General features: G+C 48.5%; 3 long non-coding RNA genes and 1 pseudogene across 7 annotated transcripts; 1 reads left to right on the top strand and 3 right to left on the bottom strand.

Moving 5' to 3' along the window:
* Positions 1–1,565: 1,565 nt before the first annotated feature.
* Positions 1,566–6,476, bottom strand: LOC125161560 (uncharacterized). Its single transcript, XR_007150669.1, has 3 exons — positions 6,402–6,476; positions 4,303–5,907; positions 1,566–3,334 (listed from the first exon to the last, which is right to left on the bottom strand). It is a non-coding gene; the product is annotated as an uncharacterized LOC125161560 (long non-coding RNA).
* Positions 6,477–24,671: 18,195 nt separating this feature from the next.
* LOC125162962 (NADH dehydrogenase [ubiquinone] 1 alpha subcomplex subunit 1-like) lies at positions 24,672–25,004 on the bottom strand (annotated as a pseudogene).
* Positions 25,005–36,899: 11,895 nt separating this feature from the next.
* On the bottom strand, positions 36,900–194,112 carry LOC125162052 (uncharacterized). 5 transcript variants are annotated; one of them, XR_007150880.1, is made up of 6 exons: positions 194,048–194,112; positions 193,621–193,767; positions 193,327–193,409; positions 128,911–129,032; positions 75,425–75,532; positions 47,830–48,576 (listed from the first exon to the last, which is right to left on the bottom strand). It is a non-coding gene; the product is annotated as an uncharacterized LOC125162052 (long non-coding RNA). The 5 variants fall into 5 exon arrangements; XR_007150878.1 differs by lacking the exons at positions 193,621–193,767; positions 194,048–194,112 and adding an exon at positions 36,900–38,834 and having other exon boundaries at positions 48,166–48,576; positions 193,327–193,600; XR_007150876.1 differs by lacking the exons at positions 193,621–193,767; positions 194,048–194,112 and adding an exon at positions 42,968–43,281 and having other exon boundaries at positions 48,166–48,576; positions 193,327–193,599.
* Positions 86,692–88,801, top strand: LOC125162053 (uncharacterized). The gene is made up of 3 exons (XR_007150881.1): positions 86,692–86,797; positions 87,203–87,325; positions 88,306–88,801. It is a non-coding gene; the product is annotated as an uncharacterized LOC125162053 (long non-coding RNA).
* Positions 194,113–271,050: the final 76,938 nt, after the last annotated feature.

Genomic DNA, 271,050 nt, shown 5'->3' with positions numbered 1-271,050 from the left:
CTGTGACCTCTGGAAAGGTCTAGAATCTTTTTGCTGCTTGGAGGCATGTTACTGGGGGCAGAAACTCCTTGTCTAAACAAGAGGCACGTCTGGAAATCCTGTCGCCCGCCCGACGTGTGGGTGGAATCGGCTGCCATTTGGACAATGGCGTTTTAGAACCACCACCTGCTGCAAAGTATCTGACTTCCCATACCTAGCTCCTATCTTCGGTCTTTGCCTCTTGATTAAAAATAGATTAACCTTGACTGCCTTCTCAATAATTCTTCCCTTGGTGAAAAACAGTAAGTCTGAAGACAAGACCTTGAAATGAGACCTGTGGGTACGTATGGTAGACAGATGGCTCCCTAGGCTGAGAGGGAGCGGGGAGGAAAGGGAAGTTGAGGATGGGTACATCTGGAAGCTGACCGAGCCTGCTTCGTGGCTGCCATTCTGCCATACCCTGGTACCAACGTATGAGCCCCGATCACTATAGTGCCTGAGAAAGGTCAGTGAGCCTTCGGGGAGATTTCTGCTGGGCCAAAGGAACAGTTGAGTGAGAACCCTTCAAATCCAGTTCTCTTAAAAGCATGCTGAATTTCCATCTGTGGCTTTTGGTACAAAAATGACTTTCCCTCCCCAACTCCCACCTGTCGAACTCACTGACTTCAGTTAGGTTCTGGGAGAAGTCTTGGACACACTCTGAGCAACTAAATATACAAATGGATAATGGCCAGACCATATATAAGACAGGACTCAGACGCGCCATTTGTAGCAACCAGCATAGGAGGCCAAACAATAGCTCTTACAGCGATCAACCCCAAACTGCCAGGACTTGATTAATAGCTGCCAGGTTCCTTAAATCCTGTCCCCACTTCCAACTTAGAACTGATAGGATAAAGCCAGATGTGCACCCCTGACCAATCCCACAGGAACTAGCCTACAGCTTTCCCCACCGACAGCCTCCGATCTGGCACACCTGGAGCCCTCCCCCTTTCCCACCAAAGCTTTTCCGTGCCCCTCCCTGCCCCAGTCTCTACCAAATGCAAGATGGTGGCTGACTTCCTTGCGAGAGCAAGCTCCAAATAAATAGCCTTGGCTTGTTCTCGGTGGATGATTTGCTGATTTCCGGAGCTCATAGACGCTCACACGTACACGGTTTGCTGGGAAGCTGGGGCTGCTCCACAACGGCCGACACGATGGCTGAAAACACACCTCCAAGTACACACCAAGTCTGCAGAACAGACTTGGAGGAGGAAGCAATTCTGAAGGGATTGATGGACTCTTGCGTCCAGATGAAGAGCAAAGAGGTCCAAGAGATGTTGGAGATCATTGTGTTTTGACCAAAAACTTCATTAACCTGGAGACAATGGAGTAATTGTCCTGTGGCAGACAAAGCAAAATGCTCTAGACTTGGCCAGAGCTGCCTGAGCGGCCGGGCCACAGATCCCCACAGCAGTGCCGGCAGTGGAAAGGGCCACAGTGACCACTGAGCACAGTGGATGGGACCCACACGGGCAGATAGCCCTGTCACTTCCTCACCGCTGAGCGCGTCAGGAAGGCAATAGGCATCTCATTTTTTTAAATCTATGAAAATGAATGAACTTTCCACCCTCACCAACTCACCAGACCTACATTAGACCCAGCTGAAAGAGATAACGCCTTGGGAAAGGGACAGCATTTTCTAGTCTAAGAACAAATGTCATGGACAGAGGGCATTAATTACATTGTACCTGTATTTTGCAGGGAGAAGCAGTTGGAAATTAAATAAGTAGAAATTTATAATACTAATTAAAAAGGGGACTTGGCTTGTATTCCTGGCTCCCTCTCTCACCAGTGTCTGATATTTTAAAAGCTTCAGGAGAGGATTTAGAGTTTTTCTCCAGACACGACTCTACAAAGAGAGTATTTAGAAGTGCTGTTTGGAGCTTGGCAAGTTAGGAGGGCTGGGGGGGGGAGGGGACACCACTTGGAGGCCCCCCTCCCCTGTCCTGGCACAAGCCCCCATGGATGGGAAGAGAAGGTGCTAATGTATCTTCATTCTTCCTTGAGAACGTCTGCCAATGACCTAAACCAAGGACTCAATCCCGCTCCCGTTAATTAGGCTGACCTCGTGGAATCTACTAGAAGAAAAGCAGTCTGGAAAGCTGCGCTGCCTCTGTCTCCACTGCTTCTGTGTCATCACGTGACACAGCAGTTGCCATAGAGATTATCAGTCGTGAGTGGATTGTCCACAAGTTGAACTTGCATCTGACAAGTCAAATTTGTCACTTTGTGGGGGGGCTGGGGGGGAAGCAAAGAGGCTTACTATTTTTCTGTTGTTCTTGAAGAGATTTCCCTTGGCTCCTGACAATGCCCTCTTCCCCCTTCCAGCTCTGTGGGCTTTTTCCACATCGTGGTCCTGTACTGAAGAAAGGTGGTTTTATTTTCTCTCATGTTCTGTAGTGTAGACATGGAATCTGCGAAGCTGGTGCCCACGGCCCTCCATGATAATTTCTGGATAACATAAAACGCACCCTGCGATTTGACTTCAGAACAGGTTGCTGTCTCTTCTGTGATGGGAATGGCACGCCAGCGACTGGGTGTCTCTCCAACAAGCGGATCTCACGTCCTTCACTCCCACCACACCTGATGATCGTGTGTATATTCACACGTGTGTGTGTGTGTATTTCGTCCTGCTCCTCTTTGTCCCTCAGCGGGTAATGACTTTCATGGACCGGCTTTATCAGGTTAAGAGGGAAACAACCATTTAAAAAAGGCCAGCCCCTCCAGCTGACCGCTTGCAAGAAACTGGGTTGGAGGCATGGAAAGAAGAGAGGCAGGCTGAAGGCACCTGTCGCAGCTTTGGTGGGAGGGTAGAGAAGGAAGGTCCCTGCGCTGGATGAGCCTGCTTCTCCTGGTCCCCAACGTCCTTGTTTCTTCTTTGGTTCAGCTCCTAACCAGGGCCAAACCTTATAGGGACCTTTCGTCACGGAGTCTCATTGATGATGGATGAAAGGACTCCCAAGTGTGAGGGCTGTACCTTTGTGTGTGGGTGCAGCTGTCAGATGTGGCCAACACCCTTTAAGGCCTTGATCCAGGCTCCCTCCTCTTAGAAGTCTTCCTAACCCTCCAGACGAGTCTAGGCCTGAACTGGGAAAGTGGGGTCTGGGGCCTCATCCCCAGATGGAGCCAGAAGAAGGCCTCATTGTGGGTGGAGAGATTGAGTCTCGACGGAGCGGTGTCCCCCTCCCCTGTTAACCATAGGCGCCAATAGAGTCCCCTTTCATCCGTAACAGAAAAGTTTCCGACAGACGTAGACATTTTCCCTGCATAATTCAGCTTCAAGAGCACCGAAGACCAAACCAGGAAGCAGTTCCTCAAGAAACAGCAGCAAGAAAAGCAAGAATTGCAATTTGATTCTGTAACTCTTAAGACAGACCCGCCCAACTGACCAGTGGTTGCACCCCAGACCTTCATTCTGTGACCCTGCCTGATGTCTTTCATTCTCAACTCAAGGGCACGCTGGTAGCCTCTCCTACACTCATTTAAAGGCTTAAAAAATCACCCTTGGGATTCTCTCTGGCCAAAGACAGGAGTCTTGCTTAATAAGACCTTGATCTGAAAAATGTTAAAGAAAGAAAAACAAAGCAAAAGAGTAAGAAAGAGCATCCATCTGTCTTTTTATTTTTACTGCCTTATTTTATTTATTTTAGAGAGAGAGAGAGTGAGAGAGAGAGCACACGAGGGTGGGGGAGAGGGGCAGAGAGAGAGGGAGAGAGAGAATCTTAAGCTCCATGCTGAGCATGGACCTAACACGGGGCTCGATCCCATGACCCTGAGATCTTGAGCCAAAATCGAGAGTCGGGGGCTCAAGTGACAGAGCCACCCAGGTGCCCCCTTTTTTTTTCTCTTTGATAGCTATGGTGGGAGACTCTCTTTGTTCAGCAGAGCACCTTAATGCATTTGGGACTATGGACAGCAAGCCTGGGGCTCTGCATGGAAACAGATTGGAATTGAGCAGAGGACTCTGGAAGCTGTGTGAGAGAGGGAGAGAGAGAGGGAGGGAAGGAGGGAAGGAGGGAGGGAGGTGGTCCACAATACAGGCGCAGGCTGGCACCAGAGGGAGGACAACCAGGGACAGTGGGGAGGTTACTGCATTTTCTTGTGCCTCTTCCAGTGACTGACCTAGCACGGCTGGCCACGTGGGAGGACTTAATGAATGAGGTTGGACTCTCCCAGTGCCTTCTTTCAGGACCTGGCATAGATGTGTGTGTGCGGTGGGGGGACAGGACAGAGCACCCGGGCCTGGGAGGGGCTAGTGATCTTCCCTCACTAGAAATCTACCTTGTACAGCAGCCTGTGGGACAGCGGGGGGTGGACACAGGTCCCCTCACCTGCTGCAGGCTCCAGAGGGACAGTCCGCTGGCTCCCACCCCTGGGGCCCTGCGGCAGGTGGCTCAGGAGAAGACTGCCCATGACAAGATCCATGCTGGGACTGGCCAGTGGCTGACTTGGGTGTAGGTCCTGCAGGCAGGAGAGCGAGGCTCCAGAAATGCCGGTCCGGGTCCGGATCCTCCTGTGGCCAGAGGTGTCGAATGAGTCACAGGGAAATAAGGGAGGCAGGTGGCCTTCGCGCAGAGGGGCGGGCGTTGTCAGAGCATTTGCTGCAGGGTGCCGACCCCACGTGACAAGGGGCCTGATGTCACCAGGTAAAACCGGGCAGTCCCCCGGGGCTGAGCTCCTGACTGGGAAATCACCCGCCCGGGGACTTTGTCCTTCTAAGGCTGCCCTGGGCCACGTCCTTTGGTGCCCAGTGGGAACAACAGGGGATGATGGAGAAAGACCTGTTTCTCTTAGCAAGGCCAACCCCATGTATTGACCAGGCACTGTTGGTGTGGGAGTGTGTGTGTGTGTGTGTGTGTGTGTGTACATGAGTGAGTTTAGGGGTCTGTGCAGGCCGGAGTGTGTGTGTACGTTTACACGTATGAACGTGTGCTTGGTGTGTGTGTAAATGTGTGCCCATGTGCACATATCTATGTTCATGTGTCTGTGTACGTGCACACGTGTGTGAATGTGTATAGGTGTGTGAATGCGTCTGTGTGTGTGTGTCCATGTAGGTGTGTGTTAGTGGTGAGAGCCGGTTCGCTTCCGGAAGCCTTGAACTTGCGGCTGGCCTGGGCACCCGCACTCAACGCCCCTGGCTGGAGCCCAGCCTGCCTTCTCCACTGAGACGGCAGGCTGTCGGGCTGCTCCGGGCTCTCAGGGGCTGTCACCCTGGTCGGACAGGTACCATGGCTCGGAGCTGAAGTTCAGCTACCCTCGGGTGGATGTGGCCCCGAGCCGACCACGGTGCACGCCTTGCTGAGCAGAAGCCATGCAACCCACACAGCCCCTCTGGCCGTGCTGAGCCCCATCACCACCGGAGCGTCGGCTCTTACTCTGCCAACTGTCCTGCTGAGACTGGCTCCATTAGCCCATTTTGGAAATGGGGACCCCGAGGCATGAAGCGGGGTAGCCCACGGTGTGCAACCCAGTTGGGGTCTAAACTAGACTGGGGCCTACAGGGCCTGTGCTTGCTCCATGCCCCCGCCAGGCCAGCCTGCAAGTGCCCACTGGGCACACAGGCCCATGGGACAGACGTCTAGTATCGGGGCTGGGGGTCTCTCATTCTCTGTAAACTGGGATGCATGGGGTCCTCTCTGTTTCTTCATGACCCCATATGTGGACCCCTTTAGGGGCCGAAAGAGTGAGATTCTTCCGGGCCTCGTGTTCTGCTCTGTGCGTGGGTCCTGGCACCGGGAGAGCAGAGAAGGGCGTCTTCGTTCCTGTTTCCTTCCCCGTCAGCTGCATAACATGAGAGGCATCTTCCGGGCCAAGGCTTTGGTGGGTGGGAGTGAGGGGGCAGCTTAGACCCAAGAGACGTCAAGGCAGAGTGGCCACCTCGTGTATCTTGCCATACAACACAGGGAACAAACAAAAGTCTTCTAAGTACAATTCTCTTAGAAGGTCCAATTAAAATAGAAGGTTTTTATAAAAGCAGCATTACCCCCCCCACCCCACCCCCGCCAAATAATTGCAATATTGTATCCAGGGGGATATCCCCCTGTGTCAGACTGTTCCCCCACCCCACCCTCACCCCGCCCCGGGGCCATAGGAGGAGCAAGCCACAAGCACAAGTGCCCCACTCCTGGTCATAATCTTATCTTCCTGAGTGCTGCTGGGCACTGCTGGGCACATGGCTCTAGAAGCCCGGCACTCCAACGCTTTTCGTGAACAGAGATGCAGGCCAGGCGCCAGAACCAGAAGATAAATACATAAAAGCAGAAACTTCATGTGCTGTTGCGGCTGAAAAGTAACAGGTAGGGGCCTTATTGAGAAGGAGGGTCTCCAGAAACCATCTAGAAATGCACCCCCCCAGCCCCACCCCCAGAGGCCCAGCTCACAAGGGGCCGCAGGCTCGAAGAGGGTCCTGTGTCCAGTGCTGTGGGTCGGCAGGGCTGGTGCTGCAGAGAGAGAGAGAGAGCACCTGCGCCCAGCTAGGTCCTGCCCACTGCCGTCTTCCTCATTCCAGAGAAAGGCAGAGACTCCTCTGGAAGTAGCTACGAGTTAACAGTCACTCACCCCTCCCAGGCCGCCCACAGACCTGCTCCTTCCAAGTGTTTGACTGATTCTTCATTTATACAGCGGCCCATCTTTGAGAAGCACTTTGGCGATGAGCTGTGGGTCACAGGGTCAATCTTAAGGGGCCATTTTCTCCTTAAGGTCATGGTCCCTGGCTGCCCTTCCATACCCATGGAAGGTGCACAATGCACACTGCCCGTCGCCCAGGGGACAACCAGAACCTCTGGAGGCATGTGCGTCTCCCTCTCTGCTTGGCCCAAGCCCAAACCCAAGCCCAGGCCCAGACCCAGGCCCAGAGAGGTTTGCCCCAAGCTTTCCGTGGGGTGACAGGGACTGAAGTCATTCGTGTGACACACTGTGACCAGTCTCTTCACCTCCCTGTTTGGGGTGAGTGCCGTGGCAGGGTCTCAGGAGAGACCTCCATCCGTCCACCCTCCTTAGCCCACCACAGAGGGAGGTGTGAGTGGTCACAACCCAGCCCTGAGCCAAAGAGTCTGGGCTACGTGCCAGGTTCTTCTGGCTGGTTGTGTGGCCTTGGGCAGCTCAGCTGTCTGGTTCCGTTTCCTTATCTGTAAACTGGGGATGAAAAGAGTACCCACCTCACAGGGCTGGACCTAAGGATTAAATGAGGTTTTCTGCATGTACATAGACACATATACACGCTCACATATACGGCATTACATGTGTAAATGTAAATGACATATATATTTGAGTGTCTAGGTATATACTTATGAGATTATAAGCACATATAAAGTTTAAAGTTCTTAGAACAATGCCTGGCATGTAGTAAAGGCTCTGTAAATGTTAACTGTGGCTGTGGCTGCTGGTGTCCCCCTGGTTACCGTCATCATGACAAATACAGCTTTGGAATCAAGGCAGCTGGGTTCATTTCAAGTCTCCATCTATACCCTTAAGGTACCTGTGAGCAGAGGTGAGGTTTCTCAACCTGTCCAAGCCTCCCTCAGTATCAGCATTTTATTATTTTTTTATTAAAAAAATTTTTTTAATGTTTATTCGTTTTTGAGATAGAGACAGAGTGCGAGCGGGAGAGGAGCAGAGAGAGAGGGAGACACAGAATCCGAAGCAGGCTCCAGGCTCCGAGCTGTCAGCACAGAGCCCGACGCGGGGCTCGAACTCACGAACTGCGAGATCATGACCTGAGCCGAAGTTGGACGCCCAAACGACTGAGCCACCCAGGTGCGCCCCCCCCAATATCAGCATTTTAAAATTAGCTAGAAGGGTGCCTGTCTGGCTCAGTCAGAAGAGCTTGTGACTCTTGATCTTGAGGTTGTGACTTTGAGCCCCACGATGGATATAAAGATGACAAAAACAGAAATAGACTCAAAAAAAAAAAAAGTTAAAAAAAAAACGAACTAGAAATTGTGGGCCTTAAACTGTACACTTAAAAATGATTAAAACGGTAAATCGCAGGTTATGTATATTTTACCAAAATAAATAAATATATAGCACATGAATCAATATGAGACACTTGTCACACAAATATCACAGATACATCAAACAAAGCCCATAATTGTAATGATAGTATTACTTGGACGAGGCAACGTTATGGCACACACACACACACACACACACACACACACACACACTGAGTTAATTTCAAGTCAGTTAAAAACATCTTCAGTAACTGATTGTGCAGGAGGCACCCTGGAGACTGGGGAGGCCTTGCAAGCGTCCCCGCAGCATGTGTCTAGGGCCTGGCATTTACAAGAGACCTTGGAAGTGGGCCTGGGAATCTGAGACGTGTCCCTGTGCGATGCGACAGAGCCAGGGCCCCTGTGGCTCTGGGATGGAGCATCTACGTGCTTCTGCACCAAAGGAAAGCTGGAGGCCCTGTAGACACTGCACTCGGGCCTCGGGATAAGATGTTCCTCATGGATCTTTCCAGCACTGTCTAGGCAAGAAGTTTTCTTCCAGAACTTTCCAGACAGCATGATCCAGCACAGCCTCATAAGGCAACTGGCGTCCCTCTCCCCTGCTCGCCACCAGGGTGACCTAAGATGTGTTTATCCCAAAGCTCCAACAGCGAAAGTGTGGTTTTAGCGTGACGCCTCCAGGAATAAAGGTGATCGAGGAGGTAGGGGCTAAGGAGAGCTGTCCCTTATCCCAAGGTACCCACATACCTTGCTCTGGTTGCCCAGGCCATATGACAGGGCCTCTGCATTCTCACCAGGACAAGCCTGCTACTTTCTTTGATCCAGACACAGGGTTCTGGGCACAGCAGGATGGGAGTGGTGTGGACAATGAGTGGGAGCCCTGCTGGGCATTGCAGCAGGGACACCCCATTCGCTGGGCATCCCCATATGTTGGGTACCATGCAAAGCACACTCTCATTCACCTTTTGTCCTAATCTTTCTCAGAAAACCTTCAGTTAAGGCCGTACGATGCTCTGTGCAGAAGAGAAATCTGAGGGGAGCCTGGGTGGCATAGTCGGTTAAGTGTCCGACTTCGGCTCAGGTCATGATCTCACAGTTCTTGCCCGCATCAAGCCTGCTTCAGATTCTCTGTCTCCCTCTCTCTCTCTCTCTCTCTCTCTACCCCTCCTCTGCTCATGCTCTCTCTCTCTCTCTCTCTCTCTCTCTCTCTCTCAAAAATAAATAAATAAATATTAAAAAGGAAGAAGAAGAAGAAGAGAAATCTGAGATAAAAGATTTAGCAATTGCCACTGGGTCCCAACACCAGTAGGAAAAACAGAATCTGAACCCAGAATTGTCTTTCTCCCCAACAATGCTGTTTCTTCCACTGCCCATACCTCAGCAACTCACGTGCCAATATGTTCCACGTTTACTTATTATTCTCTTCACATCAACTTTAACTCGATTTCTACCTAACCTCATCCTAAGCAATAATGTTCATGAAATCATGGATTCCATGTTCAAGTTACACTTTTTCCAAATCTCCTTAAAACTACGTACGGCCGTTAAAGTCACGCACATGCCGCCTGCCGCCATCTTGCCGGTCACCATCCCCACCGCGCCCTGGGAAACACCGCAGCCGGGACGTGGATATGAGAAGAGTTTCATGTGCAAATCTGGAAATGGATCCCGACCCGAGTCTGGAGTGATTAGCTAGTGGATTTTAGGCTGGTCTCTAGAGGTGGTTCTGGGAGTCCCCCAGCCAGGCAGTGGGGGGGAGGAAAGGTCCAGACTGAAAGGGGCAAGGGAGGCAGAGGCACCGCTAAGAGATAGGCTGTTGTCCGCAACTGCATCATGTTCACACGATAACCAAAACCTGAGGGACTACACAACAGAAATTTATTCTCTCACAGTTCTGGAGGCCAGAAGTCTGAAATGGGGGTGTGGGTGAGGCTGTGATGTCTCTCTGAAGGCCCTAATGGGGGTCCTCCTTTGCCTCTCCCAGCTTCTGGCGGTTGCCAGCAGACCTTGGCTTATGGCCACGCCAGTCCAGTCTCTGCTTCTGTCTTCCCACGACTCTGTGTGTGTGCGCGTGTGTGTGCGCATGCGTTCCTGGGTCTGCTTTCTCCTTAAGATCCCAGCTGCTGGGTTAGGGTCCACCCTACTCCCGTACAGACTCCGATATGGTAGACGGAGTCCAAGGACATCCGGAACTGTGAGATCAGAGACAGCAAATGCACGACCCACGTGCCACCAGCTGTCCATCGTTCAGCAATTCACTGAAGGCGCAGACACGCTGATGGGAGAAAGAGGCAGACTCCCGGAAGAGGAGACAGCGTGAGGGAGGCCCCAAAGCAGAAGGGCTCCAGGCTGAGGGGCTCCCTGGGGCCTGGGGTGGGACTGCTGTGGCTGTCTTCAGAGGGGCAGGCCGGGCAGGAGGGCAGAGTGTGCTTCACTTGTCTCCTGCTCACACCTTCCCCTACTGTGGTTCGGGTGGCGCTGGGCTCTGAACAAGGAGCGGTAGAGGGAATACTGCGGTCCAGGGTCGGTGCGGGACGAGCCGTGGCTCGCTGGGGTTCGCCCGCTGCTGACGGACGCTGCCCTGGGGTTCGGCTGGTGTTACTCATCCACAGGTCAGTCTTCCATGAAAGAGAACGTCCCAGTCCTGGCGCGGCCCCTTGGTTGCTACAAGTTTTAAAACCATTTGGAAGTGGCAACAACATGCCCAGATGCCAGGCTCGGAGGAAGCCTGCCCTGGAGTCTTGCACTGTCTGGGGGGGGGGGGGGGTAGTCCCCTCCCAATGCCACACAACCTGCCTGGGGCCCTGGGACACCAAGTTGCTGGAACTTAACTCAAGGGTGACTGGTGCGGCTTCTGCATGTGTACCGTTGGGGGTGGGGGATAGCTGAGGGGCAGACCCTTTCTGACATTGCTAGTCAGAGTGCCTCGGGATCATCTGGCTTCACGTGCTGGCTGCCACTTCAGTCCCCACTAATTCAAAAGCCACACTTGAGCATTGTCCACAGGCAAGCCTTGGGCGAGGTCTTGACATACAAAGGCTTAAGGACTGTCCAAGAGTTTAACCACTAGGCTTATGGAGTGTGGAGATAGTACACACACACACACACACACACACGGCAGACACACAAAGTGGCTCACATAATTATGAAGGTTCAGAATTCCCAAGAACTGTCGTTGGCAAGCTGGAGGCCCAAGGGAGTCAAAGGTATTGTACTAACCTGAGTTCCAGAGTCAAAGCCAGCAGCCACAAGACCCAAGAAAAGCTGATGTTTCAGCTAGAGTCTGAAGGCAGGAAAAGACCAATGCCTCAGCTCAAAAGCGATCAAGTAAGAATTCCTTCTTCCTCAAGAAAAGTCAGCCTTTTTCTTCTATTCATGCCTTCAGCTGATTGGATGAGGCCCACCCACATGAAGAAGAACAATGCATTTTACTCTATCTATCCATTTAAAGGTTAAATTCATCCCAAAACACCCTTGTGGAAACACCCTACACAGAATAATGTTTGAGCAAACATTTGGGCACTCCATGGCCCCATCCAGTTGACAAAAGATTAAACATCACAGACCTCAAGTCAATCAGGTTCTCTCTTCTCAGGAACTTGCCACGGGACAGAGACAGCTGGCCTCTGCCTCGAAAGACTTGGGACCCTATGGATAGAAGGCTTTCTTTCCCAACATCCTCCCAGTCTCTTCCACCCTTGTGTCCTACAAGACACCACATCTTCCTGCCCCTGATGATGGTCATCTGCACACACTTTTCCTCAGATGAGCCTGGGCTGAGCTTCCCTATCTGTACCACCCCCCCGGGAACATCACCTCCTCTGTATCTGACCTTCCCCCGACTGGGGGGTCTTCAAGAACTCCTCCCACATGCTGTTACCACCGGGCAGGGTCAGCCCCAAGTCGCATGACAGAGTGTCCTCCACCCTCTGTATCGTCATGACTGCAGACTGGGGGTTTGTGTGTATGTTTGTTTTTATAGCCAGCCGCTCACTTCCAGAGACACGTTTCCACCCGGATGTGCACCGACCCGCAGGGCTTAGCCATCCTGCAGGTGGGAGTTTCCAAAGATACCAGTATAGCTGGATATATGGTTTTCATCACAACTCCAGTTTTGGAGGCTTCCCCTTCCCTCCTCAGCCTGGGACATAACACGTAACTGAAATGTCACAGTGAAATTCTGGCCAGGAAGTGGGCCTTGGGAAACCTGCTTTGACAAGGTGCTTTGTTTTGTGAACAGTAGAGTGGGCAGGGCGGCCAATACCTTGGCAGTATGGCTGCATTTTTGCAGGGCACGAGGAAATCTGTGCCGTGATTTCATCACACCCAACGGGCGTATCTCTGGTCACGGGTTGAAGCCTCAGAGATGACCTAATGTAACCTTCTCAGCGGCCAGGTGGGGACACTGGGCACCCAATTTGCTCCAAGTCACACAGCCAAGCAGTAGGGAGCCAGGCTTTACACAGATCCACACGAATGAAAGACCGAAACGTAAAAACGAAGCTTTCCAGCCATAACGGAAATATCTTTAAGACCCCATAGCGAGGAAGGAAGGACTTCTTAAGTGAGGCACAAGAAGCATAAACCAAGGGATGAAAGATGGGTACACTTGACCCCGTTAAAGTGGAGGACTTCTTTCCATCTTAACACAAAAGGGGAAGGTGATGTCTAAAGTCTGGGTTTGCTGGGTCCTTAGAAAATTCCTACTAAAAGCGAGAGGGAGGGTCTTGTGGGAAGCGTTCACTCAGGCCAGGCAGGGCGCCAGGCCCCTTGCGAATGTGTCACCCTAACAACAGTGCTAGGAGGCGAGAGTGTTCCCTGTCACACAGAGGAAACTGAGGCCGGAGAAGCCCACTGCCTGTGTGCTGGGCCCCAGGGCACCACCTTTGCCTGCCTCTGCAAGCTTCTCCCGCCAATCTGCCAGCTCCCCTGTCTCTCCCTCCGGTCAGCCCAGCAGTCCAGGTGCCCTTTATAAAATGCAGGTGCATTTGTCAGTAGGGGCACCTGGGTGGCTCTGTCGGTTAAGCGTCTGACCGGCTCAGGTCGAGATCTCACGGCTCCTGGGTTCGAATCCCGTGTCAGGCTCTGCACTCTCAGTGCAGAACTGGCTTCAAATCCTCTGCCCCCCCCCCCCCCCCCGCGCCCTCCTCCTGTCTCTTGCTCATGCTCTCGCTCTCTCTCTCAAAAATAAACAAACATTAAAACAAAACAGAACAAAATGCAGGTCAGACCACATCACCCCATCAGCAGACCCACCGGGGGTGCCCGACAACACATCGCATAAAATGCAAACTCCTTCCCAGCCTACAGAGGGACCTCGATGACATCTCCTCTCTTACCACCCTGCCCTTCTCCCCTGCTCCAGCCTCCAGCCCTTCCTCGGGGCCTTTGTGCAAGCTGTTCCCGCCCCAGAGACACTCCTTTGCTTTCCCTCGTGGCCAACACTACTCACCCTTAAACACCACCTCCTGGGAGAACCTTCCCCTGAGCCAGCCCCTGTTCTCTTACTGCTGTGCAGAATTTAATTCCTGTTTATTTGTTTAGTTTTTGCTGCTGTAACAGACTGTGTGCTCTAGAAGGGCAAGGAACAGGCTATTTTATGCTCGACTGTATCTTTAGCTCCAACACAGTGCCTGGCACATAATACATGCTCAGTAAAAATGTGTATGTAGACTGAATGCTGAATCCATCCTGAAATGCTTTTTTTGTTTTTTTTTATTAAATTTTTTTTTCTCAATGTTTTTATTTTTGGGACAGAGAGAGACAGAGCATGAACGGGGGAGGGGCAGAGAGAGAGGGAGACACAGAATCGGAAACAGGCTCCAGGCTCTGAGCCATCAGCCCAGAGCCCGACGCGGGGCTCGAACTTACGGAGGACCGCGAGATCGTGACCTGGCTGAAGTCGGACGCTTAACCGACTGCGCCACCCAGGCGCCCCCATCCTGAAATGCTTTGAGCACAATCTGCAACTAGCTGTGTGACTGGCAAGAGTCTAAACTCACGTGGTTCTCTTGGTCTCCCACTCCCCTGGAGGCGGCTGTTCTCCCCACGATGGTGGCCTTGCTGGCTGTGGAGGACGTTGTAGGGAGGAGCTCCAGAGCCCAGGAAGGCACATCAGGGTCCCAAGGTTGAGGTGGTGAAGGAACCGCAGCCAGTGGCCAGTCTGTGGATGAAACCTCGACGGATGGAAGAAGAAATTATCATCCCACTCAGTGCTTGAGGAAACTAAGGCTCAGACAGGCTAAGCAACTCACCGAAGAGCACACAGTTAGGAAGAGGCAGGGGTGGGGCGTGAATCTGTGGCTGCCTCGCGCGGGGGGGAAGGGGTAGGGATGGTCTGGGAGGGCGAGTGGGAGTGAACGCCCCCGACCCTGTCCTGACTGAGTTGGGATCCTCACTACGGACCCGCAGACCCACAGGAGAGCTGGAACCCATGAACAATTCATTGTATCACTGCCGACAGCCCGCACGCCGGCTCACTACGCAAACACTTCCAAGGAAAGGCATGCATCCGGCCAGTAGAATCAATAGCAGCTTCTGAGTCCAAAGGGCCATGAAGGACGTACCCTTGGCATGAGCTCTGTGGCCAGTTGTGTGAAGCTGGAGGCGGTGGGTTGGATGTGCAATCACCAAGACTTCTCCTGGGCACTGATGTCTGCAGGGACGAGTCTGCAGACGGTCCGGGAGAATTCACTGGGTGAACAGGTGGGGGAAAGGCAAGGCCAGGCAACAGCACAGAGCGGATAATCCAAAGAGGCTGCAGCTGACAGGTGGTAGAGGGACAACCTGGGAGTTGGGGCACAAGAGCAACAAAGGGCTAGGTCGTGGGGGAGAGTGAAGCCGAGCAAGGGGGCCGGGGAGGAAGGATCGCTGGGGATGGACCTGGGTAGAGCAGGTCTGGCTCTTACTTGTCCCTCAGCCCCCTGCCTCCTATGGTAATACGTGCCCCACAGCGGAAAACTCAGGATGGAGGTAGGGCTGACGGCAGGAGCGTTCTCTGCAACATTTTCTTTCTTTTTTTTTTTTAATGTTTCTATGTTGTGCGGAACCTCTGGGAAGGTAGGAGACGCGGCAGTGCCCACAACGTGGCCCTCTGACAGTGGTCACGGGTTTTGGAAATCAGGGAGGGATGTGGCTTGGGTTGTGGCGGAGGGCAGGGAAGGCGGCATCGGTGGCCGACGAGGGTCCTCCCCAGATGCACACCGGACCCGGCGCAGCTTGGCAAAACGGCCAGGGAGAGGTAGCCATGGCAGAAACACTTCTTATGCGTGTTTTTATCGTGGAATATGCCACACGCTTCATGACACGTATCACCCATTCAGAAGAGTGCCCAGCATGTATCTGAGCAGTTCCAGGAATAATCGTGAAGCGAACACTTTGGGTGTCCATGCCCAAGGTTAGAAGAAGTAACAGCATCTTCTAGAACAGTCCTGCGGTGCCCCTCAAATGGTGTCTTCCTCCTTCCCTCCACCGGAGGTAACGATCCTCCTGATTTTTATGGTAGCTGCTCCCTTGCTTTTCTTTTCAAGTTAGCTACTTACGGACAATACCTGAAACGATTGCTCGGTTTCGAGGAGGTGAATAGGAAGAACAAACTTAGCTCTGCAAGAGGAAAGCACCATGGCTCTGAGACAGAGGCCCCGGGAAGGTCTGATGCGTCAGAGACTGGCCTCAGCTCCCCTGATAAATGACCCAATTCCCTGGTGTCCCTCCAGCAGAGACACCCAGGTGATGAGGTCCAAGGTGGGGCGGTGTTCTGAGAAACCCACCTCCTCCTTCCCATCCAGCCACTCCACCCTCCTCATGTCCTGGCGACGAAGGTATGGGTGACCCCCACCCCAGATACCCCCGGAATAATTGGGGTGGACGAATGGGATGATAGGGCGCATCGTCCCAGCAGGCATGACTGGAAGAGTGCGGGGATTAATCGGGACCCATGAGGAGTAAACTCAGGTCATTCGGTGGCCCCGGCAGGGAGGGCCATGTTGCAGGGTGAAGTCCCCAGAGTAAGATCCTCAAGGGTGAAGCCTGGAGATGCCTAAGAACAAAGGCGTCTATGGGGCGCTTGGGTGGTTCAGTCAGTTCAACATCCGGTTCTTGACTTCGGCTCAGGTCATGATCTCACAGTTTGTGAGATCCAGCCCCCACTCTGGCTCTGTGCTGACAGCTCAGAGCCTGCTCGGGATCCTCTCTCTCTGCCCCTTTCCCCTTCTCAAAATAAATAAATAAACATTTTTTTAAAAAGAACAAAGACGTCTACTCCAATGTTCAGATTGGAGTCCTTCGACGGAGTCCTCCGATAAACCTTTGTTAAATACCTTCTATGAGCCAGGCACCCCCGCCCACCGTTCAGTAAAGTCTATTACATACACGAATGTCTTTTGAAGAGTTTTTGTGGGATGTCAGTAAAGGGGCTGGCAATCTGTCTCTGGGTTTGAGGCTCTAGGGATATGGGGGATCACCCACACATGGAACCCAGTGGAACATGGGTTCTAGAAAGCTATGAAAGTTGATAGCAATGTGGGTGCTGTTATCTAGATGTCATTCCCTACCACCTGGGCCCCTCTCTCCCTGTCCCACTGCCATCCATCGCTTCTTGTCATGGGTGTCTCTGTGGACCAGCTGCCTTCCTGGGTGATCATCAGCTAGTCAAGTGCAGGGATCCAGCTCAGGTTTCTCTGTCCCCACCCCATGGCTAGTATAATTTCTGATCACCGCTGACGGGTTAGAAAGAACTTTCTGAAGGGACAGACCATGACATGTTTCATCATGATGCCGCTTTGCTTCACATGAGACATTAGTCTAGAGGTAATCTCAGTTCTTCAGAGGACCCAGGACATTCTAAGAGCAAGAAGGGAACTACGAGCAAATAGTCGACACGTTTCTTAGCGGGGAAAGGATCATCGGAGTGTATGTTCTTCCAGTCCTGCAGCCAATCGGTCAACTCTCTCACATTATCATTATGCAAATGTTAAAGAAGGAAGACAATTGGGATGTCAGAGTGCCTACCGCATGCATTATATCTTTGACTCCTCCTGGATTAAAACAAAAATGCATCACGAAGTCCTGTAGTGCACCCGGCCCTGGCAAGTTCTCTGGCTGTAACCGAACCTTGGGAAAGAAGCGCTCTGGGCAGCACCAGATTCACCTGTGGCCCGTGTCTGGCTCCCTTCCTGTCCTGTCCAGAGAGAAGGCTGGGGCCACCTTGGGCTGCTGTTACTGGGTCTGTGCACATTGCCCTGATGTAGCGCTGGGGGCCCAGCAGGGCTGGGCCCAGAATGAGTGCTCTCCCTGTCCCGTCCAGGGTGGCTCCTTTTGGGAAATCGAATCAGGACATGACCTTTGAGTGGAGGAAAACCCCTCAGTGAGGGGTGGAAAATGAAATTCACTCAGCTCGCCCAAGCGCCAAACAAATACCCCCCCCCCCCCGACAGAAAGAGAAACAAATAATAAACAAATGTCAGGGGCCATGCAAAACATTGGCATCTGCCTTTTCTCAAGACTGTGAGTCCAAACTGTGTTATATGGAGAAAATCTCCCGTCTTCCCTCAAACAACGGGCTTTACCAAACAACAATGACAATTAACCTCCAGGTTAATAAGTGTTAAACAGCCTCCTGATCAATAGTGAAGGAGCTCAAATCACCCTCCTTGAATCGATGGGGGAAAGTGACCAGAGTGAAGATTTCATTGGGCCAGGAGGGACCTGAGAGCCAGAGGTGACTTCTGTGGGTGGGGCTTTTTGCAGGGACCCCAACACCACCTGCAGGATGTGGGGACCCCTCTCGGGCATAGCACCGATAGTTAATTATATTAAAAACTCCAACACTTTGTGAAATTATTTAGGTGATTAGCACGTAAAGACTATACCTCTAATTCCTTCTTCAAATTCTGATTTTGGACGCGGGACTAATTAAAAAACAAAACAAAACAAAACAAAACTGAGGCATTTGTAATAGTTGGAGTTTAGCCACTATGGGAGTTAACATTTCCTGGGGTGGCGGGGGGAAAAAAAACAGATAAAAAATTGCACTAGAAAGTGAAATTGGATTTTAAAAAATCAATGAAGTAACCAGGCTATTAAAATGGAAAATAAGTCTGATGTCATTCTGAAAAATAAAAGGGTGAGTCACCTGCAGAGCCACTTAATTAAGCACAGGAAGTAACAAGAGAGCTTGAGTGATTTTCCCGGTTAATGTCAGTATTTCAAAATGAGTGAGGCGTTAGGCCAAGAGCATTCCTTCTAATCAGAGAGTTAAATCGGTTCTTTTGCCCTCAGGACATCTTGATATATTTGAAGTTGATGAAGAGCAAAAAGGAATGTATTACAAATTATCCCAACTGCACCGCACAGGCAAAGAAGGGAGCTTTCTACTCGAGGTCCCTGGGGTAGCGTGTGATGGGGGCCACGGGGCAGGTTCTAGAACCCTTTGGAGCCTGGAGGCACTCCGGGTCTGGTGGGGGAGGCTGTGCCCACCTTCATAAGGTCCGAGGAAGGAATGTCCTCCCAGTGTTCCTGAGGATTGTAGCAGCTGAGAGCAGTGACTCCCAGGTTTGGGTTTTAACAGAAGTGACCTGGGACTTGCAGGCAACTCCGGTCCATTCTCATCTGAGCCAGTGCTGGGGGGTGGTTGCAGGGGGCCTGGCCAGGCCTCCCCTCCCGCCTCTGCCAAGCAGGTGGCCCGGCCGCTGTCAGCCCCAGCCAGCTCTTACGTCTGGGGTGCATTCCCCAGCACAGCAGCCGTGTTGAAGTGTCCGAGTCGACCCCAGGGAAGCCCGAGGATCACCGCCAAGGAGGCTCTGAGTTCTCTGAGGTTCTCTGAGAACCTCTCTGTGGGAGGAGCTCCTGGGGTCACTCCCAGATCCCAAACTACAGTAGCCTCAGAGGGTCTGTCCTGAGACCTAGTGCTCAATGCGTTACCCCCATCCGCTCTCCCTGATCGGTTATCAAAGGCCAGTTTCCTTTAGCATAGTTCACACTTAGGTCTTTTGATGTTGGTTGGTCGTTGTAGATTCATTACTATCATTATTTAACTGTGCTCATAGGGCTAAACTGTGGGAACCTTAATCCTTAAATCTGACCTGGTTTGGGTCGGGTGGAGACCAGGCTTGTCCAGAAGAGCTGAGCACCGAAACAGAGCGTGGCTGGCAGCTAAGCGCAAAGACCAAGGGTCCTGGACCCACAGGGAGGGCCTCTTGTACCAGGAGCGTGGAGCCGCTTCCCCTTGATCACGAAGGCAGCCTGTTTCTGAATAAGCTGAGCTTAATTAGCGGTTAAAACCCAAAATTGGCCACAACCAGGCAGCTGCAATTTTTAGGGAGCGCCCTGCACCCTGAGGACAGCTAAACACTTTCCCGATGTTAATAGGGATAATGCTCCATTGGCGACATCAACATTAGTAACATTACATTAACATTAACATTATACTGGTAACATCAGAAGTGACTCTCCCCCCCACCCCACCCCCCACCCCCCAGGATATTTCCTTATTGCTTAAAACTGACAATGTAGCACTGGGTTTTCACTTTAACTTTCTATATGTTTCTCTTTTCCCCCATCCCACTCCAAATAGGGCTGCTCGACAAAAACGTTGCACCTAAGTGTTTGGTGTTGACGACTTTTAACCCTACAGCCAACTAAGGAACCAGGTACACGGATCATAATCCTCTTTGGAAGACTGTCCTGGAAGCAATAGCTGTGCCACACACATTTAGCTAATGCCAGCAGAGCACTGAGCTGCAATGCTGGGAGCTCCGGGAATGATAGGATATTAATAGGCAAGGGTGGGACCTGACAGTTAAGTATATCCCTAGTAGTCCTGATTATTCTCACTTGAAAAATCTTTCCTAATTAGAGAGACCACCGGGATCGGGGATGGGGGGCTGGAGGGAGGCGGTAGCATTCACCCTATGCCAGTGAAATAGAGCATATGGGCTGGGGGGCCAACACTGCAGGTTCATCGCCCTGTGCTGCTGTTTCAGCAGTATGGGCTGTGCAGCTCACCTCCCCTTTCTGAGCCCCACTTTACTCATCTGTTACACGGGATCAAGGAGATTCCTGGGACGGTCCTGGGAAGAGTTCAGCAAGTTCCCCAAGATAAGATAACGGCCTAACTCTTATTAGTAGCTACTGTATCAACATTTTTGTTCTAATTCAGTTTTTGTTTTGAACAGTGAGCTGAGAAGGCAAGGGAGAAAATACCTATTGATCTTTAATAGATGTTCGTGTCCTCCAGTCTGGCCTGAGGTCCTGTAGAACATCGCTCAGAATTACCTTCACCGTTGCATGATTCCAGTTATCAGAGGCCAAGGGGAGCATCAGTGCAAGAGAGAGTCCAGGACCGGCTGGAGATCGCAGGAAAATGGTCTCTGCAAATTGCAGCCAGTGCTTTTGCAGAGGACAGGCTCAGGATGGGTTTGCTCCTGACTCAGGTGCTGGCAAGGGGCAGCAGGACCAGTCACAGGTACCTCCCTCGGACCCACTGCCCGCATTCCCTGCCTGCCTCCACCCACTGGGTGGGCACAGCTGGCCGGCAGGGGGATGTGCTGGGAAAGTGTGCTGTCCTGATTTATAATAAATGTATTTTCCTCTTAGACCTTGTTCCAGGCCCAGAGCTCCTAAACCCTTGGAATTTCCCTGATAAGAGTGATAAAGGTGTCTTTGTTATGTTAATGAGGGGACTGCTGGAAAGCTTTTAGGTAACCTAGCCATTGGAAGTTGGTTGCCAGGAGAACCAACCAGGTGATCGGAAGGTTGGAAATTTCAGTCTCTGCCCCCCTCCAGGGAGGGGAGAGGGGCTGGAGTTTGAATCCATTGCCAATGGCCAATGATTTAGACACTCGGCGCCTGTGTGATGAAACCTGCACAAAATCCCAAGAGGACTGGGTTCAGACAGCTTCTCAGGTGGCGGAAACAGTTTGGGTGCTACCCCCGGAGAGGTCATGAAAGCTCGGAGCCCTGTCCCAGCACCTCACATCTCTCCCCTCTGGCTGTTCCTGTGTCTTTTCATCGGAAGCGAGTAATCTAGGAAGCAAAATGTTTCCCTAAATGTTTCCCTAAGGTCTGCGAGCTTCTTTAGCAAATGAATCCAACCCGAGCTGGGGTCTTAGGAACCTCTGATTTACAGCCCGTAGGAAGCACAGGTAACAGCCTGGATTTTGGATTGGTGTCTGAAGTGAGTGCATGCACGCGCACGTGTGTGTGTGTGTGTGTGTGTGTGTAAGGGGGAGTCTGTGGGGCACCCTGGGGTTGTCTGAGCATTGCTCGGTGTTGTGGAGCAAGCACCCCTGCGCCCCACAACACATTGGGATTGGATCCAGGAGCCCAAAAGAGCGGGTTTGCAGTGGGAGGGATGGCATTCGGCACTGGGCACACGGGCCTTTAGGAAACTCTCTGCTGAGGTCCGGTCCCCGTGCACCACCTTTCTTGCCCCTGTGACAGCGCCCTCAGGGCCACCCTTCTGCCTGAGGGACTGCTGCAAGCCGTGAACTGGCCTGCAAGGTTCCCAGGAGGTGACACTTGCTGTGTCCAGGGGTGGAAGTTCCAATGTCACTTTGAAGTGGTGGTCAGTCAGTCATTGTAGAAGGAGACAGGAAAAGGAAGAGACAAAAGCCTGGGCCCCCGAAGCTCCCCCCCCCCACGCCCCGCTCCCCTGGGGTTGTAAGACCCAGCCCTAAATCGCAATTCCCAGCAAGGCCTCTCTCCCTTTGAATCCCAAAACCGTCCTTCATCGGGTCATCACCACCATCCACAACCGTCCATTCGTATCTTCCTTGCTGGTTCCATGTGACCAGGAGGGACTGGGGCTTGGACCCCCGGCTCTGCCACACTCACTGGCTGCGCACCCCGCCCTGGGGAAGATGGAAGCTCTGGCCACTTTCTCATCTGTTAAATGGGAAACGTTCCAGGCTTGGCACGTTTCTGCTGGTGACAGGCCTGGCGTGGAGTCAGCCTGTTTCTTTTCCCTCTTCGGATCGCCCGCCCGGCCTGACCCCTCCTCCGGGACGTTTCCCCGTGTGACTGATCTCAGCCCCTGCTGTGGCAGCCCGAGCCCGCCGGCGTCCCCCACCCCAGCCACCCCGGCCCCCTGCGTCCTTCTGTGCCAGCTGGGCCCTGAACCCCCTCCTGGCTTCCCGCCCTGCCTCTGGCCTGGCGTCGGTGCAAACATTGCAGATTGCTGAGACCAGGAACAGGTCGTACTTGCCATTCATTCCAAGGAGTCACTTCTGTCTCCCCGGGATCAGCTGCATGGGGAGAAGGGGGTGACATCACCAGACTTCACCAGTCTCTCCCAGAGGGGTCCTTTGCCCTGGGGACATGTCCCCCTCCAGCGGTGGGCCTGGAGCTGCTTCCTGTTGGAGTGGCCAAGATCTTGAGAGTTAGGCAGTGGGATCGCCATTTTTTTTCTTTTTTTTCCTGGGACAGCCCAGGGACCTCAGGTTGTACAGCCAAAGTTAAAAAGCCACGAATTTTCTCTCTGGCACGGCCACTCCCAATGCACAAACATACCCCTAAGATTCCTGGGGAGGAGACGGTCACAGAGCCTTGTGTGGGTCCTGACCCTTGAATCTGGGAGGGGTTGGAGGTTCATCCAGGAGGGGCGTGGATTTCACGGAAGGATAGGGCTTTGGGCTGTGCCTCCTTGGTCCCTGCTACCTGTTGGCCCCCAGTTCCCTTTTAAGGGATGACATCTCCCCAGTGCGTTCGATGTGGATGGGAGAATGGTCTTGTAGGCCACCCTCCAGCAGGGAAGTCTGGGAAGCAAGCCCTTCTCTCCCTGTCCGGGGCCACTCACGGAAGGGGGTGTGACCTAGCCCTGGCTCGAAGGCCCTCACCGGGGGTGGTATCTGCAGTGACTAAAGCAGGAAGGAAGATCAGCGGGGCAGATGGACTCATCCGCGAGGCAGTGATTGTACTTCCTGCTTTCCCAGCCCTCTGGCGCAGTCCTGGTCTCCCGCTATGCCACCCCCAATTCCCAGATCCCCTCATCACCTGCCACTGCATTCTTTGTTCCTTTATTTTTTTTTTTTAAGATTTATTTATTTTTGAGAGACACAGAGTGCCAGCGGGGAAGGACAGAGAGAGAGGGGGACAGAGGATCCGCAGCGGGCTCTGTGCTGACGGGCTGACAGCAGAGAGCCTGATGCAGGGCTCGAACTCACGAGCCCCGTGAGATCATGACCTGAGCCGAAGTCAGACGCTTAACCGACTGAGCCACCCAGGCGCCCCGAGAGTGTTTCTTTCTTACTAGTCAATTAATGGACTATAGTTCCTCTAAAAGAGTGAATATTTTGCGCCTGAAGGACTTTCTCTACCTGAGACACGTCTGATGCTCCAAAGCACACCAGTGGCCAATGGATTTTCTGGAAACGTGCATGGCCGTTCCATTTTGCCTGAGGAACATCTACAGCTAACACGCTGCCCACATCCCAGGACAGGTCCCTGCGGAGCCTCTGGCTCAGCCTCGCCCTGGTCATCTGGATCTCAGGGGCACCTCCATGGCAGAAGCTGAGGCACTCTACTCTGGAAGGCCGTCACCCACACTTGTGAGGAATGAGGCTTGGGGACCATCGGGGGCCCGCAAAGGCCCGTGGTTCATCCCACCATGTTCCTGATGATCTGTGATGAGACTATAACCCACACATTTCTCTCAATCTTTTATTTATTTATTTATTTAGTTAGTTAGTTAGTTAGTTATTTTTGAGAGACAGAGAAAGTGAGAGAGAGAGAGAGAAAGAGAGAGAGAGAGAGAGAGAAAGTGCACAAGCAGGGGAGGAGCAGGGAGAGAGGGAGACACAGAATCCAAAGCTGGCTCCAGGCTCTGAGCTGTCAGCACAGAGCCGAACACGGGGCTCGAACCCAGGAAGAGAGGGATCATGACCTGAGCTCAAGTCGGACGCTCAATCAACTGAGCCACCCAGGCGCCCCATCTCTCAATCTTTCTAAAAGTGTACAACTCAGGGGCTTTCAGGACTTTCGCAACGTTATGCAACCATTACCGCTATCTATTTCCAAAACGTTTTCATTACCTCAAACAGAAACTCCGTGCCCTTGAAGAGTAACTCCCCGTTCTAGCGCTCCCAGGTCCCTCTTGCCCATTTTCCTTTCTGTCTCTATGAACTTTCCTGTTCTAGGTACTTCGGCTGAGTGGAAGCACACGAAATCTGTCCTCTTGGGTCTGGCTCTTTTCACTTAGCACAACATATCCAAGGTCATCCATGTTGTACCATGTGTCAGTCCTTCCTTCCTTTGTAAGGCTGGATGATAGTCCGTTGTGTGTCGATACCAAGTTGTCTTTATCTAGACATCTCTTGATGCATGTTTGGTTTGATTCCATCTTCTAGCTGTTAAGAAGGCTGCAATGAACATTGGTACACCAGTGGTTTTTATCGTGCACTACATTAATACAGTGCATAACCTTCTAGAAGGGGTAGATGAGCATAACTGAGTTATTTTACATCAATCAGGAAAATACTTCCTTCCACCCAGGGGCACCCGGGTGGTTCGGCTGGTTAAGCGTCGAACTCTTGATTTCGGTTCAGGTCATGATCTCATGGTTTGTGAGTTCAAGCCCCACATCTGGGATTCTCTCTCTTCCTCTCTTTTACCCCACCCTGCTCACACACTCCCTCTCTCTCAAAATCAATAAATAGACATTAAAGAAAAAAAAAAAAGGAAAATCCTTCCTTGATAGATAGTCTCCAAATGCTTTGACACATAGTAACGATTAACTCCAGAGACGTGCCTCTTTCCATCAAACTCCACTGATATGAAAATGCAGCAAGCCTTTTTTCCCTTTCCCCTGTTAGTGAACGTGTGGATGTGCGCAGCGGCTATGCCGGGGATGAGCAAGCACATGGCCATGACGCTGATCCAGGGTGGAATCTCAAACCACATCTCTCCTTGGTTGCCAAGGCCAAACCCTTCGTCACTGTGGTTTTGATTTGCATTTCCCTAACGAATGATGCTGAACATCTTTTCATGTGCTTATTGACCACTTGTATATCTTCTTTGGAGCAATGTCTATTCAGGTCCTTTGTGCCCTTTTAAACTGAGCTTGTCTTTTTGTTGTTGATTTGCAGGAGTAGTTTATATATTCTGGATATTAAATCTTTATCACATACGTGATCTATAAATATTTTCTCCCATTCTATAGATTGTCTTTTTACTTTTTTAATCACGTCCTTTGTGGGGTGCCCAGGTGCCTCAGTCAGTTGAGCGTCTGACTTCAGCTCAGGCCATGATCTCAAGGTTCGTGGGCTCAAGCCCTGGTCAGTTTGAGCCCACGTTGGGCTCTGTGCTGATAGCTCAGAGCCTGGAGCCTGCTTCGGGTTCTGTCTCCCTCTCTCTGTCCCTCCCCTGCTCACTCTCTCTCTCTCTCTCTCTCTCTCTCAAAAAATAAATAAAACATTAAAAAAAAAAATGTCCTGGCTCAGTCGGTGGAGCCTGTGGCTCTTGACTAGGGTCGTGAGTTCAAGCCCCACATTGGGTGTAGGGATTGCTTAAAAATAAAATCTTTAAAAAAATAATGTCCTTTGATACACAAAAGTTTCATTTAAAAAAAATTTTTTTTTAACGTTTATTTATTTTTGAGACAGAGAGAGACAGAGCATGAACGAGGGAGGAACAGAGAGAGAGGGAGACACAGAATCCGAAACAGGCTCCAGGCTCTGGGCCATCAGCCCAGAGCCCGACGCGGGGCTCGAACTCACGGAGAGTGAGATCGTGACCTGAGCTGAAGTCGGACACTCAACTGACTGAGCCACCCAGGCGCCCCCACAAAAGTTTCATTTTGATGAGGTTCAGTCTAAGTATATTTTTCTTTTGTTGCTTATGCCTTTGTTGTCAAATCCACTAATCTGTTGCCAAATATGGCATTATGAAGGTTCACTTCTGTGTTTTCTTCTAAGAGTGTGTGGTTTTGGCATCTATGTTATGGCCACTGGTCCATTTTGAGTTACTTTTTGCACGTGGTGTAAGGGAGAGGTTCAACTTCATTCTTTTGTCTATGGAAATCTACTTGCCCCGCACCATTTACGGAGGGGATTGTATTTTCCCCCTCGAATGGACTTGGCGTTCTTGTGAAACATCAATTGGCCGTAGATGCGTGAATTTACTTCCGGACTCTCGGTTCTGTTCTGTTGATCCCCGTGTCTATTCTCATGCCGGTACCACACTGTTTGGGTTACTGTAGCTTTGTAGTAGTTATGAAATCAGGAAGTGCAGATTCTCTGACTTTGTTTTTCTATTTATTTGTTTAAAGTATAAATGACACACAGTTATCTTATTAGTTTCAGGTGTGCATCATGGTGATTTGATGTTCGTATACACTGCGAAATGACTCCCCCAATATGTCTAGTTTCCATCTGTCACCATATACGCTTCTTCTAATATTATTGGCGATATTCCCTATGCCGTACATTACATCCTCAGGACTTATAACTGAAAGCTTGTGCGCCTGGATCCCTTTTACGTATTTTGCTCATTTTCCAGCCCCTCCCCTCTGGGGTAACCACCAGTTTGCCTCCAACATCTATGAGTCTGTTTCTGGTTTGTTTCATTTGTACCTCTGTTTTGGTTTTTAGATTCCGTGTACAAGTGAAATCACACACTATTTGTCTTTCTCTGCCTGACTTATTTCGCATAGCATCATACCTTCTCGGTCCATCCATGTCATTGCAAATGGCAAGATTTCATTCTTTTTTATAGCCAAGCAATAGTCCATAGAGGTATCATCTTCTTTATCTTCTTTATCCATTCATCTCTCCATGGACACTTGGGCTGTTCTATACCTTGGCTACAAATAGTACAGCTTTGTTTTTCTTTCTCAAGATTGTTTCGAATATATGGGGCCCTTTGAGATTCCACACGAATTTTGAGAATAGATTCCTTCATTTCTACAAAAAAAAAAAAAAGAAAGAGCTGTTGAAATTTTGATAGGGACTGCCTTGAATCTGTAGATTGCTTTGGATAGTATTGCCATTTTCACAACATTAAGTCTTCCTACCCTTGAACACAGGATGCCTTTCCATTTATTTAGGGCTCCTTTAATTCCTTTCAGCAATCTCCAAAACTTTCTTCAGCCTATTTGTGTCTGTGACTCACATAACCTCTCAGGATAATGAGGGCCATATGTTTCCCTTACCCACTACATAAATTAGTGTTAAAGCCAATAGAACATGTTGTCTCTCTCAATTTTTGCAGGCATTCTTAATTTCAGTATTTTCGGTTTTGGTAAGCAAATCCCAGCGTGTGCCTTCATGATTTCCTTGATATTATATATACATATGCCCCCTGTCAGCCACCACTTTCACAGATTAAAAACTCTCACTCTTGGGGTGCCTGGGTGGCTCAGTGGGTTAAGCGCCCGACTTCAGCTCAGGTCACGATCTCACAGCTCATGGGTTCAAACCCCACGTTGGGCTCTGTGCTGACAGCTCCGAGACCGGAACCTGCTTCAGATTCTGTGTTTCCCTCTCTCTCTCTGCCCTTTCCCTGCTTGAGCTCTGTCTCTCTCTCTTTCTCTCAAAAAACAAATAGACTTTAAAAAACAAAACAAAACAAAAACCTCTCACTCTTGGGGCACATGGGTGGCTCAGTTGGTTAAATGTCCAACTTCGGCTCGGGTCATGATCTCATGCTTTGTGAGTTCAAATCCCTCATTGGGATTTCTGCGGTCAGCACAGAGCCCACTTTGGATCCTCAGTCTCCCTCTTTCTCTGCCCCTCCCTTGTTTCTGCTTTCTCTCTCTCAAAAATAAATGAAACATTAAAAGAAAAAACCTCTGACTCTTTTTGGTATCCCCTTACACAGAGTTTTATCAGTTTCCCTTTTCCCAGTTCTGTTACATTTCCTATCCAATAAGCAAACATATTCAGCCAAGTTGTATACTGTTCAACCTGCTTTAACATCCGGGTGGGAGACACCCCAGTGTTCAGGGTATTAAAGAACAGACCCGCAATGTTGACCCTATGTCCAGGTGCCATGGCAAGAGGCACTGAAAACCCACGGCCTTGACCTCACAGAGGGAGGAGAGAGACCCAGTGAAGGAGAGAGGATTTCCAGCTGGTGGTTTAGGAGAGACCCCATGGAAGAGGACCCATTTAAAGAAGGAGATTACAGTATGGGGTCCTTAGACTCACAATTAGTTGCGTGTCATCGGAAGGTAGAGTTGGATTTTTATGAACGAGTTCCAGGAGGAATCTGAAACCTCTGAAAATGAATGCTGGGTTTGAGATGTATTCAGATAGGTGCGTTTTATGGGGTGGAGGCAGGAATCCATGGCTCTCGTTAGATTCTCAAAAAAGTAGGTCAGGCTCAAGAAAGATCCTCCCGAATGAGGGGCTGATCAGAGGGCTCGTTTCTCGCTTGTTGCTAGGAAGCTCAATGTGGATGTGGAGAAATATTATTGTGTACACGGGCCAGAGGCTAACGCATTCAGAAGCTCTGAACCTAGATTCAAGGTGCCTTCGTTGTCCTAAAATTGTATATTTGTTTTATTTTTTTATTTTAGCACATTTTTTTCCAGAAATGGTCACTCATCTGATTCTTTGAGGTTTTGATCCCAATAACGAAGCATGGGAGCCCTAGGAGGCAAGTCCTCTCAGTGAGGAGACACAAGATGTTGCTGCAGAGGGAGAGAGAGAGAGAGAGAGAGAGAGAGAGATGTTGCAAAGGAGGGAGACCCAGGGGGGACAGAGAACAGGAGGCTTTAGATATCCGAGAACAATGCTGAGTCCCTGGGCTGCTGAAGGACCAGGGGAGGAAACCCTGAAATTGAGGAAGGGAGAGAAGAAAAAGAACTCAAACTGGGGAGCTTCAGAGTCGACTTTCAAAGCTCAGTGCAAAAGCTTACTTCTGGAGGGCCTGGCCTGATTTCCCAGCCTTGTCCACGTCGCCTGCCCCTGAGCCATAAGCCTCTTGCTCTCCCTCCAGACCAGGCCCTCTCCAGAGCTTCCAGGGAGTCTGCTGGGCCTGGCACACACCAGACGCCTGGGCTCCCCACCCTTCCCCAAAAGGCAGCCCCCCTCATTCTCAGAAAGTGACCCTCTGGAAGACTGGGCCTCCCCATCCGTCACACGGGCCTGGTGATCATACTGACAGTCCCCTCGGGTGTATTCAAAAGATAAGCTGTGCCGAATGTGCTTCCTCTCCTAACTGGTCACGAGGACACACAGACAGAGGTCCCCGGAGCTCGGGTGGCCCTGGCCTTCCAGACGCACCAGCGCCTGTCGCCCTCGGTTCGGCTTCGCCATGGATCCTGGGAGGGCAGGCTTCCCATTCGCTCACCCTGTGGGCTGTTTGTTTCCGAAGCGGGGAGCAGGAGCGTCGGCAGAGCAGGATCACGGGAAGGGCCGAGAGCGGGCACAGAACAATTGGTGAGGTTCCTGGCCCAGACTTCCCTTTTGGCACCGTCCCAAGTGACCCTGGTGCCGGCGGCAGGAGCAGACGTAAGCGTGGGGGTGCTCAGCGCCTGCACAGAGGGTCTTTCTTGGGCAGAAGAAGGCCCCGAGCAGCCCACGGACCCTGGCCAGGGACTCAAGAGGGACACACAGCTGCCTCTCCTTTTCCAGACCAGCCTGGACCTCTGCTGCCCAAAGAGACAACCGTTTCTATCTCAACCCACTTGATCGGAGACCCCGGCGGTCCACACCCGACGAGACGCATGCACCGGAATCGTGAGATAAACACGTCATTGTGTTTCCTCGTGCACGCGCCGGCCTTCTGTCTTTCTTCTGCTCTTCCGTGGTGGCATCTGTTGGCTGCTGAGTCACGCAGCAGGTGACGTGCGGCCCACTCCGTATGTGTGAGCTCTGTGGCCATTTGCAGCCTGTGGTTCCCCCGTGAGTCAGTAGAATTGGGACATCACTGAGCAGATGTTACGGAGGTAACACGACAGTCACAGGGTGTGTGCCAGGGATGAGTTTTGAATCTTTGAAGGGGAGAACTACACTCAAGTCTATTTTGAATGAGCTGAGTCACGGCCGCTTCAAGGACAACGCTCAGCTGCAGCCACCAACGGCAAACCCAAGCCCTGGGGCCTTTTGGCGAAGATTCAGAAGTTTCTATAAAATGATGCCGTTTCGAGGAGAACTGAAACATTTTTTTTTTTTGTTTTTGTTTTTCTGATGACAACGTGGACGTGTCTGTAAAACTTTATAAACAAAAACATAGAACAATTACTTTGTTACTCGTGCTTAAGTAACAGACGGCAGGGCATCTATTTAAAACTTTAAATCAAGTTCCAAATTTATAGGTTTTTTTTTTTGTTTTTTTTTGGGTTTTTTTTTTTTTTTACAAACTCAGTACAGAAGGAGGAGGGTACAGGAGAATGGGGAAGACCCAGGGTAAGAGATTTTATAATTCGCTCAAAATGTGAGCAAGGCATCGATTCCTTCGCCGTTTACAAGTGATGCTTGCAATTTGGTTGGTTGGTTTTGGGTAGAAAACTCCTTCTGAAAACTCAGAAGGAGATGCCTTCGATCAGGCATCTTTTAAGATGCCTTTCCGCTTCCTGAAGAGGCTTTGCGTCTTTGGGATGGGTCTCAGCCACGCTGAGTCCTCTCGAGTCCTGGGCAGCTGGCTGGGCTGTGTAGACAGCTGTGTAGACAGTAAGGGCTCTGTGGAGGCTGTTGGTATGATTTACCCCGGTGCAGGGAGCTGACTCACAGCCCCCGGGGGATGTGAGTTTGGGGTGGAAGGTGGGCTTACTTCAAGTTGTGCAGACTGAGCTCCCCCCACACCCATTCAATGCCCAGATGGAAGGTCCCACTCGGGGACCAAGACGCTCAGAATCCTGGGGGGCCCCTGGGGGAGCACCCTTGAGTTCCACTGGCGGCTGGAGAAGTTGAGTAGCAGAGAAGCCAGGCAGAATCCTCACGGTGGGGTCCTCGCTGCAGCCTTCAGGGTGCAACCCCGAGATGCGGCCCCCTCCTTTCTGATTCATGGGACAGACAGTCCTTGAACCCTCTGTCTCCCAGGCATTTAACTCACCCTTCGATCTGCTGATATTTCTCTCCTCTCTTCCCCGCAAGCTTGTCTGACTTTACTCCGTGTGCGGTGGGTTTGTTGAAGAAATGAGGGCAGGTCCGTGGGCCAGAAGCACTCATAGCTTCGACGAATCTCACCTCTCTCCAGGACTTTGTCCCCGGCCGTTCACAGACCCCTTTACAGAGTCCTTTGCCAGAATGCTCTTGTCTTCCTTCACTCTGCCAGCATGGCAACTTGGAGCCTCCTAGACCACCACTATCATGGAAGTCACCTCCTGAGGCCCACTTGGCCAACTTCCCATGGGCTCCCTGGTGGTCAGGATTTACTTCGTGAGGCCTGAAGCCAGACAGCAGCGAAGGCAGAACTCCTAATCACGGCCTTGGCTTTGCCTCTTACCCTGATCTATGCCTCATTCACCTCTGTCCTGTTCTCTATCCTCCCGGATTTCTTTCTTTCTTTTTTTTTTTTTTTGACGTGTATCTATTTTTGTAGAGACAGAGCATGAGCAGGGGAGGGGCAGAGAAAGAGAGGGAGACACAGAATCCGAAGCAGGCTCCAGGCTCTGAGCTGTCAGCCCAGAGCCTGACGTGGGGCTCGAACTCATGAACTACGAGATGGTGACCTGAAGTCGGATACTTTGCCCACTGAGCCACCCAGACGCCCCCATCCTCCCAGATTTCTTTTGGCCTCCCCCCCTCCCCTCCTTCCCCCCTGTCTCCCTCTCTTTCTTGCCCCAGAACATGAAGAGAACCAGGGAGCAAGCCCCCACATTCCCGGCTCCCCCTTTACTGTTGTCCCTCAGGGTAGATGCCGGACTTTTCACCGAGGCAGGATGTGACAGTGAGGTGATGTGGTACATGGTCTTTGTCACAGCCCCTGGCCTCCACCTCAAATCCCCGGGGACATCTTTCAGCTCCCTCCCTCCTTCTGAGCAACATCCTGTGATCAACCTTCCAACCCTTGGACCAGCATGGCATCCCAGCCCCCCCTGCCATGTGCATGACTGGAATTTCCAAGGCCCTTCAGACTCGGTGGCCTCCCTCCCAGCCCAAGGATGTTCCCCTGGAGCGTTCTGTCACATAAATTCTTCCAAGAATTTGTTGCCAGGAAAAAAAAAAATTCCCTGAAGAATATTTTCTTTTATTAGACAATAAGAGCTGCATACCACAGTTTTCCTTTTTTTTTTTTTTTTTTTTCTTTCCCTTTCCTTACCAGGAAGTTAAGAGCTACACTTGTACAGATTACTAAGGCAATCATCAGCCCTCTTTCTGTCCCCTTGCTACAGCCACTTGTCTGGGGTATTCTGGGTGTGTACCCCTGTGTGGTCATCATGAATGGGGTGCAAACCTTGCTAACCATGCGGGAAGGCTGCCCGGGCGGCCCTGTGGTCTTGACAAACTGCCCTCACCCTGCTCCCCCCCCCCCCCCCCCGGCTTGTTGGGCCCCGGGGTCTCTCCCAGCAGTCATGTCCACTGCAGAGTCCCCTCTGAGTATTGGATTTGGGGTCCTGCAATCCCCAGGCTCCCGCTTAGGGGTCACAGTGCCACCCAGATCAACCCCTGCCCCCCTTCACTTCACGAAATGGAGCTTCCCCAAGAAAAAGAAGGCATTTTGCTTGGATGAGGATCCCTTGAAGCCTGGGGAGGCTCCTGGCTTGGGGCCCAGGTCTTCCCCTGGGCAGCCCAAGGGAGAAGGTGAGGAAGAGGGAATTTCTGTCTCGCAGGTGGAGGAAAGGGATCGTGGCAATGAGAGAGGCCCGCAAAGGTGAAACCACGCCAGCAGGTACAACCGTCCCTGGAGGAGGTTCTGACTCCATCCTGGGGCGGGACTTCATCCCAGCCGGTCAAGGTGGGGTTTGCAAGGCATGTGGACAGGTTCCCCTCACCAGGCCCCCAGGGTTTGAGGGTATTTCTGGGACTTCCTTCTGTCTTCCCAGGCTTCGAAACAGAACAATAAGCAAGACAAAAGCTTGCAGTCAGCCGGGAACTATTTCTTTGAGTTTGGCGGCTGAGCCCTTCACCAAGCCCCACCGCGGACCGAGGGCTCTTTTGTCCTTGGGGAGAAAGGCTGTTCCCCGTAAGCTTGGATTATTATATCCAGCAGGACTGGGTACAGTTATGGTGGAAATTTCACCTTAAATGATAACTTGCGCCCTGACGTTAAATCACCCTATCTTTTCTCCCATAGGCACACCCCAAGGGAGACAGAGACGTGAAAATCATCTGAAAGCCAGTGTGAGGCTGGCGTTGGAGCCACTAACACAGCTAGAACAGGGCTGCACCGTTGACAACCTGCCCCTGTGGTTTCCAGTAGCCCCATCAAGCACGGGAGTAGGGGGACAGACACCAAGGTGTCCGGGGCCCTCAGACCTCACGCCATCTCACTGGTTTGTTGGGTGAGAGTGTGAGTTGAGTAGAGCCATCCTTTATCCCAGACTTGGCATCAGACCTGGGATTAAAGCCTCCATTGTCTGCAGTCCTGGGTCTCTGCCCCACCACCTGCCAATCGGTCCCCCGCCAGCTGTGCAGAAAGACAGGCTCCATGTCAGGTCACCAAATGGGCCAGCACCTGAAATGGCCTAATAAATAAGCCCGGGTGTTGAGGTTTGTGGGCACACATTTGCCGAGCACGCTGGCGCTCTCCGCCTGGGAGCTGATGGGGTACCCTGTGCCCCCCCCTCCGTCCCAGTCCCTGGCTCCTGTCAGTGGGCGGAGAGATTTGAAAGCTGCAAGAGCCGACGAGTCCCCTGTAGGCCATCACCGTGCCCAAGAGAGAACTCCTTGCCCAGGGAAAGGGCTGAGAAGTGGCTCATGCCCCTTCTTGGCTTGTCTGCCTTTCCGGAGACCTTTCTGCCCTAAATTGAGACCAGAGTTTGGGATGAGTTCCGCCTCCTCTGGGCTAGCTTCTGCCCCTGTTCCTTTGGTCCCTACCCCTGAAATGCTTTCAGATCCTTGCAGAGGCCTGGTCTCCCTTGCTCTGGCCCTGTGCTCAAGCTGGGACTTCCACCTTGGCCTATGTGTTAGTCAGGGATCTCCAGAGAAACAGAACGAAAAGGATGTGTCCGAGAGGACATTTATTATCATAGGACTTGGTATAAGTCCCGATCTGACTTTGAAAGACCAGGAACCATGAGTGATGTCTGAGGGCAAGAGAAGAGAGATGTCAGCTCAAGCAGAGAGAGAATGAAGTCACCCTTCTTCTGTTTTTCTTTCTACCTGGGTGCCCATTGGGCGGGTGGGGACGGGTGGGTGATGCCTGGACACACTGGGGAGGGCCATCTGCTCTACTCAGTCTACCAGTGCAAATGCTAACATCTTCCAGAAAGACCCTGACAGACACACCCAGACATAATGCTTGCACCAGCTCTCTGGGCATCCCTTAGCTAGCCAAGTTGCCCAAATTAACCATCCTGGTCTGTCTACTTTGTCTTTCCCATCCCGGTCTGGGGATTCTCCTGGCCCTCCAAGACCAGGTTGGGGCCTCTTCCGTGCTCCCATGGCCCCTGTCCTCCCGCTGGTCCCATCACTGCATTATGGTATTCCTCTTATGGGTCTTCCTTGGGGAAAAACAGGGTCAGTCTGAGTCACTGATATAACCACAGTGTCCCTCACACAGTCTGGCAATAGCAGACTCCTCAGGATACTCAATGCATGAAAATACCCTGGGTTTACTGGATTTGACCCTCTGACTGGACAGAACTAACAGTTCAGGTCAGAGCAGTTGGCAGGCAGGGTCCCGCACCGTGTGGAGTACGGGTCCTCCAAATCCAGGGACCCGGCCAGTTCTAACACTTGGGACACTTGGGGAGGGGGGAAGGAGAGGGTCTGTTTCAGTGGGACCGCTCATGTTTTAGGAAAGCTATAAACAGGTGGACTGGCTGTGATGGGCTCTTTCATTTCTCCAGGTTGGAGGTGCCTAGGTCAGAATACCCAGATGGCCCCCACTCCGCCATCTCCACGAGGCAAAATTATCTGGGCAGCACCTGCTCTGTCATCTGCACAAATGTAGAGCCCCCAGGCACGCCCGACGCTGGGGTCTCTACGAACCTCCGGGGTTTGGCTCACTCTGGTTCCCAGCACCCAGTGCAATCCCTGACCCAGGGTAGCTGCTCAACAATTGGTGGTTGAGTGACTGAAAGAAGAAGAGAGTGAGTTCATGGACAAAGAGATCTTTTCTTGGAGAACTGATAATGTAGCCCCAGCGGTGTCTCTGGAGACCTTTGCGTTCAAATTAGAAAAAACAAGCAAACAAACAAACAAACCCCAAACTCCCCTTTAATATATTTAAAGGTGACTTCCCACCGGGAGTATCCCCTCTCCCCCATGAGGACATGGGAGCGTTGAATGGGATCTTCGCTTACGTGCCCATCAGGATGAGCAGGGTCCAAATGACGGGGCACTTACCACCTTGCGATGAGAATGAGCCACATCCACAGATAGCCACAAAGATAGAGCTGAAGGAAAGCAAATAGCCCAACGACTCCGTTCACCGCTAACGTGTAAAGCCCAGTGAACGGTGGGGCTGGGGGAGGTGAGGTCAAGCTGCATCTTCTTTAAAAAGATCTGGGGGCACCTGGGCAGCTCAGTCGGTTAAGTGTCCGACTTCGGCTCCGGGTCATGATCTCACAGTCCGTGAGTTCGAGCCCCGCGTCGGGCTCTGTGCTGACCGCTCAGAGCCTGGAGCCTGTTTCAGATTCTGTGTCTCCCTCTCTCTCTGATCCTCCCTTGTTCATGCTCTGTCTCTCTCTGTCTCAAAAATAAATAAACGTTAAAAAAATTAAAAAAAAAAAAGATCTGGGGGCACCTGGGCGGCTCAGTTGGTTGAACGTTGGGCTACGGCTCAGGTCATGATCTCGCAGTTCGTGGGTTCGAGCCCTGCATCAGGCTCATTGCTGCCCGTGTGCAGAGCCCTCTTCGGATCCTCTGTCCCACTTTCTCTGCCCCTCCCCTCTCTCAAAAAATAATAAAAACATTAAAAAATAAAAAATAAAGTAAAAAGAGCCGAAGCCACTTACAGAAAATGTTACCATTCACGAAGTATTAAGCAGTGTCACCATTATTGGGTGTATGTTATGTCACTCTCCGGAGCTTTTTTGGAAGAAGCAATGTTCGCCCTTTCTCAGAAATAATTTAGGAACCAAGCAGTTACTTCACTTAGCATTTGCTGTAGACCCTAGAAGAATGATTTAGAGTTACTTTACCAAGATGGTATAGAAATCGTACTTGGGAAAAAGGATTCTTCTTTGAATTCACTTCTCCCAGCTTCCTAACTCCCCAGTTCAGCCTCCTTTGCCCCAGGCTGCCCCCCTAACCAATGCAGGTTGGCGTCTCCCACCTCCCTTCCTCCTCGCCTTCTGGTGCCGTCTTCCTCAGACATCTGAGCACCCACCCCCACCCCCACCCCCACCCCATGTCCAGATATCAAGCGAATCTTTCACTTAATGACAGTGAGTGAGGTGTCTATGCAGTACAACGTCATGGATCTCAAACCTCAAGCAGCACTGGAATCACCAGAAGCTTATTCAAGTGGATTCGCAGGCCCTACCCCCCCCAGAGCTTCTGATTCAGTAGGTCTGGGATGCAACTCGAGGATCTGCATTTCTCCCAAGTTCTCAGGTGATGCTGAGACCACTAGCCCAGAGGTCACACTCTGAGAAGCACTCTACTGGAGAATGCTGGAGCATCATCACACCTGTGCCTTACACACACACCCGCGAGAGTGAATGGCACATCTCCTGCGAGCCCGGCCTCTCGCTTCCCGGTGCCCTCCGCCCGTCCCCAAATGTCATCGTTGCCGCAATCGCTGGCGTTCATTTTCGTCTTCATCCCTCTCAGCATAGAACAAACGTTTTTAAACTTTTTTTAAAGCATTTATTTACTATTTTTGAGAGACAGAGAGAGACAGGGCGTGAGCGGGGGAGGGGCAGAGAGAGAGAGGGAGACGCAGAATCCGTGCTGAGCCATCAGCCCAGAGCCCGACACAGGGCTCGAACCCACGAACCGTGAGATAATGACCTGAGTTGGAGTCGGACGTTTAACCGACCGAGCCGCCCAGGCGCCCTTCAGCATAGCACAAATTTCATCATATTTGTTTCCATTTGGTCTGGACCCAGCAAGCCAACTTTTGACCGGAAGAGAACATTCAAAATTAAATAAGCATTATCGCGTGAAGAATGAAGAGCAGGAACATGAAAACGCCTAAGAGGTGATAAGAAACGAAGGAAGAAAAGCAACGAGCATCAAGAAATAAGAAGGAAGTCGATATTTTCCATGCCTACTGCTGTGAGGTGACTCGGGAGCTAGCTAGATGTCCTGCTTCTCAGCCAGCAGAGAAAGAACAGCGGGGCCATTGTTCACTCCTGTAATAATCATCTCTAACAACAGAAAAATCATCGGCGTCGGAGAGGATAATTTATGACTGGCAGGAATTCTCCCTTTTGAGTCTGTTGTCACCCTCTCTTGAGAGGCCTTCAGATGTCCCCAGGGACTGTCCTCACTGTCCTGGAGGCCCACACCTCCTGACGGAGGCGCCAGAGCCATCTGGGCCCCTAGGGCCTGTCCCCGGAGGACACCCCTGGGAAGCAGGATGACAAAGTGAGTAGACATTTCCCTCTCGGGGGCCTTCGGGCCTAAACACGTCCATCCTTAAGTCAGGAAATGAATCTGTGGCAAACAGGACAAGGGTGTGTGGGGGGAGTTGGGTGGGGAGCCTCGGGCCTTCACAGACGTCAGAGCTGAGACCGAGGGGAGGAGCCAGCTGTTCCAGGACCTCCAACCCCCCTCCCCGCCACGGGCGTGGGAATCACCCGAGTCCACCTACCACAGATTCTCATGTAATAGGCCTGGAATGGAGTCTGGCTGACAAAAACTCCCCCAGCTGGTTGCACAGGGCAGGCTGCGGCCTCGAGGACCTAGAGGCAAGTTCAGACCACCACTCTCCTTCTGCAGGAGAGGAGACTGAGCTTCAGAGAAGCTGAGCCACTTGCCCAAGGTCACGGTGTAAGTGACTTCGCGGAAGATGGATGATGTGAAGTCCCGTCTTCATCCACCTGTTCTCACGTGGGGAGAAAAGGCTTCTCATTTCTGAGGTGAGAACCAGCTGACTCTTCTCTCCCTACCAGTTCTCAGGGTCATCTATCCGGTGGGGCTCTGTCCACACACTGCTGAAATGAGCCTGGAAGCTTCCTATCCTGACAAACAGGCTCCTGGGAGGCCTGATGGCTCCAGGCTACTAGAGGGGCATCTGCAGTTTACTGAGTGTCCGCCCTGTCAGGCACTGAGTCTGCAGCAACCGGACATCTCATGAAAACCCTCTGACAGGCAGCCCACCCGGCGGACGTGGAAATGAACCAGCGCAGGCTCCGCTGGGAGGGGTGGTGCGTGTGACGAGGCGGGGAGGCTGGAGCTGGAAGGCCGGGCCTCGGCTGCACTTGATTTGCTGAATGTGCTGACCCAGAGCTGGGCCGGAGCAGGCTGGGGTGACTCCCTAGGTGTCAGGGAATGAGGCAGACCTTCTAAGAGTGGCGGGCCCCATCTTCGTCGTTTTGCAGGCCGACCCTCCCATCTTAGAAAAGCGCAGGATGAGGTGACTTGGCACACTGCCAGAGGACAGCTGGGGTGTCTCCTGCCCACTCGGAGCTACCCCAGCAACTGGGAAGGAAAGGAGACCAACTGGAAAGGCTGGGATGCCAGCCGGTCGAGGCCTTGGTTTTCTCATGTCACACAGGCGTCGTGGCAGGGATCGGATGCGATCGCGGGCGTCAGCTTCCTGGGATGGCGCTCAGCACATTGCAAGGGCTCCGTGGACGTTCGATGCTGCCCGTGGTGCTGGTTTTGTGATGAGTCCGGAAACGGCTTCTCCTACCCGTACTCTCTTGTTGAAAAAGCACACGAAACCCTCGAAGCAAACACAAATGTAGCAGATGAAAGCATGCAGCGTAACATGGTCCCCAGGCCAGCTTCTCCTCCGCACGAATGAGTTCGTTTTGTCACATCTTTGTCCTGTGCAGTTTCCACTGGAGCCTTTACAGAAGGGCCCCGGGGACCTAGAGCGAAAGCGCTTACTCTGCTTTAATTAGGATTAATAAGCCTGGTGCTCTGCGTAGGTTGTGAGAGAAGTGTCCAGTTCATTCGTCATCCATCCATTCATTCATTCATCCACTCATTCATTCATCCACTCATTCATTCATTCATCCATCCATCCACTCATCCATCCATCCACTCATCCATTCATCCACTAATCCATTCATTCATTCATCCATCCACTCATTCCTTCATTCATCCATCCACTCATTCATTCATCCATCCATCCATCCACTCATCCATTCATCCATCCATCCATTCATTCATTCATCCATCCACTCATTCATTCATTCACTCACTCATTCATCCACTCATCCATCCATTCATCCACTCATCCATCCATTCATTCATTCATTCATCCATCCACTCATTCATTCATCCATCCACTCATTCATCCACTCATCCATCCATCCATTCATTCATTCATTCATCCATCCACTCATTCATTCATCCATCCACTCATTCATTCATTCACTCACTCATTCATCCACTCATCCATCCATCCATCCATTCATTCATTCATTCATCCATCCACTCATTCATCCATCCACTCATTCATTCATCCACCCATTCATTCATTCATCCATCCATCTACTCATTGATTCATTCATTCATTCACTCACTCATTCATTCATGCACTCATTCATTCATCCACCCATTCATTCATTCATCCACTCATTCATCCATCTATCCATCCATCCACTCATCCATTCATTCATCCACTCATTCATCCACTCGTCCACTCATTCATTCATTCATCCACTCATTCATTCATTTATCAGTTACCTACTCAACACCTGCCCATACCAAGCACTGCTTCAGGGGCTAGAATGCTGTGACATCAAGACAAAGAAAGAACCGGCATGTTAGTGAGGGGGACAGATCACAGAGAAGGAACCTGCAGAAGCACTGATGAAAATCAGAGTGCAAGGCGACGGGATTGTGTGGGGCAAGAGGCCTGTCTGAGGAGTGACCCCAGAGACCCGAGGGGTCGGAGGACCATGGCGCCTGGCTGAGCACTCCAGGCTGAGAGAGAAGCGAGAATGAGGCTCTGAGGTGGGAGCCCCCTCACAGGGAGCACAGGTCGTGGTAGTCAGCTAACCATATTTATTAACATGGGCAGTCTGGAAGCTGCACACGCTGTCCCAAAGCTCTTGGGTGAGCAGACCCTTGTCACACTCACGGGAAGACACAGAAAAGGAGGCTTTGTATAAAACGTGAGGAACCAGGGGCGCCTGGGTGGCTCTGTCAGTGAAGCGTCTGACTCTTGATTTTGGCTCAGGTTGTGGACTCACGGTTTCGCGAGTTGGAGTCCCGCGTCCGGCTCTGCGTACTGACCTCGAGGATCCTGCTCGGATTCTCCCTCTCTCCCTCTCTGCCCCTCCCCCCACTCACACTCTGTCTCTCTCCAAAACAAAAACAAAAACAAAAACGTGCAGAACCACGTGAGCACAGCACATCTTAAATTGGGGCCACCCACTTTGCCAGTAAGGGCTCTGTCTCTCCGTCTCTCTCTCTCTTTCTCTTTTTTTTTGAGAGAGAGAGAGAGGGAGAGCACATGCATGTGCCAGAGCACGCTCGAGTTGGGGAGGGGGCAGAGAGAGAGGAAGGGACAATTCCAGGCAGGCTCCACACTGTCAGTGCAGAGCCCGATGCCCGATGCGGGGCTCAAACTCACGAACCGGGACATTGTGACCTGAGCCGAAGTCAGATGCTTAACCGACCGAGCCACCCAGGTGCCCCAGGACTCTGTCTTTTGGACAGAGGACCATATATTAAGCCAAAGGAATGGCTATCTAAGAGTGGACATGTCAGCCATCAACAGACAGAGCCCAGGAGGGAATGTTTTCCAAGGGGAAGATATTCCCAGCTCTCAGGGTACGGCAGGTTGCCTTTATCTCTTCCACAGAGGGGGCCCACCGGTCAAGTGACTTTGGTTTGCCTTTGGCACCTCTCTGCACCCCGTCCAGGCTCCACTGATCAGATTCTCCCTTTGTTGTCTCTCTGTCTCTGGCGTCATGGCATGTGGTCATTAGCCCAACCGGTTGGTCTTACTAAGAGCCGAGGGTTTCACCGAAGCCAGGAAGTGGTTCACTTGGGCAACAGACAGTCTCTACCTCCATAACCAAGAGCCGTCTCGGCCTTTTGTATCCACTGAAGACACCAGAAGCGTGGCCCCTTTGCCCTTTTGGGAGAGCTTCCGCCCTTACCACCTGCGGCGCCTCGGCATTCAGGCACTGTTCCAGTAGCTCGCACACTGTTCGTTGTCCTCGGCAATCTGACCGAGGGGCTTCTACTGTCATTCCTGCTTCCCAGCTAGAGAAACTGAGGCCCGGAGACGGTAAGTGGGGGAGGTGGGATTTGAACCCATGATGTGCATTTCCAGAGGCCGAGAATTTTACTCTTTGCTACACCCCTCTGCAAGCCCCCTCAAGTACTCATGTTTTTCGGGGCTGGCCCTTCCACATGGCTGCCTCTCTCCTCCAGCTCACCCCAGATGAGGACGCCTGAGGGCCTTTTGCTTGTAGCAGGGGACAGAGATGGTTCCTGGCCCCTCCCAAGGACGCATTTGGAACCTGACTTTGATGGTAGGAAGCAAAGAAAAGGAATCAGGGGAAGGAGGTGACAGCTAATTTGGGCTCAACACTTTGCTTTGTTCTCAGATCTCCAAGTGTGGGGTCACTGCCAGGTGTCCCAGGAGACCTGTGTTCTTACAGCTCAACTTGCAAATCCCTTTCCCTCCCCCAGACTTGGCCCTGTCTTTGGCACACCAGGGGGCTATGCTGGGTGTTCTCGAGGGTCCCCTTGCTCTAACGTAACTTTAGCTACCTACGGAGGGAGAGAAGATGACAGGTTGCACACAAATGGTTTGTAAACAGTGTCCAACTGATGGGTGCCTGGGTGGCTCAGTCAGTTAAGAGTCTGACTCTTGGGGCGCCTGGGTGGCTCAGTCGGTTAAGCATCCGACTTCGGCTCAGGTCATGATCTTGCGGTCCGTGGGTTCAAGCCCCGCGTTGGGCTCTGTGCTGACAGCTCGGAGCCTGGAGCCTGTTTTGGATTCTGTGTCTCCCTCTTTCTCTGACCCTCCCCTGTTCATGCTCTCTCTCTCTGTCTCAAAAATAAACAAACGCTTAAAAAAAAAAAGAGTCTGACTCTTGATTTCCGCTCAGGTCATAATCTCACGGTTTATGAGATTGAGTCCCAACCAAGTTCAGCTCCACACTAACAGCACGAGGCCTGCTTGAGATTCTCTCTCTCTCTCTCTCTCTCTCTCTCTCTCCCTGTCTCCCTGCCTCTCCCCTGCTTATGCTCTCTTTCGCAAAATAAGTAAATAAACTAAAAAAAAAAAAATGTCCAGCTGGTTATACCAATACCTCTCATCCTACTGGTTGAAGGGAATGAGGGACTAGAAAGCTTAAAACATCTCAAAAGGAAATAAACCAGCTCTTTGGTGTTTAATGGCCCTATCGTTCAGCAGATGCATCTTCCAAATTAAAACCCGCTTCCTCGTAAAAAAATGCCAGGATGATTTTAGCCAAGTGTTTCAGCAAAGGTATCTGCAGTAACTCAGCAAGAGCTCTCTAGATGGTTTTAGACCGGAAATTCCCAAAGAATTCCGTCTCCAATTCTCTATGTCAGGGGGCGTCAGCATGGAATGAAAAGAATGGGTCACTGGTGAGGTCCACACTGACATGGCGGCCTGCCATGATGTTGGTCATGGCGTCAGGTGAGCAGCTGGGAGGACCAGTGTGAGGGCGGGAGGACCAGAGTGGGGCATGGCCAAACTCCCTGGGCTCAGAGAAGCGGATGGTCTGACAGGTGAGCAGGGCCTCTCTGCTGAATGGAAGGCTGGCCTGCCTTTGGATGGAAGATGTTAGGACACGTGGTGTAGACTATCTATAAATAAGTCATCTGAGATCCCCATGACTTTTCTATCAGTTTGTGTGTTTATTGGCTCAGAGTGAGAAAACGGCATCTTGGTTTCCAAAGTTTTGGGGCATCATGTAAAATACTCTTTGTGAAGCAACAAAGTTTTTGTGGCTGTGTTGACCTCTGCAAACTCCAACATAGTGTTTTAGGTCAACCCTTTGCCGAAGTAAGACATCCATGGAGAAAAGTGCACAAGCGATCTGCGTTAAGAGCGTGACGAATTTTCACAAAGGAACCAAATCTATGAAACCATGACCCGATTGAGGAGCAGGACGCTGTTGAATCTTCATTATATTGTACACCTGAAACTAATATAACACTAGATGTTAATTATACTTCAGCAGAAAAAGAAGAGACAGATAACGACAACAGCGACAAAGAAACAGGACATTACAAACACCCCAACAGCCCCCTTGTTCTTCTTTCCAGTCACATCCTCCAAATAACGACCATCTTGACTTGCATCCCCACCAATTAGCCTTGTCTGTTCTTGACCTGCAGGTCAATAGTATCATCCCGTGTGCCCTCTTGGTTGTCTGGCTCCCTACCCTGAACTTGAAGGTTTCAGTTCTGTGTTAGCTCGTGTTGTTTTAGATTGTTCAATTTCACTGCTAAGGACACCACATATATTTATCCATTCCACTGTTGATGGAACTCTGGGCTGTTTCTACCAACCTTGAAGATCGGGGCCTGGGTGGCTCAGTTGGTGAGGCGGCCGACTTTTGATTTCAGCTCAGGTCATGATCTCACTATTCCTAAATGGAGCCCCTGCCCTGCTCAGGCTCTGCACTGACAGTGTGGAGCCTGCTTGGGACTTTCTCTCTCCTCTCTCTGTCCCTCCCCTCCTCGTGTTCGCGCTCCCCCACCTCTTCAAAATAAAGAAATAAACTTAAAAAAAAAAACCTGTTAGTTATTTTACCAGTAAAAAAAATGGGTTCATTCAGAAAAAAGCAGAGAATCGCAATTCGGGACGAAGCAGCTTCAGAGCAAAAGCATAGGCAAGTCCAGAGATTGAAAGAGAGGAACGCTCTTTTACAGAGGAAAGGGAGAAGTTGGGAGGTCTGTTGTAAAAAAAAAAAGTCCATTAAGGTAAACTGGGGGTTCGAATTATAGTGGTTTTTCATTGGCTGAGTTATTACAGTCTCTCACTGGCTGAGTGTCACCAGGGGAGGAAAATCTTCCTCCTTCTGGGATAGTAAAGTAGTAGCTAAAGCAGTATCACCTTGGGGCTCCTGGGTGGCTCAGTCGGTTAAGCGTCTGACTCCAGCTCAGGTCATGATCTCACACTTCATGGGTTCGAGTCCCACGTCAGGCTCTGTGCCGACGGCTCATGGAGCCTGATTCAGATTCTGTGTCTCCTTCTCTCTCTGCCCCTCCTCACTCTCATGCTCTCTGTCTCTCTCTCAAAAAATGAATAAATATTAAAAAAATTTTTTAAGGTGTGGCTCTTTCTGCAATTGGCCAGGAGGGTTAGGGCATGAGAACTCCCACCTCTGGCCTCCCAACTCCATTTTAGTGTGGTTTCCTTTTAGAACTTTTCACGTCTCCAGACTTTGGCTCCTTAACTAGATAGTTCTGAACAGTTTCGTACGTGTCTTTGGTGCGTGCGTGTGTGTATGTTTCAGTTGGGGGTATACCAAGGAGGGGAACCGCTGAGTCACAGGCTCTAGATTGTTCAGGTGCAATAAATCCTGCCCCAAATTTTCCACAGCGATTGCACCAGTGTACAGCCATGCTGGTCAGTGGATGGCGGTGGCAATGGCCACACACATCCTCTCCAACACTTAGTGTTATTAGTCTGTTCATTTTCAGCCACTCTGGTGGGTATATAGTAGTGTTACCCTGTGAATGTCCTCTGTACTCCCCTGCTCATATTTACTGATAAATTGCATAGCCTCTTTGTGAGGTACCTGTGCCAGTCTTTTGCTCATTTTTTTTTCTATTGGACTATTAATGGTTTTTGAAGATTTTTCACATATTCTGGACACAATTTTTTTAAATCAAGATACGCAAATATTGTTTCTCTGTGGCTTGCCTTTCACTCTCTTTTTAAGGTTTTAATTAATTAATTAATTAATTAATTTTTTTAGAGAGAGAGAAAGAAGGAGAGAGAGGGAATCTCAAGCAGATTCCACAGTCAGTGTGGATCCTGACTCGGGGCTCGATCCCATGACCCTGGGATCGTGACCTGACCTGAAATCAAGAGTCGGACGCTCAACCCACTGAGCTACCCAAGCACCCCAACCTTTTTAGTCTCTTCTTGGTGTCTTTTGACGAGCAAACTTCTTGGTTTTAATGAAGTCCAGTTTACTGATCTTTTCACATGTTCTTAGTGGTTTTTTTGTACTGTATTTGAGAAAATTTTTCGTGTCCAAGCTCATGAGATTATTCTCTGATGTTATCTTTTGGAAGTTTTATCATTTTACCTTTCATATTTAGATTACAATCTGCCTGATTTGATTTTTTTAAGCTTATTTATTTATTTATTTTGAGAGAGAGACAGAGCACGACCAGGGGAGGGGCAGACAGAGAGGGAAAAGAGAGATTTTCCCAAGCAGGCAATGTACGATCAGAGCAGAGCCCAATGTGGGGCTAGATCTCAGGAACCAGGAGATCATGACCTGAGCTGAAACCATGAGTCAGACTCATAACTGACTGAGCCACCCAAGTGTCCTACCTGATTTAATGTTTGTGTCTGCTGTGAGGTAAGGTCAAGATTAATTTTTTTTTTTTAATTTTTTTTTCAACGTTTATTTATTTTGGGGACAGAGAGAGACAGAGCATGAACAGGGGAGGGGCAGAGAGAGAGGGAGACACAGAATCGGAAACAGGCTCCAGGCTCCGAGCCATCAGCCCAGAGCCCGACGCGGGGCTCGAACTCCCGGACCGCGAGATCGTGACCTGGCTGAAGTCGGACGCTTAACCGACTGCGCCACCCAGGCGCCCCTTAATTTTTTTTTTTTAATGAATATGCAGTCAACCCAGCAGAGTTTATGAAAAGACCATCCCTCCTATCTCATTGCATGGCAGTGTCTTTTAAAATCACAAATCAAGGTATTGAATATGAGTGGTCTGTTTTCTAGAACTTTCATTTCTGTTCCATGGGTCTATTTGTCTATGTTTACACAAATCTTACACTGTCTTATTTACTAAAGCTTCAGAATAAGTCTTGACAAATGTTCCTATTCAAGATTCTTTTGGTCTTTTAATTTTCCAAATAAATTATAGGATGAAGTTTATGCTAAACATAAAATTAACAAAACGCTACTGGAATTTATATTGAAATTGTGCTAGTTCTAGAGATCAGTTTGGAGAGAATTGACTTTAAAAGCATTAAGTCTTGGGGCACCTGGGTGGCTCAGTTTGTTGAGCACCCAACTCTTGATTTCAGCTCAGGTCATGATTCCAGTATCTTAGGATCAAGCCCCACATCAGGCTGCATGCTCAGCATGGAGCCTGCTTGAGATTCTCTCTCTCTCTCTCTCTCTCTCTCTCTCTCTTACTCTCTCCACCCCTCTCCCCCACTCACACTCTCTCTCAAGTAAAAAAATTTAAAAATTAAAAAAAAATTTTTAGAGCATTAAGTTTTTCATTCTATAAATATTTGCTTAGGGTTTCTTTAATATCTTTCAACAATAATCTTATAGTTCTTAATTAAATTTCATCACATTTATTTCGCTAATTTTTTTTAAAAAATTATGTTTTATTTTTTATATTTAAGAGACAGAGCATGAGTGGGGGAGGGGCAGAGAGAGAGGGAAACATAGAACCTGAAGTAGGCTCAGACCCACGATGTGGGGCTCAAACTCATGAACTGTGAGATCATGACCTGAGCTGAAGTCGGATGCTTAACTGACTGAGCCACCCAGGTGCTCCTATTTTGCTATTTTCTTCAAAAAAAAAAAAAATTTATTAACGTTTATTTATTTTTGAGACAGAGAGAGACAGAGCATGAATGGGGGAGGGACAGAGAGAGAGGGAGACACAGAACCTGAAGCAGGCTCCAGGCTCTAAGCCATCAGCCCAAAGCCCGACGTGGGGCTCGAACTCATGGACCATGAGATCGTGACCCGAGTTGAAGTCGGACACTTAACCGACTGAGCCACCCAGGCGCCCCTCTTTTGCTATATTCTAAAAACGTTTTTAAGAGCAGTTTTAGGTTCACAACAAAATGGAGAGGAAAGATTTCCTATATACTCCTTTCCTCAACATTTGCATAGCCTCCCCCATAATCAACATCCCCAACCAGAATGATACATTTGTTACAGTTCAGAAACCTACATTGGCCCATCTTATCATCCAAAGTCCATGGTTTCCTTACAGGTTACTCTTGATGGCATATATTCTATGGGTTTGTAACAATGTATAATGACCTGTATCTACCATTATAATATACAGAGTATTTTCACTGCCCTAAAAAATCCTCTGTGCCCCAACTATTCCCTATATTTTAGGTGCTTTTGTAAATGGTGTCTTTTAAAATTTGTTATTTTCCAATTATTTGTCACTATTTAAAACCATTAGTTCTCTTAAGTTGATTAAGCAGCCCATCTGCATGTGGTCAAAGCTACTAATGTGTGGATCGAAGTCATCATGTACAGTAGAGAAATTTTTCTGTATGCTTTCTCTTTGTCACTCAGATTGGGTGACTTCTGTTGTTTTTTCCTCAATTTTATTGATTCTACCTTTTGTCGTATCCATTCTACCATTGAGCCTATCTGGTGAGTTTTTTATTTCAGTTATTTGTATTTCCTAGTGCTATAATTTCCATTTGGTTCCTTTTTTATAAGCTCTGTTTCTTGGCCAAGATTTTTTTCTCTTCTTTCATTTGTTTCAAGAGAATTTGCACTTCCTTTCTAAAGCATTTTTATGACAGCTGCTTCAAAGTCTTTGTCAGGTGGTTCTAGCACCTGGTTCATCTCAGAGGGGGTGTCATCTGATTGTCTTTTCTCATCTATGTTATTCTCCTGGTTCTTGATATGATGTGTATATTTGGACATCTTGCCTTTTATGTTAGGAGACTCTCAATCCGATTTGAATTTTTTTTTTAAGCCAGCTCTCACCCTGTTTAGGTTAACAAGCAGATCCTGGCCTAGGTTAGTGGGCTGTGGGTCCAATGGCAATTTAATTTGAGAGCGTTTGTCATATTATTACAGTCTCTTGGGGCTCCCACTGGTCCTCCCTGCTGCTACCTGAGGGGGCTGAAGGAAATTCCTCAGGCTGGTTCTCCCGGTGCCTCTAGATAAGGGGTCCTCTTGGGTCCATGGAGACAATAAAGCTTCTTCCCAGGCGAGGTTGCTTGTTATGCCGTAACCCCCTTTTTTGGTATCATCTGGTCATTCCAGGTGTCCGTCAGTGAGAGAAGAGAATCTCAGGCCCACCAAAAAGAGGGAACCTCTGTTGGTTCTCCTCTGGAGCCCGGTTGGGCAGCAGGAAATGCCAAGCCTAGATCACCTTCTCCTGTTGGACAAGGGGGTAGACACCCCACTGCTGTGTTGTTCTTGCAGTACGAGGATCTCTAGCTTGTTTCCCTCTCTTTCCCCTTTCAGAGTTTTCCTTTGGTGACCTCTTGCAATATTTCCAGAGTTCCTCATTGTACCTAGCTGGAGGAGGAAAGGGAAAAGTGAGTTTATGCTATCTTGTCTGGATCAGAAGTCCTTTCAGCAGCTTTTGAATACAAAAACAATTCATTGACAGAATCAGCGATGATTCCGTCTTGAATATAATTCATCAACCTAAATATAGCCAGGTTATAAAAAGGAAATCAATCACAGACTCTCAGAATTGGTGAGGTCTTAGACTCTATTCCACTCCCCTTTACAAAAGAGACACTTTCTGTAGAGCACCCGGACAAATGGACAGCCCATTTCCAGCATACCATGGGACCAGGGAATTGTCCAACTAGCGGTTTCCCTGGGGCACTCTGGCCAGGGATATTCAGGAAAAACATTATGGATCCATCCATGATGGGAGAAAGAGGGGGAGTTGCCTGTTTTAATTTCTGTAACTAGTATATTTCAGGACAACGCATGAGCAGCCAGTAAAAATGAATGCAAATGACGGGTGGAAAGAATACACGTGGAGATGAGAGAAAGCAAAGCTAGTGAACGTTTTAAACATACATTTTCACCCCCTCTCAACTGAAAAAAAAAAAAAGGCAGAAACCTGCTGTTTAAAGCAGGAAATATTAGAAAACACCAGCTGAGAAACTGCCCACTTGGCATCTGTGAGCCCCAGCTGGCCCTCTGACCCTGCTCCTATTTTAAGTTCATGACGCACAGTCAAGCATTCCTTTGCTGCACCTGAAAGAATGACTTCAGCCCAGACTGAGCCCTTATTGGAAGTGACGGAGCTATTTTTAGACCTGGGCACGTAGTTTGCTTCAGCCTAATTGTTGGAACTTTCAAGGAAACGGGATGGGGGTGGGGGGAGGATGGCTCTCTCATTAACGTCCCACCTGGTGTTCCACCAAAGGGCACCTCATTTCTCAGACAGCTTGTTAGTTTGGAGCCAGTGGCCATTGCCAAGGATGACTCTTGGTTCCCCCCCTGCCTGTCACAAACTGCTCTCTGCGCCTCCCACACCAGATCGTACCCATCTTGCCAGTGGAAGTGAGCCCCCATGCCAAGCTGTTCTTGTCCTCACTAGCTTACTTTCTCTGGAAAGCATGAGAGCCCAGCCAGATTCTGGGTGTCTGAATTTGGATTCTATCCCTTACAGATTATGTCTTTGGGCACATCACTTCTTGGGGCCTTAGTTTCCCAAACTGCATAGACTAACAATTCATCGTTATAAGGATTAGGTAAAAGGTCGTAGGCAAAAAGCGATCTGTGTTGAGCAGGGAGTGCTCAACAAATTCTGGCCATTATTATTATTAATTATTATTATTATCAAGGGCTCAAAACACTTTTATGCGTCGTTCCACTTGGTCTTAAGACCTCATAGGTCTTGACAAGAAACCTATGAGGGAGGGGTTATCGTCCCCACTTTATAAATGAGAGCAGTGAGGCTTAGAATGGTTGGGTGAGTCGACAAGTCACAGGACCACTAACAGGGGAATTCAGGACTCTTGGCTTCAGTGACAGTGCCTGGGGGCAGCTCAGCAGATGGCACCATCACATTCAGTAGCAGCCACAGTAGCAGGACGGGCAGCAAGTATAGAGTGATCAATTGCACACCGGCTCTCGTTGAATACTCACAACAGCTATAGGCTCTGGATTCTATCATCAAACCCCACTTCGGATGAGGGGCCCAAAGTTCAGAGAGATCAAGGAAGGTGTCCAGGGGCACAGAGCTGAGAGTCAGGGAGTTGGGGTGTCCCCCTGGCCTACCATGCCCATGCTGTGCTCTCAGTCCCCCTGCTGCTGTCTACTGCGGCAAACCCTGAGAACAACTGCAAATACCTGCCTGATTGATGCAGCCCAGGCAAGGAGGACGAGCTATTTGTCCCAGAGTCCTCGGGATTTTCTATGCAGACAGTCATGCTGCTTGCAATCAGAGATAGTTTTACTGATTCTTTGATTTCTTTTTCCTGTCTTGGTACAGCAGTTAGAACTTTTTTTTTTTTTTAATTTTTTTTAAACGTTTATTCATTTTTGAGAGACAGAGAGAGACAGAGCGTGGGCAGAGAAGGGGCAGAGAGAGGGAGACACAGAATCTGAAGCTGACTCCAGGCTCCGCACAGAGCCCGACATGAACCGCGAGATCGTGACCTGAGCCAGAGTCAGACGCTCAACCGACTGAGCCACCCAGGCGCCCCTGCAGTGGTTAGAACTTCTAATACTGTGTCTAAGAGTAGTTAGAGCAGACATCTTCGCTTTGTTCTACATCTTTGTTCAGATCTTAGATGCATTTAATCTTTCACCATTAAATACAATGCTTGATGCAGGGTTCAGAAGATATTCTTTATGAGGCCGAAGAACTTCCCTGCTATTCCTAGTGCGTGGACAGGTTTCTTTCATTATTAATGGTTATTGCATTTTGGCAAAAGATTTTTCTGCATCAGTTGATATGATCATATGATTTTTCCTCTTTAGCCTGTCACTATGGTGTATTATACTGATTGATTTTCAAATATTGAATCAGTATTGCATAGCTGGCATAAATGCTTCTTGGTCATAGTGTCTTACTATTTATATATACATCGTTGGATTTGATTAAATTTTGGTTGATGATTTTTGCATCTAAGTTCATGAGAGATATTAGTCTTCAGGGTTTTTGGGGGGAGGGTACTGTCTTTGGTTGGTTTTGGTATCAGAGCAATGATGGCCTCATATATAGAAGTGGGAAGTGATTTATCCTTTCTTATGTCTGGAAGAGATTATATAGAAATAACATTAATTATTCTTTGAATGGTAAAACGTTCTAGTGAAGCCATCTGGGCCCAAAGATTTCTTTTGTGGAGCATTTAAATTGCACATTCAATTTCTTCAACAGTTAAAGAACTGAGTAGATCATCCAATTCATCTTGGCTAAGTTTTGGTAGTTTGTGGTGTTAGAGGAATTGTCTTATTTCTTCTAAGTTGTTGAATTTATGAACATAAAGTTGTTTGTAGTATTTTTTATTATCATTATAATGGTTGCAGAATTTATTGTGGTATCTCCTGCAATTCTGATATTGGGGATTGGGATCTGTGTTATCTTTTTTTATCTTTTTTTCTAGCAGAAGTTACTAATTTTATTTTATTTCATTTTTTTGAAGAACCGTCTTGGCATTTCAATGGTTTTTTCTATTTCCCAGCTTTCAATTTCATTGATTTCTGCTCTTTATTATCTCCTTTCCCTGTTTGCTTTAAATTTATTTTGCTCTTCTTTTTGTAAATTTTTTGATGTAGGAACTTAGATTAGTGATTTGAGATACTTCCTCTTCCAAGGCAGCTTTTAGTGCCATAAATTTCCCTTTCAACATTGCTTTAGCTGCCTCTCACAAACCTTAAAAATCATAGCACTGAATGAAAATGAAAATGAACATATTTTCATTTTCATTCAGTGCTATGATTTTTAAAGTTTCCTTTGAGATCACCTCCTTGACCCATGAATTATTTAGAAGTTTATTGTTTAGTTTTCAAATATTTGGAAATTTTCCTGTTGACCTCCTGTTTTGATTTATAGTTTGATTCCATTGTGGTCAGACAACATACTCTATGATTTTGATTCTTTTGAATTTGTTAAGGTTCGCTTTATGATCTAGGATACAGTCCACCCTGATGAATGTTCCATGGGCCCTTTGAAAGGACAGATGTTCTGCGGTTGTTGACTGAGCATCCTATAAATGCCAATCAGATCTTTGTAGTTGGTGGTGGTGGTCTAATTTTCTCTTTAGTGGTCCTGAAGTTTCTGAGCGGGGGTGGGAGTGGGGGCGGGGATGGGGAGCTCCCAAAGGCAATTGCAGATTTGTCTAATTTTCTTTCAGCTGTCTTAGTTTTTGCTTCGATATTTTGAAACTGTTATTTGGTTCACAGGAGAGCTATTTTTTTCTTAGCGGAATAATCCTCTTTGCCCATGGTAGCTTCTTTGCTCTGCAGTCTATGTTGTCTGATGTTAACATAGCCATTCATGCTTTTGATTAATACTTGCTTGGTATATCTTTTCCCTTTCTCCTGCTTTCAGTCTCCTTGTGTCATTAAATTTGTAGTGAGTTTCTCATAAACACCATATAGTTGGGTCGCGTTTTGTAATCCACCCTGCCAATCTCTGTCTCTCAATTGGTGTATTGAGACCATTTCCGTTCAAGGTATCTAGCGATCTATTAAGGCTAAGTCTGGCGTTGTATTATTTGTTTTCTGTTTGTTCCTTCTGTTTCTCATTCTTCTGTTCCTTTGTTCTTGTCTTTCTGTGGGTTGCCTGAACATTTCTTAGCGTTCCGTTTTGATTTAATTATTATATTTTTTAATATATCACTTTGTATTGCTTTCTTATGTGATTATTATGTTAGGAGACTGTTGCTGGGCAACCCTTGGGAGCCGGGAAGTAGCTGCTGGGCCTGGGTCTCCTTACGCTACTGGGTCAAGGCCAGGGAGACATGGGGCTTCACTGCTGCTGCTGTGGGTGGATCAGGCCACCTGCTGATGTCTCAGTTGTGGACCAGAGGCCAGAACTGCTTGGGGCTTTGCTGCTTCTGCTGCCGCCGCCCCCACTGCCTACAGATGAGACTGTTTGCAAGGACCCTGGATTGTAGTGGGGGCTGGAACTTCTTACTGGGCCTCTGTTGGATTTTCCCTTTCCTGAACTTTGACCAGAGAGAGGAGGATATTCTTGGGTTTCGTTTTTTGTTGTTGTTTTCTTGTCTGTGCCTATTGGTGATTCCAGATTGCAAGCCCCTCCTGTGCCCAGATCGGGGTACATGGGAAATAAAAAGAAAATCCAGGGAACTCAGAAAGTTGCTTCTCAAGTCTTGAGGTTTCTTTCCAGTCCACCGTGTTTTGTTTTGTTTTGTTTTGTTTTCCAACTTTCAGATTTCTTTTACCATTGTCTGTTGAATAGTTTTCAGGGAATTTAGTTGTATTCGGAGAAATGGAGTAGGGAAAACTGATCCTATGACATCTCGTTCCAGAACCAGAGGCAGGACAGCCTATTTTCTAAATGTTTCAGACATACTTTCTTTCCTGGTTGACTTTCCAGAAACAGAAAAAAAATATTATCAATGGTGCTTCCTGTGGTCCAAGCTACACCCTCTTTCTCCTTCTTGGAAGGGATCGATTGCATTACTCAGTAGTCCCATTTCTCTGAGCCCACTCTGTAGTCAACAGGATATTGAATTCCTTTTGAAAGCCGAAACAGGTAATCATTTCTTTCTTGGACCAAATGTTGATCAGTAGTGTTAATACTTGTCTGTAGCATGGAAAATGGTTTTCTTTGAGTTCTTCCTATTTCTTGCAGAAGTTCTCTTCTGGCACTGAAAGGCTTTAACTACATTTATCTAGAAATGGATTCCCACGGCAAGAATGGAACTTTCTTCATGACGATTGTTTAGCTGCACAGGCAAAGACTTCTTATATCTGTGCTTTACTGATTTCTCATCTTGGACCCTTGCCTGACAATATAGGATGGGCTTTTGGCCCAGTGACTCACAAGAAAGCACAATATCGAAGCTTGAAGTTAATGTTTTAAATTTACCAGCAAAGGCAGAGTAAGCAGAACACTGAGCCCTGCCCCTCTTTAAAAAAAGAAAAATACTGCCTTCTGTGCCCTTTTCCTCACCATAAAGATAATCCCCTAGTTTCTCTTAAGTAATCAGAGAGTGGAGAAAAAAAAAAATCCAATTTGTTATATATCTTTTACCTAAAAGACACAGTTTAGAAAAGAGTAGATCAGACTTAACATGATTCATGCCACTGGTTTTTTGCGCCATGGACTACCTCTCCCCAAGATTTTGAAACTCCCATAAACAAATCCCATAAGATATTAAAATACATAGCAACACTTGTAAGTTTACATGATTTTAGGCTTACATCAGTACAATGATTCATATAATGCGGTAAATAATAGAAACTTTAAAAATCGAATATTTATATTTAAGGATATATGAAATCGAATGTTTGCATGTGAAGTAACACATTTTCAAGTACATTTTATGTTTGTTTCTGAAATCTTCCTTTCTCCACTGACTGTGTCTTTAAAATTTTTTTTTTTCAAAACATATACTGTTTTTTGGCACCACATGAAAAGTTTATTGTTTGAGTGCAGGGTTAAAAAGAGGCCAGTAAATTAACATGCTATATTTGCTATGGGCACCATTCACTCCAAATTGTCAAAAGACCCAGAGAAATCATGTACAGACAACCATCCAGCATATTAAAATTGTTTTTATTATTTTAAAAACTAGTCGTAAAGATCTGTGTTGAAGCACACTGTTTTTCATTTGTAAAAGTGGGTCAATTTGAGTGAATTTGATTAAAACACGAATGGAAGACTCTCAGTCCTCTATAACCTCAGCAGAAAACGTGATTGTAAACGTTTACGCAGAACCTCGATTTCCCATAGCTATGTGTGAGATGAGCTGAGAACATATTTCTATCAGTCTCTTAAAATATTATTTGCCCTCCTCACTGATAAGGCAACAGAGGATGAGAGTAAAAATGTAATAAAAATATGGAAAAAAAAAATGACTCCCTTTGCCTACTTTCAGCAAACCTAATGTTAAAAAAATACAATAATAATAAACAAATCAGCTCACAAAGAAAACAGCTTTTCACTTAGTTTTCTTTTGAAGTGAATCTCCTTTTATTTTTTAGTTTTGGAAGCCTGCACATGCAGGCTTCCTTGGAAATGGATGAATTCTGTAGAGTTTCCAGACTCCGAAGATAAACAAAGCAGCGAATTTCTCTTCCCTCCCCCACCCCCACCCTGTAAATAACCTCGGGCCACAGTCTGAGCCTCCCTCTGCTCCCCGCCTCTACCAAGGGGCTGGGGGCTGGGTAGGCCTGTGACACCGGGGTGAGGCAGCGCAGGGAGGAGGGGGGGGGAGGGGGGAGGGGGGAGGGGGGAGGGGGGGAGGGAGGAGCAAGTAGGGGTGGGCTCATCCAGGACTGAGCCCCAGCTGCAGCCCGGTGAAGAATGTCGCATGCATGCCCGCACACACAAAATGTACACAGTGGAGCCAGGCGAGAGAGAACTGTTAAAAAAAGGGAAGAAAGAAAGAAAAAGTACTGCTTCATCAGCTAAAAAACAGTCCTGTTCTTTCCTGGTTTGATTTCAGCTTGAAGTACTGGCTTGGAATTGCCCGCAGCGATATTGGGCCCCTGCCCGCACAGCAGGCAGACGGCTTTCCCTGCCAGCAACAGGCTTTTAATAAAACAGGATGCTCGCCCATCACTAAGGCCACTGAGGACTAGGGGTCCCGGGTCCGTATGGACTGCTTCTCCCAGAGCCATTCTCTCTTCCTTTTCAGGAAACTCCACTCGGGAGCTCCAGGCCCGCGAGCCATGCGCCTCTCCCAGGGGACTGCGGAGTGAATGCTTGCGGGGTAGCCGCCCCATTCCCTGAGCTATCTGCTTCCGTTACCTTCTTATCACCCGTGAGCGTGCTCCCTTGCTCCTTCTAGGCATTTTGGCTTTTATGAAGTTTCCCACCTTGACAGTTAAATAGGATGGACTTTTAAATAAGGACCTGGCGGGGCGCCTGGGTGGCGCAGTCGGTTAAGCGTTCGACTTCAGCCAGGTCACGATCTCGCGGTCCGGGAGTTCGAGCCCCGCGTCGGGCTCTGGGCTGATGGCTCGGAGCCTGGAGCCTGTTTCCGATTCTGTGTCTCCCTCTCTCTCTGCCCCTCCCCCGTTCATGCTCTGTCTCTCTCTGTCCCAAAAATAAATAAACGTTGAAAAAAAAAATTTAAATAAGGACCTGGCTGTACAGGAAGGGTGAAGATAATCCGTCCCCGTCTCCCCGCAGCCACCTCTAGTGAGTCATGCCAGATCTGGATTTGGATCCGACTCACCATCTCAAGTGTGATGAACGTTAGCACTTGGGGGAGGTTCACCTGCCCGTTTGTTTTCTCCCCACTTGGAATGAAATGGGGTATGTTTCTGTTGGGGCGGTGGTCCCTGAAACTTGCTGGCTGCGGTCTAATAGTGTCCCAACTAATGGGTGAGCTCCCAGGGTGCCCTCCAGACCCTGGAGATCCTGTGCGCTGCCCCCTCCCCCCAGCCCATGCTGGCCCCAGGGCATGGAAAGTGGGATGTTGAAAGTTCTCCAGAAGGATTATCCATAGGCTCAGAGGCATAGCCGGCTCCCGCCAGGGTGTCCAGAAGTGGCTGAGTATGGACCACATAACAGGCAATCAGCAAGTGGCCCTCGATGACCTCATATATGACTGGACTCCAGCATGAAAGAGACATCATTGTCATTAATAGGAAAGGCCTTGGGGCGCCTGGGTGGCTTAGTCGGTTAAGCATCCAACTTTGGCTCAGGTCATGATCTCATGGTCTGTGAGTTCGAGCCCCGTGTCTGGCTCTGTGCTGACAGCTCGGAGCCTGGAGCCTGCTTTCCATTCTGTGCCTCCCTCTCTCTCTCTCTCTCTCTGCCCCCGTCTCTGTCTCTCCATCTTGCAAAAATAAATAAATATATTTTTTTTAATTTAAAAAAAAAATAAGAAAGGCCTGACAACCTAGAATCTATCCCCAGAACCGCCCTTGCTTCTTCTCTAGTTTAGACAACTTGATCCGTGTGTGCTTCAGTCTCATTTGTAATGTGCAGAGGGGGTGTTGGAGGAGGGGAACTCACCAGCCCCTCCACTGGGCTTTTCCTTCGCAACTTCCGAGCAGGCCTTGTGGACCCCTCAGGACACCTTCCTACCCTGCCCCGGTGGGAAACCCAGCCAGCCATAGCCCGTCGGTCAGAGATGGCCCTTGAGCAAAGGCCTCTGATGGTTTCCAACTTTTCTTCCAAGGGTGGTAGTCGGTGAGCCTTTGAGTCTCAATCCAGTACGTTTCTACGCACTTTGAAGTTCGGAGGAGGAAACCGAAGGCATTGGTGGTACAGGTGGTGTTTTCATTTCTCCCTTCACTTGAAGTTCGTGACTTTGGAAGTGAAAGGAGGAGGGAGGAAGTATACGGAGGGAACATCTGGGCATGTAGATGGTGTCAGAGTGGAGAATTGTGTCTGCTGGACCGCAGCCCAGATCCACCCCGGAGCAGCGGGGTCCTGGCAGGAAGCAGGATGTACTAACCCAAATCTGAGAACATGCGGCAGGAGACCTGCCAGTGTGACCAGAAAGAGTTTAAACAGAAACTTCAGAGGGAGGAATTAACAAAAAAAAAAAAAAAAAAAAAAGCCCAAATAAATCTATAAAACCAGAAACGACGAGGCACAGCACAAGAATATCAGCTAGGGTTCTTGAAAAGAAACTACTCTTGCTGACTCAAGCAAAAGGGGAATGTGGGGGACGTTGTCGAGGGGCTCACAGGAGAGCGGTTTTCTGAGCTGGAGCGTGGGGTTCAGGCCGGGAGGGAGCACAAGTGTGTCAGGTGCCTCTGCGGGGTGGGGATGGGCTGCGGTCACTCCTTCTGAGGCTGCTCAGCTCCGCTCTGGGACAGGAAAGGGCACTGGGACAACACCCTTCGGCTTCCAGACAAGGAGACAGCACCTGAACTCCCCGCCCACCAGGACTGCCCGATGGTCAAGACCACGCCACAGAGGAACACACACTTGTGCAAAGGAAGGGCGCACGGGTTCTAGGTTACTAAAAAAAAAAAAAAAAAAAAAAAAAAAAACCAACGGTACCCAGCGCCATATGTGACGGAAGTGTTACACCGTAAACGCCATGAATGGCCAGGCGTGTCTTAGAAGGGTGACTTCAAGGTCAATGGCCAGGTGTGGAAAACCCAGCTGGCAGGCACAGGCGGGGGTCAAAGGGTAAAGGCAAAGGTGCTTCCCAGCCACCAAGACGAAGCTGTGTGGAGCCCAGGAAGGAGTCTAGCTGCTGTCAGAGATGTAGGTCAAAGCCCAAAATACCTAGACAAGTCAAGGAGGGAGTAAGAAGCAAGGACTTGTGTCCAGGGCTCAAGGTCATCTTTCTGCACTCTGGTGGGGCCCGTCCTGCTGGAAAAGAGCTGCTTTGAAAGGTCCTAGTTGTGAGCTTCAGAGTGGAGGAGGTGCCCAAGAGTGTCAGCGAAATCACTCCCGGTCAGGAAGGCTCCTGGGCTCTCCCTCTTGGGAAAGCAAATCTCCCCAATTCAGAATTTGGCTTCCACTGCTCTGGGCATGGGGCCAGTTCCAAGAGGAAGCCAAGAAACAGGATGGTTCTGCCAGGCTGGGGGCCCAAGGGAGACAGGGGCCTGGGGCTGCTGCGACCATCTTGCCTCCATGTGAAGCAGCAGCAAAGCCAAATGGAGAGACTCAGGTCCTGGTGACATTAACAGACCTCTGAACTCAGCTATGCCTAAGGCCGGGGTGACTTAGATTCTGCTTGAAGGCAAGCCCTTGGGGAAAATCCTCTGAGCCAATAGGATCTTTTAGTGTCTAAGCCAGTTTGCGTTGGCTTTCTATCACTTGTAACCACAAAGGGTTTCAATAATAGGTAGATAATAATACTAATAAGGACCTAACTATGCATTATTTCCCTTATAGCAACGCCAGGAGGTTAATGCTGTTATCATCCCCAATCTGGCATAAAGAAAACAAGGCCCGGAGAGATTAAACAAAATTCCTTAGTGCCACCCAATCTTAACCTGAAGGACTGGGGCTCAAGCGTCCAAATGCACAGATACCGAGTGAGGAAAGAGACTGAGAGAAAACCCTCAATTCTGCTCATTCACGTGACTAATCCCAGTGAGGAACAAAACGAGAGGAAACACGTAGGAAAAAAAAAAACCAATGTGGCCACCAAAGGTGGTCATTGGTGATCTCAGATCTTTCGAGAAGCATGCCTAAAATGTGAAAAGGGGGCACAGAATCAAAGAGAATGTGCATGAAGGGACTGCCCTTCTGAGGACAGCATCGAGAAGGCTAACGCCCAGAATAAGCAGAAACCTACTAAAGGACCATGATTTCACAAGGCTTTTTAAAGCTACTTGAAGAGCACAACAAAGGCATGGGGCTGTGCGCGGAGAAAGTGCTAACATGTAAAGACTTGACAAAAAAGACGGCCCGCAATTTCAAGTTAGCCTCCCACTTTTCTAGTTTTTCAGGTGATCTTGAAAAACGTAGAACCCAGGACTGTGAGACAACACTCGGATACACTAAATGAGTCAGTCTTCAGCCCAGGCAAAGAGGAAAGTTCTCAGATGACCTCGGAGAAGCACACTGATAAAAATATTGGGAAGCTAGCCCCTAAGCAAACTGTCCGTTCTCAAACACCGTAAAAGGATAGATTGCTTTATGGCAATCCCTGGGGGAACAGTCTAGAATTATACACCATGTGGCTTGCAAACATTTCAAAAAGAATGCGAGGGACAACACGGGTTCAAGTCTCCCCAAACAACTAGGAATCTTTTGTGGTTAAACAGGTGCATCTGGTAAGCATTGTGTACCTAAAATAATGTCAGCAAAGCAGTTGGTATCTTGGAGCGTCCTTTGATGCCACGGATGGGGCAGAATCAGAGCAGCATCATGGCCAAGAGGATCAGTGTTGGGGACAGATGCAAATTCTTACCCACCAACTGCTCTCTGCATACTGTAGGCTTCCTCTCTTGGAGGTACAACGTCTTTCTTGATCATACAATGGGTGTAAGAGCCCACCCCCAAAATGCAATAGATAAGCAAATCATGAATGACACAAAGTCATTTCAACTGGATGGAATAGGAGGCCAAACCATCAGCACAAATTGAATCTGAATAGGTATCAATACAACCACAGAAAATTAAAAATGAAACACAGAAGAACGTGCTGAGTAGAAACTATTTTGTCAGCTGCCTATGTGACCATGAGAGCAGGGAATAGCCCGAATGTCCAACAACAGTACGCAAGAGAGCTAAGGAAACAGAGTGGTCCGAGACGTAGAATACAGTTCTCAAGGGAGAGAACTAGGTGTCGGCCAGTATATTCCAGGCACCTGACCCTATACGTGGAAATCATGCAACAAGATGAAAAGCCGAAGACCAAATGACATCTACTTGAGGGATACTGTTACATCAAAGGGTTACATCCAAATTTATAGCAAGTGGTAGAGATGTTTCTCTAAAAGTTGCACCCTCACCCGTGGAACAAAAGAAAGTCTGGCAGGTTTAGTTGCCATGGGATTAATCTCAGTAAAGGACGTGAGTGCTAAAAGCCAACCTGTACCCACGGAAGTCTAACGCCTGGGTGTGCTCCCTGCAGGGGCCCATCCAGGTATCACGAGTGACAGTCCTGTGCGAGCACATCCAGGTACTGGTGTGATGGAACAGGTCATGGGTATGGCCACCCCACTCAAGCTTATTCGGGCACTTCTGGGTTGACCTTTCGAGAAGAAAATTAACAGTAATTTCCAGATAGATGAGAGAGTTAAATGTGGAAAATGAACTCATTGTAAAAGAAAAGAAAAGTAAGACATGTATCTGCACCTGGGAGAGGTGAAAACTTCCTATGGGTGAAATTCATGGGAATAGTCACAGAGGAAAATAATTGGCAGATATAGAAATATTAAAGTTTCTCCGTCCTAAGTCACCATGACAAAACTCAAAGGCGCAGAAATAGCCGGGGAACATACATGACAGATAGCGGGTGAATTGCACGATCACTGAGGTGCGTGCCTAGCGTAAGACTGACAGAAAAATGGGCAAAAACACGATAAGGCAACGCGAAGGAAAAGAAATGCAAATGTTCCGTAAGAAATCGATGCTCAAACTTGCAAACAACCGGATACATGCAAATAAAAGCAGTAAGCTAACATTTCTCTTTCAAGATAGCATAAAAAAAAAAAAAAAGGTAACAATTTATCCAAGGGTCCGGGGACAAGGGCAACCATGTAGGTGGGAGTGCTAATTAGAGTCTCCCCGCTGGCACTCCCTGAGTAGTTTACTTAACCTTCCGCACAGTAAACTGAAGATAATCATAATTCCTGTCTGACGGGGCTGTCAGGGGGATTGGGTGAGATTACTCTAGCCCGGTGGTGACACTTCAAGGAATCTTTTCTAATTAGAGGTAGGCAAGCAGGGTATGGCTAGATAAGTCATGATACATTTATGAGACCAAGTGCTAAGCAGACATTAGGTACGTTGTAAAAGACTACTTCCTAATGAAAATAAGTGTAACGAGCCTCATATTTGTAAAGGAAAGTGCACACATTAAAAAAAGTTTTTTTGATTTTATTTTAGAGAGAGAAAAGAAAGAGAGAGCGTGCATGGGGGAGTGAGGCAGAGGGAGAGAGAGAGAGAGAGAGAGCATGTTAAGCAGAGAGAGAGAATCCACACGCTGAGTGTGGACCCTGACACGGGGCTCGATTCCACCACCCAGGGATCATGACCTGAGCCGAAATCAGGAGTCAGTTGTTCAACCCAGGCGCCCCGACACACATATTATTTCACGTACAGAAGAAAGACGGCTAAAATTTTGATTTGTTTCCTTCTAGTGGTTATTTCTAAGTGGTGGGCTTACTGGCAATTTTTTTTTTTAACAGAAAAAAAGCTATTAGGACCCAAAAAATGTGGAAAAATGGTATTGATAGGCTAAGCAAAGTCAAAACAAAGTGAAATAACCTCAACTGTGTCCTGAGGGTGTCAATCGTGTTTAGATTTGCTGGAAACCTCGAAGTGCATGAAATAATTGGAGAAGATGGTCATGTGTGGCCTGAAAGGGATAAGGTCTTGTGGGGGTTGTGACATCTCTCTGCACAAATTTGATGGATGTCACATCAGGATGTGTCCTGATTTTGCCCTCTGGAATAGCACGTCACCTGCCTCTCAATGACCATACCGTCTAAAGAAAAAGATTAGGACTAACTAACGTAAGGAACTTGGGGCCACACTCGAGCCCTCGGGACCTCTCTTGATGTTGGTGGGCATTTTGGCCCCCCGGAAAGCAAGCATGGGTCTCTCATGGGGATCCATGCAGAGGTCTCCTGCTTTGCATGGGGCTTGGATTTGATAGCTTCTTGTTTTCTCTTTAAGATGGACAGCTGTAGAATGATTAATTACGGGACAAAGAAAGGGAGCCAGGGCAACCATCAGCATACGGAAGGTAGGGAAGGGGTGGTTTGACATTGTCCTCAGGAACATTGTACTTTACATCGAAAAGTGACGTCAGATTCATTTCTGAGACCTTCTATCCTGCTGCTCTGATACCCTGGCCGTAGCAGGGGACAATTAGCCCAGAAGTTGCTTCATTACAGTTTAGTGAGATTTAAATAATTTCTCAGGAGACAAGCTCTGTGCAAGCTGGGTTAAAACGAAGCTAAGCCGGTGATACAGAGCTAACCCCAGGAGTGGAGGCTGTGTGAAAATTTTCCACGTGGGAGCTGATTAATCGTCGATAAGGATCACACATCACTGGCCAACGTGACTGGTAAGGTGATTAGCAGAGGCGGACAAATATGGCAACTGATATCCGTTCCCTAACCTAAAGCTTAGGTCCCGAAATTTCCTTTGGGAGGCCCCCCTTTAGCCGCACCAGCTATGTTAGTTGGGCGAATTCCCCTTACCCCATATTTCAGGGGTCGGCTCGCATTGGCTTAAGCCAATTAGCTTGTTCCTTTGCCCTGACTTTGGGCCCATGGCACCCAAGTCCATGGGTACTCGGTGTTGGCCGAGTGTTGGTGTCGGGTACTCGGTGTCGGACCGTTGGCCGAGCTTCCCAGGAGACAGGAGCCCTCTCTCTTCTGCTGGAGCCTGCAAGAGCGGCCCTCCCCGGATGGCACAGAACATGGAACGAGGAGTCAAGCAGTGGAGAGAAAGAGGAGGGACAGCCACTGGGATCCTATGATGTGGGGAGAAGTACAAAACTGGAGCTTCGGGGACTCAGGAAACTGCCTCGTCCAAGATCGGAGCCTCTGCCTGATTTTTCACTGTCCCGGGCCAGTACCTCCCCCTTGATTGTTTAAGCTAGTTTGAGTGGAGTTTTCTGTCATTTGTGTCATACTGGTACGATGCCGAACAGGACGCTTACCTTCTAGTTTAGGAGACTGGATTGTTGTGTCTATGCCTTTGGCAACCACCAGCAAGCAGCTTAAGGAAGATAAACTCTGCTTTGACTTTATTGTCAAGGTAATGTTTTCAATATCTTATTCTAAAAACATGGCCGCTCTCGGAAGGACTTCTGTGAAATTTTGTCCCCATCACCTGGTCTGACCCAGGGCAGGGCTGGTCTGAAGATGACAGAGTGACCGAGCCCCAGGTTCTAGTACAGCGGATACAGCCAATCCCTTTTCTCTCTCTCTCTCTCTCTCTCTCTCTCTCTCTCTGTGTGTGTGGGTGGTGATAATGCACAGAAAGTGATTGGTCAACTGTAAACTGTTACAAAACAGAATCACACGTCTGGTGTAAGTTACCGTTTGACACAAGTTTTCTTTACCGATTCAGTAAAATGATTGTGGTTCAGTTTTAGCCAACAGGGCCCGGCACGGAAAAATAAATCACATGCATTGTAAGATTTGATGAGGTAGGTCAATGCATCTTAAATCCTTCCCAGAGCAAAGAGAAAGTGTTTTTGTTTCACCGGAGGGAAGTAGCCTGGGCCCTACCCTAAGGCCCCATGGGGTCCAAAGTCCATGGGAACCCTTCTCAGGTCCTGGGGAGGCCAAGATTATTCAGGATACTGGCATGCACGCATTTCTACTCTTCTCCAGAGGGTGAAGATCAGCCAAGGGTTGCTGAGGGATGAATCATGTTTCAAGCTAGGATTGTATTTAGCTGCATTTGGCCAAAAACTCCAAAGACAGAAGCATAAAACACAAGTGTTTACATACCCATAGAAAAGACTTACAGAACTTTCTTCTTCTTGCCTTTCTGTTCCACAACCCTAGCTCTGGCTTTTACTCTCAGTGTCACAAGGAGGCTGCAGGAGTTCCTGCTCTCCCATCTATGGCCCGATGAAGGAGGAAGAGAATATCTCTGCAATTGAATCAGTTCCTTTTAACTTACCTTCCTATAAATTCCATACTTCTGCCTGTATCCCATTGGCTAGAAATTAGTTACATGGCCACAGTGAACTGCAAAGGAGCCCGGAAAATATAGTCTTTTAGTCGGGCACATTACCTCCCTGGATAAAATTGGGGTTCTCTTGCTCCGTAAATAGAACAGAGATAGGGTGAGGACAAGAGAGAGGTTTATTGGTAAAGATCATTCAGAAAAAAACTGCGAACATGGGAGCATCCGCATGAGAAGCACGTGCCATCAAAACTTATTTCTGGGCCATGTTCAATGAGAATTGTCACAGAGGCTGGCCAAAGTGAGAGGCTTTACTCTTCAAAGGGTCTGGTTTCTGAGACCCCAATTTCTTTTCCCAGAGTGATGGCCGCTTGTAACAGGCTGTCCTTAGGGCATCAAGGTGTCTTACGAAGAAGTAATTTGACTTCTTATTTGCTCTTCCTGTCTGCCTTTCACCTGCCAGCTGCCCCCCCTCCTTTTTTTTTTTTTTAATGCACTGAGTCGCCCCTGGAGCTGCAGAGGGAGGGGTCTTTCTGTCCTGGGACACAGCGATCAGAACCTTTTAACCTAGTTGAGCAAATGAGCAGTGACTTGCTGGGCACCAGGTGCCAGATGCTTGAGGCCTGTTATTTTAGTGAATTCTCACAACAACCCCATGCAAAAGGTCCTTTCAACATCTTCGTCTGAGGCATGGAGAAGTGAAGCCATTTGACCAGGGGGGCAAGTTTGGCAAGGGAACAGCTGCATGTTGCACCTCCAGGAAAGAAGAACCAAGGTGTGGAAGGTCAAGGAAAGAGCAGGGCGCGGGGCGTGGGGTGCACCTGCTGTGACCACCTTTCAGGATCTGATCCTCCTTCTCTGGCACCGGCGTCCTTCCAGGACCAGCTCGCGCCGTTTTGGTGGGCTGCCTGGTCCGGAGGTGGGCGAGTGACCCAGAACCATTAACTAGCACATCCCATGCCCCAGGTCCAATGTCCAGGATGGGCGGATGGTCCCGTCATGCCATGCCATTCCCATGCCAGTCACCCGGGCTGCTCAGAAGACAGTCTTTGAGCTAAGCTGCCGGCAGCCAGCTCACAGCCACCTCTAGTGGAGAGCCCCCCCCCCCCCAAGAGCGATGGGGCGATTGAGATCCAATCCTGCTGATGTCATAGAGTCAAGCCAGTCCTGCATTTTGCAGGCACTGGCCAGTGGATTTCTTTCTCAACTCCATTAAGTTGAGTTCTTTCCCTTACAGCCCTTACTTCCTGCGTTAACTTCTTTCCCTTACAGCCCAAATGTCTGAGCTTTTATGCAGGGCGGACAGCACAAATGCTCCCCTCCAACCACTGGGGGCCCACCTATAAGAGAAGGGTGAGAAGTTAAGCAAACGGAAAAGGTTGTGTTTTCTAAAGCAAGGAGCATTTTTCTCTGTATTTTAAGCCATACATAAAAAGGAAGGCCTTTGGGGATGTTTTCTGGCCTGGGGCTCTGAACCTCTGCATTTCACTCATTAAGAAGCATCTCTCCTCCTCAGAGTGGAAGGCCCCCAGGAGAGGCAACTGCAAGCCAGGCCTCTGTGAGAGGAGAAGTGAGGCATCTCAGGTCAGTGGGGAAGGGTGGCTCGCTCAAGAAACAGTATTGGGTCTACGGCCATATCACCCCGAACACGCCCGATCTCGTCTGATCTCGGAAGCTAAGCAGGGTCGGGCCTGGTTAGTACGTGGATGGGAAGAAACAGTATTGGGACGACAGAATGGGGGGACCATCCAAAAAGAAAAGAGAAAAAAAAGGTGAATCCATACTTTAATGATCTATCCAAACAAAATCTACATAGATCAACTTTTGAAATATAAAACAAAAATGAAACCATCAAATTTTTTAAACTTTTTCAAAAATGTTTATTTATTGAGAGAGAGAGAGAGAGAGAGCAGGGGAAGGGAAGAGAGAGAGAGAGAGTGGGGGGGGGGGACAGAAGATCCAAAGTGGGCTCTCAGCTGACAGCAGGCAGCCCGACGCAGGGCTCAAACTAACAAACCATGAGATCGTGACCTGAGCCGAAGTCGGACACTCAACTGACTGAGCCACTCAGGTGCTCCGAAACCATCAAAGTTTTAAGAGAAAATAATAACTTTTACCTTTTCACGTCAGAGGGAGGAATGCCGTATTAGCGCAAACACAAAGCATAACACCCCCTAACAGAAAGAATTGATGAAAAGGACTACATAAAGATCGAGTTTTCTCTCTATGGCCAACCGATCCTATCATCAACAAACCTAAAAGGCAAATGTCAAACTGGGGGAAACTGTTTTGATTAACATCACTAAGTGCAACTCTCCCTAATATATAAAGATTCATACATCAATAAAAGGCCAACAGATAGAAAAATGGGCAAAGGACATGAATTGACCAGCTGTAGGAATGGGAAACAGACAGTCCTGAAGCATTTGAAGAAACGCTCAGCATCATTAACGAGAAGAAAAATACAGTTACACCAAGATACTATTTGTCACTGTTCAGGCTGTCACATTTTGATCACGTGCCATGTTCAAATACGCATTTGGAAACAGGTGCTCTGATTCATCCTAGCTGTTTGTGAAATAGTGGTTTTGGGGGAGGGCAATTTGGCGATATCTATCCAAACGACAAAGGCACATCTCCCTTTCCCTGGGACCTCGGTCTCTGAGAAGTCGTCTGCGCATGCTCTCACAGGTGTGTGAGTGATGTGCACACTTAAGGATACACTTAAGGCAGCATTGTCTGTATTTGCCAAAGACTGGACACCACCCAAATATCTAACATTCTGCAACTGGTTAAATAAACTAGGGGGGCTCCTGGGTGGGCCAGTCGGTTGAGCGCCCGACTTCGGCTCAGGTCACGATCTCGCGGTCGGTGAGTTCGAGCCCCGCGTCGGGCTCTGGGCTGACGGCTCAGAGCCTGGAGCCTCCTTTGGATTCTGTGTCTCTGTCTCTCTCTCTGCCCCTCCCCTGCTTGAGCTCTGTCTCTCTCTCTCTCTCCCCCTGTCTCAAAGATGGATCAACTTTAAAAATAAAATAAAACAAAACTCCGTAATTCACCCTTCTTGCCCCACCCCAGTTAAAAACGAGCTCTCCTGACACAGGACCCCGAGAAGGGGGGGGGCGCCCCTCCTGCCAGGGACACAGCACTGTGGCTCTGAACTCTGACACGGGGTCACCACACCCAAGTTTCTGGCCCCAGAGTCCTGTCTTTTGAATCACAGCGGTGGCGGGTGACATCCTGGTGCAAGCCCCTGGTATGCTCGGCCTTGGCATCGGGCTGCTTGGCTCCTGGGACGGGGACGCCGATAGTGTGGCAGGAGCAAGTGTCCAGCTGTCACTCTGTGAAGGATGGGTGTCATCTTGGCACCCAAGGGCCTGGCCGGCTGCCCGTGAATGTTTGGAGGGAACTCTCCGGCGGGAGGCGCTCCTGGCCCTTCTGGAAGGGTGTGCGTCTCGCTAGGCCGTCCCCGGGGCCTGACGGGAGGCTGGCTGTCAGATGGGTGCGAGTGCAGACAATTTGAGGGGAGGCTGGTCACTCCTACAAGCCACCAGGCAGAGAGACTGCTCTGAGCTGACAGCGGGCCAAGTGAGAGGCCCAGGGCAACATCCCCGTGGATGGGCCTCCCTGCGCGCGCGTGTGTGGGTGCGTGCGTGAATGCCGTGAATGTGCACGCGTGGGTGTGCCCGTGTGTGTGCCAGGACCGCACAGACACCTGACACACGCAGGCATCCCCCTGGAGTCGTACACAACTGCTCCGTGGTCTGACTAGAATCGCCTTCCCGAACCGGTCTGCGTCTTGCACTTTTTCCACAGAGAAAGGGCCAGAGAAATTGGCCCCCTGCCCCGCAGGATCTGAACGTCTGGGTGGGGGCCGCCGGGGCTGTTTCCCTGGGCAGAGACGCTGCCTGGAGGGCTATGCCGCTGACCTGTCAGGAGACAGGGAAACAGTTGTTTCCTGCATCTTTGATGTGGGGCCCCCGACGGGCGCAGCCTGGACATTGTTTTGTGCCCACTTCCTTGGCTCGGGAGGAAAGAATTCTGTAGGCCCGTGCGGGGCATAAGCTTGGCTGCCAGCGTGAGGAAAGGGAAAGACGAGCGAGGACTTTCTGAAAGGAAGAAGGAGAGACAGAGACAGAGTAGGAGGGAGGGATTATAAACATGGACGGGAGGGGTGGGATTTGGGAGAGGCAGGGAGGGAATGGTGTGCAAGCCCACACCTGACTGTCTCTTACGAAATCACTTGCACGCCGCTGATGGGAATGAGCCCAAGTCCCACTGCCCACGGCTCCTCTGTGTCTGGCGTGGCTGGATCTTAGGATCTCCAATAACCACTTCCGGTCAGCCTCAAGGAGCCGGTCGAGGTGGCCGAAAGGGTCCCCTCACAATGGTGATGGTGCTTGTGGTGGCTCCGGAGAACCTCTGTCACTCGCTGAGTCCATAGGGACCTCAGGGAAATGACCTCCTTTCCTCGGCCTTCCCCTCCCCATGTAAAAGGCATGTTGGACACTGACAGAGTGGGCTATTAAAGTATTTATCTGGCGGGGGCGGGGGGTGGGTAGGAAGAAGAATCTGGAAGCCGAAGCCAGAGTGTGTATTGAATGTGAAAATGTACGGTGGCATGGAGAGAACTTTTTCCCCCAAAGCCAGAATGTTGCCACAGTCTGCAGCCAGCAGAAAGGGGGTCAGCGAGTGCACGACTGGCCTGTCCCTGTGAAGGCACGTGCGTGGCGGCCCACGTGGATGTGTGCGTGTGTCTGCGTGCGTTGGGGGTGAACGGGTGCCCGGAAGGAGCCCTGAGCCGTGTATGGAAAGTAAAAGTAGTGAACGCACGGCTTAAGCAATCGTTTTCCTCCCGGGGGCTAAAATTCACGGGCACTTAGCCAACAGCCACATTAGGATAAGAAATGTAATCTGTTTATATTAAGTTTGCAAATACATCTCATTGGTGCAGTGGGCGTGCAATGCGCCATAACCTGCCGTGACGCTGGCCTTGGCTTGGGGTCCATGGCCAGCACACCGGAGCTAACGGGCTAGAGTTTGCAAGGCCCAGCCTAACCGCTCGCCTCCCTTCTCAGTCATCCGCTTCCCTCTGGGGTGGAGAAACATATTCCCGAAGACGACAGCTGGAGTGTCTGAGAGCCAACAGAAACTGATGCTTCTTCCCTTCGCGGGAGCCACCACCACTGCCGGAGCAAAGACAGGAAGTGACCTCTCCAGGTCAGAAGGCACTCCGTCCCACCGTCCTGGTCCCTGCAAATGGTCTCCGACGAGGTTCTGGGCTCTGCGAGGCCTCCCTGCTTCCGGACAAGCTCTGGGCTGCCCCTGCCATGTAGCCCGGTGTCGTCCTCCAGTCATCGAAAGTTTCTGGGTCGTAGTGCCTGCCACTTTCCCGAGTACTAGCAAGTAAAATCAACAGCCAGCACCTATTTGCCATCTCCTGTGGCCTGGCACAGCCTAGGCATTTCATGGACAGTGCCTCGCTGTACCCGTCGGGAAGCTTCCAAGGAGATACCGTCATCCTCCTGCTGTACAGATGTGAAAACAGAAGCTTGGAGGGCTTCGACAACTCGCCCGAACTCCTGCCATCAGTGGGATTAGTGTGGAGTCTGGGTTTGAACCCAGGTTTCTCCAATTCTGGAATCCCAGCTCCCTCCATGAAACGCCACGGGTTGCCTCCCCAGGTGTCCCCTGGAACCATGCAGGTCTGCTGTTCACCCACGCCTCTCCTGGAAACGTTCGCTAGCTTTTTTCTAGGTCCTTCCTTCTGACCTCTGCAAACCCATTTCCCCAAAGGGCCCTCATTCCCTCCAACCGGAATTCCATCAACAATAAAACGTGGGGGCTAAACAGCAAGAGAATGAGAATCACACAGACCCAGCTGAGAATTCTGCTGTCGACTCACGCTGACCTTCCTCAAGTTACTCAGCTTCCCTGCTTCTAGTTCCCCGTCTGTGAGAATAGAGAGCACTAACCTACTGCCTGCTCCACGCGGTGGGTGTGACAGCTAAATGAGATAAAGCGTAAACAGCTCCCTGGCCAGCGTTTTCACAGCTCTGCTGAGGGCGTGTGTGGTGGCAAATGTGATAAGGTGGGCAGATGCTCCAGCCAAGTGTTACATCACCCCCATCTACTGACTTCTCCCGCCCCAGGATGGTGTCTGAGAAGACTGAGCAGGGAGCTCGGACTTCCATCTGCAGAGTTAACAAGCTTCTCTACACTGTCATCATGGGGTTAGGAGGGGGGAGCTTGGACATTCACCCCCGCCTGGCAGAGACCAGGCTCTCCTCCGTTTCCCCACTGGAGTGGTATCAGAGGAAGCTCTCTCCACCTTCAGTGGTAACCAGGCCCTGTGGGGAATATCAGTGGGGCACTCTGACCTTCTACTTGAGGGAGCTATCCGTGGTGGCCCCGTGGGGAGCCAGAACTTCTGTCTCCATCCAGCAGCGAGGTAGTGACCTCTTCTTACTTTTACCTGTGTGCCAACAGATGCCAAGTAGGGAACATGGATTTCCACGTCCACCTGGCAGGAACAGCACAACTCACTGTTAACCAACCCCCTTCCCTACTGGGGCAATGCCAGAGGAAGCCATTTAACACAGACGATTGCACTAATATCCAGGGTCTCGTAACATAATATTCGAAATTTTCAGTTTCAGTAGAAAATCGTGCACCATACCAAGAACAGGATGATCTCAGACTGAAAGAAAACAACCAGTAAATGCTAATCCCAAGATGACAGAGATGTTAGAATGATCGGACAGACATTTTAAAGCAACCACCATAAAAATGCTTCCAAGAACAATGACAAGTACTCTTGAAACAAATGAAAAATTAGGAAGTCCCAAGCAAGAAAGTCAAAATATAAAGAAGAACTAAATGGAAGTTTTAGAACTGAAAAATACAGTAACCAAAACAACAACAATAAAACTCGCGTCAAGGGAGGCACTCACCAGGGGAACCGAGGGGACACAGCGAACTGGAAGACGGGACATTGTTACATATCCATTCTGAACAACAGAGAGAAGAAAATGGGCTGGAAAAAAGGGAACAGAGCCTCAGGGATATGTGGTGCTATAACAAAAGATCTAACTTCCATGACATTGGAGTTCTGGAAGGAGAAGAAAAGAGGGCAGAACTGAAAAAGTGTTCGGTAAGTAATAGCTTACAACTTTCTGAATTTGGCAAAAAGCACAAAGCCACAGATTTAAGAAGCCAAGCGAATCTCAAACAGGATAAACCCAAAGAAATCCATGTCAAGGCACATCACACTCAAACTTCTGAAAAACAAAGAGAAATATGTAGATATTGGAAACAGAAAGAAATGACACTCCACCTAAAGGGGAAACATTTTTGACTGATGGATAATTGTTGCTAGAACATAGAGGCCAGAGTATCAAAGAAGTGTTGAAAGAAAAAAATGGCCAACTCAAAATCCTATCTCCAGCTGAAAGGTCCTTTCTAGTGGAAAGATCCTTCCGGAATGAAAGGGAAATCAAAGCGGTCTCAGAAAAACTAAGAATATTTGTCACCAGCAGACATATGGAATAAGAATGGACAAAAGAATATTTCTCAACAGAAGGGAAACGATAAAAGAAAGACTATTGGAACATCAGTAAGGAAGAAAGAACATAATAAGCAAAAATATTGGTAATATTGGTCATTACAAGAGACTTTCATTTTCCTCTTGAGTTTTCAAGATTACACTGATGATTGAGGCAAAAACTAACACTGTCTAATGTGATTCTAAAAGTATGTAGAAGAAATATTTGAGACAATGAGCTATATCACTAACAGAGATGGTAAAGGGACGTAGAGAGGTCAATGTTCCCCACTTCACTCAAATTTGGAAAATGATGACACTAGTAAACTGTGGTATGTCTCACATGATACAAAAAAAAAATGATTTGATAAAATCCAGCAAATATTCCTGATACAAACTCTTAGCAAACGAAGAATAGATGGGGAGTTCCTCAACCTGATAAAGGACATTTACTAAAAACTTACCACTGACATCATTCTTTTGTTTGTTTGTTTTCAGTGGGCTCCATGCCCAACGTGGGGCTTGAACTCACAATCCAGAGATCAAGAGTCAGATGCTCTACTGAGTAAGCCTGACAGGCGCCCCTATAGTTAATATCATTCTTAATGATGAAAGACTGAATACTTTCCCTCCTGAGATCAGAAATTCTCACAGATTCTATTCCACATTGTACTGAAGATTCTATCTAGTGTAATATGGCAAGAAATAGAAATCCAGAGATCCACGTTGGAAATAGAAAAGGAAAGCTGTTTTTATTGGAAGGTGACACAGAGTCTACATAGAAAAACCCATAGAACTAAAAAGCCACTAGAACTAAAAGAGTGACTTTAGTAAAGATACAGGATACAGGAGTAATTCACAAAAATCACTTGCATTTCTGTATATTTGCGGTGAACCATTGGAAATTGAAATTTTAAAAGTACTACTTACAGTAACATCAAAAAGTATAAATTAGAGTGAAAATGACAAAAGGTGGACAAGACCTACACATTAAAAATTATAAAACGTTGCTGATAAAAATGAAAGAGACCCAAAATAGGTAGAGAGATACTGTGTTCATGGGTCAGAAGGCTCAATGTTTTTATGGTATAAATTTTCACCAAATTGATCTATAAAGTCAATGCAATTCTGGGCAAAATCTCAGCAAACTTGTAGAAATTGACAAACTTCTTCTAAAACTCATATGGAAATGCAAAGGACTTAGAATAGTCAAAACAACTTTGCAAAGGAGGAACAAAGTTGGAGAACTAACACTGTGTGATTTCAAGACTTATTATAAAGTGACAATAATCAGGACAGTGGAGTGACCGTAAGTACCAATGTCAATGGAACGTCAGAATCAAGACTAAACAGACCCACTCGTGCATGAACAACTGATTTTTTGACAAAAGGGCAAACAGGGCAGGGAGGGAGAAATGGTAGTCTTTTCAACAAATGCTGGAGGAACACTGGGATATCCAGAGGCAAAAAAGATGAACTTCAATCCACACCTTGAATGTGGAGGAACCGGAACTCTCACACACTGCTAATGGGTTTGTAGAAATGATGGGGCTGTCATTAACCAAATCTTGCCAAACCCCGTTGAAGGAATCATGGCTTCATTTCTTCCCTGCCCAGTTTGCTTTGCACAGGGCCCCTGTAAAGCCAGCTTTCCAATGTCACACAAGGTCACCTTCCGCAGTAGTGAGGTTTCCTCTTCAAGTGAACTGGGGTGGATCTACCTTAGAAACACTCTTCCTGGTTTTTTGGGTTGTTTGTTTGTTTGTTTGTTTATTTGAGGCACCAGAGTGTGAATTAGTATCGTGTGTTCAAAACCCGCCAGCCCTCTTTCGGTCTGCTTCTTAGTTGATTTCAGGTGTCTTTAAAGGTGACACGGCGCCGGATAAAAAGAAAGAGCAAGACAGCAGGCACCACGACCCTCAGCAATCTCTTGTAGACAATTTTTTGAGGGTTGAATACAACTCTGGGCGTGAGTCAGCCGCTGAGCGGGTGCGTTTCTGTCTGCTTGTGTCTCTCTGCCTTTGCAGTCAGAGGAAGGGCCCGGGCTCAGGTCAGGAAGAATCTGCTCTAAGCTGATAAACCCAAAGCCCATGTGCCAGGAACCCTGTGGTTTTCTGTCTTTGTAAGTTTTCCCCGCGAGGCCTGGGAGGAGAGGACACTCTCTAGGAGGAGGTACTTCCCCGCAAAGCATCGGCCTGAATACCGCCCAGGGGAGCAGTTTGCACACATCCGGACTGTGAGAGCTGCGCACCCAGGGCTGTGCGCTCCATTTCACGGGCTCCGGGCTCCGGACCGGGGTTTTCTCCGTTAAATGTGTGAACTGTAAAGTCCCGTGCCTTCTGGGGATGGGCGGAGGGAGGCAGCCTCTGAGCTGGAGTGGGAGAGGGACCCGCGTGCGGTCCCGTGAGGGTCCGACCGCTCCGAGACCGGGCGCAGCTTTCGCAGTGACCGTGGCCGGAGAGCCCCAGACCCTGACAAAGCCAGCCTGCTCTCTCCACTTTGCCGCCTTTTACTTTTCCTAAAACAGTTCTGCGGAGTTTCAACATTCTGAAAATGGCCAGCAAAACTCTCTAGAGCTGAGCTCAAATCAATCAACGCGAAGAAAACGTGCGGATTGGGGTTTTTTTTTTTTCTTTTTTTCTTTTTTGTTTTAACCCATTGTGGGTGTGTAAACGGAGCTGTCAGTCTGGAAGCCCCCCAGGAGCCCGGCGTGAGTCCGCAGAGCTGGGTATTTTTAGTCTGCTCTTGCTCAGATTCCAGCTGGTGGACCCTGAGCGAGCTCTTGTGGGGCTCCTGGCGCAAGTGGCTTTGCGGAACCTGAGGATGCAAGCGTAAGGTGGGCTTAGCTCATGCAGCGCACAGAGCGGTAGCCCCAGAAGCTCCGAGACAAGCAGATAATACGCAGAAACCCTGTCCAATTTCACCTTTTAAAAAAAAAAGAAAGAAAGACCTCTCAACAGGTCCGGATGCCCGTGTGTGTGTGTGTGTGTGTGTGTGTGTGTGTGTGTGTGTTGTGTGTGTAGCAATCTACTAGTAAAAATTAAAATCATCACATTGTGTCACAGGAGGGCGGCGTATTTTGCTTTTCTTTGGCAATGATCCATGATTGAGCTACTGATTAAAATATACCCTATGAAGTATACATGTGTTCTATGGAATGTCTCCCTAAGTATTTGCTGACTTGCCTCTGAATTACACGCCTGGTGAAGCGGACCCTGGCCGGAGGGGATCCCTTCTCCTTCACGCAGGTGCTTTCGGCTCCCCTCTCTCAGGCTGGGATCTGGACTGCTTTGGGCTTTGTCTTTTGTTCTGGCCCCTGAGCCCAGCACAGGATCTAGAACAGGGAGGCTGTCATTCACATCCACTGGGGGCCCCTTCCTGGTCATCTGTCAGGGGGACAATAATGCTAGTCTTACCCTCCTGAGAGTCTCCTTTCCGGATCCAGTTCATGAAGGATGGGAGAGCTGCTGGAGGCTGCACACTTCAGCCGAGTCCTTTTGCTTTCTGCTGCTTACTTGGCCCATCTGTGAGATCAAGGAAAAGGTACAAATTTAGCAGTAATGATTCAGTTATTTTACTTAAAAAAAAAAGTTGGAGCCATCGTTACAAAACAGAATTAACGTTTGTTAATTGTGGGATGGGGGTACTCAGGTGTTTGATAGATCATTCTCTGTTTTTCTGTATCTTTCAAAGTCCTTTGGTCCGATAAATGAAGAGGAAAGAAACATTTTTAAAGGATTTGTATGAAATCTGGTTTCCTCCAGATGAACACTCTGTCTCTGTGTACAGGGAAATGCTCAGTAAACCCCAGAGTCCTGAGACTCTAAGGAGAGGCATTAATATTATTCATCATATTTCTGTTCTATACACTGCTCCAGGAATTTACTGATACTCAGCACTAGGCTTCACCCCTACCCACACTCTCTGCTGTGTAAGACAGCCAGCCGTTTGCTCACTAAGCTGAATACCTTTCTGGTGGGATAGGAGTTTTCTAGTTGGAGGCATGGGAGTCCAGAATGATGGCACTTAGAATGTTCTGAGTCCATTTCATCCAACCCTCTCCCCTCCCCCGGAACCACCTGCAACCCCAACCTCTACCAAACAGAAGCATATACCTTTAGGAACACTAACTCCTATCTGCAGTCACTAAACATTTGTCTCATATAATGAAATCCCAACTTTTGGGGGCTTAACCAAAACACGTTGCCGGAGAAAATGCACGTTGACATCTCCACTCCTCTAACTTAAAAACAGCCAAACTAAAATAAGTAACAACAACAACAAAAAGTTGTTTCCCACACATTTGCCCTGCTCTTACCACCAGTCTTCAGCCTGAAATAATTTCATGCTTGAGTTATTAACTTATGAAAATAGGCACAAAAGGGGAAAAATGTGAACAGGTCCTCAGCTATATTATTAGTCATTGCTACAGCTGAGTGCATTCCGGCACAAAGGCGTGTTATTCTGCCTGAGTACCTCAGTTTTGAACAAAATGTAGCTCACTAATGGGTTATGCCTCATATACCTTTTTGTAACCATTAGGTTGCCATTCTCTGTAATCTATCCTGTTTTTCATTACCGGTATGTTCATTAGGCAGGTGTGCGCACAAGTGCCCGCGTATGTGTGTGTGTGCGTGCGTGCGTGTGTGTGTGCACATGCACGCACACACACACACATCCCCTTTTGTCTGTGACTGAAAAGAAAGGTCACGGGCTGGGCTGGCAGTCGTTTTGGGGAAACCACTGTCTTGATAAATGCTAATTATCATTGATTATGATAGTTGATCGTTATCATTGATTATAATGATTTGGAAATCAGGGCCGTGGATGGATGTGAAATGTGGATTCTGACAAACTGGTGGATGGGGGGGGTAGGAACATGAGTAAAAGAAGGGAACCCAGAAGCATTCTGGAGAAGACGGAGGTAGAGCGGGGGAGCCTGACCTGTCTTGCCTCGGTCTCTGTTTGTCAGGGGCAGTGCCGGTCTGAAAACATTCCGGGCTGGGCTCACTTGCCAAGTGTTCTCAGGTTTCCAGGCAGTAGCCCCCTTTATGGAAGTTTCTGGCTTGCGCTCAGAGATGTTGCCCCAAACCAGTTTGAGTCACATGAATAAAAGAGCCAAGTTTGGACCTACTGACTTTTGTTTCTGTAAAGCACAGAATTGGTTATAGAAATCAAGGCCTTTGGATGTTAACTTCTGGATAGACAAAAATGCAACAAAAGTAGCAGGCAAGAAAATAATCAGGAGAAAGAAATATAGAAGGGAAATAGAAGAAGCTTGGAGAAGATCACGGTCCTTCACAGGCAAGTATGGTTCATTAGAGCTGTCTCCTAAACAGACCAGAGTCCTGCATGGGGCTGGAGATCCCAGAAACAGGGCCCCCCAGCCCCCACCAATTCTCAGCCAATAAGAGAAGCTCCGGGCACCTTCCCCCTTGATTAGGACAATGGGATTCTTCACCTGACACTTGCCTGGCCAGGAGGGACACTAATTGGGAACCAAATGTGGTCCTTTAACCCCTTTGAAGTGTTCACGAACGCTTTGATTTTGTTCTTTCCTCCTCATTAAGACAAACGGGGTTCTACTTTGCCCTGAAAAAATCTGATCTCACCTCCCAAGCCAGCTGCTCATCTTCCAGCTCCTGTGAGGCAAGCTCTGCAAGGGGGGGTCCCCTCCTGTCAGGTGACAGAAATGCCCACCTTGCCAAAGATCACTCTGGCCGGGCTCTGTCTCGGCGGTCAGCACATCACACTGCAATCAGAGCCCAGGATGCCTCACCACGGGGTCTTCACTCGTGTCAAAACCACAAAGGGGTTTGTGGTAACTCTCAACCCAGAATGTCCCATTAGATACCAGGCAACACAGACGTGATGAGGTTCCCAGATGCTGTGCCTTGTGGAGGCAATCAGGCTGGAGAGAACTCCAGGAAGACAGAGCCTCCCCCCGCCCCCCGCCTCCCCAAAGATCTGGAATCTTGAAAGATTATGAAGCCAGCTTTGCCTTCGCCCTTCTTTTACTGGTGACACACGGGGGCAAAGAGGTGGCAGAACTGGACCTAGAAATGATATTGCTTCTCCCAGCTGGCACTGAACCCCTGAGTGTCATCTGCCATAACACCCCCCCCGCCCCATGCCAAGACCGCCTTCCCTTCTCCCAGTGCAGGGGCAAAGTCAGTGCAATGGAAACCTACAGAATGGAGGCAACTGGAGCCCCGTGGTCTACTCAGAGACCACAAACGTGGGACATGCACCTTCACCTCCCCCCCCCCCCCCCCACAGTGCCAGCCACAGGGGAAACATAGGCCACGGCAACAGAGCTCTGCTCCAGAGGCACACGCTGAGAAAGAGGCCCCAGTGCCCAGTGGGGACACCTCTGGAGATGGCCGCAGGCTGTGGTGGAGTCCTGGGAGGCTGGATGAACTCTGTCAGGTGGGAAATGGGAAGGTGGAGAGAAGAGTGGTTGTTGTTGTTGTTGTTTAGAGAGATAGAGAGAGAATGTGCTAGTGGGTGGGGGAGAGGAGCGGGGGCGGGGGGCGGGAGGGAGAACCCAAACAGGCTGAATGCTCAGCGCAGAGCCCGACATGGGGTTTGATCTCATGACCCTGGGATCATGACCTGAGCCCCAATCAGGAGTCCGACGCTCAACCGACTGAGCCACCCGGGTGCCCCGAGAAAAATGTTCTTAAGAGCAGAAATTCAAACTTGGGAAAGCATCACCCATCTTATCTCGTTCTGTCACGGATATAATCTCCACAGCCAACAGGCCCAAAGTCCTGCTACGTGTGTGTTTATTTCCTTGGATCCCCACAGATCTCCATCTGCGAGATCAGCGTCTGAATTAGACCCTCTCCCCCTGTTTTCATTTTTACCGTCTTTATCACTTTAAGTGTTTAGTTCAGGAGCGTTAGTAAGTACATGAACATTGTTTTACAACAGATCTTAGATCTTATTCGTCTTGCAAAACGGAAACTCGACCCATTAAACAGTCACTCCCCGTTCTCCCCTCCGTGCAGCTCCCGACAACCACCGGTCTGCTTTCTGTCTCCGTGACTTTGATGACTCTAGGTACCCCGTGTATATGGAATCACATAGGACTTGCCCTTTTGTGACTCGCTCATTTCTTCAAGTTTCATATATCTTGTAGCAGGTGACAGATTTTCCTTCTTTTTTAGGCTGAATAATATTCCATTGTATGTAAACACCACCTTTGGCTTATACAGCCGCGTGCTGAAGGACCCTTGGGTCGTTTCCACCTTTTGCCTCTTGTGAATAACACTACTGTGAACACGAGTGTGCAAATACCCCTTTGAGATCTTGCTTTCAATTCTTTTGGCAATATACCCAGAAGAGGAATTGTTGGATCATATGGCAGTTCTATTTTTAATCTTTTGAGGAACCTCCGTGCTGTTTTTCACAGCAGCTGAACCATTTCACATTCCCACCCACAATCTAGGAGGGTTCCAATTTCTCTACATCCTCACCAACACTTGTTATTTTCTGTTGATATGTATATATACATATATGCTCCCCTGAGTGGGTATGAGGTGATATCTTCTTGTAGTTTTCATTTGCTTTTCCCCAAGGCTTAGTGATATTGACTATCTTTTCATATGCTTGTTAGCCATTTGTATCTCATCTTTGGAGAGACATCTATCCAAATCCTTTGTTTTTTTTTTTTTTTTTAAGCTTATTTGTTTCTTTCTTTTTTTTAAAAAAAAATTTTTTTTTCAACATTTATTTATTTTTGGGACAGAGAGAGACAGAGCATGAATGGGGGAGGGGCAGAGAGAGAGGGAGACACAGAATCTGAAACAGGCTCCAGGCTCTGAGCCATCAGCCCAGAGCCCGACACGGGGCTCGAACTCACAGGCCGCGAGATCGTGACCTGGCTGAAGTCGGACGCTTAACCGACTGCACCACCCAGGAGCCCCTGTTTCTTTATTTTTTAATGTTTATTGATTTTTGAGTGAGAGACCGAGCATGAGTGGGAGAGGGGCAGAGAGAGAGGGAGACACAGAATCCGAAGCAGGCTCCCGGCTGTGAGCTGTCAGCACGGAGCCCGACGCGGGGCTCGAACTCACGAACTGGGAGGTCACGGCCTGAGCTGAAATCAGGAGTCAGATGCTTAACTGACTGAGCCACCCAGGCGCCCCTCCCTTTGCTTATTTTGAAACCGGATTATTTTGTTGCCGTTGAGTGGTAGGAGTTTTTTAATACCCCCCTCCTTTTTTTTGTTTTTAGCTGAAAAAAACTGAAGGATCGAAGAGGTGGGAAACTTATTTGCGTGTGCTGTGAGTCGCCCCGCGGCGGGGAGGGCTGGCCCCAGGCGGCAGCTAGAGCAAGCTGTGGGCCCGTCCTCCCAGCCTCATGGTCTCGCAGCCAACACTGCCCGTCAAATGCACACCCTGTGTTCACAGCCTTGTGTGCCAAATTGCTGTTTGGAAACGAACAGCAAACACTGGCTGCGGGGAACTCAGAAGCGTGTAATATCCACTTTAATGACGGTTCCACTCTCTTGTTTTCCCCTCCTCTGAGGAAGCGCAGAGAGAAAAGGCCGTTCATGGAAAAATACATTTAAATGGATCAGTGCCGGGCAGCCCTTTGCACATCTGTTCTTAACAGGTTTCAGCTGAAACTACTGAAAATATACATAGATCTGTTTGCGTGGAACCAGTTAAATCTGATAAGATTACAATTTGGAGGGTAACTCTGGATTTGGTGGGGGGGGGGGGGGAGAAAAAAAACCCTCCACACTCGGTCTCCGCACACGCTCCTAATATTTTACCACAGATGTTGTTGAGGGAATCGGATTTGCTGCAAATTAAAAAGATCTAAATTATTTGAGATTAGTTACAAACAAACTCAAGATGTCCCGACCGCCTTTCTGCACACAATTCCCGCCTCCCCTCCAATCTGGGCCGAGTCCTTTGTTATCAGAGCGGAGACCACAGCTGGGAAATCACTTGTTTCTGAGTAATTCCGTCCTCACTCCCTGCATCAGTCGGTTTAGGGAGAAGATGGTAGGCAGGCTGTTCACACACTGAATGCCCAGTTGTCTTCCCCTGGAGGACACCAGTGGCCCCCAAGGACATGCAGATAGCAGGGAGGGAGGACAGAATTACACAGGTGCTGTGCTCTTTCCCAAGACTTTCTTACATCGCACCAGAACCACCTTTTGAGGTCATCCCATTACAGAGATGAGAAAACTGAGGCTCTAGGATGATTTGCTCAGGACCACACCAACAGTAAAGAAAGAGGTGCTGTGAAGCTAGAAGGAGTTTTCCTCTCATCTAAATGTCCCCTGGTGAGGGGAGGGGGGCATCTGGGTGGCTCAGTCGGTTGAGCAGCCGACTTTGGATTAGGTCATGATCTCGAGGTGCATGAGTTCGAGCCCCATGTCAGGCTCTGTGCTGACAGCTCAGAGCCTGGAGCCTGCTTTGGGTTCTCTCTCTGCTCCCTCCCTGCTCACACTCTGTCTCTGTCTCTCTCCAAAATAAATAAACATTAAAAAAAAAAAAATGTCCCATGGGTCAAGGCCACAACTCAGATACCCAGAGGGCCCAGCAGAAATGGAAGGAGCCAGGGGCCGTGCACAGCTACGAAGCAGCTTTAGCAGACTGATACTGGGGCAAAGGGGAGGGGGAAGAGTGAAGATATCGTGGGTGCCGATCTCCTGGATTTGGTAAAGAAAGCCAGAAATCACCAGGTTTTTACCTGTAGGCTCAGGTATTGAAGTCAAACACCCGCCTGCTGTTGTTTGGGATCCCATTACAGGGATGCCTCCAGAGGCATCTGAGTAGTGACTTGGGGGTCTGACTATCAGGATCCTTGTCTCCTGGTACAGGAGGTGCGGTCACAGGCAAGGAGTGCCACAGCTCAGCACCCTGGTCCCTGTATCCCTTCTTCTTCTTCTTCTTCTTCTTCTTCTTTTAAATTTTTAAGTGTTTATTTGTTTTTGGGAGAGAGAGAGAGAGAGAGAGAGAGAGAGAGAGAGAGAGCGCTTGAGCAGGGGAGGGGCAGAGAGAGAGAAGCAGAATCCAACAGAATCAGACGGGATCCGAAGCAGGTTCCAGGCTCTGGGCTGTCGGCACAGAGCCTGACGAGCAGCTCGAACTCACGAACCGTGAGACCATGACCTGAGCCGAAGTCAAGAGTTGGATGCTTAACCGACCGAGCCACCCAGGCACCCCCACCCCCACCCCGTGTCCTTTGTAAAGCCTTTTCTGATTTGTGGGAATCCTCCCTTGATTCTAGCACGCTGTGAACTGCGTTCATCTATAACCATTGATCTAATCATTTATCTCCAAAAGACGACATCAGTCTATAAAATGCACCACAGGACACGAGAATCGCAGTCACATGGCCTCAGAAACAATCAGCCCAAATTGACATCTGACAACATCCCCCCACGGCACCCCCAGGGGCTGGGGCTGTGATCGGTAAGGTTTTCATTCCTGATGGACCCCACGCTGTGAAAATGCACCTATTTTTGCTCATTGAAACTCATTTTTTTTTTAATAAGCAGCCCAGTGGAAAACCATCGTGAATGGCAGCTTCATTACATGTGGATTTTTAGAACAAAGAAAATATTGCTCACACCCTATGACCTGTTCCATGATACTGAAGTTTAATTAAAAAAATGTTACATGTTAAATTGATGACAAGGAAAGGGCGACACTACGGCTATAAAAGAAATCAGGAAGGCAAATCCTGGTGGACAGATTGTCTCAGTGATCTAGTCAATGTTACTTCATGTTTGTCTTCTTTGTCTCTCTCTGTTTTTCCATTTGGAAATTTCTGTTCTAAACGAGTGGGGACATATTCCAAACGCTATAGACTTCGAGTGGGGAGGCTGGTGGGACCAGAGGGGGGTACAAGAAGGGGGGGGACTTAATTTGCTCTCTGGGGGCCTCCCACATGATCTTGTGCAATGGATGGGTTGTTGTCCTAGAGGGCCTCCTCCAAGTGGCTGCTGTCCCAGGCCACCGTGGAAAAACCCTTTGAAAGGGCCAGTTTCGGGTCATCTTAGCAGGCCTGATAACTAAGAATGAATTATTTTGAAGGGATAGATTAAATGGTGTACGGATGGCCCACTGGACGTTCAGGCCAACCTGAGTGTCACCAATTAGAAGAGAATTTTCTTCCGAGCTGATGCAACACTGGAATGGAAAATCCAGGGGCTGAAAGTATGTCACCGTACTGGGTTTTCAGAAAGGCCGACAGGAGCAAGCAAAGGTGGTCAGCTTCTTCTCCGGATGGGCTTCCAAGACATGACGTGTCAGTTCATGACCTAAAGCCTCATGAAAGAGTAGCTATTTGCCCCAAACACAGAGCCTTGAGATCTGCCCATGGTGGAAGATTCACACCCAGCACAGCGTGTGCAGGAAGGAAGCAACTTCCCTCAGGCTGCTGGGAGAAGCGTGGGTCTTGGGGCTGGGTCGGGGGGGAGGGGGCGGGCAGCAGCCCCACAGTGTGGGAGCTTGAGCGTCTTGTTCCTCCCGAGAGAATAGGTGTGCAGGCGTGCAGAGTTAACCCCCAGCTAGAACAGTGCCTTGACCCTCGCTGAGGAAGACTAGAATGATTCAGGGTCTAGGGTCCCAACCACGGGCACAGAATAGCAAATATAAAGGCCCTGGGACTGGCGAGGCGAGTGCAGAGTGGGCGAACCACAGCTGTAGCACAGCTGGGGTAGGGGGTACTGGCCATGCACGGCGGGGGTGGGGGGGGGGGCTGAATCCTGTTCTAAGAACACCCGGAAGCCACTCTCACGTCCCAAGCAGGAGAAGGATATGGCTTGGTTTTACATTTCCCGAAGATCATGCTGGCTTCTGTCTGGATCAGAGTCTAGAAGGGTAGGAGGCTGGGCTGTGGGCCAGGTGGGAAGCCATGGGACAGGAGACTGAGGGACTGCATTTCACAGGTCGGACCAGCACAGCATGGGGAGGAGGGGGAGGAGGGGGAGGCGGGTGAGGGACGTGCCGGTCCTTGGAGGAGACATCTAACCCCTGGTTTCCATACTGGGAAAAGGCCTCAATAACCCCCAGCTCTCGGAGAGGTTGTGAAGGTCGAAAGTGGTGCCTGACCCACAACAGGTACCCAAGACTGCGTTCCCATTGTCCCCTTTGTCCCCACGAACACAGCGGACGGCGATCTTTAGCAAGGCTACTTCCGACCCTCGTCCTCAGTAAAGTGGGAAGTAGGGCCTGGGCTGGAAGGGGTGACAGGGCGGGGTCGGGTTGTCCTTTCTGAGAAATCATGTGCCGATCCACAAACAAGATGGCGATGCAACAAACTTCCATGTTCTTGAGAACGTTTTGATGCTTACAAAAAGAAACGATCGCCGTCGTGCAGCCCGACGTGCCTGTGACCCAGAGTACAACAGGTGAGCCAGGCCAGTGACTGCCCTTCGGGCCAGGATCCCTGTGTCCATCCCCAGCACTCACACCTGGCGAAGCAGGGGTGGGGAGCGGTTCAAGGTAGCACAATTCGCACTTGCACGCCAAACGCGCACTTCTGGGCTCACACCGTGCCTGGCACACAGTGCCACACTGGAGCGTCATGGTCCTCGTGCTTGTAAAGTTTATTAACAGGGTCATCCAGCCCGACCCCGCGGGGTCTTCCTATGGCTGGGAAGGCTCCCTAGAGGAGGAGGGGCATCTGGGCTGTGTGAAAGATGGGAGGAAGGGGGCCCGATGGGGCCGGGCTCCCTGCTCAGGGTACAGCCTGGAGAAGGACACATGACCGGTTTTCTCTGAGCCAGCACATTTTCCATTCTAAATATAGCCCAAGATGACCCAAGACATCTTCCCCCTCACAAGGAGACTCAAGGTTCTGTATTTTCCCGCGTTTCTGTGACTTCTGAAAGAAGTGAACAGCGAGAGCTGAGGCTTTTACCTCCCATCGCCCGATCCCATGGACCCTGGGTCCTAAGGAGCGATGTCCACCCGCCCTTGAGAGGAGCGCCTGGCCTGGGTGAGGAGCTCTCTTTGGTCCCCAACATTTAGTAGCTACCAAAATATTTTGCCGGCCCTCTCCCTCCAGCAGAGTGAAACAGGGCTTCTATCCACCTAGGCAGGGTCACTCGTCACGCAGGCCGCAAATGAGAAGCTTTCCGCCACCCTTGTGTTCATCCACCCCAGCATCTCAGAAGTGAGGCCCAGCCTCATGAGTTTTAATTGGACAACAGATTCCTACTTCCCCTAGGAACCTTGCAGCCACATCAAGATGGACCTTTTATCACATTTCTGGAAGGTACAGGATACAAGCCTTTTGGAAAGAGGCACAGGGCTGACTCGTGGCTCCGAGGGCCTTCTCTGCTTGTTTGCAAAGGGGGGCAGGGGATAGTTTTCTGTATCTGAGTGGGGATCTGCTAATTGCTGCACAAGCACTTCTGGGGAAGTTCAAGTTTCCAAAGGCCTGTGGTTAACTCCGACGGTGCCAGCCGGCGCTTCCCGAACAGGGCGCTTGAGGGCATTGGTGGAGGGGCCTTCCGGGAGACACAAATTACAGTGGGTATCTCCAAAGGGTTAATGACCAAAGAGTGAGGACGGTCATGTTAAGTTATATATAGCAAACAAGGAGCAAAGCAGGCAAGAGGAAAAAAAGATACAAAAAAACCCCCATGGGTATGCTCCCCTCCCCCCTCTGGCAACCCCCCCCCCACTCCTGCAACATGGATACGCTCCCCTCCCCCCTCTGGCAACCCCCCCCCCCTCCACACACTCCTGCAACAACACTATATATACAGACCGCAGATTGGGGCACAGTTAAATTTGGCACACTGAGACTACAGCAAAGAAAGAAAACATATCAAGTTACGCGGAGCCCTATTCAGATTTGGGCCTGGGCCTCACCCGCACAATGCTGGGTAGAGGAGAACAAGGCCGCTCGGTGTGTTGTCGAAAAGCGCACCGGGCCAGCTTTGCTTTCCTTTCAGTCATTTGCTGGCCCAGCCCTGGGCAACAGGTTAAGTCCCTGCCCCACAGGTGGAGACAGATAAAACAAACCCAAATGGTGTCATGGGCTGCAGGAAACCTTTCTTTCAAAACTTGATCCATCTCCAGAGAGGAAACACGCAAGGACTTTGCTCTGGACAGTAATCTGTTTTCTTAGGGCAGCTGGGAGAGACCTGGTGGCCAGGGTAAATAGGCAAAGCGGCCGTGGCGGGGTTTTGGCAGGCAGGGCTGCAAGGGCAGTGTGAAAAGACCCCTTCCTACACTCTGTTCCCAACCAAGAGTAAGCTGTCAATCTCATAGGGTGAAGGTGCTCTGGAAAAAGCCAGCGGAGAGAGAGGGAGGCCCTCCCGCCGGGGAGAAAGCTAAGCCACAGGTGCATGCTGGGATCTCCTCCCCCTCCTCCTCCTCCCCCTCCTCCCCCTCCCCCTCCCCCTCCCCCTCCTTTCCTCCTTCTCCTCCTCCTCCTTTTCCTCCCCCTCCGGGCAGGTTCACCTGGCCAGAACCCAGCCCGCAAGTCCGCTCCCCTCAGAGCTCACTGAGCGGGGAGAGAGCAGGCCGGGACCTCTGAAATGCAACCCGGGTGGGTTTCAATCTCCTCGTTGAGCAGCTGGACGGGCAGGCCGGCGGCAGGCAGACTGCCAGCAAAGACTGGCTGAGTCTCTGCTGTATGCGAAACGGGCTCGGGGAGGGTCAGCTAGGCTTTAGTCATCAGACATTGTCCCTGTCAGCAGGCGCTGGGACTCCCGGAGGAGATGACACAGCCACCGGCTGGCACTTGTCGGCTCGGGCTGCACCGAACATCAGCGGTCATGACGACGCTCCTCGCGTCCCCAGGTCTGTGGGTCTTTCCAAAGCCGTGCCGTGGGGGTCACCCTGTTGGGGCTTCACCTGACCTTAGGTGGGCAGAGCCGGGCAGGGCAGAGCATCGCCGCCATTTTGCAGGGGAAGGAACTGAGGCACCGTGAGGAGGCCGCATCTCGCCTGGGTGGGCACAAAGAACAGACCCTTACCCGGGCCCTCCTGTAGGCGTACGTGAGGGGTGGTCGGCACAGGACGGTGGTTCTCACTTCATGTGCCAGAATCTCGGGGTCATCCTCTACCTGGTGTAGCCCACTCTCCTCAAGGTGGGCTTGGGTGTCCTGTCCCAGTCCCAGCCCCAGAAGGGGGTGGGTGTCCAGTGATCTCGGTTCACGCCGGGCCCTGCCACGGACCTGACCCCAGTCTCCACCTGCAACACAGGGACAGTGGCGCCAAGCCCGTCCAGAGCTGCTCCAGAGAGTGAGGGACCCAGCACGGCCATCTCTCTCCCTGCCTGTGGCTTGATGGGCCCGCACTCTTGGCTCCCTGGGCAGAAAAGATACGGTAAGAGGTTGAATTGTGTCTTCCTGAATGTCACGTGTTGGAGTCCTAACCCCCGGTACCTCAGAACGTGACCTCGTTTGGAACTGGGGCCGCTGTAGATGTAGTCAGTAAGATGAGGTCATACCGCATTAGGGGAGGCCCCTAGTCCAGCATGACTGGTGTCTTTATAAAATTTAAAGGGGAGATTTGGATAGAAACACACACACACAGGGAGAACACCACGTGGACACGACGGCAGAGATCAAGTTGTCGCGTCAATGAGCCATAGAATGCCACAGATTGCCACCCAGCCCCAGAAGCAGGGGGAGAGAGGTCTGGACCAGATTCTCCCTCACGGTCCTCAGAAGGGACCAACCCCGCTGAGCCCTTGATCTCGGATTTCCAGCCTCCAGAACTGTGAGACGGTACCGTGGTCGATACTTTGCTATGACGGCCCTAGCAGACACAGATGACGAAAAGGCCAAGGTATCTCTGGTTAGTTTACCTTGAAAACGGGCTTCGAAGCCCCTTCCGGCCTTACAGACGTTTATTCTATGCGTCGTTGTCCGAACAAAGAGTGAAACAGTGCAATTGCAAGAATGCTCCATGGGTGCTCCGTTCCAGAAAAATCCCACCGGCAAAAAGAAGGGAAGTCCCCTCTCTCTTCTCAAAATCCTAACCCTCCTTTGTTCTCAACAGGAATCATACACTGCGTAATTCTCCCCAAATGACCCCAAGGCAAGAGAACCTCTCTTTTCCAACCAAGTGCAGGGCCGACCCTCTTGCTAACTTCCTGGCCATCCCAACTAGTTTTCAGGAGAAAACTCACTGAAAACTCAGTCGCATGACTATGATGATGAATGCCAGCCAGTCAGGAGCTTGAAGGGTTAGCTCGCTCGGGTAGGGAATTAGGTCACACGGAGCATCGGCCAACACTCTGCCTTCTGCCCTGACCAGATATGTAGTCCTGACTGTGAAACATCCCCCCACCCCCTTGGCAGGAACTCCTCCTGGCGTGGCAGCACCAGTACCCCTGTGCCTTTGGCCTCCCTCCCCTGGTGGCGTGGAGCCCAGAGACGCCAACATCCTCTCGGACTAAGGAAGCCCTTCCAGAACTTGCCACCAGCCCCGGAATCCTGGCTGCTCCCCCAGTGATGGAGCATTGGACGTGGTGGCTCTCAGGGCTGAATTCCGGAGTGCTAACGTGGACCAGGAAGTAAGGCTTATGAGACTTGGTCTTCGAGTGCCCTCCTTTCTCCCTTGCTTTACACCTGAATTTGGCCTCCTGCTCTACATCTGCCCGCCAAATGCCTCTTTTAGCCTCGCTGTTACCCCGCGGCGTCCCATTGTTTATACAAGTTATTTCTCCTCCGCCAAGAATTTCTTAGTACATCAGTTAGAACGTAGGATTTTGAGAGATTCGTGCTGTCATCCTTCCCCCGACTCCTGCACTTTAGTGATTTGCATGTAGAAGTTACTCAGTCCAGATTTGTTGAAGGTGGATTCAACCTGGATGTCTTCTGTTCATTTACTCTTGTTATCTGTTTTGGTCCCAAATCCTTTCCCCGTGTGGTTCCGGAGTTCCTCCCGCTTCAGGGTTTGGTCTCCTCTAGGGATGCTGGTATCTCCTAATTTAGACAGGAGTGTTCACTGTAGCTGATTTCCCATCAACTCAGAGGAAAAGAACTCATACATTTTTAGGGCTGAAAGATTCTCCAGAAAGTATTTAGTCCATTTCTTAATAAGAGGCCAGGTAACTCGTCCGGGGTCAACTGGTTACGTACGCGACAGAAGAGAGAAGCCAAATGTCCTGGTTTGATGTGAGGCCATTGGTCGTGTGGATGAAGACATCATCTGTATGGCTGGTGTAGGGTGAGTGGGGGCGTCACATCGTATCTGTTCTGGAAGTTTCCTCCAGTGGCTCCTGGGCATTTCAGCTTAACTTTAACAGCTTCCAAGTGAGTTTAGACACCTCGATCATGTCTGCTCCACAGGGGTTGCGTGGGGGCAGCTGGAAGACGGACCCACTCCCAACACAATCAGGTCCCACAGACGGTGTTCCTAGCAGCAGAGATGGAGCAGTCTCCTGTTCCATCTCGCAAATCCACAGATATGACTGACAGGGAGTGTTTTCCACTTAGAGTCATGCAGATCTCAGAGGTAGGTCTGTTTCCAACCACTGAGGAAGCATAAAGCAAAACAGTCTTGTCGGCATAGACATATGCCTCATTGTTTTCAATCTGAACACATGTTTTACATCAAGAGAAGGGCTTGTGGTCGGGGTAGGGGGAGCTGAAGGGAGATTCAAAGGTTCTTCAGCACTCAAAGATCTCAACCTCTTCAAAGTTTCAACCCTCAGAGCTCTTACGACGTTTCATCCCACTCAGCAGAGACGCTTCCCTGCCCACACTCTCAGGTGCATGCGTGGGGACTCGAGTGTGCTCCAGAAGGATGGAGAAAGGTAACAGGATGGTCACCTCACTGCAGAGATTTTCCCCAGAGGATGTCATTTCTCCGTTGGGATTTGATGAGCTCCCTAAGGCACATTCACGTGCAGAGAGCAGGTGATATCTGGCTGCTAGAGAGGCCGCATCAAGCCATGGCGGTCATGGGTACCACGAGCTCACCGTGGAGGGGAATAAGCACCTTCTATCTGGGACGCCGGGCGGGTGGGTGCTGGCCAGAACCAGTGTCAGGGACAACAGGTTGATCAAGAGAAAAGGGAAGGGTTTGCATTCAGTTGTCATCACTTTCTAGCCTCAGGGTCCTCCAACCCCAAGTTGGAGATAATAATAACTTCCTTCCATGATATTTTTGGGGTTCACCAAATGCGATCATTACCTGTGAAAGTGCTTGGCACAGAGAGATGAGGGGCAGTGCCCTCGACAGGAAGGAATTCCGGCACCCACGCCAGCTCCTGGCTGTCTTCTTTCTGAGATGACTGTTTCTAAGGGGAAGGAGGAGCAAGATGATGCCTCCAACCTGCAGGTCACGTCCAGGCAAGTCAAGTTGGAGTGTAAGAGTACCACTTACACTGGGCCCCAAGCGGTTTGTCGTCAGAGGGCCCCGTGGGAAAGAGAGTGGCAGGGTGATGGGGTGGGGCCAGGAGAGCCCAGCACGAGTCCTGGGGTCACTGCTCGCACTCTTGCTACTTTGGATGGGTTCTTTGCCTCCTTGGCCGTCTTTAAATTGGCCCGTCTATAAATTGGAGCAGACTGAACACAGCATAGGGTTGTGCCAAGGCTCCTGCAGAATGATCCGGGAAGACAGCTGGAAATGACAAGGTGCTGAAACATGTGTGATGGTGTTGTTGTTCTTAAAGGAAGGGAGAAAGGAGGGAGAGCATGAGAAGTGCAGGGGAAGGGATTAGCCTCTATTTAAATTTTTTTTTTTTAATTTTAAAATAGTTTTAAGTTTCCAGAAGAGTTGAAAAAGGGGTCTGAAGAGTTCCCACATACGGCACATCCAGTTTCTCCTACGGCCCAGCTCCCATATTAGGATGGAACATCTGTCCTGTTTCATAACCCATATTGATAACACTATCGTTAACTAAAGTCTATGCTTTCTTCATATTTCGTTTGTTTTGACCAAATGTCCTTCCACTCTAGCGTTCCATCCAGGATCCCACGTTACATTTCGTTGTCAGGTCCCCTTTAGGCTCCAGTTGGCTGGGGCAGTTTCTCTGATTTTCTTTGTTTTTGATGACCCTGATGGTTTTCAGGAGTACTGGTCAGGCGTTTTGTAGAATGTCCCTACACTGGGGTTTGTCTGGTGTTTCCTCATGATTAGGGTAGGATTGTGGATTTCTGGGAGGAAGACACAGAGGTAAAGTGCCATTCTCATCACATCATATCAAGAGTACAGACATCTACATGACTTATCACTCTTGATGTTGACCCTGACGTCTGGCTGAGGTAGTGTGTATATGTGTTGAGTTTCTTTTTCTCCCTTCTCATACTTTATTCTTTTTTTTTTAAGTTTATTTATTTATTTTGAGACAGCTGTCAGTGCAGAGCCCCACACAGGGCTCAAACTCACGATCCACAAGATCGTGACCTGAACGGAAGTCAAGAGTTGGATGCTTAACGGACTGAGCCACCCATGCTGCCCATAGTGTAGACCTTGAAAGGAAACCACTGCGCACTCCATGCTCAAGGAATGGGGAGCTCTGCTCCTTGGGTCACTGAGAGCTCTTTCAAATGGCCGCTGGGTTCCTTCGACACACCCCCACCATCGTGCGTTGTCGTTCGTTTGTTTTTCTGAGCACTTTCTCACTTTCTGACATTACGAGATGCTCCAGGATCATCTTGTATATTCCCTGCCCATCCTAAAGTCGGCCATTTCTTCAAGATGTCCTAATTCCTTTTATCGGAGAGTGATCCTAACATCTGAAAGCTGGGCACCAGATGCTCTCATTGCGACAAGGGTGTCATTTCTTGTATGCTCTGTTAGCTAACAGATGTGTTTACGCATGTAAACATGTAAATATGTGTTCACACCAACCTGTATCTACAGATATTTTGTACGCATCCCTCTGTGTCTGTATTAGGCTAGACGTGAGTTCTTACTGATGTCTCCAGTGCTAATCCCTGGCCACGTGAATCATTCCAGCCTCTCCACTTTGTTTGCCTGTGTCCTGTCACTCCAGCAGTGAGGACCTTGGCTCCCGCCATCGGCCATCCATCTACTTCAGTTGTCAGTTCCAAAATTCACAATGGGTGGCTTCAGAATCATTAACGCGTGTCCCATGGGAAACAACTTTATCAGTCAGAATACAGTGTTACGTATAATTCCTTTTGCTTTTGGTTTTACAATTTCCACTCATTCCCAGTAGTACTTGGGTCAGCACCTTTTATACCCACCCATTCAGGGGAGGGATTTCCTGTATTTGTATTACCGTTAGATTTATTTATTTGTTTATTTATTTTTGGTCAGACTCAGCAGTCCATCCCAGAATCCCCCAGCCTCTTGAATAATTTTTAAAAATGTGCATGCATTTGAAAATTTCCTGAGACGAAAACCCAGACGACTGATTTTGGCTATTTTTTTTCTAACACATGCGTTTCACACTATACATTTCCACTGTCCTGCATTCTGTCACTATGGGTTAGTTTCTGTTTTTAAAAATTTTACGTTGGGGCGCCTGGGTGGCGCAGTCGGTTAAGCGTCCGACTTCAACCAGGTCACGATCTCGCGGTCCGGGAGTTCGAGCCCCGCGTCAGGCTCTGGGCTGATGGCTCGGAGCCTGGAGCCTGTTTCCGAATCTGTGTCTCCCTCTCTCTCCGCCCCTCCCCCGTTCATGCTCTGTCTCTCTCTGTCCCAAAAATAAATAAACGTTGAAAAAAAAATTAAAAAAAATAAAAATTTTACGTGAACAGATTTGTGCAGCGTGTGCCCCGCCCCTCCGGCTGCTTTCACTGGGCGTAATTATTTCGGATTCATTCGTGTTCTTGCCTGTGTCGATAGGTTGTCTCTTCTTACTGCTCAGTCATATTCCATCATGTGGATGTGCCACCGTGTGTTTACCTATTTACCTGTAGCTGTACCTCTGGATTCTTTCCAGTTTTGAGCCATTAAAAATAAAGCTGCTGCTAGCATTCGTGTGGGAGTCTTTGTGTGGACGTACGCTTTCATTTCTCTTGGCTAAACGCTTAGGAGTGGAATGGCTGGGTCATATGGTAAGAGTATGCTTAACTCTGAAGACGCTGCCCATTCGTTCTCCAAAGTGGGTGGACCACGTTCCATTCCCACCACCGGGTGTAAGGTTCCGGATCTCGCCCACCTCAGCACGGAGAGTATTCAGCGCCCAGAGTTAATTTCAGACATTCCAGAAGGTGTGTGGGGTTATCTCATCGTTGTTTCTGTTTGCATTTCCCTGGTTACTAACGAGATTGCGCTTCTGTACCATTCATATTTCTTCTTTGGTGAAGTACACGCTCAGTTCCTTCTCCCACTTATAAAACTGGGTTGCTTGCATTTTTCTTATTGATTTGGAGGTGGTTGTTTTTTTTTTTTTAATATTCTGGATTCAAAATTTATTATCAGACACGTGATCTGCAGATAGCTCCTAGTCCATGGCTTATCTATTCCCTTCTTTACAGGGTCCCTCATAGAGCAGAAGTTTTAAAACTCTATGAAGTCCAATCTATCAAACTTTTTTTGCGTCATGCTTTTGCTGTCTTATCTAGAAAGTCTTTGCCTAGGGGCGCCTGGGTGGCTCCGTTGGTTAAGCCACGGACTCTTGATCTCCGCTCAGATCACGATCTCACAGCTCCTGAGATTGAGCCCCACATCAGGTTCTGCGCTGACAGCACAGAGCCTGCTTGGGGTTCTCTCTCTCCCTCTCTCTCTGCTCCTCCCCTGCTTGCACACGCATGTGCGCACACCTTCTCTCTACTTTAAAAAGGTAAATAGGGGCCCCTGGGTGGCTCAGTCAGCTGAGCGTCTGACTTCAGCTCAGGTCATGATCTCACGTTTGTGAGACACTGGGCTCGCTGCTGTCAGCCCATCGGCACAGAGCCCACTTCGGACCCTCTGTCTCCGCCCCCTCTCTGCCCCTCCCCTGCTGGCCTGCTCTCTCTCAAAAAATAAATAAAATAAATAAATAATTAATTAATTGATTAAAAGTCTCTGCCTAACTCAGAGTTGCAGATTCAGTTTCAAAGTCTCCTGGACCTGCCTGTCTGCCTAGAATTTTTCTTCTATATTTTCATGTTGCACTTTATACAGTTGTACGTTTTTAAAATGGGCCTGTGATCCATTTTGAGTTAATTTTTAGATACGGTGTGAGGTGTTTGTCAAAGTCCAATTTTTCATGCAGGTAATTATTCAGTTGTTCCCCAGCATTTACCGAAAGAGTATTTTTTTTCTATGGAGCTGTCTTGGTATCTTTGCTGAAGATCAGTTGTGCACATATCTGCAGGTCTATTTCCGAAACATATATTTTGTTCTCTTGATCCGTCTGTCTGTCTGTCTGCCACTGTATACTGCTTCTTTCCAGGGACTTTATAACAAGACCTGAAATCTGGTAGTGCTCGTCTTAAAAAGGGGTTCTCTTTTTCAGAATGCTCTTGGTTTTCGCAGAGCTACTGTGTTTTCTTTTGAATCTTAGGACCAATTTGTTGATTTGGACAAAAACCAAAGGAATTAGGGATTTTTGACTGGGATCGTGTTGAATCTATGTCCGTTTATTTACATTGTACTCAATCTCTCTCAGCAATACTGGATCATTTTCAGTATATAGGCCTTTCTTATCCTTTGTCAGATTTATCCCCAAGTTGTTCTGATCTTTATGTTTCTAGAAATGGTATTTTTTACTTCAATTTCGGATTGCCCACTGCTTGTACATAGGCATGCAACTGATTTTCTTGTGTTGATCTTGTATCTTGCACCCCTTCCAGACGCGCTGGTTCCTTTCAGTGGCTTTTTGTAGATTCATATATTTCTTTACCTTTTTGTTTGTTTGTTTGTTTCATGTGAGAGAATAAATTTCAATAAAGCTACTCCCATTGACTGTATTGGAAGCCTGAAGGATTTGCTTTTAAAAAGTGTACCTACTAGGGTGAGTGAAGGTATGGATAGAACCACTGTCAGGGCACAATGGCTCAGCTACATGTCTGTTCGGGGTCTCGCGGGCTGAAATCAAGGTGCCAGCCAGCATATGCTCTTATCCAGAGGCTCTGGGGGAGGATCCCCTTACAGGTTCATTGAATGTGTTGGCACAATTCAGTTCCCTGATTGCAGGGCTGAAAGCCCCGTCTCCTTGCTAGCTGTCAGCTGGGGATCATTCTCAGCGTCTGGAGGTCTCCTGCATTTCCTTAGCTTGTGGACCCATCTTCAAAGACAGTTAGGGTACCTCAAATCCCTTTTATGCTTCTCAGCTCTCTTTAAGGGCTCATGGGATTTCCTTGGGCCAACCCAGATAATCCAAGATAATCTCTCTAGATGAGGGTCAACGAATTAATAACTTTAATTAAGTCTACAAAGTTCTTTTTGCCTTTCATGGGCATGATAGCTTATCAGAGTCATAGGTCCTGGGGATCAGGCACAGAATCTTGAGGGACATACTTAGAATCCTGCCCTAAACAATTAGCAAATGAAATCAGGAGTGACACAAAGTAATATGTGCAATACGACAATGTTTTTACAAGAAAAAATAAAAAATTGCGCGTAATGTTTGCTTTCTTCTTTGTCCTCTAAAGTAGAATTTTTTTTTTCTTAAAGTTTATTTATTATTTATTTTGAGAGACAGTGAGAGTGAGCAGGGGAGGGGCAGAGAGAGAGAGAGAGACCCCGAAGCAGGCCCTACACCCTCAGTGTGGAGCCTGATGTGGGGCTCGAACTCACGTATTGTGAGATCATGACCTGAGCCGAAACCAAGAGTCAGACGCTTAACTGAGCAGCCAACCAGCCACCCCCGTCCTCTAAATTTTTTTTAAACAATAAACATGTATCTTTAGAGAGCCATGAAGAGTTCACATAAAACCCAAACCCATAAAAAATTCATTTGCAAGACAGAACTCAAGGTGCCTTCTTCCCATAGACCCAAAGACTGGCCTTTGCACGCGCACGTCTGTGCACGTGCGTGCGCACAAACGTCTCTGCAGTAGCAACCGAGGGAGCAGGTCCGTGCGCACATGCATGTGTGCTGGTGTTCTCCTGCAAGTTGCTCTGCCTCTTCCCAAAAGAAGAAGAGTCCACTAAGAAACGTTCGTTTATCCGAGAATATAGATTTCACAGCAAGTAAGCAATCTGTGGGGCGGGATTATATACCGTAGAATCTTCTGACCCGCAGCGTCTTCTGCTGGAGGCAGCCACCTGCACCTGTCTCCTGTGCCCCGTCCTTCTGTGCACCCTCACTCTCCGCACAGGCTTGTGCTCTCTCTCGGCCTCCTTCTCCATCCCCTGCTGGACCACTTTCTCCCTGATCTCCCCACCCCAAACTAGAAACAGCCCAGATGTCCTTCAGTGATGATGGGTTAAGCAGACAAACCGCAGCACATCCGTGCCTTGGGGTGCTATTCAGGGATCAAGAGGATGCTGGGTCTCCTCCCGCTGGAGGAATGAATGGATGAATCTCCCAAGAGTTTTGCTGAGCAAAAACGGCATAGGTACCCCCCAATTCCACTTATACAATATTCTTGAAATGACAAAATTATGAAAGCAGAGAACAGACTCTTGGTTGGCGGGAGTTATGGAAGGGGAGAGAATGGGAGAGATGGAGGTATAGCTATAAAACGGCAACATGAGGGGGGCCTGGGTGGCTCAGTCCATTGAGCATCTGACTCTTGGTTGAGGCTCAGCTCATGCTCTCAGGGTTCGTGAGATCGAGCCCGGAGTTGGGCTCTGTGCTGACAGTGCAGAGCCTGCTTGGGATTCTCTCTCTCTCTCTCTCTCTCTTTCCATCTCTCTCTCCCCCTCTCTCTCTCTCAAAATAAATAAACAAATAAAGATTTAAAAAAATAAATAAAATGGCAACCTGAGAGATCCTTCAGTGACAGAAGGAGAGCGTATCTTGACTGTGGTGATGGATACCCAAATCCACACGTGAGATAAAAGTACACAGGGCAGAATGCATATGCACACACACACACACACACACACACACACACTGGTGAATATCCGTGAAAGTTATCAGTGTCCACATTCTGGCTATGATATTTCACTATAGTTCTGCCAGATGTCACTTTCAAAAAGAAACAGAGTAAAGGGCCCCCAAGATTTCTTTGATTTATTTCTTACCTCACCCATGAATTTACAAAGATCGCAAAATAAAAAGTTTAATTGAAAAAAGTGAAGGAGAAGTAAAGCTTTTCTCAGACAAACAAGATCAGAAGGCATTCACTGCCCGGAGATCCACATTGCAGGAAATGTGACGAGAAGTTTTTCAGGAAGAAACTTGGGTCTGCATAAGGCAGGGGTGAGTGTCGGAGAAGGAAGACATGAAGGAAAAAAAAAATTTTTTTTCGTTTTTCTTGGCCTTAATTGATTTAAATTACCAGCTGTGGTTTTATAGTTTTCTTCTTATATTTTGGAGTTAATTTTTCATTCAAGTGTCAAGCATTTTTTTTTTTAAGATTCAGGCCTCAGGCAGGCTCTGCACTCATGGGCCAATGGCTGGAAGGGTCTGGAAGGAACCCTGAAGGCACCAGGTTCTCCTGAGGGTGCCCCAGCCTCACCCTGCCATGGTCCCCATTGTCTCTAAGAAACCGTGACCGCTTTTATCAAAGGGGACCGCTGACCCTTCAGTGCGTGGATACTGTCCAAAGCCATCAGGGTGAGTGACAGAAACAAGGACACTGGAATCCCGCAAATCTGAGTTCAGACCCCAGTTCTGCCCCTTAGCTGTGTGACCTTGAACAAGTTACTTAACCTCTCTGGTTCCAGTTTCTATGTTTAATGTACTTTTCAGGGCACTGGGGCAGGGATGGGACCTAACACGTGGGACAGAGCCTGCCGCATGACCTATGCTAAAATATGTTCATTTCTTCCTTATTAGGATGTTTATGACTGTCCCTCTCTCCGAGCAGACAGTTGGCACGCTCACGCAGAAGACTCCACTCCTTGACGAAATTCACATGTAAGATCTATGGTGCTTTGTTCTTGCTCGAAAGTTTATTCTCTGCCGGGAGGCAAGCGTAACTACCACTACTCAGTTCTCCTCAAAACTTAGGCCGGGGACAAGTTATGTGGGAGGCCTCGCAGCTCGAGGAAAGAGCTCTGGATCCAAACAACCCGGAGAAACAACCATCCCACTCTGTCCCTCCTCCCAAATTCCCCTGAGAGTTGGAGCATCGTGTTGCCTTTCTGAGGCTCCAAACACTTGGCACCTTGGTTTTAATACAATTCTATCATTATTTCTCTACGCAGAAGTCAAAATGATGTCTTCAAAATGAAAACCAGTTCCTGTCAGGTCTCTACTCCCTAAATGCACTCAGTGGCTCACGTTGCACTCGAACTAAGAGCTGTTAATTAGGGCGGCTCACAAAGCACCCCTGACCTGCTCCAGCCCTTCCTGCTCCTTTGGTGGCTCACACCACTCAGCCACACTCACCGTCTCTCTGTTTCTCAACATGTTGAGTGCATTTGGCCCCAGGGCCTTTGCACTTGCTGGTTTCTCTGGCCGGAATGCTCTTCACTGATCTGAGCATGCTAGCCTCCCATCTTCTTGCCCGGTCTCCAGCACTCTCTTAGCCGGCAGGCTTCCCTGACCATAGTCTAAACTGGAGGGGCTTCCTCTCCTTCAGCAGCCCCTCTTTGCTCCCACTTTGTCCCACAGCAGGTGCCACAATCCAAAATCATCACATTCATTCACATGTGTACTTGATTTTTGCCTGTTGCCTCTTTCAAGAACCTAAGCTCTATGGGACAAGGGACCGTGACTTTGAAATCCCTGGTGCCCAGATCTGGGCCAGGCATACGGTGTAGGTGGTTCCCAATACCTATTTATAAATGAGTAACTGTTCCTTCCCATCCTGGCACAAGTACTCACACCCTGCGAAGGCAACCCAGGCCCCTGATCCCGGGAGAGCCATTTGCGGATCCCAAGCCATCCCCAGATCACACTTGGTGAAGCTCACCCAAGAGAAACATGCCAGCGACCTCAGACGGTCACACACGGCATTAGGCCTGAGAACAGAGGCTTCTCGGGCCAGGCTGGGAGCCAGGACAGGAGGTGCTGGATAGGGGTTAAGCGAGTGGGTCACCCCCGCGCAAGTGCAGTCACGTAGGCGGGTTGCTTGGGATTAGGGAGTGTGCTAATTCAGCTGACACCGAGGCAAAGGGATCGTACCTGAGAAAGATTTACATCTCGTCTTCCTTCCCTCCCTCATGTTACCCCCACTCCCCCGGCTGGGCTGCGTCCCGCTCCCCCAGCGGGGGACTGGGGGGGGCCTGCCCCCCCACCCCGCTCCCCACCAATGTATAGATATGTATATATATCCGCAGAGGAACATTTGTCAGAAGGCTCCAGGAGAGAAATGACTATTCCATAAAGATTTCATTTTTGTTGGAGTCTATCCACGTCTCTATATTGTCATAAAAATTCAATAGGAAACTTCCATTTAAAAAAAAAAAAAAAAAGGAGGCACAATTAAAAAGAAATAGGGACAGCTCCAGGAGAGGTTGGAGATGAAAGACGAAGGGGCCCGGTTCAGGCGGGGGGATTTTACGAGCTACCAAAGAAAGAAAAACACACCACACAGAAAAAGTGCCCAGTGGAAACCGTCCTGGCTGCCTTAGGTGAGGCAAACCATCCAGTCTGGGGCTGTCGTCTCTGAGGACCGTGGGGCAGGCACCCGGGGCGCCTGGGTGGCCTAGTGGCCGTCCTGCTCAGTATGAGGCTGTGTGCATGGGTGCTGGCTGGATGGGGGCGTGGGCCCCCCAAGAAAGGCAGCACCAAGTCTCTGAAGCAGGAGAACTTTGCCCATGTAGGAGCCACAGAGGTCTGGAGCTCAGGACAAGATGATCCTCAGCAGTTCCATGACCGGTGACCCCAGCAATCGTAGGGAGGGAGAAAGGGCTTTTTAGCAAAATTTCAGGAAGTCTCCCATCTTCTTGCCCGGTCTCCAGTACTGTCTTAACAGGCAGCCTTCTAAGACCCTTCTGATCCACAGAATATTCAGCCTCAAGGTCCCCATTCCCTTTCATCAGACTGTTTTCCTGATTACACACACACGATAGATGTTCACCGTGGAAAGTTTGGAAATACAGAAAACCAAAAGAAGATGAAAAGCGACCACCATTCTTTCACCTACCTCCACGCATCTCTCATCCTCATGTGGCTATTTCCCATTCTTTGGAAAAACGCAGTTTGTAAAGAAGAAAATACGAGAGACAGCTTGGGTATCGAAAGTGGGGCGGAGAGGGGAGATCCACCATCCAAAACAGCCCGCGTGCGCACAATGACCGAGTTCCTTGGGGCCAGAGCTGAGCTGGCAGAGAGCGATCCTGTCCATCAGAATCCTGGATAGCTCAGCAGAGAAACCAGAGGTCTGCCCAATGGGGGCTGGAGGAGGAAAGAGATGGGGGAACCCTCAGGGTTTGACCCTGTAAGATTTGATGGCCTGTCCCCGTATGGATGGTTCCTCTGCAGAGATCATGAATGTGCAAGCCTTTCCACGCCCATTTGCCAATTACACGAAGTTTGTGGTAATGTCTGGTTCTGACGCTGATACTCTCTACCCTTGCTCCAGTGCATGACTTCGGCAGCCCGGCCTGCATTTCTGGAGATGCAGACACTAAAAGCCAAAGTCCTTGTCATTGAGCTGCTTGTAGCAGTGGGGAGGCCCCCAGGGGCCACTCTTCTGACAGCAATGAGCCTCAGGTATCTGCTCACATCATTTGAAATTTGCAAGGTGGTAGCACTTGTTACTGTCACTTTTTTTTGTTACATCCCCATGGCTGTCATCAACGTGATGCTGAAGGCCACGAAGAAGGAAGCCTTGTCTTAAGACAGGGCTGGGCCACGTCTTTCTGCCTGAGACTGTTTAGAAACCAATAAAGTGCTTTGGAGCGACTTTTTTTTCCCCCTATCAAAATGAAAATGGCTATCTTAGTCCTTGTTCCCGGTTTTCAGACAAAGAATCGTCTATGGGGACCTGGCACAGCTTTTCAAACGTGGCGGTTGGCTGGAGGCTGAGCAGCAACCCCGGGCAGCCACTGGCCTCCCTTGCAATTAGCTCAGGCTATGCCATGGCATGGGCCACTCACAGGGCTCACGGGGCACCTGCCGCTGGCGACAAGGGCCACTCTGCCAGGTGTGAAGCAGGCCAGGGACAGGTCTGAGTGCCTTTCCCAAAGCTGCCGCGTGTTCCTCTTCTATGGGACTGGACTGGCTTTCATTGACCCACACCCCTGCTTCGACTATGGCCATGAGCTCACCATTTATATCCAGGGGATATAAATGTATCCAGGGGATATAAATGCACCCAGGGGAACCCTCTCCTTCCCCACTTTTCAAGTGAGGAAACCAAGGCCAGGGTAGGTAGGGAGGCCCAAAGTCACCTGGCAATCACCCGCAGAGGCCACAGATAGCGGGGTCATGCTGCCTCACAGGCTGTAGCCAGGGAGAGCATGAAGCCCACGGAATCTGAGGCGTTGCAGGACGGGGGGCAAGATGGGTGGCTCCAGCAAGGGTCTTCTTGGTGGAGGAGTCCAGTGACCCGGAGGGATGAGGGAGACCAGACACAATGGGTGGGCTGGGGCTGCATTGGGTCAGTTCTGGTGTCTTATGCGGGTTTCTAGGGAGTCCCATTCTTGGCAGGGCTGGAGAGGAAAGGGCGAACGCCTGCAAAAAGTCTCAGGTCAAAGAGCCAGGCTCAAAGGAAGAGGCCGGGAGGGGTTCAGACACCAGGCCTGGGGTAGCAGATCAAAGGCTGAGGGTGGTTTCTAGAACCACGTTACGAGATCAGCCTGGGCCCTGTGGGAAAATGACCTTGGTGTCAAGCCATTCAAACCACTTAAGTGGGCTTTTGAGTTCCTTTGGGCCGAGAAAGGCCCAGCCCCGGAATCTGTAGACTTGGTGACCTGTAGGTTTGTGCAGATGGCTTTAGCCCAGAGGTCATTCTCACCCAGGCCTGTGCACCCAGGCTCATTTACGCAGCTGCACCAATGGTGCCTAGTGGAAAATCAGAGAAGGCATTAAAAAATAAGTGTTGTTCTGGAAGCAGCCTGGAAGGATGTCAGGAAACCGATCGCAGTGATTGCCTCCAGGGAAGGAAATCAGCCTTCGGCAAGAGCAGGGGGGCTTTTTGTACTTGAAGTTTCTTACAATATATGTATTTTCCAACAATGTGCACATATGAATTGTAAAAAAAAATTATGACAAAAGAATTCCATTGTTAATGATGACGGAAAAAAAAAATCACGCAGACACTTTAGAAGTTGAAAGACAGCCGGAGCCCAAACCACAGTCTAGTAAATGCATCTACTCTGTTTCAACACCCCTACCCAGGCACAGGGACAAGAATTGTGTCTTTGGCCCAGCCAGAAAAGCAAGGGTATGGGGTTGTGTACAGGCCAGGACTGGGGAGGTGGGAGGGAGCTAGGCTTTCCCCTCACCTTAATAATAAAGATATTTGGACCTCTTGTAGAAATTAGGCATGTGCAATGAACACAAGGAAATGCAGCAAAATAATGCTTATAAAAACAATGATGGCTCACACTCACATAGTACTTCCTATATGCCAGGAATTGTTCATAAATTTCATACATAATAGTTAATACAATTTGCCTAACAACCCTATGAGGTAGGTACTATCATTGTCTTTATTCTACAAATAAAGAAATCGAGGCCCAGAGAGGTTAAGCAACTTACCCAAGGTCACACAGCTAGTACCCGTTGGAGCTACAGTTAAACGAGGTGGTCTGGCTTCAGAGTCCACACCCATTTCTATATCTCTACAATATACGTCCAAAGCACTCAGCTTCTCAATCCTTTTATTTGAAAAGCTCATATGAGAGTAGAGAAAACATAGATCCAAGTGGACAGGCTTGAAGTCGGAGGGGTCCTGCGGTCATATTCTCTCCACACAGAATGCCTTCAATTGTCACAAGTGGTGACAAGGACAAAGCAGAGGCAAAAAGCGAGATTCCGTCAGGTCAAGCTTAGAAAAATGGTGAAGGGGCACGAGGGACCATCGGATGGAGGCACGGGACCTAAGGCCCCCAGCCGGAAGCATCCAGCTTTGCTAAGGGTGCTGCAGCGCCTGGAGGAGGACCAGACCCCTTTTGCAATCTTATCTGTAAAAAAGCAGGGTTCTGTGTTTATCTCAGCCGGGCCCGCCCTCAGGATTAGCCTTGCACAACCGGAGGGGACCCTGGCTGAGTCGGCTCCCTGCTGTGTGTACTGAGCTCTCGCCTCTCCTCTGGATGGCCTTTCCTGCCCCCCCTCCTGCAGCCAGTCTCTGCGGAGCTGTTATCCCCTCGCGGTATCCCATCACTGCTCCGTTCCCGTGTCTTTTTGCACAGGAGTCCCGGCGACACCCCCAGGATGTGGGGCCCTTGGGGGCTTCCCCCTTTGTTACGGTGCTGGCCTGGCTGGCTGGAAAAACAGGTGGGAAAGGGTGTGCTCCTGAGAACAGGTAAAAGCCTATAGCCACCTAGGGGGTTAGATTGGCTTCTCCTTCCTCAGTGGCAGCTGCTTCCTGAAGGATCTGGTCATCACAATCCCAGCCCTCTGAGATGGGTCTGAGCCAGTCTGAACTGCACTCCGCGTTCCTGGGCGGGGGAGTGCCCGGCTCGGCCCGTCAGCCTTCCAGAGCACGGTTAGCATTGAAATGGCTGAGAGGCGGCAGAGGACGCTCACATTTGCTCTTACGTAGCTAACCTCACAAACACACACACACGGGACCTTGCACACTCACGCACCCAACCTCATATGCACACACAGCAAAAGGCACCAAGTGTCTCCAGGGGGAGGTAATTGAACGTTGACCTAAGTCCCTTTGAAACATCAAGTCTTTGCTAAAGTCTCCATGGTGTCGTGATCAGTGCCTCAAGGGAGGACCCTGACTTTTCTGGAAAAAAAATAAAATAAATACGTGAGACACATCTAAGTCTTGCTACAGAAAATATACACTAAGGAACATGGAACAGTGGGCTGGGTGATGGAGAAGTTCTAAAAGGAAAGCATTCTGTGTGTCTACCTTATTCCAGTCATTTCTACGTGATCACAAAAGGTGGGAAGCATTTGCGTTTGGAAATTGAGGAGAAATGAATCTGCACATGTGAATCTGAATCCAGCATCAAAACACAAGAAACAGACATCATAGACAAATAAAGGAAAACCTGGCAGGGGACAATGGGTCTGCATTCGGCTAAAATCCATTCACCTGGACTGTGGTTGGTTCTTCGTTGCCCCTGAAAGTTAATGACTTGGAAATCACAGGCACTTCAAAGAACACGACTGTCCACCCGATCGTTACCGTGCTCCCAGGATAGCTCTCTAAAATAGTCTTCTCTGAGTTTACTCTTTTATATTTTTCTCTCTGAACCCATGGTAGATATCAGAATTACTCCTTCGCAGTTAAAATGTGCCGCTGTGTTCGGAACAAAGACTGATCTTGGGTTTTGATCTCTGTACCCACAGTGGGAGTAAGTCTGTGTAACTCCAGGCAAGTTCTTTTATGTCTTTGGGCTTCAGCAAATAAAGGGGGGAGTGCTATCACCAACAAAGCTGCACGAACAAAGATAGATCCAATGATGAAGGCTAAATTCATCTTCAAGAAACTCCCATCTCTGTTCCTAGGGCCCAGGGCCACCAATAATTCCTCGGATTGAATTGCTCCCCAAGGTTGTTATGTCCTAAAAGCCACACTTCCCTTATCAATAATAATGTAGTTTGTCAGTTTGGGTTGGCCAAAATCATGCTAACTGTCAAGCAGAAGTCCTGGCCAGCCAGGGAAACCAGTGTCTCCATGAAAAATAGGATGTCATTCTAACCAAAAGTAACCGCATTTAAGGTTTTAGTTAGGGATACTTGTATAGTTTACATTTGGAAATCGTGTTTATAACTTGTAGAAATTGTCCTTCAACCCAGTATGACTTTCATGAATCGTTTTGGGATTCAGGGGCCCTAAATGAGAATCACTGTCTCTGGTGATCTCTAAGTTTCCAGCATTCGTGATATTTAGCTTAAAAATCCTAGCTGCCAAGTGGAAAGAATATCAAGGACTCTCATCTACTACGGGTGAGAACATAATCTGGTATAACCTTTGTGGAGGTCAGTTTTGCAATACATTAAAAAAACCTTAAAATGGGTGCGGAAGAAATTCTAGTTGTGAGGATGATGGAGTAGCTCTTACTGGGTCAACCTTCCAGCAGATAACAATAACAAACTCTGAATAAAATATTTTTAAAATAACTATTTTAAAATACCGCAGAACAACCAGAAACAGGCAAAAATTGGAGAGACTTTGACCTTCGAAAGAAGGAACCACACTGGGTGAAATCTTTAGACGGTTTTTTGCTGAGGGCTTTCCTCAGTCAGCCAGGCAGAAAGTTTATTGCTCGAGGTGTCAGAGGACAGAGTTCAAGGCTACCAGAGGGGCTGGAAATGGAGGGGATAAATCCTGAAAGGAGCTAAAAGTTTAAAAAGCTGAGCAGAGATTTCAACTGGTGCCCATTTAATGAGAGACAGAGTTTGGAGTTTGAATCATGCCACTTTTTCCAAGAGAGATTTCATAAACACCTTGGACATTCCATTGAAATCCTGGGGTGGGGTGCGATGGGAGGGAATCATATCTAGGAGCAGTGACTATGTCTTGGGATTAAAGATTGTCCCTCGGATTAAAGAAAAATCAAAAGAGATCCATCTTAAAGAGTGTAAACCCAAGCTTCTAAAACTTCAAGATGATATGCCATAATTAACTGCCTGCTGTAAGTCAACAGAATATAGAATCTCTAAACCTATTGCCCACAAAGACCAGTATACAATAAAAGAATTCCTAGACATGCAAAGAAACAGAAAAATGTGACTGACCCATACTCAGGGAAAAAAAATCATTCAATAGAAACAGACTCCCAGATAACTCAGATTTTGGAGTTAGCAGAGAAAAACTTTACAGTAGCTATTATAAATATGTTTGAGGATGTAAAGGAAAAGATTGTCAACATGACTGACCAGGTGGGAAGTCCAGCAGAGTAACAGAAACAAACAAACAAGAATCCAGTGGGAGTTCTAGAACTGCCAAGAATCAGCAATGAAAAATTTAGTGGCTAGGCTTAATATCAAGTTGGGGGCAACAGAAGAAATGTGTCAGTGAACCAGAAGACAGGACAATGTAAAGTATCCAAGCGTGAGAGAGATTTTTTAAAAATGAAAGAGCTTCTGTGACATTTAGCATCGTATCAAAGATTCTAATATATGTGTAATTGGAATTTCGGAAGAGGAAAAGAGAGAGAGAGTGGGCAGAAAAAAATACTTGAGAGAATATGGCTGAAAATGTCCTGAATTTCCTCAAAGAATATTAATGTATAAACCCAAGAATCACAAAAAATATGCACAGGGAAGATCACCATGTACACACACACGCCATGGAAAAGCACATCATAGTTAAACTACTGAAAAATAAAGAGAAAAACCTGGAGAAGCCAGAAAGGAAAATATCACGGATATAAGAGACCAACGATAGGAAGCACGGCTGACTTTTTTCCGAAGCAATGAGAAATTACGAGAGAAGATAACGAAATGATAAATGCTGGAATTGACATCCAGGCAAATACATCTTTTGAAAAGGGAAGGTGACGTAGACGTTGTCAGGGTGAGAGAACGCTTCCTCAGGAAATGTGAAAGGAAGTTATTCAGGGTGAAGAGAAATGACATCACATGGACACTTGTGCCCTTGACACGGAAAAGGGCTACCCAACGTGGCAAAGATGAGGGTAAAATAAAGACTACTTTGTATGTTCGTATGTAATTTCTTTGAAAGGTAATTGCCCATTGTTGTTGCCTGTGGTTTCTATGATACCATACGGAGTTTATCTCTGACCCCGTGGATAGTAGAAATCGACAACAAAATCCCTAGAAAATCTCCATATACAAATTTAGCCACACATACGGAGGCTTATCGACTGTAAGCTTAAAAGTAAAACCCTGTAATTATACACCCTGTGGAAGAAAACCTAGAAGGTTCTTGCAATCTTGGGGGCAGGCAAAGATCTCGTAGGATGCGTAAAGCTCTACTCATAACCTCTTTGAAATGATACAGTGGTGTTCATAAAATTCTTCTCTTTCAAGGAAAAAAATGGCACAGAGACAAGCCAAAGACTGGGAGAGAACATTCACAACCTCTTTAGCTGGCACAGGACTTGCATCCAGAATGTATAAAGGATCCCTATATAGCCATAATAAAAGATACACAATCCAATATTTAAAATAGGCAAAGGACAAGAATGGACACTTCACAAATGGCCAATAACACAGGCAAAGCTGCTCAGCATAATTACTAATTAGGGAAATTCAAATTAAAACCACAGTGACTGGGGCGCCCGAGTGGCTCAGTCAGTTAAGCGTCTGACTTCAGCTCAGGTCATGATCTCACAGTTCGTGGGTTCGAGCCTCGTGTCGGGCTCTGTGCTGACAGCTCAGAGCCTGGAGCTTGCTTTGGATTCTGTGTGTGTGTCTCTCTCTCTGCCCCTTCCCTGCTTGAGCTCTGTCTCTCTCTCAAAAATAAACATTGAAAAAAAAAACCCAAAAAATTTTTTTAAAAGACCACAGTGAGATGCCATTTCTCATGCACTAGAATGCTTAGAATTCTTATCAGGACTGACCACACCAAATGTTGGCAAAGACACAAAGCCATTGGAACCCTCATACTTTGCTGGTGGGAGCATACCATCGCTTCGAAAAATTATTTGACAGCTATGATAAATTAAATATCCACTTACAGTGCGACCTGGCCATATTTCTCCTATGTGGTTTTCCAAGAGCAAAAAACATCCGTCCACAAAACGATGTGTGTTTGTTTATTCATAATACTCCAAAATTGGAAATGGCCCCAACGGCCATCCATAGGTGAATGGATAAACAGAGTGTCTTACAATGGCGCAATGGGTTACTTGTCAGCCAATCTGGGGACAGACACCAGTTACGGCAGACCTTAGCGCGGGGTCCCCGGTAAAGACAGGCTGAGAGTAAACCCAGACAGAGACACCGCGGTTCGGGAACACGGTGAGGTCGGAGACCGACACCTGGAGACCAGGACGGAGGACCTCTGTTTCCCCGTGAGGTTAGATCCTCCTCCATGCCACAGGGCACACTGATCCACTTCTGGCACTGGGGCTGCATCTTGGAAAAAGAAGAGGGGGGAAAAGAAACCTAGGGCAGCATCGGAAAACTTAGAGCTCGATGAGTGTAAGTCTTAAAACAGTAGAAAGCGAGACATCTGTGGTGAGCAGAATGAAATATTCTGTTGCTACCAACAGGAAAGGGGCCTGTTAAGATGAGCTTAGCTATTAAAAAAAAAAAAGGATGAAAGTTATAATTTTTTGCACTTCTGGCACATAGCTGAGCTGTCTGTGTATTTCTAGAGGATCTGAAAACTGTGGCTGAGGCCTCCAGGACCCCAAATCTAGATTTTCGGGGTTCCTTTCCACTCAGGTGTACCCCTGGTCATAAAACCCACTGCAGTAGGCTTCACTGAGCTGTGTTAGCTTAAGATAAACTGCTCTTTGAAATTCAAATGAACTCCGGTGCGGTTTCTCCTCTAGAGAAAGAATCTTTTCCACACTGACTCAGTACCAAGTCTGAGAAACCAAGTCACCTATTAAAGTTGATTGTTAAAATCTTGTCGTTCTCATGAAATCTTACGGGTCCCTTCCACTTCTGGGTCCCAAATCCTAGACAAGCTCTGCGTCTTCTCTAGGAGGGAACGGTGGGGTGACCTTACCCTGCATCTTCCACACCCACCATCCCCAAGCATGAGCGGTGGATGAGAGGGGCACCTCCGTGGCCTCGGGGGACTGAGATTCTTTCATCACTAGAAAATTCTAGCGGTGCCTGGGTGGCTTGGCCGGTTAAGCACCTGACTCTTGATTTCGGGTCAGGTCATGATCCAGGGGTTGTGGGGTCGAGCCTCTCCATCCTCGCTGAGCGTGAAGCCTGTTTAAGATTCTCTCCCTCTCCTCCTGCCCCTCTCCCCAGCTCATACTCTCTCTCTTAAAAAAAAAAGAAAAGCAAGAACATTCTGGAGACAGGTTGGAACTTGAGTGACCAACCATCCTAGTTTGCTTGGGACTGTCCCCAGCTTTAACACCTAAAGTCCCGCATCTCAGGATCTTTCCCAGTCCTGTGCAAATTATGCTTTGGTCAAGAGTTGTAGGTTTGAGGCGCCCCCTCTCTGCAGAGCAGCCCCCTCCTGTCCCGGAGCCTTTTCTTTGAAAGTCTTCCTGAGGCTGATGTCTTCATCTGTGCCCTACCTGCCTCAGCCTGTTCTGGCTCTGTGCTCGCTTTGTGATCAACCCCACGCCACCTCATGCCTCCTCTGATCTTGGCTGTGACCTGTCTCACCTCTTGTCCAACGACACCCTTCTTGTTCCCAAGAGGACTCAGAGTTTAGGACTTTTTTTTTTTTTTAACACCTGTGAGTTATCTGTAAATTTACATAGCTATCAATTCTGATAATTAAAGAAAAGTCTTTTGTCCTCTATTTGTTATTATTTTTAATTTTTTTTTAACATTTATTTGTTTTTGAGAGACCAGAGAGAGACAGATTGCAAACGGGGGAGGGGCACATAGCGAAGAAGACACAGAATCTGAAGGAGGCTCCAGGCTCTGAGCTGTCAGCACAGAGCCTGACGCGGGGCTCGAACCCGCGAACCGTGAGATCATGACCTGAGCTGAAGTCAGACGCTTAACCGACTGAGCCACCCAGGCGCCCCAAGGTGATACTGCTTTAGCTACTACTTTACTATCCCAGAAGGAGGAAGATTTTCTTCCTCCCCTGGCAACACTCAGCCAGTGAGAGACTGGCTGTAGGGGAGGAAACCTATTTTTTCCTCAACCGTCTTGGGGATGCTCGGCTGGGCCTGAAAATTAAACTGACAGAGACAGACGAATAGGAAAAGAAGCATGCCGATTGACGTAATGGGAGTTTCACCTGCCACAGGAGCCTTCGTAAGGAAATAAGAAACCAGGGAAACAGTCAGACCCGAGTGTTCTACGCAAAGTTTGGTAAAGAGTTGAGGAGTGTGATCGATTAAGGAGTGGGAGGTAAGTGCTGTAGACTGGGGGACACGCCGTAAGGCCTGTTTGTAGGAATCTCCTTGCTATCTATTTGTTTTTAGACATCAGGATGCCCCTCTCCTCTGGGTACGGGGCGGGGTGCACCTCTCCCATCAGTGTTTCATGACCAGTTTCAGGGAAGAAGGGCAAGGCGAGGAGGAGGTCCAAGTGACCGTCCAGCTGCCATTTTCTCAGACCCCTTCATCTTAAGCTACCCCGTATGTCCAACAAGGTGCCATATTTCAAGGTAGTGGGTCGTGAACTCCATCAGGGCTCTGGCAATAACAAGGCCAATAGAAGAGCCTGTTGTACAATAGATAGCCAGGGGCAGAAACTGGTGAAGCCAACATCATTCTCTTGCTCCAGTGCACCCCAGGCATACCACTTGGTGACAGAAGCGGGGTCCTTTATGCCAGGCCTGGGTTACCAACGCACTCGTCCATCTGTAGGATGGCACCGAAACGAATCCTCAGGTCCTCCCTTCGTCCCACATAGCAGACAATCCCAGAGTCACAGGTCTGAGTCCAAAGCTCCAGTGAACTCTGTCACAAAGGGCCCAGAGGATGGCAGTCCAGGAGAGAAAACTCCGCTGGCTGAGCCATCGCCTGCCGGGAAATCAGGGCTCATCCTCGTTCCTCATTCAAGGCACACACCCTAACTCCCAAGGCAGTTCGAAGCTTGGGGTTGCCCAACTCAGGCAGGGGACGCGGGGCACGCCGGGTCCTCCTGCACACCCTCAAATCCCACGGGCCGATCCCTGGGAACTCTGAATGTTACCCTATATGGCAAAAGGGCACTTTGCAGACGTGATTAAATTAAAGATCTTGAGATGGAGAGCTCGCCCTGGATCATCTGGGTGCACCCCAAGTGTAATCATTAGGGTCCTTGTAAGAGTGAGGCAAGAAGGCCAAAGGAGAGAAGGCCAGGGGCAATGGAGTCAGATGTCAGAGTGATTCACTTTAAGACGGAGAAAGGGGGCCACAAGCCAAGAAATCCCGGCGACCTCTGGAAGCTGGAACAGTGCAGGCAGCTGAATCCCCCAGAGCCTCCAGGAGGAGCCCCCCGTTTGACATTAGCCCAGTGACACCGATTTCAGGCTTCTGGCCTCCACAGCTGTCAGGGGATACATTTGTGTTGTTTCTAGCTACCAAGGATGTTTCCGCAGCCGTAAGAAACTAGAACACTTTGCATGGGGAAAAAAGCAGGAAGGGAGAGAGGGACCAAGGGGCTGACTCATCACATCCCAGGAACCCAGACCTCTGCATCCTGCTGGGAAACACCCTCCTGGCCTCCCAACGCGAGCACCTCCCTAAAATCCACAGGAAGAAAACACCGGGTCCTCCAGGGGGTTCAGCAGAGCCCCGGGACAAGCCTGTGATCCTTCATTAGCTCCAAGAGGGCCACTCAGCCACCTTTGGCCTCCAGCAGGTAGGGCATTTTATGGCCTTCCAGAACCCCGAGCTGGCTTAATTGCCTCCGAGGACGGCAGCGAGCCCGGATGGCTGAAGCGTGCACTGGTGAACCTCCACGGTGCCCATGAGTTCCAAACTCACTTATCCACTGTCTGAACACACACACACTGGCCCTGTGCTCCAGGCATTTGATCACAGAGCACCAGGGACACTGGGCTGGGTCACAGGTATCTTTCAAAAGATGCACAAACCCAGGTGGAAACCAAATGTTTCCTGCTGGCTCATTTTGTTCCAGCCTCGGCCCAAATGTATTTACCTCAATTTCTCAGCACGGTGGGGAGTGGAGAGGGGGAGGGGGGATGCTCCAGTCGCTCACTGTGGGGGCAGGTAATTGGTGCAAAGCCCTATTTACTGAAATAGCTTTCTTCTGACACAGAAAAAAAAAAAAAGTCCCGAAATAAAGGGGCCCATGATTGTTTGCTTCCTTTTGCTTTTTTGGTTACAACAGTAAAAACTGTCCTTCAAACAGAGTCCCAAAGGACATCAGAGCTTGACAATGACGAATGGGGAACAGATGTTTCTGGGCCATCAGAATGACAGCTTCCTCCTCGACACGTGGGCTCCGGGACCCAGGGACGGGGTCACCGTCTGGCCTTGGAGGCCAGACAGTCCGGACACTGGTGGCCAGGGCTCGAGATCTGAGGGTGTGCAGGAGGACCCGGGCACGCCCAGCGTCCCCTGCCTGAGTTGGGCAACACCAAGCTTTGAACGGCCTTGGGAGTTAGGGTGTGTGCCTTGAATGAGGAACGAGGATGAGCCCTGATTTCCCGGCAGTCGATGGCTCAGCCAGCAGAGTTTTCTCTCCCGCAGGCCTGTGAGGCAGGTCTCAGGGCCTGTGAGCCAGCTCAGCAATTCTGTGCCACTGTGGCACGGCACTTTCCGGTCACTTCACTCCCCGCCCTACGTCCCTCTCCCTGGGACGCACCCCTTCCCCACCTCCCGGCCTGGCCTGGGATGTGGAGATAGGCACAGGGAGTGGGGATGGGGCTACTATTAGCCACCTCCTGCTACTATGGGCCTCCTCCTCCCGGGCCTCCCCTGCCCCATTCAGCACCGGCCTCATCCCAAGCCACCCCCCACTTCTCTTCCGTACCCCGCGCACATGGGGTTCTGCTGCCCTGGCCTCAGAACATTCAGTCAGAGGCTCTGGGGGGCTGGAGGGTCCCAAGAGGGAGCAGTGGACATGGTCAGGAGTACTCCCGGGGCGGCCGGTACAGGAGGCTTGGACGTGGGAACAGTGGCCCGGCGCACTCCTGGGGTGGCGGGCATGGGAGGCGTGGGGAGCCAGAGGAACCCTGGCAGGAACTCAGGAGCCACTCCCTTGCCTGCCAGCGAAGCAGCAGCCCGAGTGGAGCTGCCCCACACCTCACCTTCCCCTCCAGGCTCACAATATCCTGCGTGCGGCCAACGGACGCCGCACAGAGACCTACTGTAAGACAGGTTCTAGATGCGAGCCGTTAGGAGACAGGCTCTGGAGGACAACTCCCCGGGTTCAAATCCTGGCTCTGGGACTCACCCTTCGGGTGCTTCAGCGTTTCATAAACTCTGGGTGCCTCACTTTCCCCATCCTTAAGTGGTGAGAAGTTTAGAGCTTTTCCCTGTGAACCTGTTTATGAGGATTAAGTGATACAGGGCCCGTCAAGGGCTCAGCTCGGGCCTGATACAGGCGAGTGCCAGGTGCAGATGGAGAAGAGAGGAGAGCTGAGCACCTGACCTGACGGATGGAGCAGAATTAGAACCCAGGCGGCTGGACAGTCTGTCCATGAACGCACGGCCCCCCCCACCCGTCAGCCTTCAGCGCACACGCCTGGGTCTTGCTCTCCACACTGCCCCTGAGCACCAGCTGACTTCAGACGGGAAGGCTGCTGGGAACAGCGTCATGGCACCATGAGTGCCGTGCAGAGGGGCAGGGGGACGAGGGGGCGGCTGGAGCCCAGTTTGCTCTTGCGAAGCACTTCCTGAACTGCATATTCAGTTACCACAATATGAGTCAAGGTCCCTTTCAAGTGGCTTGCTGAGCTTCCCTCTGATCTGGCACAGCCTCCCCGGGATGGACAGGCAGCAGCCTTTCCTGATGAGCTGTCAGGCCCCGCCGGGACGCCCCTTTACTGGGCGCTGGCACCAGGCCCTACGCAGGCACTGATTTGCTTTCCCTACAACAACCCCGTAGGGCAAGGTCTGCATTTTACAAATGGGGACACTGAGGCTCAGAGAGGTTGGGTCTGAGGTTGGATCACACAGCTGGTGGGGGCCAGGGCTGGGATTTGAACTCACGCCTGTCTGGCCTTTACCCGCCCCCTTCTTCTGCCGGGCTCACTGTAGCGAGAGGAGGCCGTGTTCACCTCCCCTGCCTGAGTCAAGGAGAGGCCTGGCAGCTTTCTTGGAGTCCTTTTGCAGGTCAAGGCTGGGGAGGCGAGATTGTGGAGAGGGAAGGATTAGAACCAATGTCTCCCATCCCAGGAGGAAACAGGGGACTCTCTAGGCAGGAAATACAAGAGCCCCACTGATGGGTCAGGGTCCCCCTGTGCACTGATTCCCAATAAGAAAGGGGTCACTCTGCCCACAAAGGATCTCATCTGAAAGACCGAGGTTCCCTGGATGAGGGAGACAGCTACAAAAGGCTTTCACTGAAGCCTGGCTTCAGGACCAGGCACATGCCTGAGTGGAGGGGACGTGGGGAAGGGTCCTTCATCCTGGAATGGGGGCAGAGGGTAGGTGAGGTAGCAGCTTTGCCAGGAATGCACAACCCAAGGCCTGTGTGGGTCCTGCCCCAGGGGGTCCTTTTGGGTCCCTGGACAAGAAGGAGGGATTCTCAGCGGCACTTAGGAAATGAGGGAGAAAAAAGGAAGCAGGTGCGTTTTGAAATAAACACAGCCTGTGGAATACCGGCACTAGCCAAGAAGGTCTGAATTGTGCTGGTGGGGATTCAGGTCTTTGTTTTTGCTTTTGTCATTGTTGTTTTGATTCAGCTCAGGGGTTTTCTTCGTAATGACTACGAGGAAACTCCGAAGGCTATTAAAACAACAACAGAAAAAAAAAAAAAAAAAACACGGGACAATAACAACAGCTCAACAAATCTGACATTTTCAGCCAACTCACCCATCTGTTGAAATGGAAATGAGTCCGAACCCAAAGTCACATCGTTTTCCCCTCTGCTGCCCTCTCTGCACAACTAAGGATTGCACACATAAGTCCAACAAAGTTGGGAGACTTGAATGACTTTCCCTTCCTATAGAGATAAAGAATGTTCATCAGTATATTGAAAGCCCTGAGAAGTCCTGCAGTCATAGAAATAGTTTGGCTACCTAACCCAAGATCCCCAAACTTACTAGTCCAGAAAACTCTTTTTTTTTCTGGCAAAAGGCCTATGGTACCTCCCTGTGAAGCACATACTGAGACCCGCTGGCCTGGCCATCTGTGGGGTGGGAGCAACATTGATCCCAGGGCTTATTTAGCAGACATGAACTTCTGCTGCCTAACTGTAAGGGCCCTGGCACCTAGTCTTGCCCTGATAGTTTAGCCAGACCCAATGTTTAAAACCTTAGGGTGTTGATAGCACTTTTAGTGATGGCTTGGGTTGAAACTAATGGGGTCTCAAACTGTGGCCCTTGGGCCAAATCTGGCCCACTGCCTGCCTCTGTAAATAAAGTTTTATTGGAACATAGCCATTCTCATTCCTTTACATACTGCCTATGGCTGCTTTTCGTTACAGTGGTAGACTGGAATCGTTGTGACAGAGGCCATAAAGGCCTGAAAAGCCTACAATATTTACCATCTGACCCTTCAGACAAAAAGTGAACAGAACGCTTGTTTAGAAAAGAATCAAAACTCCCCTGAAATACTAACTCTGTTGAAGACTCAGTATCAGGCAAATTTTAGATTCTAAATCTCTGTAATTTGGGCCAACCCAGGTTCTGTGGTTAAGTTGTTGATGTAACTGGCCCACCCAAGGGTTCAAGTGTAAAGGGGTATGTGTGTGTATGTGTGCGTGTGTGTGTGTGTGTGTGTGTGTATGAAGAGGATGCAAGTAGGAACGGAGTGGGAAGGGAGAGGTTTTATTGCTTAAGAATATTGAGTTTAGGGGCGCCTGGGTGGCGCAGTCGGTTAAGCGTCCGACTTCAGCCAGGTCACGATCTCGCGGTCCGTGAGTTCGAGCCCCGCGTCAGGCTCTGGGCTGATGGCTCGGAGCCTGGAGCCTGTTTCCGATTCTGTGTCTCCCTCTCTCTCTGCCCCTCCCCTGTTCATGCTCTGTCTCTCTCTGTCCCAAAAATAAATAAATGTTGAAAAAAAATTTTAAAAAAAAGAATATTGAGTTTGGAGTCAGAGCATGGCTTAGATTCCAGCTCCATCACTGGGCAAGTTATGTCATCGCATAGGCCTGCTTGATTATGTGTAAGAAACGTGGAGATAATGTCTTTGGCTGGACAGGGCTGTTGTGGACAGTGAATGAGATCGTATATGCAGAGCCCCTCTGCCACCTCACAGAAGGCTCGGCCTTTTTGGTTAAATGTACCCAGTGCGTATGAAATGCCCGACAAATATGATTCAGGGCCGTATTCCAGGGGCAGGCAATATCTGGGCGAGACAAAACCCCCTTGCGTTCCTGGTTGGATGTTAGGCGCTAATTTGGGTCACTTCCCAAGTATGACCTTCTGCCCCACTGGCAAATGCCAAGTGAGGGCACCGATGATCTCACACATAACTAGGGCACGTCCAACTCCTCCATGTACAAACCACGTAACCACCCGGGAAGCAGACGGCCCTGCAAGTGTAACCCACAGACTGAAGATGACCCATGGGCAAGTGGCAAGGTGTGCGTGGCTTCTAGGCTGGGATTCCGGACGCAACGCTGGGGATTCCAGGGGCAAACTTGAGCAGACCTGCTCTCTGTCAGCTGGCGAGGTCTGCCCGGAGAGACGCTAGTGTTTATCTGTCACAACCTTTAGGTTTTATTACACTCAGTTGCCTTGTATATTTAATAGGGAAATTTGCCGAAGTGGTTACTAAGCCACGAGGAAAAAAAAAGAGGAAGGGAGTGGGGAGCCTCTCTCCGACCCTATAGTCGGCAAAGCTGCCTCATTAATCAGACCTGCACTAGGATCCAGCGCTGTTCATGTTTAGGGCATTAAAACTCAAAGCTAAAATTGTAGCAGGAGGTAATTTGAGTACATGCAGCCTGTCTCTCTGCAATAGATTTATGATGTTTACCCAACAATGGATGGGAACTTTCAGGGAAAGAAGGGTTTTGCCCTCCTCCTTTTCAAAATACATCGTCAGCCCACAGTGATCAAGTTCCCAATTTTTGTGTGAGTGTGTGAGACTTGAAAAAAAAAAAAGCTGCAGGGGTGATAAGAGCAGATCTTGTATTTAATTTTCAGCCATCTGAGCACCGAGGAAGGATGATTGGAATGAGCTTTCCGGGAGACAAAGTGTTCTTGTGATGCTCTCACCCTGCAGCCCTCTGCTCGAGATGATCTGCCAAGTATCACCCGCACGGGGCCCCCCGCTGCCGAATCCGGGACAGCTGGCCACTGTGCCTCCACAAGAGACTCGGAGAATTCCCGGCAAACGTCTCCAGGTTCCAGGCTGCGACTCTGCTGTCAGGTGCATCGTGGTTATAGTCCCTGGGGCTGAGTGCCAGTGAGTCCAGAAGAGCAAGACCTCCTATTTTCCAAGTTTTCCCACCTCCCTTCTGGGCTGAAACCCAGAAAGCAGGAGATGCCTCTCACAGAGAGGAGGGAGAGGCACGGCGGCTCCGAAAGGAATTCCCTTCTAGAAGGAGGTGACTCTACCATGCACAGGGAGCACGAGGAGTGGTCAGCCTGCGTGTGGACAGGGAGGCAATGAAGTGCACCCAGGAGCACCCATCTCCCCGGCGGCCGGTGATGGGAGCCAGGCAGCCATGGGTGCGTGCCTCTTCCAAGTCTGGCCGGTCTTTGGTTGTACAGCTTTGCCTCAGACCTGCCGGATTGGTGATAGGTTGGGGACAATCATACCCACCAGATAGGGCTGTTTCACAAATTAAATTGAAATTTTTAAAATATTTGGTTAAACCAACCCACTCTGAGTATCAGCTTCGCCACTTCCTAACTGGGTCTCTGGGCAAGTTGCCTGCCCACCCTGAGACTTCATTTCTCTCTGTCTCTCTTTAAATGATTGCTACTGAATTTGGAGCTCCAGATGATTAGAAATACATTATATGCTTTTTTATTTTGAGAGAGGGAGAAAGCACAAGTAGGAGGGGGCAGAGTGAGAGAGAGAGAGAGAGAGAGAGAGAGAGAGAGAAACCCAAGCAGGTTCCACACCGGCAGCGCAGAGCCCGATGCGGGGCTCCAACTCACGAGCTGTGAGATCATGACTTGAGCCAAAGTCGGATGCTTAACCGACTGAGCCACCCAGGCGCCCTTTCATTTCTCTGTCTTAAAATGAGGATGAAGTTGCTACTTGCCCCATGGGGCCATGGATGAGTGTATGGAAGTGCTTTTGAGAACAATATAGGCTCATAGATTTTCAATAAATATTATACTCCTGTCTCAATGTGATAGAAAGATGCGTTTCTCTTCGAATTTGGATGGGTGTGGTGGGAATCAGAGATTGTATTTTATGCCAAAGTCACAAACGCTTTGCTACACGAGGGAGGCCTCTTTCCAAGGCGGGATGGGGGAGGAGGTTAGGAGAAGGAAATCGAAGGAGTTTCAAATGTGACTAACAGTTGTAATGATGAGGTAACGGGGAAGATTTATTCGCCAACGGAAGGAATACTTTTAAATCTACCCTTTTCCATAATGGGGCACACTCTTACATAGACTGCAGCTTACGTACAAGTATTTATGTAATTTTGCAAAGAACGCTCAGTGTGGAAACACACACAAAGGAATGACATTCGGAGACACGACTCATGTTGCCTTTGCCTTAAAAGCACCCATTTCACCGTCTGGCTGGAGAAACGCTGGCCTGGTCATTACCCAGGAACCCAGAGAGGAGGGGCCTTGTAGAAACTAGAACCAACCAGCCAACAAGAACAGTAACAATAAACACCACCACAACAAAATGACTCTTTTCAGCTTAGTGCATCTTAAAACAGCCCCCAACTTTCCAACTTCAACAGTTTGAAATGAATCAAGGGGAAGAAAAGATAGCATTAACCACGCACAACTGAGTTTCTCAAAAATATCTTGGGGCACCTGGGTAGCTAGCTCATCGGTTAAGTGTCTGACTTCGGCTCAGGTCATGATCTCACGGGTCTTGAGTTCGAGCCCCGCGTCGGGCTCTGTGCTGACGGCTCGGAGCCTGGAGTCTGCTTCGGATTCTGTGTCTCCCTCTCCCTCTGCCCCTCCCCTGCTCACGCTCTGTCTGCTCTTTCAAAAATAAATACATGAAAAAATTGTTTTAAATAAAATATCTTATTAACACCGCTTTCCAAATAAATCCTCTAACTTACCAGTCTCAACAAACTTGCAGTGACTGATGCTCCCTGTCGTCTAGGAAGGACACAGATGGGGAAATGAATGACATTTCCATTCTTTAGTATTCATCTGATGTCCCACCTTGTTTGCTTTGAGCTGTTTGCAGAGCTTTTGGGATGTGTGGAACCGTTTGCTAGTAAGGCCAGCTCAGGCCTTCCAGAACGAAGCCTCCCAACGAATTGCAGAGGAAGAAGACCTTCAGTTCTGTTTTTCTGCAGGGTTGACTCATATGTGTGTGTGTTCATAACATTTAAAGAAGTAATGTGCCTGGAGAACAGGAAGGGAGCTGCTTTACAAGCAAAGATAAGATGTGATTAGAGGATGAGGTTGATCAGATAAAGATACCACACACACAATTTGGATTTTAGCCGGTTCTTTAATTTACTCTGAGAGGAAAAGGAGGGGAGAGGGATGAGGACCGAGAGCGTTAGGAATTGGCTTCTCACGAGCTGCCTCTCTTCACACGCTTTGTGGGGTTTTTTCAATCCCATCTTTAAAAAGATGCGGCCATTTGTTTCCTCTTCTGGGACTCCCTCTCCTCCCCTTCATCCTTCTTATAAGGAGGCGGGGAGAAACTTCCTTAGAAGTCCTATCTGTACCACCCTGTCTTAGAAGACTTGAAACATTTATTCTCAATGTCTTCAGTTTTCCCTCCCAATGGGACCATTATTTGAAAGAAATTCCACCAACAGGCACACATACCGTAGGTGCAAACAGTGAGGGGGAGGAGAGTCATTCCAAGACTGGGGTCTCCATCAAGTCTTATGAACCCAAAGGATGTACAGTCATCTGTTACGACATTGGTGGGACTCCATCACAATCTGAGCATGGAGAGGGTTTCCTTTTTCCCTCTAACTATTTCAAAGCATATTTTGGATCTCGTTGGGTTTTTGTTTAAAGTTTTTAATTGTAATCCCCCTATCATTAACATGCGGTGTTATATTAGTTTCAGGGGTACAACAGAGTGACTCAACATTTCCATGTAACACCATGTGCCCATCACAAGTGCACTCCTTAATCCCATCCCCCTACCTGCCTCCCCTCTGGTGACCCTCAGTTTGTTCTCTACAGTTAAGAGCCTGTTTCTTGGTTTCTCTCTATTTGCCCCTTTGCTCATTTGTTTTGTTTATTAAAATTTCCATATGAGTGAAATCATATACTATTTGTCTTTCTCTGACTGACTTATTTTGCTTAGCATAATACCCTCTAGCTCTATCTGTGTCATTGCAAATGGCAAGATTTCTTTCTTTTTTATAGCTGAATAATATTCCATTGTATGTATATATACACACACACACACACACACACACACTTTTTTCATCTGTATCCGTATCATTAATGAACACTTGGGCTGCTTCCATATCTTGGCTATTGTAAATCATGCTGCAGTAAACATTGGGGTGCATGTATCCCTTTGAATCAGGTCTTGTATTTTGTTTTTAAAAAATTTTTTTAACGTTTATTTACTTTTGAGACAGAGGGAGACAAAGCATGAACGGGGGAGGGTCAGAGAGAGGGAGACACAGAATCTGAAACAGGCTCCAGGCTCTGAGCTGTCATCACAGAGCCTGAGGCGGGCCTCGAACTCACGGACTGCGAGATCATGACCTGAGCCGAAGCCGGCCGCCCAACCGACTGAGCCACCCAGGCGCCCCCCAGGTCTTGTATTTTGACAACAACTCCATGGGGCTTGAAGCCAAAAAGTCATATCTTCATTTAATAGCTAAGGAAATCGCAGGGCAGAGGTTAAATGACACTTTCAGGTGGAAAACTTGTGCTAGAATCCATGTCTTCCTCGTTCTGTTGGTTCCCTGTCATTGTTCCATTTATTACCCAATATTCTTGGACAATCCACTGGCAGGGACAGTGCTTGTAAACAAAACACTGCCTGCCTGGGGAGAGAAAAGTAGTACCTTGCATATTGCAAGTCTATTTCACGGCTCCCTCTGAGGTCAGGACCTCAGATGCCCTCTTGACTTCCATCCCAAGACCTCAGAGGTGACAACGGATGGAAATGGAGTGAGGAGATGAGCATTTAATCAGAGTCCACAGGGGAATGGAGGGCGGAAAGTTACTAATTATTTTTGAGAGACAGAGAGAGACAGCATGAGCGGGAGAGGGCAGAGAGAGAGAGAGAGGGAGACCCATAATGTGAAGCAGGCTCCAGGCTCTGAGCTGTCAGCACAGAGCCCGACGCGGAGCTTGAACTCATAGACCGCGAGATCATGACCTGAGCCGAAGTCGGTCACTCAACCGACTGAGTCACCCAGGCGCCCCCTGGAAAGTTACTAATTAGAAACAACTTGGACTTTAATTGAATTGTTCTTCTCATTTCAGAAACCTTCTACAGAATGATTCCCCTCCCTCCATTGTCTTTGTAAGTTTTGCTGTTTTTGAATTGGTGTATTTCTACATTTTACAGTTTTCCTTTTCAGAAATTAGAATAAAGCAGTTCTTGGTCTCCTGAAGCAGATTTTGAGAAGCAGAAAAGTGAGGTTTTCAATCATGCACAAGACTGACAATTAGCTAATAAAAATCCTTTTTCCCCCCCCTGTTGCCTCAAAAGTCAGTTCTCAGAAAAACAATCATTTATTCTACCTACCCTGTTTACCAGCAAGGTTAAAAGTTCAGGCAAAGAAAGACATCAAAATATTTACATTAAAGCAAATCGATGCTTCTATACCACGTCTGGCTCTGCAGATTCGGAATCAGGGCCTGTCACGCTTGTCCCAAGAAGAGGAAGCAGAGTTCTGGAAGGCTGGTCCTATGTTTCTCCAGCTCTCACTCGCGTGCTCTCTCTCTCTCTCTCTCTAAGACCATTCTCCTTTTCTGAGACTGCTGTCTTGGCCCCCCTGCCTTTTAGATCTTTTCTTCCTTTTCATATTTTATATTTATAGCTTAGGTCATTAGGACCCTACCCAAGTATTTTCACTGACGGTATGTTCCTACTATTTCCTGATATCTTTGTTTTTTTTTAATCCTCAATCTTTACAAATGAAAATAATAATGATCACAGCCACCATAACTGAATCTGTACACTATGCTTTCGTGCATTACTGCAAACAGCCTCCTAGGTGACAGGGTGAAGTTGGAAACCAAAGCTCAGAGATCCCACAGCTTGCCAGGGACCAGGCAGACCAGAGCCAGGGACCAGGCAGACCAGAACTGGGGGCGCATCTGCCTGAGTCTTGTAATTAATGGGGTCTCCATTGTTCCAACCCTAAAGGAAAGGCCCCAGCACTGGCCATGCCTTCAAGGGCCATGACTGTCTTCGGAACAGACACGTCAAGGAAAGTGAGGTAGCCTTTACCTAACACGAGCAGTGCTGTTGCCGAGGGACCGCACGTGAGGGCTGGGGCGGGGGCCATGCGGACAGCAGACCGGGCACCAGCTGCTCCGGGGACCGGGTGGGTCACCCTCATCTGTTGTCAGCATATTGCAGCCCAGTAGATCCATGGTTGGCCTTGGCTGCCTGTGCAAGAAAAGGCATTGCTGTGGGTGCCAGCAGGAGACGTAGTGCTGGAAAAAGAACTCAGCTGTCCTCCAGCACGGACACCAGACACGACACTTGGAGACCAATGCGCCCCTCGACTGGCCCTAGGTCAGCGAGGAGGGCAGGAGGATGGGGCCTCTGTTCAGGTGATCCTGTCCCGGGTACATCCTTCCCGAGGTGCTGCCTCCTCTTTGGGTGGTGCCATGTGGAGTTCTGTGGGGCTCTGAAGAGAGCCCCCCCAATAAGGGGTGTGCTCAACACCGTGCCGCGCACAAACACACCCACCCACAACCCGCACACCTCCCAGATAACCCGCTTACCCACCCGCCTGCGCACCGCAGGGACACCCACGGTATACACAACACGCCCGCCCCCACGCCCCCTCCACCCACGCACAGACACCCACCACGCACACCGCGGCACGTACACAGGTGCTGGCGCGCTACCGACACCCACGGTCACCCCCACACACACACGCATGCACGCGCACACGCTCATGCTCACGCTCCCGTTGTTGACTGTGCTCGTGGTAAGGCAGCCATGCCAGAACCGGCGATGAACCGCCAAATAGCTTTTCCTTCTCAAAGAGATGACAGGAGTTGGGGGGGGGGGGGGGTACTGTCGGTAAAGTAACTTCTGGAGGAAAGAAAACAGCAGATGGACGGAAGGTAACCTAAAGACAGTGACCGATTACAGGGCTGTGTTCTACTGCCTCTAGAGGTTCCAAAGATGAAAATAATGGAGTAAGAATCGTTAAGGGCTGCAGGCGGGACCCTGTTTTGGATGCCACATTTCCCTCGTCTTTGCTTTTCTTCCTCAAACAGCAGCAGCAACCCCTTCTACCGATGTAACTCTTTTTATGGTTTCTTAGCCCAATACGCTTCTCCGTCCCCTTGACTCTCAAACAGCCTCACTGTTTGCTGAGGGGTGGGGGCCTGCCTGGGACCCCAGAGAGCCTCTGACTGATTCCCCCCAAATTCCCCAACTAGCTTCTCAGAAGAATAAAGACCAAATTCACTTTACCAACATTTCCTCACCACCTACGTAAGGCAGGCACACGTTGGGCTCTGGAGGTAGAAGGTGTTACCACAGAGCTCTGACCTCAAGAGGCCCAGAGAGCTGAGCTCTAGCAGTTGTGCTCACGGGTCTTCTGGGATCTGGTGAGAAGGCAGATTCTGACGCCAGGGGCCAGGGTGGGACCTCTGCCTTTTTTGACCTTCCAACCACACTTGGAGTAGTGGGCAGTTTGCAGAACCAAAGTGTATCCACATCCTGCCCCCCACCTCCCCCCGCCCCGCCAAAGACCCTCTGCAAAGAGGCAGGAGGCAAGACCAACATGGCTGCCAGTGTTGAGGGAGGAAGGAAAAGGCTCAGGTGGCTGCCGCGTGGGCCTGAAGTTCTGCTCAGCGGAGGGGGTGCCCAGGACTCGGCAGGGACCCTTGGACTTTTGATTGCCTTCTGTTTTCAGTTATGTTCAGCTATCTTTCCTCTAACTGTCACTTACTAGTCACACTCCTTTTTTTTTTTTAACGTTTTATTTACTTATTTTGAGAGAGAGAGGGAGAGAGCACGAGCAGAGGAGGGGCAGAGAGAGGGAGAGGAAGAGAATCCCAAGCAGGCTCTGCACTGTCAGTGCAGAACCCGATGCGGGGCTTGAACTCACACACCCGACCGTGAGCTCATGACCTGAGCCAAAATCAGGAGTCAGACGCTTAACCGACGGAGCCACCCAGGTGCCCCGAAACTCAGTTTTCTTAACTGAAACAAAAGGGTAATAATGCCATCTCTGGGGCCTGTGATGAGGCCTGGAAATACAGCAGACCCTTGAACAACATGGGTTTGAACTGAGCAGACCCACTTATACCTGGATGTTTTACAGTGCAGCACTGTGATGTATTTTCCCTTCTTTGTAATTTGCTTAATATTGTTTTCTCAGGCTCACTGCCTAGTAAAAATAATACATACAACAAAGTATGTGTGAATCAACCGTTTGTTATTGGTAAGGCTTCCGGTGAATAGTAGGCCATTAGTAGTTGAGCTTTGGGGGGGATCAAAAGCCATAGGCAGATTTTCAACTGTGTGGGGCGCTGGTGCCCCCAACCCCCATGTGGTTCAAGAGCTAACTGTAACGTGTGAACCACCAAAAGTTGTGTCCCGAACAAATGAAAGCCTCAGGTGGTAGCTGGGATTGTTCTAGGTGCACGTTTATTCATCCAACTACTTAAGTGACCGTCCCTGAAAAGGCGGTACCTGTTGTAGACCTGGAAAAAGTGAGGCAGGGACCCCAGGTTAAAGGAGAGCAGGTCCCACTCATCATGGGGACCCAGACTGGCTTTTGAGGTCCTGCTACGTCATGTTAAAAGGGAGGCAGACCCCTGATTACAGAAGTGAGAGCATTATGCATAGGCAGACCTCCAGGAGGTAATCCACTTCTCATATTTGGAGACATCAGTCCTCCGTGGACACCTGTGACTCAAGGCCAGACGTTCTCCAGGTTGACTCCCTTCTACTGGGTAAAAGCAAATGTGACTCGAAAGGATCTCAGTGTTAACAAAAAGACATGTAAATCTAGAAATTTGAGGTCAAGCCATTTGTCAGAAAGCCTCAGCAGAGATAAGCATGTTGCTGCTCGCCCAGACTATGAAACCCTCACTGCTTTTGAAAATTGAGTCAAAGAACCCTGCGTGGGGATTCACGTGAAGGAAGCTGGGCACATCTGTTGCAACTACGGTGCCTTTCTGAGCCAGATGCCCACACGTGGAGCAGGGCAAGAAAGTGGATTGTTTTCACTAAGTTTTCATCCACTGGATTCGTTTCTCTTACTGGCACAGCTGATGAAAAGGGAGCATGGGGGCCAAGCAGCATGAGGAGGGAGCTCCCTAAAGCCCCCCTGTGACCACCTCAGCCAAGGGCACGTGCACGGAGCCACGTTCTTGCTGGGCTTGAAGTATGCGCACCTCTAACTCCAGAGCAACTTGCAGACATCTTCGAGATACTGAGGTGCAAGGGAGAGGGGCTGGAAGGCTGGGAACGAGCAAGTATCACCACCATTTTCCGAAGGAATGGGTTCTAAAAACTACAGAAGAGCAGACTCACTCCAGTTTCCGGGCAAACCCAGAAGAGGCATCAGACAAAGTTCACAAGCATTTGGGAAGAAAGTGGTGGTCTTTAAGAGGCACCACGAGTTCTCTAAGAGAAAGTCATTCCATGCTAACCTCATTTCCTGTTTTGACGAGCTTCACCAGAACAGTCGATTAGGGGAATGCCCCAGAAAGTGCGTCTTGCTTTCAGTAAAGCATCTGAAAACCTCTCATCGTATCCTAGGTACATAAAATACCAAAGATGCTTGCTTTCAGTAAAGCATCTGAAAACCTCTCATCGTATCCTAAGTACACAAGATACCAAAGATGGGCCAGATGATGGAATGACCAGGAGAATTCACAGTGGCTGGGACAACCTTCCCAAAGAGGTCAGACCATGGCATTACCTCGGTCCTGCTACCTCTACTCCCATGCCCGCTGCTGGAGATGGCCGTCCTGGCTAGGCCACCCACTCGATCTCAACACAGACTCTTGGGTGTTTTCTCCCCACTGGCAAGTGAGGTTTGAAACGATTCTCGGCAGCTCTACACGTAGAGAGAGTTGAAGGCTCCAAGGTGACCGTGTCGGTCTATGGCTTTTTTTTTTTTGTTCCAGTTCTGTCCTTTGGAGGGAAGCAGAGATATTTCCATGGAAACCCACAGGGGCCCTGTCCTCTGTTCTGTCCCACACTCCACTTTAAAACTAACTTGGGGGTGGGGGTGGGGTGGGGAGACACTGAAGGTGTATTTAACACATTTGCCAGTCACACAAACCTCTGAGGAAAAAATGGCCTCCAACCATCAACTCGCAGGAGTTAGAAAGCTAGGGTGAAATGAGACAGAACAAATGTGAAGCCTATGTTCTTTTGAAAAACACAATCCACTGTAAGACTGCAACATTCAGGTATGTTTGGTTCTGGCTATGCTGCTACGTGCTTGAGTGTGACCAGAGAGGACAAAATAATGCCTCAGAGTCTCCACTTTTACTATTTAATTCTTTCCATAATATTGAGCTTTTGCTCAGGGTGTTAGACAGGCACTAAAAACCCTTTCCCTACTTAGGCTGTGGCCTTGTTGTGAGGACAAAATAAGTCAGAGGTGGTAAAGTGCTTTGAAAAAGGGAAAGCTTCGAAATTCAAAATAGTATGATTATTTGTTGTAAGGTGCTTTCCCTCCAAAAAAAGAAAAAAACTCTGACAGTCTCTGAGTGATAAGCAGAAAATGATTCAGCTTTGGCTTCTGTTTCTCCAGCTGTAACCCCAAACTGGCTGAGCTGGCTGAGTGGCCTCAGTGAGCCCGTCTCAAAGCCTGAATTCCTACAGAACTCCAAACTCCTGCAAAACTCCAACCCTCCCCGCCCCCCCCCCCCCCCCACACCCCTTGGCAATCTGCTTGTCCAAAAGTTCTTTCTGGAAGGCCTGCTTCCCACTGTCCTACATTCTGGTAATTAAACAATCATTCAGACAGCTCCCTTTCCAGAGCTGGGGCTTCAAAGATGCAGACTGAAGGGATAGCCAGAGTAAATGCCAAATGACTTGAGTCAGAGCCTTGGACCTTTGTAGGTATTGTAAATTCTTCTGGATCCTACCGTGCACTGCTTTGAAAGCGTGTCGTTCTTGCTGCCGCCCAAGCCCGGGCTCAAGAGGTGGATGAAAAATATATTGTAGGCCCAAGACAGGAGAGCAGGCCCTAGTCAAATTAACAGACTGAGATAATTACCTTAAACTTCCCTTGCACTCAGTGTAATTTCACTTGGTGGTTATTAACAGGCCTCAGAGTTCACCCAGACAGAGCTGTCTGGTAGAACTTTCTGTGATGATACCTGTGTCCTAGATCTGTGCTTTCCAGTGCAACAAGCACAGCCCCATGTGGATATTTACATTTAAATTAACGAAAATAAAAAGGAATTACAAATGTAGCTCCTCAGTCACACAGCCACGTTTTAAGTTTTCAGGAGATACATGTGGCTCGTGGTTACTAGCCATATTGGGCAACATGGCCCCAGATCAACCGTTCTTCACCTTGGCTACATGACAGAATTACCTGGGGAGTAAAAAAATATATATATATATATATACTCATGTCTCCCCCCACCATTCCAAATTTTGTTGTGAATGGTGCTGGTGGAGCCTGGGCATTTGGATTTTTGAAAACTCCTGGGTAATTCTGATGTCTGGCCAGGGTTCAGAACCATTGCCCCATCCATCTAGAATTGTGTGTTCAATTTATTTTGCTCCTCCTATGGTTCTTGAGAACGAAATATACCAGGACAGGGATGTGTCTAAAGGGGTTTCGGTATGTGTGAGCACCCCATGGGGCACGTCCGTAAACCCACAACTGGGCTTGGGCTCTGTGTATTCTCAGGGGCTTTGCCTGTGTTTCCCCACGATACCTTTCTGCACTGCCTCCTCAGAGTTCTAGACTCTGAAAAACAGAACTGGCAGAGAAGGGAAAGGAACCTCAGGGCAGGGTGGGATCTTTGGGATCATCTGGTCTTCTTGGTGTTCTGCCGAGGAAAGCAGTGCCTAGAGAAGTTAGATGATTCACCCAGGCGACAGCTTGCAGAGCGAGGACAAGGGCCCCATACTCCAGACTCCCCACTGAGGACACATGCCTCTGCTACATGGTTGCCTTTAATCTTCCAGGAACATAAGCAAATGAGATTTAACTTAAGGACATTGATTTGCAAGGCAAAACTTGGTTTCAGGTGAGAATCTGATTATCCAGGTAATAGAGAGTTTATGATCAACCTTTCCTGCCGGCCAGTATACTGACAGAAAGCCTGTGTCCCCACCTTGGCCACTCCATTTACCCCCTTAGATCACCAGAGGTAAATGGATTCACAGTTTCCTCACCCGCCAAACAGTGGTTAGAATACTGGGCAACTCAATATCACAGAGTCAGTATGAGAAGTGATAAGATGATGGATCCAGCCAACACATAATTATTGAGCAGAGCGCCAGGTGCTGAGGACAGACTGGGCAATGAGACAGACTAGAATCTTCCTTTATTGAACTGAAATTTGGAAGGCAGGTTGAGAGGTACACGGCCAATTAATGAGCGAACAAACAGCATAATTGTTGATATTGGTAAGTGCTGGGAAGGGGGAGGGACAGAGTGGGTCCCATCCAACTCAACTCTAGAACATGCCATAACAGTATGAGCCCAAGAAACCTCGTGGAACGAAGGTGACTGAGGTGCGGGGGAAGAAAAGGAGGCAGCTGAGAAGACAGAGGTTTCCAGTAGAAAGCTCAAAGTTAGTGATGATTTTAGTGTGATCATTAACAGGCCACGATTAGAGTAGGTGTGGAAAAAGAGTTCCAAACGTCTTCCGGGGTTTAGTTAGGATCAAGCCCCAGGGGAAACCCTTCACCTGCACTCTGGCCGTGGGCAGCAGGTGGAGGCACTGGAGGGGGCCGAGTCCTGACTTTTCTGTGTCTGTGTCATTTTCGATCAACTGCGTCATAGAGCTTCTTGTTTCACCTCCCAGTTATTCTGAAACAAAAACATGCATGAAAAACACAGGTCACTGCCAACCGCATTGAGAGACAGTCACTCCGGTACATGGAAACCGAAAAGGGAAAGACAGATCATAAATGCCACAGTGAGCTGGGGAATCAAATTTATCACCACCTATTCAAACAGCGATAATCAACGAAAATTGCGGGCGGTGATGATGGGGTGGGGGGCGGGTGGGCAGCAGGGCGTTCGTTTAAAAATAATTCACAAGAGACAGAAAAGGCAGATGTTCCCAGAAGCCCACTACCTGTTTACTGAAAGCTGAAGTTAGTTCTGACCCTCTGGGTCAGCGTCTACTGCTGGGGCACATTGAGGCTCTTCCCCTACGTGCTCCTGTTGGCCTTGCTAAAGGGTCACACAGGACTTTCAGGACAAGTCTGGTATTTGCTCAGTGTTTGCCCAGGTGCTACACCGAACAGCACTCCTCAAGGGTCCAAAGAGACATGAGAGAGGTCACCAGGGAATTGCAGCCCAGTGAGGAGGGACAAGGAATATGGAGGCTGAACTTCTGGTCCCCTGTCCTCTTTCCATCCCAAGAGAATTAGCAGGTGCACCAAAACATCGCGAATGGAGCGACTTGCACCGAGGAGTCTCAGTGAGGTGGAGGGAGAAGGGGTCCCTGACCATACAAAAGCCCTGAGGACAGCAGAGGGCTGAGACAGCTCTAAGGACAGGGGTTCTAATTGAAACCACTTTGCCACTTGAGACCAGTACGGTTTGGCTCCCAAGCAGCAGGTAGTTTGCGGAAGCTTATTTTCAGTTCCCAAACAAGTGAAAGGATCATTCCAAAGGCAGGCAGAGGGACAGGTCAATGCAGGAAGGTAGATGATGTCCCCTCCCCCAAAGATCATGGCCCTGCAAGCCAGCTTTGCGTTTAAATCTGTGGCTCAGACATTCCAGGGGAGGAAGAGAAGGCAGGAGACAGAACTGCCATGGGAGGGAGGTCAAATCCACACCGGTCTGTGCTTTTGCAGACGTGTTCTCTGACCGGGCACTGCTTGCGGATGGGCAGAGAAGATACGGGCTCTGCCTGTCTACTCAGAGCTTCCTGGGGTCTGCCGTCCCCTCCATGTGCAACCTGCCCAAGATGCAGCCTTGAGTCTCCCAGGAAAACCGGCTGCCCCTGCCCCTTCCCATTTCCTGACCTTTGTTAATGGTGCAAAATTCTCTGTAAAAAGGGAGGAAAGGGGTGCCCGATTTTGGAAAAACTCCATCCTCCCCCTAGAGATTCATTCACAATGCACAGTAGCATACAAAAGACGCTGAGAAGTTAGGAAATAAAGAAAGCTGTTGAAATTCATTCATTGTGTGCTTCCCAAACCCTTTTTGCACAAGCAGACTTTGGAGCCTTTGCCGGCAGAGTTCTATTGAGTGGCAGAGTTTCAATCTCCCCTTAACACTCATCGTCCCTGCTGTTCCCAACACTCGCGTGGCACTTGTGATAGTCTGTATTTATTTCTGGAAACTCTGTATTGTTGTTCCTTCTACCTTTCCCCTAGCCTTCTGTGCAAATGCGTTAGCTGATTCACATCAACTCCTGCAGCCTGAGGGTTTTTGTTATTGTTGTTTTGCTTTGTTTTGTTTTGTTTTTTGTCAAGGGCCCCATTTGCCAGTGGCAGTGAAACACCGGGCTTTCTGAAAGGCGATAAACCTGGCTCCGTGGTGTCTAACATTCTGGGAAGAACGTTGCCCAGATGAATCTGTTGGGAAAACCAGCTTCCTGATTTGTGTCCTATGAGCTGGCATTTTCTATTGTGACCTAACGTCTGGAAACTGACCCCAAGATTTCGTATGCAGTGCCTTCCTGGGTGGGCAAAGGGAAAATAGGAACGAAGAAATGTGTCAGCCAGGGAGAAGGGTGCAAGGGAGAACCTGGGTCCTCTAGTGTCACCGTTGTGCTGTCCTCCAGTTACCCCACTTCTGAGGGATGAAACACCAAAGTATGACAGCCCGGGCAGGCTCTAGTAACAGACATCCAACCATGCAGACCTTGACCAAAATCACAGAGCGAGACGTGGCGGGGCTTTAAGGATCATGTGCTCAAACTTCATTTTACAGGCACCCGCAGGGAGGAAGTTGGCAACTGTCCTAAGATCAGACTGGAAGGGACCCTGCTGGGACCGAGATGTGGATCCCTCCTACCTGGTCCCCACATTCAGAGCTGGCTTGTTCAGGAGCCCTTGCATGGATAAGTAAAATCCATAATGGCTCCATGTTGGCCGGCTATGTAGTTACCATTCAAAAAACAACCTAAGAGAGCCCATTCAGGAACTTTAAAAGATTTGCCCCTAATTAAGAGCCAGTCACACATGTGGCTTCCCACATGCCAGCATCCACTGATAGTTGGTGGAAACCACCAGCCTCACATTGGACAGTCCCAAAGGTCACATGTTCTTCCTGTACTCACTCCCAGTCTGGCTGAATTACATCGCTAGTATTGAAGGGCCCCCCAGTAGGTCTCCCCCTGCGCACACAACTTCACTTTCCTTCAGATCTGAGGCATGGCCCCAGGGTCGCAAACATCACCCCGCAAATACAAGCCCTCGTGGTGGACCCGAACATGGAGCCCAGGCGACCTTCTGGATGTTCCCTGAGCTAGCTCCCGGATCCTTCCCTTTCCGTTCCTAATGGCAGAGGAAAGGCTCCAGGCCTGGGAAACTGAGAAGGGGGAAGAAAACAGTAGCTCAGACATCCACCCCCAGACCAGATGGTTCACTGGATGGTTTCACCCAAGCCTCTTTCCCAGGCAGTAAGGACCCGGGGCACGGGGGCGGGGGAGCAAAGCCAGAGACTTCAGTTGGCTGTAACATCCGTGGTGCTGTCAATGTCTCACCGCTGAAAGGCCAAGCCGGAGCCCCCAGCCACCCATGTACAGATCACACACTTGAGCCTGTTCTGCACCAGAGTCTTTGTCAACGCTTGGGAAAATGATAGGCCAGGCACTCACATCCTGTTCGTGCTGACTCATGGTGGAGTCTGACAGGGTTGGGAGCCAACTTTTTGAGATTTCGAAACAGCTGCCCAGGAGGATAGAGTGTATTCAACAACACCAAGGTGCCCAGCTCTTGGGACTCCACTGGTTTTCGTTTCTCAGAAAGTTACAACTGCGAGGCCACAGCCAAAAATGATCACAGATTAACTTCGGAGATAAGTGATACGGGTCCCTTGTGTAAATTATTAGGCTTCTGGGCTGCCAGACGTGTCAGGGCAGGGGAGGGAGAAGCCCACGCTTGAGGGGCCCCCCTTCCCTGGTTTCTGAAGGGGGCTCCCATTTCTAGAGCCAAAGCCGCGTAACTCTGAGCAGATCGAGAGCCTTTCCTGAGGGGATGTCCCCTGAGAAGCAGTTTTTGCAAAGTGTTCCACGCATCATTACAGACCTACACGTGGTTCAGAAAAGACGCCGTGTCCCTCAAAACCCCTGTTAGCAGAGCACGAGCCTATCCCCGGGCTGCCCCAGAACACACCCGGGTCCTCTCGGCCACCATGTATCGGGCACATCCCATATGTCAGACACAGTTTCAGACGTGTGCCCTCCCTTACGCGTGGCATCGGCCCTCTCAGGCTGGTGCTACTAGGCTCATCCCTCTCGCCTGGAAGACAACAGGGAGTTCTGCAAGTAGCTAGTAAAATGGTGCCACCCACCTTCCCACCTCGCATCCCGATCAAGATGTTCGGCCCCCTTTCTGGGCTGAACAGGAGCTCACAGGTGATTCAATCAGCTCGCTCCCCCATGGATCTTGGAAGTTTGCCCATCTTTTGGTACAGAGAGGTACCTATTAAATACCTCCCTCCATCTGTACTGAAGATGGAAATGGAGACAAGAGTGTTGGGCCACCCAAGGGTGGCCCTCACTGGATTATTTCCTGGTCCAGTCCTGCCACCGCACCCCCTCACCTTGGCCACTTTCTCTACCCTTGAGATAAAACCCACTTTTCAAAGAACTAAACCTCAAAACCATTTTAGCAGACCTGTAGTCTGGTTGACGCCGTGAAAGTCCAAAACTACGGGTGAACTTGCTCTCTAGTTACGAAGAGAGGCAAAACTCTGAAGGACTGGGTTTATCATAGAGGCAGTGCTGAGCGCACGAAGGGACTTGGCGCTGGAGGGAAAATGGAGACAACCAACAGGTCCATCAGACATTGGCCTTTTAGGTATTCCCATCACCCACGGCCCATGGCCCTAACCAGTGTTTTTCAACACGCGTCTTTGGACCAGCAGCATCACATCACCTGAGAATTTGTTAGAAATGCAAATCTGCAAGCCCTTTCCCAGACCTTCTAGATTGGAAACTTGGGCAGTGGGGCCCAGGGATGTTTCAGGGTGGTTCAGACACACGCCTAAGAATCCCCAGTGGTGACTGATGTTCAGAAGACCTAGTGATGCTCTTGGATAAGGGGACATGGGCTTGGTCCCTAGCGACCGTGGGTGACTGCACATTGGCCATGTACTGATGTTCTCCATTTAGTCAACTGTTCGCAAGTTCTTCACCGGATGGTTCTCTCCTGAGATCCCCACGGTGGCAGGAAAGAGCCAGCAACTCAGAGGCTATTTGAGACTTCCAACAAGTTCTTGGAGTGACTTGGGGAGAAAGGTGGGTACGATGTGCCCCTCAATCTCCTTTTTTGGGTACTGCTCATCTGCCTGGCATAGGCTGAGCCCTTTGGGATACTAAACCTGCACCAGTGATTACCCTCCCCCCCCCCCCACCCCGGTCATCACATTGCTCTCTCAGCCAAGCTGCAGGCCCCCTGCCCCACCGTGGCCCTCCTTTCATTCACTCTCAGTATGTTTTCCCTGAGGAGGATAATGTTTTCACCAGCTCGACCCTCCTTACTGCTACCCTGGGAGGAGCGGTGGGGGCAAAACCCACTGGGCTTCGGAGCTCTGCTCACATCGACACCTGGCACCAGCAGAAGCCCACGACCGGGCAGGTAGGCGGCGACATGACCAGGCGCCCCCCGCCCCCCCAAAACATTAAAAACATAGTTTGTTTAGCATTAAGAAAGAAAAACACTAACCCCATACAGGAAGTATGAAAAGAAGAAGAAAGAGGAGGAGGAGGAAGACACTGAAAGTGGCAGAGACGGAGGTGTGCACAGATAACAAGATGTTCCTCAGCTTCCACCGTCCTCCTCGTCGGGGTGGTGGGAACAGGTAGGGTAGGGCACTGGGGAGGCCGGGGATTTGCAAGGGTGGGGGAGATGGAACAGAGAAGGGGACTATGAGTCACGAGGCCCGGCCTCGCCAGACGTAGGGCACGTCCCATCCAGGGCCCTCTCTGCAGGTGTGGCCGTCCCAGCCAGACTTGGAGAAGACACCTAAAATGGAAACTGCCATTTGAGATCACCCCACGCGCCCAGTGCCTCTCCTGTCCCACGTTCTGCCCCGCTGTGCGTTTCAGGTGAAGACACAGGAGTTACCAGATCATGATCACCTCCCCGCATGCCCCTACCAGAGACGTAAACCAAACAGCAGTCAGCCAGGGAGAAACCCCCGTGCCGAGCCTTCCATGCAAGCTGGCGGCTACGCAGACCTTCAGAACCACAAGCCCAGACGGGCCTGACCTGCTCTGCAGTGACGGACACTGACGTGAGGCCACCCAAGGCAGGCAGGAGTCAAGCCAGATGCTTAACACGGAGCCACTGGCCCTCTCCGAAATACGGCTCAGCTGGATTTTGAAAAATGGGGACACGGGACTCACAATGTCCACCCAAGGATTAGAATGAGGAAAACCGGTGAGACCACAGAACATTTCCTCTTTCACAGCCCCAGACAGCAGGAGAACAGGAAATAGGAGCCCTCCCTCTCCCCGTGATCAAATATAAATACGAACACTGTAAAAATATGCACGCGCTGAAAAGATATCAATCGAAAGGATTTCAAGTCATTGCTATCGCTGTCAAAGAAAGCCCTTGGTCTTAAAAAAAAAAAAAAAAAAAGGAAAGAAAAAAGAAAAAGAAAGACAGAAAGAAAGACAGAAAGAAAGAAAAAGAAAGAACTGTACAACAAAGTCTCAAAATAGAACCAAAACCTGCAAATCATCCTCCAGAGTGTATTAGGAGCCTATGTCTTAGCAGGCTGTTGAAAGGTTAATAATTTTCCTACCGAAACTGAATGTGGGTTGTGAAAGAACATTAAAATGAAGAAAATTTCCCCGTGGCTGCTATTTTATTATCACCAAAGCCATCAAGTTTCAGTTTGAGTTATTTGTATTTATTTGTGAAAACAAAGATTAGATAAGTAGAAACATAAGCCTCATCCTAATTATTGCCCTGGAGTATCTGATTTTTAAGACAGAAAAATAAGACCATCACACACACGCGCGCGCGCGCGCGCGCACACACACACACACACACACACACGCAGGCATGGCAGGAGAAGTCAAAACAACGGAGAGGAGAGAGGGTGCCGTTGTCTTTTTCTATCACTTGAAAACATGTGTTGTCTCGCGTAAAACCCTGATATTTTTGCACAGTCTGTGAAGCTATAGGAGAGTCGATGTGTACATTTAATTGTTGGAGTTTTTCTCAACTGCATGCTCGGGGAGAGAGCTCTTTTTTAAACTGCAAACTGTAATTTTTGTTTGACACTTGCAAAAAAGTTAGTGAGAGCCATGCAAGTCGATGGTGAAAACCTGAAACAATGGCATTTCAGGGCTGCTTTAAAGGATCAAATTGTGAGCTTTGAGACATTTACAAGCAGGTGGAGCCTGAAGGAGACGTGGGGTTTAGGGGCAAAGCTGGATTTCAACTCAGACGTGTCTCAGAACCCAGGTGAACAGCTTTGTTTTCTGGAGTTTTAAAAGAAATCCACCTGATGAAATGGTTAATCAAAATCTATGGGTGAGAGCAAAAACTTATCTTCCAGCGCAACATAAACACCAGAATGAAAAAAAAAGAACATGCATAAAGACCTTCAGTGGTCTCACATCACCGAACAAACTGTTTTTCTACCTATTTTGTGTTGCTGGCTTTTGTTATCAGCCCAATCGGCAAATTGTGGCCAATTTTGTCATGGTTTAAGCAGACATTTTGTTCCCAAACTGCTTTCAACATTTTAGCTACCAAATACAGTTTATGAGAAATTGAACAAGCCACAATACAAACAGAAAAGGTATCTATTCTTGCTAAATTAACCCCTTTTAAGGTTAAAAGGACACACACACATAAATCATTTATAAAAAAAAAAAAAAGAAAAGAATTCTAGTAAATCCACATTTGCAACAACCAAATCAGACTTTTCCTGGAAAAAAGAATAATTAATGAATAATCCACTGCTTGGATTTTGAAACCAACTACATGACATTCCCCAATTCTGGTCACCATTACACCATGAACTTGCTTTTAATGAGGCAGCATGTCATTTTTATTTTACAGACACACACACATCAAATATTATTTGACCACGCAGACCAAAAGCCTAGAGGAATCAGTGGAATTATGCTAAGGTAAATAACCAGTGAAGCAGTTATTTACTACTGAAAATAAATGACACCCACGTAGTTCATCTTATAGATTAATATTGAAACCAAATGGCAGTCTTATACCGCAAATCATTTCACAAAAAAAAAAAAAATAATAATGAAACTAGTTAACATGAAAACACAGGGTTTTAATTTTATGAAACATTAAATATTAAGATCAAAACGATAGAAAGCTGACATGGTTTGTTGTGTGTTTTTTTTTTAAATTTTGTTCTTGCTGAATTATTACAACAAATTGAAAATGAAAAAAGAATGAAAGAATCCTTGCTAAAAAATCCAAGAATTACTACTCGGAAGACAAGCAGAATGTCAGAGAGAGACGATTGAAGAAAACTTCTCTGTTTGCAGCCCTACCTCATATTTGAAGGCATAGCAATTATACACCATTTTTAGCCTTTTAAAATACCAGCATGCCCACACACCATCTCAGATTAAACCAAGGAGAAAATGACACATTCTGAAACCATTTTCTAAAGCTTCTTTTCCTGATAACACTCAGACGCTTACAATCAAATTAATGAGTTTCTAAAAAGCCCAAACAACTCTCCATAAAGACACAATTGTTCACAACAGCCTGCAGACATTTCTAAATTTTTCAGGCAATACTAAGAGCATTAGTCTTTGCTATTTATATTTAGAAAAGCTAAGCTGTTTTTAACATCTATATTAGAAAGAAATGCTTGCTACTCTGTGCTTTGGCTAATTAACTTGAGGAACAATTTGAAACACACCAGTAGATTCAGCCCAGTATCCCCCTCATTTCAAACAATTGAGAAGTTAGTTCATATTTTTCCTCTACCTTCTTTGCACAGGTCTGTTTTCTTGTAATCTATTCATACTCGAAAATTCTTCAGGTAGTAAAGAAAGGAAACACCCACAGAGAGTAAGTCATTATTTCTTCTGAAAGTGGATTTCTTCATAAATCATAGACCAGCAAATAAACAAGTAAAAAGAACTAAAAAGAAAGAAATGACAAAACTCAGGAAGGACACTGAAAATCCACACTGACTTGACAGAAAGCTTAGCAGGGGGGAATTTATAATCACTGGACACATTTGTGGTCAGTTTCAAACGCTCTTGGGGAGAGGGAGACATTGCTTTTGGTGAGCGTGACCCGGTGACAGTATCCATGTAATGACATCTTCTATTCAAGGTCATGGGTTATGCCGTTTCATTCCAGACCTAAAACATGTGATTCAGACTTTACACTTCATGCTTTTGTGTTTCAATCCTTTCAGTGCTTGAAACTTTAAAGCGAGATGCGAGCATTTAAAAACACACAAACCAAAAAGCTTTGAATGAACACTACAGTGCGTGATGACAGGGAATAGAGAAGACTATGGTAACCACCTGAATTTGTCACTTTAAGGGATTTTTCTGTATGAGTATTTTACCCTAGAAGATCTGCCCTTGCCCTTACCCAACACCATCGAAGGCTCACATTCAGAAAAAGCCTGACCTTAACTAATACTTGCCCACTCTTTTAAACCACACATGTCCCCTTCCCCCGAGGTAAGACCTGGGAAATGATGATGATTTTAGTCATCTGGAAAGAGTGAAACATGACATGATCTTGAAGCACTTTCTTCAAAACGGGTGTCATTTTAACTCTGTTTTACCACAACTAAAAAGGCCGTGCTCACGGAACAGATTCGAGTTCGCCCTCAACTGTATCTGTAACCCCGGGAATTTCTTAAGAGCCGAGTGGCACAGTAGAAGAGCTTTCACTGAAGAAATGTTCGAAGCATTAAAAAGAAATTCCCCACTTTTTTTCTTTACGAGTTTGTGAACCAAAACGTGAACGCTTCCATATTAAAAATTGTCTTCGGCATAATTACTTCATGGGCCACTAGCTAACTTTTCTTCTCACAAAATGCCTTTGCAAACGGCAAGATTTTCAAATACCATTGCTATACTCAGCGACACTCCTAAGCGGAAGTAAAATAGAGTTTTTCCCCCCAATTTGCTAGATACCCCTTTCTACTTGAAGCCAATCCATCCTGTATGAACTGATGACAATTTTGGTAAAGTAACCTGGCTTTAAGGGTTAGGGAAGGTTCAACTGTAAAATCAGAAGACCAGGCTTTTTATTTATTTATTTTGAAAGCAAGTAACAGTTTTCCAGAATCTACAAATAGCTGCTACTGGTTAAAAAAAAAGAAAAGAAAAGAAAAGAAAAGAAAAGAAAAAAAAGAAAAAAGAATTCAGACAGACAAGGATGAGAGAAACCTGGTTACTCAGAATTCTTGACCTGGAAAGGAGTCTCTCTCATTTTATTTTCTATTTTCCACAAAGAGAAAACAAGTAGCTTTCTAGTCACAAAATGAAATGTGTACAAGAGTAAGGACTGTGTAATGTGTTAAACACTGTTGTATCGGAGTGAACACAGACAGGAATCGCGTTTCTTGTTAGTGTGAACCGAAGCCATCATGCTAGTGATACAGTGAGTGAACAAAGACACATCAGACCGACAAGAACAGGAGAATTTGGGTTGTAAACCCAGGCTAGAGCTAAGTAATTCTCCTCTGGCAGGGTCTGTTAGCACGATTAAAAAGCACTGTGGAAACTCTTGGACTAGGAAGAGCCTAGTGTATTTCTGAACCTAAAACTTTTTCATTGATGGTGGCTTGAAAGCTGTTTAATTAACTGTAGGATGCCAATCACTCTCTTTATCAAAGCCAGCTGAAAACAAAACTGAGAGAAACAGCTTGTGGTTTCACAAAAATGTATTTACATGAATATATTTTAAAGGGAGTTCGATCATTAGGTACGATGTCATCTGTGATGGGCGGTGGATTTGACATTTAAAGATGTCAGGGGTTGTCAGATTTATCTCCAGTCTGTACTTAGTTTAGATGGAACCACTTTGGTGAGCAGACCTTGTTTTGTTAAATTCCAGCCCAGAAATCTGAAAAGACTTAACTCTTATTTACTGAATACAGATCTCCTCATGTCTTCTCACTTCCTTACCGAAGATCTACTAAACAGAAAGTGGAGCCCCTGGATGACAAGTGGAATATAAGCCCACTTTCACACCTCGTCACAGGGATGGTGACAGAGCCGAGCACGCCACCGTGAACAGAGCACCCAGGGGGAGTTATTGATCAGCACGGTGTTGCCTGAAATAGAGAAGAGTCCGAACTCTTTAGCCTGCCTCTTCGCTGAGACTTGTCTTGGAAAGAACATTCTGATAAGACGGGCTTTCCTTCACTTCACACCTCAAATTGTTGACGACAGGGAGGAAAACCCAGAGCGACACCGAACGTTTCACCACGATTAAAACTGTCTCGATAGAAGTCCTATCAAAGGAACAATAAAAGATCCTGGATAAACGTCCTGTCTTCAGCCAGGAACATGGGTCCATAGTTTTTTGTCTGTTGGTTTAGCAACCAAGAAGTAATAACACTACCTATTTTCTTCAGAGATGGGTAAGTGAATCACCACCGTCTCTCTCCAGAAGGATGTTTGGTGCATGGATCGGTCGCTCACCCACTCTTTTCCAAAAGCCACTTTCCATTTTGCCTGATTTGTTGGGAGCGGAAATTAAGCTCTAAGACAAATGAAGCTTAAGACAAGCTGTCGCAGACCCGAGTGAAATCGCTACCCTGCAGCCACCACCAGCCCTGAACCACAGAACCTCGTGCAGGGGATCTCATAGATCTCTCAAACAGAAAGGGAAATGGTTGTTGATATAGGTGACAAAAATGTACAGTCAGATAGGAACTCTGCTGCTTACGACCCTTCTGCCTTAATTCACATTGTGGAGGTCAAGGGCAGTCTTGTGATAGCACAGCTGGTAACGTTGTTTTTAAAAGGTTACAGGAAAAAAAAATGTTTTTTTATATACTGCACTCCTCGTGAATTACTTTCTATAGTTTGTTTGTTTTCTGTAAAGGCTTCTCTCCAAACCAAACTGTTTCACTGTTAATCATTTTGTTTAAAAAAAAAAAAAATGCAGCAGTACACTTAGGATAAAAATAAAATGAAACGATTAAAAAAACGTAGCATTGAAATCTGCCTATATAGGTTGCCGTTCAAGCCCAGGAGAGCCAGGCCAGAGGAAATCCCCACCCGGGTTCTGACAGAGCAGTTAGAAAAGGAAGCAGCACAGGGGCCCGGGGAACAGGCAGAGGACAATAACCATTGCAACCTGTTACCTGCTCGGCAACCATCTCATTCGTGGAAAATAGCAACCTTGATTTCTTCTATGAACCCCCCACACCTGGACTTTATTTAAGAGCCCTCTTCTCCTTGCCTGTGCTGTGACATTCATTTGAGAAGTTACAAAAACGGGCGCGTGAAGACCAGCAAAGCCAGTCTCCGAGGAAGGCTAGAATGAAGAAGTTTCACTCTCCCCCAAGCGCCGGGGAGCCCTGCTTCTAGATTCTAAAGGGCCCCCTTTGACAAGTTCCTCTGAATACCAGAATGAGGTTCTGAGCTAGCACACAGAGGTCCCAGGGACAGCTGATCAGCAAATTTGCTTTATGGATTGGTTTTGAGTAGGATGCATTAAGAAAAAAAAAAAAAAAAGTTACAATACAGCACTAAAGCACTTCTGATGGAACTAATTCAGAATGGCCGTCCTAGCTCGCCTGCCAAATAAAATGTGGGATCTTCCATTTCAGCAAATCAAAGGGGCTTCCCACCTCATAGAGACCTCCTTCCCACCTGCCTACGGCTGGAGGCATACTCCCTTCCCGCCAGGGAGGCGACATGCTCTGCCTCCAGTGTCCCTCCCTCCGTGGCTGTCTTTGTTGTTGACACTTTTCCCACTGCGTTTATTAGGCGACACTGCTTGTAAAGCCTTCTCTCTGCTGCTGCCTGTTGCTAGGGGATGAGCCCCACTGCTTCCCGAGAACAAGAGCCACAATCGTCCCTTGGCAGGGAGCAAGGACAACATCTCAGTTTGGTGACAAAGTGGAAATAATCCCTAAAAACATCCTCATTTACATTTCCCCTTAGAAGGATGGCAATGTGGGCCCCATTATGAAATGTATATTTTCTTCATCTCGGTGTTGGGTTTGATGCCTTTGGAATGGATCTCACATCCATATTGAATTTCTGTCCCCTGTTGCCAACCGTCGTGCCCCAGGTGACTGTGGGCTCTTAGAATTCTTGGCTGTGATCTCACTCAGTTGTCAGCCTTTATTTACTTTTCTCTCTCTCTCTCTTTTTTTTTCTTGGAGAGAAGCAAACCACATCGTCAAAGCATTTAAAAACACAAACCAAAGGAAACTAGGGTTTCCAGGCTTGAAGCAAATGGTATTTACCCACAATTTATTTCCAAGAAGTACTTCGGAATCCATTGTCGTTTTCCGTTTGGATTCATTTAGAAGCACAACATCATAGGTGTCTCGATGGTCTGTTTGCTTCTTGCCAGCAATGAGTGAAGAGTAACTCCTGTCCTCAAACCCAGACTCACCTCGATTCTTGGGACATGCCTTCCCCAGCCCTTTTATGTGCCTCCCGTTGGGGGTGACCACAGTCTGGCCCCCGCTGGCCGCTGGGACTCAGGAGTTGGTGCAGATGGTCCAGGCCGTTCTCTCTCTCGGTGCTACCACCCCCCACACTTAACAGAAGTTCAAATGTCACTCTGTGGGTTGAAAGGCACCTCCTACCTCTCCCTGGGAGGATGGACCTTGTCACCGGGCAACCCAGAGGCCTCATGCTTCAGGCCTCGCTGGCATAGTTGCAAGGTCCCAGATGTCGAGATTGGCTCCTTCAGGCTCTTGGGGCAGGAAGGCAGGGCTTCTCTGAGTCCCTGCACAGTGTTTGGTGCAGAGTGGGCACTGGTGAGACTCTGCCTCGTGGATTCACAAATGGTGAGTGGATACAGTTTGTCAGGTAGCACGAGTCGACTTGCTTGCTCAGGAACCTACTAGAGTCCCAGGGCTGACACAGACTGGTACAATGAGGTGAAGGAAGCTGACAGCTGCCATTTGCCGATGTAGTGTCCCAGGTACATTGTGTAAACGATCAAGTTTGCCCAGTCTTCTGAGCCAGATACTCTTAGTATCTTTCTTTCTTTCTTTCTTTCTTTCTTTCTTTCTTTCTTTCTTGTTTTTTTAATGTTTATTTATTTTTGAGACAGAGAGAGACAGAGCATGAACGGGGGAGGGTCAGAGAGAGGGAGACACAGACTCCGGAACAGGCTCCAGGCTCCGAGCTGTCAGCACAGATCCCGACGCAGGGCTCAAACTCACGGACCGCAAGATCATGACCTGAGCCAAAGTCGGACGCTCAACTGACTGAGCCACCCAGGTGTCCCTCTTAGTATCCTGATCTAGAGAGACGGAAGCCATCAGACGGGTGGCCCACTTCTGCAGGTGACAGTAAGTGAGGAGTCAGGGGAGGACGGCAGACATCTGTTGGCCCAGCCAGTGACTTGCCTTCCTACTATGTCTTCTTCAGTGCCACTCAAGTTGATGGTCACCATCCCAAATCCCATGGAGCCTCTTCCATAGAGGCTGTTTGTCCATATTGCCACGTGCCTGGCTGGACTGCAACTTCTCCGGGACAGATTCTGTGGCTGGCTGACCCTGCCTGGTCGGCACCAAGCACCCTGGCTGGAGTACCAGCGTGTGAGAAGTGGTTTACCATCTCCTACCCATGAGGCCTTCTGGAGCAAAGAGGAAACCGTCTTCCCTATTGGGTGTTCAAGTTTGCGCTAAAAACAAATTATCAGCAGACCTGGAAAAGGCTCATCACTTCGGCTTTGCACCTTGGTGAGCCTCAGGTTTCCGTCTGTTACAGGACTGAGCGCCTTATGGAGGGGCCGAGCCACATGCCCTGCAGTGAGCATCAGGGATGGGTCAGGCTGGCTCCGTCGGTGCAAGTGCAGAATGCACTCAGGGGAGGAGGGGAACTTCCTCCTGTAAAGTCATGAAGAGGACCCACTTGAGGGGCTAGGGAGGAAGGACAGCTCGAGTTGACCACTCATCAGATGGTTCCATCTATCAGATTCCCCAGCCATACCTTGAAATCAACATTATCCCACGGGCTTGCCTGCTGGCAATCATCCCTGAATATCAATTTATTAATTCACTCTTTCACTGACCCATTCCACACTCTGCCCAAGCGCCTAGGACGCGCCAGGAGGAAGCCTTTCCCCTCGATGCAGACTCAAAACTCTTTTCAAAACTTGCCCCGTTAACCACGTCAGCAGCTCCTTGAAATAAAACGGAAAAGAAAAGCTCCACAAAGGCCGTTTATCCAATTCAATAACACTTCGCTTCGGAGGTTTGCGGGTGTATGATCTTCCTAACCAAGGCTAGAACACGTTTGGCACACCCAGGCCTCTGTTCTGCTAGACGTCCTCAGGGGCAGAGGTCAGCAAAAAGAAGAGGCCACGTTGGATGGAAGGCCGCTGTGGATAAATCGGGAGGAAGTGCCACGCGGATGCACTGAGTCCATTCCAAGGTGGGCTAAGTGGGCTGCGGTGGAGGAAACAAAGGCCTTCATGCCAAGGAAGGAATCCAGTGTGCGTTTCACAGAAATTAGAAGCGTATTAGATTGACTATTCTAATACCGTTCTTCTTTTCCCTTTGGGTTTGCAAAGGAGCTCCCAGCTCACAGGGGCATTTGTAGATAAGGTTTCATCTACACTTCAAGACCGCACAGAGAGGCAGGCGGGGCAGACGGGCTCGGGCCCATTCATTTATTTCACAGATGAAGTTGTTTCACAGACAGAAAGGCCCAGGGAAGTGGCTGCTTAGACAAATCACATCAAGAAGACCCGGGGTGAGGCCCCCTGACCCCCACATCTGTGTGCCACAGCCTCCCAGGGCCGTGCGAGCGGTGCTGTCTGGGTAATCTGGGGGCGCTCTCGCCCAGTAAAACACACAGGGCCTCAGGGCAGAAGGGGAGGTGGGCACAGGACTGGGTTCAAGGGCAAGGTGCTGGTTCCTAACGCTGGGTTTTAATTAAGCTCTAGGTACCATTTGGTCCGTTGTCAAAGTCCCTACGCTGGGCACTGTGCTTGGCCTATAGGAGACACTCCACATACGTGAATCGAATTTACCACTCCTGCGTGTTAAGTGGGACCCAAGACCGTGAATCTTACGGATTTTGAAGACATATCAAAATAATATCAATCGCCATAAAGATTGGGAAATGGTTAGCAAGGTAATTCACATGAATAAAAATAATACCGTTTACACACACACACACACACACACACACACAGGGTCATCACGTTACTGGGCCCCCTCCCCCACAGTGTCACAGCACTAGCCAGAACCAGCCAAACTCTGGGAGCTGAGAGTGGAATACTTTGTGTAACAGGAATAGAAGGAAAGAGAAAAAGACACAGCTTTCTTTCCGGTCCCTCACAAAGGCCAGCCTGGGTCAAGCCCACTGTAGACTTCCTTTGTACCTGAGGGTTCTCCCAGGGACCCCCGCCCACCCCAATGCCCGCTTCAACTCCTAAAGCCACCCAGCACCTCCTTTCTCTTCTGCCACCCCTCCCCCTGCGGCCCCTCCCTCTCCGTTCCCTGGAAAGACTGGGGAGGTGGGGCGTGGGCATTGGGTCACTGAGCTCAGCCTTCTGGACCAGTGGTTAACACACTCCCAGAGGAGAGGCTCCAGCATGTCCACAAAACTCTAACAGGCGACTTCTTCCGGCCTCGTTTCAGGCCACACTGTGGGGGTGGGGGTTGGGGTTAGAGAGGCCATGTTTGCGGACAGGACTATCCCACTAGCAGAGAGGGCTTCTCCCAAGGGAGCCCTTTGACCAGGGTCTCCCGCTTGGCCCACAGTCCCACTCCAGGGGAGCCAAGAGATGGCTATGGTTACCAGGAAGGCCGGTGGGCCCAAGGGGCGCCCCTCTCAGACCACCCAGAGGCTTCTTTATCCCTTTCACCTGCCAGTGTTCTGACACACCTCGCCCCCAGGGCACCCTAACTCCGATCCTGTCTCGCCCACTTGGTGGGAGTACAATCCTCTCTGAGTCACTCCACTATTGAAAAAAAAAACGAGGGGCACCTGGGTGGCGCAGTCGGTTAAGCGGCCGACTTCGGCTCAGGTCATGACCTCACGGTTCGTGAGTTCAAGCCCCGCGTCAGGCTCTGTGCTGACAGCTCAGAGCCTGGAGCCTGCTTCGGATTCTGTGTCTCCCTCTCTCTCTGCGCCTCCCCTGCTCATGCTCTGTCTCTCTCTGCTTCAAAAATATATAAAACATTGAAAAAAATTTAAAAGAAAGGAAAAATGATAATAAAATAATTGTGTTTCTGTTGTTTGCAGCTTACCTCGGCCTCCTTTTCTTCCTGCAGACTAATAATACCGGGTGGTTGCACTGTTTAATTCATGTCTTTTTTTTTTTTTTCAACGTTTATTTATTTTTGGGACAGAGAGAGACAGAGCATGAACGGGGGAGGGGCAGAGAGAGAGAGGGAGACACAGAATCGGAAACAGGCTCCAGGCTCTGAGCCATCAGCCCAGAGCCTGACGCGGGGCTCGAACTCCCGGACCGCGAGATCGTGACCTGGCTGAAGTCGGACGCTTAACCGACTGCGCCACCCAGGCGCCCCTAATTCATGTCTTTTTATTTAAGAAAAAACATAAAAATAGGGTCGCCTGGGTGGGTCAGTGGGTTAAGCCACCAACTTCGGCTCAGGTCATGATCTTGCGCGATTTGTGAGTTCGAGCCCCACGTCGGGCTCTGTGCTGACAGCTAGGAGCCTGGAACCTGCTTCTGATTCTGTGTCTCCCTCTGTCTCTACCTCTCCCCTGCTCGCACGCTGTCTGTCTGTCTCTCTCAAAAACAAACATTAAAAAAAAAAATTTTTTTTTAAGAAAAAATATAAAAATAACATTTTCTTGTTTTTTGAAGCAATTTATGTACGTTGTTTCTTAAAAAAGGTACAGAAAAGAGAAGGTGGGGACCCACAAGGAAAAGCAAGAGGAAAAAGTGGAGGAGGAAGAGAAGTTTGGGGAGGAAAGAAGGAAGGAGGGAGGGGAGAGAAATCAACACGGAGACTGACCCCATCCAGACAGAGCCTGGAGGAAGCCACCACCTCCTTCTAGACTCGGATACTTATCCCATGCAGTTTTAAATAAGCAGTGGTAGAACTTTTAAAGAGAAATGGAGATTTGGTCTCACTATTCTGTGGAGCACGGTCCTTTCCCTTTGGGGAAAGTCAGTCTTGCCTTGTTATAAAAATATCACTTTGCCTACCTAGCTTCGTGACAGGACTATTTAAAAAGCAGGTCAGTACATGAAGCCAGCAAGAATTATCTCAGGTCTGTAAACAGGACACTGGAAACCCCTGCTATGGAAATAAATCTCTTTGCCTGCAGGGGAAGAACAAATCCAAGGAGATGACTCAGGAAGGCGGCAGGGGGCATTTCTAGGCACTTTTAATAAACTATAGCTTTAATGGAAAATGTTTTGAGGGGCGCCTGGATGGCTCAGTCCATTGAGAGTCCAACTCTTGGTTTTGGCTTAAGTCATGATCTCTCAGTTTGTGAGTTCGAGCCTCACGTCGGGCTCTGCAGCTGACAGCGCGGAGCCTGCTTGGGAGTCTCGCTCTCTCCCTCCCTCTGCCCCTCCCCCACTCACACTATCTCTGTCTCTCTCAAAATTAATAAGTGAACTTTAAAGAAAAGGAAAAGGTTTTGGTATTAATGACGATTCTGCAACTTACTTGGAAAGTCAAAAGATTTTTTTTTTTTTTTCATTTTATTTCAGGAAGAGAGAGAGAGCATGAGCAGGGGAGAGGGGTAGAGGGAGAGAGAGAAAGGGAGAGAGAATCTCAAGCAGGCTCCACACCCAGAGAGAAGCCCTTCTCAGGGCTCGATCCTACGACCCCGGGATCATGACCTGAGCCGAAATCAAGAGTCTGACACTCCACCAACTGAGCCGCTCAGGCAGCCCTGGCAAGTCAAAAGATTTTAAACAAAATACCACGAAATAAGAGCCATACCCATTATGACTGTCTACGCAATTCCCGGTCGTGACCCTATATCACTACCTCGCGATATAAAGAGGCTTTCAGAGGAACACTGACTGCCAAGCTGGGGAAGCCACGGTCTTAAGGTAACAAAAAGCTTAACTCCAGGCACAGGAAGATTGTCCAGCAGCTCCCCATCCAGGGGCAGGTCTGCGGGTGTCAACCTCTTCTGCCCTAACCAGCCGGCTGCTTGGATGTAAAACATCTACGCTGTCCCTCCAGCCGGCAGCCTGGGCCGGGCCCGATGCCCCCCTAAACACACACCCCATTTGCTTGTTCTTTCTGTTCATTAGGTTTTTCTTCTCACCTTCTTTGCAATGTCACTAGTCTGCTAGTTTTTTCTTGTCTTTCTTTCTTTTTTTTTTTTTTTTTCTGATAAGCCCATTTCACACTCTGATGGACACACCCGTGTTTGGACGTATTTCTCATATTAAATTCCAGGACGTCCTCCCTTGGCTTCGCCCCATTACTCTGGTTACCCTTTGTGCCGTGCCAAGCACTTCTGTTACCTCCTGGGTATCGATAACCTTCACGTATGTCAGAGTTATCTTCCTTTTCCCACTCAAGGCCATTCAGGCAAGCCCAGCAGACAGTCCTCAGCCATTTTCCTTCGGCCACTTCAGGTTCTCGGCCTTCCTTTTTACCCCATTTTGGTATTCCCAACTACATGCATGTGGTCCGTTTCTGAAGGAGCTCAGAATCAGAAAAAACACTCATCAGAGTAGGGGAAATAGGCCTTAGCCTAAAACTCCCCGTTCGTGGCATTACAAAACGGACCGCGGCAATAGCCTGGAACAGCCCTGACCTGGAAAGTGATGTTTCGCGCTTCCCACTGACTGGGATGGTGTTTCATCCCCAGTCACAAATCCACCCGAAATACTATCTCTCACGCTCTATCCCAGTGAATGGGGCTGAGCAGCCATTTTCTTCAGCAAGACGCATTTTGAAAAGCAAAAGTATTGCCTCATTTGGAAAGAAAAATTGTGTCATGCCTGTCTCACACATTAGGGCTTTGTGGTCCCCCGATCAGGCAATTTCTTCATTTGGCCGTGGCCTCCACCCAGAATTATTAATGCTGACGCTGAACACGGACGTGTTACCATCAAATGCTGTGTGGCAGGGTTTTGGTGCTAGGAAGTAGGTAAGTTGTCTACAACCGGGACTCGGGTGGAAAGAAATATAATTAGTATTAATTCCACTAAGGTGAAATTAATATATATATATATACATCTATATATCTATATCTATATCTATCTATCTATATATCTCAAATGTGGCTTCAAGCACTTGTTCAATGGTACCAGTAAAATAAATAAATAAAGGCACATCACAGAAAAGTCTCGGGAAAGTATATTCCAAGGCCGCAGAGGGTTTGTTGAAATTTGTTTCCTGAGGGTTTAGCTTCCCGGCTAATTTACACCACTTATAAAAATCACATGGATGATTGTCACGTACGTACTTCCCTTAGTAGAATGCTACACTCAAGAATAGTAGCTGGGGGCGCCTGGGTGGCTCAGTGGGTTGAGCGTCCGACTTCAGCTCAGGTCATGGATCTCACGGTCCACGAGTTCGAGCCCTGCGCTCGGCTCTGTGCTGACAGCTCAGAGCCCGGAGCCTGCTTCAGATTCTGTCTTTCGCTCTCTCTCTCTCTGCCCCTCCCCTGCTCATGCTCTGTCTTTCTCTCTCTCTCTCTCTCAATAATAAAATAAAAAACATTAAAAAAAAAGAAGGAATAGCAGCTGTATCGAAATATGAATTACGGTGATAAAAGCACAGGAATACCCTGTCCAGTCCAAAGCCCACATAAAGCAATAGCAGCTGCGTGCAAGCAGAAGTCTCGAACTACCCACTTGGAGAATCAGTGGCCTGCAAGCTGCCACCAGGGAGCCACTTTGGTTTCAAACACGATTTTCCCGTGAAATGAAAGCCCCGGGTCTAACGGCACTCTTAGGCCACCGGGTGCGGTGGAGATGGCCTCCGGGCTGGGAGGCTGTTCCCCAGAGACATACCCGACTAACTCAAGAACCATCCAGATTAAAGGCTGCAGGATTAAAACAGCCTTTCTGCAAGTCTTTATCACAAAGCGAATCTCATCAGCGGCACCGTTTGCTAGAATGAGAAGGAATGACAGGTCTGGGGAGGGGCGGCAGAGGGTCAGCAAAGAGCCCTGGCCTGGTGTTTCGCCAGCACTCAGGGGTGGTTCGTGCTCCCTCGGGGCTTCAGCTTCCAGGCCTGCAAAACCAGAGGTCTGGACTCAGTGGTGCCTCGGAAGACCTTTCCCCCCATAGCTTCTATAATTCTTTGCAAATCACATCTAGCATCTAACTTTACTGCACAAAGTAATTCAGACACTGTTTCCATTCCATGCACGTGTTTTTGTTTTGTTTTGTTTTGTTTTGTTTCATTTTTACTGGGGCAAAATATACACAACATGAAATTTACCATTTTAACCATTTGAAGCATACAACTCAGTGGCCTGAAACACATTCACACTGTTTTGCAGCTACTCTCCAGAACTTTTTCCTCCTCCCAAACAGAAACTCAGCACCCTTCAACACTGGCCTCCATGCCTCCACCCCGAGGCTCTGCTAACCTCAAGTCTGCTGTGAGTCGTACAAGATGGGTGTCTCATAGAAGTGGAATCACAACAATACTTTATTTACTTATTTATTTTTACTTTTGATATATATATAGAGAGAGACAGAGCTTGAGCAGGGGAGGCACAGAGAGAGAGGGAGACACAGAATCGGAAGCAGGCTCCAGGCTCTGAGCTGTCAGCACAGAGCCCGACGCGGGGCTCGAACTCGTGGACCGTGAGATCGTGACCTGAGCTGAAGTCGGATGCTCAACCGACTGAGCCACCCAGGCGCCCCCATAACAGTACTTTTTTATATCCACAAATAGCTTCAGCTTCATAAGGACTGAACAGGATCACAGATTATTTTCTACGATGCATCTTTTTTTCCCCTCTGTCCTGCGGCAGGTAAATTACACCACGACAGAGTGACCTCTCTACAGCTGCTGGCATGAGCAATTCTTTCACAGATTTGCAAAGTGGAAGTTGAGTCCAAACACCTAATTGCCTAGATAGCATCCCTGCAGGGAGAGAACCCAGTGAGAAACATTGGGGAAATACTGTTTGGTTTTGGTGAAAGACACACTTTTAAAACTGATATTTTAAAAGTCATTTCAGAAGTAAAATAAAACCAGGGTGCTATCTCATACCCACCGTGAGCACTCTGTACACAAACTCTTTCTCACTGCTGAGGAAAGTTTTGTGAAACAACAGGAAGCTCATAGTGGATCCCGACATTAGCCCCTAGTGACTGTAAGCAGAAAATATGGTGAGTAATTCCCCCGAAGATGGGGACGACTGGGGTTGATTATTTAGTGTGTACTAATTTTCAAAGGACTAACAGAAAGGAGAGGGAGGAGGAAAAAGGAAGTGTTCCTTGCCGATAGAAAAGGCAAGTTTTATTTTTAAAATTCATCTGTTAGCACCAAAAGTCGTTGATAAAGGCAGCGTGTGACATTTGTTTTGCAGAATAAGGAACAACATGCATCTTGCTAATTTTCTTGACTTGTACACGGCAAGTTAAGTGAGCTGTGGCATCACAGAAAAACTGCTTGCCCAGGCGAGCAACTATGAAGTATGGATCTCATAGGTGAGCTTATATAAAAATATGAATTTAATAGGTAAACAAGGAAATATTAATGTCATGAAATACAAGGGAAGATGGAGGTAAAAAAAATCACTGACCCAGTAGGTGAATTATTGATTAAAGAGTATTATTTCCTATATCATGACAATGGCAAAACACGTGAATGGCCATATGACAGTTCGAATTTGAAACATAATTCCAAATCATATTTGCCTTAGATCTGAAAAGGCCTGATGTCCTGCAAAAACTATGAAGGGTTGACAGGGGGAAAAAAAATGAAAGTCAAATGTGCATTTTAATTCAGAACTGGGTACATGTCAACTTGTTTTAATTTCTGAAGCTTCTCCTACTGAGGGTATTACACAGTGCCCTTTTTGATATTGAAAAGAAATCCTGATTAATCAACTAATATCATTTCTCTCTTTTAAAAAAGTCTCACATAGTTTGTGTGTGTGTGTCTGTGTATTTATGATATCTGAAATGTTACAGTAACCAAGAAGATTTATTAATAAGCTTCCTAGGAAAAGGGAAAACTCTTCTAGGAAAGCAAATTCTCCATACGGCACAATTAATTGTAGGCTCTCTTAATTTTCTGGGGGAGAGGCTAGAGAGGGTGTATATTTATAGATATTTACAGGACAGAATGGATCTTTTTGTGGGTTTTTTTTTTTAATGTTGATTTATTTACTTTGAGAGAGAGAGAGGGAGAGCACGAGCAGGGGAGGAGTAGAGAGAGAGAAGAGGGAGAGACAGAATCCCAAGCAGGCTCCACACTGTTAGTGCGGAACCCCAGGTAGGGCTCTAACACATGAACCGTGAGATCACGACCTGAGCCGAAACCAAGAGATGGATGCTTAACCTACCGAGCCACCCAGGCGCCCTGAGACTGGATCTTTTCAACCAACAACCAAACAGTGAAGCTCTAAAACCGCACCACCCAAGTCCTCCCCTGTTTGGACCCTGTGCTGCCCACATACTCTCTGCTGCACAGATTAGCCACCTGACTGCCCAAGCAAGCAGCCGGGCCGGGTCTGGCCCAGCCTCTATGTCCACGTCCGCTGGACCACAGGATTTTGAAATCACCAAGTCACTAGACCACCCACCAGGCAAGGAGTGATCACTTAACCGGACAGAAAATAACTATGTGTAAAATGAAATCATTATCAACATAGGTCTAAAGCTGGTAAGGTGACCTTCGGGGAAATTCCAAACTGAAACAGATCGAATTCATTTCCAATCCCTCCTAAAATATAAAAATGTCAAAAATAAAAATGTGCTGATTAGGCTCAGTGCACTGATGTTTTTAAATGACTAAAATAACATTTGTCATGGAAATCCCTACAAATTTACAGCAGGGCCATTGAGAACTTGTGTTTAGTCACGTTGCATCTTTTTGACAGTCATGTCCAAACCTTCCTGTCCGGACGGCAGAATCCAAGGGTGTGTGACCTTCAGAGGGCTCTGGGGTGGATGTTTTATCTGCCCCACACCGTCAGTGGGGATGAACATACTCCAAAAATACGACTCACCAATGACTGCAAGTCAACTCACATTTGACTGTGAAAGCCACAGCGGGGTTGGGGGGAGGTCTAAAATGTCTACAGGAGAAGGTAGAGCGGTTGTGTTCTGGAACCCCTGGCATCTGTGGGTGAGCAGATTATTTTCTAATGAGTAAGACTGAAATCAGTGAAAACGCTTAGCATTAAAGAGAAAAATAACTGATCTGCTCTCTAACCGCGGAGCGCAGTCATCTAAGAAAAGACTTAATAATTCATGAAATCTGAGCCCAAATATCTTCTGTTCACAAACATGGCAGGGGTCTGGTCTAGGAAACATTTAGGCCCTTCATTGCTGGAACATTTCACTTACTGACGGGGGCTGACTTAGGTGGATGCAATTCTTGAGTCTGAACAGAAAATAAAATGTCCAAAATAGGAATGAGGGTACTGAATATCTACGTACTTGGCCCTAGAATGTGCAATGTGTTAATGAAAAAAACACTGCTCGCTGTCTCCGGGAACAATGGCTGCCTCGCTCCTAAAGGAAACGTGGTTAATCCCGTAAGAACCAGGCTTCTTTACAGCTATGCCATAAAAGGTCCTGTAAACACAAAACTCAATGTAGAAACCTTTTCCCCTCTGGACCCTCTGCCCAGAACCTCAGCGACTGTTCACACACTTCTACATATCCTACTTCTTCCCCGGAGAGGGCTAAACCCAGAAAAGTCCTTGTGGGATATCTAATTGGTGAAATCCTATTATGCCCGGGAGGTTTGCTTTTCTCCAGGTGCAGAGTAACAGAGGAGATGTTTATTTAGTCCCTCTATTTTTTTTTTGACATTAATAACAACTTTTTTAAATGGCTTCAGAGCTCAGATCCGTGGGAATCCCTGGAGGCAGGTCCATACACTTGGCCACAGCCTTTCTCCCTTCCCTTCCTGCCCAGCCTCACGCTCCTGGGATTGCTACCCTGGGATCTCTACCTTTCCTTTTAGTGTTAAGCATTAGTTTCAGTTCTAATAAATACAAAAACAAAAGGGCAGAAGGGCAAGCGACCGTCTAGGATTGTGCAGGCATCAACCATGGGTCCAGGCTTGACTGGAGCAGGTCGGGGTATTTAGATGACTTCGGGTGGGTGTAAATTAAAACACCCACTCAGTAGTGGAGGAAGGGGCCCTCTGGGGGCTTTTGGAGAGGGATGGCTCTCTTTGCCTCAATCTCCTTGTCAGGGACCCTCCTCCCTCCCTGAAATTCTTATTTCCTCGGCTCTCCCTTCCTACAACTCTGCACCCTCTTCCTACAACTCTGCACCCCCTTTTCCCACCTGGCTTCCCTAGCTGTGGGAAATCTGGAGGTGACATCCTGGCGAGGAGAAAAGGGCAAGGCCTAGGAGGGTCCAAAATTCCAGGCCTTGGTCTGCAAGCTCTCACTCAGAGGTGGGAGATCACGGGAGACCTGAAACCCCACAAGTGCAGCGTTAGAACAGCCGAGGTGGCACTGTACCATGAGTGACAACAGCTCTCCAAGAAGGGACACATCCCTGGGCTTCTCCAGTCTGGCTTCTGATTGCTCCAGAGGCCGGAGCTTCCGCCCCCCAGTTCACCCAGGCTGGGACTTGGCCAGGCAGAGGTCCTGGGACGGTGAGGGTTACTCTCAGGGGTATGTTTCCTTGCCCATAATTCTGTTGTAGCTCATGCCACTGAGTCACTGTGGCTATGATTATTAAAGTCATTCTTTAAAAAAAAAAAAAAGGAACAAGATTTGGGTTTTCTTAACAACTTGTTCAAACGGCAACAGACCAGGGTTATAGGTAACTGTCTTAAAGATAAAAAAGGTTGTACATTCTCATGATACCGTTCCTGGTGTTTACACACACAAACACACACACACACACACACACACACTGAACATTCAAGGGAAATAGAATATTCCTGTGAACTCAGTATGAGGAGTTAAGAAGAAAGAAGATATTTTCCACAGGAATGGCCTAACTTTTACCTCCTTCAAATTCTGCAACTTGGTTCAGGACAAATAAAGAGGAAACTGCTAGACCGTCTGAGCAAGCCCCACTGGTCCTGGAGACTGAGGCCTCAGCAGGAGGCTAGCAAGCCACGAGCAAGCTCAGGCCGACTTCATTTCTTTATTAACACCACCACCTACAGGGACTGCTTTGAATAGGACGGTGTGGCGTGGCCCAGAAAGCCTCACCAGAAAAACAACGTTCAGAACAATTGCACCACATTTTTTTTTCAGCTTCCTGTTTATTAGTATTTTATCGAAGAGCAGAACAAAAGTCTGTATAAATGGGGGAAAAGAAAACAAAAGCACTCACTATAAAGTCTTACAATATACGCACAAAACCCCTTTTCAAATGCTGGTTCATTTGGATATTTTTAATGGAAACCACTCCAGGTCTTCAAATGTCTCTGAAGACAGAGCTGAATTCCATGAATCCACGGAATTCATGATCTTACAAAAAATATATATTAGTAAAAAAAAAAAAAATTTAAGTGGGCTTGTTTTCCAGTTTCACACTGGAAAAGACCACATTTGATCAATAAGACTTTGCATTTTGCTAGATATACCCAAGTGTGCAACAACAACAAAAAAACCAAATGTCTCCTATAACCTTTGTTGCAAAGCTTGGTGTGTTGGAAAGGGATAAGGGCATGTGATCAAGTTGCGGGTTCGCAGGCTCAGAGGTGGACAAAGGACTGAGACATCTGTATTTCTCCTCATAAGACCGGGCTCCAGCTAAGACGTCATTCCAGCTAAGACATGAGGTCATTACTCAATCACCAGTGACTGCTGTGAATCTGGCTGTCTTCCTTAATTTGGCTGCCGCGTTGTTCTTCAGGCCCCTTCCTTGTCCACATTTGAGCTCAAGGCCAATGAGATTGAGGGAATAGAGAATGAATGGCCACGGGGTAACCTTGATGGCCACGTTTCCTCTTGAAAATAGGCTGGAGTGTGCAGTGTGTCTTTATAGACAGGTGTTCGTCAAAGACCTAGGCCCACTTGTGTGGAACTTTCTTTTGCTCCTCTTGTCCTAAACTCCACAGAGTCTCATTTCCATTGAATAGTTCCAATATCAGGTTTTCCCTACTCAAGAAGGACATTAAAAAAGTGGGATTATTGGGGCGCCTGGGTGGCTCAGTCGGTTAAGGGTCTGACTCTTGATTTCAGCTCAGGTCATGATCTCACAGTTTGTGAGGTGGAGTCTTGAGTCGGGCTCTGCACTGACAGCATGGAGCCTGCTTCGGATTCTCCTTCACCCTCTCTCTCCTCAATCAATCAATAACCAAATATTTTTAAAATTTGGGATTATCAACTCAGTGAATTGCCTGGATTTCTTTTTATGCCCCAGCATCAGGAATTTTATTATCTACCCTCCATGTCTTGTTCTCTTGTGACATGAACATGCATGGCCTTGCTAGGTATTCCTGATACTAATTACCTTGTTTGCATGGAAATGCGAAGGAGTCAATGAGAAGACGCCTCTACTGTATGGGGTAACAAGGAACATATCGGCAGATAGAAGGTATAAATCAAGGCTGAAATGTGAACTTAGCATGGATCAAGACCAGTTTAACTAATCAGAAACAGACTGTGAACGCTCTAGCAGAACGAATAGTGTCTTTCTGGAAAGCACAGTGAGGGGCTAAAAGCGAACTGAATAATCACACTAAGCAGTGAAATCCACCAAATAATACAGCAGCCATCATCTGCTTGCTGATTTTAATCATTGGGAACTCACTGGCTGTGCCTGGAACATGGATGACAAAGAAATGCAGGGTTGTTTTGTTTTGCCAAGTGGCCTTGGTCCACCCTCTCAGTGGTCAGCTCTGGGAAGGGGACTCCCTGGGTCAACTCTGGAAAGAACATCCCTGTGGCATTCTCGCCTCGCAAGCACAGATGAACCTTCAGGTGATACTTTCTGTTAAGGGTGGACTTGTTCCTTGGGCATAAGAGTGGACAAAATATTTTATCAGCATTGCAAAGTACTTTTGAAGCAACTCACTGCCTGTAGCTAAGCGGTGTGTAGAAAAATTAGAAAGACAAAGTTCCCGTGGAGTTGAGTCTGTTTGAGAAGGGAGGCAATGCATGAGAAACTGAGCCAGAAGGAGAAGAAAAAGAAGGCGGCGTTCTGTCTTGATCGCCTCGCATTTGAGAGGTGCCAATACCAACCCTGTTCTGAGATTCTGTACTTAGGTGAGATGAGAAATCCTAGATTTTGCTGAAACCACTTTGAGTTGGGTTTTCTGTCACTTTCAACCCAAAGACTCTTACTTAAATCAGAAATGCCTCTGTAGTTGTATATTATCCACTCTAAAGGAGAAGGCTTACGAGTATGGATTCTTCTCCCTTTGCGAGGCATTTGGCATTATTCCATAGTCTGCCCCATTTAACCAGAAACGCAGACACATACACCGAAAGATCCAAAGAAGTCCAAAGGAGGCAGCCCTTCTGTGCCTCTCTGCCTTAATCTGATGAAAAAATCCTACTCTGAGAGATGTCACCCTAGGCTTGCCAGGAGTGTCCCTCTGAGACTCCGTTTTATTGTACGATTATATAGGAAATTGGAATGGGAGTTAAAACATACAGAAAACAACAGGAAACCAAGTTAAACCAAGTTAAACCGTTTGCTGCAACAGGGAAGACTAAGTAATGACAAGGGGCTACATGATTTAATTATTAGAATTCCTCCCAATTTCAACTTTTGTTTCTTATCTAGCCATTTTATAAAACACCAGTTCCCCAGGGATTTTATTTTGGGGCTCCCGATATTCTTTGCTTGAAGATAGAATAATGCTTGAAGAGCTTAAGATACAAAGGCTTATAACAAATAATGCTTATAGGTTTCCTGACACTGTTGGGGTCTTGCTGAGATTCAGAACAACCCAGGATCACAAGGGCTTTTAAAAGATGTTCACAGAGGGGCGCGTGGGTGGCTCAGTTGGCTAAGCGTCCGACTTCGGCTCAAGTCATGGATCTCACACTCTGTGAGTTCGAGCCCCGCGTCGGGCTCTGTGCTGACAGCTCAGAGCCTGAAGCCTGCTTTGGACTCTGTGTCTCCCTCTCTCTCTCTGCCCCTCCCCTGCTCATGCTCTGTCTCTCTCTGTCTCAAAAATAAATAAAAACATTAAAAAAATTTAAAATAAAAAAATAAAAGATGTTCACAGAGATTAACTTTAACTTTGAAATAACAAGAAATATGAATCCAACTTTGATCAAAATGTACTCTTTAATCAGCTTTGATTTGCTTTGTAGAAACAATTCCAATGATAAGGACAAATCTGCTGAGATTTGACATATGATCTGCCCTGATCTTTCATTCATTCATCACTGTGTAGCTCAGAGTACAAACTAAAAGGGCCATGACACTGAAGCAGGAGTTCAACGCGAAACCAAGATCCACCTAAGCTAAGGACCCAGGAAGGAATCCCAACCAGCCTCCCACTGGCAGTGGGCCGAAAAGCAAAGAAAGCTGGTGACATTAAAACACAGTGGCCAAGTCATGCCAGGGAGCCCACCAGGCCTAGAGGCAGCCCCCACTGCTGCCCATGTGCTTTCCCTTTTGGGCCTTTTTGGTCTAAGAATGGATTCTGATCCTGGATGCCCCAATTTAGCCACTCTTTGCTTCCCAGGGGTGCCACTCTCCTGGGTGAAAGCCTTTGGCTGGTACTGGGAACGCACTGGGTCCCCCTAAAATTGTACCTGCACATAAAATTAACAGAGTGTGAACTCTGAATTCCTTAGAGAAGAGCTTGCTCGCTTTCATCCTCCAAGTGAGGGGAGCCCTTGTGGGCGGGTCTCCAGGTGGAGTTCTAATTTTCTGGTCCACTGGAGGTCCTTTTCTGCTCCTCCAGGAGAAAATACTAACAGAAAAGGAAGGCAAGAACCCCCTTCATTTCACCATTGCCCATCAGCTATCCACTAGCCCCTTGTCAAGCCTTCTTGCAGTCCCCAGGCCTGGCTCAGAGCCCTGGAGCCTTCCCACACCAGTCTTCCTACAGTCACCTTGGCCTTGGGTTCCCCTGCTCAAGGAGCTCCGGTGTGCCCTAATGCCCCCAACGCTGAGTTTCAATTCTCTGCCCCAGTTGAGAAAGACCTCTATGGTTTGTTCTTGCCCTAGCTGTGCGACATTTTCTTCCTCCCATCCATCTAGCCTTGCTTTTTAGTCGACAAAAATGTATCGGGCACTTGTATTCGTTTGCTCAGGCTTCTGTTACGCAGAACCACACAGGGGGTGGCTTAAACAACAGAAATTTATCTTCTCAGAGTTCTGGAATCTAGAAGTCTGTGGCCAAAGTGTTGGCAAGTCTAGCTTCTTCCTCTCTCCTTGGCTCGTAGGTGGCTGCCTTCTCACTGTGCCCTCACGTGTGCTTGTATCCCGATCTCCTCCTCTTATGAGGACACCAGTCATATTGGCTTAGCGTCCACCTGAATGACCTCATTTTAACTTAATTACCTCGTTAAAGACCCCCATCTCCAAATACAGTCGCCTTCTAAGGCGGGTTAGGACTCCGACAGAGGAATTTGGAGTGGGACCCAGCTTAGCCCATCACAGCAGCAGTAAGATAGCCTGTGATGGGGGAAGGAAAGGACAGAGATGGGGACAAGAAAGAATGCACGCGGTCACCACTCTCAGACAGATAAAATCTCCCTGCTCTTCCAGGATGACAGCCTGATTTTCTCCTAGCTCACACCTGCCCCGGCCTCTCCCTTTGCTCGGCGGCCTCCCATACTCCTTTTCCTCCCTCCATCTACTCGGGCTTTCAAGGTTCAACCACATCTTTCCTTCCTGTGGTGCTCTCCCCGAAGCTCCACTGCTCCGAACTCCTCCTCCCCGTGCCCCCTCTTTTCCTGCCTTTCAGGCTTGGAACTGCCCAAGCCTGGGGATCCAGCGCGGGGCTGGGCACCGTAGCCACCGAGAGCTTAGTTCTCGGGGACAAAATTCTTCTCCCCTATCTGCTTTCTAACCTGAAAATGCCACCAAAGGGCAGGAGGGGCCCCTGGCTTCTCCACAGCCTGTCTCTGCATCTTTCGGGTGATTGCTGCCTAGGTCAGAGCATTCCAAATGCATTTTTTTTTTCACGACTTAAAGGAAACTTTCTAGTGCCAGTAAGTGAAATCCCCAGGCAGCATATCTTGATGAAACATTCTGGTTAGTGTTATATTTTTACCCACTTTATGCCCCAAATTATGTGCACGAGAAGCGACATCTTACTATGTGGGACAGGAATGCCAGCCTCACCAATGCTGAACTGGTAACACTGGATGAGATCTAAGATTATAAACAACCAGCATCCTTTAAACCACGACCATATATTTAGATGTGAACAAGTGACCCTGGTTTACACTATTTTTCTACTGTCACTAGCAGAAGAAGCCACCAATCAACACGGGAGCCCTAACCCTCCCTGGCTTCTGGAATATCAACTCCTCTTGAAACATGTTGGGGATGCCAGCAGACAGAGCTCTCCGAGTTAAGGTCTGTGCTCCCAGAGTGCTCTGTTCTTAGTGTGGTTTAGCGACATGGTTGTTAAGACCATGCACTCTGGGATCCACCAATCTGGCTTCAAATCCAGGCCCTGCCACCTACCCTGCTGTGTGACCTTGGACACATTGCTTGACCTCTCTTTGCCTCATTTCCCTCTCTCTGCCTACATTTCCAAATGTCGGCCAAATGGCATACATTTGGCCCTCCGGGCACTTCCCAAGGACAAGAGCACTATCCCCCAGGGGGGCATGGTACCTGGGACATAATCATCCAGGTAATGTTTGTGGAAATAAGCACACGTAATAACCCAATTCTAGTTTTAGGACTGTTTTTTCCTCCTTCTTCCAAAATGTAACGAGAAAAGTAACACAGCCCAGTTAGAAAGTTTAAGTTAACTAAATAAAGCCCTCCTGCTCTTATCTTTTGGCCTCATCCATAAGGTTTCAGGGCAAACACCCCACAATTGCCTAACAGAATGACACATGTGTCTACTACCTGCTTTTCAGTGTTCCATTAAAATACTTTTAAATAAGAAGTTCATGGGTAAAGCTATACCCATTACAAAAAGAGAAAAGAAAAGAAAGAAGAAAAGAAAAGAAAAGAAAAGAAAAGAAAAGAAAAGAAAAGAAAAGTAACACCATGGTGTTCATCCTGGGGTCAAATGAATGGCGAATGAATTTATAACCGAAAATGCCCAGAAAGCGCCTTTCCTGGTTGTTACCACCACCTCCTTGCAGTCCTCCTGCCCAGTGCCAAAGCCCATCTCAGAGCAGTGAGGCTCGTGCTCTGAGCCTGAGTTACCACCACACACACACACACACACACACACACACACACACGATGATAGTAGTTAACATTTGTATCCTCTGGCGATGTAAAAAAAATGAGTTTAGCAACACACACTAAAGAATTTGCATTATTTACATTAAAAGAGCGCCTATATCACAGAACATTCGTGATTTAGTGATTTGCAATGGCTGACATGCACGTGGACTTCAGAGTCCCCGAGAACATCACGGGGTCCAAGGCCTCCAGAATGGTACCGCTCCCCCACAGCGTTTCCCGAGAGGCCACCAGCAGGTCGGGTGGCTGAAGACAGAGCGAAAAGAAACACGGCTACGAAGCACGTCTATTCCTACAACTCTACAGGGCAGTGTATATATTACAGCGGAAAATCTGGTACTTTGAGCACATCACTCCTGTATCAGAAACATTCTATTATCTCCCACCCCCGACTCACCCTGTCACTTAGAGACATTAGCTAGCCAAACATGACAGAAACTGTAAGATCGCGTCATTGTCAAATTACTACTAACCAAAATGCCTTGCAATGCTTCAGGGTTACAGATCAAGCAGGTGGTCAAAGTTGCTGGCCCACGGAACCCCCCTTTAGGACACCCTTGGGGCTTCTGAGCCATTCTCTAGTAAACAGGAGCTACCCCGTCCAGGGTAAGAGCCACCTGTCTCAGTGGGGTCTCAGTGTGTGTGGCAACACAAGTCTTGAAAAATGGGGATAAATCATTTTTCAAGAGTTGCTTCTTTTTCTTCTTCTTCTTCTTCTTCTTCTTCTTCTTTCTCCCTGAGTCCATTTCTGAGTCCGCTTGAGTGTTCCAGAACCTGATCCCTGAGGGTCCGTGTGGCTCCTGGCTACTACTGTTGGGGATGTGTTTCTTCCCAGGCTGAGACCAGGGATCCTACGGCCCGAGCTCCAGGTGTTTTTTTCTGGTTTCACACTTGGTGCCCCGGCCCCTCTGCCTTGCCATCCCGCTGCCTCTGTGGGCGGCTGGAGGGCGCCATGTGTCAGTGGGGGCGTCCGTGGGCGACAGCGCTGACGTTAGGAAACAAGGCCCCACCCACACAGAGCCCGGGTTTCAGTTTCGCCAGGCAGCAAACACCATTATGCAAATTATTTTCCTCGCCCACACGCCCCCCCCCCCCCCCTTCCCCATGGCAGTCTTACATATTCATTCTTCCTTCTGAAGTTACTGCCCACCTGAGGCCAGCTAAGTATTTGCATCCTATTTACTTTAAAATGTCCAGGTGCTATTCCGAAACAAGATTCTCCTTTCAGAAGGGCAATTGTGAATATAAAGTAATGAATTAGTAGCCGTGTCAGGAGCAACGCCCGAGGCTAACGCCAAACTTGGAACATAAATGGAGTGGTGAAAAGGCGCGCACATTAAAAGCAGGAGTCTGCTGGGGGTGGTGGGGGCTGTTCTGACTCCTCCCAGTGGGTCCAAGCGGCGGACAGGCCCCACCGAGAGCGGTTCCGGCCGCCCTGCACACTCTGAGAATCTTACCGGGTTGGGGAAAACAAATGTCTGGTTCCCATTCAAGTCACATCTTTGAATTTGGGAAGTGCGGTGACTTTTGTCTGCGTTCGGTGTGATTCATTTACGCTTTGCCTTGAGTGACTCAAGCGAACGTCCCACTCACAAAAAAAATGCCCAACTGGAAACAGTGCAGTCTGGAGGGGTCAAGAGGCTGCCACAGAGGCAGGCTTTCCTTTTACCCTTATGTTCCGTAAATTATTTAGGGATACCCTAAATACGACTCGTAGACCGGCACCGTTCTTTTAAGCTGAAATCACTACCATTTCGTTTACGGGATTCTCGTGAACGATTTTGAGTGTTTTTCTGGAAGATGGCAGGGGTTTCTACGAGCAGATACACGGCGGGGGCCGTGTGCGGGAGAGTCGTTTCTACTTCCCTTAAAGGCGGTCTTCCTTGCTCCCACTTGTGCTTGGTTTCACTTTCAAGGTGCATTTGCCGGGTTCGGGTAAAGCTCACAGCTGCCACGGAGTGACTGATGACTCTGTAAATTATCCTGAGTGCAAAGGAAATCTAGCTCATTTATAAAAAGCTCTTAAAATAATTATAAACTAAACTGCAGGTGGGAAACTTTTATAAGACAAAAACTACCGAAGCACAGAACGCCTTTCGGAAAGCCCCGACTAGTAAGAAATCCTCAAGTGACTTGTCACTCCACTTTAAAGCAGACGCGCCTTGAGTGTGGTGTTCTCATGCCTCCACTGCAAGATCGATCAAATGTAAGGCAAGACAAAGCCCACACTTCCTTGCGAGGGATTCCCAACAAACTCGGAGGCTGCCTGCGCCTCCGTGAAAGGTCATGGGCGTGGAGCCAGGTTGAGGAAGCGTGTGGCTGCAGCTAAGTCCCCACCGGGCTGCCCACTAATTCCCTGCTGGGCACTGGCCTGAGCATTGTCCCTACACTAGGAGCCGAACCAGGAGATGGGTTCTGTCTCCATTTGTAGGTCATAAAACCGAGGCTTTAGAGAGGTTCAGTAACTTGCCTGAGGTTCTGAAAAAGCCAGAACTCAAGGCACTTGGTTTTGACCCCTATGTACTATTCCATCTATGCGGGAACAGAACTACCAGATGTACAGATTCGGCCTCACTTCTGAAAGCCATTTACCCAAAAATGGTTTTCCTTTCCCTGCCATGCGCGGCCAGGCTCATGGTTGCCCAGCCCTTCCTGGTCTTCGTGGACACATCTGGTTAGCTCCGGGGTGTGGCGTTAGGGATCTCAGTGCTCCCACACACCAAAACCATGTTCTCCAACAGCTCTGTCAATAAAATTAGCTGATGTCCGGTGGGGACTGGGAGTGTGTTGGCCTTGCTTCTGGAGTCTCTCTAGTGGCCTGGCCTGCAGAGAGAATCCCTTTCCCTTTCTCACACCTGGATGGGATCTGAGAACCCGAGTCTCCTTCCCACTCTGCAAGAGACACTTGTGGTCTTTCTTCTCTTCCTTCTTTCCTTTGAAGCTGTGAGATCTCCCTGATACAGGGAAGGGAGAAGGGTCTCTGAATCACTGGTGGGAACATCGGCGCGTCTTCACATTGGCTTGCGCAAAATGGTGCATGCTATGGCTTACAGTTAGTCTCAGAGGTGCTCCCAGGGGACAGTGAATGAACTTTCACTGGATGCCCTGGGGACCTTCCCTGGGACCTACCTTCTGTGAGAGTGTCTGAGATCCAAACAGCTCTCCCCCAAAGCCTGGCCAAAAACCTGCTCTCAAGGTAGGAAATACTTCACAGGGACTCACATGAATTCATCTGCTCAGGGTAATCTGGTAGCAGAAGTTTGAAAGGCCCAAACAACTCAGGTATAGTTAGCAAATAACTGATTCTTTTGGACATTACTGCTACTGATGCAGCAGAGAAAGACTGAACCCCATCAAAGAGATGGAACTTCATTCTTTGTGATAGGAAAGATCTATTGAAATCTAACACCAGCGGGCGCCTGGGTGGCGCAGTCGGTTAAGCGTCCGACTTCAGCCAGGTCACGATCTGGCGGTCCGGGAGTTCGAGCCCCGCGTCAGGCTCTGGGCTGATGGCTCGGAGCCTGGAGCCTGTTTCCGATTCTGTGTCTCCCTCTCTCTCTGCCCCTCCCCCGTTCATGCTCTGTCTCTCTCTGTCCCAAAAAAAAAATTAAAAATAAATAAAAAATAAAATCTAACACCAGCGATTTTCAGGAAAAAATGAATCATTGACAACGTTAAAAATATTCTTTAAATATCTTTTCTGACATTTTTTAAGTGTTTATTTATTTTTGAGAGAGAGACAGAGCATGAGCAAGGGAGGGACAGAGAGCGAGGGAGACACAGAATCCGAAGCAGGCTCCAGGCTCTGAGCTGTCAGCGCAGAGCCCGACGCGGGGCTCGGACCCACGAGCTGTGAAATCATGACCCGAGCTGAAGCCAGACGCTCACAACCGACTGAGCCACCCAGGCGTCCCGACAACATTAAAACTTTAAGTTGAGTTATAGAAAATCTCCCTGCTCGTCTCTTCCAAGGAAGGTGGATTCTGACGATGTCAAGGGGTGACCATCAGTAGGTTTGGGGGTGAGGAAGAAATAAAGGTTAGAGCAAAGCAAAGAAGCCTCATTAGCCAGCTGCCTAAGAAAAGCGGGAAGGGCTCAAAGGGCAGGACCCGGAGGTGCGTGGGGGGGAAGGGCCACGTGGAGGGGAAGCCGAGTGGACCAGAAGAGAGGTGTGCTGGGAGAGGTGGTAAGACGCGAGGCTGCCTCAGGGAGCACAGGTGCAGGAGGAGCAAAGTGGCCAAGGGGAGTTTTCAAGAGGCTCTGCCCCGTATGATGTCACCTCCTTCCCCAACACAGTCAGGAGAAAGCCGTGAATGCTCTCTTCTCAGTGTGCTCTGGGGGGGCTTTGAATCCCGCTCAGGGTCAAGCCTCGGACTGGGAACTTGAGTGTAGTTCCTTGAGTCGTTTTCCAACCGCAGCCAATATGAGTAAATTAGGCAATTGCACCGCCTGCTCCAAATTCCTATTTTTAATAGGAAGTTAAATTGGGGCATTGAAAAAAATTCCCCCCCCCCAACAACCCCTTAGGAATTTAAATGCACTTCTATACATTTATGTAGATATTTCTATATATTTATGCAAACACATTCATGTGATAAACGCCATTTATATATACTACAGATGTAAGGATATATTGGCAGCGTGATTTTAGATATTCACGATTAAGGAGTGTGTCAGTCAGAGCAGGCTAGGCTGTGTTGCGGTGACAAATTCCACCTCCCGTATCTTAGGGGCCTGTCCCGACAAAATTGTTCTTCTTCCTCACGCCGCATGTCCAACACTCATTTCTTTGGCCAAAACAAGGGCCACGGCCGTGCGTGACTTCACAAAGGCTGGGCAACTACAATCCTGCCCCGTGTGTGCAGGAGAAGAGAGAGGGAATATTCGTGAGCAACACCAGGGACTGCCGGCAGGAATGATGGGTGAAGAGAAGAAAAGCGCAGCTCAGAAGGCCTAAGAAGGTGGGTCTGGTGAGTGCGGGAGCCATCTTTCCCAGGCCTGGCGGTCTGCTAAGTCATTAGCTACCTCTTCTCACCTAATCCCCACGACTTCTCCATGAAGTGAGCGCTGTCAAAATCCCCTTCACAAATGAGGAGACGGAGGCCCAGGAAGGTTAAAAAGTTTGCCCTAGATCGGACTGCAAGCAAGTGGCAGATTTTAGATTGAGACCAAGGGCTCTCCGACCCCAGGCCCTGGGTTTGCAACTCCCCCGTCCGCTGGGTTCAGAGGGACGAAGGAGAAGGCTCCCCCAAATCTGGTGTTCCTGCCACTCCGGGAAAGCGGGCTCCAAAAAGGCACGTTCGCGTAGACTGAGTCCCTAGGGAAAGGATGGCTCGAGAGGGCTGGGAGGCTCTCCGATGTTTAATTCTCCTCGGCAATAGAATGAGGAAAAAGAGCTGCATGCTTACGGGGATCGTCACAGCCACATGACCAGCCTAGCTCGCATGGAAAGGGCACGCATGAAATATGGAAAGGGGAGCCAGCACGCAGCACATAGTAGGCGCTCACTTCAACACCTACAGCTCAACAGAGCCCTGGTGGAGTACCTTCAGGAAGGAACAATTCAAAGTGGGCTACAGAGAAACAGAAGAGTGTGGCTCATGATAGAAAGCACAACTTCTTCCCTTCTATTTTATCTGTTTTGCCAGTCAAAATAACGCTAACCCTGGGCAGAGGACTGTAGTTGTCAGAGTTCTCCAGAGAAATAGAACCAATAGAAGACGCATAGAGAGAGAAAGGGAAAGAAAAAAGAGAGAGGGAGAGAAAGATGCATTTTAAAGAAGTGAGCCACGGAATTGTGGTTTGACAAGTGCAAACTCTACAAGGTAGGTCAGCAGGCTGGAGACCCGGGGAAGAGGTACGGTTCGAGTCTGAAGGTCGTCTACTGGTAGAATTCCCTCTTCCTCGAGGGACCTCAGTCTTTTCCTAGTTAGGCCTTCAACTGATTAGATGAGGCCCACCCTCGCTGTGGAGGCAATCCGCTTTACTCCATGTCTACAGATTTACATCTTCATCTCACCCAGAAATAACTTCAAAGAAACATCTAGAATCATGTTTGGCTAAATACCTGGATACTGTGGCCCAGCCAGATTGACACAAAAGGAGTTAACCATCCCAAGCACCATAAGCAGCATTCGAGGCAACTGAGGCCCAAGAGGGGGTGGAGATGCTAAAAGTGTACCAGGACCTGCAAGCGGGGTCCTGCCTCCCGCTTCAGTGACCTACAGCCCACAGCCAGCCCATGAGCTCTGGTCGGCGGCTCTAGGATTCACAGACGTGGGCTATTCTGGTGGCTAAAAAGGGCAAGAAGTTAACCCCAGAAGCCCTGACCTTTCTGGTTACACTCGACAAAATTCTAAAATGCCAAAAATAAGGCTTTAGCAGACCTTAGAGAAAGAAAGAGCCAGCCAGCCTAGTAAGACCGGGTCACCTGCAGCTGATCTCATATTCTTGTTGCGGGGGCCTGAGATTGGGACATCAAGGAAATGGGGAGAGCGGCCTGTCTAGGCTTCAGGAAGACAGCAGCGCCAAAGACGTCCTAGAGGCCACGATGGAGAAATGTGTTCAGAAACAAGTTTAGTCGTTTCGCAGTTGGTTGACTGAGCCCAGAATTCTAACTGCTGTCAGGCGGAGGGCTGTCTCCCTCCAGCCACCCTCCAGGCCCACATTCTCCGCCCTGCCCTGTCCACCACTTCGGCGACTGGACGACAACATAGTCACGTGGTCGTCAGATCTACCGATGACCCAGTCTCTGCAGGGAGCACACTTATTGACCTACAAACAGAATGCCAGAGGCTTTTGGTGAGATAATGGTTTAATGGTTTAATGCATTTCACAAAGGCACTATTATTAGGTTATGTATTTTGAGATGCAAAAAAAAAAAAAAAAAAAAAAACCCCAAACCCTAACTTTATAAGTTTAGAGTATAGGAGACTTGTCTTTTGCAACGGAAATTCAAGAGGAAAACAATTTTACAGGATTACATTAACAATAAATGTGATACTGGCAAAAGTGTAATGTGGCCAGCAGCTAAGCAAAGGGCTCCAGGGTGCTTAGTGGGGTGTGAGATGCTGGCCGGTTCTGCTCTGGGCTGCTCAGACCTCACCTGAAGCATCCTGTCTCTTTCTAAGATCCACAGTTAGAAGGATGGAAGCAGCTGAGAATATTCAGGGGAGAGTGGCCAGACAGCAGAGGGATTTGTTTATTAAATGTGAAACAGTCAAAGGAACTTTAGACCTGGGAATGCCTTGGAGGAACATGAGAACCGACAGATTGAACTGTGCTACACCAAAGGGCAGAATGGGGGGTCAGAAGTTTGAAACAGACTGGTTCAATGCAAACCAGATTTTTCCAGCCATTAGAGAAGGTGGTCTGGTGGTCCAGCATCTGGTCACTGGGGGGGGAGCATCGCAGAGTAGAGTGAAAGTTAGAGTGGATTTGTATGAGGTGGCACCTTGGAGGTGAGTCTAGGAAAGGAATAATAGTTTTGTAAAATGCTACAGCATGTGCAAAATGAGGGTAAAAATAATCACGTAGCTGACATTTTCCATGCCTCTACTCAGTACCGAACTCTGCATTAAGAGTTTTAAACTCAGGGGCTCCTGGGTGGCTCAGTCTGTTTTGTTAAGCATCCAGCTCCGGCTCAGGTCATGGTTTCCTGGTTCGTGAGTTCGAGCCCCATGGCGGGCTCTGTGCTGACAACTCAGAGCCGGGAGCCTGCTTCACATTCTGTCTCCCTCTCTCTCTGCCCCTCCCCTGCTCACGCTCTTGTCTCTCTCTCTCTCTCTCTCTCTCTCAAAAATAAATAAACATTAACAAAAATTTTTTAAGAGTTTCACATTTAACATCAGTAGCAGCCTTGGAAAAAGGTGTTACCATTTACCTCCATCTTATGGATGGGGATGTTGAGACCTCGGGATGCAAACTGAATTATCCTATTTGCCTGCCCAGTAAGTAAGCAGTGAGCTAGAAATTCAGACCCTGGTGTGTGGGGCTCCAGTGATAAAAGAACCACGGCTCTTGAGGGAAGGGCAGAGTGGATTATATTTAAAAGCATAAAACAGAAGAACAAGTCTGTCTTCACCTGGTCCTCACCTTAGTCACTTCCGGTGTGAACAGAACACGTGGGAGAAAATGGCAACAATTGCAAAGCAAAATAAAACCCATCAATCCAGGGCAGGATTCAGGCCAAAAGCGTCTCCAAAGATAGTCCACCCACTGGAGGATGATCATGGACAATTTGAACTTGAGAGGTGTAAGGAAAAGGGCCTGTGGGAGGCGGGCTGGAAGGAAGCCTTCGTGGGGCTGACGCAGGAGCGCCGGGAATGACACGAGAGCATGGGACAACGATGCGGTGCCAGGGAATCGGCAGGTCTCGGTGCGGGGCCTGAGACTGGTCAGGGGCCCGGCTGAGCCCGAGAGCTGCCTCCATCAGAGGGAACAGTAGGTCAAGCCATTAGGCAGGCGATGCAGCCCTTTACCACAGGAACAGGGGATCGTGCTTAGAAATCTAGGGGCCTTGGGCCAAAATTGGTTGAGATGAAAACGTGCTATTTGAAGCCAGGATGAGATTTGACACCCCGGCTAGCAAAATTCTGAATTTTTGTAGCTGCTAGATCTAAACCACAGAAGCCAGCAATAAAGAATGCAAAGGTGGACATATTTTGTCTTTATAATTGAGCATGACAATATTAATTGGCCAAGCATTTCATCTAGCCACTTACTGTGTGATTCATCCATTGGTGAGACAAAGGCATGGAGAGGAGTCCCAAAGGCAGTACCTAAAACCAATTGTTATGGGCTGAATTGTGTTCTACTAAAACTGATACGTTGAAGTCCCGCAGAAGAGCACTGTATTTTGAGATCGTGCCTTTAAAGAGGTAATTAAGGCAAAATGAGGTCACACAAGTGGGCCCTAACCCAATGTGACTGTCCTTATAAGAAGAGGAGATTAAGGGGTGCCTGGGTGGCTCAGTCAGTTAAACACCTGACTCTTGATTTCAGCTCGGGTTATGATCTCAGGGTTCATGAGATCGAGCCCTGCCTCAGGATTTCCTCTCTCCCTCTCTCTCTGTCCCTTCCCTGCTTTTGGCTCTCTCTCTCTCTCTCTCTTTCAAAATAAATAAACTTTAAAAAATATTTTTTAAAAAGGAAGACAAGCATATGGATGGGGGGGGGGGGTGTGGAGGGAAAGACCAGGTGCGGACTCAGGGAGAAGGTGGCCATCTACAGGCCAAGGAGAGGGGCCTCAGAAGAAGCCAAACCTGTCAACACCCTCATCTTGGACTTCCAGCCCCCGGGAGTGTGAGCAAATGAATTTCTGCTGTTTAAGCCACCGAGTCTGTGACATTTTGTTACGGAAGCCCTAGGACATCTCAAACCAGTTTGGTTTGAAAATCCCTTTGGTTTTTCTGCTTGGTGACAAAGAGTTGCAAGGTGTCCAGGGTTTATATCTTGTGGGCCATCAGACACAACCAAGGCAGCCCCAGCCTGCAAGCTTTCAGAGGACCCTCAGCCCACAGCATCTCAGTCAACATGTGAGCTTCGATTTCACAAAACTTAGTAGTGTCCTTCCAGTGGAATCTTACATAATAAGGAAAACAGTATAGAGTCTGGACTGCAGCATGGACAACACAGAAGCACACAGACAGACAGATAGACACACACCCAGAGTTAGCTTGGAATAGTTGGAAAGAAGCCATCGAATTCAGGCTGGGCACGGTGACAAGTCTCTGATGATAGAAGAAAGTGCCCACCATCACAAAAGGAAAGACCACAGTTAGGTAATTTGGATTATATTAATGCCATAGTACGTGATTAATAAAGAATATTCCAAATGGATCTTGTCCTTAAGACAAGGAATTTTCTTGCTGCTAGGAACCAGCGGAACCCACGGCTCCCAGAACTGCCTGTCCTAGGATCGCACATATTTGCATGTTGACGTTGTTAATAAAGGACTACGGAGATAATTGAAACAAACCCTGTGGTTTGGAAGTCACGGTTTCTGCTGCCTAAGGTTCAATTTTCAAGCTCTTCTTTTGGAAAAGCTTTTCAGGCTCAAAGTGCATTTTATGGATGCTTAATAGAGTGACAAATTCCGTGTGAGAGATTTTAGAAACTGTCAGGTGAAGTGAGCCAGCTGGGGCAATGAGGGTTTTTATCCCGGTGGCTGCTGCGTGGGCTCTGAGAGTAATCCCCCCAACGGAATTCCAGCCATGGTTTGAGAAAGTCAACCTTGAAAGAAGCATGCGTCCTATGGGCGCTTCCCTGAGGGTCTGTACTCATTTGTGTATTTGTGTCACAGCAGCCAGATCAGAACCAACCTACTTTGCCTGCTGGGTCCTCCACCTCTGTGCTGATTCTTCAGCCAAAGGGCACAGGACACCCCTGTTCGAGCCCACCGCCGGACACGCCCACCGCCGGACACGCCCACCGCCGGGACGCGCCCACCTCCATGCCTTTGCGCACACGGACCCCTACACCTGCACAGCCTTCCGTGGCCACGGCCGCACATCCAAATCCGCCTGCCTCTCAAGGCCTGCTCCAGATGCCACCACGTTCGCAAACACCGTGGGCCTCAGGGTAAGTCACCCTCCGGCCCCTCTCCAGCGTTCTCCCTTCCTCCTTTGCGCTCCCATTGTGCTTAGACTTCTCTCCTTCAAGGCTGTATGCTGTTTCCACCAGGATTCCTTTCTGATTCTTTGCTGCCTCCTCATCAGTACCTTTGCACTTAATGAAATAACTGTGGCCTTTCACAACTCATTACTTCCTCATGCAATGCAGAAATACTCCTCAGTATGCGTTGGTGCTCTTTATAATGCAAGATGACTATCACGTCTCTTCTTTCAAGTCCTAAAAGCTTTCCATCAATCTGTCCTGGTTATATACCTCGATTGAGGGTGGATTAAAATTTCATGAACCCAAATGTTTGCATACGAGGGCACGCTCATGCATGTTCATACGTAAATGTGAACACACAGACCTATGTGCACGGGATGAGGCCATAAGAGGGGAATATACCGACAACGGAGGCCAGCTGAGTTTCTTCGGGAGATTGTCTAGAGTTGCTGCGTGTTTGATGCAAACATGAAACAAACCTCGGTCTAGGAAATGTTCTTCAAATGCTTCGCCGTATGCGTGAGCATCAAGCACCAAAATGTGTGACTTCCAAACCACAGGGCTTGTTTGAATTATCTCCTTAGCCCTTTATTAACAAAGTCAACGTGCAAATTTGTGAGATTCCAGGACAAGCAGTTTGGTGAGCAGTGGATTCTGTTGGCTCCAGGATTGTGGTTATGGACCAGCCACAGTAAGCTGTCCATCATAGTGAAAGGGCCTGCTCTGGCCTCTTCCTTCTCCCGGTCACTACTCCTTCTTCACGTGGACAGCTTTCGAAGGCGGGCACCATGGTGTGCTCCTGGCACACACGCATTCCCACGTGCTGTTGGTGGCTGCTCGGCCAGCACCCACTTGAGGGAAAGAGGGGCAACCCCTCTGTAATGTTCTTATCTTTTTTTTTAAATTGATTAATTTATTTTGAGAGAGAGCGCCAGAGGGGGAGAGGCAGAGAGAGGGGAAGAGAGAGAATCCCAGGCAGGCTCCGCACTGTTCGCGCAGAGCCCGATGCGGGGTTCAAACCCACCAACTGTGAGATCATGACCTGAGCCAAAGCTGGGAGTCAGACGCTTAACCGACTGAGCCACCCAGGTGCCACCCCTCTGTAATGTTCTTAATGCTTGGGTGGGAGAAACTATTTCCACTCTGGGCCCACCCCTCACATGGTCACAGTCATTCTCCTGACTCATCTGTACCGGCCCAGGTGTTACCATCTGGTCTGAGCTTTTGAAATGTCGCTGGCGACCTGGGCGGCCTGGCGTTTCAAACCTCAGCCAGTCGTCCGTGCTGCCTCTTCTACCTCGATCCGTGTGTCCATCTGCCACCCTGCCACCTGGGTCCGTTCCCTCCTGGCCACACGTAGCTTCCATACTGAGGCCGCCTTCCACGAGGGCTGTGAGTCTCCAGGATGTCCTTAGTTCTTCCCACAAAGTCATTTTTCTGAAGCTGTGCATCATTAATCAACCTATCCTTTGCTCAAAAGCTTTAAGCACTGTACACACACACACACACACACACACGCGCGCACACACACACACATGCACACACACATACACATACACACACACAGACACACACATGCACACTGCCTGCAGGTGAAAGGCCCAACACTGTGATCTGCCAATGGAGGTCCTAAAAAACTGCCCCAGTCTCCTCTTGCCCCCAAGCTTGCCCTTGCCAGCCAACCCCAGACCTGCCACATGCTGCCATACTTTGCCATGCTGCTCTTCCCCTCTGGGAAGATCTGGGGGTCTTTTCTGATTTTTTTCTGAATTTCAATCCAAATGTCACTCTCTTTTATCCCGTACTCACATATTCCTTCTCAATTTCGATAACATTCGTGTGTTTTGTCTTGGCAACTCTGGTCCTATATAATTCTCCGAGAAAAAAAAAAAAGAGGGGAAGGTTCCATCCACCATCGACATTTAGCATATACTGTCCAGGTTATGCCATTTTGGATATTTACAAAGCATGGCCAAAGGCTCTGAGAAGGCCTGCAATAATAACGGTAATAAAACGAATTTCTCTTGAATCACCCAGAAGTTTCTCATTCTGTACTTGAGTGTGGATTCCCTTGGGGCATAGCATCTACTATGTTCTACACTACTCACTGGTACCCCTTCGCTTCCATTGCCACGCTACCAATAACTGACCCACAAGCAGCCAGAGCATAAACACAGCAGAGAGGAAGTTTTATGGAAACTTCTGTTTCCTATGGGGGCAACTGTCACTGGATGTCCCGGAGGTTCCATTTCATAAGCCATGGTGTTGGGTGAGCGACCAGAGTCTGAGAACCCTGCAGCAAGCCCTGTCCTCAGGGCACTCTCCTTGTTGGGAACCTGATCTGTCAAATCCAGAAGGAGAACTCACCAGAAAACTGTGTGTTTAGGAGAATTACAGTGGGACCATGTTGTTGGCATCACGCACTACGATGCTTTCTCTATAACTGGGCAGCAAGTTTCTCCCTAAGTGGGGGGTACCTGGGTCTAGTGCACAGGAGTGGTAGAAATGGGTCCCCCTCTGACTGGTGCTCTTTTAGTCTCTGAATGCTGCCGCCAGGCTGATGCTCCCGTCTAGGGAAGTCCTTGCACAGGTAGGACACAGTGGGGAGAAGGATCCCAAAGAGAAAGGAAGATTCCTTCAATCTGCAGGAATCCCCAGGGATTGGTGGATAAACCAGGAAGGTGGTCCAACAGCTCCCCACCATGGAGCGTGTCTTTGGTGGGGACACAGACGCCTCCTACAACTCATGTGCCAGGGCCCCTGACTCTTAGCTCTGGGAACCTTTAGGATAAGTGCACGGCTGAGTCATCTGTTCAGTAGAGCACCTAGGCCTCCTGCTGGCAGCCTTCTTTCTCTGTGGGTTCCGCCTGGTACAGAGAACACGGCCCAAGCACAGCAAGTCATGTGGCTGGAGGTTCTTTAATGGGGACAGAATTTCACTGCAAATTCTATCCCCACCCCTGCATTTCTGTAAGTTGCTTTTAAGGCGCATTTCATAAATCAGGATCTGCTGTGACATAAAGCAGTAGTGAAGAATCCAGTCACGAAAGGCAACTACATTTCATCTCCTGCTGCCTCTGCCTTCCGGCAGGACTCCCTGGAACACGGTGCTGGAGGACCATAAGGAACGTCTGGGCTCCCAGGAAGAGTGCTGAGACCCATGGCCTACATCCAGGCCCGAATGCATAACGTGCGGGGCCCCTTGTTCGGAAATGATGGAGAATTTCAAGATGGCAACAGCAGAACATTAATCTAGGCATGAGCATTCTGAGCACAGACCCCTGGACGATTGCACAGATCGTAAGCCCATGAGGCTGGTTCAGCTGGTATCTGCCATGGACCCAGATGGGAGAGTTCTGAGGACTTAATGGTCTCCCCCCTGAGGACTTTGTGGCACAGCATCCTGGAAAGACTTCTTTGAAAAGGGGGCTTCAGACGGGCCCTCTGGGAGCTCTTTCTAGATTTCTACCCTCAGAAGCTGTTAGCAGACTCGGGCTCCACTAAATCATCTGGTTTGACTCAACCTCCACGCTTCGGTGGGGTCGGGTTCCTTCTCGTAGGCTGTGTCCATTCCTACCCTTCGGGATATTTTCCTTGGCCCCGGGAAAATCAGGCTTCTCTTCTACCTGGATCTCGTGCCTACTTTGCACACGTCAGATCAAATGTTTCAATACGGAAATATCCGAACCTGATTCTCGCCGTGCCTACAAGTCTCCCCGGGGCCTGGCTCAGCCTGGCCTGTATCCAGCGTGAGCATCTGTTTTTCCGTGAGCTGACTGCCAGCTGGATCCATTTTTTCCAAGCCTCTTGTTGGCTCTCCACTCACAGCCCCCTCTGCTGCAGCCCTACCTTCCTTCCACCATGTTCATTGTCTGCTGGCCCCCGGTTATCCACCCTGACCCCTTCCCGTTTTTATGTCCTATTCCCCGAAATCTCTACACTTTCTTTCCATCCCTCAGCCCCAAGGCCCAGCCAACCCGCTGACTTCTGCATACCAACCAAAATTGCCTCCTTTCCCTCATTTATGTCCCCCAATACTAAACCCATAAACTTAAAATATTTTCAGCAAGGGGGGAAGTGCTTGGGTGTTGGTTAAGCGTCCGACTCTTGATTTTGGCTCAGGTCATGATCTCATGGTTCATGAGATCGAGCCCCGTGTTGGGCTCTGCTCTGACAGCACAGGGCCTGCTTGGGATTCTCTCTCTCTCTCTCTGTCTCTGCCCCTCCCTCACGTGGGCTTTCTCTCTCTCTCTGTCTCAAAAATAAATAAATAAACTTCAAAGAAATCCTTTAAAATATTTTCAGCAGGACAACGTAGGCTGCTTGATAAATGGTACTAGGAAAAACTGCTATCCACTTAAAGAAAGACAGGATACCTCTTCTTCAAGATGTAAAGGAAAATAAAACCCCATGAACTTGGTATTTTAAACCAGAAAGATAAAATTATAAAATGCCACAAGAAAAAAAAAAAAGTATGTGAGAATAGTTTTGTAATCTAGGGGTGGGAGGAGACTTTCTAAGCAAGCCAGAACCTGGGTGTCCAGAAAATAATGACAGATTGGATTACATAAAAATTAAATATTTCTGTAAAATATAAGACACGGTAAGCAAAGTAAAAGGTCAAACCACGGACCGGGAGAAATAATTTGCAGCATATATATCAAAGGTTTAAGACCCAGAATATGAGAAGAGCTCTTATAGAACAACAACCAGGGGTGTCTGCGTGGTTTAGCTAGTTAAGCATCCGATTTAGGCTCAGGTCATGATCTCATGGTTCGCGAGTTCAAGCCCCACTGTCAGTACAGAGCCTGCTTCGGATCCTGTCTTCCTCTCTCTCTGCCCCTTCCCTACTTGCACTCTCCCTTTCTAAAATAAATAAATAAATAAAAAAGAACAACCAAAAAGAAAGGAAAAGAAAGAAGGAAGGAAAGGAGGAAGAGGAGACAAAGACTATGAACAGGCTGAAAGAAAGGTATAACCAACTTTTTTTTTTTTTAGTTTAAAAAATTGAAAATTAAATTAACACACAAAAAAGCGAGAGACAGTGAGAACATCATTGCTGCCATGCAGTCTGGGACTCGGTCGAGGACAGGCCTGGACCAACCATGGCGGAGCCCCTTGGGGAGGGGTCTCCCGGGAGCTCTAATGTGGAAGCACCTAAATGCGCAGTGTTCTGCTCGGCCACATAGAGGGTCTTGTCCCCTCGAGTTTAAAAAAAAAGGAACGAGAGTAAAGCAACTTATGAAAGAGTCATGAGTAGGCCACAGCCCTTCTTTAGACCAGCTCCCCCCAGCACAGTCCGCTAATTTACGTATTTGTGTTTTTCATCTTTTTTAAAAAAATGTTTGTTTATTTATTTATTTAGAGAGAAAGCAGGGGAGGGGCAGAGAAGGAAGAACAGAGAGAATCCCAAGCACGCTCCCTGCTGTCAGCACAGAGCCTGATGTGGGGCTCGATCTCATGTACCGTGAGATCATGACCTGAGCGGAAAGCAAGAGTCCGCCACTTAACCGTATGAACCACCCAGGCGCCCCGATTTATGTATCTGTTTTTAAAATCAGTACTTGTCGGGGCGCCGGGGTGCCTCAGTCGGTTGAGGGTCCGACTTCAGCTCAGGTCACGATCTCACACTCTGTGAGTTCGAGCCCCTCGTCGGGCTCTGGGCTGACGGCTCGGAGCCTGGAGCCTGCTTCCGATTCTGTGTCTCCCCCTCTCTCTGCCCCTCCCCTGCTCATGCTCTGTCTCTCTCCGTCTCAAAAACACATTAAAAAACATTGAACAAAAACTTAAAAAAAACTAAAATGAGTACTTCTGGAGGCAGAGTTTAATCCTTTCCATCTTCTTTCAGGGCATGGTTACTGTTTTGTTGGATTTACGTCCTAAAACTCTTCAGCAGGGAGGGCAACATTTTTTTTTTGAAGATTTTATTTTGTTTTGTTTTATTTTATTTATTTATTTTTTAAGTTTCTATTGAAATTCCAGTTAAACACACAGTGCAATATCAGTTTCAAGTGTACAATAGAATGATTCAACACTTGCATCCATCACAAGTGCACCGCTTAACCCCCATCACCTATTTAACCCACCCCCCCACCCATCTCCCCTCTGGTACTCGCCAGTTTGTTCTCTGTAGTTAAGAGCCTGTTTCTTGCTTTGCCTCTCTCTCTTCTTATCCCCCTTTGCTCATTCGTCTTCTTAAATCCCACATATGAGTGAAATCGTATGGCGTTTGTCTTTCTCTGGCAAGATGTGAAGATTTTATTTTGAAGTCATCTCTACACCCACCGTGAGGCTCGAACTTACAACCCTGAGATCAAGAGTCGAGAGCTCCCCCCGACTGAGCCAGGCCAGGTGCCCCAGGGAGGGCCACTTTTAAATCCACCCCCAGAGGCAGAGCCTTCTGAAGAGATACCAATTGTATGTAGCTGCAAAGTAAGGTGACCACAAATTTGGGGCAAAGAGTCCCGCGTGAACTGTAGCATTCGACCGTTTGAAGAAACTTTAATTATGTGATGGATTGCCCAGGCAACACTGGAAGAAAACAAGCCTGAGTGGGACCAGCAGGCTGCTCTGCGGGGGGACCTGTGGGTGTCCTACACCCACACCCGGTGTCCGGACGGCTGGCCAAGCACCGCCACCCGGGTCCCAGCCGAGCCCTCTCTCTGCCCGGGGCAGTCACACGGCACCTCCACCCTCTGGACACTTTCCACCTGGTGCCTTTCTATTTTCTTCAAATACTACCTTCAGGTAATAGGCTGCTTACATCCCACAGTCACAAGTTTGCATGCCATTTTCCCTGCAGCCAATAATGCCCTCAATTTTAGAATAAAAGAATTATTGAAAAATTTTCAAGCTGGCTCTTAGAGCCAACTGCAGTGACCCAGGGGCCCCAGCAGTGGGGGTGTGCCCTGCCGGGTCACAAGGGGATCCCAGCCAGCACACGTGTGAGCAGAGACTCAACGCCTCCAGCCGCCTCGAACCCCTGGCTGGGCCCAGTCCCCCGGTCCCCGGTGCACCCTGCGTGTGCACTCAGACGCTGCCTCCTGACTTTGAAGTCAGGGTTTCACTCTCTTGACGAATACTCATTGCTGAAGGCTACCCTTGCTACTAAAATAACTTTCCATGAAATACTCTTGACTGTAAATGCCCTTATATTATAAGAAATGCTCGTGTTTGTGTGTGGTTACGTCTTGTGTAACTGACTCCACCAGGTTTTCGAGGTGAAAATTGCTCGTTTCTGTCATTTCCAAAACCTGACATTCTTTCACTATAATGTGGCAATTTCTCAGTTCTTTAAACTATTTTTTTCTTTAAGTTCTCATGAATTGGCGGTTCCTGTTTTTCTGAACTGCTTGTCAAAGCCACGGTTGTGTCAGGCTCACGGTCGCCCTTGTTCAATAACTAGGAAACACGGCGAAAAGTCCCCACGGAAAGTGTGACTTCCCCGCCCTCGGGAGCCTCCCTGCTTGCTCCGTAAGTTGTCACTTGGAGGGATGCGTGTGAACATTGGTGGAAGGGAAAGGACTGGGAAGAGACCACGCGGGTGAAAGTTCCGATTGCTGATTGCTGGTGGGGGAGGTCCTCAGAGTGAGGTTAGACGGAGCTCCGCTCACGCGGATTCCGTGGCCGAGAAGCCGGCCCTGCCTGGGGACACGTCGTACGGCCCACCAGAGCATGGATCCCGTCACCTATGAAGATGTTGTGGCTCTTTCTTCTTCTCCCCCCACCCCACCCACCGCCCCCTTTTGAAAAACCTCACGTAAAGACCAAATTCCGCTTTTGGACCTCCGCGTTTTCGCAGTTCAGGAAAAGTTAAAACAAAGTGAGAACGTCCCAGTTGTTTACATAAAGCAGGACCGCCCGGGAACAGGCTGGGCTGGACCTGGGGTGGAAACCGGCTCCCAGCAGCCTCCTTCCGCATCTGGAAGCATGTGCACCGGTTTAGTTTCTTTGAGCTGCTGTAACAAACTACCATAAACTCAAACCACAGAAATGCGTCCAGTAGTTCGGCCGGCAAGAAGCCCGAGCCCTGGCAGGGCCAACACTCCCGCTGAAGGCGCCAGGGAGACAATCGGACCCCAGCCTCCCTCCCAGCTTCCCTGGTTTATGGCAGAACCACTGCAGTCTCTACCTGACATCCTCCGCGTGTGCCCGTCTGTGTCCAAATGTCCCCCTCTTGTAAGGACACCACCCATGTTGGAAAAGGGGCCACCCTCCTCCACGATGAGCTCATCTTTAATTATGTCTACAATGACACCATTTCCAAATAAGGTCTCATTCTGAGTTACTCGGGGCCGGGGGGTGGGGGGGGTGGGTAGGGCTTCAACATGTGAATTTCGGGGAGACACGATTCAGCCCGTAACACACACAGGGCCTTGAATGATGACTCACAGAGTCTGGATCTCTACTCACAGTCTCTGCTATTTCTCCTGCCAGTGTTTCCCCCCAAACTCTCTCCCCTGAAAATAAATTGCCTTCTTAAAAACACATGTGCTTTCTTTTCTGTCAGTGTCGATGTCTACCCTAAGAGTTAAATTAAAGGTTGTTAAAAGGATAGAATTCCATACAGCTCAAAATGCTGCTGCCGGTGGAGACGGTCCTGGTCGGGATGTGCCTCTCAAGGAGGCTACTGGCCAGCCAGTCCTCCGAAAGAAGCGGGGCCGCCCAGACAGGGGCCCAGGGCTGTCTGTCGTGCCTCAGTGCGGACGTCCGGCCCCCCTGGGCTCTGTGCTGTCTTCTGTCTTTCCACCCCGTGGGTGCCCTGAGAGTAAAATCCAGGAAGCCTCCTGGGCCCAGGAGCTGCCGTGAGAAACCAGCTGTGGCTGGGCGGCTGGCTGTCTGGCCTGAACTCTGGCTCCCCAACTTGGTAGCTAAGTGACCACAGGCCCAGCTTCCTCCCTGAAAAATGGAGATCATCACTGAGGGTTACTCCGTGACACTTGGAATAGTGCCTGGCCCAGAGAAGGCGCTGTGAAACGTCAGCCGTGGCCACTTGGGTGCCTCATGGCGTAGTGAGAACACTTGCTGTCACTGGTGAGGGGGGAGGGGAGGGAATTGTTTAAAAGAATTCCGAGATGGATTTTTTTTTTTTCAGCTCTCAATCTCCATCGTCTCCTCTGTGTCTTTTATAAATACAATTTGGTGCCAGGCTGACTGTGGGGACCCGGGACCCTCATGGAACACAGGGCGGCCAAGTCACCACTCACTTTTGGCCCTTGGCTAGTTGCCAGATCGCCACCCCGGGGAATGGGGTCCCAGGCCATTAGAGCGCATCTCAGAGCGCCCACGATGGCCCTCCCCGCTCTGGCCCCCTGGGGCTTTGCTAGGGACAGGAGCTCGAACACGGTGCCTTCCCTGCGTGCCCCCCTGTCCCTCGAATGCCTGGACAAGCGCATGCCTCCCCTCAGGACACTGGAGACGGGGAAGCGTAGCCACCCCACTAGCTCTGAAATTCAGCAGCCCCAAATGCAGGGAACGTACAACCCGGTGTTCTCGAGAACCCAAGAGTGGTTTCACAGTAAAAACGATTGTGCTAGTTTTTATGGAAAGTAGGAAAGAAAAGAAAAAGATTCATTCAACCACTTGCTTGCATTTGCATAAAGAAACTCCGGACAGGTAAACAACGAAGAGAAGGGTTTCAGAGGAGAGGTCAATGGCAACTGAGTACGAGAAGTGGGGCGAGGGCGCGTTTCACCAGACCCCTTCTTAATTACTTTCACTTTTGAACCTTATTCAAGAAATTAATTAAAGCTGGAAACTCTATTCCCTAGTCACTTTTGCGGATTAAAAGAGACATCCATATGACCTCAAAAAGAACCGGCTGAAAGTCGGTGTCACCTTCGATGAGGGCCCTTTTCCAGGTGAGTCCCTCAAGGTGCCCCTGGCGGGAGGGTGCCCCCCCATGACTAATCCCAGGGTTGCCAGCAAGATTCCCTGAGGTCGTGCAAGAGCTGCTCAGGTTCCAAAAAAAAAAAAAAGTCGTCCTCCATTTTGGGAAGGATTTATTTGAACCATCCGCAAAGGCTTTAATCTGGATGCGGTCCTGGGAAATAGAATGCCGCACAAGGCCTGACATCTGGCCCGCTGCGAGGTTCGTGGTGTTTTGGGGGAGGCTGGTGGGAATTCTGGCTCTGCCTTGAGCTGTGCACCCTGAAACTCTCAAGAACTTCAGTCTGCTCGTCTGCAATATGGGCGAATAGTTGCCAGCCCCCGTGGGATGGATATGGGGGTTGAACAAGTTAATGGATAGAAAGCAGCCAGCGTACACGGGGCCTATGGGAGACGCTCCATAAATATTCGTTTCTCCATCCCCTGCTGCTGCCAGGAGGCCCTTTCAAAAGCGAATTGATTTACTACCTATGGTTTAAGCCGCACGGTTAATCTCCCCTAAGTCCTGCACAAGATATAAATTAAAACCTCCAACATGAGAACCAGGGGGCTCCCCTTTTCTACCAGCAGAGCACCAGGTAACTGTAATGATCTTTGGAATCCGTTGGCTCAGAAAGTTCTGGAACTCTCTCTTTCCTGAAACTTGGAGAACAATTTCCATTTGAATAAGAAGTCCGTCTCTTGCCACTGGCCCTTCGTGTTCACAGAGTGGTAGAAAGGAGAGTTGGAAGATTCCAATAATTCTGGCAACCAGAGGGCAAGGGGAGGGGGGCATGAGCTGAGGGGGGCAGCACTTCCTAAAGACAGTGTAACCTGGCCTCTCTCGAGTGATTGCTTCCATTCTGTCCAAGTGCCCCTGGTGACGGACTCAGTCGGTGAACACAGAGCACGTGATACCCACTTTGGGAAGGTGAGACAGTGACTGGGTGGCTCACTTTCTCACCCGGAGCATTCTGGTTTGCAGTCACCTCTTGTGCTGCTGGGTGGCAGTCTGTATTCATTCTGCGTCTCTCCTCTCCCCTCCCCCGAGCAGGCACTTCTGGGGACTTCAAAAGGACCGCCACACAGAGACAGCCACCCATGTGTCAGGCCGGGCTCAGTGGCCTATCTGAAAGACATATCTCACACATATCTGGAATCGAATGCATCCAACCCACAACCCCTGAGGATGTGACTATGCATAACCAACTAAAGCAACAATCCCCCAACAACTGAGCGTTTAAATGTTCTAGATTTAACTGCTGGTGAACTGCTGGTATCCAACAGCAGGCCCCAGGGTTAGCTGTCCTCGCCAAAACCTGCCAGGATTTGAGGAGGGGGGAGGAGGGAACGAGACAGAAAGAGGTAAGGCTACCCAACAGGAGAAGTCTGGCTGAGTGTCTAAATGATCAGTACCTGCCCCGTTTGTCAACGGGGTCCCATCACACATTTGATTACATGACGTGTTTCGCCACCTATCGTCAGCATCGGTGAAACCTTGCACAGCAAGGTGAGCTGTCCGTGAGGTGCCCCAGAATGGCAACCTTGAAGACAGTCGCTAGTGGAGTGCCGCCCTTCTCTGCTCTTGGTCTACACGGATCCAAACAGTCTTCTGGAGAAGACGTAAGAGAAACAGCTCTCTAACTTGCAGATGACGTAAAGCTTCACATTTCATGTTAGAGACTCTATGGGCCAATTCTAGAAGATTCAACCAAGGATAATGTAAAGTTCTACTTGGGCTAAAAAATAAATTAAGAGACCAACAAAGAAGTCAGTACCCAAGTGCAAAACGAGGGAGATGTGGCTTTGCACACGCCCCACACAAAGAGGCAGGGAGGCAAGCCGACTACAAGTGCAGTGTGGGGGCTGATGGATGGGTTGGCCCCAAACCTCAGCCTAGCATCCAGGACAAGGGCGGTCATTGTACTCATCTGAGGGCGGGACGCCAAACACTGCCGTCTGTGACCAGAAGGGCAGCACGGGGTCAAGGTTGCCGAACACCTCAGCGCACACATTCAGGAACCTCGGAAAGAAGGGAGAGCTTGAACACAGCGGTGACCGCCACACAGCTGGAAGGGCTCATCGTGGAAGAAGCCAGCCGGGGCTCGTGGTATTATTCAGCTGTTTCTGGGACAGAATAATTGCTCAGTGAATGTTACCGAATGTGCTGAATTAGGACCACGGATATGACCGAATGGCTTCAGGGGGGCAGAGTGAGGTCCAAAATGTGGAAATACCAGAAAACAAGCTTTGGATTATTTATGGAATATCTTCTCAGTGGGTGCTTTGCAGGGATGGGCCGGGCTGTCTCCGGAAGGAAAGAAGGGGTTTTAGTGTAGATTAAATGGCCCCTCTTGGGGCTCACATAGAGGGACTGCTGTGGTGAGCAGCACCCTTTGACTCTGGAGAACTCCTGATGAACAGTGAAGAGTGTCTTGTTAGTGATGGTGGCTCCAAGTTGGGTTGTCGAGCACTCGCCATGGTGGGTCACCTCACCACCCTCCACAGACCATCAGAGACGCTTGGGGACTCACTTGTGGTCACACAGCTAGCCAGGGGGAGCCAGGGACCTACCCTAGCTGCCCTATCCATGCAGAGAAAACAAAGCAACACGAAAATGCACAAACTGACCCCTTTCAGATCTTCACTCAAACGGAGGGACCCTTCGAGGGACCCTCAGAGAACCCCCCCATACATGAGGGGCCCGTGGCCTATACCAGCTGCACCTCCCTCCAGCAGCCCTTCTAGCAACCACATTTGCTCATCCCCTGCCTCCATAGGTCTCAATACACACTCGATGAGTACTGAAGGCCTGGACAATCGAATCAGTCTCCCGAGCTCTAAGATAATACAGCTCATGCTGCCCGGGGCCTGGAGAAAATGAAACATGGAGGCAGGATGATGGGATTCCCCGGATGCCCGAGTTGGAGTGGCTGGACCACTGCTGGGTGGAGATCCGGGGCCCAGAGAAAGGTGTCTCTGGTCAGGAACAAACAGCAAAAAGGCAGCAATTCCAACAACAACAGCTCCTGCTGTAGCACCTGCTGTGGGCAGCACTTTGCTAAGACTTCTTCAGGCACTGACCCCTTTCATCCTCACAACAGCCCTCTGTGGCAATGACTCCTATATTCCCATTTCACAGGTTAAGAGACTGAGGCCGGCAGGCATGGGCGCTGGGCCGCGAGAAGCTGGCGGAGCTGAGCTGGCTTCATCCGGGTGGCTCGTGGCCGCCCCACTGACAGATGGTCCGTGGAATAGAACACACAGCACCGTGCCTGGGGGAGTGGCCGGAAGCAAAGTCCTGGAATTTGGGGGTGACTTCAGGGGCACCGTGGGGGAGCATCACTTTGCTGTGCTGTGATGCTGCAGTGGAACAGGGCAGAGGGGAGGAGGGGCACGGGCCTGGGGCCTGAGTGTGCGATCTTCCGCCCATTCACCGTATCTCCCGGCTGCTTGTGTGTTTCCTGTCTGTCGTGGCTGAATATGGGCTGATCCTTCTCCCTTAAAAAGCCGAAAGAGTCAAAAGACACGTCTTGGGGACTTGCAGAACGACAGTGACAGGAACCAAGCCTGAGGCTTCCCTTAGGCCACTCTGGTCAGTCCCTGGAACAGCTCCACGCAGCAAAAATGAGGATGCGTGTCCCCAGACAGGAATGTGCAGGGTCAAGTACCACAAGCCGGGCCCGTCTGTGGTGTGGGCCTCAGGTGAGGCCTGAAGAAACCATCAACACAACTAGCAGAAATGCTCTAGATATCAGGTGCCGAACCTGGGCTACCTGCTGGGCAGGTCATTCTTCTGGGCCACTGGAGACCTGGAAGGCCCAACTCAGGTTTTATGCCCAGAAGGGGGGGGCAAGGCTTGCCCTAGTGGCACTGGTGGCCCCCTACCTGCCTGGCCCATAGTTCCTGGCCCAGAAGCTCTCCACCTCGCTGAGGACTGACTGAGAGCCAGACTCAACCTCACCCCTTCACACCAGTACCACATCCGTCCTCAGGGCGATGGCCCATCTTTCAAAGCTGCCCAGATCAGGAAAACATGCTCTAGATTTGGGCTTTCCAATATGGCAGCCACTAGCCACATGTGGCCATTTGGGCATTGAAATCTGAAACTAATCAAAATAAAATAGAAGTCTAGGTCCAATTCCTCAGTCGCGTTGGCCCCTTTGCAAGTGCTCAGTAGCCGCACGTGGTGGCTTGTGGCTACATGTGAACACTGATCTAGAACATTCCATCATCACAGAAAGTTCGGTTGGACAGTGCTGTTCCCTGGTCCTTCGAGGGTGCCCTGCCGTCACTGTTCTTTCTTACCAACCCCCCCCCCACACCAAGATGGGGGGCTCCAAGTTACGAGAGGCCCAGCAGCAGTTAGCGGACAGGACGAGGCATGTAGAGGGGGGCCCCCCACCGGATACTCCTCAGCTGCACGGGCTGGGAGCTCACACCATGGTCAGGAAAGCAGGGGCACGTTTCCAGAAAGGGCCCAAATTCAGGGACAGACAACTGGGTCGTGCGGGCCCCTCCAGCTGGAGCAGGGGCCCCCAACCAACTCCGCAGCCCCACAGGTGCTGGGTCTTAGGTGTCGAGTGGGAATCGTGGTGACCACCTTGGATCGCAGATTGCCCCGCTCCGGTTTTCTGGCACCTCACAGCCCTGAGGCTGTGTGAGGATGCCAGGAGCATTGGGACAGAGATCCCCAAGAATGACCAAATCTGAATGTGCCCTCAGCCAGGTTGAGGGGGTAACATAGCAGCAGCATGAGTGCAAAGCAGATCTGATATAATGTGGAGACTTCAGGAATAAGGGAGTGTTAGATTTTTGATATCTTAGCCCTGTAGACCGAAATTCCTCCCACTGAACAGGACAACTGGACACGCAGAACAATTATAGGGGAGATGAGGGACGACGGGAAAGGTGGCACAGGAAGGACATATCTGCTCTGAAAATCCTCAGTATCATATCCAGAGGTGACAGGAGTGTCGTGGCCGCTGAGGCTCATCAAGACCCCAGGAGAAGCCGGGCGCACCTGCCGTCTGCAGAGAGGTTGCACGCCATCCAGAGGCGCCCCTCCAGGGACCAGCCCCCTGCTCCCTTCTCTGGAGGCCCTCCTGTGGTTGCCCTCTGCCCTCCCGGGGCCACCCTCAGCATAATACTCTTGCAAATCAAATGTTTCCGTTTATTTCAAAGTCAGAAGAAAAACCTGAACATAGTGAATATGAATACATAACAATGAATCCCGTTTGCATGACATTTATCTTTATACCAAGACGGTCATCGTATGTTCTCACATGAGGAAGGGGCCACTAAAGTCCATAACCCGGGGATGCAGCCCTGAGTCCTTCCTCATTCCTTATACCAGAGGCAAAAAAGACAGCTCCATACAAAGGGAACTGGCACCCCATAGACCCTCCTGGTTGACCTACAGATTGAATTTCAGCAGTGATTTCTCATACCTCCCTCTGCATCATGCAGGTAAACCCGCTCCAAAAATAGTTACATCTCCAGGCAAAGCCCTGTGACTATCTGCCTGCTCTGCCGTCGTTAGCACTGGCTTGCTTTCTCCAAGTTGTCTTCTGACTTCAAGGAGGCTGCTGGAGGTCCAGCCATCACCTCTGCATTCCACACAGGAGGCCAGAGGGAAGTGGGGGACAAAACGTTAAGCCTCTTAAATGCCAGGCTCCTTTAAGGAGCTTTCCTAAAATCCCCACTACCCACCGCAGCCTGTGTGTTTCATTGGCCCGTCCATCTGTCTGTCTGTAAAGGAGCTGGAGGAGGAAAATGGAGGCACGGAGTAAGGCTCTGGGACGGCGCCAAGCAAAACACAGGAGGGGACTTGGTCCGAGGTAGAATTAAGCAGACGCCCCTTACCGAAAAATCCATCTTGTTCTCAGGCATCCTCGTGGCCCTGGTTGTGCCACCAGATAACGGGGTCGTGTGGAGCAGAGGGTGTGACAGGCTCACCTTCTCTGGCCTTCGCGCAGGTTGAATTATGTGAATACACTGCGTGTCCTTGGAACCGAAACTTTTCTACTTGGGCCATTCTGCTCTTTGCTGGACCGCTGCCGAAGCTTTGAAGCCCAGTCTGGATGAAGCCCCGTCTGTATCCTCGGGGCTGGAAGGGCGTGGTCCTGACTCAGGAGCTGACTCTGGAAAAGCTGGCTGTGAGGGAGGGGGTGAGTCATGAACCCAGACATAGCTGAGATTCCTGGTTATGTGCTCTGTGGGGGAAAGAACGCTCAGCTTGGACTGAGTTCCCTCCAGGCAGGAGGTGCTGCGAGACGTGAGGGCGCCCCACCTCCCTGCGCCCTTCCGCTGGGGCACTGACAGCAACCTGACATTATTGGGCTCATGTCTATTTCACCAGAAAGACAAATGGGAAAGACCTGGTCTGCCCGCTTCACCTCCGCATCCCTGGGTCAAAGAACCAGACTGCTGGGTTCAAAGCCAAGCTCCATTCCTTACTAACGGTGTAATCTTGCCATCACCCCTAACCCTTCCGTGTCCCAGATTCCTCGTCTGCTTGATGGGGACAATAATGGTGATCTGCCACACACAGGTCTGTGCGAACTTAAGTAAGGTCATATTTGCAAAGCATCCAGAACAGCGCCCGGCACCGAGCAAGCACTCAGGAAACAAAGCAGTGTTCGAGTTATCTTTATTTTATTGGGGAAATGGTAAATATTTGCTAATGCAGGCATGAAAAGAAAGCTTATGTGACTCTAATACAAAAAGCAAGCGGTTTCTGTCCCGTTGAATGCCCCGCTCCAAGTTGTTCGGGGCTCTTGAAGCCAGTCTCCTCCTGATAGTTCTGATGAGCCCAATGTGGTTATTTCACAAAGTAGACCCTGGTCCCAGAGGAGCTAAATGACGTAAAGCATAAATCTAGCTGTCTTCTGGCGTACTTCTGTTGTGGAGACTGCTTGTTGTCTGTCCTATATCCATTCTCCTTTACTTCCTGTGTTGTCAACAACCCTTACGTTGTCAGGGGCAGCAATGTTCCCAATTAAAAAGCTATATTCCTCTGGCTGCCGTACAGAAACAGTGGCCAATAAAAGATGTAGGCAGAAAGGGTTAGTTGGGGGTTCTGGGAAAGCTCTTTAAAGGAGCCTGATGTCTAGAATGCTTAGCTTTTTATCCCTCCACTTTCCTCTTTCCTCCTATGTGGAATGCAGAGGCGATGGCTGGAGCTCCAGCAGCCATATTAAAACCAAGTGATAACTTTGAGGAAGGAAGTCGATGCTAATGATAACAGAAAAGAGAGATGAATGAACTAGCTGCCCGTTGACCATCACCCTGAGCAGCCTGCTTCCAATCTTTTTCTGTCTGAGAGAAAGCAAGCTTGACACTTGCTGGAGCCACTGTTATTTTGTAAAGTTTTCCTTTATATCTGTCTACATTGGTAGAAACCCATGCATCCCTCTCACACTCTATGAAAGATTTGTCCAGGGAGAACAGCTAAAGTGATGCATTTCTGCCATTGCTAAAAATTCCAATATTATAAGTATGATAAATTTTTGAAAGGACAGCATGGAGGGAAAGGCTAAAGGCCTCTGGGGCAGAAGCCCTCAGTTGCAGGGTAATCAATCCTAAATGCAAAAGTTAAGCAGGAGAACCGAAATGGATAAGATTTGCCATCACCATTAGCTTTTTTGATTATAAAAAATGCAATAAAACCAGATGGTTCTTCTTCTTCTTCTTCTTCTTCTTCTTCTTCTTCTTCTTCTTTTTTTTTTAATCAGAGGAGTCATCAAGCCTCCCAACCTCTCCTCCTTCCGGTGGACCCAACTTCCTTCTGATCCTCTGTTGGCTTCTCCCTGCCTGAGCTCTGTGGTCTAACCAGAACCCTCTTGAAGTTGTGAGGAACCCAAGCTCTGCCCCAAAGCACTGGGCCCGGCACACGACTCACACCACTCCCCTGCCAACCACGCTGTGAACAAAAAGGGGCTTCTGGATTTTGGCACAGGTAACCGCTGTGGGAGAAAACCACCCACAAAGTGGCACCGTTTCTAACTGAGACAGCCATGCTCAGCAGCCAAAGCCTAAACTCTCAGAAAAGAGATGTCTAAAGCACCCGATGCCTGACTTTGCAATACCACAGAGGGCTGATTGAGCAAGGCGACCCATGTGGTCCCTTCTCTCGGACCCCTGAAGAATGAGCGTAAAGATTTGGCTTCTGGGGCACCGCGTGATCTTGGATATCTTCAGAATTGGCAAGGAAAGGCCATATTATGCTCACCCTGGTTTTAGTTTTAAGTGTACCTTACTTAATGTTTTCAATATGAGTCACCTCCATATACTGCGATGATTTTCAAATCACCAGAAGTTGCCTGCAGCTCATTTTAGACAGGAAGCATGAGGACAGCATCCAGCTGCTTCCACCCTGGAAGCAGGTCTGAGGCCAGTGGTCCTGGATTTTCTGGCCTGCGGCCCCAGTCTGCTGGATTACAGACAGCGCCCTCTTGGCCCCCTGCGTCTCCTGACTCTCCTCTCCTGATGGAGACGAAGACCCCCCCCCCGCCCCCGTCAGCCACGTACATCTTGAAGCAGCCACTCCGTCTGATACACCTGCCTGGGACTCCCGTACCTGGAATAGGTTGAGCAACTGGCCATCCTTCCTGTCGTCCAGGGTGGGTACGTGTGCGCGTTGGGGGCAGGGGGTTAAAGGAAATGCACAGAAAGTTACTACCATGTGGTTGGGCTGAAGGAAGGGGGAGCTGCTCTCATCGCGAGAATGTTACCGATAAAAACGATGGTGGTCATAGCAGTGAGGATAGTGACAACATCTAGAACCCCGGGTTTTCCTGGAGAGACCCCTGAAGCACCCTCCGTTTACCAAATCAATAAAGGTCTTACAAATCAGAGCAGGACACAGATGAGATCTCACTCCAGGAGCACGAAAGCCAATTCTTTATGGCTATCCCCAGGGCCCGGGGCCCAGGTAGACGTAGAAAGGTGTCTGAGCGCAGGTCTGAATCAGTGGATATGTACTCAGCAGCTGCCGAGTCCCCTTGTAACTTGCGTGCTAAGCATCACCGATCTTTCCAAGGCCCCAAGAGGCTGGTCGTCTCATTAACCCCATTTCACAAATGAGGATGGTGAGACCCCAAGAAGTTCAGCAGCTTGTCCAGCGTGACGGTGAGCTCTCCGTACATCCATCAATGGCTAGTGGGGACACCCGTCAGGGACCGTGAAAACCTCCTGGAGGGAGGTAACCAGAGCCCAGGCTGGGGTGCTGCCGAAGGGTGCGGGGTGGTCGACAGGGCCGGCCAGCGATAGGCCAGTCTCTAAGCTGAGGGAGCCATGGCCACAGGGCACTGGGCAATTTCCAAATGTCATCAAATTGTCAGCATTTTCTTTTTGCAGTAGGTGTCCTTTTAAAATAGATCTGCCCAGTTTCTATCTTTCTTTTCTTACTTTCTTTTCTTACTCCCTGCCTGCACCCTCACTTAGAATCAGCATCTTTTGGTAGTCGGAAAATATGACAAAGCAGCAAATCGTATTAATGAACGCTCTGTTTTCAGACCTGCCCGTGGCCTTATTTCTGGCCTTTTTTACATGACTCTCCTGATTATCAGAGTGATCATATCAGTTCACCGCGGGCTTATATCTCCTTCCCAACAGCGTTTATCCAGGAGGATTAAGACACGGGAGCCGGTGATAAACACCCGTCTGATACCTGGCATGTTCTCTGAAACGGGGACAAGAGGAAGTGCTAGTGTGGACAAACCACTGAGGCACGGCCTAGGGCATTTCGCCTTTTTGGGCTCTGCTCTCCATGAAGATGGCATTTCTCTGAGCACTTACAGAGATTACTCATCGAGAGAGACAGAGTGGGCTGGGATCCCACCTCGGAAATCCCTGCTGTGTGCCTTGCTGAGGTCCTGAGTTTCGAGAGTCTCACCCTTGCCACCGAGGACACTGAAATCACGGGATCTTGCCTGGAAAAGTCACTGCTCAGGGGCCACAAGCCCAGATACCTTCAGAGTCCAGGTAAGGAGGGAAGCCAGTAGAGCTAACATCGATGGGGTTCCTTCGGTGTCCAGGCCCTGTTGGAAGCAAGCACTGGACAGATGCTACCTCTCCGAGCCCTCCCAGCAGCCTCTGAATGTCATGGTCCAGAAGCCCAAGGCTTCCAAGCCCAGGCCATCAGAGCCTTGCCACATTAGGGTTCACGGGGCCTGCGTTCTAACCAACAGGGGGTCTCACCAGAGTCAGCTGAATACAAAGACCCAATCCTGGACGGGCGAACAGAATTTGATGGGGGGCGGGGGTGGGCTCACACAGGACTGCATTTGGCCTTTGAGCCGCCCACCTGCAACCCCAGTTATTAAAAAATTTTGTTTTCCTTAACACAGTTCTCAGTTTACAGATAAAAAGAGTAAGATTCAAGGGAGATTTTCTTCCTCGGAATCCTACTCTCTGATTTTAAGGTGACGCGCCCTTCCTTCCCCCCCCCCCCCCCCCCCCGCTATGTGTCACCTGCAGAATGCCAGCTTTGAAGCTCAAGCAGGGACCCGCTCCCTGCGCCACTCGGTCCCCCAGCAAGTGTGATGTCACGCGACCACAGAGGCAGCTTTTAACCCTGGGCTGTCCCAGCCCTTCACAAGCTCTGGATTTTTAACTTAACAAATTGTATGCTCAACCAGTTCTGTCAAGGCAGACGCTAAAAAGGATCATCCAAAGGGGAGGGTCTCAGCACAGGGACCTGTTAGCAAAGGGGCCTCGCAGGGGCACAAGGAAGGGCTGGGACTAAAGCTGGGAGGGGGTGGGGGTCACAGAACAGGGAACGCACCCAAAGCCGATTCTAACCACAGACCAAACAGCCCAAACGTCCTGGAGGGGCCAGCCAGCCACCGTGCTGTGCCCGGGGGGCAGATCGCATGTGCTCTTTGAGGTGCTCCAATTTTAGCAATTGGTGCTGACTCATTATTAACCCAGAAAGCCCACACACTCAAATGACCCTACTGAAAAAGCTCCCTGTCACCCCCTGCTTACTGATGTGCAGTTTTTTTAAGCAAATTCAAAAAATGTTTATCACAGGGTATTTATGACATTTTAACCGTTTCATTTACAGTAACTAGAATGACATTTAAAAAAAAAAAGTTTCCTGTAGTTTCCTTGACTGTAAGGCTAAGTCTCATCAGAATAGTAACAGGCTGAGAAACGCATATCAAGGTCGTATCAGGCCTCAAGGGCTCAACTATCCAATCCTCACCCACTGCCCCAGGCCCCCAGGCCCCCCAGGCCCCCAGCCCACCAGCCCCCAGCCCCCAGCACATTTTCTTTCTGATTTTTACCACAGTTAGTGATATTCAGTCACGAGCAAAAGGAAAAGGCATAAACTACGTTCCCAGAATCAGTCATACACCCATAGAGAGGGAAGCCAGAATTCTGCCTCTCTATAGTATTTCTTGCACTAGAAACTGGGCGGCTCAGATCATGCAGCCAGAAATGTCTCAGGGGGCTGTCTTCCTTCACCTCGGAGAAGCAGAAGCTGGCCCAGCCTCGGCAGCCCTGGGTTAACACAGGTTCACCCACCTCTCTCTCTGAACTTCCCTAGGGCTCCAGAGGGGAGTCTGGAACAGCTTAGTTTCCAAGCAAGCATCACAGTCTATTCCAAGACAGCGTAACATGCGACGAATAGCTACACGCTCCCAATTAATGACTGAGACAAACAGCCTAAAATACAGTCGTCCTGGGGGTGGGGGCAGAAGAAGCAACTTTTCTAAAATTATGGATCCTCGAAGTCTCGAATGCGGTGTCCCTTCCAAGAGGGCAGTGCTTTAACCCAGCCGAGCCTCTGAGGCAGACTATAGAAATGATTGTAAAAATGACAGAAACCTACTCACCGGGGAGAAGCAGCTGGCTCCACCTTCCCAGGGCCCCGGGGCCGTGAAGAACTTAAGCCCACACTGGCTCAGGCACAGCCGGCCTGGAATATCAGTGCGCAACTTAGAAAGCTTCTAGCATGCAGTCACTGGCTTCCCTCCATTCCCAGTGGTGTCCCCATGACTGAGACCAAAGAGGAAAAAAAAAGGGGGGGGGGAGAGAGAGAGAGGGGAGAGAGAGAGAGAGAGAGAGAGAAAGAAAAAAGGAAAAAAAAAAGAAGAAGAAAAAGAAAAAGAAAAAAAAAGGGCGCACACCTCAGTCTTCATTCTCATTGGAACAAGATGACTCACGCTGACTCACAGCCACCACTTCCTCTCCGACATTCTCTTCATACTTGCGAGCTGGGCTGGTCCCGTTCCCAGGGTCTCTGCAGGCCTTCCTGGAAGAACAGCCTTCTGCCCCTGGCAAAGTGACCCAAACGCTGACCTCACATGGAGCACCCCCCCCCCCCCCCCCCGTCCCCCACCCCCTCGCCAGCACGGGGGCGGGAGCACCGACCCAGGGGAAATGCTTTTTATTTAGGAGATTTGAGCCACAGGAAAAATAAAATGCACGAATCTCATGTGCATTTGAATTTCAAATACACGCTGAAACGTTGTCCCGGGTTGCACGGCCCAAAGGAACCTCTTCCTCTTTTTCAGGGCATTTCAGGGAAGGGAGAAGAAAGGAATATTGTCTTACTCTTTTAAGGAGGTTGGGTTTACTTCACCCTGGCAAGGCTGACCTCAGTGCATGTTTCCTTCTGCAGTTCTTCCTCTGACATAGCAGATCATGGGATCTCAAATCGTGATCTCCCCCAAGCTGTTTATCAGGAGGGTGTGTGTTCTGCTTTTCGGATTAAGGGACTCACCAAACCTTTTCTATCCATCTTGCAGACTTCCAGCGTTCGCCAGACGCAAATATGAAAACCCCAAGAAATGAAAGGACGGTGCAACAATCAACTTTTCAAAAGCTGTTGAGGAACGTTAACACGCAGGAGCAGAGAGTAGCCTCTGCCCCCCACCCCCCAGTTTTCTTTGGGATGATACTGGGCGTGGGGCAGTCTTCCACAGCTTCCTGCATTTTTAAATTATGAAAGACTAAGAGGAGAGCAAGACCATGTGATGTTCAGCAGCCTCCTGAGAAGCCGAGACATGCGGCCGTGATTGCTTTAGGACGACCGTGGCTTCTAGAAGGCGACACACACAAGACCGTGCGTGAACACCGATGCTCTTAAGCCGTTTTGACCTAGAGCCTCCTGCTGTGTAGGCCACACTCTGATACCCCTAAGGGATATAGAGAAACTAAGGAAATTGCGTTTTGTGAGGGGGCAAAAGACCCAGGCCAGCCGCATCTGTGAGCAGTGTGGACCTCATCCTGGAGGGGTCAGAAGATTTACTTTCCATTTACAGCTAGATTCGTCTTAGGGAAAACATAAGTCCTATATCTCAGGTTCTTTTAACAGGAAAAGTAGGGCATTCTCTATCAGACACGACCAAGTGCTTCGACTTCCCCATGAACGTTGTAGTGTGCCAGCTGGTCAAATATTCTCATTTCTTGCGGGGTTTTGTCTGTCTGTTTGTTTGTTTTTGTTTTTTTCAGGAGAACGGAAAACCTGCTAGTTTTCATTGCAGTGATTTCCTTAGGGGAGAAGGGGGAACGAGGATGGGGCAGCAGACTCACGAACAGCCTAAAGATGTGGCTTCAGCAGCACCGTGTGTCATCCCCAAGGGACATATCTTAGCCAGCGGGGGTCCAGCAGCCCCATGGGAAGTCCACCCTGATGCCAGGAGTCTGCGGGGGCTATCGAAGCAGGGGTGATGGGTTATAAAAAGCCAGACTTTATTTTATTTATGAAGACTTGGATTAAGCCGACTCATTAATCCCTGGGAGAGAACTAAAAAATATATTAATTTTTTAAAAATCGCTAGGAATGAACGAAAGAAATTTGAAATGGTTCGGAGAAACATAGGTCCCTGCATAGTAGGGACATCCTCCTGCCAGGAGGACTCGGCCAGAGGCCTCATCACTATAGCAGCGGGACCTTCCACAGTAACAGTGTTAACAATGAGCCTTCTGGAATATTCCAGGTCAAAGCCTCAGACTTGAAGCTGGGCCTCCGCCCAGAGGACAGTTTGAGCCCTCACTGTGGAAGGTCACTGGGACTGTGTCCTCCCTATGTAGTATTTTGCTGAATAATCCTATGAATGTTATCTCTAAATTCCTGATTGTACTTCCTTCCAGAGCTCTTCTCGTTTGGGCTGGGAAGTAGGGAGAGCGTATTAGTGTGAGAAGGAGGGGGCCACTCCCAACACATTCACAAATAAAGCATTCATTAAGGCATATCGGTAGCACTGCTTCCCATCGTTGTGAATATGGAATGTTCTAGAGTGGACTCTCTTTCAACTGGCTGATTTCTGCATCTTCCACCAGAAAGGAAACAATGATGACCCTCTGGATAGGGCTGCATGGAAACACGATTTAAACATCTACATGCTCTTTCGCCAATGAAAATAGCACTGTGAGAATTTAGGTTTCAGTGAATTAGGAAAATAATCAAGTTTCGCTCCTAAAGTGCGCAGACTGAGGACATGTTGTAGGGTTCTTATAGATACCGATGGCTCACGTTGAAGAGTGTTTGTTACGTGCCAGTCACTCTCCTGCACATGCACAGATATGACCGCCTCTGATCCTCAAAATAGCCCTATGAGTAAAATCATCCCCACTTTCTAGCAAAGAAACCAAGGCCCAGAGAGAGCCAGAAGGCTGCCCAAGGTTGCAGAGCCCAGATATGTACCCAGGCTGCCTGGTGTCAGAGCCCCCATTCCTAACCACCACACCAACACGAATTCCCACAAGGAACTTTTTTTTTTTTTAATTTTTTTTTTTTTAACGTTTATTTATTTTTGAGACAGAGAGAGACACAGCATGAACGGGGGAGGGGCAGAGAGAGAGGGAGACACAGAATCGGAAACAGGCTCCAGGCTCCGAGCCATCGGCCCAGAGCCCGACGCGGGGCTCGAACTCGCGGACCGCGAGATCGTGACCTGAGCTGAAGTCGGACGCTTAACCGACTGCGCCACCCAGGCGCCCCCCACAAGGAACTTTTTAAAAAGCCTTTGTGCCCACGTCTCCTCACATCATGGTACATTCTCCCAGATTCTGCAGATGTAAGTAGACGTTTTTCCTATTCATTTGAGAAGTAAATCAAAATCCTAGCCTTGGAGTGAACGATCCCTTACAAAAGTAAGAGTTCTCTCTAATGGAAAAAACTGGTTAGAGTTGCCCGCCGGCACGTCCCAAGAAGTATACAAAGCTGTCCATGATGCCAATGCCTGTACAGACAGTACTCCTCCTAATTGGGGACACGAGGTCATTGGGGAATGTCCCTAATGGTCTTTCTGTCACTCGAGCAAACGGGTCTCCCCACCACCCTCTTGCCTGGAAGAAGATCCATCCCCTTGTTGTAAATTCAGCACTGTCCTTCCCCCGCGCTCTATCCTTACTTCTTTTCTAGGATTTTGTTAATAATCAAATACAGGTATTTTCCCTCCAACATCCTGAACCTTTTCCTGTCTGTGGGCCTCAACACAGGTTCCAGTCACTTCCATCTCCCAAATCCTTTCCCTGCCTTTGACCTCGTGGAGTAGACCCCATGGATGCCCCATTCATCCTATCCCTCCCCCGTTAGTAGCAGCCTTGACACTTGGTTGGGACTGACTCCACCCCCATACCCAGGGCAGAGTTTAGATTGGGCTGAACAAAACAAGGGAATGTCACCCCTTGTCACTGTGACTGGTTCCAGGATAGGCTCCCAAGCTTATGTCAGCTAGGGCCTGGCTACTTCTAATCACACTGATGGGGTCAGGGGTACCCAAGTGGAGCAAAGCCCATGACTATGGCCATTGCCATATGACAGGGAAGAATGAACAGAACGTAAGAGTCTCATTCTTACTCTTAAGTCTCGAAAGTTTAGGACAGGGTATTATAAGTAAAGAAAAAACACGATATGGAAAAATGAGTGAAGTCAGGCAACAATGTATAGTTGTGCAGGTTGTACACTGCACAACCCCAGAGAACAAATTTACGATGTACACAATCACACATGTGAAAGGATACCTCTCCAACACCATGTTAGGATCCCACAGCCTGGGAGGTAAAGAGAACGGGGGAGAAAAAATAGAAGAGTCTGCATCCTGTTCCCCCTCAGGGGGCTGGGTCCAGAGAAGAATTACCCCTCACCCCACGGCAGTCCAAGGACTCTGAGAGTAAAGGGAAACCTGCAGTTGGAATGGTGAAGGGTAAGAGTTTCATTGGCAGTGTTTCCTGGTGGCACTTGAACTTGGTGGTGCATCTTAAGTTAGATGGGATGCGGTCTGCAACGCCATGAGAGTGGATGAGTTCACCAGAGGAAACAGTGTGGGAAAAGGAAGCAAAAACTGAGCCCGGGGAGGGGGGGGGGGGCTGCAGCTTTAGCAGATCGTGTGGTGCAAGGAGCCAGCAGAGAAGGGATGGTGGGGGGAGATGGGGGGCAGGGGCCAGCCAGGTGGGAGGGAGGCCAGGAGAGTGTAGCGCCTGAGGAGGCAAGCGGAGACGGAGCTTTAAGAGGAGAGAGTGACCACCTGTGTGAGCACTGCTGTGAGATCACGGAGGTGGCAGCTGGAGAGCATCATGGATTTGGTAAGCAAGGTCTGTGTTGGGAGGAGCAGGTGAAGATCTGAATAGAGACAGGAGAGAAGAGGGGGGAGAGAGGTGGAAGAGAGTGAGAAGAGACACCGCTTTCTGGGACTGGCTGTGACTGGAGAAGGAAATAGGGTCCAGGGAAATGTCCTTTTTGGCTAAAAGAGATAACAACTTATTGGGATGCTTAACTGATAGAAATGACTTACTAGAAAGGGAAAAGAACTGATGATTCAGTAGGAAGGACCAGACCTGCTCCTCTAGGGGAGGGCTTGGCCCCGGGGGAGCCCTCCACAGCAGCCGACGTTGACCAGGCGAGGAGGGGCCCACACACGCCATGTTCCGTATGCTCTGGTACATTTCGTCATTCGTAGTAAAAGAAAAGTGACATCGAGTTTTTACATTTAATGCCAAGCAGTACATGACTGTAGTCCTTCTACTAAAAACCTTAAATCACTGCAGATTAAACTAAAAGTCCCCTTTGATGAGGAGGTGGCATTGTTCACTAAGGTAATGAGGATGCCTTTCGAGGGATGTAGGAGGCAGGATTTCGGGAGGTGGAGAAGAGGCATGCGTTCGTAAGAAAGGGAGAAAAATACTAGAGAAAAATGTCCGTGGTGGCACAGGTTGGAAGGGGAATCAAGTCTAGCTTCCCCAAGAGGAGGTTGGTGTGAAAATATTGTTGAGATGGATCGTGCCTCGCTGCGGGGCTGGATTGACTCCAGGGGGATGAGTCCCTCTCTGCACCGAAAGAGAGGGGGAGGCCAGCTGTGCTGAGGCCTGGGTGCAAGGCCTCCTGGGCTCTGTTGACACAGGACTTGAAATGCAGAGGTACCACCCTCCTTCAAAATACCCCCAACACACACACACACACACACACACACACACACTTGAGATCCTTCCAGGTTGTGCAGGTCAATATTTATTCCTTTATTTATACGTGCTATTCCATTGTATGGGTATACCTTAGGTTGTTTATCCATTCACCTGTTGAGAGATATTTTGGGCTATGACAAATAAAGCTGCTGTGAACATTTGCATACAGGTTTTTGCATGGACACAAATTCTCATTTCTCTATGGTAAATACTCAGCGGTGGAATGGCTGGTTCATATGGTAACTGTTTGCATGTCTTAATAAGAAACTGACAAATTGTCTCCCAGAGTAGCCATACCGGGAAATTTTGCATTTCCACCGATGCATGCATGAATTGTTTGTCATCCTTCCCAGCACAGCTATTGTCAGTACTTTTTTGTGTTAGCTGTTCCAATGGGTGTGTAATGGGATCTCCTCGTGGCTTTAATTTGCATTTCCCTGATGCCTAATGATGTTGGGCATCTTTTTGTGTGCTCATTTGCCATCTGTGTATCTTTTTTTGGTGAAGGGTCTGTCCAAATCTTTGCCTGCTTTTTAATTGAATTGTTTCTTTTCTTACTGTTGACTTTACAGTTTCCTTTATACATTTGGATGCAAGTCTTCAAATCAGATGTATGATTTGCAAAGATTTTCTCCAGGCTGTGGTTTGTCTTTTCATCCTCTTCAATAATACTGTTACAGAACAAAAGACCCTTCATTTTAATGAGGTCCAATTGATTGATTTCTTTCTTTTATGGATTGTGCTTTTAGTCTCATATCTAAGAAAATTTTTCCTGGCCTTAAGTCTAGGTAATAACTATTTTTCTCCTGTTTTGTCCTAAAAGTTTTAGTATTATACATTTTATATTTAGATCTATGATCAATTTAAAGTTAATTTTTTTTTACAAGGTACAAAGTTTAGATCGAGGTTTTTGGGTTTTTTGTTTTTTGGTTTTTGGTTTTTTTTTTTTTTTTTTTGGCCTGGATGTCCAATTGTTCCAACACCATTTGTTGAAAAGAAACAATCCTTCCTCCATCAAATTACTTTTGAAAGTTTGTAGAATATCAGTTGGCCTTATTTGTGTGTCTCTGTATTTGGACTCTCTGTTCTGTTCCATTGATCTATGTGTCCATCGCTTCCCCAATACCACACAGTCTTGATTACTGTAGCTATGTGATAAGTCTTAAAATCAGGTAATGTAATTCCTCCACCTTTATTCTTCTTTCTCAAAATTCTTTTAGCTATTCTTGTTTCTTTCTATATAACTTTCAGAATCAGGTCCTCTGTATCTACAAAATATCCTGCTGGGATTTTGAAAGGAATTGCATGAAACCTATACATCATCAATTTGGGGAGAATTAGCATCCTTATAATGTTGAGTCTTCCAATCTATGAACATGGTATGTCTCTCCATTTGTTCAGGTATCTGTGTATAGTCTTTATAGCTTGGTGTCTCCTCTATATGAGGTAGAAATTGTCATCCCTACAGAGTGTGGGTTTGGTCCTTTCATTGCCTTCAATAATTGAAGAACCCTATAAGTCCTATTTTATAGATAGCTACCAAGACTTGATGCCCTCACCTTATTAGTCCTAAGATTTGGGTGCTGACCATGGACTGAAGCAGATAAGCCACCACTCACTCCCATCCTCCCCTCTTTAAGGAACTCATGAAGCATTGTATGCTCAGTAAGCCACGTGTCATGTCCTAATGTCTCCAGTGTGCTAATCATCCTCCTGTTCCTGACCATTCTTCTCTCTCCTCCCCTCTGCCTCTTCTCTGGACTATTTGCCAAGATTCTTAGTCCAGATTTCCCCCTTTTTCTCTCAGTAAGAGACTCCACTATCCCAGCCCATGGGGCCATTCTCTGGGCTGACATAGGCAGTTGTCAGTCACGTCTCCGAGTCCCCACAGGCACTGCCAGCACCTCCACACTCCCAGTCAAGGAAATGGAAGCCCTAGGCTTTCCTGTCTGTCACCCCCTCCATCTTCCTTATGTCCACCTAACGGTGTGCTAATAGGCTTTCCAAACATAAATGAAGAAAACAAGCCCTGACTTGTAGCGTTTCCTGACTTCTCTGACGCAAACTCTCTCTCCAGTGTTAATTTCATGCTACCAGCATGATGTCACTGAAAGTTAGTTGGGAACAAAGGCACAAATTAGTTCTTTCAAGCTGGGACAAGCCAGCATACCACTGCACCCATCCATCGCCAAACCTCCTGAAGGTCCTTGTCCCTGGAGTTTTTCATACAGTAACTAACTGGCCACCTGTTCAGGGTCCTCAAGGAGCACTTATTACTGCATTGTAAAGGGTTAGGTTAGATCAGTTGTTCTTAACTTTGGGTGCACGGAGACCCCTTTGAGAGTCTGATAAAAGCTACAGATGGCTCTCCAGAAAGAGCAGTAAAATGTACACCGTGCAACACTTTGTACACAAAGACTATTTGTGCTAATCCTGGACTCCTCAGGTATCCAGGCATGTCAGGGGCGAAATCCCTGGACCCGATAATCTTAAAGGTATACTCCACTCTAAACCTGACGGTTGGCATTGATTCACACCATGGCGCATGGTGACATCTGACAAATTAGGAGATAAGAGGTGCAAAAAGAATACAGATTCTCAAGTTTACCTCTACGTCTCATGTGAGTTAAAATACGAAGGAACCTCAGAATTGAGGATGTTGTGGCTGACGGCAGGGCCAACAACCTTGCAGACACCAGCCATCCCAGAAACAGCAGCCTAAGTGCAGTGCGGAGGGCTACTTCTGAAGGCCAGCCAGGAGCTCTGGCCACGGGGAGCTAGAGCTCTGACTCTTGGTCTCTACTGCAGGGAGCATGGGCACACTGGACCTTTCCAGGGAGGCAGAGTTCAGGCTGATGTATAGAGTAGTGGCTGCCCTCCTCAGACACAGGCACTCATCTCTTGGAAACATCAGCTCAAATAAATCATATTTTCATCTCTCTGATCCTTTCACTTGGAACAAGATGTGTGTCTTTCTGCCAGCACCACTGCAGGAGGTCAGAGCTAGGAGCTTTATCACACAACTGCTCAAGGTCAATCCCGGCACCTCATCTTCAACCCCCCAAAAGGACCCATCGTAGACTCAAACTGAAGACAACAGTGCTGTTTAGGGATCCCTAGCACTGTCAGGTGGTAAAAAAGAAAAAGGAAAACTAAGCACTTGATATGGCTTTTCTAGGAGTCTTTCTGATGCAAATTATTTGTGAGCAAAGATTGCAATTTGGTCCACTCAGTGTTTGCACAGTGATGTTATTATTCTCGTTCTTGGTTATTCAGGCCCACACTAATCTAAGGGTTTCTGGGAAGGGACCCCCGTTTCTCTTCTGGATGCCCCCTACTTGTTAACTGGCTGTACACATATTTCCCTAATTTCTTCTTGTTCATTTTTCCCCATAAGAATGTGTCTTTCATGAGGGTGAAGATTGGGTCTATTTTGTGCCATACTCCATCCCCTGCCACACATTATTGCCAGGCACCTTGTAGACTGTTAATAAATATTTGTTGAATGAATCGATAAATCAATGGACAACAAGGTAAAAAAAAAAAAAAAAAAGAAAGAAAGGATGTAATTAAGGCCAAGCCCATGGACCATAAGATAAGGGAACTCGTGGGTGGGCCTGACCTTGTCAGGTGAGCCTTTTAAAAGCAGAGGGTTTTTCCCAGCTGCAGGCAGAAGAGGAAGTCAGGTACTCCAAGCACAAGAATTGTCAGGATGAGGGCAGCCTTTTAAGAACTGAGATCCAACAAGGAACCTCAGATTTACAACCACAAGGAACTGGAGTCTGCCAACTAGGCAGATGAGCTTGGAAGTGGATTTTCCCCCAGAAGCCTTCAGCTAAGAGCCCAGCCCCGATGGCACCCTCATTTCAATGGGTGAGACCCTGTGCAGAGAACCTGGTGAACTTACCCAGACTTCTGACCAACAGAAGTGTGAACTAACAAATGGGGGCTGTTTCAAGACACTCGGGTTTGTGGGAATTTGTTACACAGCATCAGAAAACTAATACACTCGGCCCATTTGCAACATGGAGACAAAAATAGTTTCAACTTCATAGGGTTACATAAGAATTAAAAGTTAAGGGGCGCCTGGGTGGCGCAGTCGGTTAAGCGTCCGACTTCGGCCAGGTCACCATCTCACGGTCCGTGAGTTCGAGCCCCGCGTCAGGCTCTGGGCTGATGGCTCAGAGCCTGGAGCCTGTTTCCGATTCTGTGTCTCCCTCTCTCTCTGCCCCTCCCCTGTTCATGCTCTGTCTCTCTCTGTCCCAAAAATAAAAATAAACGTTGAAAAAAAAAAAAAAGTTAATGGGTGCATAGTGCTTATATCTCTAAGTATTGGCTTATAATGGCTTATAATAATTGGCTGATAATGGATGTAAAGTGCTTATATCTCTAAGTATTGGCTGTTATTCGTAAGTGCTCTTGGTAAAATGCCAGCTATGTGTGGTTGATTATTTGAAAGTTGTCCTATCAGTACAGTATTTGACTCACAGGATAGAATCAAAAGTCTAGAATTTCAAATGGATGAATCACATACTAAATATGCATCATCTTCTAAAACCCAGTGGCTGTGAATGAGCGGCCTGATTACAAAACATGACTTAACAAAGCAGACTATAATCAAAAAGCTAGAAAACTACGTGGAGCAAAATGAGAGCAGTTGGGAACTCAACCATCCAACAAATATTTAATGAACGCTTGCCAGGTGCCGAGTGCTGCTGTAGGCCCTGGGGCACAGCTGGGCAAAATACACCAAAGGGCCCTATTCTCATGAAGCTTACATTCCGATGTGGTGAGACAGATGAGCGCACAAGAAAAATACAAGCTAATGATATGAACTGTGAACACATTAGCATAGGTAGGAGGGGACTACTTGAGATAAGTAGGCCATCTAGATAGGACACTCTGAAGAGATGCCATTGAAGTGGGGAATTGAATGGCAGCTGGGAGCCTGCCAGCAGCATCCTGGGATGAGGAGTCGGCGAATGCTCAGGCCCTCAAAGCCAAAAGGAGGTTGATGGGCCACAGGACGTGAAAGAGTCCAGCATGGCCAATGCTTGGTAAGCGATAAGGAGAGAAGATGGGCTGGGGAGGGCGGCAGGGAAAGAGCTCAGATTTTATGCCAAGTACGATGAGGAGGCATTGAGGGCTTTAAACAGGAGCGCGTTATCCTAAGTGAAATAAGTTAGAGAAAGACAGATATCGTATGTTTTCACTCATATGTGGAACATGAAAAACTTAACAAAAGACCATGAGGGAGGGAAGGGAAGGGGAAAAAATAGTTACAAACAGAGAGGGAGGGAGGCCAACCATAAGAGACTCTTAAGTACAGAGAGCAAAATGAGAGTTGATGGCGGGGGGCGGCGGGGTGGGGAGAGAAGGGGAAATGGGTGATGGGCATTGAGGAGGGCACTTGTTGGGATGAGCACTGGGTGTTGTATGCGAGCGATGAATCACGGGAATCTACCCCAAAACCAAGAGCACACTGTATGTATACACTGTATGTTAGCCTACTGGACAATAAATTATATTTAAAAATAAATTAAATAAATAATTAAACGAACAAACAAACAAACAGGAGAGTGAGTGGTCTGATCTGAACTTTCCAAGGCTGACTCTTACCGCTAAGTGTAAATCACTCATGTACGACTCAGTAGAAACTGAAAGTCCAGAGTGTCCTGTTGGGGATGTGATGATTGCATCAGGGATGGGGAAAAGAGAACCTATTAGAAAAAAGTTTGGGAGGTAACACTGATGAATGGATTGGGCTTGGGGGGTACTGACAGAGAGATTAATCAAGCACAACTCTCGGATTTTTAGTTTGAGCCACTGAGTGGTGCAGGAGGAGGCGGTTTGGGGCAGGGAGAAATCGTGGGTTCTGTTTCAGTCGTTTTCATTTGGACATGCCTCTCAGGCAATCATGCAGAGATGTCGAGTAGGGAGGAACGGTCGAGGGGGAAAGGTCAACGTTGGAGGTAGATTTGCGAGTTAAAGTTCTAAAGATGGAATTAAAGATCTGGTCTGGATGACAAATAGAGAGGGAGAACACAGGAAAGGAATCCAGCATCCTTGGCCAGTGAAGGCAGAGGAAAGCCAGGAGAAGTTGTGCTCAAATGGAAAAAGTATTATGGCCTAGGGTTGGGGGAGTGCTAGTAAAGAGTGCATCATCCACGAGTAAGTATTCAACCCACCATGATATTGTTTAATCCTGGCAAACATGTTACCGTTTGTATCAGCTGTTTCTGGTTTGGTGAAGACAGACCCTATTGAAATGTTAACCAGAAAAACACAAAGCGAAATCATTACTAAGAGTCAAGGCAGTCAAATTCTCCATTCTGGGCTAACCAGAGGAACTTACGAATGGCTTCTTCCATTGTAAACCCCAGAGGATGGTCGTCTTCATCATTTTGCATGATTTGGTGTAACTGGGGAGTTCCTTAGGCTTGATAACTGGAGAAACAAAACCAAACAAACCATTTGAAGCCCAGTGATGTTTTTAGCATCAGCATTACCTTCTTAATGTTCACTTCACTTCACGTGGACACACACATCTCACGCGATCTGAGTTTTCCCTTTGAAACAGTTCCTAATCAAAAACTTTAACTGGGTTGAAAAAGATCAGTACACTTCCTGATGGCCGCAGATGGGTTATTGATATAATCAAACGAGAACGTAAGACAGTGCCTTCAATCTAGAGTGGCTCTTAATGGAAACTGACAGGTTAAATCTCATATGTAATAGGGATCAACCCCATCGAGGGCTTGAGTAGAAGTTACATTGAGAGCATTGTGGTCTTCGCATCCTTCACCCCGACCTCACTCAGAGGTATTGCCCGCCTCCATTGCAGGAACAATGGTATTGCAGGGTCTGCCATGTCTTCCTGCCTCTGGCTTATCATACACCACTCCCTTCTCTGAACTGTTTCTTTCACTTTTGTGATGCGACAAAGCCACAGATCTGATCAAGCCACTCTTCACAGCCTCCACATCTACCCAGCTTCTTGGAGTCCGTGTAGGGTTTGTGCCTCCATCAAAGAGGCCCAGATGGGAACCACATCCCAACTTGAGAAAGTGACCTTTCTGGGCCTTCCTCCTCTCCTTTGTGAACTGAGAGTAAGCATGGTCATGAGAGAGTCTTGTCACAGCATTTTGGTGTGGATTAAAGAGTGGGGCAAGTAGAGAGCTTAACCGAGGGCTGGCTGGGCCTTTAGTAAGCACCCAGCAAGTGGCAGCTTTTTGGAGTGGATATGCTGTCATTGTGTCTAACAGCACCCTTTCCTGGTGGACCCTCCCCTTCCCCTTTCATGTGGTAATGGCGGTTCGATCCTTCTAGTGTGCCTCACCACCTTTCACACAGTTGAGCAAGTACATCGACTAGGGTTTGGTCTGGCTGCATGTTTCTGAAAAAAAAAAAAAAAAAAAAAAAATAGTAACAATGGCTTAAGTTAGGACTGTGTTTCTCTCTCATGTAAAAGCAGTCTGGCACCGGAAGAACAGGCTGATGTGGCAGCCTCTAAAGGTCACTAGGAACTTGGGCACCTGTCTTTCTGACCTACCATGCTGGAGCATGGCTTTCAACCTCCAAGTGACCTCATGATCCAAGATGGCTTCCGGAACTCCAGCCAACAAATCCACAGTCTCCAGATGGGCAGGAGGGAGACGCATGGAAGACGAAAGAAGTGTATAATGCCATTCCCACCCCCGCCATTATGGACTCTTGCCGAAAATCCTACATAATAATTCCACACATAGAACTAAGTCACATGGGCCTTGCCTAGCCACAAGCTAGTCTCAGAAAGGTAGTCTTTCCATTGGACGCACTGCCACTTGACATAGAATGTGTTTTTTAATTAAGCAAGAAGGGGGGCAGAGCTCTTAGTTGGCAACTAGCAGTATCTGCCATGGTATGGGTCCAGGCTGGGCCATCAATGCCCTTCCATAGCATCTGGTCTATGACATCAGGAAAGAACGGGTCCATGTTCCCTATGGAGGGACATAGTCCCCCCCACAGAAGATACTGCCAGCACACAGAAGAATCTGAGCCAGGGGAGGGACAAAGGGTGCCCAGGAATGAGGTTGCCAACTGAAATTCCATCTGCCTATCTTGCCTTCATATTTTACTATAATCCTTTACCCTCCCATGAGACTGAAAGGTCCTGATAAGAAAATCCTGCCCTACCCACATGCACACTCCTACAGGTGACCATAAATGTTTGTCACCAGACGACTGAATGAAAAGCAATTGTGCTATGGTTTGGCAAATGCAAACTGTATCCCAGCAGGAGTCTTCTAATCAAGAGATATAGAGGCTGTCAGACTCCTCCCTCTGCCTCAACTGCTCCATTTGATAAAAGAGATCATAATAATGATACCTCTCAAGATAATATCCACAATCCTGGCCATATAGTAAGAACTCACTTAGTGTCGGCCATTAATGTTATTATTATTATTACTGCGTGCCATCGACTCTGAGATGCACCCTTTTTATATACATATGCATTGTAATGGCATTGACCCTAAATGGTGTGCCATGATTTAATCAGCTGAGGTGTATTTCTTTGGTGGCATGCAAAATCATGCCCTTTTTTTATAGTCAATGCTGTCTGAGAGTCAATGGAATGGTTATTATCATGAAAGGAATAGAAAGAGTTCAGAAACTCGGGCTTTGCAAAGTCAAAAAAGTCAACTGCTTGTAGATTTCAAATAGTAAGAGTTGGAACTGAGAAGGTCTTTGAGTGACCGAGGCCTGAACTGGCATGGCCTTCCCCACATTGTGTTCTGGGAAGATCCAAGATAGCCACCATTCAGTCAAAACAGAGAGAGGTAAAGGCTAAGAAAGAAAGGAAATAAAGTAGGGCTGAGACCTGTGTGATGGCAACCACTCTGGGTATGATTGTATCCAGGCGGAACCGACCAGAAGCAGACAGATCAGAAGCTGACTGTTTTTGCAGAACCTGACTTGTCAAAGAAATTGTGAAAGAAGTATTTGATACATACAATGGAATATTATTCAGCCATAAAAAGGAGTGAAATGCTGATACGTACTCTAATGGGGCTGAACCTTGAAAACATTATGCCCAGTGAAAGAAGCCAAACACAAAAGATCGTATACTGCATGAATCCATTTACATGCAATATGGAGAACAGGCAGGTGCACAGAGATCGAGCATAGGTTAGTGGTTGTAAGGGGCCGGGGAAGGCAGGAATCGGGAGCAACTACTAAATGGATAAAACATTTCCTTCTGGGGTGATGCAAAAGTTTTGAACTAGATAGAAGTGTTGGCTGCACGATGCTGTGGTTATACTAAACGTCACTGAATTGTTCACTCTGAAATGGTTACTTGTACATGATGTGAATTTCAGCTCAAAAAAAATAAAAAGCATTTACTATTCCACTGTGGGACCCCCAACCTTCCAGCAACAGGAAGTAGGGTAGAAGAACCACCCAGCTCCCACTGAGGACATGTTTCCAAACCCATATCATTTGCAGTCTCCCAAGATGATGGAAGGCCCTCCAAATCAATAGGGACCCCAAAGCACAATGGACAGGCAGGGTCCCCAAGGAGAAACCCACAGACGGTGGGACAACCCCCCCCTCCCGACGCCACCTCACAGGGGCTTCACCCTGGCTGCCAGGAAGACTTCAGAATTGCTGGACCAGGCACCCCTGTGTGTCCCTTTCCCCGCCCCATCTTCCCCTCATGGAATGGCAATGCCATTGTCATTGTCCTGCCCTATTCTGCCGTGTGGGGCAGGTAATTTATCTTATTGCTCTACTATTTGTTTATAGGTCTCTGGGTCAAGAAAGGGCGCATCAGACCCTACTGAGAGACTGCCATGCATCGCCGGGGGATCCAGGAACATTCTACCAAACACAGCTCAAATGATGGCATGGCAGCCACTGCTCATTGTCCAACTCCACATCTGCTCTCCCTTTTGCCCCAAATAATGGAGCTCCTGATTTTCAGTTGAACCCAGAATAATTCTTCCTAGAACAATTCCATATTTGTTAGTCCCCCTTGCAGCTGGGCATGGCCACCACCTGAGGACGGCAGGATCAGGAGCTGGAAACTGCCTGAGTTAGCCACGATGGGCAGGCACCATGTGACCCTAGACTGCCCACTTCCAGAATCTTTTACATGAAAGAATAAAACGTTCCATATTGGAGCCTCTGTTATTGGAGGTTCCTATTATATGCGACCAACCCTAGTCATAATCGATACAGTGGGCTCTACCCTGCTCAACTCTGGGTACAAGAATGTGAGAGTCTGCAAATAGCCTTAAGGCTACCATCATCTCGGATTTGGTGAACGTCCCCATTCTGTCAGGCCTTTCAAAAATTGATCAGGCACACTGTTGTACAGAAGATCTCTAGAATTTATTCATCTTGCATAATCAAAAATTTTTTTAATGTTTTTTTAATTTATTTTGTGAGAGGGAGAGAAAATCCCAAGCAGGCTGCCAACACAGAGCCCGAGGCAGGGTCCATGAACCGTGAGATCAAGACCTGAGCCAAAATCAAGAGTTGGACACTCAACCAACGGAGCCACCCAGGCGCCCAGCAGAACCCAAATTTTATAACTGTTGAATAGCAACTCTTCATTTCCCTCTCCCCTCAGCCCCCAACACCCACCATTCTATTCTGTCCAATGAGTTTTGCTATTTTAGATAGCTCATGTAAGTGGAATCATGCAGTATTTGTCAGGACTGGTTTATTTCCCTTAGCGTAATGTTCTCCGGATTCATCCATGTTGTCGCATTTTCCTTATCCATTGACGGACACCTGGATTGTTTCCACACCTTGGCTATTGTGAATAATGCTGCAATTAAACATGGGAGTGTAAAAAAATCTGAGATCCTGGTTTCGGTTCTTCCCCATAATACCCAGAAGTGGAGTTGCTTGATCATATGGTAATTCTATTTTTAATTTTAAGAGAGTAGATCTCATGTTAAATATTCCTACCACAAGAAAGAGAGAGACAGAGAGACAGAGACAGAGAGAGAGGAAGGAAGGAAGGAAGGGAGGGAGGGAAGGAGGGAGGGGGGAGGCAAAAAGGAAATACTATTGTCTGCAACAAACACTATATAAATACTTGAAAATATGAAGATTTTCCAAAAACTTGATCAGGGCACTAACAGTTTCCAACAGAGCAATGCCACAATCCCACATTAAAAATTACAACAAGGAGGGGCGCCTGGGTGGCGCAGTCGGTTAAGCGTCCGACTTCAGCCAGGTCACGATCTCGCGGTCCGGGAGTTCGAGCCCCGCGTCAGGCTCTGGGCTGACGGCTCAGAGCCTGGAGCCTGTTTCCGATACTGTGTCTCCCTCTCTCTCTGCCCCCCCCCCCGTTCATGCTCTGTCTCTCTCTGTCCCAAAAATAAATAAACGTTGAAAAAAAAATTTTTTTTTTTTAAAATAAAAAAAAATAAAAATTACAACAAGGAACTTGCCAAGTTCAGGCAAGAGAGTCATCCTTGAGCCTATAGGCTGCCTCCCTGGACACTGGAGTTTCTAGACAGATCTGCAAAGCAGTAAAGGAAAACAGCATTGAAGGCTGCATCTTTTCTGTGCGTGAGAAATGATTGCAAAAATACCTTCGTTTTACCTAGGATGCTTCTTAACCTGCCCCTGAGAGGAAATCGTCTTCGGATGTAGTTCATGAGATTTTAATTTTTGTTTTCATGTCATTTTTGTTTTGCTTTCATTTCACAGGTGATTTCATCTGCTGATTACCCAACAAACCATAGCTCCCACCAGCTTCTGTTTAACATTTATCTGGTTAATGGTGAGAGAATACATACTAATCAAGATAGCATCTGCTGGTCAGAACAACAGGGGTTTCTTTTATCTGGTGCTCTCAAAGCTGCGGGAAAGTACTAAGATCTTGAAAGCATGTATGTTTTCATATAAAGTTTATATAGTTTTTATTATAAAAGCTATAAATGCTGTCTGGGGATAATCTAGAGAATACAGAAGAGTAGAGACCATTCATCCCACTGCCCGAGGCCAAGCAGTGTTAATATTTTGATGTATTTCCCTCTGCCCATTCCTGCCCTCCTCCTTTCTCTCCTCATCTGTTTGCATAGATGTATTCACACTGTATACCTAACTGTGCCCTGCTTTATTTCACTTAACGTGACAACAGAAGCATTTTCTTCATTATTAAAATTCCCTAGTGCCTGGAGGCGGGTGGGGGCGTCTAATTTCATGCTGAAGCTTGCATGGTCCTCAGTGGGATCATCCCACCGTTCACAAAGGCAAGTTCCCACCAAAGTGAGCTGCTCCTCCTCTCCTGAACAGGAACCAGAACTAAGAGAGTCACGGATGGCAGGACATGCCCGGACTTGTTCAGCTGCCCACTTCCAGGGCTGGTTTCTTGCCTGCAAAGCAGTCTTACTAATCCATACTTTCTTTCCTGCAGACACACACATTGGCTTTGAACCAAGGATGCAACCCCATACCAGAGCAGTCCCGGGGGGAAAAAAATCCAGACACAAGAAGAAAAAAGGAAAGTATGCCAGCGATTGCAAGGTAAGATTTTAGGACCACTCGTTTTAATTTCCATGAGAAGAAGGAGTTGTCCTAATTCACACTCGATTCACAGCAACCGCATCCCTGCCTGTAACGCAGAGAGTTACGGGAGCTCTGGACTTGGATGAGGGGAGACAGCAGGTACAGCGAGCTGAACAGCCCCAGACATTGACCCTGGCGTGGATCCCCTGCCAGACTCCCTGGTGTCTGATTTGGCTTTTCTAAAGCAAAACATCTTTTCTACAAAAATGCTGCAACATGAGAACAGGCTGTGCCTTATTTGATCATTTCTGTGTCCCCAGCACCTCGCATGTGCTTGGCGCATTTTGAAGCATTTGCTATAGTTCACTGCATAACGACTCTTTTTACAAACGCCTTTAAACGTTGACAATTACAACTCAATTTGCGTTCACAAGCACTTTCTTGTGAAGGAGCCATTGCCTCCAAAGATGCTTAGCCCTCTTGCTGGGTATGGGTCAGCCCTCTCGGCTTGCTGTCCCTTCACTGGCCTATTCTCCGTGGTGAAGTGAGCTCAGCTTCAGCAAAAGAAGGGCAGAGGGACGGGAAGGGGGACGCCACATTGAGCATTGGAGGTAGAGGTGATCATGGGTAAACTTCCCTATTTCAGCATTCCTGTCTTCTTCAAATTTCTTCTTCCCTATTTCTTATTCCTTTACCTCCTCCTAATTCCCTGGATCCAGGGCTCAGGTTGATCCTATTAATGCTACGGACAAGTCACGTTAAGAGTTAAATGCACCCTAAGGTGGCCCAATGGGTTGAGCATCCGACTTCGGCTCAGGTCATGATCTCGCTGTTCGTGAGTTCGAGCCCCGCGTCGGGCTCTGTGCTGACAGCTCAGAGCCTGGAGTCTGATTCAGATTCTGTGTCTCCCTCTCTCTCTGCCCTGCTTGCACTCTGTCTCTCTCTCTCTCAAAAATAAACTTTAAAAAAATGTTTAAAAAGGAGCTAAGTGTACCTTCAGTGGGCAGACCTACATGCAATTTATATCAGTTTATTTCTGGGAAGTTGCAACGACAGTTAACGACTTGAAAAGAATTCTTTGGACCACATGTGCTCTCCTAAGTTAGGTGCTGCTTGTCTGCAGAATTGTCGGGGCCTCTGGACCAATCAAGAGTTGTTCTGGAATCTCTCCTACCCTGGGAGACGGGGAGGCAAAAGGGTCCATCTGCAGTGGAAAAGTGTTTTCTCTGTAATAAGAAAAGTAGACAATACGTGTGATATAAACCGACATGCACTTCCTCACGAGTAAGGAAAGTGTAATCAAATTCTAAAGTGGGAACAGTCACCATCACCGTCGTCGTCCCTGTCATCACCATCATCTTTATCGGCACTGTCATCTATGTGGTTGACATGTGCACAGCTTTTACAGTGCCCCTGGCCCTATGCTAAGCAGTATGCATCTTCTCACGTAATCCTCCCACAACTTCATAAGGCAGGTACTTTATAAACAAGGAAACAGAGACATTCAGCAGCTCACCCGAGGGGACACAGGACTGGCAAGGCAGGGACTCGAACCTAGACCATCTTTCTCCAGGACTCCCAGCTTCTAACTACTCACTGTCATAAGGAATAGGCAAGAGAGGCAGATGGGATTCCAGGACTCTGACTTAAGTCCCTGGCAAAACAGGGTGGCACTGGGTCTCTCAAAGGTGCCCACATGCTTGCCTCTCTTATTCACTGGGGTGACACGCACACGCCAGACACTCGCCAGATCGTTGTCGAATGGACATATGAATGACCCTGTTCTTAAGTACATTTCACACTGTCAACTTCCCCAAGTTAGTTTCTGATATTTGAATTAGGCTTCCCAAGCTGTCTGTACCGTGATTTCTGTACTCCCATTCATAACGATAAAAGTCTAATGCTTCCTTCCTTGTCAGCTTGAGAGTGGGCAGGCTCTGGGGAGAGTACTGGAATCCCCCTGCCTGGTCACACAAACTCATAGAACACAAGAGCAGCAGCTAACAGAGGCCATGATTGGCTTGATGGGCACAAGATCAGCTTATTGGCTTGATGGACACAAGATCAGCTTGGGGGGGGGGGTGTGGTGGTGTAGCAAAGTAGTCAGGTCCCTATAGCCATGAGCTGGGGGAAAGGCTGGAGGCAGTGGGCACTTTGAGATAAATGGTTCATACGGTTACCATTCCCCAGGGTCTACAACAGGTAGGGAGAGCCATGGAAATGTGAATGGAGCTTGTTGAGTGGCACTTCCTAGAACAAAGGAGGAAGAGACTGGGCTGGTAGTCTTTTCGCCTTCTTCCCCCCATTCCTCACCTACCCTCCTGCCATTTGGAATGCAGACATGAAGGCAGGAGTTCTAGCAGTGACCTTGAGGCCATGAGCAAAAAAGCTGGAAGAGACACAAAGCCCTTAGCCTCTGAGCAAAAGCCAGTTATATCTGCCTCGAAATTTCTCATTATGTTAGAAAAATAAATGCTTATGTGTTTAAGCCACTGAGCAGCCAAATCCAATTCCTAACTAACACACTTTCTGTAGTCGATAGCCTCTCAGATATCCCCCATTTGATGATGGCCTCTCATACCTCCTGGGAGAATACTATTTGTAATATGAAGTTAGAATACTACTTAATAAATCCCAACATTTATCTTTGGGTCTAGAAGTAAACAAAAGTTTTATTTATTAACATGTCCGACTAAACTACACATTAATATGATATATTAAGGCTAGAAGCCACCTCCTGGTATTCATACCTTTGTATAATTCATCTCCTTGAGTCGGAGCTGGACTTCCTGACTCTCTTCTAACAAAGAATATGGCAGAAGTGATGGAATGTCACTTCTGAGATCAAGGTATAAAAAGACTGAGCTTCTGTTTTTTTTGTGCTCTCACACTACCTTCTACATGATAAGACAGCCCTATAGAGAGGCCCAGGCGATGAAGGAACAAGGCCTGCCAGCAACAACACGAGTAAAATTAGAAGCAGATACTACCAGCCCCAGGTGAGCCGTCAGATAAGACCGCAGCCTTGACCAACAACTTGACGGCACCCATATCAGAGGTGTTGAGCCGAAGATGTCCAGCTAAGCCATGTCTATGTTCTTGACCCACAGAAACTGTGAGAGTAAGTGCTTATTGTTTTAAGCCTGTTTTAGATAATTAGTACATCCTCTGATTATCTTGGATTAATATGCAACATCATGTCTATTCCCTAAGTCTTCTATTGTATGTCTTAGCCCATACCAACTTCACTGAAATGTTGCTCCTGAATAGACGTTTTGGCATAGACTCTGGCACATAGCAGGTGCTCAATAGAATGAGTGAGTGATCGAATGAATAACAGGCATGGTTTCTGGCTGAGCTGTTCTACAGTGCCTTGAGCCTCAATAAATATTGAGCAAAACACACAGGTAAAGACAAGGGGAAAATAACAAACTGCATCGAATCAGCCGACCATGATTGGAGGTAATTTGACCTGGCTGGCCAGTAGACCCTGTTCTGTGATTTGCTGAAGACAAATTCCTCATGGGAGACCTTATGAAGGTCAAAGAGTATTTAATCCTCCTAACATGTCTCTTTGGATCTAAAATTCAACAAATGTTTTATTACTTTGCTCAACTGAAGTACACGTGAATATGATGTGTGAGGGCAAGAAGTTACCGGTCAAATGAACAGACTCTTAGCATGAGCCAAAACCCACTAATTTCCCCAATAACTTATGAACTGATGCAGAAGTGAGAACTGATTTCAGAATCAGCTTCAAGGGTCTCGGAAACCATGATGGCGGCTGTTTGAGAGGCAAGGAGGGATGGTTCTTTGCTGTCCAACTCAGATGAGACTTATTTTAGTCCACCCGGTTGTCCATTTCATTATCCAAGTCATTTAAATGGTAGCCTAAAGCAAACTATAAAACTCATCACACGCTTTAATCTGAAGTGAGTCCACTTAAAAGCGTCGCACCAACATGTGACTGCCAAATCCTACTTTGATATTAGAGGGGTCAAGGAAAAAGGATTTTGCAAAACGGAGATGAAAAGCATGTTGGCGGGTGGGGGTGGCCATGGGTAAGAGAGAGGGTGGGCAAGGAAAAGGGTAAATGGCAAAGAGGGTGGCTGGGTAGGGGGCTCCATGCCAGACCCCCCACGCCCTCACCCTAGGAAGGGCAGGAAGAGACACACTAAACGCTTATGGTCAGGATCTACAGCACTCCCATACAGCGGGGACACGACTCCCTCAAAAGTTATTTACACGGCAAGGGCAATATTTCTTATTCTACATTCTAAATCCACTTTAAATGCAAAGAAAAATCTGTCCAGGCTTTTTATATGATTTGCTTCAATGCATTAAGTGATGAATGGCTGTCCCTGGGGTCTTGCAGAGAGCTCAGAGGAAATTCTACACATCAAGGAGCCTGGGGGCTTTCTCTGGTATTTATTTTGGCAGTGGTTTGATTCCTTCCTTCCCTCCATGCCTGCGTCCCCCCACCCCTCACGACAGTGTTTGTAGCACTCTAGAACACTACAGAACAAGGCTCTCATCCTCTGCTCAGAGACATCTTCTCTTTCTTAGAAAGAATTTCATCCTAAGCAGCAATATCATGGAAACATAACTGGATTTCTACTACTGGCCTCAGAAAAGAAAGGAAGTTCACAATATTACTCAAGGAAAAAGTGAACATCAAGGCATAATCTCTTAAATTAGCCTCCTGGCAGAACAGTTTTTATTTATCAAAAAAACCTTTTTTTTAATATTTCTTTATTTTTGAGAGAGATAGGCAGACAGAGTGCAAGCAGGGGAGGGGCAGAGAGAGAGGGAGACACAGAATCTGAAGCAGGCTCCAGGCTCCGAGCTGTCAGCACGGAGCCCCACGCGGGGCTCAAACTCACGGGCTGTGAGATCATGACCTGAACCGAGGTCCGAGGCTTAACCGACTAAGCCACCCAGGTACCCCGGAAGACAAAATGTTCTGAGAGGGCCGGGCTTGCCCGGGAGAGACAGACACCAACATCTCTCTATCAACCCCCTCACTAGCACACAGGACAAAAGGAATACAAAAGGAATTCCTTAGTCACACAGGCTGCTCAGTTCCTGGCAATAAGCAACTCTTATGGTCCATTTCCAACCCCACTGCTCTGGATCCATCAGCAGACAGGACCCGCCAGCCTGGAAGGACCATCCCTTTCCTCAGGTCTATTGGTCCGTTTACATGACAACTTCATTCCTTAGCAACAGGAAGACTTCCCACGCTCCCCATGCATGAAGGTTCTTTCACTGCAGAAACCAAACTCTCCTTCAAAAGGCACTGAGTTCTCACGGCTTCCCCAGGCCAAGGTACTGCGCCTGGGAAGACAGCCAGTCCCCAAAGCTAGAGAGAGGCAAGGAAAGCCTGTGTGAGAACCAGCCAGAAAAAAAATGTGGTCACAAAAAGAAAAATCACACATGCACACACACACACACACACACACACACACACATGCATGCACACAAGAAAATAGCAAGTGTTGGGGAGGTTGGGGAGAAATGGAACTCTTGTGCACTGTTAGCAAGAAAGTAGATTGGTACAGCTTCTATGGGAAACGATACAGCAGCTCCTCAAATAATCAAAAATAGAATCACCGCGGGGTGCCTGGGTGGCTCAGTTGGTGAAGCCTCCGACTCATGATTTCGGCTCAGGTCATCATCTCACAGTGGGTGGGATGGAGCCCCTTGCACTGATAGTGCAGAGCCTGCTTGGGGTTCTCTCTCTCCCTCCCTCTCTGCCCTTTCCCTGCTTGTGCCTCCTCTCTTTCTCTCTCTCTCAAGGAAAAAAAAAAAAGTTAAAAAAAAAAAAAAAGAATCACTCTATGATCCAGTCATTCCACGTCTGGGTATTTATCCGGAAGAATTGAAAACAAGGTCTCAAAGAGATATTTGTACACCTGTGTTCGTAACAGCATTATTAACGAGAACCAAGAGCTAGAAGCAATCCAAGTGTCCATGATGGGTGAATGGATAAACAAAAGGTAGAACATGCATACCATGGAACATCATTCAATCTTAAAGAGGAGACAAAATTCTGACACCTACTACAACATGGATAAACGTTGAGGACATTATGCTCAGCGAAATAAGCCAGGCCCTAGGGACAAATACCATATAATTCCACTTATCTGAAATATCTGGCAAATTCATAGAGACAGAAAAGTGGAATGGACGGTGGTTGTCAGGGGCTGGGGGAGAAGGAACTGGGGGATTATTATTTACTGGGTTCAGTTTGGGATGACGGGAGAAGTTCCAGAGATGGATGGGGGTGATGGTTGCACCACATCATGAATGTATTTAACGCTACTGAGCTGTGCATTTGAAACTGGTTCGATGGGGGACATCTGGGTGGCTCAGTTGGTTAAGCGTCCATCTTCACCTCAGGTCATGATCTCACGGTTTGTGAGTTCAAGCCCTGCATCAGGCTCTGCGCTGACAGCTTGCTCAGAGCCTGGAGCCTGCTCCGGATTCTGTCTCCCTTTCTCTCTGCCCCTGCCCCGCTCACGCTCTGTCTCTGTCTCTCTCAAAAATAAATAAACATTTTTTTAAATAAATAAATAAAATAAAACTGGTTCGATGGTACATTTTATGTTATGTACATTTCACCACAATTAAAAAATGTTTAATTATGAAAAGATAAAGAGAGGGGTGCCTCGGTGGCTCAGTCGGTTAAGCGATCAAGTTTTGATTTCGGCTCAGGTCATGATCTCACCGTTTGTGGGTTCGAGCCCCACATCGGGCTCTGTGCTGATAGCATGGAACCTCCTTGGGATTCTCTCTCTCCGTCTCTCTCTGCCCCTCTCCCGTTCACACTCTCTCTCTTAAAATAAATAAACATTTAACAAAAAAGGATAAAAAGAAAAATCAGGTCACGCGCCGAGTCTTCAAAGATCATCAGACCCTTAAGCAGGCTCCATAATCATCACCAAACTCAATCCTGATTCCATCTGTTGGGGCTGCTTTGGTGGAGTTGGTGGCAGAGACGTGGCTCAGCCCTGGCTCCAGATGGAGGAGAGTCTTTCAGGTTCTTCCACTTCAGCCTCTGAACACCATCCGGCCAGACCCTTCCCCGGACTTGGGATACTCAAATGTACTCACCAATTTCTAAACGTGGCATCTCCAGGTATGTCAACTGAAACCAGAACTCTGTTAAAAAAAAAAATATGATGTGAAAACATATTTCCCTGGAACTACTTGGAGAGGTGGTAGTCATTCGCTTAGAACAACGTTCCAATCCCACCGTTAATTTGCAATAGTCAAATCCCAATTCTGTTGGAAAACTGGAGGATCCGTGTAGTGCAACCACCCAGTTCACGGGTGAGCAAGCAAAGCAAGGCTTGTCTGGGGCCACCCCATGGCTGGCGGCAGCGGGAGGAGGCTCCTGTGACTTCAGCCTCACTCCTGCCTGTCCCTCCATATCAGGCCTTCCTCTGCTGGTTGATCACCACAGGGGAACTTGGACCCGCCTCGTCCTCGAGTGGGAGGCCGCATGGATCCCGACAGAGCAGATCAGAAGCCTGCCCTGTCTCCAGTCTGGACGCCCTCAGGAAGAAATCTCCAGTACTATCTGACGGACTTCTGCAAGGGGTGTGTAGGGAGCCAGCCCCCAGACTGGGTCTCTTTCCTCAAGGACCAAGAAGGCTCGTTCTCACATGCACGCCCCTTTCTCTCTCAAAGTATCAGTCAATTCCCATTTCTTCCTCCTAACATTTTTGTGACTCAGCATACCCGTGCTCCAGAGACAGAAATCCTTTCCATGAGAACCAAACCTCCTGTTCTACCCGCGTGTTCCCTAAGGCCAGCTCAGCCTGCGGTGAAGAAATTGGGTACCTGGAGGCAGTCTGCAAATCTAGAAAATGACAAGCCCATCACCGTCACCATCCACAGGGCTGTGATTCCATCTGCTATGTTCCTGCCGCTCACTCTGAACGGCAGGGACCCGGCTGGCAAGACCTGCGTCCCACCCCTTCCCACGCCTCTCTGTTCAAACCTCTCTCTGATCCTATAAGATACTTCTGAATCTTCTCCAAATTCTCCTCTTTCTTGTGGGACCTCCGTCTTTCTGAGTTGGCTCTGTCTTGCTACCAAAAAGACCTCGCAAATATAAGATCTGATACACACCCCTCTTTGGCAGCCTAAGCTAGCCAGCCCGCCAGATGACGGCATTCGTGCAGTTTTTACAACTTCCCAAAGCTGCGCTGAACAGAGAAGTGAACGTTTTCCCACAACCGCAGTGAAGGACCATGGTTGCAACCCCAGGGACCAAGAGTGTGATGACATTTTAAGATCTCAGCGTCTCTCTCATGTAGGGTATGTGAATTAGTGTTTCTACCGTTACAAGCCACCTTGAGAATATGGGGGTAAGAGCAGACCCGCTAGTGTTATGTTAGCAGCTAAACTAGAAGTGGAAAGAGGTGAGATGTGGTACAGCTGATGGGGGTGGGTACGCGGATCCTGCCCCTGCTATCAGTCGCCTGTCTGACCCTGTGCTAAGCATGCCCCAATCTGGCCCTCCATCACTGGGTAAGTGCATTCAGCAGGACAACAGTTATGTATTGCTTGCCTAAAACATGTTAGAGACCACGGGGACCGGGAGGAGAGGATGTGAATCACACAGCACCCACTGCAGTTTCAAAGACATGTGAGATCAGACAGGCAATTCCACACCATACACAACAGGTCCTCAACGGGCCCAGAAAAAGAGAGGGACCCCGTCCTGACAAGGCGCCCGTCCTGGGCAGGGTTTCAATGTCAGAGGCAGAGCCTGCGACAGATGCAGAACCTTCTGTATGTCAGTTTAACATCCCTGAGAGTTTGGGGCTTATCCAGCAAGAAAAGAGAATCCCTTCCACAGAAAGCACCTATGAAGGTAAAGAGGTTCTGATGGTTGATAGGAGGAAGTGAAGGCCTGATTGGAGGGCAGCGGAAGGATGCCAATGCCAGAATGAACGGGGATGAAGAAGACAACCAGAAATGCAAATTCAGGCAGTGGCAGGTTCAAAAGGACCCAGAGTTGGGTGACCGCACCTTCGATGGAAGGGCCATGGTCATAGGGACCAATCTCTTGGCAAGTGTCACCTTTAAAGGGTTTATAATATTTCAGAATTTTTTTGACAAATCCAAGAGATTAACCTGTTGGTTATAAAACATATAATCAACGGGGCACCCGGGTGGCTCAGTCGGTTGGGCGTCCGACTTCGGCTCAGGTCATGATCTCGCGGTCCGTGAGTTCGAGCCCCGTGTCGGGCTCTGTGCTGACAGCTCGGAGCCTGGAGCCTGCTTCGGATTCTGTGACTCCCTCTCTCTCTGACCCTCCCCGTTCATGCTCTGTGTCTCTGTGTCTCAAAAATAAATAAACGTTAAAAATAAATAAATAAATAAATAAATCATATAATCAAGTGTTTGAGTTTAGAATCTGGATATAAGTTGAAAAGTATAACACGATTTGTCTAAGGTTGTACATAAACCAAATATGCGTTGTAAGTTTAATTCAGTGGAGTTACAAAATGTTTCAAATGCCTGGAAAGGTCTGCTTGTCACAGACATCGGGAGTGCTTAAGAAGACAATGAAATATATTAGATGTTTCAGGCTATTTAAAATATTTGGGAGGTATAATTAATAGGACTAGTAAGTAAAATAATAAACTTATAAGTTGAACTCTAAAGCTTAAGGAAACTAAGTTTTTGAAAGTTTGCTAATTCTAACATTTTTCTGACATCGTGTAGAAAAAGGAACCCTCATGCACTGCTGGTGGGAATGCAAATTGGTGCAGCCACTGTGGAAAACAGCATGGAGTTTCCTCAAAAAGTTAAAAATAGAAATGTCATATGATATAGTTTTTCCATTACTAAGTATTTACCCAAAGAAACTGAAGGCACTAATTCAGTAATATGCAACCCTATGTTTATTGAAGCGATATTTACAATGGCCAAGATACAAAAGCAACCCAAGTGTCCATCAATAGATGAATGGGTAAAGAAGATGTGGTATACACACACACACACACACACACACACACACACTCACACACAATGGAATCTTACTCAGCTATAAAAAGGAATGAAATCTTGCCATTGGCAACAGCATGGGTGAAGCTAGAAAGTATAATGCTAAAGGAATTAAGTCAGACACAGAAAGACATGTCCCATATGATTTCACTCCTATGTATCATTGAATAAACAAAACAAACAAAGGAGGCAAGTGAAAAAAATGGACTCCTGAACACAGAGAGCAAACTGGCAGTTGCCAGAGGGGAAGTGGGGGACCAGGGGAAATAGGTGATGGGGATTAAGGAGAGCACTTGTGATGAGCACTGAGTAATGTATAGTATAGTCGAATGACTTTATTGTGCACCTGAGACTAATACAACACTGTGTTTGATGTACTTCAATAAAAAAATAATACTATTTGCAACATCCCTTTAAAACCCATTCATTTGGACCCAGTATTCTCTATGCACACTACTGCCCTCCAGCACGCACCCCCCACCCCCCGCCCTCCGCCCCCCATTGTCACACCAACACCCGTGGGTGAGAGACTTTGCGAAGGAAGGAGCGGGCAAAAAGAAAAAGAAAAGAGAGTGGGAAGCGAAGGATATATTCTAGGCAAGGGAAGGCTAAAATGGAAGGGGGGTGAGTTCGGAAACTACAGTAGGGAACACAGAGCTGGATTCTTCTTATGAACATCCAATATAACCAATATATATCTTTATATATCAATATATACCTATATATCAATATATAGCTTTGATTGGCTAACGTTTAGTTCAAGCAGATTGAACTGGAATGATTTCATCTGGGCAGGAGAAGGAGCTAGAGGAATAAGATGAGATTAGCCCACAGGACGTTGGCCATCAGATGAAGGGTTTCTTTCAGACTCAGGACACTTAGAGCTGGACGGCCGCCAGCAAATCTCTCGTTGGGTGGGCGGCAGGCGGGGTGCACTGGCTGCCAAGGGCAGGAAGCTGTAAGAAGAGGCAACTGGCCTCAAAGTGGAGGGCAGACTGGAGCCATGGAAGGTGCTGAAGCAGGAACAGGGGCTGGTGGGGAAGCAGAAAGGAGGCCATCGGAGACGGAGAGAGAAGAGGGAAGGGGAAGAGGTACCATCCAGGCACCTGAGCAGTGAGGACGGGAGGAAATGGGAACAGAGGAGGCAGGAGGAGATGCCCGGTGGGGAAAGAGGAGAGGAGTACTGGGCACGTGTTTGGGTAGGGCCGGTGAGACCCTGAAGAGAAGGCGCTGCACAGAGAAACAAACATGGGGTTCAGGGCAAATAAACCGGGTTAGTTCGAGATCTGATCTGGGACTGGGACTGGAGCCAGCCCTGCACGATGGTCAAAGCAGGGAGGAGGGGGCTGAGGGGGACTCTTTCCCCAGGAGGTGGAGGGAACACGGAGAGAGGAGTGCATTCCACGGAAATCACCTCCCACCCTCCACTCGCGGGGCAGCCTCTGTACGCCGCGTCTCCAACCAACACAGCAACTCTGCAAAGTGTGTGATTTTGCCCCACTTCATAGAGAAGGTAGCAGAGGCCTAAGAAACTACGATTCTCACTCAAGGTCAGATGCTCTCAAGTGGCAGAACTAGGAGACACCTAAGTCTATGTGACTCCACTTCTGGGTTCTTCCTTCCAAGGCCCCGTGTCTCCAGGCACAAGGCTGGATCCCTCCCAGCCCTTATTAATATGATGTTCGCACTCAGAACAAATGAGATCGGGGCCGTGTTTTACTTACCGGATTACTTATAGTTTCACAAGAACTTGGTACATCTATGTTTTAGGGGGAAAAAAAAACCCCAAATACTATTTCCAGGTTTCAGTAGGGCTATGATCCAGAGAAGTATCAACAGTGCAAAGCAGGCTTGAGCCCTGGGTCAGTTCTGCAAAGGGTTAATGATTCCTCTGGAACCCCGAGAACCAGGCCCAAAGGAATTCAGATGGTGAGGTACACAGGCCCCATGTCCCCCACAGCCCCGAGTCTTGTGTCATTATGTGACAGACCACAAAGCTGCTTCTGTGCAATTAACTTCTCTCTCGCTTGCTTGCTTTTTTTTTTTTTTTTCAAATTAAAATCAATATCGTAACGATGAAAAAAGCAGACTTTGCAAAGCACAGGAAGCCCTTAGGATCTGTGCTTCTCCTCCCACACCTGCCAAAAATGCAAATAAATTTCCCTAGGGCCTCAATTCACTTTCCATACACTAAAGATACCAGCAGTCACTCAAACTTCCACGTAGGAAGTGTTAGACATCTAAGAGGAAATTTGCTTATTAAACCCTTGAATAAGCACTCAAGGGGAGGCAGAGAAGGCGTTTTTGTCAACCTCTTCATGCCAAGTTGTGGCCAGAAGCTGCATGGCTCAGCCCGCTGCGGCCTATGGTGGCCATGAGTCCCACTGTCACCAATGGGAGATGGCAGGAGGTGACATGGGTCTTATCCAGGCCAAGGCTCTGAGAGGCAGATGGAATTTCTCCACTGTCTTCTGCTGCCCGGGTGCAGAGGCCTCCAAGGCCTCTGGGATGGTGGAAAGCCATGAGATAGAAGAAGCCAGGGTCTCTGAATCTCTAGGGAAAGGAGAAGGCCTGACACCCAGGAGGGACATTGCCAGATTGTTCCCCAAGCCTTAAGCCACTGGCGTGTTGGGGTTACTTGTATAGCTGCGAGCATGACTCTGTCTGATATTTCTGTGTGTCGATCAATGTATTTATATGCATGTGTGGTGTGTGCACTGTTTTAAGAAATTCTGAGATGCCAGGGTAGGCTTTTATTACGTTAACTGCATCGCAGGAGGCTTCTTCATCGTGCAAAGGACTCACCGCAGGACAGCTCTCCCCCAGTGCAATTAAAATATTATTTGGCTTTACAAAAAAACTGATTTCCATACAGCTTGAGAACACAGGGCCACGTCATGAACGTGTGCGCTGATCCGCACAGAAGACAGGAGGCCCCAGCTAACCTTGGAGTCCCTGAAGGCCTCTTGCCTGTCCCCTGCCTCCGAGCCAGTGAGGCTGGGGTGGGTTTCTGATCGGAAATGTGGCTGGATCTCTGCGAGATATGGGGACCTCCACCAAGAATGCCATTTTCATGAATGGGCCATAAAAACAGTAAAGCATGGGTGTAAGTTGCGATGGGGTCCCTTACCGGTGAACTGGGGAGTCAAGGTTCCCAGGCTTTTCCTTTTAGAATATGAGACTGGGGCACCTGAGTAGCTCAGTTGGTTAAGCGTCCGACTCCTCATTTTGGCTCAGGTCATGATCTCGAGGTTCATGAGTTCGAGCCCCCCGGGGGGTTCTGCGCAGACATTGCGGAGCCTGCTTGGGATTCTCTCTCTTAGCCCCTCCTATGCTCTTGTCCTCTCTCAAAATAAGTAAAATAAGCTTAAAAAGTATTTTTTAAAAGTAGAACATAAGACTGAGGGCCCAGTGAGAAACGTTGGGGCCCAGGGTATCTAGCCACAGTGAGCTGGGGGCCTGGGAGTCGGGGTGGGGGCAAGTAAGGATGAGATGTGGGTGAGTAACCAGAGATGGAAGCTGCTGGAAGGGAAAGGCAGTGAGGAAAACAGAGCCTGAGAGTGATACCTGCAACGAGTTCACACTAAAGCAACAAAGAACAAATTTCATGAAAACTCACTGCAGCCAAGCCAGGAATAGTGGGGTAAATCCAAGAAGGAAAAGAGATTCTAAAAACTGCCTGGCCTTTAAATCCATTAGTCGTTTATGTAAAAAGTCGAAGTGGCTGATAGAATGATAGAATTTTAGATAGAATGATAGAATGATAGAATTTTAAACATGTTTTTGTCTAAATTGGGGAGGGAGTTGTTTGTTTTCTTAGCAAACAAAAAAAAATGTGGTCGCAAATGTAGGCACCTACGAGGACAGAGACTGGGCTGTAGCTCAGTTCCAAATATTCTGCTAGTCTACCATTAGTGCTGATGACATCTGGTCCCAGAGACGTCCCTCGGACGGCCCCATAGGAGGCCAGATCCTGCAAGCTTCCAGTGTTCCTCTGGCTGCAGAACCCCGTTCCTCTGTAATTCTGTTCTCCAGAGAAGAGCTTGGGGAGCAGTGTGGTGAGAAAACACATCTGACCAGGAAACCCCAGACTGCAGACATGATGCCAAGCAAACATGAGAAAGCCACACAAGTTTTAAACTATTCAGTCCCTAAGCATGTTTAATTACAAAATCACCAAAGCAAGGATCTGAAGAACTGTAGAAATATGCTCTAAAAAGAGTAGGAGGAGAGAATGTCACCTGCATTCACACTGCAGGAGAGCGTTTCTCAGCTTGTTAAATGCCCGTGGCTATTTGGGTCCCCAGAGGGTCTCGGTAGAAGGCACGTTCTGATTGTTCAGGTCTGGAGTGAAGCTGGGGATTCTGCATTTCTTACAAGCTCCCTGGGGACGCATTGCTGCAGATCCAAGGTCTGCACGTCGAGTAGCAAGGGTCTCGAGCTTCAAGGAGCAGTGGGTATTAGAGGCACAGCTCCTGATCGGAGACTTGGGACATGAAGAGAAACTGGGACCTCAACAAAGCTCTGCGCACGTCCTTGACATCGCCAAGGCTCAAATACACTCACACACACACATACACATACACACACACACACACACGCTTAGGCTCACACACGAAGGAATCTATTCAAAACCTGCGCTACAGATTTTTTTTTCATACCCTACATCACATGGGTGTTACATTCAACCTGGAAGTTTGAACATTAATTCTTGAAGTTTCTTTTTGAGTCTCAGTCACAGGATTAACCCTTAGAAGCAAACGCCTGATATCCAGGCATGTGCACCGAACCGACTCTCTTAATGCCACTAACCTCAGCAGGTGGGTATTGGCGTTTTTAATTGATATCAACATGCTACCTGGCACCCAAGTGCTCCTATAGCCTGAGCCCCCAAAATGAGTGTGATTATCTCGTTCTTCATAAATCTGACAGCTGTTGACGGCCAGCAACGTGAAGTGTAGCAGACGCTATGGAAGGAAGGAGATGCAAGGACATTGAGTCCGGGCCAGGTCCCAAGACGCATTTCTCTAATCACTCAATAGTTAACCGCCACCTTGAATTACCTTGGAACTTACAGGGAGGAGCTGTTCTCATTGTTCTCTGTCCTCCAATTGTATCATAGGATCTTCAAACCGAAAAGACTGCCGATGAAAATATAATTTATAAGAAAAGCCAACAGCACCTTTTCTTCGAATCCCTGCTGTGTTTAGAATTAAATTATATTGTGATTTTTCTTATCAGAGAGTTCGTTCATACTTTGAATGAAACAACACAGAACGTGTGGCCAAGCAGGAACCCTTGCCAGAAAAAGGCAGGAAAGGAGCAGACACAAACTGATGCTGAGCTTGGGGACCGCTGGGCAATCTCTTGGTGGGGGACCCAGCCCTGTGCCCGGTATCCAGGAGGACCTAGCATGGTGCCCTGCCACACCGACGTGGGCTCCAATTCCCCAGTTACCGTTTATGAGCTGCCCGACCTTGGGCTGGTCATCTGACCTTGCTTAGCCTCAATGTCCTCGGTGTCCTCTCTGCTTCGTTGGGCTACCAACAAGATGGAAGAGATCTTGTGCCTAAAGGGCCAGCACATTACAAACGCCGCCACGTGGTAGCTGGACAGTGTTGCTGCCTGTGAACCTTTCTGTCCCCAAGGAGTTGTCCCCTGTTTGCCATTCCACACTCTCCTCTGAAGCCTGTCTTTCTAAGATAAGGGAAGGGGCTCACCACGCCCTCTTCCTGACTCTTTCACCCTTCTTTTTCACCCAGGTGAGAATCCATTTCTGTACCCGACATTGCATCAATAGCATTATTGTAACCCTTTTTCCTTTCGTGCTCCTTTGGTATCCTCACTAAGAAATTTTTGCCTTTGCCAATATTGTGAAGATATTCTATGTCGTCCTCTGAAAGTGGAATCGTTTTATCCTTCACGTTTAAATCTGCCATGTGTCTGGAACTGATTTTCAGTAACATTATTTTCAATATTAATTTTGAATTTAAATATAATTTGAATATTACTCTGCTTGTACTTGTCATCATTTTTTTCTCTTTTGTTTTTAAAATTTTTTTTTCAACGTTTATTTATTTTTGGGACAGAGAGAGACAGAGCATGAACGGGGGAGGGGCAGAGAGAGAGGGAGACACAGAATCGGAAACAGCCTCCAGGCTCTGAGCCATCAGCCCAGAGCCCGACGCGGGGCTCGAACTCACGGACCGCGAGATCGTGACCTGGCTGAAGTCGGACGCTCAACCGACTGCGCCACCCAGGCGCCCCTCTCTTTTGTTTTTAAATAAGAAACCAGAAGCTTGGAAAGTACTCCTTTTCTGGGTGGGGTAAAAAAAATTGTAACTGCTAAAATTATAATATTGTTCTATTTTTTTAATGTCAATAGTGTCCTATTTTAAATTTAGGAGAGCCAAAATATCAGAAAACAATTTTTCCATTTTATGAGGCAAAATGAAAAGCAATGTGTTGTAAGTATCGATTTACATACAGAGGGGATATTCATACGAAATATATGAGTCTTGGTGACTACTTAAGACACAGACTGTTTTAAGGAAGAAGGCATTCATCTGACAACATATTATTGATATTTATATTAAAAACATACATTCGCGGGGCGCCTGGGGGGCTCAGTCGGTTAGGCGTCCGACTTCAGCTCAGATCATGATCTCAGCCTGTGAGTTTGAGCCCCGCATCGGGCTCTGTGCTGACAGCTCAGAGCCCGGAGCCTGCTTCGGATTCTGTGTCTCCCTCTCTCTCTGCCCCTCCCCTGCTCATGCTCTGTCTCTCTCTGTCTCAAAAATAAATAAAAACATTTAAAAAAAAATTTTTTAAATATACTTTCGCAATGAATATATTTATATAAAACATGTATACTTGCTAGCTAGGTTATGTTCATGATATTGATTTGTACATATTCATGAGTATATATTATATTAAATGTATTTGCATGGACGTGCCTGTGAATGTATATGATTTGCTTGGGTGATGCTGGGGACATTCCAAAAGCACCTGACCTAGCCCCGAAATGAAGACTTTGGAGGCTTGGTGAAACGATATCATTCTGGGGCAGGATCAAGCTTCACCCTTTAATTCTGAGCACTTTCGTTATTTCAAAGCAGTGTCTTTTAGATCATGGGACTCCATGTGCCCCAGAAAAGAAGTTCAGTCTCCCTCTGGTATGAAAGACCCTGACATTTACAGTGTAGCCGTTCCGTTTACAGTGCAGCATCCTGAGTCAGAACTGGAACAGCAGAGACTGATTTAGGTAGATGTGGTAAAGCGCAATTTCTCCCACTGGGAACTGACTTCAGAGGCTGGGTTGTTCAGGTGGCCAAGCCACTGAGCAGGGGAAGCAGTTTATTTTATCCTCCCTCTGAATATGAAGATGTATGGAATCGTTAAGTAACCTGATAGCCTCGGGTGAAAAAACAAAATTATACGCTGTTCTATTCATAGCACCACAAATCAGTTTTGATTCCAAGCTGTAAATGTTACCATCGGTGGTGCTGGCAGGTTCGCATTAACACAAAAAAACGTGCTGCCCGGGTGAAGGGTCAGGCTGAGGGTATCAGGGTTTCCGTGTTATAAAAATTGGGGCAGGCTGAGAGGCAAGCATTAATGAACTGAACATGGCTTCTGGCTGCATCTGGATTCTGGCTTGCTTGAAACAGCTGTCAGGCTCTTCTGAAACCTTTTAGTTGGTCTACATTCCCACCCGGGTACAAAGACTAACTTAATTCCGTATCCACATGGCCTGTGGGCATCTGAGAGGACCCAAACTTCCCCCTGTATCACTTTAACCAAAGCTCCTGGGTAAGACTCGTGACCCAAGACACGGTCCCGCACATTGGTCTTGAACATGATTTTTGAACTGGACAACTTTTTTCAGAGCCAAAATTACTCATGACTGTATCAGGCACGTAGGCATGTCAGCCCGGGACACAGGCTGCAAAAGCCGTGCCCGCGGGGGAGCTACGAAGTGCCATACGGCTCTACTGTCCAGGCCTGTGTTGACGACATCTACCCATACCCGGCTTCTGTTTGCTTACAGTGGGTTCTAGTCCCTTCTGCCTCATAATAACTTACTTGTATGACTTGCTCCTTTTAACTCCGAGGCAGGAAAAATAAAACTCTGACCTCAGCTCAAGGGAGACGCTCATCTTCTGGGCACCTGCTACCCACTGGCCATTCCTGGTTGCCAACGGTATGTTGGAAGGGAGGAGAGTTGGCCCGTGGGCCCTCCCACATGGTGTCGCAGACACCCAAAATCGCCATCTGTTGCCGGGTTTTAGCAGGTGTGGTCTAATCCACAGCCAGCCATAAGAGTAGGGCCAACCCCTAACAGGACAGAAGAGCCCGGGAGAAGCCTCTCTTATCCTTGACTGGTTTCTTGAAATTAAATAGAGGATGTAGTGAAATCGACCAGCCCCACCCGCTCTTCACGTTGGGTGGCCATGGGAAGACCTCACCCCGCCCTGCGGGACTTTCATAGCCTCCAGGACCCCATTGCTTTGCTCATCAAAGAAGACACCAGCATCTCTTTCCCTTCTCTGATGGGACCCCTCACAGCATGAAATGCCCCAGGTCAAACTCTAGGAGTCTGAAACTGTAAAAGCAGCCTTTGCAAACTCAGTTGGCCCCCCCGTTGTTTTCTGTCTGGCTTGACAAAGAGATGGCTAATTCTCAGTGTTGTTCCGCGACCTGCCCAGGTCAAAACTCCACGCAAAGAACGTGGCGACTGCCATAATGACTGATGCTGTGGCCCAAACGCTTCCAGTTCAGATAGAGGATTTGATCCGATGGCAAGAAGACCTTGGAAATGAGACCACGGAAGACGTGGGTACCATGTGCTCAGCTACCAGAGCAGCTTCCCCCTTCCTGGCTCAAGCGATACAAAGGCATAAGCCCAGGTCACCACCACACAGGACGCAGGTGTGAAAGCCCAGAAGGGACAGAGGGTCACGTTCCACAGCCGCGCTGCTTCTCACGACCAGGCTGCCTGGAGGCAGAGCGGCTGGCTGGCTCCCTCGCCCATCTCTCCGGCCCTCTGCTAAGTCACAGCCTACTTCAACCTGGACATCGAAAGGAGACACGCCGGCAGACCACTTTCCAGACTTCGATCCTCTGAGGTGTAATGGTGGTCACGCTGGCTTTATTGCTCTTGGCAAAAGCTTGTCCTCCCCGCAGAACAGCCGAAATACTAGGTTGTATGAACTGCCACTGAAAACACAACCCGTTCTGTGGCAGACGCAAAGGAAATAAAAATCGCTGACACCCTGTTTTGCAAGGACAAATTAATTTGCCCCAGAAACGAAGCGTGTGCCACCGATCTCATTAAAAGTACGGTGAGATTATCAGGAAAAAATTAAGACAAGCTGTGGGTTATCAGCTACATCACTTCAGCTCACAAAGGCAAGTCCTGGTTGTCAGTTTGCTGCTGGGGGCAAGGACAGGCGTTAACAAAGAAAGTCACATTCAATTAGAAACCATCACCGGGGCTGGCATTTGCGGTTATTCTGCACGGATCAGCTTGAAGCACGGCCACATTGCTTCTTTTTGGCTTGAACTTGAAAGCAAGGGCACTTTTGGAAGCAAGTCCTCTCTCTCTAACACGTTGATGAGAGAGAGAGAGCAGTTTGCCTGGAAAGTTTGGAAACTGAGGCTCCGTGGAACTGAGCATGCTCAGGATACACGGGATTGAATTAACTATTTCTCCGGTGCTTCGGAAATACTCGATTACTGAAGATGGGCCGGTTGGATCTGCAAGGTGCCAGTGATGCTTCCTGCTGTACCCGAGACCAGGTCCTGTCAGAACCTCGCCCCCGGCCCCACTGCCCCCAGGCGACGAGCCCACGGTCTCCAAGCATGGCTGTTAGGCAGTGCAGGTCCCGCGCAGACACTCATCCAAGGCCTAGGACGCTCCCTGACAACCGCCACACTGAAGGTCCCCGCAGGCCTCCTGAAACATCCATTTAACAAACCCTTATTGAGCAGTAACTATGGGCAGCCCTTGAGGCACTGGGAATAAGTAGTGAGTGAGAACACCAGAGAAAGAGAAATCATTTCGGTGGCTTCATTGCTAAACCAATTTCATTGGTTTTCAACGTTCACAGATGGGTCATTTGGGCTGTGGGTCATCTCTGAGTGAAGTCCACCCAACGCTGTTCAGGAATGGCTCATGTCCCAGCTACCCCACACAAGCACCTGTTGTACATGCTCCTTTGCTCCCCTTAGGCCAACCCAGACTCAGACACATACATCGGCACCAGGAGAAGGCCATTACCACACTGTCGGCACCAGCCTCAGGACCTTTGCACATGCTGCTCTCTGCCTAGATTTCTCTTCTTCCTGGTATCTATGTCCTTTTCTTACTTCCTGCAAGTTTTACTCAAAAGTTACCTTGTCCTGGGAGAGGCCCTCCTTTTAAAAGTATACCGCTCCCCAGGGACTCTTGGGTGGCTCAGTCGGATGAGCATCCGACTTCGGCTCAGGTCATCATCTTGCGGTTCACGAGTCTGAGCCCCGCGTCGGGCTCTGTGCTGACAGCTCAGAACCTGGAGCCTGCTTCAGATTCTGTGTCTCCCTCTCTCTCTCTGCCCCTCTCCCACTTGCTCTGTCTCTCTCTCTCTCGCTCTCTCTAAAAATAAATTAAACCATTTTTAAATTTTTTTTAAATGTATACTGTCCCCCGATTTTACTTCCTCAGCCCTTCCCTGCTTTGCTCTTTCATCGTTGGTCCTTTTCATTGTCTACACTCCATATTTTATGTATCTTGTTTGTTCCCTAGACTCAACTCCATGAGGACAGGGACCTTGGTCTGTGCCTGGAAAAGTTGTTTGTACACCGTAGCTGTTCAATGGCTACTGAGGGAATGCATGCACGATTGAATGAAAGCCTTCGGTATTTCCAGTGATTTTCATCGTGGCCTCCCCTCTTTCAATGCACCCAGGTGAAGCTTCTTATTAGTATCATACACGTCCATTCTGTTTCCTGTTCATTCTTATAAAACAACAGAAGCAAAATGCAAGAGGCTGTTCAAAGAATTGCACCAACCTGACTCAGAGGACGTTGCTGAAACTGGATTTTGGTGGCCTAGGGGCAGCAGTGTCACGAAAGGCTTCCCAACCTGCTCATGAAGGAACTAATTTAGTCCCTGTTATAGGCCCCGGTATATTAATGGCCAAGGTGGTTCAAGGGTATTTACTTGAAAAGATATATATTTTAGGGGCGCCTGGGTGGCTCAGTCGGTTGAGCGTCCGGCTTCAGCTCAGGTCATGATCTCACAGCTCGTGGGTTCGAGCCCCGCGTCGGGCTCTGTGCTAATGGCTCAGAGCCTGGAGCCTTCTTCGGATTCTGTGTCTCCCTCTCTCTCTGCTCCTCCCCCGCTCATGCTGTGTCTCTCTCTCTTTCAACAATAAATAAAAACACTAAAAAAGGTTTTTTTTTTTTTAATGAAAAGATATATATTTTAAAGGCATGTATGAAACTCTAGGAGGGCTGCATCTGACTTAGCCTGGGTTAGAGTTGGCTTATTGGCTCATCTCTCCTGCTGGACCTTTCTGTTCTGCGGGGACAGGAATGGGAGACATAACTTATCACATCGTATCCCTCATAGCATTTTGGATACAAGTTTGCCACAGCAAATGTGAAAAAGAAAAAAGAGACGGGTGGTTGAAACGAGTTGACTATGGAATGTTCTTCTTTGTCCGTTCTGGGTTGCAAATCCCGGGATCCATAACAACACTTCTATGCGGTCACACCCAGTTTCTCACAGTGGTTCGAGAAGAAGCAAGAACAATTCTCTTGCACTGAAAGCAACTGGTCCAAGCCCCAAGAGGCTGAGATTCCCACCGGGGACTTGTGCGGTCAAGGAAAGAGGCATAGACAGCAATTCCATGCACACAGAGAGGCCTATTCGGGTGGCTTCCAAGAACCAAGCTTCCAGAAGCTCTTGGGGATCTTTTGTGGATATCCACTGTCAAAGCCCTACTCGCAGAGGGAGAATAAACCCTTCATCTCAAAGACATGTACTTCAGAGAGCAGATGATCCTCGAAGGGGATGGAGTGGTTACACCCCCAAGGAATTGGGACGGAGCAGAGTTATGACAGTGTCCTTCAAAAGCGAGCTCTTAAACAAAACGGGATCACTTTGGACAGAGATCCAGTAGTGCATCACTGCAGACTGGGACTCTGGGTTGGTGAGCGTCCGGAGGGCAGGCCGGACAATTTTTACAACAGATAGAGTTAGAGACATAGATACCTCTAGTTGAAAGAAACACATTAAGAGCTGGTATGAGGGAGGGTATATTTTCTTGTTCATTCTAGAGAACGCGTCCCCTGGGAACGGGGGCAAGGCTGGGCTGGGCTGGAGCTGACAATGAGTGAGTGGTGTTTACAGCACTGTGGGGCTGGGACCCGAACACTCTCTGATCGTGATTCATGGAGCAGCTTTTTACCTTTTTACTTGGCATCTCTGACAAGCTCGCTAAACCTCATTCTGGCGTACGCTCCGGGAAAGCCACAGTGGTGAATATCCATCGTGGGGAACTTTGCTTCGGACTCAGCCTTCCCTTGCAAGGCTGTGCCCAGAGATGGATTAACCTCTGTTGATGGAGGTTGTGGCCCAGAGCACGATGCTCTGTTACGGCCACAACTCCATAGGTGTGCTGTGTTTTTCTCAGCATACCCATTTTAGGCTTGTGCGGTATTAAACTTTTCTGCCAGTAAGTAGAAAAGGCAATTTTTGTAAAAACTGAGAAACAACTTGCAGGCGAGAGCAGATATTTCAGAAATGACTCAGAATCGTGTTTTGCTAGAAGAATGCCTAATGAAATGCAGAGCATATATTCATGAAACTGATAACACGCCCTCGGAAAGAAAATGACTCTTGGTAGACATTTGAACTGGAGCAAAACATTCATGTCATTGATGATGATAGAATGGATTGGCTCCTACTCTGGCCGCAACCTTTAGCTTTAATGCAGAAGGAAAGAGTATTCTCTGGGAGCTATGAGGGAGCATATCTTTTTGATCATCTGAAACGGTTCATTCACCTCTGAAACCGAACTGTAAACCTTAGTGAAGAAGGTTCTCAGAAAGATCTGACCCAGTAAGCTGAGCCAACTCCCCAGGGTGGCATTTTCCACACCCACAACCTGAAATTCAGGGACCCACGTAAAGACAGCTTTTACAGCATCCCCCAGGACCCTTAGGGAATCATGTAATACCATCCCAGAGCCAACTGCCCAGGAAAGACCAAACTATTCCACTTGAGCATGATGACAAGAAGCTTTCTCCTTCCTCACTGTGATAAATTAATCAAGTCAGAGCGTATTTGAGATTCGTATCACCTACACAGGGCATTTCTGTAGACAGCCAACTCCTATTTGGGACCTAGTCAGCTAACACTATCTGGATGTCAGATGCATCTCAAGTTCTGCCGAGTCTTCCTCTTCATTTCAAAGAGATAGTGTTGGCAGACCCTTGACCTTCAACTTGCTGCTCCGTTTGACAACGGCTGTTGTTGGTCCTTCTGCCGTGAAGAGAGGTGGTTCACACATAAGAGGGTCAGATGGACAAAAATCTAGAAAGAGGGCAGGTGCATTTATAAAGCCCTGTCCAGGGCTCTGGATCAACTCTTCCCAGAATCCATAGGCTTGATGCCTAAGTGGCTCATTCTCACACAGCACCTCTTACTTCTCCAGGAGCAGCTTCCGGAAGGATCAGAGTCAGGCTGCAAAGGAGGCTTTAAAGGACAGAAAGAGTCATTCAAAACCAAAAGTAATAAGACAGATAAGGAATGTCTTTCTTAGCAACAATTATTTAGTTTGAGGCTCGGTTTCCTTCAACTCTTTAAATATGTTTGCCTGTATCTTCATTGCACAGTTTTTGTCTTGCAAGAAGGAAACCCCAGTGTTACAGCTCTCTCTTCTCTCCACCTCTCCCCACCTCCCCTCTTCTCTCCTCCCCTCTCCTCTTGGCTCTGCTTTCTTCCCCGGGAATTAGGGTGATGGGGCAGTCAGTACAAGGCCTCACATTGAGCAGACACACTCCCGAAATCCTGTGACTTGGCCCTCCCCACCCAAACTGCTATTCACTGAGCACGGATAGATACACTGTTACATGGAGCAGGCTGGCCTCCACCTTAGAAAACACCCTTTAAAGAAACAATCACAAAGCTGGACTACTGACAATTAACAAAGTATTTATTTTCAAATTCTTGGATGAGAAAAAATAGACCAACACACCCTGCTAGGGAGAGACACAGAGGGAACCCACCTATCTCTGCCCCTGGCCCATTGGGACTGTCCCTCCTTCCTTAAGGTCAGGACTGGCCGAGTCTGGACACGGTAGATGGCCTAACTGTAAACAGAGCTGAACTGAACTCCTGTCACTTATGCAGACCTGCATGGGCTCTCTGTGGGACCTTCGCATCCCCCACTGAATCCTTTCCAAACTCAAAAGGCAGTTCCCTAAAACAAATCAGCACAACTGAAAGGAATCTATCAACTGAATCGAGATCTCTAAAGAATGAAATGTTCCTAAAGGAGCAAACTCTCTAGAAAGAAGTTGGTGGCATCTCCCGGGGACCAGGATGGGTGTCACATTAAACATCTATTCCAACTATCATAGCCTGGTAGGTATATGGGAAACTTTTCCAAAAGCCAGAAAGAATGTTTGCTGGGTCAATGTAACAGAAGGGAAGGGTAGCTGAATACGGAAACGAGGAAGGAAGGCTAATGACCGGCTGATGTGAAAGTGAACTTGGCCAGAAGCCCTGCAGAAAAAGTCTCAGTGTGGTACCCCACCTGTCGAGTACTTTATTCACTGTGCCCACTGCTCCGTTCCAAAAAAACTGTGAAATCCACTTGGCGAAAAGAACTACATTTTGAACCCCTGGGTGGAACTTTATTTAAAGGAAGTCCGCTACAAGTTATCTAAGAGAACTCTGAGGTTATCTGTGGGACCTCAGGCAAGTTACCCAACTCGTATCAGTTTCTCCATGTATAAAACAGGAATGATAATAATGCCTACTTCATTGGGTTATTGTAAGGATTAAATGATTAGCACATTATTTGAAGGGCTGAGAACAGTGCCTGGGATCCAGTCGGTGGTCAGCAAAGCATAATAACTCTATTGTCGTTTGGCGTTTCAAGGGTCAATATGTTGAGTTTTCAAATATGAAGAAAATTCACAAAGTTCTATGTGTTCATTCCCAAAAGTACGTATGAAATATACACAAGCATGTGCGTTATATAAGGTGCCTATGCTGTGTGTTATAACCCCATGGCAACATTTATGGCTGTTCTTCCTGTGGACATATGAGCACAGAATGTCATCCTCTGTCCCTAACTGCTTCATTCTGCCTCCTGAATAAATGTTCTGGCTCCAGCTCATCTTGTACAAATCACCAATAACCTCCTAAAAGATCAGCTCCTTCTCCCCTTCTGCTCAAACACCTTCAGTGACTCCCCTTTGTCTACCAAAACCCCAGGCTCCTCGGTGGCATTGGGGGCAGTCCAGAATCTGACCCAAAGTTCCTTAAAAACCCTCTGGAAGCCCCTATCCCTGTGGCCTTAAAATCTAATGGAACAACACGACTTTCTCTGAATTCTTCACTTCCCTTTCTGCTTTGAAGCCTCTGCGTAGAATCCCAGTTAGTCCTCTGGCTTCAGCTCCAAGGCCAGCCTGTCCAGCTTACTCAGCCTGACAGAAGGAGCATCTTCCTTGCCAGTGTCCCCTCACTCTCAGTGTGTGCTGACCCGGGTAGGGCCCCTACTCCATGTGTGTTAGACCACAGTGGGGGTACAGCTATTACCTGCCTTACTAGAGCTGTTAGTCCCCGGAGGATAAGGGTCTTGGCTCATTTTCCTGCTTTCTCCACTGAACCGCCATGATGTTTTGCACATGCTAAATGCTGTGAGGACATTCTTGGAACGCAGTAATGAATGGAGGGGCAATACACAAGATTTCACCCACGGGCATTCTTTGCTCTAGATGTAGCTGTTACTGGGCCCTGTGTCTTGGAGAGAAACAGTGCTGTCCTGCTCGATTCCTTTGAATCCTTCTGACTCCGTGAAGGAGAAAGAGTGACTATTTAAATGGTCCAACTTCTTGCTGAACTTCCTTTTCCACAGAGAGGACAAGCCTGAGGCTGGGCCCCCCACGGGTAAGAAAATCAACAGCATCACTTTGTTACCGCGGGGTCTTTGTCTATCAGTGTAAGGTTGATCACATGCTTCGATCTAATATTGCTGATGAACGGCAAGTAATTCTGGCTTTTCCTGTCTGATGGCAGTGGAGAGCGGGCACTCTAGGCCAAGTCATCTAAGCACAACGAGTGACTCATCATGAAGACAGCAAACAAGTGAGCAGAATGCCAGTGCGCGTGAGGCGAGCGCCGCGAGCGTATTATGTGATGTTGGAGAGATGCGGGTTTGGGTTTGCACACCCTTCTCACCTTGCCAAACTGACAATGCAGCCATTTTCCCCACTAAGGGTCTGTGTCCTTCCGCCCCCGCCCCCTGCCTGGCACCTGCTCCCCCGCCCCCCGCCCACCGCCTGCTCCCCAGAGCAATTATCAAGAGTATCAACAAGGGTGCCAAGGCCTGCCTCTCCCCTACTCTGCAAGCCCTCCAAGTCTGGAGCCAGCACATATTTTCAGGCCCGCACGATGCCCGCCTCCTACAAATCACTCAGTGGGCATTTGAAGTGGACAACACCCGCTAGAAACCAGCTGGCCAAATGCTAGCAACGGGGGTCACATTTTACAAATCATTCCCGCCAGCTCTTCATTCAATAGTTACCTTGCCCAGTGCTTTCCTCAGGGCGGGTGCTCAATAAATATTTCTGGATGAATAAAATGCTCCGTTTACTCTCAGGTCTTTCCTTTCGATTTTCAGAAAGTCTTGTAAGCTGAGAGCTTCTCTCCTGACTTTGGGGTGGTCCCAAACCCGAATCGATCGTTTCGGGTTTTCTGCCGGTCTCGCCCAGGCTGTGCTAGCCCACAGGGCGTCTTGGTGCAAAGTGGGAGCACAGCGCCCCTGTGTTGGGGACCAGAGGCCTGCTCGAGGGGCACGGGGGGTGAGGTGACCGGCAGCTGGGTTTGGCCGTAGTGCCTCCACTGGGCACCGTCAGGCGCAGTGTTGCAGGGGCCAGTCTGGACTGGAAAGGACCTCTCCTGATCAAGGCCATACGTTTCCCTTCTGGCAGTTCCCATTTGCCCCCAGATCAAGGTCATGTATGGAGCCCCGTTGGCTGCCACAGGCCAGAGAGAATCTGTCATCAGCCTCGTGTCCTGTCAGCAGCCCTTGCCCCCGTGTCAAATGCCATCAGGGCTCACAGGTGGATCGCTGTCCAGAGGGGGCTCCCTGATGAGGCCTCGCTGTGGTTAAGCCCCATGCGCGCTCCTTAGGGAACTGAAGGTGCCCTACATCCTTCCTCTTTCCTTTCTCTTTTTTGATAACTTTTTTTTTTTACTTTAAATGGATTTTATTAATAGAGTTGTTTTTTGAGTTGTTTTAGGTTTAGTAGAACAATTAAGCAGAAGTACAAAGAAGTCCCATGTGCTCCCTGCCCACCCCCCACTCCAGTAACCCGGATCATGAACAGCGCCCCTGAACTAAAGTCCACAGTTCATATAAAGGCTCACTCTTTGTGTTGTGCTTTCTAGAGGTTTTGAACAAACGTACGATGACAGTATCCATCAGACAGAAGTGTTTCACTGCCCTAAAAATCCTTTGTGTGTTTTTTCATTTAAAAAAATCTGCTTCATGGGGCGCCTGGGTGGCTCAGTCGGTTAAGCGTCCGACTTCGGCTCAGGTCATGATCTCGCAGTTCATGAGTTCGAGCCCCGTGTCGGGCTCTGTGCTGATGGCTCAGAGCCTGGAGCCTGTTTCAGATTCTGTGTCTTCCTCTCTCCCTGACCCTCCCCCATTTATGCTCTGTCTCTCTCTGTCTCAAAAATAAATAAACATTTAAAAAAAAATTTTTTTTAAATCTGCTTCCGCTCAAAGGCCAGCCGACCTGCCTCATGGGTGGCCACATCCCTGGGGGAGTCTTCCCTGTTCACCAGCCATAGGTGTCCTTGCTCACTTGTGGGTGGCGGGTTGGGGGGGTGGGAGGGGGGGTGGAAGGGGGCTCTCCTGAGAGGAAGGGTGTGAAACTGCTTTTGTCACTGAGAAAGAGCAGCAAAGTGAATTCTCTTCTTAAATCACTGGTGACGATTCTTCCTGAACCTGTTGGGAACACCTTGCTTTTGTGGTCATGACCTGTGGACACGGTGTGGACCCAGCACGGCAAAGACCGAGGCTCCCTCGTGGGACATGTGCTGCATCCCAGAACCTAGGATAGGGCCTGGCACACACATGCCCAACCGTGAGGCGAAGATGTTCCCTTTAAGCTTACTTTTTTACCCACACTACACCTACCTTTCAAGAAGATCTGGAGTCTGCGTGGCCTGGCCTGGGCGTCGCTGGCTGCCAGAGTTAGAGGACCCCTCTGGGAAGCAGACCCACAGCCAAGTTATTTGCCTGAGCTGCCCGTCTCTGAGGACCCGGGCTTTAGCAGCACCTCCTCTGTACAGGGGGAGCCGACGCAGGGAGGGGCCTGACCTGGACGGCTGTGACATGTGGTCCGTGTTCCATGGGCTCTGTGAGCCCAGAGCCTGGTGCCTACATCTCAGCGTCGGGAACAGAAGGAGGGCTCTCCAGGGAGTGGGGTGGGAATGGGCCTCGAGGGGTGGCCGAGCGGGGTCAGTGGATTTGGGGGATGGGTATAGGGAAGAAGGCTGGTAAATATGAACTTCTCGGCCTGAAACATCAAAAAGTATGAGTAAGTATTCTCCAGGTTAAGTGTCTCTGCACAGAATCACACATCAGCTTTCCCCTTTCCTCGGAAATCCCATCCAGAGGCTAGAGCTGGCCTGTTCCCGGAGGCGGGGTGAGATCTGCTCTGGTTTCCACTTCCTGGGTGTCCCGGCACCCTCTGCCGCTCTGTCCACACCTCCGCACGTCACAGACCCAAGATGGCCTCCAAAGGGAAATTAGAAACACAAGCCTTTTTCCTATACAACCAAACCCCAAGGATTTGAAGAGTCGTGAAAACAACCACATCAAGAGACCCAGAACATAAAGGATGAAGCACGCCACCTCCCATGAGCCACCAGTGCCTGCCCAAGTCCCGCTGCTACGGCAGCACCACGCCTGGGGCGGAGTGGACCACGGCGGAGAGGGGGCTCCTGGGGGGGCATGCCCACCCTGATGAAGCCTGAGCCGGCCGAAGAAGCCGCCAGAAAACTCCCCTACACTTAGAGAGAGAACTAGGGAATTTTTCTCCAGCTCCAATCTTAGCAGACTCCACGGGACGTGAATGGAAAGGGGCCCAATACAAAGTATGACATCAAATCCACCCACCTCTTGAATTCCACTGTGGAGACAGTTGCCAAGAAGAGGGGGGGGTTAGCAGGCAGGCCTGGAGCCGCGTTGCTGGGTGGGCGTCCCGGCTTGGCTGCTTATTAGCCGTGCAACTCCGGGCAGGCTAATGCACCATTCGTGCCTTTACCTGTCAAATGGGGGTGAGAATAATACAACCACTGACCATACGGGGTGTAGTAAGAAGAAATGAGCGAATATGCGCCTGGCCTTTAGAACAACGACCGGCAAGCGATAAATGATCAAAAATGCTACTGTTCTTATCAGCACAAAGGATTTGAAGGCAAACCTTTATTTGTGCGTCTATTTATTTCCTCAGAAGATGAGATAGCTCTTTTCTCTCTGATTCATGCGCAGTAACAAAAGCTACCTGGCATCTTGGGGTTTGTATTAATAAATGCGCACAGGGGCGCCTGGGTGGCTCAGTCGGTTAAGCGGCCGACTTCGGCCCAGGTCGTGATCTCGCGGTCCGTGAGTTCGGGCCCCGCGTCGGGCTCTGTGCTGACAGCTCGGAGCCTGGAGCCTGTTTCCGATTCTGTGTCTCCCTCTCTCTGGCCCTCCTCCATTCATGCTCTGTCTCTCTCTGTCTCAAAAATAAATAAACGTTAAAAAAAAATTTTTTTTAAATAAATGCACACAGCTCACTCTCTGACGGACACCGTTCTCGCTTGGTTCCCTGTGACTGCTGAGCATCCTCCCCAGTTGCCAGACGCAAGCTCCCTGATCCTCACCAAACTCCAGGAAAAGGGAATTACGATGTACAAAGCAGGAACATCGGGAAACATTCATTGTCTCATTAGGCTGTTTTTCCCTTTGACCACATCAAGCACCTAAGTTTTAATAACAAGGCGTTAAGAAGATAACGTAGTAGGATGCTATCAATTCTATTGACACAACGCAGCAAATACTTCCGGATAAAAATGTTTAAGAGTACAATACACGTGTGAGGACATAGGGTAGATTGGTCTCAGAATGAGCATCCCTTCCTTATTCAGAATTGGCATCCTCGGTTTACATTTCTGTGCTTCCTCACCTTTGCCCACACCTAAGACACCCTTTCACTGTCCACCGATGAACAAGTCGGAATTCTTTGCAGACATGGTTTTTGAGGTATCCCTACCGCTCATTGGAAAACCATGGAGGTAATTAAGCTAAAAGCATCAGCAGGAACAGCGGCAGAAACACCGACTTGCATCTCAGGATTGAGGTGTGCTCCAACCCAGTAGGGCCAAGAGGGTAAACATCGCTCAGCCTTCTTATTTATAGGCGCCAGGAAACGTAGTATACAACGGTCTTGCTTTTCCTTGATTCTCTGGACTTGTCTTCCCGGTTATATTGGATTTTGCCGCGTAAGCGTGGCTGCTACGCGTTCCTTTATGCACGTGTTTTACTTCTTCAAGCAGCTGGCAGGCAGCTCTTCTGTCCCACCCTCTCTGGGCTCTCACGGAGCCATACCCATAGTAAGTCCTTGGTAAAGGCCGGATGGAGATCAAGTGGATGCTGAACAGGGATCTGCAGGCTGGAAGTCGGAGGCCATTCTTTGAGGCGTGTTGAGTTCCAGCATCGCGGGCAGTAACTAAGCAGAGGACAGACGGATCAGATTTTCATTAGTTCAGGGATGGGCTAAGGAAGGGGAGAACCGGGTCCTGTGTCCATAAAGACAGACACTTGCACGGACCAAGAGGCTTGTTCCACACAACCTCAGTCTTATTGCGCCAATGCCAGCCATTACCAGGGCTGACTGGGACAATGCTTGGAAGAGAATTGCATGTCAAAACTGACATTTTTAGAGGTCATAAGGACATAGGACTGGTTGAGAAAGGACACGCATTATTCTAGATTTTAAAAGGTTCCCTGAGTCAAGACCCAGGCCTGGACGACCTGACCATGAAGTTTGCCACAAGCCTGAATGAAGAGAAGTTGGAAGCCTTCGGTAGAAGTCTAGCCTGGTCTGGCAGGAAGGAGATGTAGGCCCTTTTCCAGTGGACAGATACAGGGAGAAGAGGAGGGGTATCCTGGCCCTGGTGTGTCCTCTGTGAGGGAAAACAGGTATAGCTATGAGTTGACCCTTAAAAGGCCTGAGGACAGATGTCAGACCAGGCTGAGATTGAGAGGATCTGCAAGGTCAGAGAGATGTGAACCATGGGAATCCCAAAGGACCCGGAGGGCCAGCCAGGGCCAGTGGTACCCAGATTCTCAAAGGGTGGACCAGGCAAGCCCCAGCCCAACCAACACCTGCCATGTCCCAAAGAGTAGAGGAGTTCAGGGGCCTCATCTCACACCATGAGAATCCATAAGCTTCTCCCTCTTCTGGCTGCCAACCTGGGACAGAGACTCTAGAACAAACACCTTTTGAGAAGGAAATGTGTATCTTGGTGTTATTGGGTATATACCCAAAAGACAGTGAGTTAAACCAAAAGAGTCCACAGGCTGCCTGGGTGGCTCAGTCACTTGAGCATCCAATTCTGGATTTTGGCCTCAGGTCATGATCCCAGGGTCATGGGATTGAGCCCTGTATCAGGTTCAGCTCTGAATGTGGAGCCTGCTTGGGATTCTCTCTCTCTCTCCCACTGCCCCTCTCCCCAACCCCTTTCTCTAAAATAAAACAAAATATTTTTTTAAAACCTTTAAAAAAATCCCAAAAGGGCCCAAGTTGCTTTCAGTAGGCATATTTAAGGTTGACCTCCATCCCCTGCCATTGGCAGGAAATGATAAGATATAGATAGATAAGATATAGATAAATTATCGGTATAGATAATTTTTTTAAATGAAATAAACTACCATTTTCTGTACATCTGAGTTGTAGGGTGTACATTTTCCCTCTCCTGGAAGTGTGCACAGTGTGGAAAGCCCAACACACAGGAAGAGCTTAATTCATGCTGCAGATTTAATAAATGCTTGTCATGGACGCGCAGAAGCCCCACTCGTGGAGAAGCTCCCATTTGCAGAAGTTTGTGCCAGACAGAAGCACACCCTAATGTGTGATTCGGGTTTAAGAGAAAGGATACTTGCTTTTGTAGCCTAGAAACTCAACCCTGGTTTTCCAGGCCAGTCCGGGCACTGAACTGCTATGGGACCTGGGGTGAATCATTAAACTATACTGTGATTCGGTTTCTTTCTTTAACATAAGGAACTTGGTTAAGACAACTTCTAAAATTCTTCCATTCATTAATAATGACCGTCATGTCGATAAGCGCAGACATTTATTGAGCCCTTACTGGCTGCTCAACCGCTACGTAATTTGCTTTGTTTGCCTAGTCCCAATCCACCCCCAAAATAATATTATGAAAGAAGGAAAACTGGTATCGTCTGCAGAAGGTATGATTGCTGGGGCGCCTGGGTGGCGCAGTCAGTTAAGCGTCCGACTTCAGCCAGGTCACGATCTCGCGGTCCGGGAGTTCGAGCCCCGCGTCGGGCTCTGGGCTGATGGCTCGGAGCCTGGAGCCTGTTTCCGATTCTGTGTCTCCCTCTCTCTCTGCCCCTCCCCCGTTCATGCTCTGTCTCTCTCTGTCCCAAAAATAAATAAACGTTGAAAAAAAAAAAAAAAAGAAGGTATGATTGCTTACATAGAAAATTCGAAAAATCTACAGATCCTTAGAAATGATAACATTTGGTGAAGATATAAAATATATATATGTCGAAGAACTAGGAAACATAATTAAAGCGACACCATTTACAAGTATCGGAGAATATCGATTCCCTGAGAATATATCTAGCAATAGATGAAAGGCCTCCATGAGGAAAAATTTCAGGCTTTATCAAGACATGTTAAAGAAGACCTCAATAAATGGGGAGATATTTATGGATAATAGGATTTGATATTTTAACAGAATCTATGCGTTCAGTGTAATTCCTACCAAATTCCCATTATGTTCTCTTTTTAACAGAACCTGAAAAGATGATTCTAAACTCATTTGAAAGCATAAAGGACCAAAATAGCCAGACCTTTCTGTAAAGGAACCAAGGGATATGTACCTCATGGGACATCTGGACTTTTATGAAGCTGGACAGAAAAACCCGTCAAGGGTATGAATGAGATCCCAGAAAAAGACTCGTGTGTATAAAGAATTTTGGTCTGTGGTAGATGATAAAGAAGGTCAGCAAGGGGAGGACAGTAATCAATAAAGGGAGCTGGAAAAAATAGATATCTGTGTGTGAAACAGAACTTGGCTATCTCCCTCAAACCATATCTGGAAAATAACCCCAGAGAGATTAAGAAATGAAATGTCAAAAACAAATTTTAAAATTCACAGTGGATAATACAGGTGGCTACCTTTTATACCTTCTGATACCTAAAGATTTTCTTAGGTGAGCACAGAAAGTTGACCCTAAAAAGATAAATTTAACTATATTAAAACCAAGAACTTTTATTCACCAAGAGGTACCTTTAAAAGTGAAAGCTTCATTTGCAACAACGTGGATGGAGCTAGAGAGTATATGCTAAGTGAAATAAATCAGTCAGAGAAAGACAAATACCATATGATTTCACTCATATGTGGAATTTAAGAAACAAAACAAATGAGCAAAGGGAAAAAAAAAGAGAGAGGCAAACCAAGAAAGACTCTTAACTATAGAGAACAAACTGATGGTTTCCAGAGGGGAGGTGGGTGGGGGGATGGGGGAAAAGGTGATGGGGCTCAAGGAATGTACTTGCCCTGATGAGCACAGGGTGACGTATGGAAGTGTTGAATCACTAAATTGTACACCTGAAACGAATATTACACTGCATGTTAACTAACTGGAATTTAAATAAAAACTTTAAAACAATTAAAAGTGAAAGCCCAGGCTAAAAACTGGAACAAGATATTCATAGTATCTACCACAAAGATTTACTATCCATAATATACATAAAAGTGCTACAAATCAATTTATGAAAAGAAAGCAGAAACAACCCCAGAGAATCATGGGGAAAAGACACCAAGAGGTATTTCGCAAAAGAGGAAACACATATGCCCGAAAAATTTATGAAGACACGAAGACAAACACAAGTCAAGATCACAATGAGATAACATTTTGTACCCATCCAATTGGCAAAAAAAAAAAAAAAAAAAAAAAAAAAAAAAAAAAAAAAAGTGAAAGGTCTAACACCATGAAGTGTTGGAGAACTTGAAGTCTGTGGCTTTGCGGACTGGCAGAAGCCTCTAGAAAGAGGCCTGGCATATCTCCTGATGTTGAACTTTCATTTGTTCCCTGTCGTGATTCCCTTTCAAGGTTCATTGCCAGGAGAGAAGCCCTTCCCCTTTGATAGCAGCAGATGCGCACAGGATGAGTATAATAGCACTGCTCTAACTAGTACAGATCCGGACCTCCCCCTTCCCAGGTGCCCCTCTGCAGGGAGAGAGTGGTGACTACACTCTGGTGTATTCATTCCCTATGCTGCCACAGTCAGAACAAATGAATTACAGACACACACAATACTATGGACGGATCTTAGCAATCTATCATGACACGTAAAAAGCAAGTCCCCCAAAGTTCCATGTAGCATGCCCCTTTTGTAAAGTTAAAAACAATTGAAATAAAAATATACATATTTTCCAAAACTACAGAAGCCAAAAATCAAATAAGGGGAATCAGGAGTGTTAAGAATGTGGGATTCAAGGGGACAGTGACCTCAGGAGTGGAGAGTAGGGGTTACGGACACGCTGGGGACTATCTAGTGAGATGTAGGTTACTGTCCTCGTCAGAGATTTCATTTTGGGTGGTGGGTCCTCGGGAGCTCATTATATTATTGGAAATAACTGATTATATAATAAATGACGGCGACAGCCACACACAGATCGGAAGTAGAGACTCTTATAACTAGGATCGTGGTCAATCTAACTGTGGAGCTCGAGGGATAGGGATGGGGGTGCCCTCTGGGGTAAAAGCTGCTATTATCTGCAGGTTACAGCAAGGAAACCGAGGCTCAGGCTAGTTAGGCAGTTTGCCCCAGGCCACACAGCTAATAAATAGCAGAGCCAGGACCCAACGTCAGGGCATTAATTACACCCACGTAATCAACAGGCAGCCATGAGTCCTTGCGTCTACAAGTGGCTCGTTTACTAGGAGAAGCAGCCCCCATGGTGTATGTAACAGGTGGGTCTTCCATTGGGTAAACCTGGGCCATGTATTCCCACAACAGCTCTCGTGGTTGCTCCTTTACAGTCACAACCCGGAGGCCTGGGGACACTCCCGTGAGCCGATGTCCCCCCACCACCTCCATGTGCACCCAGAGTCTTTTCTGGCACCCTTTCAAATCGTTTTCGTATTCTCTCCGAGCAGTTTCGTTTTCTAGGCCTGCTACTTCAGAACTCATTCATAGGGTGCACATGAAAGAAAGGCTTCTCAGTACTGACTAAGCACATGAGTAAGCTCTTATTTTAATAGCACCAGTAGGAGGTTTCTTTATAAATGAATGGCGAGAGGAGGAGGGAAACGTTTGCAAACTGCCCACGGACAGGAGCTAAAACCCGTGAGAGCATGCTAACCCAGAATTACTCTTTCCAGTTTCAAGGTAACCTCTGTTTTGTACTATCTTTTGCAAAGAAAAAAAAAAAAGTAAAAAAGCAAATAATTCACAGTGCAGCTCTTGACAATGTCTGCTGTCCCGATGAGTGGAAATGTGTGGACCACATACACAGACAGCAAAGGTACCAGGATCCCCTTCTGGCCCGAACGCCTGCACGAATGTGTGCAGCAGAAATGCTCATTTCTGACTCAAGGCTGGCTGCCTGGTCTGCATTTAAACACCGTTACTTTGCGTGGCCCCGAGGTGCTAAATGCTACTCTTAGCAAAATGACGCTCAACACGATTAGGTCGTGATTGGATTTATGATGGGGAAGAACCCCGTCAGAGTCAGGAAGCCTGTTAACTGTGTACGCTGCCCCCCCCCCCCCCCCGGCTTGCACGTTCAGTCCTTCCCTGTTACTAAGGTGACACCAACTCTAGAGAGCAGCGCCCAACCGAGCTGTAGCTGAGCACCCGGCAGGCAGCGTGTAGACATTGTGGAGCCTCAGCGGGGTCCCTGGAGGTGGTCATGCTGGAGTTGGGTGAACCCCCAGGACCCTCCCCATCTAAGTGAGTGCTTGTGCATTTTGTAGCCTCGGGACATGTCCCCTAGCTCCCTTTTCCATGCGATGGCACCCCCGCGCCCCTCACAATGACAGGGCAAGGTCTGGAGTCTGCCGACCTCTCCCTGGCTTATGCCCAGCAGGTTGCCTCCGTCGCTTCTAGTACAGAACTGACTCACCCCTTTGCAGTAACTCCAATATCCACCTCTCTGTCTCTTAGGGTCACAAAGGTCCCACACCCCCAGCTATTGGCCATTTCCCTGGAAGTGGTCTGATGGCCAAGGCTATCCTGTTTCCCAAGCAATTCCAGTGCCAAGGGACTTGCCTCAGCTCTTTGCAGAGGCCCCTCCTTGGAACAAAGATGGGGTCCCCTCCTTTTTCTGGCAGACCTTGGCTACCCTTTTCCCCCTGAGCTTCTGCACATGGCCAGGCCAGGAACTGCACAGGTGAGGACCACGTTGGCTCGAGGATGTGTGAGGGAGGCATGCGATGTCCTTGTTGCAGGTGACTCTCCTGCAGAGAAGCACTAGGACAGCCAGCAGCGAGACAGACGCTTGGCCTCCTTGTATGGGGATCTTCCACTGACCTCCTTCTTGCTGTCCCTCTTCCCGCGTTGTTTTTAATTGGCCACTTTTAAAAACTGGCAATGTGATCATTATAGATAATCAAAAGCTGCAGAAGTGCATAGGGAAGAAGTCAGGGTCCCTTCACCACCTCCAATCCAATGCCGCACACGTGCCACTTCCTCGCCATTTTCTATGTGCATCCAGCAGGTGCAGCAATGGCTAGATGCACGGACATGGACCCGGGAGTGGATCTGTTGACCCCTGTCTTGAAGGGGTTGAAAATGTGCACACCCTTCTTTGAGGCCACCCCCCTCCCCCACCCCCACCCCCCATCTAGTGTTAATCCAGCTGCAGCTGTCAGGAAATGATCTGCCCTGGGAGGGTGACTCTAAGGATGCAGGATGGAACATTCCAGATGAGGAATGGGCTGCAGAAGCCTAGGTCACACCGGAGTGATTTTTCCCTTGCACTGACCGCAAAGTAAGGGGCCAGGGGCTATTCGTGGATCTTTAGTGTTACTTTTATTTTCAGCATTATCTCCACTATTTCTTAGGATGCTTGTCCTAAACGCAGCAGACTGGTGTTTCCTGGGGTTTGGGCCCAGCCTTCCTCACGACATCCGATCTGCTCTAACTTTCATCTCAAAGTTACTGAATGCGGGTATGTTGTTTTCAACGCTGGCACCAGAATCATCCCTCGGCTAATGAGATGATCTTGATTCCGCTTTAAAGATGATAACACGGCAAAAGTTAAAATGACTGTGCGGTAATCCACAAAAGCCCAGGAATCACGTAGCACATGAGCAGCGTGGTTTGCACCAGAAAGCAAAGGACCTCCGTGGGACCTACCTGCCCAGTCGCTGAAACGAAAGGCAATCTGTTCACGCTCCCCAGCCTTACCCACAACTCCACCGCTTTGAAGTTGTGTGATTTTTTTTGTTTTTCGCCCAGAGAAACTTGGTATTATTCCAAAAGTTGCAAACCTCCACGATTCCACTTCAGAGCAATTTGGTTGCACTAATTCAGCGGCGGCCGCACTCCATTCCCCTTTGTGTTGCTAAGCTGAGCAGCAGCGGGCTGTGGGGGCCCCTCCTCAACCAGGATGCCAGCAAGTAAGGGCCCCCCACTGTGGTACTCCTAGTCTCCCCCCAGACGTCAGCCCAGGCTGCCAGGCCTCAGCATGTCTGGGCAAACCAGATCACTCCACCCACTCCAGCCAACGTGGTAGAACGTCTCTGAACAGGACCGGGGTGTTTGAGGGAGCTACACCTCCCAAGGATAATAGCATCCCACCAGGCTGCCCTGTGAGACCCAGCCTGTTCAGGATGTACCTCGGTTGGAGGAGAGGCCCTGCTCCTGAGCGCTCTCAAGTGTGAAGCCTTCTTGTCTGGAGTCAGGTGGCCCCAGAGAACCTGACCATCACTGCAGGGCCCGGCCACCCCGTGCACCTGCCCCCAGCATGCCGGGCACAGGCATATGAGGGCATCACTTGATGCTGGTTCTGCACCTGCTGCCTGACCAGGGTTAGCTGTGGACACGCCAGGCATTTGGTTTAGAGCCCACCCACCACCCTGGGCAGTAAAACTGCCCAAAATGGCCTTAATTGCCTCCCGGGTCTAGCCTTCTATGTGTTGGGCAAAAGCTACAGGATGGGTCCTGCGTGGGTCACCCTCACCCTGCACCTTCCCCGTCACACTCCAGAAACACGCTCCAATTTTGGCCGGCTCTTGGTTCCCGTGGAATGTGCTACAGACCAAGAGGGTTTCATTCTTTCTCTTGCGTTCATGCTCTCGTCTCCATTTGCATGTTTCCACTAAAACTTTCTGCAAGTAGCTATTGGCCCTGGGAGGGGTCTTTGGGAGGAATCGTGCCACTTCGGGAGGCAGCCCTCTGCTCTGCCAAGACGGCTGGTTGGAAGCAAGACCCCGGCGGCAGTCCCCACCATATGGGGCACGTGTGTAAATCGGGTTCCAGTAGCCGCTGGAAACTTACTCTGCCTCAAGCCGAGGCCAGGGGTGTCTCTGCTTTGCAGAGACGTGTGGACAGCTCTGGGGGAGCGGAGGAGCTGGCAACAGGGGTTTAGGTTCAGGAGCCTGGGGTGGGATGGAGATGGTGGAGGAATGGTGTGGGGAGGAGGCAAGGAGGAGAGAGAAGGGTGGGGGGTGGGAACGGGGTCAGGGGGGAAGGAGGTGGGCGGGGGGTTTCTCAAGAAAACACACTTGAGAACTAGAGCCAGCAGGGTGTCCGGGAAGCAGCTGCCGAGGGGGGAGATGTGGGCCGCTGAGGGTCACTCTACAGTTAGAGTGATTTATACTGTCCCGAGGAGGTCCTCGGCAGGATCCGTGTTCGGGCCGTGCCCAATCCATCACAGCCAACCAGCGCTGGCACTCTGCCCCCGTGCAGAAAACCGGAGCCACCGGGGCCGGGGTCCCCGTTCATCACGGCAACTACAGCCTAGGCCCTTGACGGCATAAGCCCTCACACTCTAGAATCATTCTGACAAAACCTATCCTGACCACAGCACCAGAGTCGCTTGTGGGGGGGAAATGGCACCTGTGGTATGCCAAAACAGACTGCAGTCCACCCCATTATCACATATTTTTTACAACATCATGAAGTGCTCTCAGCACCTGTGAATGCATGACGAGAAAAATTATAAATCGGTGCTTCCCTTAAAAGTTCTGTTATTGAACTTTAAAGAAATGGTTGCCAATTACGGTGTCCCTCAGAGGGGCTCAGGGAGTATCCTGGATCCCAGGAAGGGCACCCCTCGGAAACACCCACTAGCGTGCGTGGCTGGAGGGGCAGGAGTACAAGGGAGAACTGTCTTTTTTTTTTTTTTTTTAAGTTTATTTACTTATTTTGAGAGAGAGAGTGAGAGAGAGAATCCCAAGCAGGCTCCTCACTGTCAGCATGAGGCCTGACACAGGGCTTGATCCCACGAGCTGTGAGATCACGACCTGAGCCGAAATCAAGAGTTGGGGGTTCAACGGACTGAGCCATCCAGGCACCCCAGAGAGAGTTGTCTTCCTAGGAGCTCAAGGATCCAGGGCTTGTGACTTTGCAATGACATTTAATCTCCCCCCCCCCCCCAGGAGAGTGCCAGGAACAGTGCTGAATGAGACTCTCTCCGGGCCCCACCTAGAGGAAGGGAAGACAGGTGAGGCTGTGGGAAGAAGAGGAACTCAGATGACAGCACAGCGGTTGTTGAGGGACCAGCCAGTGAGCCCCCCAATCGGCCCACGGAGCGCTGGACACAAACTCACAGGGCAAGATGGTGTCCTGAGAGGTGCCTGGCCTACCACCCTGCCTCTGTCCAGCCCCTTGCCCTGTGATTTTTTCCTTATTGCCACCTGATATTATATTATATCATGATCGTTCATTTATTGTCTGTTTTCCCTACTAGAGTCTAAATTCTCTGGCAAGAGAGCTTCATACGCTCACACAGAAAAACACCCCACCCAGCGTTATTCATCACCATTGGCATCACCACTGTCTTGGGCACGTATGCTCACCTAACCCCCCATGACTCGTGCTACAAGTGACTGTCACCCCAAATCACAGATGGAGACTCCCGGCTGCAGCCGGAAGTCAAGCCCAGCTCTCAGAGCACAATGCTGGTCATACTGAGGATATTACAGGGTGCAGGAAGGAAGGCATGCATAAAGCTATAGAGAGACCTCCCCTTGGCTGCCCCTGACCACTCTGGCCTCCGTGTGGAGGTCTAGTGCTTAGGCCTGAGCCCCATTTTGTCACATATAAAACAAAAGCCTGGGGGCTACGTCACTGGTTTTTAACCTCTTCCTTAGCCGAATTATTTCACCGAATATAATTCTGCGCACAGCTCCAGTAACGCACAACGACTAACATTCATTAGCGGGGCGGTCTTCTAGGAGTTTTGTGGGTATTAATTCATTTAAACTTCAAAACAGCCCAATGAGACAAGCACTAAGGTTACCCTACTTTTCAGATGAAGAAATTGAGGCAGAGTGCCCCAGTTCGCTCGGCCAGTAAGAGCAGTGAAGCTACTTAACTGTCTTGCTCACAAGGCCCACAGTCTCAACTACCATCTCTCAACAACGAAATGTTCTCTGTGGTCTGGAGTTTGAAGGGCTGTGGGTGAAGTCTCCCCCCCCCGCACCTTCCTCGTCAGATAAGATCCTTAGGTTCCATATGCTGGTCAGGGCGGTCTGAAAAGGTCTCTTCCAGATGAAATACAGTCATATCCCCGAATTCTCATTTCTCCCAGAGGTGTCAGGCTAGAGGAAGAAATGCATATGGCAGACCTGTCCAGGTAGCAGGGGCACAGCTATAGACAGCTGTCACTGGTTTTGGTAATGTTAATGGTGTGTTAGTGCAGCCCAGGAGGGTCCGGTGAGCGTTAAGGAAACTGTGCCCAGGGCATGTTGTGATGCGATCAGGAGAACGGAGAAAGAGAGCATAGTGGCAAGAAAAGAAGGACTTGGCTGAAAGGTCAAGGGGAGCTACGTAACAAATGCTCGAGAGCCACTGTGGGGAGGCAGACGACCTACCCAGGTGGGGAGGCAGCAAGCTGCGGCATGGCAGGGAGGGGTGAGGAGGACGAGCTGGGAGAGCCAAGGTCCAGAGAAGCTTCAGGAGTCCGGGCAGCAGAGAGGGGGGGATCTCCAATTTAAACCAGCGATGTCGCGGGCCAGGCTGGCACCCGTTTGCACTCAAATGGTGTGATCGCTTATTTTCAATAGACAAGCCAATGGCACATCCGCGGCGGTGTGCCGATAAAAGTTTAACAGCCAGCTCTCCGGGGGCTCCTGGGTGGCTTGTGGGTGGAGCGTGTGACTCCTGATTTCAGCTCAGGTCATGATCTCACCATTGTGAGGTTGAGCCCCGAGTGGGACTCTGTACTGGGCGAATAGCCCACTTAAGATTCTCTCTCTCTCTCATTCTCTCTCTCTCTTTCTACCCATCTGCCGCTCATGCTCGCTCTCTCTCTCTCTCTCTCTCTCTCTGTGTCAAAAAAACCAAAAACCACCAGGTCTCCAAAGAACAAAGCACTAATTTATAAGATTTGCCGACTTCCGTGGGGTAAAGACTCCTGTGGGGTCCGTGTCAAGTTACCAACGTGACAATGTCACTGAGCCCGGAATCGGGAAGAGCTGGGCAGCCGCACACCGTCATGCAGTGGAGTATTCCCACTGCACACGTAACAACAGATGTAAATAACTTAAGAGCACCGATGACGGAAAACTGTACTGAAATAACTAGGAAGTGCTAAGTTCTGAGTTCATTGCTATTCATTACCTTTGCTTTTCATATAATCTATTCAATTGCAAGTCTACATAATTTTTAAGAAGGGCCAGGGCCAACAACCAACTCACAAATTTCCTGAAGATCTTACAGTCAACTCTAGAAGAGCCAATACCCGCCTCTCCACACACCTCTGCACTGGGTGTCTGCTAAGGCAGGCAGGGGAGTGGCCGTCAGCTGGAGGGCCCGGGAGGGCCCCAGGGCTCTGCCACGCCCACGCTTCGGGCACGCGGGACCCACATGGCTCAGAGCTCAGGGGCCCCCAACAGGAAGCAGGCGCTGAGAGAGTCTAGGAAATCATGTGCACTGTTAATCCCGGCAGACAGCTCCCGTTCCCACGTACACTTGAGAAAAGGAAACACGCTGGCCAGGCCGAGGCCCCTCGGGAATTTCGGGGATGTTGCTACAACAGGCCATGAAAGCATCTGACTGTGGGAACGTGTTAGAGGGGCAGCAGCCGGAGAACAAGGCGGGGCGGGTGGGGGATGGGGACAGCAGAACCTATTAGAAAGGCCCAGAAAGAGGCAGTGATCCTGGTCCCACCATCAACCGGAGCCACCAACTCAATTGCTAGCCTTGAGCAAGGGACTTAGTTGGAATTCCTAAAGGCTGAAAATGTTGGGTCGTGGGCAGGGAGGCACTGGAAGAGGAAGATGGGGAAGAAGGGTGGCCAGCATTGGACCCTGCCTCCCCGCTCTCCAGGGTCTGAGGTTTGCCTAACAGGCCTCCCCTTTGTGAAAGAGGAACGTTGAACGTGTGCCCAGAAGACCCCAGGCTCCCCAATGGTCTAGCAGACCATTAGCCCCTGACCTCGTGGCAAGCCCAGGTTTTAAGGCGGCCAGATCTGAGGCCAATAACATCAAAAGAGGACCCACAAGAAGGTTACAGAAGGGTCACATTTGGGAAAGAGGGCCCAGGAGGGGAGGGGCCAACTCGAGCCTGGCTGTGCCCTTGACCCACTATGAGAATCATGGACATGGAAAACGCTCAAGCTACATTCCCTCAGAGGGTCAGCAAGCCCCAAAGCGTCACTCCACTGCAGCCCACAGAGGTGACAGCAGAGGTGACAGGTGACTGACACAGGAAGTGAATGCCACTGCGGAACAGGAGGGCTGCCAGATAAGCTATGGGACGCCCAGCGAAATTTGAAATCCAGATAAACAACAAATGACTCTCAGTATACACATATCCCAAATATATTGCATAGGACATATTTACACCCCAAATTATTCATCCTTTATCCGATATTCGCATAGAACTAGGTGTCCTGTTTGTTTTTTGTTAAACCCGGCAACCCTACGATTCCTCAAAGGCAAGACAAAGCTTTTATAGTACAGTTGTCCTCGTGCCCTTCCTGCCATCCCACATGTCCCCAGGCGCACAGGTCACTCCATGGCTCAGGACAGGTCACCAGGACAACCAACATCAACGTGAAATTATAACAACAGGTTTCTGCCCCGGGCAGGTGACGTGCCAGGTGTCTACGTTCACCTGTCACTCAGCCTGTGAGTCTGGTAGCATTGTCATCATCCCCAGTTTACAGGTAAGAAAACTGGGCTCCGAAGGCCCAACCAAGGCGAGGTATGCAAGATTTGAAATTCCTTTTCGCATCCCTTTGCTCTTTTGTGACCAAAGTATCTGGTGCTCGTGATATAACATGCAGAAACTACGAGTAAGTAAAAAAGAAGCCAGAAAAATGGCATCCATAGGTCCAACCCTACAGGCATTCTTGCTAAGAAGGTGCTGAAATCAATATTCCCAGAGATCTCCACTTCGAAGGGGAAGATGTGCTGCTTCTCTTCTTTGGGGATACTTTCTCCTGCACCAAGAGACGGACAAAGCCACACTCTCTTCCCAGGATGTGCCATCACCGTCTCCGCAGAAGTTGCCTGCAGGCCATCCCTAGCTGCCCTCCACCTCCTCTTTTTTTTTTTTTTTTTAAGTTTATTGTTTCATTTTGAGAGAGACAGAGACAGTGCAAGCAAGGAGGGGCACAGATAAAGGGAGAGAGAGAACCTCAAGCCCCCGATGCGGGGTCATGCCCTGAGCCAAGATGGAGTCGGACATTGGACCGACGGAGCCACCCGGGCACCCCCACCTCAGTTTTTTCAAAGCTGACGTGACAGTCCCATCTGGTTGAGACACATCTCCTTTCTCTGTTTAGACCCAGGCTTGGCCTTGCTCTTAGGGCTGAAGTAAGACACTGAGTGACCCTGGTCTGGCGGACGCCCTCCACTCCCACTCTCCTCACGTGCCCCTTGCCCTTTGTGCTGTTTCAATATGAAGATTCTCCACATGTTAAATGTTCCATTTGTGGCGCCTGAGGATTGGCCAGGATCCAAGCAAAGACATTCCTGCCCAAGGTCCCACGGGTATGGGTCACGCGGTCGGGTCTCAGGGGATTGAAGTCAACCAAGCCCCCAGACGACTCCTGCCCAGAGCCATCCCTCGGATCCCCCAGACATCACCCTGCAAGCTCAGATGTCAGCACATCTGGCTTTGGCCCAATCCAGACTCTCGATTCTTGGTATTTGAAATCAACTCCTAAAACTTGGGTTGATTGTTGTTTCTGGGAAAAGGGAAGGAATACGGACTCCGCAGTGAAGCAGGGATACGAGCAGTGGTGTGAACAGAGCTTATTGCCATCTTTACTCCTCCCAACTCCCTTCTCTTCTCACTTGCCCTCCTTTTCAGAGAGGCACTCACCGGTCTCCAAGGAAGACGAAGTAACTGGGGATTTCAGACGTGGAGGAAAGTTCGGACTCACCACTCTCTCCCCAGTTCCGGAACAGTTTGTTGTTTTAGGATCGGAACGCATCTTAGAATGGATGTGAACATGTGACATGGTGACCACTCCTCTGGCCCTGCCTGTGCTGTGATTAAATGAACAATGGCACCTTGGAAAGCAGGAAATGTGACCGTTGTTCAGCTTACTCCGGACGAAGATCATAGACTCACACATTGATCTCCTCTCCTTTCCCAAACCCCACCAAACCGTCGAGAAAACCTGCAAGCACACGAAGGTGTCCATGACTAAACGGAAAAGGGAACAGGAGGGAGATGTTGAGGAGAGTGAGGAAGTTGTCATCTGCAGGCCCGCAGAGAGGAGGCACCAATAGGTGGTAGAACCCTCTGGACTCTGCAGCAGGGGTCTCAGGTTCCTGAGGAGGAGGGGACAGTGGTGGAAATAAGGTCTGGAAGACAGACTGCATATCGAGCTACAGAGCCTCCAGAAGCCCTCCTTAACCCACGGGGCCAGCACCAGGCGAATGGCCCGTGGTCCTCAGTCGTGATCAGCTGTGAGACACATGGATGAACCCAGTACAACCGTTCCTGACGCTGACCCTGACCCTGACCCTGCACAGAGCAGCTAGCAGGTGTCATCCCATCCACCCCAAACCCGCCGCTGGCCAGGCCAGAGAATGTCCAGTTCTGACATTTGAGGTCCACTGAGGAAAGACCAGCTCACTGCTGATGTACCTTCCAGGGAAGCCTACCTACTAACAAACCTGCCCTCTCCCCACCGCACAGGCAGACCGGACTGCCGATCAAAATTGTAGGCCCTGATTCACAAATAAGAAAACAGAGGCAGGGGTACCCAGCACCGTGAGAACTCCGAAACAAACAGAACAAAGGAGGCGCAGAGAAAATAGACGATGCAGAAAGCGGACGACTTCCAAAACAACAGCCGTTGAATTTTCAATTACAATTTTGCCTCGATAATTAAATTTTTAACCACCCGAAAGTGCCAATAGCTGGAGATCGATCTAAAATTACCTTCCATTAAGAAGTCAGAGATTAGCCGTCCAAGCATACAGAATATCGTAGAAGTCAGTTTCAAAGAAATACAACCAAAATAGATAAAAATGGCTCTCTGGGGGAAGGCTATGGCAGGGACTGCTCTTTTTCAGCATTTTCTAAATTACACTTTGAATTCGAGGTAATATAGATTCCTGTGCGGTTGTAAAACACTGCGCAGACACCCCGTGTCCTCCTTACTAAGTCTCCCCGATGGTAACATCTTGTAAAAGTGTAGCAAAATATACTGACATTGATATAGTCAAGACAGAACATTTCCATCCCAGCAAGATTCCCTTGTGTCACCGTTCTGTGCCCACTTCTCTCCCCCTCCCCCAGCCCACTCCTTAACCCCCAGCATCCACTAATCTGTTCTCCATTTCCAGGATTTTGCCACTTCCAAGAATATTATATAAACGGAATAATATAGGATGTCACCTTTGGGGGCTGGCTTTTTTTTTACCTTGCCTACTCCTCTGAAGATGCCTTCATGTCGTTGTGTATGTTACTAGTTTGTTCCTTTTTACAGCTGAGCGGTACTCCAGGGGACGGAGGTACCATTGCTCGTTTACCTGTTCACCTACTGACACACATCTGGTTGGTTTCCACCTTCTGGCTATTATGAATAAAGCTCCTGTGAACATGACGGTACAGGTTTCTGGGCAAATACACGTTTTCATTTCTCTGCAATAAACACCCGGAAGTGTAATTGCCAGGACACATGATCGTTGCCGGTTTCGTTTTTTAAGAAACTGCCGAATCGTTTTCCAGAATGGCTAACACACCTTTCATTCCCACCAGCAACATAGGAGTGATCCAGGTTCCCCACAGCCTTGCCAGCACCGCAATAAGTCCCTGTTTTCTATTTTAGCAATTTCAATAGATGCGTAGTGACAAGTGTTGTGATTTTAACGTGCCTTTCCCCAAAGGCCAGCGATGGTGAACCTCTTCTCGTGTGCTGATTTGCTATCTCTGTAGCCTATCTGGTGAAATGTATGTGTGTGTCTTCTCCTTGTTTCTAATTGGATTCTTTGTCTCTTGCTGTTGAATTTGAGAGATTTTTACATAGTCCAGATAGAAGGCCTTTGTCAGACATGTGTTTAAAAATATGCTCTGTTCGTATCCCACCGCTGCCAGCCTTTATATTGTGAGCAGACCTTAGAAAAAAAATATGCTCTGCAACTTGTCCTTTTATCATATTAACAGAGTCTTTCATGGCACAAAAGTTTTTAATTCTGATGAATTCCAACGTATTGGGTTTTTTTCTTTTTCTTTGTGGATGGTGCTTTTGATGTTATATCTAAGACTCTGCCTAGCCGTAGGTCCCAAAGATTTTCTCCTATGTTTCCTTTTGAAGATCCTATATTTTTAAATTTTATATTGAAATCCATATTCCACTTCTTACTTTATTTTTTTATTTTTATTTTTTATGAGAGAGAGAGAGAGAGACAGAGAGAGGGGGAGAGAGAGAATCCTAAGCAGGCTCCGGCTGTCAGCTCACAGTCTGATGCGGGGTTCGAATCCACAAACCGTGAGATAGATCATGACCTGAGCCGAAATCAAGAGTGGGATGCTTAACGGTCTGAGCCACCCAGGTGTCCCCCAACGTTCCACTTTTTATTTATTTATTTTTTAAATATTTTTAATGTTTATTTTTGAGAGAGAGCGAGATGAAGTGTGAGTGGGAGAAGGGCAGAGAGAGAGGAAGACACAGAATCCCAAGCAGGCTCCAGGCTCTGAGCTGTCAGCACAGAGCCAGATGCAGGGCTCGAACTCACAGACCATGAGATCATGGCCTGAGCCAAAGCCAACTGAGCTACCCAGGTGCCCTGCCACTTTAAAAATGTTTGCTAGAGTTCTCAAGTAAAACCAGCTGGGCCTGATATTTTTTTGGAAGATTGAAAGTATAGATTTAATTTATTTAATAGTTATAGGAATATTTAGCTTATCTATTTCATGCTGGTGAATTGTGTGGTTTGTGGCTTAGAGAATTTGGTTCATTTTCATCAAAGCTGTTGAATTGTGTGAAATTGTTTTAGTGTCCCCTTTTATCCTTTAATGACAGAAAGATCTGGAGTTGAATTCAGTATTTGCTTTCTGGTATTGGTAATATGTGTCTTCTCTACTTTACTGTTGTCAATTTTGTTAGAAGCTTATCAATTTTATTGATCTTTTCAAAGAACCAGTTTTTCTTTCCTTGATTTTTCTCTATTGTTGGTTTTCAATTTCACTGAGTTCAGTTCTTTTGGTCTCCTTTGGGTTTCTTTTGCTGTTCTTTTTCTCTGGAGCGTAGGAATTCAGATTACTGATTTGAAATCGTTCCTGCTTTCTAACATAAGCATTTAGTGCTATAATGTCCTTCTCAGTGCTGCTGCTTTAGTTGCTTCCCACAAATTTTGATATTTTGTCTCTTCATTTTTATTCAGAATTAAGTTCTTTTAATTTCCTTTGAGGTTACCTCCTTGACAAATGAATTTCTAAGTGCTCTGAGAATGTACTGTTGATTTTCTGTTACTGACCTCTAATTGGGTTCCATTGTGGTCACAGATCTTATTCTGTATGATTCCAATGGCTTCAAATCTGTTGAAGTTTGTTTCATGACCCAGAATGTTTTGGTGAATGTTACATGAATGCTTGAAAAAAAAAAATGTGTATCTTGAGGCCGCTGGATGGAATGTTGTAAATGTCAGTTAGATCCTGTTGATGGATGGCATTGTTGAGTTCTTCTGTATCCTTGTCGAATGTCTATATAGTAGCTTTACAAATTGCTGAGTTAGGCATATTAAAGCCCCTGATTGTAATCAGCTTGGCTCTATTTATTCTGCAGCTCTGATGTTTGGTGCATTTACATTTGAAATTACTACGCTCTTGGAGTACTGATTCTTTTCTCATTAAGCAATGTCCCTCTTTGTCCCCAGTAGTCTTCTTTGTTCTGAAGTTTACTTTCCCTGATATTAACATACCTACTCTTTTTCTTTTTAATGTTTCCATGGTGTATTTTTTCCATCCTTTTTCTTCCAATCCACCTATATGGTTAAATTTAATGTGATTATCTTATACACGAGCATATAAGACAAGTTGTGTCTATGGGGGGTTTTTTGTTGCTGTTATTGTTCTTTATCTGCCAACTTCTGTCTTTTAATTATTGGATCCAGATCATTCACATTTGAACACCTTCTCTTCACTACATTGGTCAGGGATTCCCATCCTGATGTTATAGGGATAACGGAAGACCTCACACCCAACACGGGTCAGATGAGATTAATAGCAATTTGTTAATTACTGACACTCACAGCCTGGGGAAGGAGGAGTCAGGGCCACATGGGGCCTGCACTGTGGAATACAGTTGGTTCACTAACCAACAGGGGGCATGGGAGGCAGACTTTGCAGTACCAAGAGTATGGGGTGACCCCTGTATCCCGTGGGATGACGTGATTGGTGCATTTGAATAACCCCGTGGGCTGGCAAGGGTCTGAAGCCTGCTATTGGAGGGTAAGCAGGCTCTGTATCTGATCCCCATGGCGAGGAGGGTTGCTTGACTGGTGGGCTTTACCTGCCAAGATGCATCGTCATTAAACTTCTAATGACCGAAGACAAATAAACAATTCTGAAAGAGGCTAGAGAGAAATGAGGCATTACCTACAGGGGAGCAGCGACGTGAATGGCAGCAACTCCTCCCCTGAAATCACAGAAGCCAGAACGAAGCAGCACCACATCCTGTCGGTGTTAAAAAACAAAAGCAAACCCCTCGAAATTGGCAATCCCAAATTATATATCCAGCAAAATTACCTTGCAGGAAGGAAGGGGAAAGAAGACCTTCTCAGATGAAGGAAGACTGCAGAAGAAGCTTAGTCATCAGCAGCCTCTCTTTGAAGAATGACTGAAGAACAACAAGTGGTAAATGGGGACAACTTCTCAGGACTTTTACAAATTAATGTGGAGGTAAAAGTATCACACCTTTGTGTCTGCCGAGTAGAAGTGTAAAAGACCTGCTCCCCATATGGCTTCTCAGCTGGGGGGTATAAGTGCTGCCTGCCTCTACCAGGGGGTGTCCTCTCCCCCCCACCTTCCTCCGCCCACCCCCCCCCCCCCCACAAGGGAATGAGAGAGTCACCACCTGCCTCCACCTACAGGACATGGAACATATAGAAGATTAGTCCTCTCTCATCCTGGAACCGGGACAGTTTTTCGGTTGGTGTTTGACTGCTGTAGGGCGGGTGCCCTGCAAAGGTTTTCTCTCCTAGGAAGCTCACTTCCCGGTCTTCTGGCTAAGGAGACGCAGGCTTTTCTTGGAGCCTTGTTTGTTCGTTTGTTTGTGTCTGTTGATGGTTCTGAGTTACAGATTATTCCAGCACTTTATCCCATTTAGAAGGAAAACAAACAAACTGAGCTCCCCACCGTGTCATTCCTCAAATCCTGCCGTTCCTAAGCGGTCCACCTTCTTCTTTTCCCCTTTCAGAGACTTCCTATGTTGGCCATGCTATGTCCAAGGATTTTTGTTGTTGTTGTTGTTGTTGTTGTTGTAAGAGGAAAGGCCTGGGAGGAATGGAATCACCCCATTTGGGCTGGAACTAAAATCCAGCAAATACTGGAGTTGAAGAGGAAAAAATATTGCCAACCGACGACTGCAATTTCCTTATATCTAAAACATCATATGTAGAATTATTTTCCCCGCAGCTTGTGAACTCCTAAAATTCTGATTTTTTTTTTTTTTTTTTTTTTTGTAGCTGCTTTGAAATCATTCCATCAAGGAAGTCACTGGTGAACTACCGATCTCTTTTCGTCATCTCTGCTAAGAAGGTCTCATTTGTGTCTAATTTCACTCGGCTTCAGATTTTCTTTTTTATTTCTTCCCAATATTTCCCCCTCCCAGTGCATCTCATGGAAGGTAAGCCATTCGTGTTCTTAGCGCACAGTCACTGGGCTTCTTAAGAGGGACGCGAGGCAGGGTCTTTCGCTTGAATGTTTAGGTGGTCTTCCACAACCCATTTGGCTGTGAGACCAGAACTGAAAGGAGGTGTGGAACAAAAGTCCGTTTGAATTCCATTCCTTTTCGGGAGAAAGCACAGCGTCTGCCTTTTGTTTGAGGTAGAGACGCACTGCCGTCCTGACTGAAATCAGAAACTCGTGTTGACGCCTACTGCTTTTCTAAGCCATTTTGTTTGTAAGTACTTCATATTTACAAGCGTCGAGAATGTACCTTCTTCATCAGGATGTGGAGAGGGCTGTGGACTTTCTCCTTTACAGCATTTTTCTTAAGCTGGATTCATCGTGCAACACTTGTTACTTGCAGGGTAGGGGGCGATTCTGGAATACATACAGGCGTTTGCTCAATTCCTGGGTTTTCTAATGTCAAAAGACTTGCTCTTTCACCCACACCACGTTATTTTTCGAGAAATCTTTCTGAAAAGTATGTCATAATTGTAGCTGGTCTTTGGTTTTCATTTTTTTAATTTCATCATGTGTGTGACATATCTAATCCTGCATTTTTAAATTCATTTTGTAGGTGTGTTTCTTCCTTAGTCCACAAAGAGAGAGAGAGAGAGAGAGAGAGAGAGTACCTTGACTGCGATAGGCCACTCCATCCAAAACGTCAGTGCAGGCAAATTCGAAGCCCGGCTGAAAATCATCATGTTCCTCCAAGCAACATCTATCAATTCCTTTTGTTCTTTGCTTTCACAGGCATTTGAACTTGGGTACCACCGTCCTTATCATTTGTTTGGATTCTTGGTTTAAGCTGAGCTTGCTTTGGATGCCAGATGGCTTATCCACATCAGAAGCAATGCAGAGCTCCAGAAGAGAGTAATTTACAAAAAGCACTTGCTCAGCGGACGGTGCAGTGTTGTACTTCGGGCCCGCGTCTTCTCCCTCCACAAAGGAACTTTCGGAGATTACAACTTGTTTCCCGTGCGCCGGCTCTGTTCCCCCCGGCTCTTCCGGAAGGGTTTGACTTCTCAAGAAAACACAACTCTTTGCGGTTGCTGCTGCTGTTGTTCAAGAGGGCTCTGACCCTCCACGCTAGATAGCTTTACAGCGAAAATTCTTCCTCTGTTGGCACCCACTGAGCCTGGAGCCTTAGGTGCATGCCCGGCACGTCTGGGGTGAGGCGCAGGATGTTGGCACTCCGCGCCAGTTCTAAATTTGGTACAAGGTCTGTGCTGATTTTGCTTCCTTTTCATTTGAAATAAGATAATTGATATTTTATCAGAGGAGTTCATCAGCGCTCCCTCCCAGAGCTTTAATGTCCTTTCGTAGCTTTTCAGATATCATGACAGAAGGCAAATGACGGAAACATGCTTCCCCAACGGGCTCATTTTTCAGCGTTTTCAATTTGTTATCCATTTTCATAGACTTTTAAGACGGCATCCTTTTCACTGTCACGTTGTTTACTTAGATTCCACCCTGGAAACGCTCTCTGCTAAGGATGCCCATGGCTTTGGGACGCGTGGTACTTTCAGCACCCACATACTGCGTCCAAAGAGGGGGGAGCAGTTAAGCTTCCAACTTCAGTTCAGGTCATGCCTCATGGTTCGCGAGTTCGAGCGCCACATAGGGCTCTGCGCTGACAGTGGGGAGGCTGCTTGGGCTTCTGTCTACCTCGCTCTCTGCCCCTTCCCCACTCGTGCTTTCTTTCTCTCTCTCTCTCTCAAAAATAAATAAATAAACGTTAAAGAAAAGAACAAAGAGCCTCCTCCGTACTGGGCAACGGAAAATGAGGCACTTCTATGCAAGCGAGATGCTTGTCTACTTCGTCACTCGGGCCCCCTTCCTCAGTGCGCTGGCACACTGGCCTCCTTTCTGTCCCTGAAACACGCTGACTCTGCTACACCGTGGCCCTCCCACTGGCCATTCCTCTGTTAGAATGCTCTTCCCTGCCCCCCACCGGGCAGCCACCCTCCCCGTTCGGGACCCATCTTCCATATACACGCATCGCCACCAGTCACGGCCCATCATTCCACTCTGACTCTTTTGTGGCGGCAATGGTGCCTTGGGTAGCTCTTATTAAAATGAAATCACCCGGAATACTTACTGGTTAGGTGCTCAACCTCTCGCTGCCTTGTAGAATGTGAATTCCGTTCAGGCAGGAACTTTGAACATCCTCTTCTCAGCCGTGGGCGCAAAATAATAGTGTCCAATATACCATGGGTACTGTGTGAATATTTGCTCAGATGAATTGCGTAGACTCCAAACGAAATGATTGGAAAGGACATTAATGAAACTACCAACACGTCGATATATTTTTGCCTTGATCTGAGGGATCACTAAGAGAAACAAAGATGTCCAAGTCAAGTGTTTGACATGAATTGCTCTGGTCTTGCACCCAGAAAGGAACATTCTGTGAAAGCTATATTCAATGAAGGAAGAAGAGTTACCCGTCCGCCTCCTCTCTTTTCATTCGTTGCTTCGTGCATTCGGCCACTAGGCACTGGAGCATGCCCTGCGGCCAGATGCCCGCCAGGGACCAGGGAATGAGACGAGGGCACCCTATTCCTGTCTTCACCACCCTTGCCATCTAGACACACGGTATGTGCAAGGACAAGGATGCATACCTGGGGCCCTGGGAGCACAGAGCAGAGTAAGTCACCAGAGATCAAGGTGCACGGAGATGTCAGGAGATGGCCGAAAAGTGCCAGTATGGGCAGGCATCCAGGAGGACAACCTTGAGGGGAAAGCACAAGCAGCAGCAGGGCTCATGGGCAGAGGTTCGGCAAGGAGGAAACAGCCCAGAAGCAGGGGCAGGAGCAAGAGACCGGGAGACTGGCGTCCAGATGGGGTGGGTGGCCTGTGCTACGTCCCTGGTGGCTGTGAGCCCCGGTGGGGGCCAACCCTTCCCTCCAGCGTTGTTATCATTGTTGAGAAGAAGGAGAAGCGTGGTCAACATTAAGTGAACACTTCTTGGTGACATATGACATACTCGATCTCCTTTCATCCATCACGACATTGTGACAATGTGGGAACCATTATTCACCTCGCTCGATCTACGTGAAACGAAGGCTTTGACAGCTTGGCTGGCGGTCCCAAGGTTGCACAGCTAGTAAGTGGCAAGTCTGGGCCAGAACTCAGGTCTGTCTCCTCTGGATATGTCAGAGGGCCTGGACTGTGCATCAGGCTCCCACATCCAACAAAAGTCCCCTCACGGTCTCCCACGCAGTTCCTTTCTCTGCACCCAGGCTTGGCCTGGCCTGACCTTGACATGCCTATACAGGGGGCTCTGGACTGGTTTCAGAGGAGGAGAGCACATTTGCAAAGATGGGGACAAGGAGAGCATATGATCAAAGAGAAACAAAACCGAGCCCTATGCACCTATAGCAAAACCGTCTGGAAAGTCAAAAGCCCAAATAGAGTTGGGCGGAAATGCTAATTACATTACAAAAGGGTTTTGTTTTGGATGTTTGCATGCTGGGTTTTTGTTTCTGTTGTTTGCTTTTGTGGATTTTGATCTGTTTTTTAAATCATTTATTTGTAGCAATACTGTGCAACGTTTACTATCTGCCTGATATCTTTCTTTCCTTTTTTTTTTTAAATGTTTATTTATTTTCGAGACAGAGAGAGACAGAGCATGAACGGGGGAGGGTCAGAGAGAGAGGGAGACACAGAATCTGAAGCAGGCTCCAGGCTCTGAGCTGTCAGCACAGAGCCCGACGCGGGGCTCGAACTCACAGACCATGAGATCGTGACCTGAGCGGATGTCGGACGCCTAACGGACTGAGCCACCCAGGCGCCCCGCCTGATATCTTTCAATATCAAATGAGCATCGAAGTTGTTCCTGCCCTCATGAGTGCATCCAAAAGACAAGACTTTCACTACATACAGCATGTGATTCATCCAAGATCAGGCACCACAAACCCTGGAAGAAAGGCAAGGTGTGGGGACATGGGGTGGGGAAGAACTGGGAAAATCTGGAGCAGAGGGGAAAAGAGGATGAGGAGTGGGGCAGAAGGGAGGTATTCTTCCCACGTCTATGACCCAGCTCTGCTGGCTCTTGAGCGATCCTAAGTTGCCTCCCGAGTGAAGGCTAGGGTATGAACACACCCGAAATACTGGTCTGAAACTTCTTAAAGAGAATTCAAGGGTGCAGAGAAGAAAAGCCAAAGGATGAAATCAATGACAAGAAACAACATAGAAAGCAAACTACATTCTGGAGAAGACCGAGAAGCACATGACGGTGGATAACAGCTTTTTACATTTCTACCAAGTCATTTTAAAACCATGTGAATTCCATAATCAGGAGGTGCTGGTTCAGATGGAAACACTCATGCTTGACCACAGCGGTTTCTGGAAGCCGCGGGGGACACTGAAGCCTCTCCTTCATGGAAGATGTTCAAGGGCACGCTGACCCGACACCTGCCTGGGCTTGGGGGTGGTTTTGCTGCAGCCCCAGAGATAAATGAGAGGGCATATTCAGGTGGCTCTCGTAACCCTGACTGCCCTTGCACAGAAAGAGATAAATGGGCAGTCCATTTTGAGATCCAAAGGGCAGTGCAGTGGAAAACAACCTGAATGATGAAATCTCACCAAAACCCCCCTGAGAGTCATGCAAAAGTGTGTATACAGCTTGTGCTTAAATAAGCAGTTAAAAAAAAAAAAAGCCACGTAGACAGAGAGATGTGTACATATAGGGCAAAAATTGAGCCCCTAAATTTTAGAGATCATTGTAAAGCACTTAGTTTTCATGTTGGGTGGGGATGCTCCTTATTAAAAAGAACAAACGAACAGGGGCACCTGGGTGGCTCAGTCGGTTGGGTATCTGACTTCGGCTCAGGTCACGATCCCACGGTCTGTGGGTTCGAGCCCCCCATCGGGCTCTGTGCTGAGAGCTCACAGCCTGCAGCCGGCTTCAGATTTTCTGTCCCTCTCTCACTCTGCCCCTCCCCCGTTCATGCTCTGTCTCCCTCTTTCTCTCTCAAATACACATAAACATTTTTAAAAATTTTTAATAAAAAATAAAAAACAAAAAAAAGAAAGCATTTGATGATACTGAGTGCCACGAATCAGAGGTCTCAATTAATCTGGTCTTGTGCTCCTGATCAAATGATTGGTAGGATGTAGTCTTTTAAAAAACAGAAGCTAAATCTCTGGGTGAAAGGATCATGAGAGATTTTTATTTATTTTTCCAAGTTTTCTTGGAAAAGTTGTATATTCATAATCAGAGACAAGCAGGAAGGAAGGTATTTTCAAGGAAAAATAAACATTATGGCTCCACATTTAGGCCTTCCACTTCTCAGCCTAATTTTTATCAGTCTCCTAACTGTATCAGTTCTTAGGCATCGGGTTTCCTCTTGAGTGACAGGACATTTCCTAAGCTGGGCCCGGTTCTCCTGAGAACACGCAGCAGCCCAGCACAAAGCCAGGCCTCCCAGAGGATGCCTGGTCATGTCTCTGGCCCCAGACCCCTGCTCTGAATGCCAATGTCTAACCCACAGTGTGTTTTCCCAAGCCAAGGCGCCTTCTCAGGAGTGGGCCCATTGCCATGCTGGCTGGGGAGAATCACTGCCCGGCCCAAGCCATTCAGCTCAGACACTGGCCCCTGGCCAATGTCCGTCCCGTGAGCCCAGGAGCTGCCAGTCTGCTGGGGTCAGGAAGCCGTCATGAGCTGGCAGAAGTCTGGAGCACACACAAGCTCACTCTGATGTCCTCTTATTCTCCTGGTGTTTACAATTCTCTCTCAAAAGACACAATGCTTTCCTAAATAAAACTAGTTATGGCAGCAAAAGTGAAAAACAGGCTCCCTCTCCTTCCTTCCCGTAGACACAGAGAACTTCAAGGCTGTCTCCATCAAAAGTGGGCAGTCCAGCCTAAGAGCAGGGATGGCCACAAAGGGGAGATCAGAGCTCTCCCCCAACGGTGAGTCATTGTCATTGCATTTCCTACAAGGTAAAGGAACGTGGCCTCCTGTCAAGTGAGGACTTCTGTGTCTGAAGATTGTAAAACAAGAATGTGTTTGGAAATCCCAAGTGGGTCTGGGAAATCCCCGTGGGTTACTACAGATCTGTATCTCCACCTGACTCAAGTATTTCCTTGGTCAGGCCTCGGGCCAGTTCCATAACCTCTTGGAGCTTCTATTTCCATCTCTAGAAAATAACAGTAATAATACTAACAGGATTGGATGAGGATTAAACACATAGACGTTAACTGGTATACGGAATGCCCTCAATAATTACTGGTTATTATTGTTGTCGTATGTTTTCCTAATGGCAAGTGTTGTGACAAAGAGGCTTCCTGGCCAAGGGAGACTGGGATCCGAGGGCAGAGCACCGCATGAATGATCGCTGCTCCTCCTGACGACCCAGGTAGAGCGCCTCGGGAAGAAAGCCAGCCAGTGACCTCCATCTTAAGTCATGCCTGTCATGGGACCATGACATGGGCACCCGGATGAGAGTTGGGAAAGTCACGTCATCTCAAACGCTCCTCATTTCATTGAGGATAGGGCATATGCCAAAAAGCAGTACCCGAAGCTGGAGGAGAAATGGGGCAATTTTGGACAAACCTCTTATCATATCTGAGGATCTGTTTCTTCATTTCGAACGTCTGGACCAAAAATGAGAGGCTGAAAATAAAAAGTTCATTGTAAACAGTCAGGGGGCTCTCAGCTACACTGCCGTAGAACCTTCCACAGGAGTGCGTTCTAAGATCACACCATACAAACCACACGTGCGCCTCCTCAAGGGACCCCGGAAATGCGTGGATGCTGATGCAGAGTCAAAGGAGATTGTCAGGGCTGCTGAGGGTGCAGGCGAAAATCCCCCGGCGGGGTCCTCCCCTCTGCAGTTGGTGATCCAGCTGACGTTTCTGGAACACAAACCACGCACTAACGCCCTACTTGGAGCTTTTGGCTCTCTGTGTACTATGGAGAGAGCTGGATCAAGCAGGACATCCGACATGGGAAGTCCTATAGAAGTGAAGATACTCCCCGCGTTGGAAATAATACTAGTCCGAAAACTAGTTGAACACTTGATAGATAGGTTACGCTTTCGACGTGCACTTCCTGCTAATAAAGGGTGCCGGGCCCATCCTTCACAGTAGCAGGCATCTTTGTGATATCCCTGAGTGAGAAGCGTTTTAAAACAAGGACCCGCCTCAAAAGAAAAAGACCAAGTCCAATCTGAAGGATCTCAGCAGGATACAGGAATGGTATAGATTGTTTAGAGAACAAGAAACTGTTTGTGTGAGACTCAGGATTAGAAAAATTTAATTATATCATCCTGCTGCATCATCCTGTTTAATTATATCAGCCTTCAAACTATTGCTCAAAATCCAGAAACTGTAAAAGATGAAAACATTCAACTACATTTAAAAAACAACTTTTTGGGGCGCCTGGGTGGCGCAGTCGGTTGAGCGTCCGACTTCAGCCAGGTCACGATCTCGCGGTCCGTGAGTTCGAGCCCCGCGTCGGGCTCTGGGCTGATGGCTCAGAGCCTGGAGCCTGTTTCCGATTCTGTGTCTCCCTCTCTCTCTGCCCCTCCCCCGTTCATGCTCTGTCTCTCTCTGTCCCAAAAATAAAAATAAATAAATAAATAAATGTTGAAAAAAAAAAAAAACAACTTTTTTGTGGCCAAACAATATGTATATCATAGGCAAACACAAAAGGTGAATAGCAGACTAGGGTAAGGCATTGCAACTCCTAACTCAGACAAGACATAATCGCCTTAATGTATAAAGAGCTCCTAGAAACCAATAAGAGAAAGCATAAAACCCAACGGACAAATGAACGAAGAACGTGAGGAGACTTTTCACGGAAAAGGAAATGCAAATGGTCCCTAAACCTATGAAACCACCATAATAGGGGCACCTGGCTACCTCAGTCAGTTGAGTGTCCAACTCTTGATTTTGACTCAGGTCGTGATCTCATGGTTCGTGGGATTGAGCCCCTTGTCAGGCTCTGCACTGACAGCATGGAGTCTTCTTAGGCTTGGCAAAATTCCAGTAGTATTCTGATGTGGCTCTAACTAGCTCACAGGAGGCTGTTATTAAATTTTCAGGAATTTAGGGGCGCCTGGGTGGCGCAGTCGGTTAAGCGTCCGACTTCAGCCAGGTCACGATCTCGCGGTCCGTGAGTTCGAGCCCCGCGTCAGGCTCTGGGCTGATGGCTCAGAGCCTGGAGCCTGTTTCCGATCCTGTGTTTCCCTCTCTCTCTGCCCCTCCCCCGTTCAGGCTCTGTCTCTCTCTGTCCCAAAAATAAATAAACGTTGAAAAAAAAATTAATTATATAAACTTGTAATTAATACATTAGATTAAAAGCAGAGGAAGTAAAACCCAGAACTTCCTGATTACATTACTACATTCCAGTATCACCCGTGTGACCTGCGTCACTTGTGTCGGTGTGGTGGAAGCAGCATGCGACGGTGTGCTATTGCCCAGCTCTTCCCAAATCCATGGTCAGAGACTTCGTGGTGGTAGCTGGAAATCAGCCTGAGTGGGAGTAGTTACACCGTGGAAATCAGCAGACACCGCAAATCAGGGCTTTTACACTTCTCGTGTTTGGG

The sequence above is a fragment of the Prionailurus viverrinus genome, chromosome A3, assembly GCF_022837055.1.
Source record: "Prionailurus viverrinus isolate Anna chromosome A3, UM_Priviv_1.0, whole genome shotgun sequence".
NCBI classification, from domain to species: Eukaryota; Metazoa; Chordata; class Mammalia; order Carnivora; family Felidae; genus Prionailurus; species Prionailurus viverrinus.
Note: the sequence above shows the minus strand (reverse complement) of the source record. Positions and strands in the feature narration are given on the sequence as shown.